Genomic DNA, 286,766 nt, shown 5'->3' on the forward strand with positions numbered 1-286,766 from the left:
TTCAATTTTGGTTTCATCTGACCAGAGCACCTTCTTCCACATGTTTGGTGTGTCTCCAAGGTGGATTGTGGCAAACTTTAAACGACACTTTTTATGGATATCTTTAAGAAATGGCTTTCTTCTTGCCATTCTTCCATAAAGGCCAGATTTGTGCAATATACGACTGATTGTTGTCCTATGGACAGAGTCTCCCACCTCAGCTGTAGATCTCTGCAGTTCATCCAGAGTGATCATGGGCCTCTTGGCTGCATCTCTGATCAGTCTTCTCCTTGTATGAGCTGAAAGTTTAGTGGGACGGCCAGGTCTTGGTAGATTTGCAGTGGTCTGATACTCCTTCCATTTCAATATTATCGCTTGCACAGTGCTCCTTGGGATGTTTAAAGCTTGGGAAATATTTTTGTATCCAAATCCGGCTTTTAACTTCTTCACAACAGTATCTCGGACCTGCCTGGTGTGTTCCTTGTTCTTCATGATGCTCTCTGCGCTTTTAACGGACCTCTGAGACTATCACAGTGCAGGTGCATTTATACGGAGACTTGATTACACACAGGTGGATTGTATTTATCATCATTAGTCATTTAGGTCAACATTGGATCATTCAGAGATCCTCACTGAACGTCTGGAGAGAGTTTGCTGCACTGAAAGTAAAGGGGCTGAATAATTTAGCACGCCCAATTTTTCAGTTTTTGATTTGTTAAAAAAGTTTGAAATATCCAATAAATGTCGTTCCACTTCATGATTGTGTCCCACTTGTTGTTGATTCTTCACAAAAAAATACAGTTTTATATATTTATGTTTGAAGCCTGAAATGTGGCAAAAGGTCGTAAAGTTCAAGGGGGCCGAATACTTTTGCAAGGCACTGTATAACTTATGTTTTGTTCAGGTTCAGTGATTTGTAACTTGATTATAGAGTATGTATGACTTCATTTAGATAATGGTGTGGATTAGATTCCCACTATCTGCTGGACAGTCTACCAATAAATGAAAGGGATTGAAAGTTTTTGCCATTTAGTTTCTCACTATCTACAAATGTACTGTACATGTGTGGAGAAAGAATGAAGAGTGGATAAAGACATGCACACAAACAAACACACACACACACACACACACACACACACACACACACACACACACACACACACACACACACACACCAGAATTCAGGAGATCTTCAGGGGAAGATGGATCTATACCTCTGGGTGAATATTATCCAAGTCTGGTATTATATGACATGATTAGCACAATAACTTGCAGAGAAAACCCTAGGAAAGAGCTGAACGGGCTGAAGACTCAATTCCAACTTTTCAGAAAATCTCCTGGGGGCGTTTATTAGTTTGTTCCCCCGGCTTCTATCCATGTGAGGTTGTTTTCTCTCTACAGAGACACATACAGCACCCGACGGCAGCCTTGGAATGTGAAGCTCTTCACCATGAATATTCTGAATGAGGCGATGAAAATTAAACTGTCAGGTAAACCCTGTTATCTCAGGGAGATTTACATATACCCTGTGAGGGTACTGCACCACTTAAACCCCAGGATCAGGCATCTTTCTGAACATCCCACTCCTCCTCCTTTAACTGTGACTGTTGGGGTTTAATCAGGCACAAGGCTAATGCAGTAGCTGGGGTAGCCAGCCCTCTACCTTTATCTATAAGCCAGACCATAGAATAGAAGGTAAAGCACCATGTTGAATCAATATAGCCATGCTCCTTATCGTGGGCATTACACAGACATTAGCGAATGGGTTGTTGCCCCCTCGCCCCCCCTAATTCCGAGTACACACACACATGCACGGAGACACACACATGCAGGCACTATCACACACAAACACACACACACATGCACACACATACACACACATACATACACACATGTACATGTAAATACACACACAATCACCATCCCTCTTAATTTTTGCTCTTCAGCTAAAGCGAAGCTCAGCACAGAGTGATAATCAAGTGTTATTCCACAGGGACTCAGTGCTTAGTGGAGAAGACAAATAGAATCGCATGCATCTCTTACCAACCCACTCCCTCCACACACACACACACACACACACACACACACACACACGCACAGGCACGCACGCACACACACACACACACACACGCACGCACACGCACACACAGACATGCATGCATGCACGTACACACACACACACACAGGCATGCACGCACGCACGCACACACACACACACACACACACACAGGCATGCACGCACACACACACACACACACACACACACACACACACACACACACACACACACACACACAGGCATGCACGCACGCACACACACACACACACCACCTGAAGCAAAGCAGTTTCTGCATCTGTGTAACAACGTGAGACACACTCTTCCACACACTCTACTTACAGTAAGCTGAAGGGGAAAACATCCATATATAGCTAACAGATATGTGTTAGCAGATAACAACACCAGCACATTATTTTCAAGAGGGAATGCATATGGCTGTAAAAGCATGCAAAATCTCCCCAGTGTACCTTAGAAACTGTTTTTTTCAATTGCTAACAAGCATCGGTCAATACTGAAGCCACTTTTTCAAAACTCTTCACACAGTCTGCATTACCAACATGCATCTTGAACAAACAGTTCATCTCACATCCAAAACTCTCTCAAACAACCAAAACACTTCATACATGTCTCAAAATAATCTCGTTCGACCAGAACACTGACAATAATTCTCACTCAGAAAGCATACATTGTCACTCACAACACATTGACCTAAAAAAACACCAACAGGGAGCATTACATAAATTATGAACTTTTCTCTTTGAAGTTTGTATGATTGCACATACTGTACAGTACTGTGAGGGTTCTAGTTCTCCCTCTCTCTTGCATTTGGCCACAAGTTCTCATCAACATCACATCTTATGTCTTCTCTGGCGATGCATGAAAAGTATCTTCTGGAATATCTAATCCAACCCTGGCAGTCTTCAGGAGAAGTGTCTCCACACCCTGCATTCATGGCACCCAGTAAGGACATCTGGTCATGTGGATGGTGGTCATAAACCTTCCACCACCACTTAGAGAAAAACTCCTCTGTGGGGTTTAGAAAGGGGGAGTATGTAGGCAGGAATAGTACTGACATCCTGGGATGTGTAGCAAACCAGTCTGGGATTGCAGCAAGTGGTGGAATCCCACATTATCCCACACAACAACAAAGGTAGGGGAGTTTATTGCCCCTCTCTCCTCCGCTGGCACAAGTCGATTATGTAGGTCATCCAGAAAAGAAATGAGCATCTGTATTGTAGTGGTTTGTGTAACCGCAAACCATCATGGGACAGTGCTGCACACATTGGGATGTTACCTCCTCTCTGGCCTGGGACATCCACGGTTGCTCTCTGTCCAATCACATTTCTTCCCCTGCGGCATGTTTTTGCCAGGTTGAATCGAGCTTCATCCACAAAGATGAATGCATGTGCAGTTTGCCTGGCTTCCATCTCCATTACGCTCTAAAATACAGTCAATCCACAGTAAAACACAGTTTTACCGTACTTTACATTATGCATAGCTGTGTACCCTGTTTGGTTATTGAACAGACATCTTACCTGAACATATTGATACCAGAGTTCTTTCACACGTTCACCGTTTCTGATTGAGAAAAGAGTTCATAGATTTCGGAGAATGTGGTCATTGAATGCATTTTGCGTGAAAGCAATGAAAAACGATTCACAGTTTGGTCCACATACACTACTGTTTCGCTGACTGTGTGAAGAGTTTGACAATGTGACTTCAGTAAATGTATGCCAGGAGATACCATCAAATCAAATCAAATTTCATTTGTCACATGCGGCAAATTACAACAGGTAGACCTTACCGTGAAATGCTTACTTACAAGCCCTTAACCAACAATGCAGTTCAAGTAATAATAAGACGAAAATATTTACTAAATATTTACTAAATATACTAAAGTAAATACTTTAAAAAAAAGTAACACAAGAAAATTACATAACAATAATGAGGCTATATACTACATGGGGTTCCGGTACCGAGGCAATGTGCGCTGGTACAGGTTAGTCGAGGTCATTTGTGAAGTCGTCACACCCTGATCTGTTTCGCCTGTCTTTGTGCTCGTCTCCACCCCGCTCCAGGTGTCGCCCATCTTCCCCATTACCCCCTTTGTATTTATACCTGTGTTCTCTGTTTGTCTGTTGCCAGTTCGTTTTGTTTGTGAAACCTACCAGCGTTTGTTCCCTAAGACCCTGCCTGCCCTGACCCTGAGACTGGCTGCTGTTCTGGCCCCTTTGCCCCTCTTTTGATTACTGACCCCTGCCTTTGACCTGTTGTTTGCCTGTCCCTGTATTAGAAATAAACTTTTGTTTCCTCGACACTGTCTGCATCTAGGTCATACCTGAAACGTGATAGTACGAACTGGTCATGACTGACCCAGCAGACTCAGACCAGCTCCGCAACGCCCTCTCCTCCCAAGGAGCCACCATTGGATGTTGCTTCGTGGTCTTTTGGAACGGTTCCAGACCTTAGCCGAACGCCACGGCCAAGCATTGAACACATTTCTAGAGCAATTCCGTGGGTTGTCTACTATGCAGCCTACCACGACGGTAACCTCCCAGCAACTAAGTAACCCGGCTGTTATCAGCGCCGTCACACCGGTTCACAAGGAACCCCACTTACCTCCCCCGGAGAGCTTCGATGGAGAGTCGAGCACCTGTCAGGCGTTTCTCGCCCAGTGTTCACTCATCATCAAGCTGCAGCCCTCCTCCTTCCCCTCGGACCGCTATAAGATAGCATACCTCATCACGCTGATGTCCGAGAGGGCTCTCGCCTGGGCTATGGCAGTATGGGAACAACAGTCGGTCGTATGCTCCAGTCTAGAGGAGTTCATTTCAGAGGTAAAGAATGTTTTTGATGCTCCATTGTCCGGAAGTTACTCCAGCTTCGGCAAGGCTCCTTCAGTGTGGAAGACTACGCAGTGGATTTCCGCACGTTGGCAGCTGAGAGTGCCTGGAACCCGGAAGCACTGTTTGACATTTTCCTGCACGGCATTTCGGAGGAAGTAAAGGATGAGCTTGCTGCCCGGGAACTACCGACGGATCTTGACTCGCTCATCGCCTTGACCATTCGAATCGATGGGTGACGATGGGTGACTACTACTGGTCATTTTGTCTCCACCTGTCCAATAAAAGACCAGGCTCACCGGTAGGAGCAACTACTCTGGTGGGACTGCGGGATTTATCGTCTCCCACCCCGGGGACAACTGTACTCTCTGTCGGGTCCGGAGACCAAGGCAATGGAGACCTACATTGAGGACTCCCTAGCTGCTGGGTTCATCTGTCCTTCTGCCCCTCTGCTGTTCGTCTTCTGTTGCCCCGTACCCTTCGTAAACATCCCACCTTTCATGTGTCCAAAGTTAAACTCTTGTCTCACAGCCTTTTGTCTCCTGTCTCCTGTTTGCCTGCCGTTCTGGACCCTTTGCACCCTCTCTGGATTACTGACCCCTGCCTGCCTTTGACCTGTTGTTTGCCTGCCCCTGTATTAGAAAAAAATGTTGGTTTCTTCGACACTGTCTGCATCTGGGTCATACCTGAAACGTGATAAAAGTGACTATGCATAGACGATAAACAGCGAGCAGCAGCAGAGTTAAAAACAAAGTGGAGATTGCGTTGTCTGTGGATCTGTTGGGACAGTATGAGAATTGGATTTAAAAACCATTCGAAGAATCTTAAAATGAATTCTAAAACTCACAGGCAGCCAGTGCAGAGACCTTAAAACTGGTGTAATGTGTGCTCTCCATCTGGTCTTGGTCAGTACCCGTGCTGTGTGATTTGCATTCTGTATGTTTTGCATTCTGTATGTTTTGCATTCTGTATGTTTTGCATTCTGTATGTTTTGCATTCTGTATGTTTTGCATTCTGTATGTTTTGCATTCTGTATGTTTTGCATTCTGTATGACCAGACAGAAGAGCATTACGTTAGTCAAGCCTGCTTGTAATAAAAGAATGAATGAGTCTCTCTGTATCAGCCTGAGAGGGAAACAGCCGCACCTTGTCATTGTTCCTCAGGTTGTACAAAGCTATTTGGGTCACATTACTAATGTGTGATTTAAAATTGAGTTCAGAATCTAAAATAACACCTAGGTTTTTTATCTTTATTGCCCGCAAATGAATATACCGCAGGTATATTACTATCACATACGAGTGTATGAGTCTGCTTCCGCTGCTGCATATTTAACATCCAATTACCGTTGTGAAGTAGAGAAGAACAACACACTTCCCAGGTGCAGATTAAAATAACAAAGTTAGTATGACTTCTATTCTTAACTCTTGCAAAGTTATGGAACTAAAACGTGTTATAGAAATAAAGAAAGTTGCACACACTATGCTCCCAACAATTGCATTGGTAAACCTAATAATCAAATGGGATATAAACATATATCACAACAGGAAGTGACGTTCCTGAGACCGGGACTTACAGATTTACTGTGAGAACAGAGATTCCAGTGCTCACACGTAAGCCAGACATTCAACACCTCTTAGTGGAGAGAATACAAATAAGTATGAAGGAGGGGAAAGCACAGGCAGGTATAGCCTTCTAAATTTAGGGCCAGTCATTTTTCTTGGCAAACTGATTTGGAAGAATTCTGTGCCTTAGTAATGAAATGACAGTAATAAAATGAATATTTGCTATCACTATAGGGCTCAGAGTCTATCCTTATCATGTCAGCTAGCCAGGAACCACTCTGACCCTAACTATACAGTTTTCTCTGACAGAGACCCACACAAATGAAAAGATACGGTATTTCTGAGCTCAAACTTCGTGTGAAAGTAAGTTAAATTATTCCTACTCTGCTTCCCTCGTTGCTAATGGGCTTATCCAGTAGCCTGAGGATAGAGAAAACCAGTTTAATGATAATGAAGTATATGGGCTATTCTGATAGCCACACTACACCAGAGGTTTAGGATAACAGAGGCAAGTGCTTAATTGCAACAGTTTCTTCAGAAAAAGCTCATGGTTTTACATGATGTACAATAAGAGTGCATTAGGAAAAGGGACATCTCTGGTAGTGCTGATGTTCCTGAAAAAATGTGTTTTGTGATGCTGTTTTTTTCTTGTTTGGTTCTTCAACATTCATAATGCCTTGTGTCTTGATGTAAGATGACCTAACTGGGCTGTTCAGAAAGGTTCCTAACGAATTGCTCGAACAGCCATGCAGTGTGAACAGACACTACATGGCCAAATGTATGTGGACACCTGCTCGTCGAACATCTCATTCCAAAGCATGGGCGTTAATATGGAGTTGGTCCCCCCTTTGCTGCTCTAACACCTCTTCTGGGAAGGTGTTCTACTAGATGTTGGAACATTGTCCACTTCAAATTAGTTACTATTACTATTTCAGCCACATCCGTTGCTGACAGCAGTATAAAATTGAGAACACAGTCATGCAATCTCCATGGACAAGCATGACAGTACAATGTCCTTACTGAAGAGCTCAGTGACTTTCAACATGGCACTGTCATAGGATGCCACCTTTCCAACAAGTCAGTTAGTCAAATTTCTGCCCTGCTAGAGCTGCCCCGGTCAACTGTAAGTGCTATTATTGTGAAGTGTAAACTACTAGGAACAACAACGGCTCAGCCACTAAGTGGTAGGCCGCACAAGTTCACAGAGCGGGACCGCCGAGAGCTGAAGAATGTAGCGTGTAAAAATTGTCTGTCCTTGGTTGCAACACTCACCACCGAGTTCCAAACTGCCTCTGGAAGCAACGTCAGCACAACAACTGTTTGTCGGGAGCTTCATTAAATGGATTTCCATGGCCGAGCAGCCGCACACAAGCCTAAGATCAACATGCTCAATGTTAAGCGTCGGCTGGAGTGGCACAATGCCAGGAGAACTCTACCTGCCCCAATGCACAGAGGTAACTGTAAAGTTTGGTGGAGGAGGAATAATGGTCTTGGGCTGTTTTTCATGGTTCGGGCTAGGCCCCTTAGTTCCAGTGAAGGGAAATCTTAACACTACAGCATACATTCTAGACGATTATGTGCTTCCAACTTTGTGGCAACAGTTTGGGGAAGGCCCTTCCTGTTTCAGCATGACAATGCCCCTGTGCACAAAGCGAGGTCCATACAGAAATGATTTGTTGAGAATATTTTTTACATTTTTTCTCCCTTTTTCTCCCCAATTTTGTCAGATCCATTTGGTAGTTACAGTCTTTTCCCATCGCTGCAACTCCCGTACGGACTCAGGAGAGGTGAAGGTCAGGAGCCATGCGTCCTCCGAAACACGACCCTGCCAAGCCGCACTGCTTCTTTACACACTGCTCGCTTAACCCAGAAGCCAGCCGCAACAATGTGTCGGAGGAAACACCGTACAACTGGCGACCAAAGTAGCGTGCATGCACCCGGCCTGCCACAAGGAGTCGCTAGAGCGTGATGGGACAAGGTCATCCCGGCCGTCCAAACCCCTCCCTAACCCGGACGATGCTGGGCCAATTGTGTGCCGCTCATGGGTCTCCCGGTTGCCTGTCCAGCTGCAACACAGCCTGGGATTGAACCTGGGTCTGTTGTGACGCCTGTTGTGACGCCTATAGCACTGCGATGCAGTGCCTTAGACCACTGCGCCCCTTGGGATGCCCCAGAGTGGAAGACTGGCCTGCACAGAACCCTGACCTCAACTCCATCGAACACCTTTGGGGTGAATTGGAACGCCAACTGCGAGCCAGGCCTAATCCCCCAAAATCATTACCCAACCTCACTAATGGTCTTGTGGCTGAATGGAAGCAAGTCTCCTCAGCTATGTTCTAACATCTAGTGGAAAGCCTTCCCAGAAGAGTGGAGGCTGTTATTGCAGCAAAGGGGGGACCAACTCCATGTTAATGCCCATGGTTTTGGAATGAGATGTTTGACTTTTGGCCATTTAGTCCATTTAGCCTATTGGCCATTTAGCCAACTGTTTGACATTCAATATTAACATGCGTTTGTCCTTTTATTATGTTCAAAGCTGGTCTAACTCACATAATCATGAGCCCTGCTGTTGACTCAAACATGACCTTTTCAGTGAGAGGTCTGATAAAAAATACATGACTCCTCATCACATCTCTAACGGTCACATCTGTCTGCAAACCTGGATCACGTTACGCTTCACAGCCTGCTGACAAGCCCACAGACTGGGATAACACACAGACCAGGGTGTGGGCTTGGCTCCATAGCCAATCAAATCTCAGCATGGATAAACCCCTCAAAACTATGATCCACAATGCTGCACCCATTTACTCTACTCCCAAATCATAAAACTCACTCACTCATCATCATAATCCCTTCCCCTTAAAAAGATTACAGGGTAAGTGAAGGAAGTACATAAGATATGTGTTTAAAACTATTTTAAGTCTCTTAACTTTCTGTCTCTAGCTCCGTTACTGTTCTAATTCAAGCAACACAGTACAGGAGGCCTACGTAGGGATTGTCTAAAATGACATATCATATAGTGGACTACTTTTGATCAGAGCCCACATAGAGAGACATTTCAGAAGGAGCCTAACCTCACGTCACTGGACACAGCAGGACACAGTCAGGTTGGATCAGTCTTCCCGCCTAGAGAGGGCTCAAAGTTTTCATCATCAGTACAGATTCATCTACAATAACTAAACAAACCACATGGGACTGTTGTGACTGTGATGACACCCAATAGGGCCCCTCTATCCATCCCTCCATCATAACTACAGTACCGTCAGTAATTACTGGATTACACTGTAATGAATGATGCAATGCCACCACCACCAGTGGAGTCACTGAGATGGATGAAGGATTACTCTGTTACTCCAGACAAATTTTATACCATCTCACTCCAACAAGCTAATAAACACATGGATTTTCTCCCTGCACATAATTAGTGGCAGTATTCCAGCTTAATCCAGTTTTTCACACACACACACACACACACACACACACACACACACACACACACACACACACACACACAACCGTATAAATTGCCCTAAATCTTCAAAAGCATTAAATAAAGGATGATTTATCTAAATCATAACACTCTGTTATGAAAATGACAGATTATTATTTTTCCAGGACAGTTTGTTAATTAATTAGAACCAGCTTCTGCTCCGCAGTGTGAAAAATAACACTACATTTACAAGTAAACAAAAAAAGAATGTGAAAGCTTATTTCAGCATTGCATTTCGTAATTTGCCATAGTAAGAGAGAGGAGAATGTATTAGTTTCAGGTTGTCCTCTACTCCTTCATCGATCAGTGTTGTGTGTGGAGGCAGCAGGCTTCGTAATGATAAAACTGCAGCGTTAGATGGAGAATCCAGATTGCAATGTAATAATGTGGTGTTGATATGCTGGAGGAGTTATTACACATGGAGGATTAAAGCTAGAAGCAGATGAAGTAGCGTGGCTGGACCCAGTAGACCTCATATCCTGCTTTTGATTTAGGAGGGAAGTCTCCACAGACAAAATTAATAAAACAATAAATCATCAGCCTTGAAGAGAAATCAGGATGACCTTTTGGAAAGATTGATTCGCAGATTGATTAATCCCTGCGCTAATCTTGATTTATTTAAACTACAGTAAAACGTCAAAGAAAAAAGAAAAAATTCCGATCATTACCAGTGACGTGTGTTTATTCTGTCCATTCTCTTCATTCAAATCATGGCACAAAAGATTTTCTATAGATGTTGATGGAATTCCATCCCTCAGTGTGAGTATTCTAAATGTCAGGATCCTCTCAAAGCTACTCTAATCTTTCTGGAATGTGTTTTGTTCCATTGAATCAAAGATGGATCAACATTCTCGCATACACAGTTTAAGCATAAAAATAGATCAAGATTTAGCTCTATGGATTCTAGTGGGTTCTATGGAACAATAAATGAGATGGACATAGGAGCAGACAGAGATCTTTACGGTGTGGCCTGCTGAGGCTACAGCTGGAGCTAGCATCTCATCTTGTAACCAAGGGTACAAGCAACAACTAAGAAAACAATGGCGAGAGAAAAAGTTTAGTAGGTGAGTATTACAAAGAGGCTCGGCTGTTGGGGAAGTCTGACATATGGAGTTTCCTTGTATGTTGTTTGAATACCTACACAATCACAAGGCAAGGCAAATCCGAATCCAAATCTCCTTTACACATCTACACACTCTCAGAAGTTTAACTTGAGTATTTTGACAGATGTGTTTTTGGAGTTGCAGTCATTAGTGTTAGAGTGAGTAGAGTAGGGTGAGAGCATGCATCCTTGCAGAGCTCCGGTGCTGGGGGATACAGTGGCTTCCCAAAATATTTGACTAAAACAAAAATAAAAGTGATTAAATTATTTATCTTTCATCTGTCTGTATTTTCATAATTTTCCTTCAATTCGGAAGCTGAAATCTCACTAGAAAAATGAACAGAGGGAGGGAAACAGAGCCCTTCTGTCTCAGTATGTGTAGCCCATGTATCTGATGCTGTCTGGACAGGGAAACAGAGCCCTTCTGTCTCAGTATGTGTAGCCCATGTATCTGATGCTGTCTGGACAGGGAAACAGAGCCCCTCTGTCTCAGTATGTGTAGCCCATGTATCTGATGCTGTCTGGACAGGGAAACAGAGCCCTTCTGTCTCAGTATGTGTAGCCCATGTATCTGATGCTGTCTGGACAGGGAAACAGAACCCATCTATCTCAGTATGTGTAGCCCATGTATCTGATGCTGTCTGGACAGGGAAACAGAGCCCTTCTGTCTCAGTATGTGTAGCCCATGTATCTGATGCTGTCTGGACAGGGAAACAGTGCCCCTCTGTCTCAGTATGTGTAGCCCATGTATCTGATGCTGTCTGGACAGGGAAACAGAGCCCTTCTGTCTCAGTATGTGTAGCCCATGTATCTGATGCTGTCTGGACAGGGAAACAGAGCCCTTCTGTCTCAGTATGTGTAGCCCATGTATCTGATGCTGTCTGGACAGGGAAACAGAGCCCCTCTGTCTCAGTATGTGTAGCCCATGTATCTGATGCTGTCTGGACAGGGAAACAGAGCCCTTCTGTCTCAGTATGTGTAGCCCATGTATCTGATGCTGTCTGGACAGGGAAACAGAGCCCCTCTGTCTCAGTATGTGTAGCCCATGTATCTGATGCTGTCTGGACAGGGAAACAGAGGCCCTCTGTCTCAGTATGTGTAGCCCATGTATCTGATGCTGTCTGAACAGGGAAACAGAGCCCCTCTGTCTCAGTATGTGTAGCCCATGTATCTGATGCTGTCTGGACAGGGAAACAGAGCCCCTCTGTCTCAGTATGTGTAGCCCATGTATCTGATGCTGTCTGGACAGGGAAACAGAGCCCCTCTGTCTCAGTATGTGTAGCCCATGTATCTGATGCTGTCTGGACAGGGAAACAGCGCCCCTCTGTCTCAGTATGTGTAGCCCATGTATCTGATGCTGTCTGGAACAAAAGAGTATAACATGTTGCACCATAGCATTTGATTGATTGACACCAGCAAGCTTTTGGCTTCCCTTGATAAAACAAAATATTAAAGAATTAGCCAATCAACGTTTAGCTGAGCTCAACTGCGGGTTTTCCTGGCGCAGCAAAATGCCCCCCGAGGGAGGCCAGTTTGGATTTGAATCAAATCAAATCCAAAGCAACACATTGTCAGAAAAACGTGTCTGTTTCTGGTCTGCTTGTGTTGATGTCCTGCAGTAGCTAGCTTGCTAAATCAGCCCTTTCCTAAGCCATGAGTGGAGATGGGGATTTGGATTTGTGGTTTTGATTTAATTTTCTGTACAGTTCAATGATTATAAGGAGCAATTTTGGTCTAACCATAAATGTTTATACAGTTGAATTCGGAAGTTTACATACACCTTAGCCAAATACATTTAAACTCAGTTTTCACAATTCCTGACATTTAATCCTAGTAGAGTGATTTATTTCAGCTTTTATTTCTTTCATCACATTCCCAGTGGGTCAGAAGTTCACATACACTCAAATAGTATATGGTAGCATTGCCTTTAAATTGTTTAACTCGGGTCAAACTTTTTGGGTAGCCTTCCACAAGCTTCCCACAATAAGTTGGGTGAATTTTGGCCCATTCCTCCTGACAGAGCTGGTGTAACTGAGTCAGGTGTGTAGGCCTCTTTGCTCTCACACACTTTTTCAGTTCTGCCCACAAATTGTCTATTGGATTGAGGTCAGGGCTTTGTGATGGCCACTCCAATACCTTGACTTTGAGTCCTTAAGGCATTTTGACACAACTTTGGAAGTATGCTTGGGGTCATTGTCCATTTGGAAGACCCATTTGCAATCAAGCTTTAACTTCCTGACTGATGTCTTGAGATGTTGCTTCAATATATCCACATAATTTTCTTCCCTCATGATGCCATCCATTTTGTGAAGCACACCAGTCCCTCCTGCAGCAAAGCACCCCCACAACATGATGCTGCCACCTCCGTGCTTCACGGTTGGGATGGTGTTCTTTGGCTTGCATGGCTCCCCCTTTTTCCTCCAAACATAACAATGGTCATTATGGCCAAACAGTTCTATTTTTGTTTCATCAGACCAGAGGACATTTCTCCAAAAAGTACGATCTTGTGCAGTTGCATGTGCAGTTGCAAACCATAGTCTGGCTTTTTTATGGCGGTTTTGAAGCAGTGGCTTCTTCCGGTCTTTCAGGTTATGTCAATATAGGACTCGTTTTACTGTGGATATAGATACTTTTGTACCTGTTTCCTCCAGCATCTTCACAGGGTCCTTTGCTGTTGTTCTGGGATTGATTTGCACTTTTCGCACCAAAGTACGTTCATCTCTAGGAGACAGAACGCGTCTCCTTTCTGAGCGTTATGACGGCTGCATGGTCCCATGGTGTTTATACTTACGTACTATTGTTTGTATAGATGAACGTGGTACCTTCAGTCAATTGGAAATTACTCCAGACTTGTGGAGGTCTACAATTTTTTTCTGAGGTCTTGGCGGATTTCTTTTGATTTTCCCATGATGTCAAGCAAAGAGGCACTGAGTTTGAAGGGAGGCCTTGAAATACATCCACAGGTACACCTCCAATTGACTCAAATTATGTCAATTAGCCTATCAGAAGCTTCTAAAGCCATGACATCGTTTTCTGGAATTTTCCGAGCTGTTTAAAGGCACAGTCAACTTAGTAAACTTGTAAACTTCTGACCCACTGGAATTGTGATAGAGTGAATGATGAGTGAAATAATCTGTCTGTAAACAATTGTTGGAAAAATTACTTGTGTCATGCACAAAGTAGATGTCCTAACCGACTTGCTAAAACTATAGTTTGTTAATAAGACATTTGTGGAGTGGTTGAAAAACAAGTTTTAATGACTCCAACCTAAGTGTATGTAAACTTCCGACTTCAACTGCATTGTGCCACTGGCCTGAGACGATTGAAGTTCAATATGTAGCCTGTATTCTAGTAGGCTCACGTTAACTAGCTAGCTGACTTAGCTAGCTCGTTGTTGCCCATGCGAGGAAGTTAGGTTAGCAAGCATTTTAGCTAGATAGCCTACGACAACAAAAACTTAAAGCATACATTATATCAGATCCATAGACCGTTTTGCCAACATGAAAGAGAGGAGGATGGAATTGGTGTTCAACTAGTATGCAAATAGGGTGAGTAAAAGTAATCTTTTTTACTTGCTCGCATATGTTTTTTTTCAAACTTGGGCTGTGATGTCAAACCTCAGTCTTTTTAGTATTCCAGCTGCACTTCTTTGATACAATATGTCAAGTTAGAAAGTTGAAACAGAAGTCAAAGGGATGATGAATTTTTACTCAGGTTTTTACACCTTTCATACAGGGCTTTCATGACGTTGAGTGATCACAGACACACACACACGCACGCACACGCGCACGCACGCACACACACACACACACACACACACACGCACGCACGCACGCACGCACGCACGCACGCACGCACACACACACACACACACACACACACACACACACACACACACACACACACACACACACACACACACACACACACACACACACGGGTGGGTGGGATTTAATTTAAGGTGAGAGTATCTCCTCTCACTTTCAATTGTACCTGAAGAAGAATAAGTTCCTTTGAAGATAATGTATTTCTTATGGTTCAACAGACAACAGGCAAGATGGATTTAGTGGTGGAATAACATTTCTCGTTAATTCAGTGTTATCTCAGTACTGAAGATCCAAAGCTGTGATTACTGCAGGTTTATTTTACACATTAATATTGGATAAAATGATCAGCCTGATGTTCTTGGCCCTACTATGTTTCTTAGATAAAGCATACTGTCCTGGTGGCATTAAATGATTTATGATGATGACACATGCTAAAACACAGATAGTAGGAGAAACCATAGAGTTGATGCCTTAAAATAGGTAGTAGACAAGTTCATTAAAAACCAATTTCACTGAAGATGTACAGCTTCAGTTCTCTCACACTTGGCTTGCATGGTTTCAGACTTCTAACAACCCAGCAAAGACTCATTGAAGTAAAAAAAAAATTAAAAAAGCTGTGTATTTGCAATTATTTGAAATTAGTGCTGTCTGCATTAAGTATGTTGCCGCTGTCAGTGACTTCTCAAACAGCCCCAGTGTGCAAGTCTATTCCCTCAGTGAGATCAATTGACTTCAATGGACATTCTTTCATCACTGGCTGGACCTTTGATCAATAAGAACAGAAAGGGTTTTAGAGAGATTATTTGCATGGCAAGGAATGTGTAGTCATTGAGTTGGTCCCCTTGCTTTTATGATGTTCTCCAAGAAGTCAATTTCTCCTTCATCTCAACATGAAAAGCATATTCATATTGTACACAAGAGGACTTTGAGATTGTGCTACAGTTGAAGTCAGAAGTTTACATGTGCCTTAGCCAAATACATTTAAACTCAGTTTTTCAAAATTCCTGACATTTAATCCTCGTAAAAATTCCATGTCTTGGGTCAGTTAGGATCACCACTTTATTTTAAGAATGTGAAATGTCAGAATAATAGTAGAGAGAATGATTTATGTTAGCAATTATTTCTTTCATCACATTCCCAGTGGGTCAGAGGTTTACATACACTCAATTAGTATTTGGTAGCATTGCCTTTAAATTGTTTAACTTGGGTCAAACATTTTGGGTAGCCTTCCACAAGCTTCCCACAATAAGTTGGGTGAATTTTGGCCAGTTCCTTCTGACAGAGCTGGTGTAACTGACTCAGGTGTGTAGGCCTCCTTGCTCGCACACACTTTTTCAGTTCTGCCTACAAATTGAAGTCAGGGCTTTGTGATGGCCACTCCAATACCTTGACTTTGTTGTCCTTAAGCCATTTTGCCACAACTTTAGAAGTTTGCTTCGGGTCATTGTCCATTTGGAAGACCCATTTAATACCAATCTTTAACTTCCTGACTGATGTCTTGAGATGATGCTTCAATATATCCAAATAATTTTCTTCCCTCATGATGCCATCTATTTTGTGAAGCGCACCAGTCCCTCCTGCAGCAAAGCACCCCCACAACATGATGCTGCCAGCCCCGTGCTTCACAGTTGGGATGGTGTTCTTTGGCTTGCATGGCTCCCCCTTTTTCCTCCAAACATAACAATGGTCATTATGGCCAAACAGTTCTATTTTTGTTTCATCAGACCAGAGGACATTTCTCCAAAAAGTACGATCTTTGTCCCCATGTGCAGTTTCAAACTATAGTCTGGCTTTTTTATGGCGGTTCGGAGCAGGGGCTTCTTCCTTACTGAGTGCCCTTTCAGGTTATGTTGATATAGGACTCATTTTACTATGGATATAGATCATTTTGTACCTGTTTCCTCCAGCATCTTCACAAGGTCCTGTGCTGTTGTTCTGGGATTGATTTGCGCTTTTCACACCGAAGTACATTCATCTCTAGGAGACAGAACGCATCTCCTTTCTGAGAGTTATGATGGCTGCATGGTCCCATGGTGTTTATACTTGCGTACTATTGTTTGTACAGATGAACGTGGTAACTTCAGGCATTTGGAACTTGCTCCCCAGGATGAACCAGACTTGTGGAGGTCTACACATTTTTTTCTGAGGTCTTGGCTGATTTATTTTGATTTTCCCATGATGTCAAGCAAAGAGGCACTGATTTTGATGATAGGCCTTGAAATACATCCACAGGTACACCTCCAATTGACCCAAATTATGTCAATTAGCCTATCAGAAGCTTCTAAAGCCTAGCTGTTTAAAGGCCCTTAGTGTATGTAAACTTCTGACCCACTGGAATTGTGATAAAGTGAAATAATCTGTCTGTAAACAATTTTTGGAAAAAGTACTTGTGTCATGCACATAGTAGATGTCCTAACCAACTTGCCAAAACTATAGTTTGTTAACAAGACATTTGTGGAGTGGTTGAAAAACGGGTTTTAATGACTCCAACCTAAGTGTATGTAAACTTTCAACTTCAACTGTGTATATACTTTTGTCTAAACATAGCTGACCAGTGGTTCCCAAATGGCGGATGGTGGGTCGAGAATTTAGACCGAAGCTGTGAGATGAATGAACAGTGGACAAAGTGTGGACTGGGCTGTTATCTTTGTTACTACTGGAATATAGCAGGGGGAATTCTAATTGACATATATCTCATCAACTCTGCAAGAGGACAGACATCAATTAGACATCGGCACGGTTATCGATTAAAACACAATCTGGAGTACAATCCTGCTGGATTGTTATTCTTATAAGACCCTATGAACACATAGGCTTCATAGAATTAGAATGCTATGAATTCAAACATGAAATGATTAAGTAAATGGATGATATTTGCACCTGGGTCATATTAATTATTATTTTTTTCTCATCAATCTACACACAATACCCCGTAATGACAAAGATTTATTAAAAACAAAAACAGAAATACCTTATTTACATAAGTATTCAAACCCTTTGCTATGAGACTTGAAATTGAGCTCAGGTGCATACTGTTCCCATTGATCATCCTTGAGATGTTTCTACAATGTGATTGGAGTCCACCTGTGGTAAATTCAATACATTGGATATGATTTGGAAAGGCACACACCTGTCTATATACAGTGCCTTGCGAAAGTATTCGGCCCCCTTGAACTTTGCAACCTTTTGCCACATTTCAGGCTTCAATCATAAAGATATAAAACTGTATTTTTTTGTGAAGAATCAACAACAAGTGGGACACAATCATGAAGTGGAACGACATTTATTGGATATTTCAAACTCTCTCCAGAAGTTCAGTGAGGATCTCTGAATGATCCAATGTTGACCTAAATGACTAATGATGATAAATACAATCCACCTGTGTGTAATCAAGTCTCCGTATAAATGCACCTGCACTGTGATAGTCTCAGAGGTCCGTTAAAAGCGCAGAGAGCATCATGAAGAACAAGGAACACACCAGACAGGTCCGAGATACTGTTGTGAAGAAGTTTAAAGCCGGATTTGGATACAAAAAGATTTCCCAAGCTTTAAACAACCCAAGGAGCACTGTGCAAGCGATAATATTGAAGTGGAAGGAATATCAGACCACTGCAAATCTACCAAGACCTGGCCGTCCCTCTAAACTTTCAGCTCATACAAGGAGAAGACTGATCAGAGATGCAGCCAAGAGGCCCATGATCACTCTGGATGAACTGCAGAGATCTACAGCTGAGGTGGGAGACTCTGTCCATAGGACAACAATCAGTCGTATATTGCACAAATCTGGCCTTTATGGAAGAGTGGCAAGAAGAAAGCTATTTCTTAAAGATATCCATTTAAAGTTTGCCACAAGCCACCTGGGAGACACACCAAACATGTGGAAGAAGGTGCTCTGGTCAGATGAAACCAAAATTGAACTTTTTGGCAACAATGCAAAACGTTATGTTTGGCGTAAAAGCAACACCCTGAACACACCATCCCCACTGTCAACAATGGTGGTGGCAGCATCATGGTTTGGGCCTGCTTTTCTTCAGCAGGGACAGGGAAGATGGTTAAAATTGATGGGAAGATGGATGGTGCCAAATACAGGACCATTCTGGAAGAAAACCTGATGGAGTCTGCAAAAGACCTGAGACTGGGACGGAGATTTGTCTTCCAACAAGACAATGATCCAAAACATAAAGCAAAATCTACAATGGAATGGTTCAAAAATAAACATATCCAGGTGTTAGAATGGCCAAGTCAAAGTCCAGACCTGAATCCAATCGAGAATCTGTGGAAAGAACTGAAAACTGCTGTTCACAAATGCTCTCCATCCAACCTCACTGAGCTCGAGCTGTTTTGCAAGGAGGAATGGGAAAAAATGTCAGTCTCTCGATGTGCAAAACTGATATAGACATACCCCAAGCGACTTATAGCTGTAATCGCAGCAAAAGGTGGCGCTACAAAGTATTAACTTAAGGGGGCTGAATAATTTTGCACGCCCAATTTTTCAGTTTTTGATTTGTTAAAAAAGTTTGAAATATCCAATAAATGTCGTTCCACTTCATGATTGTGTCCCACTTGTTGTTGATTCTTCACAAAAAAATACCGTTTTATATCTTTATGTTTGAAGCCTGAAATGTGGCAAAAGGTCGCAAAGTTCAAGGGGGCCGAATACTTTCGCAAGGCACTGTAAGGTCCCACCATTGACAGTGCATGTCAAAGCAAAAACCAAGCCATGAGGTCAAAGGATCGTAGAGCTCCGAGACCAGATTGTGTCGTGGCACAGGTCTGGGGAAGGGTACCAACACATTTCTGCAAGATTGAAGGTCCCCAAGAACACAGTGGCCTCCGTCATTCTTAAATGGAAGAAGTTTGGAACCACCAACTCTTCCTAGAGCTGACTGCAGAGTGAAACAAAAGCAGCCAACAATTGCTCAGCATATGTGGAAACTCCTTCAAGACTGTTGGAAAAGTATTCCAGGTGAAGCTGGTTGAGAGAATTCCAAGAGTGTGCAAAGCTGTCATCAAGGCATAGGGTGACTACTTTGAAGAATATAAAATAGATTTAGATTTCTTTAACACTTTTTTGGTTACTACATGATTCCAAATGTGTTATTTCATAGTTTTGATGTCTTCACTATTATTCTACAATGTAGAAAACAGCAAAAATAAAGAAAAACCCTTGAATGAGTACCACTTTTGACTGGTACTATATGTCACAAGAAGTGGCGTGTATTCATGGATGCCAAGGGAAACCAGGCTTTCCCCAAAAAATGAATTAGTAAAAAAATAAAAGACATAAAATAATTGATCTTTCGTCTCTCTGTGTTTCATAAATTTCCTTCAATTTGCAAAATCCTGAATGTACCTCACTAGAGAAAGCATCTGAGCAAGCGAAACAGTGCCCCTCTGTCTCTGTATGTGGCCTCCCTTGATAAAAAAAAGTATTAAAAAATAGCCCATTAGTGTTGAGCTAAACTGAATGAGCTCAACTGTGAATGGTCCTGGCGCACCAAAAGAAAATGTGAAGTGAAGCCAGTTTGGATTTGGCTTCACAACAATCACATCACATCAAAACGTAATTGTTGCATCTTGTTGTGTCGTTGTTCTCCGGTGGCTAGCTAAAATTGGCCCTTTCCTAAATTATCCATGGATGGAGATAGCGATTTGGACTTGCGATTTTACTTAATTCTCAGTACTGGCCAATGATTTTAACGGTGATTCTGATCAAACCATTAATTCATACATTGTGCCCTGAGCTGAGAGGATGGAAGTTAAATTTGTAACTAGATGTAGTAGGCTAATGTTAATTAGCTGGCTCATCGTTGCCCATGAAAGGAAGTTTGGCTAGCGAGCAAGCATTTTTGCCAGGTAGCCTAGGACAATAAAAACAAAAATCGTGTGCTGTATGACGGAGTCAGAGACCATTTCGTCAACATGAAAGGGAGAATGACATTGGCGTTTCTCTACAAGTAGGGTTTTTTCTATTTGCATGAACGCATGCACGCGCACACACACACACACACACATAGAAATCAGAACCATGGGCAGCCAAATCATATGTAGCTTAAGTTGATTGGACACATTTTTGGGGGGTATCTTTCAGTTGTCACTGTATTAGACTAGCATAGGCGATTTGCTTATGTTGAATTGTTGAGGGTGAAATGGTGCTGGAATAGTGGGGGCAGCTCCTGTTTTCTTTGCGACTTACGCTAACTCTCTGTGGTTCTAAATCAATAATTGTTTAGCAGTCCGAAAATGTCAGAAACATTACCTTGCTTGACCATGCTGTAAGTCATGTAACTGTTTGTTACCTGCAATATGTTTTGTGGACTTCACCGGACAGATGTTGCTCTCCGGGTTTTGTGATGAAACAAAGGTGTGGTTGAATTTATTCTGCCACTGTGTCTTCGTATTGTCTTGGCCTTAGGCCTATGTATGATGGTGGCAAGGCATATGAACTAACAGACTATATAGCAAACAATGCAATTATTACAACACAGGTTGTAATATGGCATTTGTGAGGGGCTTGGCTTCCCCAGTGATTTTTACCCACACCCAGCTACTGGTCACAAAAGTGTTTTTGTGCAGTTGTTGCTTGCCTGTTGCATGATTATAATTGATTTAATTGGTTTATCTTACACCTTTCATGGTCATAGTTTAATGTAAGTTGAATAGTTTAATGTAAGGGTAAAAGTGGAAAGAAGGTTTGGGCGCAGACAACTATTCCTCTTTTGTTTTATGTAATTATTCAGGCATGTTATCGCTGTGCAATTCTATACAAATGCCTACTCCATGGTGACATCACATTGACATGACAACTAACCTACATATAAGTCGCCTCACAACAAAAGAAAAGGCCCGGCTGTGTTGTCTTGTGTTTTGCATTTGATCAAAGTACTGAAATAACTCTCACAGAGAGAACGCAGACCCAGTTTGGATTCATTTGATTACAGTTACACTCCTGGATGCACACATGGGAACATCTGCGTTCACATATATTGCGTTACTTCTCCTTTAATATGCTCGGTGTGCCACTGTCCCTCGGGACCATATATATGTTCTCATTCCGGAGGGTATTGGCATTAATGGCGTTATTACACACCACATTGCTTTCCTCAGCTGAAGGGAATCAAATCAAATGGCAAATCAAATCAAATGTTATTTGTCACATGCTTTGGTAACAATAGGTGTAGACTAACAGTGAAATCCTTGCTTATGGGTCATTTTTCAACAATGCAGATAATGAAAGATAATGAAAAATCTATATATGAACACAGTGAATAAAGTACCAGTATCGAGTTGATGTGCAGAGGTATGAGGTAATTGAGGTAGCTTTGTACATATAGGTAGGGGTAAAGTGACTAGGCAAGAGGATCGAAAATGGATAGTAGCAGCAGTGTGTGTGTGTGTGTGTGTGTGTGTGTGTGTGTGTGTGGTGTCAGTATGCATGTGCGCACATGTAATGTGTATGTGGGCGTATGTAGTGTGTGTGTGTTGGGGTTTCAGTGTAAGTATGTGTGAGTGTGTGGGTAGAGTCCAGTTTGTGTGCATAGAGTCAGTGTAGGGGAAGTATTGCAAACAAAGTGTATGTGTTAGGGTGTCAGTACGAGAAATTGTTTTTTCTTGTTCAGCAGTCGTATGGCTTGGGGGAAGAAGCTGTTCAGGGTCCTGTTGGTTCCAGACTTGGTGCACTGGCACCGCTTGCCGTACGGTAGCAGAGCGAACAGTATATGGCTTGGGTGTCTGGAGTCTATGACAATTTTATGGTCTTTCTCCTGACACCACTTGGAGGTCCTGGATGGCAGGGACCTCGGCCCCAGTAACAAACTGGGCCATACTTATGACCCTCTGGAGAGCCTTGCGGTCGTGTGCCATGCAGTTGCTGTACCAAGCAGTGATGCAGCCAGTCAAGATGCTATCGATGGTGTAGGATCTGAGTGCTCATGACAAATCTTTTCAGCCTCCTGAGGGGGAAGAGGTGCTGTCATGTCCTCTTCACAACTCTGTGGGTGTGGACCGTGTTAACCGTTTCCTGCAGTGGGCTAAATCAGGGTCACACAGAGTGTTTCTTGGTAGTCTTAAACACATTTACTCTTTTTTTTAAGTATACACCTCACACATATGGGTATGGTCCTAATAAAAGAAGACACATGTACCATGTCAGATGTAGAGTTTTCACCCCAACCCAATATTACACTTTATACACATCATAGAAGACTTAAATATAACAAAAGTGTTTGACATAGAAACATTGGATGGGATTTTTATGAATAATGACTAAATTATGTATACATTTAAATCAGAACTATAACTAAACATAATGCTACTATGTTACTGTATGGATATATGGATCTTATTATAATCATAATACTGAATGTAATGTGTGTAGTTTTCATCAAGAATTAGAACAAGGACTATCGTCAGACCGTCTGGAATGTTGTGTTCCTTACAGGACATTCTGTCTCTACCCAGGGAGGGGAGAGACCTTGGGCTAGTAGTAGATGGTTTAACAGGTGGCAGACAATGTGGGAAGGCTTGTGAACTATATTGCCATTGTATCTGAGAGGAGGAGAGACATTTATGACGAAATGTGAGGTATATAAACTAATGTACATGGTATTATGAGCAGCGCTCTCGAGAATAAATGCTATTGGCTAATTTTGGTAGACTGGTCTCTGTCCATTTTATGCAAATAAGGATCTTACAAATTCTTAGAAGTGATTTAAATTGAATTGGTTAATGAACACATATAGGAATTGTGAAATTCCTTTAATAGAAACACAATTATGTTAATGAATTATGAAATTATGAAAAATATGAATAACATTCCACTCATGAGGCCACTAGAGGGATATTTGGTCATTTGACTACAGAAAAGGTCTGCTTCCTTAATGATGTGGACACAGAAGTACTTGATGCTATGTTGATGGTCAGCGTGGCAGATGTGTTGTTGCCTACCCTCACCCCCTGCGGGCGGCCCATCAGGAAGTCCAGGATCCAGTTGCAGAGGGAGGTGTTCAGTTCCAAGGTCCTGAGCTTGGTGATGTGCTTGGAGGGGACTATGGTGTTGAATGCTGAGCTGTAGTTAATGAACAGCATTTCTACATAGGTAATCCTTTTGTCCAAGTGGGTGAGGATAGTGTGGAGTGCAATAGATATTGTGTCGTCTGTGCATCTGTTGTGATGGTATGCAAATTGGAGTGGGCCCAGGGTGTCTGGGATGATGGTGTTGATGTGAGCCATGACCAGCCTTTCAAAGCATTTCATAACTAAAGATATGAGTGCTACTGGGCACTAGCCATTTAGGCAGGTTACATTGGTATTCTTGGGCACGGGGACTATGATGGTCTGCTTGAAACAAGTTGGTATTACAGACCGGGTCAGGGATATGTTGAATATGTTAGTGAAGACACTTGCCAGCTGGACAGAGCATGCTCTGAGTGTACATCCTGGTATTCCGTCTGGCCCCGCAGCCTTGCAAATGTTAACCTATTTAAAGGTCTTGCTCACATGAGGCTATGAGAGCAACATCATACAGTTGTCCGGAACATCTGGTGCTCTCATGCATGGTTCAGTGTTGCTTGCCCTGAAGTGAACATAGCTGGTTTGGTAGGCTTGCGTCGCTGGGCAGCTTGTGGCTGGGTTTCGCTTTATAATCCATGATAGTTTGCCAGCCATGTCACAGCCTTAGAGCATCAAAGCTGGCATAGTAGGATTCAATCTTAGTCCTGTATTGATGCTTTGCCTGTTTGATAGCTCGTCGGAGGTCGTAGCGGGATTTCTTATAAGCGTCCGGATTAGCGTCCCTCTCCTTGACAGCGGAAGCTCTAACTTTTAGCTCAGTGCGGATGTTGCCTGTAATCCATGGCTTCTGGTTGGGGTATGTACGTACGGTCACTGTAGGGACAACGTTGTCGATTCACTTATTAAAGGATCCGGTGGCTGATGTGATAAACTCCTCAATGTTATCAGACAAATCCCGGAACATGTTCTAGTTTGTGCTAGCGAAACAGTCCTGTAGCTTAGCATCTGCTTCATCAGACCACTTCCGTATTGAACACATCACTGGTACTTCCTGTTTGAGTTTTTACTTGTAAGCCGAAAGCAGGAGTTTAGAGTTATGGTCTGATTTGCGAAAGGGAGGGTGAGGAAGAGCCTTGTCATTTCTGTGTGTTGAGTAAAAGTGATCTAGAGTTTTGTCCCCTCTAGTTGCAAAATTGACATGCTGGTAAAAATAAAGGAAAACAGATTTCAGTTTCCTTGCATTAAAATCACCGGAAATATTATGTACCAAAAAAGTTAAGATCAGCGTATAATAATAGCCCGTAAGATGGCTACTATCCACTGCAGAGCCATCTTCTCATGAATATCAGACGATGATGATGATGAGTGTGTGTGTGTGTGTGTGTGTGTGTCTGTGTGTGTGTGTGTGTGTGTGTGTGTGTGTGTGTGTGTGTGTGTGTTTCAGTCACCAGATCTCAACCCAATTAAACACTTATGTTAGATTTTGGAGTGACACCTGAGACAGCATTTTCCATTACCATCAACAAAACACCAAATGATGGAATTTCTTGTGGAAGAATGGTGTCGCATCCCTCCAATAGAGTTTCAGACACTGGTAGAATCTATGCCATCACCTTTCTTTAATTTTGGCAGTTACCTGTAGCTTCTTTGTTCGTAACAGTATCTAAAGACATGATAACATATTAATATCTATTCAAGAACATGCATTGTTTATTCCTCTGTCTTTGGGGATGGAAATAAAGTATCTAAGAAAAAGTCCCTTGTTATCCCACTACAATACATAGAGATCAAGCTGAAAGATGTACAGGCTGACATTCAGACAGCCATTTGTAAAGCCCATAATAATCAATGAGGCATTTAATTCGCTCTACATTCACATATCATCTTTATAGTCCCATAGATCACAACCTTGCTCTGTACTGTAGGTCTTTGTGTGAGTATTGAGTGTACAAAACATTAAGAACACCTTCCTAATATTGAGTTGCACCCCCCCCCCCCCCCCCCCTTTTCCCTCAGAACAGCCTCAATTCGTCGGACATGGACTCTACAAGGTGTCGAAAGCGTTCCACAGGGAGGCTGGCCCATGTTGACTCCATAGCTTTCCACAGTTGTGTCAAGTTGGCTGGATGTCCATTGGGTGGTGGACCATTCTTGATCCACATGAGAAACTGTTGAGCGTGAAAACCCAGCAGTGTTGCAGTTCTTGACACAAACCTACTACCATACCCTGTTCAAAGGGGACTTAAAACTTTTTTCTTGCCCATTCACCTTCTGAATGGCACACACACACAATCCATGTCTCAATTGTCTCAAGGCTTAAAATCCTTCTTTAACCTGTATCCTCCCCTTCATCTACACTGGCTAAAGTTGATTTAACAAGTGACATCAGTAAGGGATCATATCTTTCACCTGGTCAGTCTATGTCAGGGAAAGAGCAGGTGTTCTTAATGATTTGTACACTCAGTGTAGTTTATTAATGGCATCTGTATTGTTTTGTTATGACTGAGAGAATTCTGAATCCACAATTAGTCAGTATAAACACCTGTAGGCCTAACCCTATCTACAGCCACACAACCTAACCCTAACCCAAGCCTCAGACATAACACAAACCCTAACCCTAACTAACCATAACCCTAACCCTAACTAACCATAACCCTAACCCTAACTAACCATAAACCTAACCCTAGCGTAGGAAATTCCACTCCATGTAGGACATTTCGCCCACCTCACATGACTCACACCTCACATACAGAAGCCAATAGGAACTGTCCATGGTGCTGAAAGAGGATAAAATATGCAAAATAACATTTTGGTCTGTTTTCTGTGGAAATTAAGCTGCCCTGTAAGCAGGGTTGTCAAACTCACAGTTCTCTAAAGAATTAGAAGCTTTTATAATTAGGTGCACAGTTGACGTGAGTCGGCAGAATTGACTAGACTTGTCAGAACTTGAGTTAGGAAAGGTAGGAAATCTTTAAACATGAATTCTCCTTCCACTTCTGAGGAGCAGAGGAGAGCAGAGCTGGAGAGGAGAGAGAATGTACACACGTCCAATAAATCCATGACCTTATTTTACATCTGCTTTCCAATGAGATGCATGAATATTCGAAACGTTGGACAGATAGAAAAACAACATTATGCATTCTGCAGTAATGCATACTTCACTTAATGGTGGAGTGGGAGAGTGAATACATCTAGCAAGCTAAAAAAAAAGTTGTTTTGTATCAATAAATAACCATTATTGAATGATATTCAACCTGTAATTAGTGTTGGCCTACATCAATATTGCTTTCTGTAGATCTATATAAGGCTGAGTTTGAAGTTGAAATGACTAGAAACCTCATAGTAATAAAAAAACAACTACAACTAGGGCTTGGAGTTCTTTCTGGTTTGTCTACTCGTCTGGGAAAACTCATAGCATTAAATACACTAAAGTATGAGGACACCCCATTAACATTTGTGGATTCAGTTATTTCAGCCACACCCGTTGCTGACCAGTGTATAAAATCGAGCACACAGGTCCATACAGAAATGGTGTGTCGAGATTGGTGTGGAAGAACTTGACTGGCCTGCACAGAGTCCTGACCTCAACCCCATCGGACACCTTTGGAATGAATTGGAACGCAGATTGTGAGCCAGGCCTAATCGCCCAACATCAGTGTTATAGCACCAAAGGGGGGACCAACTCCATATTAATGCCCATGATTTTGGAATAAGATGTTCAAAGAGCACATACTTTTGGCCATCTAGTGTATAACCTTATATTCTAGTTTTCCACTCAGTGCCTCCATGACACAAAAAGGGCAGAAGCTATTTCCATATTTATTGAAGTGTGGCTGTGATGAACAAATCAAAGCCCCAGCTAATGGCCTTTGCACATTCCTTAATAAATCTCCTCTTTAATGTGCATCATTAAGTACTCGCCTATGTCTGGCTCTTCAAAAGACCAAGAGTGCTTTGTTTTCATTTGCTAAAACATTCCTCTCTCTTTTTCTCTGCCTGTTGTTGTTGTGTTGCTGTTCTCTTCTGTCTTGTTGCTTGCTTCTTGCTTATTCTACCATCGCCACGATGACTGGGTCACAATCACTGCTAGCTGCTATGATTAAATACCATGTGTAATCAGCCAATTAAGATATACTGGTGTCCAATTACTGATGTAAAATCACATGTTGCATCAAACTCTGTCAGACAGAGGAGGAGGTCTAGGGTACCGCTCCCTTTGATTTCAAGACCGCCCCTGACATCAGCTCAAACATGTTACTAGCATCCCATTAGTCAGAAACACTTTATTTACTTATCACTCAGACTGACTCAGCTCATCCAAATAAATGTGAGGAATTATGTAATTTCTTTAATGGAATGTTTCATGTAATACAGCATTAACAAACTATGTAACCCTAGAGACAGCACTAAATAAATTAAAATGGTCATTTGCCAAGCTGTATGCATATTAATTGTCACATCTGATCTTTTCTGAGTGTGCTCTCCATGGTTAATATGCCAGGATATCTGCACAGCCACTGGGACAGGAATGCTTCGAATATGAATTTGCATTTGCTTTCTGAGAGAATTGTAAAGTTTCAGGAGCTGGGAGATGGAGTGTGAATGTGAGGAGAGCCTTGCTGGCTGCGCGAGATGGGAGCATTGTAGCACGTGTGAAATGGGAAGCTAGGTAGCTGGGCTGGGTATTGTTCAGGTAGGAGAATGGATCTCTGAATGGTGTTCAGCAGGAGGTTGGAGGCCTAGGGTTCACACAGGCACAGCTTCCTCTCTCTCCTCTCCTTGGGTGAGACTACACACAGACACACAGACACACACAGACACACACACATAGAACAGCACCCCATCTCACACCACCTTCTCGCAAATAGCACATTTCAAGACACGAGAAACTAAACTAGAAAATTCATGGAGAATGGATGCTCAGCAAGAAGAATTTAGTAATTTGAATATCTATAGACTTCATTCTAACAAGGCTCTAAACATGGCTGGCTGCTGGCAGGGGAGAAAATGCACAGCCGAGGTACCTTCCAAAATGTTATACAACACAGCAAGCAACAGTTGCAAGTTGATTTATCAATCATTTAAAATATGTCAGAAACATTGAAATGCGTCAAGCAAACTCGTGGAAAGCATTTATTCAGGAATATATTGGATCCAATTGTTCAGGTCTCCACGGTAGTACTTTGAAGTAGGGAGTGGAGGAGAACTGAGGGATTTGAAGAAAGGTTATGAGACAAAATGAGAGGACAGAGGAGGAGAGGACATACAAGGATAAGTAATAAAACACAAGTGAAGTTAGAGAAGAGAAGAGGAGAGAAGAGAAGAGAAGTGTTATGATTTTTATGAATAATGACTAAATGATGTAGACATTTAACATAGAACTATAACTAACTGAATTCTATCCTGTTTTTCTATATTGATAAAAAATGTTAGTCCATCAGAAAGAGGTTATGTAGCATATACCTAGGAAGAAAGGACGGTATGTGTGTGCCTAAAGAAAACAAAGTGGATCATTAAACTGTGTTTGAACAGACCCGGCTATAACTCTGGGGAGATAGGACAGGGAGAGCCCCTCCAGGTTTCCCGTATCTGGAGGGGACTGGAACTGTCAGCTGAGTGGTAATAAACTTTGGTGAGACTCCAGGAGAAAAAGAGAGAATACAAAGTTTAGTGTGTATGTATGTGCGTAGGTTAAGAGAATATATTATAAATGGAGTGTTTTTTGTATATGCACAGCAGCGCTCTCGTAAATACACTTTGCTGACTAGAGTAGACTGGCCTCTGTATGTTTCATTTCAATAAGAATCTTACAAATTCTTAGTAACAGACAGAGTATTTTAAGTGAAGTTCAGTTCATGAACATTGAGAACAAATTTCTCATAACAAGAAGAGAAGAGAAGAGAAGAGAAGAGAAGAAGGTCCTTCGGGTATACTTGACATGGCTGCATGCCTCATTGCCTCCTCCACACCGCCTTTGCCTCCCAGCTTCTCCTCACCGTCTCCTCTCCCCGCTTCCCCTTTCACCTACTCCCCACTCACAAACTCTCTTTCATCTTGTCCTCTTTTCAATTCCCCCCATGTATTCCCAGCCTCGTTGCCTCGTCGCCTCCCTGCTCCTTCCTTCCCTTCCTCCTCAGTTCCTCCCTCTAACCGTGTCCTCTCGCTGCCTCCCTCCTTTCTTTGGGTGGCTGTGCGACTGAGGCAACGCTATGTGGCTGTGTGGCTAAGGCGGCGGTGCAATGCCAGGTCGGCTGTTCTGCTCCATTTGGCACGTCTGTTGGGGCTGGCATGTCTCAATGACACCCAGCAGCGCTAACGTTCTTCTGCTCCCCTGCACCACAGTCACCCCAGCACCACAATCTACACAGCACCATCACAATTAATACAGAGACACAGACCAATCCAAAAGAGTCCCCTGCTCCTTCCTCCGTACACACAGAACCTCCGGCTACCTCTGTGTCTGTAATAAACCATTTAACTTAGCTTTGAACTGATTGTATGCAACTGGGTGCTCAGAATCCAGGGGTATACAAATTCAATTTTTTTACAACAAGATGGTTGCACAACAGGGATGTTGGTGTTATGGGACAACAGAGATAAAATGGCTAGAGGGGCAGTCCATGAAACGATCTGCCCTGGGACATCATGGGGTGACATTGGAGAAGGCCGGCAGGGAAGGCACAGCGTAGTGGAGGAGAGAGGAGAGGAGGAGGATGAAGTGGGAGTGCTGGATAACTGGCAGAGAGACAGAGTGTGTTTAGTGATTGACAGAAACAGACAAGACTATCTGTGTAGGGGAGGTTTTCCTCTGAGCTCTGATCTATAGTGCAGAGTGATTTATTGACAGATAGACGGGCAGTATCATCAACCAGACATACAGGAGATGTATGACAATCACTGAGAGATACAGAGAGATGGGGAAGGGGAGGGGGCCAGGGAGGGAGGGAGGGAGGGAGGGAGGAAGGAAGGGAGGGAGAGAGAGAGAGGGGCAGACAGAGATTGAGAGACAAACAGAAAGTAATCAAGAGGAAAAGGAGAGTGAGAAAGGTAGAGAGAGAGGAAGAGATAGGTGTAGTAGATCTTAATACTCAAAACATTTTCAAAAATGACTCCCATATCTGACTGGTCCTCAGATGAATGAGGACAATCTCTTACAGGATGTAGAATGAGTTGATTACAGGAAAGAGGTACAGTACAGTTGGAGAAATGGCCAGTGGTGTTTTTCAACTGCACCAGGGTAAGTGAGGACCTCTGTCCTTAGAAACCAGTTATTCCCACAGTCTGCAAGTCAGCTCTACACAGCTCTGATAAATTACCATGCAATATTAGGAAAGATAGAGTATATCAGCTGAGAGGTGAGGGGGAGAGAGAGAGAGAGCGGAAGGAAGGGGGGAGTAGAAAGGAGGAGAAACTTGTGAATGGCATCTGTTCTGATCACTGCCCACCTCGTTATTTCAGTTATTGTTACTACCTAAACTGTAATGACTGGTAATATGAGAGTTGTGCTATTCTCCCCCAAAATTACACTGCTGCTTATCATGTAAGCCAACATGCAGGGAGAGAAGCCAGGGAACTACAGTATCTCCAAGTTGTCAACCAGCCATTAGCAGTCTTTTCTACAGCTGCTGTCCTGGACACTGGTCTTTGGCTAGCCAAGCTAGTTCTTTTGTGATTTACTGTGGCTCAATCTCAAATAATATCCTATTCCCTCCCTATAAAGTGCACTTTTGGCAAAAGGGCCATTATTGTTTTGGTTAGAAGTAGCACACTATGTAAGGAATAGGGATTGATATTGGCCCTATGTTATTGTCATCTTATACCATGGCATTGTTAAATACTTGTTTCTGATTGGTTTGAAGGGCAATCTATTTCCCAAAAAACGCAGGGTATATTTTCACGGTACAATTCAATGGCTATAATTCATTCTTATATCTTCTATGTTTAAACTGATTTTGACAGCAAAAGTCGATTTGAAAACATGAATGGCATTGTTGAATTCGATGTTCATAATGTCAAGCTAGGACTGTTGGTTTGGTTAGCTAAACTAGTAAATCTGTTTGTTTGGTTACCACAGCAACTACTGTAGCTATCTAATAAACCTGCTAGCTACTTCAGTGGATGTTGAACACAGATTTCTAGCAGCAAGTGTGCTAAATTATAGCCATGGAACACACCTTTCACGTCGTTCATTATTTTCAGTAATGCATATGCCTTATTGATTAATCCTTACATAACCATTACCCACAGCCTAGGCTTTACAGGCAACACGTAGTGCTGGACATTCTGGTTGCTGTGGCAACTGCAAATCAAAAGTTGCAGTGATTCAGTTTGGTGAGGAATATCAAATGAATGTTTTGAAAAGCACACGTGAAATACAATTGTGTATTGGAGCAAATATTGGTTCTCTCAGGCTCTAAAAAGTCATTAATACTTTGATTTGATTTATCTCTGTGTTGCTCGCAATGTATAAAAACATAAACTTTGTTTATTTCTGGTATGCATGCTGGAGTGAGAGTTAGCACTTTGTATGCAGCCCCCTACATCCCACGCAGTCGACAACACGCAGCAACAAATGTATTCTACAATAGATGATCCGATTCAACCCCTTTAAACCACCTCGTGCCCCCGAAAACATACCTCATGTTCGTTTCCTGTCAAATTGTCACGATTTCACGTGACATTTACACATGTGTTTTTGGAACAATTCACATGTGATGATGTGGATTTTCACATGTGAAATCATGTGAAACCATGTGAAATCATGTGAAACCATGCGTTTTTGGAACACTTCAAGTGATATTTCACATGAACTTTAACAAACAAAAATGAGTAGTTATGATACACACATAGTGGATTTAACTTACATATTTGACCACATTGTGTACCCTATATTTATTTGAACAGTAGTTGTTAGTCAACATGTGATTTGAACTCTTGGTTTACTTGATTTTGATCATCCTGCTATGCCACCATGTCTGTGTCAATAACTGATTTCACCTGTGTTCCTACACTTTGGACTTCAAAGTACAGCTTAACTGTGTTGAAAACATACGAAAGAAAAACAATTATATTTTATCATAGTGATTCAAGTGTAACATTAAAGCAAAATAATATACCTTGCAATATTAGACAACTATACAGAAAACCATCAAATTGCTGAAATAATAATCAATGGTGAGAAAATAGTCAGAATATCTGATAACTAAAATAGCAGTGCAGATGACACGCTTTAGCTAAGAGCAGAGATGTATTATTGGTATTGAATGTGTATGAGAATACTACAGACTTTGTGGCGCAGCAGAAAGGTCAGTGTACCTCAAATCCAGAGGTTCTGAGTTCAACTCTCAGGTGTGGTCATACTTTAGCTGAACAGCAAAAACACAAGAAATTGTACATGTGAAAAACGTGGAGTTTCAAAAACATGTTTTCACATATGAAATGTCACATGAAGTGGTCTAAAATCATGTTTCCACGTGTGAAATGATTTTCGGGGCGACAGGTAGCCTAGTGGTTAGAGCATTGGGCCATATTTTCAGATGAAGTGTTCCAAAAACACTTTTCACATGTGAAATTGGGTGGTTCAACATGTAATAACATAAAACTACACTGTTCACCATTGCTGTTGACTTTGTGGGAAATGTTAGTAATTGTAAGGTACATTTCTACAGTAATAGGATACTGTATTAGTGTTTTTCTATACATTGATTTATAGTAAGTTACCGGCTACTAAGTAGCCGGTAACTACTAACAACTGTTAAGGTATTTCTACAGCTGAACTGTATTTTGTCAGTAGACATACAACAACGAATTGTATTCAGGAAGTACATAGAAATTCCAATTCTAATTATTTTCAATGCTGGAAAATTGGTTTACTTTCTGAATTGACTGAAACTTAAATGGAATCGACCTCAACATTGGTTAGCACTCTTGGGACACAACCACAACTGGAATTTGAACTTCCAACCTCTTGGATACCAGTCTCTCTTGGCTAAGAGTTGAGGAGAGTGACTGCATCACTTCTTTTTATAAGAAACATTTAGTTGAAAATCCTAAATTGTTTGCATAGTCAATTTACACAAAGCTCTGACACACACACACTTACCCCACCAGACATGCCACAGGGGTCTTTTCACAGTCCCCAAATCCAGAACAAATTCAAGAAAGCGTACACTATTATATAGAGCCATTATTGCATGGTACTCCGTTCCTTCTCATTTTGCTCAAATGAACAGCAAACCTGGTTTCAAAAACAGATAAAGCAACACCTCACGGCACAACGTCTCTCTCCTATTTGACCTAGATAGTTTGTGTGTATGTACTGGTATTGATATGTAGCCTACGTGTGCCTTTTTATTTGATTTTTTAAATTGATGAAGTTCTGTTCTTGTCTATTCTGTATTATGTCATGTTTCATGTTTTGTGTGGACCCCAGAAGGTGAAGCTGCTGCTTTTGCAACAGCTAATGGGGATCCTAATCAAATACTAAATACCAAATCTGAATTTCCTGCTTTGACACCAGATCTGTGGCCATGACAGAGATTGACCATTGTCAAGAATGTATTCCTGTACTTTGCTAAAAGTTGCTCGGAATCAAGTTAATAATTGTGCGATTCTCTGACAACACCAACGAAAAAGTAGCAGTGCTCAGGGACACTTCACTTCACTTCACACCTTGATTCAATCAGATCAAGTGTAAACACGCGAGTGCCGACAACTGCATTACGGTACAGTGTTCTTTCCTGGTGTTCAAATAGGTCAAAGGTACATATAAGGACTCCGTTCAGAGGTACGCATAGGAAGTCACATAGAGGGTGATACCTTTTAGGGTACATGTGTGGATAATGTAGTATATTGGTCCATTTTTTGACCAAATATATTCAATTTAATGCTGCGCTTGTACTCACGCGGAAGGTGGGAATTTACCAGTTGTGAAGTTGTAAATAACACGACTCAGGATGAGACCCAAATGGCAACAGACCAACAGAAAAGGCTGGTATAATTACACAGGGGATAATGGGGAAACACCTGGATGGGGGAGGAGATTTATTTTTTATAATTTTTATTTAACTAGGCAAGTCAGTTAAGAACAAATTCTTATTTTCAATGACAGCCTAGGAACTGCCTGTTCAGGGGCAAAACAACAGATTGCGTTTAGCCAGGGATTTGAACTTGCAACCTTCCGGTTACTAGTCCAAAGCTCTAACCACTAGGCTACCCTGCTGGCCCAGAACAGAAAGACCACAAGACAGGGTGTGACTGTACTTCCCCTTCTCTAGGGGCACCACCTGGCCTCCTACCCGGGCACATACCTGGTTGACACGGATGCCGGCGGCAGAACTCAGTGATGAGGGCTGGGTCAGAAGACAAAGGGCTGTGAGACAGAGGTTTAACTTCTCCAGGGTAGGGATTGGGAATTTTGGATGAAAAGCGTGCCCAAATTAAACTGCCTTCTACTCAGGCCCAGAAGATAGGATATGCATATAATTGGTAGATTTGGATAGAAAACACTCTAAAGTTTCCAAAACTGTTAAAATAGTGCCTGTTAGTATAACAGAACTTATTTGGCAGGCGAAAACCTGAGAAAAATCAATTCAGGAAGTAGAATTTGTTTTGGTTTTGTAGTTTTCTATTGAATGCCATTACAGTATCCATTGACTTAGGACTCAAATTGCAGTTCCTATGCCTTCCACTAGATGTCAACAGTATTTAGAAATTGTTTTAGGCTTGTATTCTGAAAAATGAGGGAGTAAGAGCAGTCGGAATGAGTGGACCCTGCCATGTCACAGAGCTTTTTCATGCGAGCGACCGAGAGAGTACCTTTCTTGTTTACCTTTTATATTGACAACGTTATTGTCCGGTTGAAATATTACAACAACCTGAGGATTGAATATAAAAATCGTTTGACATGTTTCTATGAACTTTACGGATACAATTTGGATTTTTTTGTCTGCCTGTTGTGACTGCGTTTAGCCTGTGGATTACTGAAGAAAACGCGCAAACAAAACGGAGGTTTTTGGAAATAAAGAGAGACTTTATCGAACAAAAGGAACATTTATTGAATGTCTTCTGAGTGCAACCATATGAAGATCCAACCATATGAAGATCATCAAAGGTAAGTGATTAATGTTATCTATATTTCTGACTTGTGTAACTCTTCTACTTGGCTGGTTACTGTTTGTAAAGATTTGTCTGCTGGGCGATGTTCTCAAATAATCGTAAGGTATGCTTTCGCCTTAAAGCATTTCTAATAATCCATGAAGGACCGTGTCGAACAGGGATTCCGGTTTCCAGGCACTCTCGGCGGCTAACATGCGGAAATCGACCGCATAGCCTGCCACACTACGGGAGTCTTGGCATAGTAGGAGTAGCTTCCGAGCAGCCTCTCTCCCGGACAACGGAGAATCTAACACCTTTTTACCTCCGCCATGAACTCCTCCAGAATGAAGCACATGATGGATTGTTGCTCACACACCGCCATAGCCCAGGTGAATGTCCTCCCGGACATCAGCGTTATAAGGTATGCTATCTTCGAGTGGGCCAAGGGAAAAGAAGGCTGGAGCTCATGTTGAGGGAGCACTGGGAGAGAAACGCCCGACAGGTTCCTGAATCTCCAGCGTAGCGCTCTGGGGGAGGTAACCAGGGTTCTCGTGGTGGGCTGGGGAGACATGCTGTTGACAGAGGGGTTACTGAGAGTCTGGGAGGATACTGTTGTGGCTGGCTGCCTAATAGACAATCCGCAGAATTGCTCCAGCAATGTACTGAAAGCGTGGGGATGGCGTCCTGCCAAGGTCTGGAATCCTTACTTAAGATGGGTCAGGGCAGGCAGAATGGTCAGAAGCGGGAAAACTAGAAAACAGAAACTAGAGATACTGGAAACCGGGAAACACGCTGGTAAGACTTGACTTGACAAGACGAACTGGCAACAGACCAACAGAAAACGCAGGTACAAGTACACAGGGGATAATGCGGGGAAATGGGAGACACCTGGTGGGGGGTGGAGACAAGCACAAGACAGGTGAAACAGATCTGGGTGTGACAGTAAATACCAGTTGGATGCATTTACATGCTTTGAAATTGCTGAGAAATGCTGATTGGCTAATGACGAACAAGCTGCATGAACCATAAACTAAAACTAAAAAGAAATCACAGTAATTTACTGTAGCTATTTACAGTAACATGCTATAAATGAAACATTGTATGGCTCTTTTGTAGTACATGCACGTATATCAGCGTTTAACAAGGCTACAGAACTTCCAACTACAGTGTTTATGAACAGAATACAACAGAGCAAATTAAAAGGGATGACATTCCCTCTCATCGGAGACCAAAAGAGTTAGCTGAAAGCCACGCCTGCAATCTTCTGATATGCTGCTGCATTACTTGCTGCTATCAATCATGTTTCAACAGAAAAGTCAGTGATCGCACAATAGGTTACTGCCAAGAATTGCTAGTGGCAGAAAGTGTCCTGTTTGATACTGGCAGCATTTTGCCAGTAAGTTACTGTGGATTTTACAATAACTTACTAACTAGAAGTTTCCAGGTAAGAAATTACAAATTCACAGCAACTTCTGGCAACGACACTGAACAAAAATCTAAATGCAACATCCAACAATTTCAAAGATTTTACAGTTCAGTTCAGTTACAGTTCATATAAAGAAATCAGTCAATTGAAATGCATTCATTAGGCCCTACTCTATGGATTTCACATGACCGGGAATACAGATGTGCATCTGTTGGTCACAGATACCTTAAAAAAAGGTAGGGGTGTGGATCAGAAAACCAGTCAGTATCTGGTGTAACCAGCATTTGCCTCATGCAATGCAACACATCTCCTTCGTATAGAGTTGATCAGGCTGTTGATTTTGGCCTGTAGAATGTTGTCCAACTCCTTTTCAATGGCTGTGCGAAGTTGCTGGATATTGTCGGGACCTGGAACACACTGTCGTACATGTCGATCCAGAGCATCCATAACCTGTTCAATGGGTTACATGTCTGGTGGGTATGCAGGCCATGAAAGAACTAGGCCATTTTCAGCTTCCAGGAATTGTGTACAGATCCTTGCAACATGGGGCCTTTCGCTATCATGCTCTAACATAAGGTGATGGCGGCGGATGAATGGCACGACAATGGGCCTCAGGATCTCATCATGGTATATCTGTGCATTCAAATTGCCAACAATAAAATGCATTTGTGTCCGTTGTCTGTAGCTTATGTCTGCCCATACCATAACCCCACCGCCATCTGCCATCTGATTAATACAGTTGAAACTGGGATTCATCCGTGAAGAGCACACTTCTCAAGCATGCCAGTGGTCATAGAAGGTGAGCCTTTGCCCATTGAAGTCGGTTACAACGAGGCCGGTTGTACACATTCCCAAATTCTCTAAAACAACATTGGAGGTGCCTTATGGTAGATAAATTAACATTACATGGCAACTGCTCTGGTGGACATTCGTGCATTCAGAATTCCAATTGCACGCTCCCTCAAAACTTCTGTGGCATTGTGTTGTGTGACAAAACTGCACATTTTAGAGTGGACTTTTATTGTCACAAGCACAAGGTGCACCTGTGTAATGGTCATGCTGTTTAACCTGCTTCTTGATATGCCACACCTGTACTGTCAGGCGAATGGATTATCTTGGCAAAGGAGAAATTCTCACTAACAGGGATGTAAACAAATTTGTGCACAATATTTGAGAGAACTAATCTTTTTTGTATGTATGGAACATTTCAGGGATCTTTTATTTCAGCTCATGAAATATGGGACCAACACTTCACATGTTGAATTTATATTTTTGTTCAGTGCAGTTGCCATTAACTTACAGTAAAATGCACAATATCTATTTACAGTACAGCTCATTAACCATACCATTATGTTTTGAGTGTGTGTTAATATACTTTTCAAGTAGTAAGTATGAACCTGGTGGCACTGCAGAAACATCGCTACACTCCCAACCAAGGTTCCAATTTCAAATAATCAATGTATATTCTATGATGTCAAGTGTCCTTGAGCACTGTTAGTTTTACATTAAATTAAGGGTATGTTGGTGGTGATAATTGGACATTTAACTACTTGATTCTGGGCAGCTTTTAGCGAAGTGCAGAAATACATTCTTGCCAGTAAGTCTGTGGCCCATAGCTCTTAAACACTCACAGATCGTGTGGTGCAGCTGAACTGTAGCAGGATATTTCAGGTTGCTAGTAACCAAGAGGTTCTTGATTCAAATCCTATTTGAATCTTAGTCCCAATTGTGGTCACAGTACAAGATCTTACAATAATTGAAATCAGAATACAGCAGCATACAGTGATTTTATAGAAATAACACCATCATTTTTTATATACATATATTTACTTTATATTTACTGCAACTTCAAGCAAAGTGCAGAAGTGTGTTCTAGGCAATAAATATATAGCCAATCTCCACAACATCCACAGGTCTGGTGGCACAGCAGGAACTTCAGATAACTACAAATCTAGAGGTTGTGAGTTCATATCCAAAGCGAGGTTGAGACCCAAATAGTCAGCATCATACTGTCCTTTAACCTTAACACCTCAATTTCACTGTTCATGTTGAAATTTTGCTTCCCCATGTTGTCACATTTATTTCACATGAGTTGTGTTTTCACATGTGCTGACATGACACATGTTATCACATGTTGAGATTTTGTATCCCCGTGATGTCATATTTATTACACATAAATTTCACATTAAATCACGTGATCACATGAGATCACACGAAATCACGTGTTCACGTGAAATTAATGTGTTTTTTCCTCGCTTCCCTGGCCCCGCTCCACCTGGCTCCTCTCCTCCTCCTCTCCTCCCCGGCTCCTCTACTCTCCGCGTCCTCTCCTCCCCGGGTCCTCTCCTCCCCGGCTCCTCTCCTCCCCGGGTCCTCTCCTCCAGTCGGTTTAGTCAGGGTCTCAACTTACTGTCGAGAGTTAGAACAGTCGAAGACACAAGATGCAATTTCTAAGCCCCACGATAGTGCCTCAGCAGTTTTCCTCTTGTTATCTCACTCAATTAAGCGATGTAAGCTAACATGTTTTAGATTGCCAGGTAAGTTAGTCTAGCCAGCTATCTAAACCTTGTAGTAATCATGGCTGAATTACCAACCGGGCACGTAGGGCACCTGCCCATGCCCTGACCTCAAGGGTGCCTCCATTGATTATGTTAGGCCTATATTCAATCAGATCAGGCATTAACCAGCAAGAGCAGACACCCGCATAGAGGAGGTTTTGGCGGTGTCAAATGTGGAACTGCGTTGGAGCCGTCAAATTAGTGAGCTGCTGCTCTTATGATCATTGTCAGGAAGCCACACCCGCCACACGCTCAAACTTGCATGTGATTTCTGTTTATGTGACTCCGTGCAGCCAATAGCAATGTCTGGTTTAGGCATATGCCAGGAGCTGCCAGGAACTCTAACGCAGTTCCACCTCTGACAACATCAAAACATCTGCTATGCGGATGTCGGCTAAAGCGGATCTGCTTGAATAATTACAAGAATTACAAGAAAAACAAAATGTTCTCTCCGCCCCATGGCAAAATGTGTAGAATTACAGAAAATGTGCTTTAAAACTGCAAGAACAAAAAAAAAACACAGCTTAGAGGGGTGCCACTTCAATGTTTTGCGCGCAAGGTAGTGGGGCCCCCCAACCAAATCTCGCTTAGGGCCCCCAAAAGGCTAGACTCAGCCCTGCTCTCCTAAACTTGACGGCACACTCCGTTTGTACCACAGAGCACCAAGCGTTCACCAGCCAGGCAAGCAAATTAGCATAAGAGACTTGACCCCCACTAAAAACAAAGGGCAGGCTGGGAAATTGGAATTTAGTTATTACGGTTACAGCGGCACACTCCCCAGATGGTTGTCAGAGATATGGTGGGGCTTTGGCACATGTTCAGGTCTTAATTAACATACACAGACAGGGACAAACACACGCACACCAGCACCCACACAAGTCAGTAATCACTCAGTCCCAAATGTGTAAAAACCCATATTTTACACACAATTCGGTTTCATAGTGCCAACATGCTGTACTATGCATTACATACTAAACCACACCACACGACTACGGAACGTCTAAAAAGAGCCTCATAAATATGTCCTAAAGAGGAAATATTCATGAAATTGTGTTAATCTCCATGAAACAACCACACTATCCCTGGTTACTTACTCCAACAAATTAGCATAAAAACCACAACAGTTGAGCGTTTTTATTTTAATCAATGAAGCAGGTCCCCAAATAAATCCTGCTCTGAATAGAGGAGGGAGAATAGCACAAACAGACAGAGAGATTTGGGCAGCTTATTGAATCCATTTGTCTTTGGATTACAGATAATAAAAGAGCTATTAGCCTGAAAATGTATTAGTCTTTATGTTCCTACTGTGAAGCTGGGGCTGAGGCTAGAGAACATTGAGATAATGACAGGAGTATATCTATTGAACAGTCACAGAAGGCCAAAGTAAGAGACATCCCTCAAGACAAAACACTTTTTTCAAAGTAACATTCATTTATATGGAGAGTTCAACGTCCTCACACAACTGATCTGGGGTGAGTTTCCTTTGTATCTTTGTAGCTCTCAACAACCCAGCTGCACAGCCAAGAGAGAGTTCCCTAAAACTGTTAAAACATTTTACACCCTAAAACTTCAGGGGAAACCAGAATAACAAAAACATTACATTTTAGATGTATTTCTGGTAGAAACATCACACATTCACGTTCTCCCTCCCAACACCCAGTGTCTCAGACTCTCAGCTATGAAGGGAATTCATCCCTATCCTCCAAACAAAAAGCCCCAAGGTCCCTCCCGATATGAGAGCCAGTGAGAAATTACAGTGGCTTGCGAAAGTATTCACCCCCCTCTGCATTTTTCCTATTTTATTGCCTTACAACCTGGAATAAAAATTTATTTTTGGGGGGTTTGTATCATTTGATTTACACAGCATGCCTACCACTTTAAAATTGCGAACATATTTTTTATTGTGAAACAAACAAGAAATAAGACAAAAAAAAGAACTTGAGTATGCATAACTATTCAACCCCCCAAAGTCAATACTTTGTAGAGACACCTTTTCCAGCAATTACAGCTGCAAGTCTCTTGGGGTATGTCTTTATAAGCTTGGCACATCTAGCCACTGGGATTTCTTGCCATTATTCAAGACAAAACTGCTCCAGCTCCGTCAAGTTGAATGGGTTCCGCTGGTGTACAGCAATCTTTAAGTCATACCACAGATTCTCAATTGGATTGAGGTCTGGGCTTTGACTAGGCCATTCCAAGGCATTTAAATGTTTCCCCTTAAACCACTCGAGTGTTGCTTTAACAGCATGCTTAGGGTAATTGTCCTGCTGGAAGGTGAACCTCCTTCCCAGTCTCAAATCTCTGGAAGACTGAAACAGGTTTCTCTCAAGAATGTCCCTGTATTTAGCACTATTCATCATTCCTTCAATTCTGACCAGTTTCCCAGACCCTGTCGATGAAAAACGTCCCAATAGCAGGATGCTGCCACCACCATGCTTCACTGTGGGGATGGTATTCTCTGGGTGATGAGAGGTGTTGAGTTTGCGCCAAACATAGTGATGTCCTTGATGGCCAAAAAGCTCAATTTTAGTCTCATCTGACCAGATTACCTTCTTCCCTATGTTTGGGGAGTCTCCCACAAATGTGTTTGCTTATTTTTTTCTTTAAGCAATGGCTTTTTTTCAGGCCACTCTTCCGTAAAGCACAGCTCTGTGGAGTGTACGGCTTAAATTGGTCCTATGGACAGATACTCCAATCTCTGCTGTGGAGCTTTGCAGCTCCTTCAGGGTTATCTTTGGTCTCTTTGTTGCCTCTGATTCATGCTCTCCTTGCCTGGTCCATGAGTTTTGGTGGGCGGCCCTCTCTTGGCAGATTTGTTGTGGTGCCATATTCTTACAATTTTTTAATAATGGATTTAATGGTGCTCCGTGGGATGTTCAAAGTTTCTGATATTTTTTTATAACCCAACCCTGATCTGTACTTCTCCACAACTTTGTCTCTGAACTGTTTGGAGACCTCCTTGGTCTTCATGGTGCCGCTTGCTTAGTGGTGTTGCAGACTCTGTGGCTTTTCAGAACAGGTGTATATATACTGAGATCATGTGACAGATAATGTGACACTTTGATTGCACACATGTGGACTTTAATTAACTAATTATGTGACTTCTGAAGGTAATTGGTTGCACCAGATCTTATTTACGGGCTTCATAGCAAAGGGGATGAATACATATGCACCCACCACTTTTCTGTTTAAAAAAATAATTTTAAAAAGTAATTTTATTTCACCAATTTGGACTATTTTGTGTATGTCCATTACATGAAATCCAAATAAAAATCTATTTAAATTACAGGTTGTTATGCAACAAAATACGAAAAATGCCAGCGGTATGAATACTTTTTGCAAGGCACTGTAAATCCCCTTAATTAGGCCAACAGATTTGCTGTAGCGTTCTCCTTTGCAACACAAACCCCTCCTCCTCTCAACAAATCTGTAATTACTGGGCGCAAGGAGCTGATTACCAGCACTTCTTCAGAAACAAGGCAGGGCATGACCAGAGATACTCAAGGCTGGAGAGTAATACACTGGAAATAAGGATAGTACAATCAGTTTTGTGTTTTCCCTCTTCTTGTTTCCTCTCCTACATTTACACTCATTATGCAGATGAAGGATAGGAAAGACTTCATTGAGATGCACTAAGCGTCCCTCTCATTCTGCATCCTGCTGTACTATCAAATGCAAATCACAACATGGGAATTGTATCACCCCTAGAATATCTCTGACCATCAGCAGAATCGTGACATACTGTAATCACCTCATTTACCCACAAATCTAAAGGTAGAGATAGGAAGAGCCTGCTGCTCCCATCTTTGCAACACCAGGCAGGAAGGAAGAAGCAATCTTACCCAAATCTCAGGTGGTTGCAGAACAATCAATGTCATGTATTCCTCTGCTACAATTTGACATATTCCATAATTTCTCTCTCTCGCTCTCGCTCTCCCTCCATTTCTCTCTCTTTCCTTCCCCCTCTCTCCCTCCCCTACCCCCCTGCTGAACCCCTGGTTTAGATAAACATAGCTGTGTCCCAGCTGGGCTATACTCTTCAGAGCAGGACCTTATTAGGTCTATTTCTATTTTGTCCTGTCTATCAAAAGTGTTGGAAAAACATGTCAATAATCAACTGACTAGCTTTCTTGTTGTCTATAGTAGTCTCTCGGGTATGCAATATGGTTTCCGCTCAAGTTATGGATGTGTCACGGCAACCTCTCAAAGGTCCTCAATGGTGTCACCATTGCCCTTGATTCTAAGCAATATTATGCTGCTATTTTTATTGACTTGCCATAGCTTTTGATTCTTGTGGGCCGGCTAAGGAGTATTAGTGTCTCTGATGGGTCTTTGGGCTGGTTTACTAACTACCTCTCTCAAAGAGTGCAGTGTATAAAGTAAGAAAATCTGCTGTCTCAGCCACTGCCTGTCACCGAGGGAGTACCCCAAGGCTCGATCCTAGGCCCCATGCTATTCTCAATTTACATCAACAACATAGCTCAGGGAGTAGGAAGCTATCTCATCCATTTATATGCAGATGATATAATCTTATACAAAGCTGGGCCCTCCCTGGATTTAGTGTTAAATGCTCTACAACAAAGCTTTCTTAGTGTCCAACAAGCTTTCTCTACCCATAACCTTGTTCTGAACACCTTCAAAACAAAGGTCATGTGGTTTGGTAAGAAGAATGTCCCTCTTCCCATAGGTGTGATTACTACCTCTGAGGGTTTAGAGCTTGAGGTAGTCACCTCATACAAGTACTTGGGAGTATAGCTAGACGGTGCACTGTCCTTCTCTCAGCACATTTCAAAGCTGCAGGCTAAAGTTAAATCTAGGCTTGGTTTCCTCAATCGTAATCGCTCCTCTTTCAACCCCAGCTGCCAAACTAACCCTGACTCAGATGACCATCCTACCCATGCTAGATTACGGAGACATCATTTATAGATCGGCAGGTAAGGGTGCTCTCAAGCGGCTAGATGTTCTTTACCATTCGGCCATCAGATTTGCCACCAATGCTCCTTATAGAACACATCACTGCACTCTATATGCCTCTGTAAACTGGTCATTTCTGTATACCCGTCGCAAGACCCACTGGTTGATGCTTATTTATAAAACCCTCTTAGGCCTCACTCCCCCCGCCCCCATCTGAGATATCTACTGCAGCCCTCATCCTCATACAACACCCATTTTGCCAGTCACATTATGATAAAGGTCCTCAAAGCACACACATCCCTGGGACATCGACTGGAACGAGCTGCAACAAACACTCAAACTGGACAGTTTTATCTCAATCTCTTAATTCAAAGACTGTGGCTGCTTTGTGTGATGTATTGTTGTCTCTACCTTCTTGGCCTTTGTGCTTTTGTCTGTGCCCAATAATGTTTGTACCATGTTTTGTGCTGCTACCATGTTGTTGAAATGTTGTGTTGCTATGTGTTGCTGCCTTGCTATGTTGTTGTTCTCTCTTTATGTGTTGTTTCTCTTGTTGTGATGTGTGTTTTGTCCTATATTTATAATGTATTTATTTTTTATTTTTAATCCCAGACCCCTGCCCCAGCAGGAGGCCTTTTGCCTTTTGGTAGGCCATCGTAAATAAGAATTTGTTCTTAACTGGCACGTGTGCTCCCTCTTCGTCCTCTAGGTCACCAGGCTGCTTGTTATGGCGCACACCTATCACATTGTTACACACACCTGCGCATCATCTGACTCACCTGGACTCCATCACTTCCCTGATTACCTTCCCTATATATGTCACTCCCTTTGGTTACTTCCCCAAGGGATCGTCCCTTTGGTTGGCATCCTGCGGCTGGAGCCGAACGCGTCGGGGAGGGGTATCGTCACGTATGCTCTCTCTCTGGCGCTCTAGGTCTCCATGCTCCCGTGTCTCAGCCGGACTGACAGGTTTCCCGTGCCTCAGCAGAGGTGCCCGGTCCGCTCCTGATCCCCGGGATCGTCATTTTGGTCGGCGTCCCGCAGCTGAAGCCGTGTGTCGGGAGGGGGTACTGTCACGTGTGCTCCCTCTCCGGCCTCTAGGTCACCAGGCTACTCGTTATGGTGCACACCTGTCACCATCGTTACTCGCACCTGTGCGTCATCAGTCTCACCTGGACCCCATCACCTCCCTGATTACCTTCCCTATATTTGTCACTCCCTTTGGTTCCTTCCCCAGGTGTTATTTTTTCTGTTTCTGTTTCATGTCTGTGTGTTGTTCATGTTTCTTGTTTTTTATTATGTTTTGTTTATTTATTAAGTCACTCGCTCCCTGAACTTGTTCCCGACTCTCAGCACACTCGTTACATTAACTGACTTGCCTAGTTAAATAAAATTATACAGTTTAAATAAAAAGTCAGGGTGAAAGAGAAACATGGTCCGATCCTGTCCTGGATCAGGACATACATCAGGCACCCTATTCCCTGTATAGTGCCCAGGGTCCTGTTCAAAGGTAGTGAACTATATAGGGAATAGATTGCCATCTGGAACACAGCTATATTGATGGACCCATGTTGTCTCTAACACCCCATGATTCACACTAACCTCTGTGCTCATCAGGCAGATGGGGATATACAGTATGATGCTCATCTACACTATGCTGTGTTTATATGGAAACAGAACCTACGGTATAGCTCACTACACTGTAAAAAGATAACTCTGGATCAACCAACAACAAAAAAACTTAAACTGGTTATAAGTGGTGTAAGTTGAGCCAAAAGGGTATGTTGACCCTAGAGGTCGACCGATTAATCGGAATGGACGATTAATTGGGGCAGATTTCTAGTTTTCATAACCGGAAATCTGTATTTTTGGACACCGATTTGGCCAATTTTCTGTGTGTTTTTTGTGTGTTTTTTTTATTTAACTAGGCAAGTCAGTTAAGAACACATTCTTATTTTCAATGACGGCCTAGGAACGGTGGGTTAACTGCCTTGTTCAGGGGCAGAACGACAGATTTTTTACCTTGTCAGCTCAGGGATTCAATCTTGCAACCTTACAGTTAACTAGTCCAACGCTCTAACCACCTGCCTCTCATTGCACTCCACGAGGAGCCTGCCTGTTACGCGAATGGAGTAAGCCAAGGTAAGTCGCTAGCTAGCATTAAACTTATCTTATAATAAACAATCAATGAATCATAATCAATAGTTATAACTACACATGGTTGATGATATTACTAGTTTATCTAGCGTGTCCTGTGTTGCATATAATCGATGTGGTGCGTATTCGCGAAAAAGGACTGTCCTTGCTCCAATGTGTACCTAACCATAAACATCAATGCCATTCTTAAAATCAATACACAGAAGTATATATTTTTAAACCTGCATATTTACCTAAAAGAAATACAGGTTAGCAGGCAATATTAACCAGGTGAAATTGTGTCACTTCTCTTGCGTTCATTGCACGCAGAGTCAGGGTATATGCAGTTTGGGCCGCCTGGCTTGCCGCGACCTAATTTGCCATAATTTTACGTAATTATGACATAACATTGAATGTTGTGCAATGTAACAGAAATATTTAGACTTAGGGTTGCCACCCGTTAGATAAAATACGGAACGGTTCCGTATTTCACTGAAAGAATAAACGTTTTGTTTTCGAGATGATAGTTTCCGGATTCGACCATATTAATGACCTAAGGCTCGTATTTCTGTGTGTTATTATGTTATAATTAAGTCTATGATTTGCAGTCTGACTGAGCGATGGTAGGCACCAGCAGGCTCGTAAGCATTCATTCAAACAGCACTTTTGTGCGTTTTGCCAGCAGCTCTTCGTTGTGCTTCAAGCATTGCGCTGTTTATGACTTCAAGCCTATCAACTCCCGAGATTAGGCTGGTGTAACCGATGTAAAATGGCTAGCTAGTTAGTGGGGTGCGCACTAATAGCGTTTCAAACGTCACTCGCTCTGAGACTTGGAGTAGTTATTCCCCTTGCTCTGAATGGGTAACGATGCTTCGAGGGTGGCTGTTGTCGATGTGTTCCTGGTTCGAGCCCAGGTAGGGGCGAGGAGAGGGACGGAAGCTATACTGTTACACTGGCAATACTAAAATGCCTATAAGAACATCCAATAGTCAAAGGTATATGAAATAAAAATCGTATAGAGAGAAATAGTCCTATAATTCCTATAATAACTACAACCTAAAACTTCTTACCTGGGAATATTGAAGACTCATGTTAAAAGGAACCACCAGCTTTCATATGTTCTCATGTTCTGAGCAAGGAACTTAAACATTAGCTTTTTTACATGGCATATATTGCACTTTTACTTTCTTCTCCAACACTTTGTTTTTGCATTATTTAAACCAAATTGAACATGTTTCATTATTTATTTGAGACTAAATTGATTTTATTGATGTATTATATTAAGTTAAAATAAGTGTTCATTCAGTATTGTTGTAAATGTCATTATTACAAATAAATGTAAAAAATCGCCCGATTAATCGGTATGTACTTTTTTTGGTCCTCCAATAATTGGTATCGCGTTGAAAAATTATAATTGGTCGACCTCTAGTTGAGCCAACCTTGTTTCTAGGAAACCATACACAAAATGTATAATTTGACCAAATGTTTAGGAAGCGGTCATCATTTCATGGAGTCTGTAAAGAAAGAAACCACATTGAAAAAGTGGTAAGCAAGTTAAATTCAAAAAGCGGTTTTCATGAAGTCAAATGAATTTACTGTGTTAGAGGTTTCATGATGCTTGTATCTAAACCAAAGTACATCATTTTAAGATTGTTCTGTACATCAGTTGGGGTCTCCATAATCTTCAATATGAGGTCCTAAACCTAGCATGAAAGTGCATCCTTGTAGCTGTGTGGGCTAATATAGTCAAAATGTTTGACTTGGGGTAAGTTGAGTTAATGTTTGAGCCAATGGTTGAGCCAATGGCTGAGCCAATGGCAAGTTGACGCCTCCCAGGCATAATGCAAGGCATTATCACTGGGATATGAGACAGATTTGAACATCTGTCAAATGTACTACTTCCAAAAAAACTAATCCTCCTTCAAATATATTTTACAGTTAATACTTTCAATTAGTTTGTAGCCTACCCAGTGCGCCGTGCACACGCCCAGAGCCTATAGGGGGGTTCCGTCAGCTGGGAGAGCTAAGTGTTTGTAAATGTTACATTTAAATGTTAAATGTTATGTATGTATTCTCTTTCGTTGGCCTAGTCTTGTTAAATGTTTTTAGATTTGATAGTTTTAAATGTTATGTCTATATTCTCTTTCGTTGGCCTAGTCTTGTTAAATGTTTTTAGAATGTATAATTTTTAAAGTGTTTTTTTAAAAGTACAATGTTTTTGTAAGGTGTTAAGTCTGTGTTAAAAGATGCTTAAAATTATTAAAAGACTAAAAAGTGGTTGTGTTGAATTGTGTTGAATTGTGTTTGTGAAATAAAGATAGAAATGGTTTTGAAAGGGTAGTGGTCATATTTCATTCGGTATAGAAATGGGTAAGTGGCTTAATTTACCCCATACCATGGGTATGACATGTCAAGATACCAAGATACCACAAGATACCACAAGCTATATTTTAAAAAATGTCATGAATTCGGGTTACTCCCAGGGAAACACAACATCCTGAAATAATATATGTAGATATCTTTGTTAAAAATAATACTATATTTCCCCTCGATGGAGATGCTGAATGTAAAAAAATTGCTCAGCTTATCCCACTTGCCCCTAAATTAGGTTTTATCAATTGAAAAATATTAAATTTATTGAAACCAAATATATGATTCAATACCAAATACCAAAACCAAATATATGATTCAATACCAACTGTACTACCAAACCTACAGTACCAGTCAAAAGTTTGGACACACCTATTCATTACAGGGTTTTTCTTCATTTTTACTATTTTCTACAATGTATAATAATAGTGAAGACATCAAAACTATGAAATAACACAATGTAGTAACCAAAAAAGTGTTAAACAAATGAAAATATATTTTATATTTTAGAGTCTTCAAAGTAGCCATCCTTTGCCTTGATGAAAGCTTTGCACACTCTTGGCATTCTCTCAACCAGCTTCACCTGGAATGCTTTTCCAGCAGTCTTGAAGGAGTTCCTACATATGCTGAGCACTTGTTGGCTGCTTTTCCTTCAGTCTGCGGTCCAACTTATCCCAAACCATCTCAATTGGGTTGAAGTCGGGTGATTGTGGAGGCCAGGTCGATCGATCACTCTCCTTCTTAGTCAAATAGCCCTTACACAGCCTGAAGGTGTGTTGGGTCACTGTCGTGTTGAAAAACAAATGATAGTCCAACTAAGAGAAAAACCAGATGGGATGGCACATCGTTTTAGAATGCTGTGGTAGCCATGCTGGTTAAGTGTGCCTTGAATTCTAAATAAATCACAGACAGTGTCACAAGCAAATCACCCCAACAGCATCACACCTCCTCCTCCATGGTGGATCTCGCATTTTGCAACACGGTTTAAAAAAATCATGTGATTAAATTAAGCTTCAGATGTCTTTGATGATGTACTTCTGATAAAGTCATACACGCATTGGCACACTGCTTCGGATTTAGCTGCTTAGCGATTTCGAACTCATGTCTCTGAGCTCCGGTATCAAACGTAGCGTCACTACTATTCAATTACCAGTGGCAACTGTCACACCTGTTTTGAGCCCCACATTTTTAGCTAAAAAAAATAAAAAATAAAAATAATACTCATTAGTTTTTTTGGGGGGGGGTTGCCTGTTTTGCATGTTATTTTGGCATTAATGCACGTCACATATCAGTTTGCAAACAATGTAAAAATAAATAACAAATCACTGAGTTAATAAAGCTGCATGCAACATGGTCTCTTTTTTGCTTTCTTGAGTAAGGCAGCTCCAAAATGCAGGTGTTTCAGCCTTGCTCGGTGCTTTCTGTGGTGGTGGGGCAGCCAGAGGAAAATACAAAGTGTAGGAGTTGGTAATGCTCTCTAGTTGCGCTGTGATTGGCTCAGTGTTCTGTTACTCATGGGGACACTAAGTCACTATCAAATCTAAGGGTAGAGCTTGAAAATTCAAGCCCCTTGGGTGCTGCCATAGAGTTACATTAGAAGTGCCCAAGAAAGCTCAAGGTCATTGGCCACAGATAAAATTACATCAAATCAAATTATATCTACAGTAGCTTTGATTGGACTTTCAAAATCTTAGCTAGCAGTCATCATCATGAATAAAGTCGACAATCTACTGGCAAATCCTTTTTAATCCTTGTCATATGAAGAGAAATAATAAAGATGAATTATAGATAAAACTTATAGTTGAGTGGTTTGGAAGGAATCAGTGGCTAACTGCAAACATTGCAAAGCAATCACTAGACTGCTATTCAGTGTAGTGGTTGTGTGGTCCCAAGTCTGGGAGTAAGGGTCTATTTTCCAAGCTTAAAATTATAAACATTCAACATTGGCCATGCTGTCAATCCAGCAAGATTTCTGCCGCGCTCAAAACAACTGTTAACTTGGAAATGGGAAATCTGACCTCAGTAAGTTCAAGACAACTGGGAAAATACATTTTGAACAGTCATCCAACTCGGAATTGTAAATTGGGAACTCTGACCTCTTTCTTGAACTACGACCTGAAGATCACCGACATCGTCATGATTCAACCTTGTTTTTTTTTAGTTCCCAGTTGTCTTGAAACTGGGAACTGGGAATCAGAGAATGCCAGACTTTGATGCAAAGTTTGATGACAAATTTTCCCACAAAGGACCGCCATGCCACCTTGCTGTTCAAGTGAGCACAGTACAACAAGTTGAGTCCAAAAATGTCTTGTATGCTGCTGCATAAATTAGGTAATATGCCAGGGAGATATGTATATGGTAGCTAAGAAATTAATACTACGTGTATGTTGTGTAGTAAGCTGTTAGTAGCCCATGTACCTCACTCTAATAATTTGGTCTATTTTCCCCTCTTAATTTTGCCTACTGTTCTGACTTGGTGGTGCACATGTAGCCTATAGCCTATTTTAGAGAAGTGTAATCATCGAAATCTATAAGCTTTCATTGTCTGCTTATATGCCCCCTTTATTTATCCTACGGTTCTGACTTGGTGTACAGGGAGAACACTAAGAACGGCCAATGTTCTGAATTCGGTCACTGTACATTTCAAAGGTGCTGCTCATTCATGTCTTAATCGAAATTACGGATTGCCTCTTATCCGCTTGCCGTCCCCTTATACCATAGTCTGTTCATCTCAATTGTCAGTAGAAACCACATTTGTTAAGCAAATCAGCCATATCAGCTATGTTTTTTAAAAGGGAGTAAATGAGACTGAATGAACTGTTTCGCTGCCAGACAAGGATCTAACAGACAGACAGGATTAGCGGAGATAAGGTGTTGGGACTCTGCTGTTGGGACAGCTTTATGTAGGCCATAACCGTTTGTGGGCACCGTTTGTCACCGCTATAGTGCAATTACTGTATTGTTTAGTGTTGTATTGGATTGTGTAGCGTAGTGGCTTTGCTGGCTTGCACACCCACCCAATTTTTTTTTGCCCCATCAAGATTTACATGCTAAAATCACCACTGTCAATGACCTGAGCTGTCAGGTGTTGAAAGCAATTTAAACGCTTTCTTTCAATAAAGAAAACCACATTGATCTGTCGAATTTGTTATTTGATTTCAGACAAAGTGAATATAATAGGTTGAACAAACCAAAGCGTAATTTTCAATAATTCTAATCAGTAAAAGCACTTTAGATGAACAACAACTTCGTCCTGCTTTTTATACTATACACACAATTTACCCGCGCATTTTAAATTACAGGACATTTAACAAATGTACCAGATCCATATGCATTGGTTGCGCAACCTGATTAGGGCGTCCACCCACAGTGTTCAGAATGCCAGAAATCACATTTTGTTCATGATAATTCATTTTAACAGAACATGCAACCCGGATGCAACTGCGTGCATCATTCTCACCGAATTCCAATGAGCAATTTGAAGCTGTCAGAATACATCCTTAACGCTAGGGGAAGCTTTCCCTTAATTCAATTGAATTAAATTGCCAAAATTATATATCCTAAATAGCTTACTCTTGTCTATACAGAAATAAATAAAATAATTCAAAATAGGCTACTACACCAGAAAGCATGATTTATCCTCAGGGACAAATACCAAATTCGTTATTGTTGCGTTGCGACTGTCAGTGAAAAGCAGCGACAGACCCAGCCAGGCATATTGCAATGTTTAAAAATGAAATCACAGAAAAACTGTTGGGAAAGCGAAATAGGTATTGCTGTAAATAGAAGACAATGCAAAGACTCCAATCTGTCTTTTAGTTATCAAAATTCTCAAATTAATTGAGCGAAAAGTAACATGTTATTGGCACCGTTAGAGAACATCGGCTATAAACCCAGTGAGTGGGCATATTCACTGTGTTTTGGGTCAGTGCCACTTTATTTTGTTTTTGTACAATAATGTCCGCCTCCAGGTTGTATTTGTCTCCCATTTTGGTAGGCCTAATATATGGATCAGACAACGTGGTTTTTATTGGTCTGTTGGTCAGTGTCAGCAGAGCAGGCTACCCTGTCATTTTTGTCATATTAAAAAAGATTCTGTTAATGTCTCCTGTCATATAAAGTGTATTATTAACTGGGTGGTTCGAGCCCTGAATGCTGATTGGCTGACAGCTGTGGTATATCAGATCATATTCCACGTTTTACTGCTCCAATTACATTGGTAACCAGTATATAATAGCAATAAGGCACCTCAGGGGTTTGTTGTATATGGCCAATATACCACGGCTAAGGGCTGTTCTTACGCACGACCCAAAGCAGAGTGCCTGGATACAGCCCTTAGCCGTGGTATATTGACCAAATACCACAGCCCCTTGTGCATTATTGCTTAAGTAGAATTAGTTTATGAAAGGCCAACATTTTCCTGTGCAAAGAAGAAATGTATGCTATCTGATATAGCCCAAAGCCTTTGCCTAATCTACGCCACTACACGCTGCATTGAACAGTCTCTTTTGAGAACAGTGATTGAGTTATATTATTAGCCTAAATTACGACTATCCAAACTAATCATAACATTACGAAATGGTAGGTTATTTTAGATAAGTCTGCAAAAACGAAGATGCATGCTTTATCATAAAGTTGCATTTTTAGGGTGAATATTTGCTTCCCCAAACTTGAAACCCACACGCAGCTTATTATTATTTTTCTTTCTTGAACCTTTATTAACCCTCCTGCTGTGTTCCCGGTCAAATTGGACCTTTTACAAGTTTTCTCTCTGAAATTGTAGTTCATTTTATCTGATTGACATAAGGTTCCATGACTTTGTCCACACAGGGCATCTGAACACACAAAATACATTTTGATGATTTTCATGTTCCCGGCCAAAAATGACCGGTCGTTAGAAATGAATGAGTGAGATGACAATTAGTGTATAAAATTGAGTTCAGTCACAATGCCCATTCATCAGATGGACACCCTTCCTCTCCCAGACCCCCATGTGCATGTGTGTTTGAGCGCACACATATGCACGCACGCACACATACCTCACTCCCCTTTTTGGTTTCCATGGAAACTGCCACGGGAACCTTTCCCCAATAGAATCTTTCCCCAAGGGAACCACACCTGTTGGCATTTTCACAAACAATTCCAACATTGTTTCAACAATATATAGAACTTTTCTCGCAGCTCTCGTATATAACGCTTTTTTGAGGCCTTGCTCACAATTCATTCATTCTGCACAATGACCAAACGATATTCTGTACGTGAGGCTCTTAATCATATCTTTGACCATGACACTGGTGAGGAGGAGAGAGTCCTTGTTTAACTTTGACACAAAGTATTCTGTGATAAACAGCACAATATGTTTCATCTGAGTATTTGATAAAGTCAAAATAATCCATACATTATGCTTTTTTTACTCAAAAACGAGTTGTATGAGCTCAGGTTAATGAGGCCTACAGGCCATAAATAGCAAATAGAAGTTCAAAACTTGTAATGTTCACAAGAACTTAAGTTGCTAAAAAGATCTAACACAACATTAGATGATAATATATGTATTATTATGGATTTATAATCAGCAATAAGGGGGCGGTCATTTTGGACCGGGAACTCAGAATAATTAACATGAAACGAACATAACAGGAGGGTTAACTAGGCAATTCAGTTAAGAACAAATTCTTATTTACAATGACGGCCTACACCGGGCAAACCCTAACGACGTCGGGCCAACTGTGAGCCAGCCTATGGGAATCATGGCCGGTTGTGATACAGCCTGGATTCGAACCAGGGTGTCTGTAGCAACGAATAGCAAAATCCCTAGTCTATGTCAATCTACTATCCCCCATAGTAGAAAAGTTTACCTATTCTATTGGTCACCTTGTCATTCTGTGTGAGAAAGAAATAGCCTATTCCAAACAGGCTGGGACAGTTGTGGGATGATAGATCCCAAATTCATACAACCAGTAGGCTTAGGCTGCATTCCATTTTTTTAAACCAATGAGGCTCATGCAACAGAACAGAACATTTAGCTTAAAATGTTGATAAATTATATGTATTTTTTCACATTCTAAGCTCAGCAATGCACACTCTTGCCTGCATCTAGCAGATATACGGTAGGGTGTAATTAGTCAGAGGAAGGCCCAAAAAATTGTCAAAGACTCCAATCACCCAAGTCATAGTCTGTTCTTGCTGCTACCACAAGGCAAGCGGTACCAGAGTGCCAAGTCTAGGTCCAAAAGGCTCCTTAGCAGCTTTTACCCCAAGCCATAACAATGCTGAACAATTAATCAAATGGCCACCCGGACTATTTGCATAACCCCCCCACTCCCTTTGTTTTTACACTGTTGCTACTTGCAGTTTATGCATAGTCACTTTACCACTACCTACATGTACAAATTACCTCTGCTAACCTGTATCCCTGCACATTGACTCAGTACCGGTACCCCTTTAAATAGCATCATTATTGGCAAAATAATAATACAAATAAAATATTGTCTGTGAGTATAACAGAACTGATATTGCAGGCGAAAACCTGAGGAAAATCCAAGAAGGAAGTTCCTAAGAGAAACGAATCTACTTGTTCCATTGCATGCCTTCCCTCCATTTAAAGGGATATCAACCAGATTCTTTTCCCTATGGCTTCCACATGGTGTGAACAGTCTTTAGACATAGTTTCAAGCTTTTATTCTGAAAAATCAGCAAGAATGATCACATCGCGTCAGTGGATGGCTGGGTGCCAGCAGAGTTTTGCATGCGCAACAGCTTGGAGCAGACATTTTCTCTCTCTCTCCTATTGAAAAAGCTATGGTCCGGTTGAAATATTAGGATTGATTATAAAAAACGTTTGAAATGTTTCTACGAACTTTACGGATAGTATTTGGAATTGTCGTCTGCCCCTTCGTGACCGCTAGAGCCTGTGGATTTCTGAACAAAACGTGCCAACCAAATGGAGGTATTTTGGATATAAAAATTATCTTTATGGAACAAAAGGAACATTTATTGTGTAACTGGGAGTCTCGTGAGTGCAAACATCCGAAGATCATCAAAGGTAAGCGATTCATTTTATTGCTTTTCTGACTTTCGTGACCAATCTACTTTGCTGCTAGCTGTTTGTAATGTTTTCTCTGCTGAGAGAGATATCCTAACATAAACGCTTGGATAGCTTTTGCTGTAAAGCTTTTTTGAAATCTGACACACCAGGTGGATTAACAACAAGCTAAGCTGTGTTTTGCTATATTGCACTTGTGATTTCATGAAAATTGAATATTTTTAGTAATTTCATTTGAATTTGGCGCTCTGCAATTCAGCGGATGTTGACGAAAATGATCCCGCTAACGGGATGGGTGCGCCAAGAAGTTTTTAATGCAATTAGCTGGAAAAAAATATTGTGAGCGGTTTCATGGGACAGAGGGGATATCTAAATATGCAACAACTAGCATGGGTTGCTAATATCACCTTTTTTTCATGAGCATGACCTTATTTCTATTACAGCATATTGGATGACTGTCATTCATATTCCATTCACCCAGTTCATTGGAACAGCGATAGGTTTAGGCTTCTACATGATACTCAAATTTTCCCTATACCCATCATGAGGCTGCTACAACCTAGCCTACGAAGGAAAGTTTACAATGTAGGTGCACACAGGTAGAGAGACAAATTTGAGGTGACAGGCATTGACACATGGACAGACAATGACATTCAATACCGCTTTGCACACTCTTACCTGCATCTTGCTGATATAGTGTGTCATCATTAGTCCAACAGTTGCAAACAAGAGTTTATATTGGACAAATTCAGGTATGTTTATTCCCGTTATGTTCCATTTACTTCCGTTTAAGAAATGTTTTTCAACTAAATCAGCAGAATGAATACACCCCATGATCTCGTGTAAACACAGTTCACTTTCATAGAAGCCACGTTGCATCCTCACATCTATGCACTCTCCTCCTCTCACCTCTTCCCTTCGCTTCTACTCAATCGCAACTACTCAACCACATTTTATGCACTGCAGTGCTAGCTAGCTGAAGCTTATGCTTTCAGTACTACATTAATTCTTTGAATCTTTGATTGGGTGGACACCATGTCAGTTCATTCTGCAAGAGCTCTGATGTTGGTTTTGTATTGAAGTCAATGTACCCAGAGGAGGACGGAAGCTAACTGTCCTCTGGCTACATGATGGTGCTACCCTACAGAGTGCTGTTGAGGCTACTGTAGACCTTTGCAAAATAATGTGTTTTTTGGTTAGATTTGGGCTAGGCTATTTTGAAGCTAGGTAAGACATGCCTCATAATACGCAGTAAAACGTTCAGGTTTTAAACAATTAGGTATGTTTTCAAAATGGAAGCTAAGTGCAAAGTGGTGTGTGACATGCTGAAGCCTACCTAGTTGCCTATACACTTGAATGATGAATGGGAAGCTCACATCAATTACTAGTTGAAAATTAAAATAGTAGCTCTTCTTAATTGTGGCGATTGGTGTTTTTTTTGTTTGTTGTTTTTTTTACACGCGGTTGCCTTTATAATTGTTGTGCAATGATTGGGCTTATTACAGCACATGTTTCACTCCAGCAGCAACAAACTGCTTTTTGATCAAGCCGAAAGCATACAATTAAAATATTGTCCAAAAAAAATGCTGTTTCCATTTAGTATCATCAAGTACTCTCCCTGCTTGCTAGACAATTGTGAACTGCCATGGCGCAGTGGTCTAAGCAGCGCGTTCTCGCGTTGTGAGTTTGAGCCCATTGCTGTGCCATCGGTTATTTTTTGGGGGGTATGAGCACTGAGGTCGGCATATATATCAACATCCTCAGGACCTTTTCAAACAACCGAAATCGATGTCTGTTTCTAGTGACCAGCCTTGATTGATGAGCTGCGGCAGCATCTCTCGCACTACATCAACTGGTATTTCAATCAATGAATAGGCTAAAATGCATTATTTCGCAATGGGATTATTTATATTCTTTGAACAATTGGCCGGTGCCAATTTTATTTATCAGATTTTCATTTATTTGGGGTGGGGCAAAAGACGGCTTTTACCCACTAACTGAAACACTGAAACACTGACACACTGACACACTGACACACTAAAACACTGACACACTGACACACTGAAACACTGACACACTGACACACTGACACACTGACACACTGAAACACTGACACACTGACACACTGACACACTGAAACACTGAAACATTGACACACTGACACACTGACACACTGAAACACTGACACACTGAAACACTGACACACTGAAACACTGACACACGGACACACTGAAACACTGACACACTGACACACTGAAACACTGACACACTGACCCACTGAAACACTGACACACTGAAACACTGACACACTGACACACTGAAACACTGACACACTGACACACTGAAACACTGACACACTGAAACACTGACACACTGAAACACTGACACACTGACACACTGAAACACTGACACACTGTAACACTGACACACTGAAACACTGAAACACTGACACACTCAAACACTGACACACTCAAACACTGAAACACTGAAACACTGACACACTGAAACACTGACACACTGAAACACTGACACACTGACACACTGAAACACTGACACACTGACACACTGACACACTGACACACTCAAACACTGACACACTGAAACACTGAAACACTGACACACTGACACACTGACACACTGACACACTGAAACACTGACACACTGAAACACTGAAACACTGACACACTCAAACACTGACACACTCAAACACTGACACACTGAAACACTGATACACACGCTGTGTTATGTCTCGTGGGTTTCATAACCACGTCTTCATAAGAATTCAATAATGATGTGACGGGAGACAGGAATTAGTTCAGCAATTTATAATGGACGCGTTCATCTCAACACATATAACTCCCATGATGCTCAACTGCACAACTCCAATACACAATATCTCCTCTCCTCCTAGTTAAATTGTCCCCATTTTTAACAACAGTCCTGAGAAGGTGACTGTGAGCCCCTAGGTGATGACTGCTGGGTCAGGGTATCACCCAGTAACATTTCTGACCACTCACGACTGTTGGTTCTGTCGGTGTGGCTTTACTCAGTAGTAACTGATCTGTCTGTCTTTTCCAGTTGACGTCCTATGCAGTCTGGACAGTGTAGTACACAGGGCCAGTCTGAGCAATGACTGTAGCAGGAACCCACTTTCTCCAGGATTGAAAGCTCTGTACTTCGTTCGCAGTTCATGACATTTGACTTGACTCTTGATCTGTTTGAGTAAGTCGAAGCTTGTGCGTAGCTCTCCTTTCATGTGTAGCGAAGCGTTGGTGATTGCATGAGGTGTGTTCCAGTTGGCTAGCAGGAAGCTGTGTCCCTTGACCCTGAGACCCTTCAAGGCATGTTTCATGTTCTGTACGAACTTCTCCGCAAGCCCGTTGGTAGATGGATGATACGGTGCAGACCTGGTGTGCTGTACGCCATTCCCCTGTAGGAATGTGGCCATTTCTTTGGACACTAGCTGCAGCCTGTTAATGAGTTGCAGTGGTGATCAGAACTGACTAAAACCTTATCCAAGCTTTACGATAGTCTTCTCTGCAGTAGTTGACCTCATGATGACAACCTCTGTCCACTTGGAGCATTCACGACCAAGATAAACATTCTGTCTTCGAATGTGAATTCGATGTGTGTGCGTTGCCATGCCTCCTCCAGCCAATCCCACGGATGAAGAAGTGCAAGTTGAGGTACGTTGCAAACCTTCTGATATGAGGAACATGTTTTTGTGTCTCCTTAATGCTTTCATCCAATCCAAGCCGCCAGAAGTAGCTATGTGTGATTTCCTTCATGTGCACCATTCCACAATGACCTGAGTGTAGCTGTTGCAACACTGGTTTCTTTAGCAAAGGCGGATTGATAACTCTCCTCCCCCACAACAGACAACCGGACTGTACTGACAGGTTTTCAGTTCCGGAGCATCTCCTGCGACTTTATCTTTGATGATAATGTCCATCGCTTCAGAAACCCTGGGTCATTCCTGGTGTTTCTCCGCACTTGTGTTGAAGTGACTGGTGTGTTTTCCACTTGTCTGAAATAGAGGATGTCCACTTGGCATGACTTTGGCTTGACCACAGCTAGTGGTAACCTGGAAGGTCCATCTGCATTTCAGACCAGTTCTGACTTGTGCTACTCAATGTTGTAGGTGTGTGCTGACAACTACAAAGCCCACCTTTTCATTCCAATTGCAGCAAGTGACGGAATTCCAGTACACAGCCACAAAGATGCTGGTCAGCGGACAATGATCTGTAAGAAGGGTGAAATTCCTCCCGTACAGATACTAGTGAATGCACTCCGAAAAACAATGCCTAGGGCTTCCCATTCTATCTGTGTGTAGTTACTTTCTGCTTTGTTCAATGTCCTCAATGCAAAAGGGATCAGCTTCTCTTCACTGGAAGGCTCAATATGGGCCACGGGTGCTCCCACACCATATGGACTAGCATCACAAGTGAGTTGGATGGGCAATGACGGGTCGAAGTGTGTCAGTGCCTCCGATTTCAGGATTGTTTCCTTAGTAACTAACCCCAGGAAAGAACGTTGTTGGTGTGCAAGATTGCTGGAGCGTCCAAGATAGCCTTGACTTTCAACGGAGTCCTTATGAAATTGCAGCCCTTAGTCCTTCAGTCTCTATAAGGTAGCATGCATGTTCTGGAGATGGTCCTCTTAACCTTTTTCAGTTACGAGGATGTCATCCGGGTAGCATTGTACTCCTGGCAATCCACTCAAGATCTGGTAGCATAACTCACCTCTGTGTTCTCTTTCTCAACAGCGTGAATGTCTCTTTTTCTCTGGTTGAAATGTCTCTTTCTTGTTATCAGTCTGACGTTTTCTCAGAGGTCATTTTGTTGCTGCTGGCTAGCTCGATGTGGCCCTTTTTTTTACCACAATCTATGTCCTTACGCCAGCATGTAGAAGAAGCCGGAAGTCACGCCTTGCCAAAGTGGAAGCATGTGCCTTGATTTCCTATTCTCTGATTTTCAGTTGCAACTCTGTGCACTTTTCCTGATGAACTAGCAGCTAGTTCCATGGACACGCTGACTTCAATGGCTTTTGCCAAGCTCAGATTACTTTCAGTCAATAGTCTCTTTTGTGTACATTCACTCCGCAGCCCACATACAAGTCTGTCTCTAATGGTGTAATTTAGAGCATCGTTAAACTCCCAGTGCTTTAACGCAGAAGCAAACACTGTCACTGATTTTCCCTCTTCATGATTTCTTGTATGGAACCTAAACCTTTCAGAAATAACTAGTGGTTTTGGTGAAAAGTGTCCTTTAAGTATTTCCACAATATCCCCACACATCTTATTACCTGGCCTGTCTGCCTGCAGTAGGCTACGTAGTGAATTAAATGTCTTGAACCCCATTACACAAAAAAAAGACAGCCACAGTTTTGTCCTCATCAATGTAATTCGCAAGAACAAAACATTCAATACTTTCATCAAACTGTCCAATGTTTCCAACAATTCCAGATATTTTTCGTCACTCACTTTAATATTGTGTTCAACCATGGCAATATTTTCCTCAGTCACGTGATCTTCATTCACTTCACTTACTGATTTTTTATCCTAAAGTTCCCTCATTTAGCAGTTTTTAATTCCAGTTATTTTTCACAGTTGAATAACTGTCCTTTCCTTTATTCACTGTATATTTGTCACTTTTGATTCACATCGTTTTCCCGCTCTGACGTCCGTCTGAAATCCTTTTCTGCCGTTCATGATGATAGAACACCATGATGCTCTGCCACACAACCCCAATACACCACACACAGAACTACACACGCACACACGCACACACACACACACACGCACACACACACACACACACACAGAACTACACACACACACACACACACACACACGCATGCACGCACACACACACACAGAACTACACACACACACACACACGCACACACACACGCACACACACACACACACACACAGAACTACACACGCACGCACACACACACACGCACGCACACACACACACACTGCCATTAGACGTCAATGTACATGTATGGAAATTAGCGACATCAGTCTCCCGTATGGGGTTTCAAGTGCGGAGAAACATATACAGTGTGTCGATCTTTCAGTTGTGTCTGTTTCTGAGACCTCACCCCCGGATTTTATTCATGCAAAAAGTAATTTATATAACGTCTTCAGAGGCAGAGAGATGCTGTTTGAGAGTTTGTAGATTCAGGTGTTATATATATTACAGTAATGCAATAAAGTTCACTGTATGTTTGTTGTGTATTTTAGGGAATGTTTCGATTCTGCAGTTGACTCTGGTGATTGTTTTCAAACAGAACTCCTGTGTTTGCCTTTATTCCATGATATTTTTGAACAAAGCAAAGACGAAATTGAACATCTAAGTTGCTATGGTGATGTACAGTACAATGAAATAAAAGGCCTGGTTACCGTGGGGACGGGGTTATATTGAGTTAAAAGCTCCCTAATAATGAATCATATACACAAGGCAGACCTATGGACAGACAGAGAGACAGACTGTCAGACAAAATAGGTTCAACCTGTTCTTCCCATAGACTTCCACAGCATACAATGGCAATACCCATTGCTCCCCATACAGTTATAGTGTGTGAGTGCAGTAGGCAGCTGTGGTGCTGAGAGCTGTATCCACCCTGTGGCCTGTGAAATGGATGCTCTCCAGGACAGACAGTGGGAGACACGGAGCCCTGAGCGTTATGTAATCCCCTGTAGCTAGAGCTGTAGAGGGGCGTGCTGCCAAACAGCCACACTAGAGCAGAGCGGAGCACAGGAACCAGGCAAATCCCTAACAAAGCAGCCCTAGCTCTGCATCGTTTCCTCTTCTCTCACCATGCATAAACTACTCACTGAACAATAGGTCTCCCAGCTGCCTGGGACCCACTGGGAGCAAAAGGATGGATACACACTCTCAAACACACAATCACACACATACACACACTGAAACTGCATGCACACAGAGGTATGCACGGAATGTAGACATACACCCGCACACACACACACACACACACACATACACACACACACACACACACACACACACACACACACACACAGGGGACTACAGCAGCAGAACAACAGCACCACTGGAGTCCTAGTTATACCGGGGAACACCCAGGTTCATGCATGGAAGCTTATGTTATCAGAGGAGTCTGTGACAATCAAATCAAAGTTTATTGGTCACATACACAGATCTGCAGGTGTTATCGCCAGCGCAGCAAAAACGCTTATGTTACTAGCTTCGACAGTGCAGTAGAATGTCTCGCAAATACAATACAAAATACGTAAATAATAAAATCAAATGTCAGCACAACAAGAAATCAAGAAATAACAATCCAAGTAGATATATTAGAGTGAGCATGTGTGATAATCCAGAATATAAATGCATGGTGAGTATAGACCAGAATATGAATACAACCAGAATATAAATATGTGGTGTGTATAGACACACAGTATATCGTTTGGAAAAGAAAATGGTATGTACAGCAATACATTAGGTATCTTAGGATGAGCTACAATGCATTCGGAAAGTATTCAGACCCCCTCACTTTTTCAACATTTTGTTACGTTACAGCCTTATTCTAAAATGGATTAAATCGTTTTTTTCCCCACTCATCAATCTACACAAAATAACCCATAATGACAAAGCAAAAACAGGTTTAGAAATTTTTGCAAAAAATAAATATAAAAACCTACTGAAATATCACATTTACATACTGTAAGTATTCAGACCAATTACTCAGTACTTTGTTGAAGCACCCTTGACAGCAATTACAGCCTTGAGTCTTCTTGAGATTGATGCTACAAGCTTGGCACACCTGTATTTGGGGAATTTCTCCCAATCTTCTCTGCAGATGTTCTCAAGTTCTGTCAGGTTGGATGGGGAGCGTCACTGCACAGCTATGTTCAGGTTTCTCCAGAGATGTTAGATCGTGTTCAAGTCTGGTCTCTGGCTGGGCCACTCAAGGACATTCAGATACTTGTCCCAAAGCCACTCCTGCGTTGTCTTGGCTGTGTGCTTAAGGTTGTTGTCCTGTTGGAAGGTGAACATTTGCGCCAGCCTGAGGTCCTGAGCGCTCTGGAGCAGGTTCATCAAGGATCAAGGATCTCTCTGTACCTTGCCTCATTCATCTTTCCATTGAACCTGACTAGTTTCCCAGTCCCTGACGCTGAAAAACATCCCCACAGCATTATGCTGCCACCACCATGCTTCACCGCAGGGATGGTATTGGCCAGGTGATGAGCGGTGACTGGTTTCCTCCAGATGTGACGCTTGACATTCAGGCCAAAGTCTTCAATCTTGATTTCATCAGAACAGAGAATCTTCCTTTTCATGGTCGGAGTCCTTTAGGTGCCTTTTGGCAAACTCCAAGCGGGCTCTCATGTGCCTTTTACTGAGGAGTGACGTCCGTCTGGCCACTCTACCATAAAGGCCTGATTGGTGGAGTGCTGTAGAGATGGTTGTCCTTCTGGAAGATTCTCCCATCTCCACAGAGGAACTCTGAAGCTCTGTCAGAGTGGCCATCGGGTTCTTGATGACCTGCCAGACCAAGGCCCTTCTCCCCCGATTGCTCAGTTTGGTCGGCAGCCAGCTCTAGGAGGAGTCCTGATTTTTTTATTTATATATATTTTTTTATGTAACCTTTATTTAACTAGGCAAGTCAGTTAAGAACAAATTCTTATTTACAATGACTGCCTACCCCGGCCAAACCCCAAACCCTACCCCGGCCAAACCGCTGGGCCAATTGTGCGCCGCCCTATGGGACTCCCAATCATGGCCAGTTGTGATAGAGCCTGGAATCGAACCAGGGTCTGTAGTGATGCCTCTAGCACTGAGATGCAGAGCCTTCGACCGCTGCGCCACTCGGGAGCCCCAAGAATGATGGAGGCCCCACTGTGTTCTTGGGGACCTTCAATGCAGCAGACATTTTTTGGTACCCTTCCCCAGATCTGTGCCTCGACACAATCCTGTCTCGGAGCTCTACGGACGATTCCTTCGACCTCATGGCTTGGTTTTTGGGCTGACATGCACTCTCAACTGTGGGACCTTATATAGACAGGTGTGTGCCTTTCCAAATCATGTCCAATCAATTGAATTTACCACAGGTGGACTCCAATCAAGTTGTATCAATGGAAACAAGATGCACCTGAGCTCAATGTTGACTCTCATAGCAAAGAGTCTGAATACTTATGTAAATAAGGTATTTAGTTTTTTTTAAATCTGTTTCGCCATGTCATTCTGGGGTATTGTGTGTAGATTGATGAGGATTTTTATTTATTTAATCCATTTTAGAATAAAGCCATAATCTAACAAAAATGTGGAAATAGTGAAGGCGTCTGAATAATTTCCGAAAGCACTGAACGTCAAGAATACAGTATATACATACACAGTATTCTATCTATATACATGGGGCATTAGTCCCAAGTTTCTACAATAATTAGTTCTCTCCAATTATGTGAGAAGCACAGCCACAGTCACACTGGTGATATTATGAGGCTAAGTGAAATCTTGGTCACACACACTCTCAAGCGCTTGCACACAGACACACACACATCAATTTTCGCCTAAAATGACATACCCAAATCTAACTGCCTGTAGCTCAGGTTCTGAAGCAAGGATATGCATATTCTTGGTACCATTGTAAAGGAAACACTTTAAAGTTTGTGGGACTGTGAAAATAATGTACGAGAATATAACACAATAGATCTCGTCAAAGAAAGTACAAAGACAAAACCAACTGTTCTTTTGTATTGTTTTGTCCATCGTCTTTGAAATGCAAGAGAAAGGCCATAATGTATTATTCCAGCCCAGGTGCGATTTAGATTCTGGCCACTAGATGGCAGCAGTGTATGTGCAACATTTTTGACTGATCCAATGAACTATTGCATTTCTGTTCAAAAACTGTCTCAAGACTGCCCAAGAGTGCCTAATTTGTTTATTAATAACCTTCATGTTCAAAATTGTGCACTCTCCTCAAACAATAGTATGGTATTATTTCACTGTAATATCTACTGTAAATTGGACAGTGCAGTTAGATTAACAAGAATGTAAGCGTTCTACCAATATCAGATATGTCTATGTCCTGGGAAATGCTTTTGTTACTTACAACCTCATGCTAATCGCATTAGCCTACGTTAGCTCAACCGTCCCGCGGAAGGGACACCGATCCCGAAGAAGTGAACATTCTCATCTGCCGTTGCCCACCTTTTTACTTTACAGTCTATTTTAGACCTAACAACCTCCCCTCTTTCTCCCTCTCGCTCTCCAATCCCCTCTGTGCAGTAGTGTCCTTGCTCGGGCAGGGAGGTGTTGTCTCTCTGAGCTCTGGGGTCTGGGGTCGGCAGCACAAAGGAGCCTGATTACACTCAGCCAGTCAAGGTGCTTTGTGGGTGGGCAATGTCAATGTCTGAGACTTTCCCCAGCTGCTTCTATTACCTCCTTACTTCATCCACAGGGTCTAACCTAACCGTCTGTCAGACAGACAGACTGACAACCAGTGTTGGGGAAGATACTCTGAAAATATAGTTTACCAAGCTACAGTTCCAATTACTTCAAACTGGAAGAAGTTAAGCTACACTAAAGCTACCCTTAAGAAAAATATAGTCTACTGAACTAAAGTTGTCATTACATCCAAACAACTTTGTGATGAATTCTCAAATTCTGAAATGTCATACCCTACAAATAACAAGAACAGACTTTAACAGAATGTGGAATTGACCTATTAAACACAACAATGTTTCAAGTGAAAATAAGGCCAGTTTTATGCTGAAAATGAAAGGAAATTCTTACCTCCATCACCAATATTCTATTTTGACAAAAACACTAGTGTGTAGTTACAGTAGTTAGCTACATGGCAAAACAGTAATTAACTACTCAAAACACTACCAACATTTGAATTTAGTTCAACTACCACCAAGCTACTGCAAAATATAGTTAAATTACTAGTTGATCCACATGTAATTCACTACTCCCCAACACTACTGACAACTGCAGGCCTTGAGAAGGGTAGTTGGAAGGGGTGGTGTGTCTACGATATGCCAACATATGCAATATGTATCCTTCCCAAGCCATTCTACCCGAATAAGCCTATTTTCCCTGTCAAAACCATTCTACATGATTTGCAACATTTTATATTAGTCCAATGTTTTGTGTTTATTTTCAAACACAGGGCAGTGAGGTTAAGAAGTGTTCCTGTGAATCTGCATTGCTATGAGCAGGCCTGAGATGGTGTGATGTTGCAGGAAATAAAAATAGCAGCACTCATGAGTGCTGAGGTACTGAAAGGCAATTAGAGACACAAACACAGACATACGCACACACACATACAAAGACACACGCAACGTATGAGTGAGGACAGAACATAACGCGCGGGTGGGAAGTCTAACAGGTAGATGTGTTACTGTACGGGGGAATAATCCAAATGCAACCTGCAGAGAAATGTACAGTCTCCACAAACCCAAACTTGGCAAATCATGCGTGTGAATATAGCTGTCGATTACACCTGTTGATTGCATACTTTACATTCAGTGGCATATTTACAGAGTGAGGACTAACTTCAGGGAGAAAACAAGGTGGAGTGATAAAACAAGTGTTCCTGAGAGGTAGCACAGCAACACATGGCGTGGAATATGAACTCAACTTGACTTAAATGGCATTTTTGAGATATGAACTCACCTGACAAAGTTTGATTTTGTGGTTAACTATCCCTAGGGTTGCAAAGGGAGGGTATATTACTGGAAACGTGTGAAGTTTACCAGTAAACTACCAGATTTTTGGTAGCTTTTTATTTTGGAATTTTATAAGACAACATCTATTTTCTCTTGAACCATATGCACTAGAAACTGATGGACAATGTGGACACATATAAAAACATTTTATACTATATGTGAATACATTTTTTAAGAAGTTATTCAAATATAAATGACCCAAGTTACCATAGATGATTCTGGTAACTTTAGTCAATTATCGTTAGCTAACTATCCCTTCAACATGTTTTGAGAACAATAAAAAGCTGGTCTTAATGACAGTGTATCATTTCTATATGCAATATCAGTCACAGAATGCTATGAAAACTAAAGATTCAATAAACACACTACTCATTACTCATTCAGTAGTTACCTATTTGACAGTCAAATGGACATTGAAATGTATCAAATCAAATCAAATCAAATCAAATTTTATTTGTCACATACACATGGTTAGCAGATGTTAATGCGAGTGTAGCGAAATGCTTGTGCTTCTAGTTCCGACAATGCAGTAATAACAAGTAATCGAACTAACAATTCCAAAACTACTGTCTTGTACACAGTGTAAGGGGATTAAGAATATGTACATAAGGATATATGAATGAGTGATGGTACAGAGCAGCATAGGCAAGATACAGTAGATGGTATCGAGTACAGTATGTACAAATGAGATGAGTATGTAAACAAAGTGGCATAGTTTAAAGTGGCTAGTGATACATGTATTACATAAGGATACAGTCGATGATATAGAGTACAGTATATACGTATGCATATGAGATGAATAATGTAGGGTAAGTAACATTATATAAGGTAGCATTGTTTAAAGTGGCTAGTGATATATTTACATCATTTCCCATCAATTCCCATTATTAAAGTGGCTGGAGTTGAGTCAGTGTCAGTGTGTTGGCAGCAGCCACTCAGTGTTAGTGGTGGCTGTTTAACAGTCTGATGGCCTTGAGATAGAAGCTGTTTTTCAGTCTCTCGGTCCCAGCTTTGATGCACCTGTACTGACCTCGCCTTCTGGATGATAGCGGGGTGAACAGGCAGTGGCTCGGGTGGTTGATGTCCTTGATGATCTTTATGGCCTTCCTGTGACATCGGGTGGTGTAGGTGTCCTAGAGGGCAGGTAGTTTGCCCCCGGTGATGCGTTGTGCAGACCTCACTACCCTCTGGAGAGCCTTACGGTTGAGGGCGGTGCAGTTGCCATACCAGGCGGTGATACAGCCCGCCAGGATGCTCTCGATTGTGCATCTGTAGAAGTTTGTGAGTGCTTTTGGTGACAAGCCGAATTTCTTCAGCCTCCTGAGGTTGAAGAGGCGCTGCTGCGCCTTCTTCACGATGCTGTCTGTGTGAGTGGACCAATTCAGTTTGTCTGTGATGTGTATGCCGAGGAACTTAAAACTTGCTACCCTCTCCACTACTGTTCCATCGATGTGGATAGGGGGGTGTTCCCTCTGCTGTTTCCTGAAGTCCACAATCATCTCTTTAGTTTTGTTGACGTTGAGTGTGAGGTTATTTTCCTGACACCACACTCCGAGGGCCCTCACCTCCTCCCTGTAGGCCGTCTCGTCGTTGTTGGTAATCAAGCCTACCACTGTTGTGTCGTCCGCAAACTCGATGATTGAGTTGGAGGCGTGCGTGGCCACGCAGTCGTGGGTGAACAGGGAGTACAGGAGAGGGCTCAGAACGCACCCTTGTGGGGCCCCAGTGTTGAGGATCAGCGGGGAGGATATGTTGTTGCCTACCCTCACCACCTGGGGGCGGCCCGTCAGGAAGTCCAGTACCCAGTTGCACAGGGCGGGTCTCGAGCTTGATGACGAGCTTGGAGGGTACTATGGTGTTGAATGCCGAGCTGTAGTCGATGAACAGCATTCTCACATAGGTATTCTTCTTGTCCAGATGGGTTAGGGCAGTGTGCAGTGTGGTTGAGATTGCATCGTCTGTGGACCTATTTGGGCGGTAAGCAAATTGGAGTGGGTCTAGGGTGTCAGGTAGGGTGGAGGTGATATGGTCCTTGACTAGTCTCTCAAAGCACTTCATGATGACGGAAGTGAGTGCTACGGGGCGGTAGTCGTTTAGCTCAGTTACCTTAGCTTTCTTGGGAACAGGAACAATGGTGGCCCTCTATTTCGGTGTAAGAACATCAGTCCATAGAATGACAGTCAGTGGGTCACAGAAACATAGGTGAATGAATCAACCTCTGTGATCTCACCAGTCATCATCTCTCCTATATGGCAGTCCTCTGAAGGACCCAGCATCTCAACACAGAACAAATGGAGCTGACCTTGATGCTTTAAGGGCAATTTCACCCCTTTTCAAGGTCAATTTCATTACCTCCAGCACAATACCAGTGTCAACATATGTGAAAACAGCGCATGTTGAAAAGTGGCGGAATTGCCCTTTATAGCAATAAGATGAATCCACCTTGGCAGTAAGTCTGCCTTGAAACCTACTAGCTAGTGAATACTCCGCTGGGCCGGAATAAATACACAGCATAAGTGTGGATGACAGAGGATGTTTAGAAGACTGAGGCCAGGATTCAATCTGATCAGCAGTAGCCCGTATTATAGCCGGCGAGTTCGGAGGTGTAACTGCGTTAGTGCTGTCAAATCCACAAGTGGCTCCTCACCTATTGTGGACATGAGTAGCTATTCAATGCAGCTGCATTACAAGTTCAAACACTGGAATGTTTGATGTTGTAGTCTAGACCTCGATTAGGATGACATAAAGGCCTATTTATTCAGTTGAATTAATTACGTTAAATTGTATTTCTCATCGATAGAGCCTACACTTTATATGCCATTCTGAACTTCTAATGTGGGAGTATGTACTGTATCTAATATGATATAGGCTATAAGGATGGGTGTGGTTTCGTGACAATGAAATGACAGCTCTAACACAGTTCCACCTCCGACACCGCCAAAACAGAACCAATGAGTTTGGTGGCCTAACACGGACTACCACTGATCGGATTGAACCCTGGCCTCAGTGACAGGGGCGGACTGCGACCAAAAATCGGCTCCGGCATTTCTAACACACAGGACAGTTTTTTTCCTTGAGGCCCCCACACCAGCCCATTTTATACCTTGAGGCCCCCACACCAGCCCATTTTATACCTTGAGGCCCTCACACCAGCCCATTTTATACCTTGAGGCCCCCACACCAGCCCATTTTATACCTTGAGGCCCTCATATTAGCCAGATAATGAAAATTTTGCGCATAACAAACAAGTCAGACAGGCCTACTTGGCTAAAAATGGACCTGCCCATCTGGCATTTGCTGGAAATGCTCATCTTAACTAAGGACACTGTTTCTTTCATGTCCTTCAGATACATAGGTAAAAGCATGGCAATGATATTCAGTCCTATACCACCATACTGGGCGATCACGTCAGCGAGAGAAAACTACACCTTAAGGACTGGCTTATTGTCCTATAGTAGTGTGTGTGTGTGTGTGTGTGTGTGTGTGTGTGTGTGTGTGTGTGTGTGTGTGTGTGTGTGTGTGTGTGTGTGTGTGTGTGTGTGTGTGTGTGTGTGTGTGTGTGTGTGTGTGTGTGTGTTTAAGGATGCATTACAATACGGCCTCATGTCCTCTTTCCTTCATCTGCACTGACTTTATTAAGATTAAGATCATTTTATTTGCCAGTTGAACACAAGGTCCAACTGAAATCTGACTTCTGCTTCATCCCAACACATACAGGTTAAGTGACTTGCTCAAGGATACAACGGCAGGCAATGGCATACAGGATTTGAAACCAGCAACGCTCCGGTTGCCAGCTCCCTTCCCACCAGATTTTTCCCATCAGACCCAGGATTCGAATGGGCAACCCTCCGGCTGCTGGCTCGCCTCTCTAACAGCTAGGCTACTGTACCTGCCGCCACATCAAGTTATAGAACTGGAATGGTGAAGGAACATAACAGATGTAACTGTGTTAAAGTGTGTTTATTGCATTTCAATATCTGGGCCAATGTCTTGTTGTGGTTCGAATCCTTCCCCATTTCTCTTCCCTCCCTCCTGTCTCAGGGTATCAGTTCCTGCCATCACACCCAACTTGATGAGATTAACTGTCCAATTAGGTTCCGAGACCGGCTTCCTCCTTGACACAATGGTGGAGATTTCAATCACCCTGCACTGTGACAAGAGCACATTTCTGTGGTTGTGATCAACTGGAGAGCTACAGTTCCACAGTACTATACCCCCACATCTTGACACAGGCTGGAAAGAGAGGTGGAGTCCCACAGTTCTACAAGCAGCTCAGCTAACGATACGAGTTCACTTAGCTTCCCCCCTGGTTAGGGCCGTGCACAGACCCCGCTAGTTACAGTGCCTCCTAAACACATTATTGACATTGGGAAAAGAGGGTGGGCTATCAGCTGATCATTGATGTTGATGATTGATGTAAATCAGCTAGCTAGCTCTATTTATTTTACTGATGCATTTAATGATTGGCTGGCTGGCTAGTGGCTTGTGTGGATATTTTACTATGAAGGTAAGCTAGAATGTAGTCTACCTGTGTTGCTGCTGCCCTGACACACATGGGCAACTCTCGATTGAAGAAGGGGTGGAGTTGAGGGGTCGTTTCTGCCTCTCTCTGCAGCATGTATAAGCCAACCAGAACGAATATTGATGATGATTTAGCTACCTACACACACTCGACCGGTGGCCGCAGCTCTCAAACTGTTGGAATGTGTATGGATACAGTGTTCAACCAATCTCCATAAAGGGCAGATTGGGAAACAGGCACCACTGGGCGCAAACGAGCCCCATACACTTCAGATCAACAGGCGCAACAAACGGGCAGGGTGGGGTTTGAACTTGACAATGTCACAACAAACGGGCAGGGTGGGGTTTGAACTTGACAATGTCACAACAAACGGGCAGGGTGGGGTTTGAACTTGACAATGTCACAACAAACGGGCAGGGTAGGGTTTGAACTTGACAATGTCACAACAACTTGCAGGCAGTGGGTTTCCGAACAACGATGACAAAATATTTATATAAATCAATATTTTTGGGGGAAATTATGCCACCACCCAAAAGGTCACTTTGGAGACTGGAAGGGCAAAGGTAGAGCCTTATCTGTGCAGATGCCTGCCCCTCGTAGACGACAGCAGCTCCACAGAATTTTCGAAAGGGTTAGATCAAAGGTGGAGGCTTGATCAAAATAGCCACTGGGCCTATTGTTAAATCTTTGAGCTTTGTGAGGTGTGTGAGGTGTAGTAGCCCAGTAGGAGCAATGGATTGAGGAGGTACTGGCAATTATCTAGAGTCAGGGAGTCTGAGGCTAAGTCCAAAATGACACCTTATCTAGGTCATATAGGGGAGAGGCATTGCACCATGAGGTGTTGCTTTATCTGGGTTTTTTTAAACCAGGTTTGCTGTTCACTTGAGAAATATGAGATAGAAGAGAATCCATGCAGTTATGGCTCTATATACAGTGAGGTTCAGAGAGTATTCAAACCCCTTGACTTTTCCCACATGTTGTGTTACAAGCCTGAATTTAGAATTGATTATATAGAGTTTTTGTTTTGTCACTGGTCTACACACAATGAGCCATAATGTCAAAGTGGAATTATATTTATTGAAATGTTTGCAAATGAATAAAAAATGAAACGCTGAAATGTCTTGAGTCAAAAGTATTGAACCTCTTTGTTATGACAAGCTGAAATAAGTTCAGAAGTAAAAATGTGCTTAACAAGTTACATAATACGTCTCATGGACTCACTCTGCACAATAATAGTGTTTACCATGATTTTTGAATGACTACCTCATCTCTGTACCCCACACACACATTTATCTGTAAGGTCCATCAGTCGAGCAGTGAATTTCAAACACAGATTCAACCACAAAGACCAGGGGGGGGTTTCCAATGCCTCGCAAAGAAGGACACCTATTGGTAGATGGGTAAATATCCCTTTGAGCATGGTGAAGGTATTAATTACACTTTGGATAGTGTTTTAATACAACCAGTCACTACAAAGATACAGGCGTCCTTCCTAACTCAGTTGTCAGAGAGGAAGGAAACCGCTCAGGGATTTCACCATGAGGCCAATGGTGACTTTAAAATAGTTACAGAGTTGAATGGCTGTGATAGGAGAAAACGGAGGATGGATCAACGACATTGTAGTTACTCCACAATACTAACCTAATTGACAGAGTGAAAAAAAGGAAGCCTGTACAGATACAATATATTCCAACAAGGCACGAAAGAAATACTGCAAAAATGTGGGAAAGCAATTCACTTTTTGTCCTGAACACAAAGTGTTATGTTTGGGGCAAATCCAATCCAATATATTGTTGAGTACCACTCTTCATTATTTGCAAGCATAGTGAAGGCTGCATATGGGTATGCTTTTAATCGTTATTGACTGCAGAGTTTTTCAGGATAAAAAATAGAATCTGGTTTAGTCTGCTTTTCTCCAGACACTGGGAGATTAATTCACCTTTCAACAGGACATTAACCTAAAACACAAGGCCAAATCTACACTGGAGTTGCTTACCAAGAAGACAGAGAATGTTCCTGAGAGGACGAGTTACAGTTTTGATGTAAATCTGCTTGAAAATCTATGACAATATCTGAAAATGGTTGTCTAGTAATGGTCTACATCCAACTTGACAAAGCATAAAGAATTTAAAAGAATAATAATAAGAGTAATAATGTAATATTTAGTAGTTTAAAAATATATATATTCTGTTTGGGAACCTACTGTAGCCATGCAATGTCATAAGGTACTGCCTTCATTAGGCTACCTTGTTTAGGAAACTCATTGGAACCCAGGACCGATTTTTTTTTCCTCACAGATGAAAAAAAGTTGTTAAGAACACATTCTTATTTACAATGACGGCCTACCCCGGCCAAACCCTAACCTGGACGACGCTGGACCAATTGTGCGCCGCCCTATGGGACTCCCAATTTTGGCCGGTTGTGATACAGACAGGAATCAAACCAGGGTCTGTAGTAATGCCTCTAGCACTGAGATGCAGTGCCTTAAACCGCTGCGCCACTCGGGAGCCCATTAAATAATATGGTAGCTTCGTTAAGTTTTGGTAGTGGCGCGATGAATATGTATAGCTAGTTGGCTAAGCTTTGATCAGCAAGGATATCCCAAAATGGCTGGGCACTGCCAAGAGCAAAAGAACGGAGGACCACCATGTTGAGAGCGATACCAAGCTCACGGAACAGCATGCAGCAAGCCCGACCACAGAGGTCGAGGAGCCTACTGTAGCATAAAATGTAATACCTACCCATCCCCCACACCGCCTGCTGACCAACAAGATCGAGAAGAGCCAGGGCCTAGCACCACCAGCAGCAGGAGGGTAACATCATAACAAGCACCTGCGCCTCTTTTACCCCAACCACTAGCACCTGACGACGTGTTGAATCGAACCTAAACTGAAGCAGATGAAGCAGAGTTTATTGTGGCACATTCTTGCAAAGTGAAATCGCAACCACAGTCAGCAACAACAAATGAACCCCACTCAGTGTTCCTCAAAGATACGGCGGGCCTCTGTCAGCAATGCCGACTGTGCTGTTGGCACTGAAACATGAATAAAAATGTTGGGGCATCTACAGCAATGTGCGAAAATTCCTTCTCCACCTTGAAGAACACAGACTCTGAACTCAGTACATGTTACATCAACGAAAAGCCCAGCTTGTCCAGCTTGCATTTGAGAAGCCAGGAAGGAGAATGGAATCAGAAACTTCTTATGAGGTTTAACACAGCATCGAAGAGGCTGCAGCTCCTCTAAATGGTAAGCTACGATCTGATTTATTCATTGGCTTTTGCTCATGTAAGCCTACTGGTTGTTTGGCTAGAAGTTTTATGTAATGTATAGTTTAGGCATTTGATTTTTACTTCAATGCAATGGATCTTTTAGATGTATCTGTGATTCTTAATATCATTAGGCTACTGGCTTTTGCGAATCTAATTATTATTAATCGATATACAGCTTTGCATTATTTTATGGGTATAGAGACAATGACCAATGAAGCCTAATTGGTTGTGTTCTGAGGTGAGCCCTGGCTCAGTGCTCCTGGCTGTCTACTCCAGTGGTGCTGAAATTGTCAGAGCATCTAACGTGTGTGTGTGTGTGTGTGTGTGTGTGTGTGTGTGTGTGTGTGTGTAACTCACTCTACCATACAGAAAATATAACAGAGTTGAAGTCGGAAGTTTACATACACCTAGGTTGGAGTCATTAAAACTCATTTTTCAACCACTCCACAAATGTCTTGTTAACAATCTATAGTTTTGGCAAGTTGGTTAGGACATCTAATTTGTAAATGTAAGTAATTTTTCAAACAATTGTTTATAGACATATTATTTCACTTATACAGTGCCTTGCGAAAGTATTCGGCCCCCTTGAACTTTGCGACCTTTTGCCACATTTCAGGCTTCAAACATAAAGATATAAAACTGTATTTTTTTGTGAAGAATCAACAACAAGTGGGACACAATCATGAAGTAGAACGACATTTATTGGATATTTCAAACTTTTTTAACAAATCAAAAACTGAAAAATTGGGCGTGCAAAATTGTTCAGCCCCCTTAAGTTAATACTTTGTAGCGCCACCTTTTGCTGCGATTACAGCTGTAAGTCGCTTGGGGTATGTCTCTATCAGTTTTGCACATCGAGAGACTGACATTTTTTCCCATTCCTCCTTGCAAAACAGCTCGAGCTCAGTGAGGTTGGATGGAGAGCATTTGTGAACAGCAGTTTTCAGTTCTTTCCACAGATTCTCGATTGGATTCAGGTCTTTCGCCAGGCACTGTAATTCACTGCATCACAATTCCAGTGGGTCAGAAGTTTACAATACACTAAGTTGACTGTCTTTAACAATTGGAGGTGTACGTGTGGATGTATTTCAAGGCCTACCTCCAAACTCAGTGCCTCTTTACTTGACATCATGGAAAAATCAAAAGAAATCAGCCAAGACCTCAGAAAATAAATTGTAGACCTCCACAAGTCTGGTTCATCCTTGGGAGCAATTTCCAAATGCTTGTAGGTACCAAATCAATCCCAGAACAACAGCAAAGGACCTTGTGAAGATGCTGGAGGAAACAGGTACAAAAGTATCTATAATCTATAAGGGACCTCAGTAGGCCTATTGTATTCATTGCTATGCATAAACACTGTATATATAATGTCGATTGAAAGTCAATGCCCTACAGTACACCTGAAACGGTAAATATAATCTCTGTGTAAATGCTTAGTGTGTTTGGCCTGTATCCGCTCAGCTGTAAGTGAGCAAGTGTGTACTCTGTCGAACATAACCGCGAGCACTCATCCCCATCCTAACTAGGCATGTACACAATTTTCTGGTCAACAGACAATGCACATTTAGCACACACTCGTGCTCGTCTTCATCGACCGAACCCACCCCGGGATATTCCGGAGTGTGTTAGTAAACAAAAGTGCAGGAGGGAATAAATAAAGACTTACGGCGATGTATAACTGATGTTAAAGAGCCAGCAGTAGAACTTATATACAGATGTAACATTCACAGTGTGTTGATCCATCCAGGTAGCCTAGCGGTTAGAGCCTTGGGCCAGTAACCAAAAGGTTTGAATACCAGTCAACTCCAGCAACACGCTTAACTCTATTTCGCTCCAGGGGGGCCGTCCTACTATGGCTAACCCTGTAAAACAACACAAATGACATTGGTGGCGTACACAGTTAGTATGTGTCATGGTGGGTGCAAGGAAATGCTTATGTGCCTAGTTCTTATCAATCAATGCAGTGAATGTCAAACAAGCACATAATAATACATTTCAAATAACATTTTATTAGACACACGCACCGAATACAACAGGTGTAGTAGACCTTACAGTGAAATGCTTACTTACGAGCCCCTAACCGACAGTGCAGTTTAAAAAAAATACAGATGAGAATAAGAGATAAAAGGTAGCAAGTAATTAAAGAGGAGCAGAAAAAAAATAACATATACAGGGGAAGCCGGTACAGAGTCAATGTGCAGGGGCACCGGTTAGTTGAGGTAGTACGTACATGTAGGTAGAGTTAATTAAAGTGACTATGCATAGATGACAACAGATAGTGGCAGTGATGTGGAGAGGGGAGGGGGAGGGCAATGTGAATAGTCTGGGTAGCCATTTGACTAGATGATCTTATGGCCTGGGGGTAGAAGCTGACAGGGAATTTTTATTAGGATTAAATGTCAGGAATTGTGAAAAACTGAGTTTAAATGTATTTGGTAAAGGTGTATGCAAACTTCCGACTTCAACTGTAAATAGTATTTAAACATTATTAAAGTGACCAGTGTTCAATGACTATGTACATAGGTCAGCAGTCCCTAAGGTCAGGGTAGAGTGGCTGGTGGTAGCCAACTAGTGACATTGACTAAGGGGCAGAGTAGGACAAAGGACTGGGGGGACTGGGGGGAGGTCGTCTAATGGTGGCTGTTTAACAGTCTGATGGCCTGGGGATAGAAGCTGTTGCACCTGTACTGTCTTTTTTTATTTATCTGTATTGTTGTTTATTAAACATTTTCTTACACATTAAACCTAAATTAAACCTCATTATTGGGATGGCAGAAACTGAACAAGACCTGCAGAAGATGTTATTATGTACAGATAATGCATTTTGAACCAGGTAGTAAGAGGTACTAAGTGTTTTTCTGTTTTGGTGAAGAAATGCTTGAGTTTACTGGCAATTAAAAATATCTGGGTCTTTATTTTGATGAACGGCACATTTCCCCTGGCCAACTCAGTAAATAGAGCTCTTTGGGGAGGTATATGAAAAACAAAAACACTCAAAGATATTGGTTTCGCCACGTATTTCAAACTGTGTCAGACATGCGTGTCTCCTGTTCTGGACTATTCAGCAGGAGTGTGGGTTGCTAACAGGTATCTCAAAAACCCTAACAGAGCAGGATGTAATGTTTTTAGGTATCCACAAGTTTGCGCCTATACTGACAATAACTAGGCACACGGGCTGGGAACCGTGTGAGGTGAGATGGAAGCATGTATTGTGAGATATGTTGTTGGATATGCCAATTGCCAGAATAGCAAGAAAAGTTTTTCAATGGGATCTCTCCATATGAGAGCATAGGCAACTGATGGTTTGGGCTAGGCCCGTTAGTTCCAGTGAAGGGAAATCTTAACACGACCACATACAATGACATTCTAAACTATTCTGTACTTCCAACTTTGTGGCAACAGTTTGGGGAAAGCCCTTTCCTGTTTCAGCATGACAATGCCGCCGTGCACAAAGCGAGGTCCATACAGAAATGGTTTGTCGCGATCGCTGTAGAAGAACTTGACTGGCCTGCATAGAGCCCTGACCTCAATCCCATCTAACACCTTTGGTATGAATTGGAACACCAACTGCGAGCCAGGCCTAATTGCCCAACATCAGTGCCAGACCTCACTAAAGCTCTTGTGGCTGAATGGAAGCACATTCCTGCAGCAATGTTCCAACATCTAGTGGAATGCCTTCCCAGAAGAGAGGAGGCTGTTATGGCAGCAAAGGGGGGCCCAACTCCACATTAATACCCATGATTTTGGAATTAGATTTTTGATGAAAAGGTGTCCAAATACCTTTGGTTATGTAGTGTATATTATGTACAACCTACCTAAAAGCAAGAGATCGCTATGTGCACAGGTAAGATCAGGGATATGAACTGCGTATTGAAACAGGTAAGATCAGGGATATGAACTGCGTATTGAAACAGGTCAGAACAGGGATATTGACCAGCGTATTGAAACAGGTCAGATCAGGGATATGAACTGCGTATTGAAACAGGTAAGATCAGGGATATGAACTGCGTATTGAAACAGGTCAGAACAGGGATATTGACCAGCGTATTGAAACAGGTAAGATCAGGGATATGAACTGCGTATTGAAACAGGTCAGAACAGGGATATTGACCAGCGTATTGAAACAGGTCAGATCAGGGATATTCACCTGCGTATTGAAACAAGTCAGATCGGGGATATTGACCTGCGTATTGAAACAAGTCAGATCAGGGATCAGAAAGTCACAAGTCATATAATAAGTTGCATGGACTCACTCTGTGTGTAATACTAGTGTTTAACATGATTTTTGAATAACTACCTAATCTCTGTACCCCACAAATACAATTACAATGCCCTCCACTAATATTGTCACCCTTAGTAAATATGAGCAAAACAGGCTGTTTATGCATATATTTGCTGTTTATCCTCTTGGTCTTTCTTTAAAAATATTCACAAAAATCAAACCTTGAATTGAAGTAAAATGATAGAAAAAAATTCATGTGAAATAAATATCTTTCTTCGAAACGTGTGCCACAATTATTAGCACTCTAAAATTCTTAAGTTCACCCAAGTGATTAGGGAAACTTAAGTGGTAAACCATGACTTCCTTTTTCACTGGGGTATAAATATGAGGTGACACACAGGCCTTTTTCACTGGGGTATAAATATGAGGTGACACACAGGCCTTTTTCACTGGGGTATAAATATGAGGTGACACACAGGCCTTTTTCACTGGAGTATAAATATGAGGTGACACACAGGCCTTTTTCACTGGGGTATAAATATGAGGTGACACACAGGCCTTTTTCACTGGGGTATAAATATGAGGTGACACACAGGCCTTTTTCACTGGGGTATAAATATGAGGTGACACACAGGCCTTTTTCACTGGGGTATAAATATGAGGTGACACACAGGCCAAGTTCCCATAGTCATCCATCACTATGGGAAAGAACCAAGAATACAGTAATGATGTGGGAAATAAGGTTGTTGAGCTGCACAAATCAGGAAATGGCTGTAAGAAAATAGTTCAACGGTTGAAAATTCCCATTTCCACTATCAGGGCAATAATTCAGAAGTTTAAAGCTACTTGAGATGTTAACAATCGTCCTGGAAGAGGACGTGTGTCTAAATCGACCCCGCGCACAGTTAGGAGGATGGTTCCAGTGTCCAAAAAATCTCAAAGGATCACAGCTGTAGAATTGTAGATGTTAGTTGGGTCTTGGGGTCAGAAAGTCTCCAAAACTAAGATCAAAAGTCTTTGTTTTTTATGGCAACAAATTCAAGCGCCTACAGTTTTCCAAACGTGGAACTTTCAATGTGATTGGGTTCTATGGTCAGATAAGACCAAAATAGATATTTTTGGAAACAAACACCAGAGGTAGATTTGGCGTAGACAGAAAAATAGAAAAGTACCTCATCCCCACTGTGAAGTATGGTGGTTGATCTTTGATGTTGTGGGGCTCTTTTTCTTCTAACGGCCCTGGACAAATTGCTAGGATACATGGTATCCTGGACTCCATCAAGTACCAGCAGATATTAAATCAAAACCTGACTACCTCTGCTCGAAAGCTTAAACTGGGCCGTGGTTAGATCTTCTAGCAGGACAATGACCCAAAGCACTCATAATCAACATAAAAATGGTTCACTGACCACGGAATCAAGGTTTTGCCATGGCCATCCCAGTCCCCTGACCTAAACCCCATAGAAAACCTGTGGGATGAGTTGAAGAGGAGAGTAAACAAGCGTAGACCTTGGGAATCTGAAGGATTTGGCGAGATTCTGCATGGAGGAATGGTCTCAGATCCCTTGCCATGTGTTCTCCAACCTCATTACGAATTATAGGAGAAGACTCAGAGCTGTTATCTTGGCAAAGGGAGGTTGCACAAAGTATTGAATGAAGGGATGCCAATAATTGTGGCACACATACAGTTGAAGTCAGAAGTTTACAGACACTTAGATTGGAGTATTTAAAACTCGTTTTTCAACCACTCCACAAATTTCTTATTAATTAACGAACTATAGTTTTGGCAAGTCGGTTAGGACATCTACTTTGTGCATGACACAAGTCATTTTTCAAACAATTGTTTATAGACAGATTATTTCACTCATAATTCACTATCACAATTCCAGTTGGTCAGAAGTTTACAATACACTAAGTTGACTGTGCCTTTAAACAGCTTGGAAAATTCCAGAAAATGTCATGGCTTTAGAAGCTTCTGATAGGCTAATTGACATCATTTGAGTCAATTGGAGGTGTAGCTGTGGATGTATTTCAAGGCCTACCTTCAAACTCAGTGCCTCTTTGCTTGACATCATGGGAAAATCAAAAGAAATCAGCCAAGACCTCCGAAAAAAAATTACGTCTGGTTCTACCTTGGGAACAATTTCCAAATGCCTGAAGGTACCACGTTCATCTATACAAACAATAGTATGCAAGTATAAACACCATGGGGCCACGCAGCCGTCATACCGCTCAGGAAGGAGACGCGTTCTGTCTCCTAGAGATGAACGTACTTTGGTACGAAAAGTGCAAATCAATCCCAGAACAACAGCAAAGGACCTTGTGAAGATGCTGGAGGAAACCGGTACAAAAGTATCTATATCCACAGTAAAAACGAGTCCTACATCGACATAACCTGAAAGGCCGCTCAGCAAGGAAGAAGCCATTGCTAAAAAAACGCCTTAAAAAAGTCAGAATACGGTTTGCAACTGCACATGGGGACAAAGATCGTACTTTTTGGAGAAATGTCCTCTGGTCTGATGAAACAAAAATAGAACTGTTTGGCCATAATGACCATCATTATGTTTGGAGGAAAAAGGGGGAGGCTTGCAAGCCGAAGAACATCATCCCAACCGTGAAGCACAGGGGTGGCAGCATCATGTTGTGGGGATGCTTTGCTGCAGGAGGGACTGGTGCACTTCACAAAATAGATGGCATCAAGAGGAAATAAAATGATGTGGATATATTGAAGCAACATCTCAAGACATCAGTCAGGAATTTAAAGCTTGGTCACAAATGGGTCTTCCAAATGGACAATGACCCAAGCATACTTCCAAAGTTGTGGCAAAATGGCTTAAGGACAACAAAGTCAAGGTATCGGAGTGGCCATCACAAAGCCCTGACCTCAATCCTATAGAACATTTGTGGGCAGAACTGAAAAAGCGCATGCAAGCAAGGAGGCCTACAAACCTGACTCAGTTACACCAACTCTGTAAGGAGGAATGGGCCAAAATTCACCCAACTTATTGTGGGAAGCTTGTGGAAGGCTACCCAAAACATTTGACCCCAGTTAAACAATTTAAAGGCAATGCTATCAAATACCACCCTGCATCCCACTGCTGGTTTGCTTCTGAAGCTAAGCAGGGTTGGTCCTGGTCAGTACCTGGATGGGAGACCAGATGCTGCTGGAAGTGGTGTTGGAGGGCCAGTAGGAGGCACTCTTTCCTCTGGTCTAAAAAAAAAAAGAAATATCCCAATGCCCCAGGGCAGTGATTGGGGACACTGCCCTGTGTAGGGTGCTGTCTTTTGGATGGGATGTTAAACTGGTGTCCTGGCTAAATTCCCAATCTGGCCCTCGAACCATCACGGTCACCTAATAATCCCCAGTTTACAATTGGCTCATTCATCCCCCTCCTCTCCCCTGTAACTTTTCCCCAGGTCGTTGCTGCAAATGAGAACGTGTTCTCAGTCAACTTACCTGGTAAAATAATGGATAAATACTAATTGAGGGTATGTAAATTTCTGACCCATTGGGAATGTGATAAAAAAAATAAAAGCTGAAATAAATCATTCTCTCTACTATTATTCTGACATTTCACATTCTTAAAATAAAGTAGTGATCCTAACTGACCTAAGACAGGGAATTTTTACAAGGATTAAATGTCAGGAATTGTGAAAAACTGAGTTTAAATGTATTTGGCTGAGGTGCATGTAAACTTCCGACTTCCACTGTATATTTAAGAAAAATATTTGTTTTATGATAAGAATTAATTTTTTCTTTCAATTATTTTACTTTAATTAAAGGTTTGATTTAATAAACAATAAAGAAAAACATTTCACTGCCAGTTTTATTCATATTTACCAAGGGTTCCAATGTTAGTCAAGGCACTGTATCTGTAAAGTCCCTCAGTCGAGCAGTTATTTTCAAACACAAATTCAACCACAAAGACCAGGGAGGTTTTCCAATGCCTCGCAAAGAAGGCACCTATTGGTAGATAAAATAAATAAATAGAAGCGGACATTGAATCGAGCATGAAGTTATTAATTAAACTTTGGATGGTGTATTAATACACCCAGTCACTACAAAGATACAGGCATCCTTTTTAACTCAGTTGCCGAAGAGGAAGGAAACCACTCAGGGATTTCACCATGAGGCGAATGGTGACTTTAAAAAACATACAAAGTTTAATGGCTGTGATAGGAGAAAACTGAGGATGGATCTACAACAGTGTAGGTACTCCACAATACTAACCTAAATGACAGAGTGGAAAGGAAGGAAAGATATTCAAAAACATGCATCCTGTTTGCAACAAGGCCTAAAGTAATACTGCAAAAAATGTGGCAAAGCAATTGACTTTATGTCCTGAATACAAAGTGTTATGTTTGGGACAAATCCAATACAACACATTGCTGAGCACCACTCTCCATATTTTCAAGCATAGTGGTGGTGGCTGCAGCATGTTATGGGTACGCTTGTAATCGTTAAGGACTGCCAAAGCTGATTCTAACATGTATTGACTCAGGGGGTTGAATACTTATTTAATTAAGATATATTAGTGTTTATTTTTCATATCATAAAAAAATATATAATTTTTCTTCCACTTTCACCATTCGAGTATTTTGTGTAGATTGTTGACAAAAAATGACAATGAAATCGATTTTAATCCTGCTTTATAACACATCAAAATGGGGAAAAAGTCAAAGGGTGTGAATACTTTCTGAAGGCACTCAACAGACTGTATATATGTTGATGTCTTTATCTAGCCTTTATTTAACTAGGCAAGACATTTGACCTAGATAGTTTGTGTGTATGTATTGATGTGTAGGCTACATGTGCCTTTCTGTTTAAAAATGGATGTAGTTCTGTCCTTGAGCTGTTCTTGTCTGTTACTGTTCTGTATTATGTCATGTTTCATGTTTTGTGTGGACCCCAGGAAGAGTTGCTGCTGCTTTTGCAACAGCTAATGGGGATCCTAATAAAATACGCCCCCAAAAATACATTGATCCAATTAATTTACATAATGTTCATGCCCTTAATGAATCATCAAGAACCAATATTGTCACAGATTCGTTCCTGCTTTGGACTTCCATATGTAGAATACCACAATAACAACACTATTGGTATGTGTGTACAGTATGAACCCCTTTATTCATTAGTCTCTCTGTGCCACTGTCTTTTAAGGCAGACTGTTAGGCTAAAAGGTAGGACAGAAGGTACAAGAGAAGCCCTCCAAAGACAGGAGTGTTGTGGAGTGCCAGGAGTTTTTCTTTCTCCTGACCATGTGACCTGATAGGGCAACACTTTGGGCTCTAGTCGTGAAATGACCAGGAAACACTCTAGGCTCTAGTTACAGCCTACAACTAGGGTCTAGAGTTTCTCCTGGTCAGGTCACATGATCTGGGGAAAAACTCCTGGTCCTAGCCATGAGACACAAACAGTAAATGAACCTTAGTAGCGGTCCTGTAGAAGTGGCTACGACAACATCACTTAATGTCTGAGTAGAAAGAACAGCTAGATCAATAGAAGTGCTTTGTTATGAATAGAACCAGGGTCCTGTTTCTCCATTTCAAGTTTAACAAACAATATGTAACAGCAGTGCTGTTTGTCTGGGTGAATGAACAAAAAATACATTTGTTGTTTATCATTCATATTTTATATTTGTGCTTCAAAATAAGATTGGTAATCATTTCATCATTTGCTCCTATTATTGATGTGTGCATACTGATTTACAGTCTTCCCCAGTGCGTTATCATCTGCATCTTCCTGTTTAAATCTCATTTTAACAGTTCTGATTGGACAGCTGACTGGGGGGCGGTCACAAGAACAACTTCCACCACATGCAATCTCTTATTTTCTCCCCCGAAGTAATCTCTATACTTGAGTAATATGTATGTATTTAGGATTTCTATTTCATACAAGTTAAAGCAGTGTACAAACTGCATCTGTAAATGACTTTTCATGCACTTGATCAAGCGGCTTCTCTTCAAGTGTTACCCAACTGTAAGACATTCATCTATGATCTATTTACTGTTAAGTCTCCTGCTAAGTCACATTCAGTCCACAATCATTGGGACGTCTGGATAATTAGTCCAGCAGTAATATTTGTATTAAAAGTCCTAAAATTGTGTGAGGGAATATGCAATTGTGCACATTATCGTATGGTAACAGATTGGCAAAATAAATATAAAAGATGAATGCTCATTGCCTTGGTTAATGTTAGGTAAAAGGATGATGTCAAAATAAAAAAATAGCATCCAAATTCTGACATTGACCAAGAAAACACCTGTTAGTTTTGTTTGAAGAACACTTTTCTCTGTCCCCACACCTCAATGCAAAAAAAGCTAGAAAACACTGTAGGTACCATGACCATGATACAGTTTCACTACAAAACTGAGTAAAATCAGGAAACAGTCCTCCCATCTTGTTTTAATGTTTGTCCGAGGCCCAGTTAGTCCATGTGTGGTCTTTGAGTGAATCCTCCGTTCAGGAGAGCAGGCATAGTTAGCCTCTGGGGTTCTCAGAAATAGAGGATAAAAAGCCCTGCTGTTGCCTCTCCCTTCCAATAACCTCCATTGTCCGTCTCTGTCTCAGGCTCTGAGTTAGTCCAGGAGCAGGAAGTACCCCTCAGTATCAGCAAATCAAAGAAAAGGTAAAAAGTCAGAGTGTAGAGGGTAGAGGTTAGAGGTCGCCGCTCTGGGGCTCTGGGTTGCGGCCCTCCTGGTTGCGGTTGCAACCCAGTCTGGGGAAGCGTGACGAGGCTTTGGACCGGGCTGTCTTACTGCTCCCCTCGCTGGCCACTGGTGTGTCCCTGGGAGGAGACAAAAGGTCAAGAATTCAGCAAAGGAAACCAGAGGTTAGTAATGCCACTTTTTATTTTATTCTTGGCACCAACCAGAACTTGAGGCTGGAACTTGAACTGTGTTCCTGTGAATGTGCCATTTTCGGCAGAACGTGCTGGCTGCTGACACTAAGGGCGACACTTTTGGGATGAGGTGAGACCGAGTCACCTCCCAAGAAAGGAGTGATGACAAGTGAAGCTTTTGAAGAATCAGGTTCTAATCTCTCTCTTCATCTAAGCCCTCGTCCTAACCAGGTGCCCACTCAGTCATTCATAAAAGAAAGGTCACCATTTTGGATGAGTCATCAATGCTAAGACAGCTCTACTGTTAATGTAGATATCATCAACTCAGATCTTTATTCAGCAGAAGAATGGCACCAGAGGGGATGGCTGCCGTTTTACGGGCTCCTAACCAATTGTGCTATTTTGTGTGTTTTTTTCGCATTTGTTTATTTTGTTGATGCTACCGTCTACTAAGACCGAAAAGAGCTTCTGGATATCAGAACAGCGATTACTCACCTCAAACTGGACAAAGATGATTTTTTATGAGTCAGACTCAAAGGATATAATGTTCCCAGACAAGGCCCAAACCCCCGTCATTCACATGAAGAAAATGAAGAAAAAGAAATACATGGGGCGGAGATCAGGATGCCTTGTGAGAATTAGTCGGCGAGTGGGTAACCCGCCTCTACCATCCATTCTATTAGCCAACTGTCACACCCTGATCTGTTTCACCTGTCCTTGTGATTGTCTCCACCCCCCTCCAGGTATCGCCCATCTTCCCCATTATGCCATGTTCTCTGTTTGTCCGTTCCCAGTTCGTCTTGTTTGTCAAGTCAACCAGCGTTTTGTTTCTCAGCTCCTGCTTTTTCCCAGTCTCTCTTTTCTCGCCCTCCTGATTTTGACCCTCGCCTGCCTGACCACTCTGCCTGACCCTGAGCCTACCTACTGTCGTGGAAATTCAAATTCAGTACTGGTATCCACAGGTGACCGCTACCTCTCAGATCATAGGCAGGTCCAGCTGCTCAATAATAAACATGAATCACCCTGAGATCTCAATTTCTGATCTCCTGTGCACAGTTTACCCAGATCTTCAGGAGCGGTCAACAGGTGAAGTTGCAGATCACCTCCTCGTCGCCAAGAATGTTGTGGAAATTCAGTACTGAGAGAGACTTGGTCATTTCTTCAAACAATCATCTTTATTTAATATCGATTAATTATTCACATAATGAAGCCGTCAGCCCAGAAGTCTTGACTGTCGGACCGAGTTCTTGAACCATACAGAGAATACTGTGTCTTTATATACCAAACCTAAAAATGCTTCAACCATGGCTGGCTCCACCCTTCCCATATAGTTTGGGATCATCCTGTCTTTATCTGCCCCTGGCGTTATCTTAACCCCCAACTCTGGCCTAATTTCCTAGATGCCAGGATGTCTGAGAACCACTGAGGCCTTTGTTCTACTCCTCTCTAGTCACAATCACCCCACATCCTGTCACTGGAATGCCAGCTGTCGGTTTTATCACCAGGTCAATCAATGTCCACGACACCCAGACTAGATGCAGGAAGCTAGAGTGGACACCATAACACTCAGCATTAGCAGGACAGACATGTCTTACTGTTCGTTAAGTAAATAATTGTTACATGTCCAACAAATAAAGTGAATACATCATTTTCCCCTCACACTACCAACCTGTACCTTTGACCCCCACTGGATTTTTGACCGCTGCTTATCCTGAGCCTGCCTCCCGTCCGGTACCGTTGCCTCACCTCTGGTTTCCTGACACCTGCCTGCCTTGACCTGTCTATTGTCTGCCCCTATTGGATCATTAAACTATTGTTTTTTTTGACGTGTTCTGCATCTGGGTCTTACCTTCATACTTGATACCAACGTGCAATTACTGGAGAATAACCTGGATGAGCTCCGTTCGAGACTATCATACCAACAGGACATTAACCTCTTGAACCTCTGGGGGCAGTATTTCATTTTTGGATGAAAAACGTTCCTGTTTTAAACAAGATATTTTGTCACGGAAAGATGCTCAACTATGCATATAATTGACAGCTTTGGAAAGAAAACACTCTGACGTTTCCAAAACTGCAAAAATATTGTCTGTGAGTGCCACAGAACTAATGCTACAGGCGAAACCAAGATGAAATTTCATACAGGAAGTGAGCCAGATTTTTGAGGCGCTGTGTTCCAATGTCTCCTTATATGGCTGTGAATGCGCAAGGAGAGAGCCTACACTTTCTGTCGTTTCCCCAAGGTGTTTGCAGCATTGTGACGTATTTGTAGGCATATCATTGGAAAATTGACCATAAGAGACTACAATTACCAGGTGTCCGCTCTGTGTCCTCCGTCTAAACTATTGCGTAATCTCCAGGTGCGCGCATTTTTCCATTTTGAACAGAGGAGAAACCAAACTGCCACGAGTGACTTATCATCGAATAGATATGTGAAAAACACCTTGAGGATTGATTCTAAACAACGTTTGCCATGTTTCTGTCGATATTATGGAGTTAATTTGGAAAAAAGTTTGCGTTGTAATGACTGAATTTTCGGGGGGTTTTCTCAGCCAAACGTGATGAACAAAACGGAGCGATTTCTCCTACACAAATAATCTTTTTGGAAAAACTGAACATTTGCTATCTAACTGAGAGTCTCCTCATTGAAAACATCCGAAGTTCTTCAAAGGTAAATTATTTTATTTGAATGCTTTTCTTGTTTTTGTGAAAATATTGCCTGCTGAATGCTAGGCTTAATGGTATGCTAGCTATCAATACTCTTACACAAATGCTTGTGTAGCTATGGTTGAAAAGCATTTTTTGAAAATCTGAGATGACAGTGTTGTTAACAAAAGGCTAAGCTTGTGAGCCAATATATTTATTTAATTTCCTTTGCGATTTTCATGAATAGTTAACGTTGCGTTATGGTAATGAGCTTGGGGCTTTAATTACGCTCCCGGATACGGGATTGCTCGTCGCAACAGGTTAAAAACTGTAATATCGTATTACTGAGTCGTGGCTGAACGATGACACGGATAATATACAGTTGGCAGGGTTTTCCGTGCATCGGGGGAAAAAAACAGTCTAGTAAGACGAGGGGTGGGGGTGTGTGTCTATTTGTCAATAACAGCTGGTGCATGAAGTCTAATATTAAGGTAGACTCGAGGTATTGCTCGCCTGAGGTAGAGTACCTCATGATAAGCTGTAGACCACACTATCTACCAAGAGTTTTCATCTATATTTTTTGTAGCCGTCTATTTACTACCACAAACCGACGCTTGCACGAAGACCGCACTCAACGAGCTGTATGAGGCCATATGCAAACAAGAAAATGCTCATCCAGAAGCGGCACTCCTAGTGGCTGTGGACTTTAATGCAGGGAAACTTAAATCTGTTTTACCTCATTTCTACCAGCATGTCAAATGTGCAACTAAAGGGGAAAAAAACTCTAGACCATCTTCACTCCACACACAGAGACGCGTACAAAACTCTCCCTCACCCTCCATTTGGAAAATCTGACCATAATTCTACCCTTCTGATTCCTGCTTACAAGCAAAAAGTGAAGCAGGAAGTACCAGTTAATCGCTTAATAAGGAAGTGGTCAGACGATGCGGATGCTACGCTACAGGACTGTTTTCCTAGCACAGACTGGAATATGTTCCAGGATTCATCAAATGGCATTGGGGAATATACCACCTCAGTCACCAGCTTCATCTACAAGTGCATCGATGACGTTCCCCCCACAGTGACCGTACGTACATTTCCCAACCAGAAGTCATGTATAACAGGCAACATCCACACCAAGCTAAATGCTAGAGCTGCTGCTTTCAAGGAGCGGGACAGTAATCCGGACGCTTATAAAAAAATTAAGTGCTTTGAAAGGCTGGTCATGGCTCACATCAAACACCATCATCCCGGAAACCCTAGACCCACTTCAATTCGCATACAGCCCCAACAGATCCACAGAAGACTCAATCTCAATCATACTCCACACTGCCCTTTCCCACCTGGAGAAAAGGAACACCTATGTGCGAATGCTGTTTATTGACTACAGCTCAGCGTTCAACATAGTGCCCACAAAGCTCATCACTAAGCTATGGACCCAGGGACAAGACACCTCCCTCTGCAACTGGATCCTGGACTTCCTGACGGCCCGCCCCCCAGGTGGTAAGGGTAGGCAACAAAACATCTGCCACTCTAATCCTCAACACAGGGGCCCCTTAGGGGTGCGTGCTTAGTCCCCTCCTGTACTCCCTGTTCACCCACAACTGTGTGGCCAGGCATGAATCAAACACCATCATTAAGTTTGCAGATGACACAAGTCAACCAGGCCTGATCACCAACAACGATGAGACAGCCTATAGGAAGGAGGTCAGAGACCTGGCAGTGTGGTGACAGGACAACAACCTCTCCCTCAATGTGAGCAAGACAAAGGATATTATCATGGACTACAGGAAAAGGATGGCCGAACACGCCCCCATTGACATCGACGGGGCTGTAATGGAGCGGGTTGAGAGTTTTAAGTTCCTTGGTGTCCACATCACCAACAAAATATCATGGTCCAAACACACCAAGAAAGTCGTGAAGAGGGCACGACAACACCTTTCCCCCCTCAGGAGACTGAAAAGATTTGGCATGGGTCCCCAGATCCTCAAAAAGTTCTACAGCTGCACCATTGAGAGCATCCTAACTGGTTGCATCACCTCCTGGTATGGCAACTGCTCGACATCCAGAGGGTAGTGCGTACAGCCCAGTACATCACTGGGGCCAAGCTTCCTGCCATCCAGGACCTATATAATAAATAGGTGGTCAAAGACTCCAGTCACCAGAGTCATAGGCTGTTCTCTCTGCTACCGCATGGCAAGCGGTACCGGAGTGCCAATTCTAGGTCCAAAAGGCCTTACCAGCTTCTACCCCCAAGCCATAAGACTGCTGAACAATTAATCAAATTTCCACCCGGACTATTTGTATTGACACCCACCCACCCTTTGTTTTTACACTGCTGCTACTCGCTGTTTATTATCTATGCATAGTCACTTTACCCCTACCTACATGTACAAATTACCTCGACTAACATGTACCACCGAACATTGACTCGGAATCGGTACCCCTCATAATTTGTTATTTTTTTACTTTAGTTTATTTAGTAAATATTTTCTTAACTCTATTTTCTTAACTGCATTGTTGGTTAAGGGCTTGTAAGTTAGTATTTCACAGTAAGGTCTACAACCTGTTGTATTCGGTGCATGTGACAAATCAAATTTTATTTGATAATTTTATCTCAGCGTTTTAGAACCTCTGTGTTATGACTATCAGCTGCTACAGGACAGAATTCTTGTTGGGATCTGTGATTGGTCGTGCTCACCGAGTGGTCACAGCCTCAATTGGTGTGAATGATGCAGGAAATGACTGGATGCTATGACTGAGCTGGCACAAGAAGTCACTTTCAAGGTGTTCACAAAACAATTTGCATTATCTATCGCACACGCACACAGATGTGTCAGGAAATGTATTATTATGAAGTACTTTGTGAAATGCGTGTTTTTCCCATCTGACATGGCACACTCTGACGCATGTACACACACACACACACACACACACACACACACACACAGAGTGGGGTCACTCACTGGCAGAAGGGCAGCAGCTGCAGCAGGGTCTCCTTGGTGGGTTTAGCAGAGAACTCTGGCAGGGTCTGGATCAGCTTGTTCAACACCATCCTCAGGTACGACTGGAGCTGTTTCCTACGCTCCTCTACAAACTTGGCATCCTAAGGAGAAGAGAGGACAGAGGCAAGGGAGACATTAAAACTGTACCATACAGAATGAGAGGGAAAGTACAGGTAGGAGTTATAGATAAGTGTGTAGGGTAAGTGGGTGGAGAATGATGCCAGCTGTCAGATTAGATAAGGTCCCAGCTGCCATGTCTCATTTAATGGTTTGTTTGCATGGAAATGTAACACCTCCTTTTCTCTGTCTCTCTCACTCTCACTCAGTGACACACTGAGCCTCTCTCAGTCCTTGTCTCTAGCCCCTATGCTCTGTGGATGTCAAAATTCCAATCAATCAATTGAAAACTGTGGGTGTACAATGTAACACTTTTGAAGTTTATATATAAGAACCATCAGAAAAATGTTAAATTAACACTTTTCAAAGCGTTGCTCTTTTAACACTGTCATAGTGTCCTTTTCCTTACTCCAATGGTGTAGATACTATTACAGTAGGTGACGACAACTCTGAGTGTTGTCCAACTGATACTTTTCAACACCAGTGGCATTCACATTTTACAACTCAGTGTGAAAGGTACACTGCTATGGTGTTCAAAAATACTGTGAATTTAACTTCTTGAGTACAGGGGGCAGGATTTTAGTTTTTGGCTAAAAAACGTACCCATTTGAAACTGCCTAATTCTCAGGCGCAGAAACTAGAATATGCATATAATTAGGATAGAAAACACTCTAAAGTTTCCAAAACTGTCTAAATATTGTCTGTGAGGATAACAGAACTGATATTGCAGGCGAAAACCTGAACAAAATCAAACCAGGTTGTGCTGGTTTTCCTGAAAGCTCTCTGTTCCATTGGATGCTTTGCCTCCATTTAAAGGGATATCAATTAGATTCCTTTTCCTATGGCTTTCTCAAGGTGTCAACCGTCTTTAGACATAGTTTCAGGCTTTTATTTAGAAAAATGAGCGAGAAAGATAACATCGCGTCAGTGGATAGCTGGGTGTTCGCAGAGTTTTGCTTGCGCAACAGAGTGGGGCAGCCATTGTCTCTCCCTCTCCTATTGAAAAAGTGACTGTCCCGGTTGATATATTATCGATTATATATTTTAAAAACAACCTGAGGATTGATTATAAAAAACATTTGACATGTTTCTGTGGACATTACGAATACTATTTGGAATTTTCGTCTGCGATGTCGTGACCGCTCGAGCCTGTGGATTTCTGAACATAATGCGCCAAACAAATGGAGGTATTTTGGATATAAAAATGATCTTTATGGAACAAAAGGAACATTTATTAACATTTATTAACTGGGAGTGCAAACATCTGAATATCATCAAAGGTAAGCAATTTAATCTATTGCTTTTCTGACTTTCGTGACCAAGATTAATTGAAGTTTATGAACATTGATAACAAAATTCTCATAACACAGTCTCCTACTTTTTCTAGCTGTCTGTCTTTCCAGTTAACAGTTAATTGTAGAGTTACCACCATTGGCTATGTTTGTTAGACAGACACGGTTGTTGCATTCATTCACTTAAGTTAATGTGAGTGAGTGCTTAAGTAATTGTGTTATCATTCAAATAAAACACTTTAGGACAAAACATTTTATATATATATATATATATATATATATATATATATAATATATATAGTAAATCAAATTCTGTCACATGCGCAGAATACGTAGACCTTACAGTGAAATTCTCACCAACAATGCTTTAATAAGTCTGAAGAAAAACGAAGTATTTAGTAAAGAATAAATAAGTAAAATATAGAAAATAAAAGAAACAAATAATTAAACAGCAGCAGTAAAATAACAATAGCGAGGCTATGTACAGGGGGTACCGGTACAGAGTCAATGTGCTGGGGCACCAGTTAGTCGAGGTAGTTGAGGTAATATGTACATTAAGGTAGAGCTAAAGTGACTATGCATAGATAATAAACAAAAAGTAGCAGCAGCGTAAAAGAGGGGTCTGGGTAGCCCTTTGATTAGCTGTTCAGGAGTCTTATGGCTTGGGGGTAGAACCTGTTAAGAAGCCTTTTGGACCTAGACTTGGCGCTCCGGTATCGCTTGATGTGCTGTAGCAGAGAGAGCAGTCTATGAATAGGGTGATTAGAGTCTCTGACAATTTTTAGGGCCTTCCTCTGAAACCGCCTGGTATAGAGGTCCTGGATGGCAGGAAGCTTGGCCCCAGTGATGTACTGGGCCATATGCACCACCCTCTGTAGTGCCTTGCGGTCGGAGGCCGAGCAGTTGCCATCCCAGGCAGTGATGCAACCCGTCAGGATGCTCTCGATGGTGCAGCTGTAGAGCCTTTTGAGGATCTGAGGACCCATGCCAAATCTTTTCAGTCTCCTGAGGGGGAATAGGCTTTGTCGTGCTCTCTTCACGGCTGTCTTGGTGGGCTTGGACCATGTAAGTTTGTTGGTGATGTGGACGCCAAGGAACTTGAAGCTCTCAAACTGCTCCACTACAGCCTGAATTGTAAATAAATCACTGACAGTGTCAACAGCATAGCACACCCACACCATCACACCTCGTCCTCCATGCTTCACGGTGGGAACCACACATATGGAGATCACCCATTCACCTACTATGGACTCATCAGACTAAAGGACAGAGTTCCACTGTTCTAATGGCCATTGCTCATGTTTCTTGGCCCAAGCCAGTCTCTTCTTATTATTGATGTCCTTTAGTAGTGGTTTCCTTGCAGTAAATAGGGCTATCTTCTGTATACCACTCCTACCTTGTACACAACTGGTTGGCTGAAATGCATTAAGAAGGAAAGAAATTCCACAAATTAACAAGGCAATGTATTCCAGGTGACTACCTCATGAAGCTGGTTGAGAGAGTTTGCAAGAGTTTGCAAAGCTGTCATCAAGGCAAAGAATCAAAAATCTATTTTGATTTAAAAAAAAATGTACCCCCTTTTTCTCCCCAATTTCGTGGTATCCAAATATTAGTAGTTACTGTCTTGTCTCATCGCTACAACTCCCGTACGGGCTCGGGAGAGACAAAGGTCGAGAGCCATGCGTCCTCCGAAACACAACCCAACCAAGCCGCACTGCTTCTTAACACAGCGCGCATCCAACCCGGAAGCCAGCCGCACCACCGTGCATCTAGCGACCTGGTCAGCGTGCACTGCGCCCAGCCTGCCACAGGAGTCGCTTGTGCGCGATGAGACAAGGATATGCCTACCGGCCAAACCCTCCCTAACCCGGACAACGCTAGGCCAATTGTGCGTCGCCCCACGGACCTCCCGGTCGCGGCCGGCTGCGACAGAGCCTGGGCTCGAACCCAGAGTCTCTGGTGCAGCTAGCTGCAGTGCCTTAGCCACCCGGGAGGCCCCTATTTTGATTTGAACACTTTTTTGGTTACTACATGATTCCATATGTGATATTGTAGTTTGGATATCTTCACTATTGTTCTACAACTTAGAAAATAGTAAAAATAAAGAAAAACCATTGAATGAGTAGGTTTGTCCAAACTTTTGACTGGTACTGTATATATATCTATCATAAGGCGTTAGTTACTTTGATGGCCTAGTTTCTCCCAAAGACAGTGGTCTGAAACTCCTGAGTTGTATTCACCTGCAGCAGTGCATGCTGGTAAATATGATAATAATGGGCATGGTTTTAAATGTTTTTGAGTGTTTTACTCTACATTGAGTGACATCATCACACTCAACTCTGGTTAGTAAAACAAACACAGGCGACACCCCGATTGAACAGTATATTAAAAGATATGAACAACAGCTGGTCTTCAGTTACAAAGTAATGCCACATCAACATCAAAACTGCTTACACCTTGGATACGAACACTGACGATTTTGTTGTACAGCTCAACTTACAGTGCCTTGCGAAAGTATTCGGCCACCTTGAACTTTGCGACCTTTTGCCACATTTCAGGCTTCAAACATAAAGATATAAAACTGTATTTTTTTTGTGAAGAATCAACAACAAGTGGGACACAATCATGAAGTGGAACGACATTTATTGGATATTTCAAACTTTTTTAACAAATCAAAAACTGAAAAATTGGGCGTGCAAAATTATTCAGCCCCCTTAAGTTAATATTTGTAGCGCCACCTTTTGCTGCGATTACAGCTGTAAGTCGCCTGGGGTATGTCTCTATCAGTTTATCAGCTCCTTGCAAAACAGCTTGAGCTCAGTGAGGTTGGATAGAGAGCATTTGTAAACAGCAGTTTTCAGTTCTTTCCACAGATTCTCGATTGGATTCAGGTCTGGACTTTGACTTGGCCATTCTAACACCTGGATATGTTTATTTTTGAACCATTCCATTGTAGATTTTGCTTTATGTTTTGGATCATTGTCTTGTTGGAAGACAAATCTCCGTCCCAGTCTCAGGTCTTTTGCAGACTCCATCAGGTTTTCTTCCAGAATGGTCCTGTATTTGGCTCCATCCATCTTCCCATCAATTTTAACCATCTTCCCTGTCCCTGCTGAAGAAAAGCAGGCCCAAACCATGATGCTGCCACCACCATGTTTGACAGTGGGGATGGTGTGTTCAGGGTGATGAGCTGTGTTGCTTTTACGCCAAACATAACGTTTTGCATTGTTGCCAAAAAGTTCAATTTTGGTTTCATCTGACCAGAGCACCTTCTTCCACATGTTTGGTGTGTCTCCCAGGTGGCTTGTGGCAAACTTTAAACAACACTTTTTATGGATATCTTTAAGAAATGCCTTTCTTCTTGCCACTCTTCCATAAAGGCCAGATTTGTGCAATATACGACTGATTGTTGTCCTATGGACAGAATCTCCCACCTCAGCTGTAGATCTCTGCAGTTCATCCAGAGTGATCATGGGCCTCTTGGCTGCATCTCTGATCAGTCTTCTCCTTGTATGAGCTGAAAGTTTAGAGGGACGGCCAGGTCTTGGTAGATTTGCAGTGGTCTGATACTCCTTCCATTTCAATATTATCGCTTGCACAGTGCTCCTTGGGATGTTTAAAGCTTGGGAAATCTTTTTGTATCCAAATCCGGCTTTAAACTTCTTCACAACAGTATCTCGGACCTGCCTGGTGTGTTCCTTGTTCTTCATGATGCTCTCTGCGCTTTTAACGGACCTCAGAGACTATCACAGTGTAGGTGCATTTATACGGAGACTTGATTACACACAGGTGGATTGTATTTATCATCATTAGTCATTTAGGTCAACATTGGATCATTCAGAGATCCTCACTGAACTTCGGGAGAGAGTTTGCTGCACTGAAAGTAAAGGGGCTGAATAATTTTGCACGCCCAATTTTTCAGTTTTTGATTTGTTAAAAAAGTTTGAAATATCCAATAAATGTCGTTCCACTTCATGATTGTGTCCCACTTGTTGTTGATTCTTCACAAAAAAATACAGTTGTATATCTTTATGTTTGAAGCCTGAAATGTGGCAAAAGGTCGCAAAGTTCAAGGGGGCCGAATACTTTCGCAAGGCACTGTATATGTACACATATAAAGACATGAACTAGTCTTATCCCACCAGCGTTCACCTGTCTGCTACTGTATATGAGGCATGTTACTGTGATTTAACTCACTATAAGACAGGGACACACTCGGGTAGACATGGATATCAACACAACACTGAAGGCACAGACACAGGGAGATATTGCTATAGATAGGATTGCCACTGGCTACACCTGTGCGCTATGAGGCATGTTACATCAATTTACAAGGCAACTCAGACAGATACACACGGGCATGTCTATCCACGTGTGTGTACAGACATTGAGAGGATGGCGACACAAGTGAACCACACAGTCAGTGAGACAGAGGACAAATCTCAAGATCAGAGGGAACAGTATGACCAACTCAGTATCACAGATTGTTGTAAAATAGACACAAATATCTTATTGGAAATTTGTGACAGGCAAAAATTTCAATCACAGATTAAGACAGTAGGTTTCTTAAAACAGAAACGATAGGAGGGAGGTTGGTAGGGGAGGATAGGTGGGCATTTAACAAGAACGTCTAGCAACCCAAAAGCACGGCCATGCCCATTCCGAGCGGTGATACAGACGTGAGTAGTCCTGACAGAGGAAGGAAGCAAAGCGACGAGAGCTCAAAGTAGGCCAACACAGCTCCAGCAAAGGATCATGGGTAGGGCATGAACAGATTTGTGAGGTTCAAAGGAGTTGTTTGCAATGGAACTCAAATGCAAAGCTTGTGACGGGTTTAGCGAATAGAAACGTATCGTCCGTAGGGGTACAACAATCAAGCCATGACACAAACACACCATTTTTAGCTTGGAAGATACATAATATAAACAAAGAGATGCCAACTATAAAGATAGTTAACTTTGTTTTGTAACTAATGTCACAAACAGGAAGTGTAGACTAAAATACAAAAACATCAGCGAGATACTGTAGAACAGAAATCGGGCCGCCACATCGACTTATGATTATGGCACGCAAAGAAACTCCTCCTCAAAGACCGCTCCTATGAAAACGTTTATACACACAAACCGCCGTGCAACTGATGCATAAAAGATCACAAGTAACTCAGGAATGTTCATACAAGACCTCCACAATGTCTCTTTGCCCTCATTAAAGGCATTAGACATGCATATTGAATGTTACATGTGAAGACCACATACAAGATTCATAAATGATTCCACGTTTACTGGTTAATTATTCACTTAGCTCTCCTGTTCTGTCGCTCAAGGTGAAACGCCAGCCCTGACTTTAACAGCCCTCCAAGTTCTGTGATATTACAGATCATAACGATCTTGTTATCAGAAAGATCAAATATTGTTTCAAAAATGATGAGAGTAGGACAGTACACAGTTCCGTAGTCTCGAACAGCGCTCTGATTTGGTGGAACCCCCTAACACTGCCTCTACGAAGCAGCCCAGCAGGGGAGGAAGAGGAAAGCAGCAATTGAAAATTGACTGATTTGATCCAAATGAAAGGAACATGGGTAGGAAAGACGCAGAGAGAGACAGGAAAAACCTCCATCAAAGCAATAAGAATTCTCTGTGAATCTGAGATGAGAAACCCTGACAGTTGAACTCTGGGAAGCGGGTGCAGAGCAGAGCAGACAGACAGTCGCAGCCTTTGATGTCATCATTCTTCCTTCCGCAGGCATGGCAATGGTGTCCATCAGGACGGATGTGACAGGTGCGCTCGGGAACATTTAGCGTGTTTTGCCAGCCGAGCCCTTGACAAATCAGCTGTTTTGGGGCTGTCAGTAGCAGGTGTGTGTGTGTGTGTGTGTGTGTTTGTGATGCTATGTCAATGCAGTTAGGAGATTCTCAGCGACAGCAGGAGGCCGAGTAATGCTCAGATAATGTTGCCGTGGTAATACATTGAGCTGTGATTCTTACATACACTGGTAGTTATGGTGCTTGACATCACAAAACTGAGATGTATTAAAATGTCACCACACAACACTACCTGTATTCCATTCTTTACACCCGATCCTGCAAGCTAACGCAGATACATCCTATGGGTATTGTGGCTATTAGAATTAGCTCCCTTCATATCCCTTGCTGTAGCCAACTGACAAGATTAGCTATACAGCTATAAGATTAGCTATACATCTATAAGATTAGCTATACATCTCTCCAACATGTAAGCCCCAGCGTCTACCTTTAGAATATATACAGTGGAGATATTCCATATTTCCGAGCTCCAACGATGCTGTGTTGAATGAAGAGAGAGCAAACTGAACATATTGTACGTCCCCAGTGAGTGAAATAAAGAGAACAGTTTATCTGTTTGACTACAGTGCTGTTAAACAACACATCTCCATAACAGCATCTCTGTCAGAGGAGATCAGATAGACAGAGGGGGAGGCTTTTTGCCAGCGCACCACGCTTCACCTGAGGGAGAAGAACTAAGCCTTGTCTGTACAAAGTGTTCCTTCTGAGAGGATAGAGGGAGGGAAGGAGAGAGAATCAGAGGAAACAATGATGAGATTAAAAGTGACATGACAGCCCATACCCCAGGTAAGCAGGTTCACTGATTACACACACAAATGCTTACGCACAGCTACCCATGTACACACACACGCACACACACACACACACACACACACACGCACACACACACACACACACACACACGCAATCCTGTCTCTATATGAACCTTCTGTCCCTACGTCTTTACTGTCAGCTCCAAACACCCTCTCACACTATCTAGTTTTAAACTCTGCCCCCAGGCCTAGTGCACTCCTTTGTGTTTCCATGTCAAAGTTACTCTACAACTTCTGTAACAAAAGCACTCACAGCCCCCTCAACTCTACTCAGAGACTTAAACAGACTCCTTCCCTCTGGAGCTGAAACGAGAGGGAGGAAGGAGAGAGCGGTGGAGAGACGAAGACAGAGAGAGGGAGGTAATGTTGCCCCGGGGCTACTGTAACTAACATCCAAGCCTGTTGATTAAAGTGATGGACAAGTGACCACAATATATGACTTAACAATGCATTTACATTCAATACATCTGACTACAGGTCATTTAAAACAACATTGAAGGAGGGTGACCAACAGTAAAAACCGGATTACATCAAAAAGGCAACGATTTCTCCGACCGTACATACCTTGTTCCCTATGGCTTTCTTGGGTGGGAAGTTGAAGGTGCCGACTTGCGGGAATTGTGAGCGTAAGTGGTTGTGGAGCGTCCGGAATTCCGTGTAGCGTCTGTAGACATTCCACTCGTTGTCTAGGATACGGATGTACACCTACGGAACAGGTAAGACGCAAACAACAACAACACAAACCACGACACAATCAGAATAGCTGTGGTACAAATCCTGCTCTTACAAAACCGCTCACAGTCTACAGAGGAGGAAATTAGCCAACCATAATGTCTCAATAAGGCTATCTATTCTCAATATGGCAGTAAAACATAGTAGGCCACTCTCTGCCTGTGCACTGCTATTTTCATGCATCATTAAAGGAGAGCGTTGGATTCCTTTGTTCAGCTGCTGATGGTCTGTGGCAGGCAGACACTGGGGATTGTGAAGGGAGGATAAGAGGGCCAATTACAACTCGAGGAGAGAGAGCGAGAGATGTTATTTTCAAATGGAGGAAAAGAAAGACGAGGATAGAACAGAGATGCCATTTTCACGCGTCATAGTCTCTCCCTCAAGCCTAGCTGGAGAACAGTGTCACAACGGTGGAGCAACGTAGCGCTAGAATTAACAGACTTCCCATCCCAAAGCTATAGAGGCACAGACTGGTCCTGTCTACCGGGGTTCAGTTGTCCTATCTATCTGAGGTGACAAGCAATCACTTTATCACCTCACCACTTTTTGAAAACCTTTCTCCGGAAAGTGTGCAAGTATGGAGAAGGTGAGGGACATGCTGTAGAGCAGAGAGAAATGAAGAGAAAACAACAAAGGCAGCATTTTAAACAGCCTGAAGCTTAGATGAACCTGTTGTTTGTTCGTAATTGTAGTTTTCAAGTGTGTGTGTATGTATGTGTGTGTGTGGCATGCGTGTGTATGTATGTGTGTTTGTGTCTGTGATCAAAGCGTTAGGGTGGATGGGTGGGTGGACACTGAGGCCCTGGGGAGGGCTGGCCAACCTGCGCCAACATTAAAGTCCTCACACCCCACAATAAGACCAGTACTCTTGGAAAACTGCCCTCTGGCACAATCACACACAGTAGTCGTGTGTGCGCACACACACAATGTATTCTCTCTCACTCATACACACACACACACGCACTGTATTCATGCACACGCAAAGTGGAGCGGGTCGAGAGTTTCAAGTTCTTGGTGTCCACATCACCAACAAACTATCATGTTCCAAACATACAAAGACAGTGGTGAAGAGGGCACGACAACACCTTTTCTCCCTCAGGAGACTGAAAAGATTTGGCATTGGCCCCCACATCCTCAAAAGTTTCTACAGCTGCACCATCGAGAGCATCCTGACCAGTTGCATCCCCGCCTGGTATGGCAACTGCTCTGCATCCGACAGTAAGGCGCTACAGAGGGTAGTGTATACGGCCCAGTACATCACTGGGGCCAAGCGTCCTGCAACCCAGGACCTATATAATAGGCGGTGTCAGAGGAAAGACCATAAAATTGTCAAAGACTCCAGTCACCCAAGTTATAGACTTCCTCTGCTACCGCACGGCAAGTGGTACCGGAGCGCCAAGTCTAGGTCCAAAAGGCTCCTCAACAGCTTCTACCCCCAAGCCATTAGACTGATGAACAATTCATAAAAATCGCCACCGGACAATTTACATTGACACGTGACCCCACTCTTGTACACTGCTGCTACTCGCTGTTTGTTTATTATCTATGCATAGCCACTTTGCCCCCACTTACATGTACAGATTACCCCAACTAGCCTGTACCCTGCACACTGACTCGCTACCGGTGCCCCCTGTACATAGCCTCCACACTGACTCGGTACCGGTGCCCCCTGTATATAGCCTTCACACTGACTCGGTACCGGTGCCCCCTGTACATAGCCTCCACACTGACTCGGTACCGGTGCCCCCTGTACATAGCCTCCACACTGACTCGGTACCGGTGCCCCCTGTACATAGCCTTCACACTGACTCGGTACCGGTGCCCCCTGTATATAGCCTTCACACTGACTCGGTACCGGTGCCCCCTGTATATAGCCTTCACACTGACTCGGTACCCGTGCCCCCTGTACATAGCCTTCACACTGACTCGGTACCGGTGCCCCCTGTACATAGCCTTCACACTGACTCTGTACCGGTACCCCCTGTATATAACCTCCACACTGACTCGGTACCGGTGCCCCCTGTATATAGCCTCCACACTGACTCGCTACCGGTGCCCCCTGTATATATAGCCTCCACACTGACTCTGTACCGGTGCCCCCTGTATATAGCCTCCACATTGACTCGGTACCGGTACCCCCTGTATATAACCTCCACATTGACTCTGTACCGGTACCCCCTGTATATAACCTCCACACTGACTCTGTACCGGTACCCCCTGTATATAACCTCCACATAGACTCTGTACCGGTACCCCCTGTATATAGCCTCCACATTGACTCTGTACCGGTACCCCCTGTATATAGCCTCCACATTGACTCTGTACCGGTACCCCCTGTATATAGCCTCCACATTGACTCTGTACCGGTACCCCCTGTACATAGCCTCCACACTGACTCGGTACCGGTGCCCCCTGTACATAGCCTTCACACTGACTCGGTACCGGTGCCCCCTGTACATAGCCTCCACATTGACTCTGTACCGGTACCCCCTGTATATAGCCTCCACATTGACTCTGTACCGGTACCCCCTGTATATAGCCTCCACATTGACTCTGTACCGGTACCCCCTGTATATAGCCTCCACACTGACTCGGTACCGGTGCCCCCTGTACATAGCCTCCATACTGACTCGGTACCGGTGCCCCCTGTACATAGCCTCCACACTGACTCGGTACCGGTGCCCCCTGTACATAGCCTCCACACTGACTCGGTACCGGTGCCCCCTGTACATAGCCTCCACACTGACTCGGTACCGGTGCCCCCTGTACATAGCCTCCACACTGACTCGGTACCGGTGCCCCCTGTACATAGCCTCCACATTGACTCTGTACCGGTACCCCCTGTATATAGCCTCCACATTGACTCTGTACCGGTACCCCCTGTACATAGCCTCCACACTGACTCGGTACCGGTGCCCCCTGTACATAGCCTCGTTATTCTTGTTGTGTTACTGTTTATTTTAGTCTACTTGGTAAATATTTTCTTCTTCTTGAAACGTACTGTTGGTTAAGGGCTTGTAAGTAAGTATTTCACTGTAAAGTCTACACTGTTGGTTAAGGGCTTGTAAGTATTTCACTGTAAAGTCTACACTGTTGGTTAAGGGCTTGTAAGTAAGCATTTCACTGTAAAGTCTACACTGTTGGTTAAGGGCTTGTAAGTAAGCATTTCACTGTAAAGTCTACACTGTTGGTTAAGGGCTTGAAGTAAGTATTTCACTGTAAAGTCTACACTGTTGGTTAAGGGCTTGTAAGTAAGCATTTCACTGTAAAGTCTACACTGTTGGTTAAGGGCTTGAAGTAAGTATTTCACTGTAAAGTCTACACTGTTGGTTAAGGGCTTGAAGTAAGTATTTCACTGTAAAGTCTACACTGTTGGTTAAGGGCTTGAAGTAAGTATTTCACTGTAAAGTCTACACTGTTGGTTAAGGGCTTGTAAGTAAGTATTTCACTGTAAAGTCTACACTGTTGGTTAAGGGCTTGAAGTAAGTATTTCACTGTAAAGTCTACACTTGTTGTATTCAGCGCATGTGGCAAATCAAGTTTGATTTGATTGGCATTCATAAATGCACAGGATCACTGTACACACACACACATAAAGACATATGCAATCACACATATACAGACACACTATACACACACAGACATCCATGTTGGGCTTGCTCATTACCATACGCATTTAAGGCAACATCATTCACAGAGCAGCTATTGTTTCCTCCTCAGTAATAGCAAATTAATTATTTCATAATCTTTCACAAAATATTTGCAAAAATCCAACACTCACGTTCTGCATTAAAAGGGTCAGGTCCAAACTATTCTGATTATGTTATATTTGAACTAGTCAGAGAGTTTTTTGTACAGCGAAAGTAACAAGCTTATAATTCACAAAATACATTGTCATGAATGAATTTCAAACTGTTATAAAATTGTGTGCAAATTATGGTGACATGTTTTTTGTTGTTGTATATATGGAGAGTAAAAATATATTTAAACAGTGTTTCTGAAACTTTCCAGAATATTGTTGACTAATCTTTCAGTCAAAATAAATCAATTTTCTCAGCTCTCCAATTGTCTTCAAGGGTTGCAGCCCCTAGTACAGAGCCCCTGGTACAGAGAAGAGAAGCATAAAAACAACATAAATGTAGGGGGTCAAATTAAATTCAAAGCTTTACCCTTCAACACGAACAAGATAGATAACTGCAAGTTAGCACTATTTTACTTGTGCTCTCACCATCTCTTTGATATAGCCTGAACAGGCAGCTCATGTATTATTGTAGACTAACAAGGCTATTGAAAGGAGCAGCGAGTGATTCATCATCAGCCAGATAGCATTTCCTCTCCCAGTCTGTCATTTACAACAACAACAGTGGCATTTACAACTGCTCATTATTGCACTGCCTGACAGAGACAGATCAGTTCATCAAAAGGAGGGAGGCAAAGACAGACAGACAGACAGATCAGTTCATCAAAAGGAGGGAGGCAAAGACAGACAGACAGACCGAGACAGATCAGTTCATCAAAAGGAGGGAGGCAAAGACAGACAGAGACAGATCAGTTCATCAAAAGGAGGGAGGCAAAGACAGACAGAGACAGATCAGTTCATCAAAAGGAGGGAGGCAAAGACAGACAGACAGACAGATCAGTTCATCAAAAGGAGGGAGGCAAAGACAGACAGACAGACCGAGACAGATCAGTTCATCAAAAGGAGGGAGGCAAAGACAGACAGACAGACCGAGACAGATCAGTTCATCAAAAGGAGGGAGGCAAAGACAGACAGACAGACAGAGACAGATCAGTTCATCAAAAGGAGGGAGGCAAAGACAGACAGACAGACAGAGACAGATCAGTTCATCAAAAGGAGGGAGGCAAAGACAGACAGACAGAGACAGATCAGTTCATCAAAAGGAGGGAGGCAAAGACAGACAGACAGACAGAGACAGATCAGTTCATCAAAAGGAGGGAGGCAAAGACAGACAGACAGACAGAGACAGATCAGTTCATCAAAAGGAGGGAGGCAAAGACAGACAGACAGACAGAGACAGATCAGTTCATCAAAAGGAGGGAGGCAAAGACAGACAGACAGAGACAGATCAGTTCATCAAAAGGAGGGAGGCAAAGACAGACAGACAGACAGAGACAGATCAGTTCATCAAAAGGAGGGAGGCAAAGACAGACAGACAGACAGAGACAGATCAGTTCATCAAAAGGAGGGAGGCAAAGACAGACAGAGACAGATCAGTTCATCAAAAGGAGGGAGGCAAAGACAGACAGACAGACAGAGACAGATCAGTTCATCAAAAGGAGGGAGGCAAAGACAGACAGACAGACAGAGACAGATCAGTTCATCAAAAGGAGGGAGGCAAAGACAGACAGACAGACAGACAGAGACAGATCAGTTCATCAAAAGGAGGGAGGCAAAGACAGACAGAGACAGATCAGTTCATCAAAAGGAGGGAGGCAAAGACAGACAGACAGACAGAGACAGATCAGTTCATCAAAAGGAGGGAGGCAAAGACAGACAGACAGACCGAGACAGATCAGTTCATTGAAAGGAGCGCAGGCAGGCAGGCAGGCAGGGGGTCAGGCAGGCAGGCAGGCAGACAGACAGACAGAGACAGATCAGTTCATTGAAAGGAGCGCAGGCAGGCAGGGAGGCAGTCAGACAGGCAGGGAGGCAGACGTTTTAGAGAGGGGATCCGAGGTGCTTAGCTCACTTAAGCAGACACCCATGATGAGATGATTCTGGGCAATCTGAAAGTTAGCACTTTTCATTCAATAGTGTAAATGGTTTGCAAAATCTTGAGAGACATGCCCAAAAAACCTCTCTGAACAACATGTAGATGTTGCTCTTATGAGAGCTGCAGCACAGTATGACTCAAGATGTTATACTTCAATCAGCCACAGTGTTAGAAGCACACCCTTTACTCTTGTAGCCTGGTCCCATCTGTGTAATGTGTAATATATTATTCAGCCAGCTCATCTATTGTTTATATATCTATTGGATTATCTAGTACATTTGCTACATCATGTACGTTTGTACTTTTGTCTAGCCACCCAGTTCCCTTTCTCTCTCGCTCTGAAGTACGTAACTATGAGATACGGTCTGGTCTGATAGCCTAGCCGACGGCACAAAATGGCAGACAAAGGATCAGGACGCCCTCTCTCCTCATAATGGGAAAACACTGCAACTACCGTACAGACGGCACAAAATGGCAGACAAAGGATCAGGCAGTGGGGATGTTAGTTTCACCATAATGAGTTAAATTAGAAGCACTACTAGGTGGACCGATGTTGTATTAAGATGTTGCATGTACAGTTTGTGTGCTCATCTCTAACAATAGCATTGAAACCATAGAAATAAAGGATATTTGGGAAATTCTGTTCTCCAGCTAAGCCACTTTGAAAGAAGGCTGTATTATAAGTTATATTGCTCATATGATCTTGTCCTTGATTTAAAGAACATTCAGCTGTATTCATCACCTGCCTCGAACTTCTAGGTGCCAGACTTTTCCTGGTCAGGTCACCTACAGTAGTTGGCCCGTAGTAACAGTGGCCTGTTATACTTGAGCCTCAGCCATGAAAGTAAACATGAAGTTACAACAAAGCCCAGAGAGAAGGATAATATGGAGATATGAAATATGAATGTGAAAAACAACCTTGATCATTAATCTAGACTAATGCAAAGTTATTTCGATTTTTGCACTGACTATGTAGAGGACTCCACACAATCACTCACACAGACTCCAACACACACACACTTACTTTGCTAACACACATTCCTACTGACTCTACACACGCACACTTGCAAACATTTAAATTTGATTTCACCTTTATTTAACTAGGCAAGTCAATTAAGAACCAAATCCTATTACAATGGCATCCTACCAAGAAGAGGCAGAAAGCCTCCTGCTGGGACGGGAGCTGGGTTTAAAAGAAGAAAAAAAGTAGGACAAAACACATTATGACAAGAGACACCATAACCACATAAAGAGAGACCTAAGACAACAACACAGCATGGCAGCAACACATGACAACAACACAGTAGCAACACGACATGGTAGCAGCACAAAACAGGGTACAAACATTATTGGGCACAGACAACGGCACAAAGGGCAAAAAGTTGAGACAACAATACATCACGTGAAGCAGCCACAACTGTCAGTAAGAGTGTCCATAATGGAGTCTTTAAATGAAGACATGGAGATGAAACTGTCCAGCTCAACAACAACAAAAAATTGCGGATCGTTCCAGTCGCTAGCTGCAGCGACCTGAAAAGACAAGCGACTCAGGGATGTGTGCGCTTTGGGGACCTTTAACAGAACGTGACTGGCAGAACGGGTGTTGTATGTGGAGGATGAGGGCTGCAGTAGATATCTCAGATAGGGGGGGGGGGGGGGGGGGGGGGGGGGAGTGAGGCCTAAGAGGGTTTTATAAATAAGCATCAACCAGTGGGTCTGGCGTCGAGTAAACTAGCATGGGTAGGATGGTCCTGGGGTGAAAGAGGAGCGATTATGATAAAGGAAACCAAGTCTAGATTTAACCTTAGATATGTGCTGAGAGAAGGACAGTGTACCGTCTAGCCATCGTCCCAAGTACTTGTATGAGGTGACTACCTCAAGCTATAAACCCTCAGAGGTAGGGGGGGGATTCTTCTTACCGAACTACATGACCTTTAATTTAGAGGTATTCAGAACAAGGTTAAGGGAAGAGAAAGCTTGTTGGACACTAAGAAAGCTTTGTTGTAGAGCATTTAGGGGCCAGATTGTATCATCGGCATATAAATGGATGAGAGAGCTTCCTACTGCCTGAGCTGTGTTGTTGATGTAAATTGAGAAGAGCGTGAGGCCTAGGCTCAAGCCTTGGGGTACTCCCTGGGTGACAGGCTGTGGTTGAGACAGCAGATGCTCTGACTTTATACACTGCACTCTTTGAGGTAGTTAGCAAACCAGGTCAAAGACCCCTTCAGATACACCAATACTCCTTAGACGAACCACAAGAATGGAATGGTCTACTGTATCAAAAGCTTAGGCCAAGTCAATAAAAATAGCAGCACAACATTGCTCAGAATCAAGGGCAGTGATGACATCATTTAGGACATTTAAGGTCGCAGTGACATAACCTGAGCGGAAACCAGCCAGTCAGTTGATTATTGACATGTTTTTCCAACACTTTTGATAAACAGGGCAAAATGGAAATCGGCCTGAAACAGTTAGGATCAGCTTGATCTCTCCCTTTAAATAACGGACGCACAATCATCATGTGTGTCACGCATCACGCTGCTGCTACTCTGTTTATCATACATCCTGATGCCTAGTCACCTTACCCCTCTAACCCCACCACACATTTTAAATATGGTACTCGTGTTCTATTTCTCCTATGTTTCTGTTCTACTTTACTTTATTTTATGGTATAATATGTTTACTACTGATATTTATTACTGCATTGTTGGGAAAGAGCTGGCCAGAAAGGCATTTCACTGTACTTGTGCAAATGACAATAAAACGTGATTTTGAAGCACCACAGTTTGTTCAGGGCTGTGTGAGACAGAGATATAGTGAAGCAGAGTACATGCAGCGGAACAGTAGTGCTTATGTCATCCCTCCCTCGTTCCCTCTCTCCTACCCTCCATCTCTCGCGCTTTATTTCTCTGTCCACTCTGGGACACAACATTTGCCAAATTAGGCAGAAAATATAATCCATTTGGAGGACTGCAGAAAAGGAGGAGGACGAGGAGTGATAAGAGCGTATAAGGAGAGAAATTTTCCATAAAAAATATTCAGCAGAAGATTTATCGGCTGTACACTCTGTGTGTGTGTGTGTGTGTGTGTGTGTGTGTGTGTGTGTGTGTGTGTGTGTTGGAGGGAGGAAGCGATACCCTTCCCAGTGTCATTGAATCTGTTTAAGTAAAATAGCCTCTTGCCATGAACTAGTATCCTTACCACAATCATCATAATAACAGAGGTGACTAATAATACTAGCAATTAGAGGTCGACCAATTAATTGGAATGGCCGATTTAATTAGGGCCGATTTCAAGTTTTCATAACAATCGGAAATCGGTAATTTTGGACGCCGATTTTGCAGATGTTATTTATTTAATCTTTAAGTAGGCAAGTCAGTTAAGAACACATTCTTATTTACAATGACGGCCTAGGAACAGTGGGTTAACGCCTGGTTCAGGGGCAGAACGACAGATTTTTACCTTGTCAGCTCAGGTATTCAATCTTGCAACCTTACGGTTAACTAGTCCAACGCTCTAACCACCTGCCTCACGAGGAGACTGCCTGTTACGCGAATGCAGTAAGAAGCCAAGGTAAGTTGCTAGCTAGCATTAAACTTATCTTATAAAAAACAATCAATCAATCATAATCACTAGTTAACTACACATGGTTGATGATATTACTAGTTCATCTAGCGTGTCCTGTGTTGCATATAATCGATGCAGTGCTCATTGGCGAAAAAGGACTGTCGTTGCTCCAACGTGTACCTAACCATAAACATCAATGCCTTTCTTAAAATCAATATACAGAAGTATATATTTTTAAACCTGCATATTTAGCTAAAAGAAATACAGGTTAGCAGGCAATATTAACCAGGTGAAATTGTGTCACTTCTCTTGCGTTCATTGCACGCAGAGTCAGGGTATATGCATGCAGCAGTTTGGGCCGCCTGGCTCATTGCGAACTAATTTGCCAGAATTTTACATAATTCTGACATAATTCTGTGCATTGAAGGTTGTGCAATGTAACAGTAATATTTAGACTTATTGATGCCACCCGTTAGATAAAATACGGAACGGTTCCGTATTTCACCGAAAGAATAAACGTCTTGTTTTCGAGATGATAGTTTCCGGATTTGACCATATTAATGACCTCGCATTTCTGTGTGTCATTATGTTATAATTAAGTCTATGATTTGATAGAGCAGTCTGACTGAGCGATGGCAGGCACTAGCAGGCTCATAAGCATTCATTCAAACAGCACTTTCGTGCGTTTTGCCAGCAGCTCTGCTGTTTATGACTTCAAGCCTATCAACTCCCGAGAATAGGCTCGTGTAACCGATGTGAAATGGCTAGCTAGTTAGCAGGGTGCGCGCTAATAGCGTTTCAAACATCACTCGCTCTGAGACTTGGAGTAGTTGTTCCCCTTGCTCTGCATGGGTAACGATGCTTCGAGGGTGGCTGTTGTCGATGTGTTCCTGGTTCGAGCCCAGGTAGGAGCGAGGAGAGGGACGGAAGCTATACTGTTACACTGGCAATACTAAAGTGCCCATAAGAACATCCAATAGTCAAAGGTATATGAAATACAAATGGTATAGAGAGCCCTATAATAACTACAACCTAAAGCTTCTTACCTGGGAATATTGAAGACTCATGTTAAAAGGAACCACCAGCTTTCATACCAGCTTTCATCATAGCTTTCTCATGTTCTGAGCAAGGAACTTAAACTTTAGCTTTCTTACATGGCACATATTGCACTTTTACTTTCTTCTCCAACACTTTGTTTTTGCATTATTTAAACCAAATTGAACATGTTTCATTATTTATTTGAGGCTAAATTGATTTTATTGATGTATTATATTAAGTTAAAATAAGTGTTAATTCAGTATTGTTGTAATTATCATTATTACAAATACATTTTTTAAAAACAGCCGATTAATCGGCATCGGCTTTTTTATTCCTCCAATAATCGATATCTGCGTTTAAAAATCATAATCGGTCGACCTCTACTAGCAATAGACATTTTTTAAATATGATCATAGTATCATCTCACATCATTCTCAAACCATAATCTGTCTAGTCATCCTGCTGAATGAGTTTGCAAAATGACCCACTGGTTTGTGATTCATTAATATACATACTATTCAAACATAAAATCACTGTGAGGCCTGTTGTAACATCATGAGTGACAGAGCAGTTAGCTAACCAGGGCACACACACCGTCATTAGTGCACACTCTAACCTCTGGCTCTCTGGAGTGGATAAATATTTCATCTTCATGTGTACAACACATAAATGTAGTTGACACATAACTCTAAATTACATCCTTGGTACATGTACAATACTCTGACCTACGAGCTACGACCCAGACTTGACCTTAACGAGATCGAACATGCATACACAAATCCTGCTTTACACAACTGATGGGAGAGAAGGTTGTGTGCGCACACACACACACACACACACACACACAGACACAGACAGACAGAAAGACAGACAGACAGACAGACAGACAGACAGACAGACAGACAGATAAATATTTTGTTACTTTATTTTTGCAAGATTAGATGTACAACTCAAATACTTTGACATATGATGTGAGTAGATTAGTATGGATTACTTTTGTCGCATCATTTGTAGACATCAATATTCACTAGCCAAATGAAGTTCTCAGTCATATACCCTTAAAAGTTGAGGGCAGCAAGGGTCTTCAAGGGTATCAAATTATACCCTTGAAGTTTGAGTTCTGGAACATTAACAGAGTTACAGAACACTGAGAACTACATCACCCATGTATTAATACTCCAGGTAGACCGATAAAATGTGAGATGTTTATCTGTGCACTAAAGTCCATCTCACCCCGCCACACACTCCTGCTCTCCCCAGGAAGCGAAGGTTTGTTTATGATTGGGCTGTGAACTTCTAAAAACACTAGGAAGGTCACTTGTAAAAGCCACTCCTACAATGTACCTCACATTTCTCCTTTCCATCCAGAGACAAGGATTTGGAGGTCGCTAAATGAACAGTGATGTTGTTGACTAATGATTGGAGAGCAACATGTTGTTGTTTATTATCAGTGGTACAGATTAAGTACTTGAATATGTTTACCTCTGGAAGAACCTGAGGTAAATCTACCATAATGGTAAACAGTTTTATGATTACAGCACATAGTTTGTTCAAGAGCAGCAGGAGAAAGCTAGGATCACCTTGACTTGACTATGCATCCTCATCACATGCAGCCTACAATCCTCCAAGCTCATTCCGAGCTACCAAGCTAATTTCTGCATAACCTCAGCCATTCTGCATTTAAACTGTACAACCTTCTCGTTGTCATAACCTTCATAGATGGATTACAGCGTTTTGTTACAAGCTCTGATAAAACAAGGAGCTATGTGATGATAGACAGATAGATGAACACTGTCACTCTTGTGCCAGGGACAACTTTGCATTCAAACGCCAGTGAAAATACTGATACTCACTCACTTTTGTCTTACTCTCTCTCTCTCTCTCCCACCCTCTCTCTCTCTCTCTTTCTTCCATCTTATCCTCTCCCCCACCTCCTCTCTCTCCTGAATGAATAAGTCACAAGTCGGGTTCGTAGCATTGCTCTAATGAGTATGGCAGGAAGTGGCAAAGCGAGGGAATGAGAAAACGGATAAACGAGAGAGAAAGAGAGAGAAAGAGAGAGAATTAGATGGTAGACGTGGAGGAGGTTAGAGAGACAGCCCCATAGTGTTTCCAGGAACTATAGTAAATTAATGGCTTGAGTTGACTCGGACTCTGAGGTACGGCATTGGAGATTCCACTACTAGCCCCTCACAAGACAAAGATCAAACAGCCTAGCAAGGCTCCGCAATCTAGAGCCGCTGCAATTCTGATTTAAATTACCAAGAGAGAAAGTTGGGCAATTTCCTGTCACCTTCCAGCCTTAACATCATCTTCTCTGAATTGCCGTTATTATCTTTGTATATCGGAGTTATTTGATGGTTATTTCCTTCCAAATATATTTGCAGATCGTACAACGTGTTCTCAGTTCTCTGACTGGCCTAACATGCTCTTCTACAGATGGAAATCTAACTAAAGCGATCTGTGTCTTTTACAGTGGAGATCCAATTTATGACGAATCGATGCAACTAGAAACAACCATCATCATAGTAATCAACATCCACCACAAACAACTACCACCAGGTCGATAATCAAGGGCCCCCATTACCATAATCTTTACAGTCTTGATCATCATCTCAATTAGGAATCAGATTAATAATGGGCTCTGGTCTACTTTTGGATATGATATCCCTCATTTGCATAGGCAAAGAAGCCAATGAGATGCAGTCTCAGGCTTTGGCAAAAGACACAAGCACATACACAAAGAGTTTGCAGACTGAACTACGTAAACTGTCCACCACTCCATTGTATGAATCCTCCCAGCGCGTTGTGAAGTCAACTGCATGCAATATAGAGATTATCATCATTAGCACTTTTCCCACAGTGCACCTCTGGGGAATGGGACCTATGGGATCTATGTGATGGGAACAGCACACGTTGGAAGCATGTCAACGAGGACGACTCAATTATTCATTGTTATAGCTGATTTCTATTTCGAGTATGTGCATGTTCAAGGGCTTGGCTCCAACAGGAAGCCAAAGGTAGCTTATATAATGCCTATTGAATGCTCGATTAGTGTGTCTGTGACTCGCTTTCAAATCACCCTCACACACACTCAGCTTTCCTCTGAGAAACTACAGTAGTCTCAGGTATCCCGGAATATTTGGAATTGAAAATGAGAGAGCGAGAGAGAGAGAGACAGAGAGAAAAGCAGTTATCAAATCTCATTAGTGTTATAAAAATATGGGAAAGTTTGCAGCAGGCCTGACTTTGTGTGGAAGCGATTGGCTCAGTTTCTTTTTACTGATCAAAGGGAATCACTCATTTAAAAAATAAAAAAAACTGTACATTCTGTGTGCCGGGGCTCATCTTGAGTACAGGGCTTCACTTGGCATCAGCACACAAGAGGTAAAATAAATCTGTGTACAGTGTGTGGGCTCAACTAAGCAAAGACTTTTCCCATGAATCATAACATTGCTTTTACTTTCCTTTAAGCAATTAGTCTACTCTAGAAGATATATATATTTATTTTAGCTACGCTGGGAATGTAAGTGGATTTGATATGTTGGTTCTGTCAAGAGACGTTTAGAGGGAAGGAATGTTATCACCACAACATGCCAAAGTGCATCCGTCATCTCCACCTGGCAAATGAAGGGCTCTTCAGTTCTGTTATTATTTTACTTGTTACTCTGAGGGAGAAGAGAAAAGCCATTTTTCTTATTTTTTCCATGACACACATTTCTATAATAACTTCTTGTTGGTATCGTATGAGAATGCAACAATCATTTCCAACTGCCGTTATAGTCTCATGAAAGGAGGGGGGAGAGAGGGAGAGAGTAGGGGAGAGACGGAGAGCTCATCTGGGGAGAACAAAACAGGAGTGATAATAGTGAGAACCGTCACAACCTCCCTCTCTCTATGGGCATCCCAGGCCTTGTTCTGTCTACATTGAGTCATTTTAAACGGAGAAGAAAAGTGGCTTTTGAGAAAGGCAAAGACAGAATGGAGAACAAGCAATTTGCCTGCTCAATAAATGCCCTGTAATCTAGTGGCAGAGAAGAATGCCACGCTTCTCTGGCTCCCATTTCTCTCTCACTTTTCTCTCTCTCTATTTATCTTCTCTCCCCTCTCCATCATTTTCAGTTCAGCAGAGAGTGAAACGGAGCTGTGTGATTCTGATGTTGTGTTCTGCTGGGTGGTGCTGGTTTTTAGGCCCTGCTGTTATTGGAACAGTACAGGAACAGGATGTTTGGAATGAATGGCCGAGGGTTGCTGTCACCTGGTTGGCTGGTTGGAAATGGGAACATTACATTTTATTTTTAACACATTCTAGAACTCAATTTCTATAATACCGGTAGTCTCTATTTCAAATGCTATTTAAGAACAGGAGTGTGGACCTTCTGTATGAGAAATACCTATTCTCATATATCCCGCATACAGCTCCAATGTTTTGGCATGAGTGACCCATCACGTCTGTTTTTAAGCCTTGGAGAGGAAGATAGAAAGTGCCTTTCACACACAGCCAACAATGGCAAACCGTTCTCATCTATCTAGTCTATTAAGAACAATAGTAATGTTTCCGTAGGGATCTAGAAGACAAATAGACCCCTGAGAACACACCACAAAGGCACAAAAGCCTATACAGGATACAGCCATTGTCTGAGGCTAGACAAAGCAATAGTTTCAAAGTGGTAGTAAAAACAGGTGTCATTAAACCAATGAAAAATATTTACGTAACCATTTAACTAGAATATAGAAGTTCAATGCTAAATCCGTCAACTGAACTTCCCAGCAAAACCTTGAATGACCTCTGATTCCTTTCTGTACCAATTGGATCATTGATGTCTTATCAGCCATAACCTTTTACTCTCCAATACCAGCCTCCTGTCACTACTTATCAGGGTTAACATCTGGAGGCACTGCCCAGGCCTCTACTATCCTGTCCAGGGGTGCGTGTGATGTCTTCGCACCACACTGCAGTGGCAGAGATACAAGAGCAGTACATAGTTCAGTCCGGGAGCCAGCCAATCACGCTCAACTATCTCTCTGCTGAGGTTGTGTCACCTGTCGTGTCCCATCATTTCTGGTTTCACCTCGCTACACTGTGGCTCCTCATCCTGACAGAGGAGAGTGGAACCGAGCAGGGCAGTGACACATACCCCCTCAAGGGAGAACAGGAAGGAAGGCGACACAGTGAGAGACCTGAGGTTTCACGCCTAGTCAACGTGCGAGGTACAATAAAAAGCAGTTATCGAGGCCAGGGCATATGCTGGGTGTTAGTCTTTACTAGTTACTCCAGTCAACAACCAAACACAAAAATGGGATACCAGAAAATGAGGATGTCTTGACCTGCAAATACAATTTGTGTTTGTTTATTAGACTAGGATCTGGTGTTACCTGGTATACATGGTAGGCGTTAGAAGCGCGTCCTTGCAGAAACACAGAGGGAATCCAGACATTGATGAGAGCACGGTGAGCCCTGCGGGAGAGGAATACACAGTAAGGGTTATAGATACTGTAGTATTCGTCGCAGGAAAGCTGTCATTCATAAAATATACTACGACATTAAAGAGAGAGTCTTCAATAGAATTCACTACTACTACGCTTATATGAAGATCACGTTGTCAGGAAGCAGAAATCAGAACCACTACGGTATTTGCCAGGCTACCCATCCATACCACCACGGCCACTAGCGTTTCTTCTCCACGATGAATGCATGGGGAAATCGACAGAGCAGCGGAATTCAATTCAGGATGAGTCGTCAGGCAAAGAGAGTATTAAACCATGAAAAAATGGCTACCTACATAAAAACTCCAGGAGGAGACCTTTCATTAGGGAAATGGAAAGAACCCAAAGGGAGATAAAATGTGAACCTGTATGTGGTTTGACCTCTGCTCCTCACTACCTCCCACCAGAGGATATTACTACCATCTTGCTGGAACACAGTGTTTCAGACACCCAGGGTGTGTTCAAAATCGCACACTATCCCTATATAGTACACTACTTTTGACCAGAGCCCTATGGGTACTGGTTGAAGGTGGTGGACTATATAGGGAATAGGCTGCCATTCAGGCACCCAGTAATAGTCAGGTGTTACAGCCCTCTAGTCCTCTACCCCTGTTCTCTGTGTTTAATAAGAGACATAACTGATTTAAACAGCACAGTGACACAGCCTCCCTCCCTCCTCCCTCACAAAGGTTGCACAGTGTTCTCTTTTCACCGGCGCTAACGAGGACATGAGGAAACTGGTCAAGTGGGTGACCACCTTGGTTCAACTCTGTTTTAAACCACTCCTCTCCTAATGAGACGACAGGGGTCATCCCTGGACCAGAAGAGCTAGTGTCAACAGGCTTTCTTTACAAATAGCCATTTAAAAATATATATATATTTTTTAAATTCTACATTTTAGTCATTAGCGGATGCTCTTATCCAGAGCGACTAAGAGTTTGTGCATTCCATCTTAAGATAGCTGGGTGAGACAGCCACATGTCACAGTTGCATTTTAACTACCTTTTTCCTCAATAAAGTAGTTATCATAAAGTACTAGCCAGGTTCTATTAGCAGTTAGTACAACACCTGTATATACACTGCATGTACAGAACACTAGGAACACCTTCTGTACCCCCTTTTGCCCTCAGAACAGCCTCAGTTCTTGGAGGAATGGACTCTACAAGGCGTTGAAAGCGTTCCACAGGGATACTGGCCCATGTTGACTCCAATGCTTCCCACGGTCATGTCAAGTTGGCTGGATGTCCTTTGGGTGGTGGACATTCAAATCAAATCAAGCTTTAATTATACAGCACATTTCAGACATGCAATGTGCTTCACAGGAAAATAACTAATAAAAACAATGAAAATAAAAGCTGAACTATTTACAAGAAACATAAGACAAAAAAACAAAATAACGGAAAAAAAGTGAACGACTAAAAAGCACGCTAAGGAAAAGCAAAGCTCAAAAGATGCACACAGGAACCTGTTGAGTGTGAAAAACCCAGCAGCGTTGCAGTTCTTGACACTCAAACCGGTGCACCTGGCACCTACTACCCCATTCAAAAGCACTTAAATCTTTTCTTTTGCCCATTCACCCTCTGAATGGCACACACACCATCCATGTCTCAATTGTCTCAATGCTTAAAAATCCTCCCCTTCATCTACACTGATTGAAATGGATTTAACAAGTGACATCAATAAGGGATCATAGCTTCCACCTGGATTCACCTGGTCAGTCTATATCAGGGACAATATTTTGTATACAGTAATGTATGTTTACAATATACAGAGTATATAGCTTACCATGAAAATTGGTTAGTGTCTTATGACTGGGGATCTACAGGGCTGGGGTTGTCCTCCCCTGATTTTAAAGACTGTCATTCTCACTTAATGTCACAGATTTTCAAACAGAGAGGTAGAGGTAGAGAGCAGCAGCGAGAGAGGAAGAAGGATATTTTCAGAGATGTCTGAAAACGGTCAGCTACCTTCCCTCACCTGAGGTGATAAAGATACACATGATAATGACAGAGCTGAGCCGTGGTGTCAGAGATACACATATACATATACAGTGCATGACTTTTTCCACATGTTGTTGTTACAGCCTTATTCTAAAATGTATTAAATTGTTGTTTTTTTCCTTCATCCATCTACACGCAATACCCCAGACAAAGCAAAAACAGGTTTTTAGACATTTTTGCTAATTTATTCAACAACAAAAAATCTAACTTAAATATTACATTTACATAAGTATTCAGACCCTTTACTCAGTACTTTGTTGAAGCACTTTTGGCAGTGATTACAGCCTAGAGTCTTCTTGGGTATGACGCTACAAGCTTGGCACACCTGTATTTGGGGAGTTTCTCCCATTCTTCTCTGCAGATCCTCTCCAGAGGAGGTCTCTCCAGAGATGTTTGAAAGGCTTCAAGTCCGGGCTCTGGCTGGGAAACTCAAGGACATTCAGAGATTTGTCCCGAAGCCACTCCTGCGTTGTCTTGGCTGTGTGCTTAGGGTCGTTGTCCTGTTGGAAGGTGAACCTTCGCCCCCAGTCTGAGGTCCTGAGCACTCTGGAGCAGGTTTTCATCAAGGATCTCTCTGTACTTTGCTCTGTTCATTTTTCCCTCGATCCTGACGAGCATTGACTAGCCTCCCAGTCCCTGAAAAACATCCCCACAACATGATACTGCCACCACCATGCTTCACCGTAGGGATGATGCCAGGTTTCCTCCAGACATGACGCTTGGCATTCAGGCCAAAGAGTTCGATCTTAGTTTCATCAGACTTGTTTCTCATGGTCTGAGAGTCTTTAGGTGCCTTTTGGCAAACTCCAAGCGGGCTGTCATGTGCATTTTACTGAGGAGTGGTTTCTGTCTGGCCACTCGTCCTTCTGTAAGGTTCTCGCATCTCCAGAGAGGAACTCTAGAGCGCTGTCAGAGTGCCCATCATGTTCTTGGTCACCTCCCTGAACAAGGCCCTCCGATTGGGGTCTGAATACTTTCCGAAAGCACTGTTTATAGTAGAGATAGACAGACACTGCTCATGCGATAAGAGATATACTGTAGATGTAGATATGGGGAGATAGAAGGTGCTTACGTCTCAAAATCTGATAGGCTGGGGTCGTCAGAAGTCTGGCTCAGGTCACCAGGAACCTTTATTCAAAAGTAAGGAGAGGAAGAAGGAGCGAGAGAGAGAGAGAGAGCAAGAGAAACAGCAAAATGTCACTGTTTATACAAAATGTCACTGTGTTACTATGTCAGCTACCTTTCATCCATTTCTACTTTACACAACCCTCTGTGTCTGAGCAGCAGGGTTGGGTAGATCCTGAGGGAGAGGGCGTCTTTCTGTGTGACCAGTGGAGCAGAGCACTGTGACATTACTGTACTCTGCCCATCCCCCCCATCCCATCACCACCACTCTCACATCAACGTCCTGTACACACAAAAAAATAACAATTGAACTCATAGTGTAGTGCGTGACACCATAGGGCCTCTTGTTGTTGTTAATCCCTGGATAGGAGGGAGCGGCAGAGTTGGACACTATTACCAAGCGTGGCTGTAAGGGATCCATTCCTATAATCTGTCTTCTCCTCAAATCCCCCCACAGCCCAGGGACACATGCAGGGGTAATTCTTTGTGTGTGTGTGTGGCGGGGGCTGTGTTTATGTGTGTGTGTGTGCTTCAACAGCCTTTTGTCTTTCATTTTCAATGTGTGGACTGTCTATTAATAGAACAAAATGGTCTGATGTAGAGAGGATGAAGTAGGGCTCTCACACCCCAGAGACAGGGCCACAGGGCTGGGAAAGAGGGGGCCACATCTCCTCTACTCCCCTCCTGCTCCAGCCCCAGGGACCAGAGAACCACACATACAGCTTGCCTGGTCAGCCAGCCAGTGTGCGGCCAAAGCTGGGCCAGCAGATGATGGCTGGAGCTCTGGGATAAGAGGTAGCCTGGGGTAGTTGATTTGTTACCGAGTGGCCGGCAATCTCCCATGGGTGTGTGTGTGAGTGTGTGTATGCAGGCAATGTGTCTCTGTAGAGGGTAACTCACAGGTCCTCTGAGATCAATGAGTTCCTGTTTCATTTGGTTGATGAGGTGGTCCTTGGCCATCAGAGAACGGTACAGACGCTCATTGAACTCTATCAGCTCGCCATGCATTTCAGCCACCTGGTATAAACACACACACACAAATACACACAGGGTTAGTTACAGTTTGGAACACACACATGATCCTTGCAGCTGTATATGAACTGAAACAACAGACTCCAAGAACAAGTCAACAATGATACACAGTGGAACCGTAAGATTGACAGTTTGGCCAATCAGCTAATCGGATGTGCACACACACACAGGGTGGTTGAGTCCAGGCTGCTCACGACATCAGCTGTCAGTGTCCATAACAGACCTGGACAGGGTGATAGGATTCTGCCACCAGCATGTCACAAACAGAGACAGCCAGATAGTTGTGACATGCATTCATTTGTCTGGGGACATCAGGTGTCAGGGTAGATTGAGGACAGGGACGTCTGGGTATGACCGGTGAATTCTGTAATTTTTGTAGCCGTCACTGACCCTAATACACAGAGTATACCACCTCAAACACACTGGGTTTAAATAAGACATCATAGAGTCTCATTTGAAAGTGAGACAATGTTTTAGCCTGGTTGTTGGTTTTTTGAAAACTACCAAGGAATTCACTTCAGTACCAGGCTAGTTTAAGAATGGTTATTTTAAGAAAGCTCTTTGTCTGTTATTATGAGGGAGAGATATAATTATAGTAGTTAAAAAGCAAGGAATAATGAAGACAATTATTATCTTATAGCACAAAGTTGAAAAATAACCTCAACATGGCATCGGGGAGAGGTGAGGAAACCAAGTTTTCCTTTGTTATAGTTTTCCAGCTTGGCTATAATTATCTCATAGTTAGCTAACATTTCAACATTCACCTAGGTTTCTAGGTCACTATTAATAAATACAGTTGTTTTTAACTTTCCAGACTTCAGATGAATGAATTCAAACACAGTGACCTCAGGATCAGGTAGAGAGATTTGGACATTAAAATGCAGAACTTGACATCTTTGAAGGCAGCCCCATCAAAACACTCCTGCTTCCACTGCTTCTGCTTTGAAATGCACTCAACATTCACCTTCCCCATCTCAGGAGTTAACCTGCAGCTTCCTAGAAGTTGTCTAACTCTACAGAGACCGGGAGAGACAACGGGCGTGTTGAACGATGTGAACACACCCACCCACCCACACAAACACAGGTACGCACACACACACAGGTACAAACACACCCACCCACCCACACAAATACAGGTACGCACACACACACACAGGTACAAACACACCCACCCACCCACCCACACAAACACAGGTACGCACACACACACACAGGTACAAACACACCCACCCACCCACACAAACACAGGTACGCACACACACACACAGGTACAAACACACCCACCCACCCACACAAACACAGGTACGCACACACACACGCGTGTGCATGTGCACCCTCACACGTGCCCGCACGACTCAGCTGGCATTTGGAGTACCAACAGCACTAGCGAGGCCCAACAGTGCCGCATCACCTTTGACAGCCTCCCTGTGGGGAACTGTCACGGTCGTGACGATAGACGGACCAAGGCGCAGCGTGTGTAGAGTTACACATCTTTATTAGGGTGAAAACGTCAAACAAAAACAATAAACCAACAACGAAAACGTGACACCAGTGGTGGCGCACACACACACACACACACACACACACACACACACACACACACACACACACACACACACACACACACACACACACACACACACACACACACACACACACACACACACACACACACACACACACACACACAACAATATCCCACAGAGCAGGTGGGAGAAAGGGCTTCCTAAATATGATCCCCAATTAGAGACAACGATTACCAGCTGCCTCTAATAGGGAACCATACAACCCAGCCACATAGAAAATCAATGACTAGAACACCCCCCCCCCCCCCCCCTAGTCACACTCTGACCTAAACACCATAGAGAACCGAGGGCTCTCTATGGTCAGGGCGTGACAGGAACACTAAACAGCACAACAGAAAGGTTCTTAGCTACCAAGTCGGAACAACAGAACTCACTGATGGAACATCGGATCATTCTGGAAAACCCAATCCATTCATCACCTCTATTTATTTGTGCCGTAACTTTCAAATAGGACATTAAAAAAAGAAATTAATTTGAAGCGTGAAGGAACCCAATTAATTCTCAGTGAGAGGGAGCTAATCAGTTTGTTATTCTGTGGCCGCGCCTGCTGATTTGCATATGTCATTTCAGTCAGTCACAGCCACTTGCGAACCCTCCCAATTCAGTTAAACAGGCCAGGAGTGCACATGCGGTTTCAACCTCATTACTCACCATGCAGCGCTGGTCGGGAAGACAAGACCAAGTCACCACATTCATTCATTCAATGTTTAACTGGGTTGCAATTTAGAAAAGTTGTCCATTTTCTATTTCAGCTTTTCCATTAAAACTTTCTGAAATAGCAAAGCATTTTATTGATAGCAGTTAGTTTTGGTTTATGGTAAGTTATTCAGGACCTACAAACTAACTTAACAGTAAAATCAGTTGTCAGCCTCTATTTCAGGGCCATATGACAGTTCTATATGGCCCTGTTGTGATGCAGGTAATCCTGGCAGTTCTCTCCCTCCATCCCCCTTTCTCCCATACCCTCCCTCCCTCTCTCTCTCTTCCTCCCCTCCCTCTCTCTCTCTCCCTAGGCTGACAGTAGTGTGAGGTGAGCAGCAGCTACAAACTGACTTAACAGTAAAATCAGTTGTCAGCCTCTATTTCAGGGCCATATGACAGTTCTATATGGCCCTGTTGTGATGCAGGTAATCCTGGCAGTTCTCTCCCTCCATCCCCCTTTCTCCCATACCCTCCCTCCCTCTCTCTCTCTTCCTCCCCTCCCCCTCTCTCTCTCCCTAGGCTGACAGTAGTGTGAGGTGAGCAGCAGCTACAAACTAACTTAACAGTAAAATCAGTTGTCAGCCTCTATTTGAGGGCCATATGACAGTTCTATATGGCCCTGTTGTGATGCAGGTAATCCTGGCAGTTCTCTCCCTCCATCCCCCTTTCTCCCATACCCTCCCTCCCTCTCTCTCTCTTCCTCCCTCCCTTTCTCTCTCTCCCTAGGCTGACAGTAGTGTGAGGTGAGCAGCAGCTACAAACTAACTTAACAGTAAAATCAGTTGTCAGCCTCTATTTGAGGGCCATATGACAGTTCTATATGGCCCTGTTGTGATGCAGGTAATCCTGGCAGTTCTCTCCCTCCATCCCCCTTTCTCCCATACCCTCCCTCCCTCTCTCTCTCTTCCTCCCCTCCCTCTCTCTCTCTCCCTAGGCTGACAGTAGTGTGAGGTGAGCAGCAGCTACAAACTAACTTAACAGTAAAATCAGTTGTCAGCCTCTATTTGAGGGCCATATGACAGTTCTATATGGCCCTGTTGTGATGCAGGTAATCCTGGCAGTTCTCTCCCTCCATCCCCCTTTCTCCCATACCCTCCCTCCCTCTCTCTCTCTTCCTCCCCTCCCTCTCTCTCTCTCCCTAGGCTGACAGTAGTGTGAGGTGAGCAGCAGCTACAAACTAACTTAACAGTAAAATCAGTTGTCAGCCTCTATTTGAGGGCCATATGACAGTTCTATATGGCCCTGTTGTGATGCAGGTAATCCTGGCAGTTCTCTCCCTCCATCCCCCTTTCTCCCATACCCTCCCTCCCTCTCTCTCTCTTCCTCCCCTCCCTCTCTCTCTCTCCCTAGGCTGACAGTAGTGTGAGGTGAGCAGCAGCTACAAACTAACTTAACAGTAAAATCAGTTGTCAGCCTCTATTTGAGGGCCATATGACAGTTCTATATGGCCCTGTTGTGATGCAGGTAATCCTGGCAGTTCTCTCCCTCCATCCCCCTTTCTCCCATACCCTCCCTCCCTCTCTCTCTCTTCCTCCCCTCCCTCTCTCTCTCTCCCTAGGCTGACAGTAGTGTGAGGTGAGCAGCAGCTACAAACTAACTTAACAGTAAAATCAGTTGTCAGCCTCTATTTCAGGGCCATATGACAGTTCTATATGGCCCTGTTGTGATGCAGGTAATCCTGGCAGTTCTCTCCCTCCATCCCCCTTTCTCCCATACCCTCCCTCCCTCTCTCTCTCTTCCTCCCCTCCCTCTCTCTCTCTCCCTAGGCTGACAGTAGTGTGAGGTGAGCAGCAGCTACAAACTAACTTAACAGTAAAATCAGTTGTCAGCCTCTATTTCAGGGCCATATGACAGTTCTATATGGCCCTGTTGTGATGCAGGTAATCCTGGCAGTTCTCTCCCTCCATCCCCCTTTCTCCCATACCCTCCCTCCCTCTCTCTCTCTTCCTCCCCTCCCTCTCTCTCTCTCCCTAGGCTGACAGTAGTGTGAGGTGAGCAGCAGCTACAAACTAACTTAACAGTAAAATCAGTTGTCAGCCTCTATTTCAGGGCCATATGACAGTTCTATATGGCCCTGTTGTGATGCAGGTAATCCTGGCAGTTCTCTCCCTCCATCCCCCTTTCTCCCATACCCTCCCTCCCTCTCTCTCTCTTCCTCCCCTCCCTCTCTCTCTCTCCCTAGGCTGACAGTAGTGTGAGGTGAGCAGCAGCTACAAACTAACTTAACAGTCAAATCAGTTGTCAGCCTCTATTTCAGGGCCATATGACAGTTCTATATGGCCCTGTTGTGATGCAGGTAATCCTGGCAGTTCTCTCCCTCCATCCCCCTTTCTCCCATACCCTCCCTCCCTCTCTCTCTCTTCCTCCCCTCCCTCTCTCTCTCTCCCTAGGCTGACAGTAGTGTGAGGTGAGCAGCAGCTACAAACTAACTTAACAGTAAAATCAGTTGTCAGCCTCTATTTGAGGGCCATATGACAGTTCTATATGGCCCTGTTGTGATGCAGGTAATCCTGGCAGTTCTCTCCCTCCATCCCCCTTTCTCCCATACCCTCCCTCCCTCTCTCTCTCTTCCTCCCCTCCCTCTCTCTCTCTCCCTAGGCTGACAGTAGTGTGAGGTGAGCAGCAGCTACAAACTAACTTAACAGTAAAATCAGTTGTCAGCCTCTATTTCAGGGCCATATGACAGTTCTATATGGCCCTGTTGTGATCCAGGTAATCCTGGCAGTTCTCTCCCTCCATCCCCCTTTCTCCCATACCCTCCCTCCCTCTCTCTCTCTTCCTCCCCTCCCTCTCTCTCTCTCCCTAGGCTGACAGTAGTGTGAGGTGAGCAGCAGCTACAAACTAACTTAACAGTAAAATCAGTTGTCAGCCTCTATTTCAGGGCCATATGACAGTTCTATATGGCCCTGTTGTGATGCAGGTAATCCTGGCAGTTCTCTCCCTCCATCCCCCTTTCTCCCATACCCTTCCTCCCCTCCCTCTCTCTCTCTCTCTCCCTCCCTCCCTCCCTCCCTCTCTCTTCCTCCCCTCCCTCCATCCATCCCTCCCTCTCTCTTCCTCCCCTCCCTCCATCCCTCCCTCTCTCTCTCTCTCTCTCCCTTCCTCCCCTCCCTCTCTCTCTCTCTTCCTCCCCTCCCTCTCTCTCTCTCTCTCTCTCTCTTCCTCCCCTCCCCCTCTCTCTCTCCCTTCCTCCCCTCCCTCTCTCTCTCTCTCTCTCTTCCTCCCCTCCCCCTCTCTCTCTCCCTTCCTCCCCTCCCCCCCCTCTCTCCCTTCCTCCCCTCCCCCTCTCTCTCTCCCTTCCTCCCCTCCCTCTCTCTCTCTCCCTTCCTCCCCTCTCTCCCCCTCTCTCTCCCTTCCACCCCTCCCTCTCTCTCTCTCCCTTCCTCCCCTCCCTCCCCCTCTCTCTCGCTTCCTCCCCTCTCTCTCTCTCCCTAGGCTGACAGTAGTGTGAGGTGAGCAGCAGTTAGTGTGAGGCGAGCAGAGTTGCTGTGCTGAGCTGGGAACCTGTACAGAGAAGTCCCAGCCTAAGCAGAAACGGCCACCATAGCTGACCTGCTATCTAACACAAGTAATTGGATGTGAAACGAGTCTGAAGAGAGAGAACAGAGAGAAGTGGAAAGAGGAGACGACAGGCTTAGCTTTCCCTCAGAGCGGTAGCATGAGAGAGGGGGGTGAATGTGAAAGCAAGGGAGGAATGGAGGAACGAGAGGGGGGAGATTGGTGTCAGTGTCTGGGTGCACACTGTCGCTCTCTCACTGACTCACTTTACCCAGCAGTCTCCACAAACAGGAAGTGACATGAGCAGGGAGACGGGTGGTGGGGAAGGAGGAGGGGCGGGTAGAGGACTAAGCTGTCCACTCAGATTGGCACGCATGCAAGGACACACACAGGCACGCGCACGCACATGCACACCCACACACAAATTGGCAATTTGTTGAGCATTATTTAGTCCATCCATCTCTTCCATTTTTAAGATCAATATAGTAATGGCTACAGTGGAACATGTTTCCAGGCGTAGGCTGCTATTATTGTGAGTCTTTTCTAAATTGAACAGAAACAAAGCCTGTTAGTAATTGCTGTGGTGTTTCTGCTGTTGGATAATTAATGAGAGAACAGATCAAAAGGAAGATCCAGAGATCCCACAGGAGTCCCCGACCCATATCTCACTGTTATATACACACACACACACACACACACACACACACACACACACACACACACACACACACACACACACACACACCTCACTGTAGAACACACACAGACCCTCAAACACCCATATCTCACTGTTATACACACACACACACACGCACACACCTCACTGTAGAACACACACAGACCCTCAAACACCCAAATCTCATTGTAGAACAAACACCCTCAAACACATATCAATCTCGTCCTCCACAAAAAGACTACTACATTCCATAATAGTATCTTACCATATTATACTATCTCATATCACACCTCTGAACTTGCTTATAAAGAACTGTGGTTACACACGTGGTTATTACATATTCCTAATGAAAGCAAATCTCCTATACGTTCAAACTATTTCACTGTGGCCACCAGTAAAAGCCATTGTCAATAGCAACAGCCAACAGTACTAGCCAAACTGCTGTAGTCCAAACATCTGCATGTTTCCATGACTTCAGAGAGAACATAAACAGGCAAACCAGATAGTAACATCATGTGGAGGACAAAAGAAAAATGTACACTGTCTGCCAGTACATTTAAATAAAGTTGTCACAGCGTTGAACTGAGATTTAAAGGGAAAAGGGCAGTACCCGTCTCAGCACGTTTAGGAAAGCCCTATTGAGACTGACAGGCAAGCAAATGAACGCATCATTAAGTAAACACAATAAAAAAAGACATAGATAAATGCACAAATAAGTCAAATGACAGTTTTCCCAAACACAAACAGAATTATTTCTTATTAAAGAAATGTAAAACACTTATGAATAAATGACTGCAACCTCATTAAAATAGAGGCGGGCGGTGTTCCCGGCGTTTGCTGATGTCATTGTCTCTCAGCACAGAGTGCCACACCGTTGGTTGGTCAGTAGTTAACCAGCATGCCAAGAACTCCCAGAACCACCCACTCCCTGGCTCTGTCTCTGAGTGACTGCATCATCGTCATGTGTAAAAACAGAGTTGGAACTGTGCATCAGCTGCCTACAATCTCCATGACTGTTTGAATACTTGACTGGGTAGATAGTTTTAAGTTGCATTAGTCGTATGTACAGGATACACATGGTATACACCTTCCAACGAAAAGCTTACTTGCAGGTTCCTTCTCGATAATGCAACAACGAGAAATAACAAAAGATAAGAAGACAAACATAAAGTAAATGGCTCAGTAGAATAGAATAAACATTTGAGCTCTAACTAGTTGTTGCCATATGCATAGAAATCCATGATCTCTCCATCAGCTCCATAAAAGGGAGTGAATGAGGGTATAAGGGAGAAAGCTACTTTCTGGAATGAAATGCAGCCTTCTCAGCTGCCTAAGTACTGGTCAGGGTAAGACGGAGCCAGCCAGTAGTACCCACCTCTATGAGTTTGCGTTCATAGCTGGCAGCCAGCTCCTCAACATCATCCATAGACCTGCTCTGAGGGGCTGGAGTGGGATCATCACAGTTCCTCACCATGGGGAGAACTGGAGAGAGAGGGGGGAGGAGAGAGGGGAGAGAGAGAGGAGAGAGAGAGAGAAAGAGAGAGAGAGGAGAGAGGAGGGAGAGAGGGGAGAGAGATGGGGAGAGAGAGAGGAGGGAGAGTGGGGAGAGAGAGAGAGGGGAGAGAGAGGAGGGAGAGTGGGGAGAGAGAGAGAGGGGAGAGAGAGGAGGGAGAGTGGGGAGAGAGAGAGGGAGAGAGAGAGGAGAGAGAGAGAGAGGGGAGAGAGAGGAGGGAGAGTGGGGAGAGAGAGAGAGGGAGAGAGAGAGGGGGAGAGAGAGGAGAGAGAGAGGGGGAGAGAGAGGAGAGAGAGAGGGGGAGAGAGAGAGAGGGGAGAGAGAGGAGGGAGAGTGGGGAGAGAGAGGAGGGAGAGAGAGGGGAGAGAGAGGTGGGAGAGAGTTGGAGAGAGAGGGGGGAGAGAGAGGAGAGAGAGAGAGGGGGGAGAGAGGAGGGAGAGAGGAGGGAGAGAGAGAGAGAGAGAGAGAGAGAGAGGGGGGAGAGAGAGGAGGGAGGGAGAGAGGAGGGAGAGAGAGGGAGGGAGAGAGGAGGGAGAGAGAGGTGGGAGAAAGGGGGAGAGAGAGAGGAGAGAGAGAGAGGGGGGAGAGAGGAGGGAGAGAGGAGGGAGAGTGAGAGAGAGGGGGGAGAGAGAGGAGAGAGGGAGAGAGAGAGGCAAACAATTACTTGGGGAATAATAATAATAATAATTTGATGGGTGTTTATATTTGTCCTGTTTGTCACATGTACAAGTGTGTATGATATGCATGTGTGAAATGGAAATGTGTTTTTTGCACAAATTCTAACGCCCTCTGAGACATCCCCGGAAAGAGGGGTCCCGGCCAGGGTCTGCCATTAACAACAGTGACCCAGGAGCAATTAGGACTAAGTGCCTTGCTCAAGGGCACATCAACTTTTTTTCAACGTGTCGGCTCAGGGATTCGAGCTAGCTACCTTCTGGTTCCTGGCTAAACGCTCTAACCACTATGCTACCTGCTTCCCAACATAATGAGTAATATTAATAATAACAAGTGTTTGATATGCCTGGGGCAACAATAAACAAACACACACACACTATTATCAGTGGATTATTATGCAGAGGAGTATTGTCTTGTCGGTAGTTAAAGTAAAAACCAACAACTGTTTGATGGGACGTTTTTTTTCACACAGCTCTAATTGTCTGTTGGAGGCATGGGTCAGAGAGCAGAGCGGTTACTTCCTGGAAAGCTTTTAAAACAGCATCCTCTCTAAGGTACTAAACCCACTGTATGTACCAGGGGAAGTAAACAAGTAAACACTGTTGTTATGACAACCATTTTCTCTAATTACTGTCTTTTTGCACCGAGATTCACATAAAAAAAAAAGATTGTTTCTCAAAACTTCAGACTATTGTATCAAACTGACACACTGCTTGGCTCTCCCCACATACTCCTAAAACTGTGGTTCATCACTACTAGTTCTAGCTGGCTAACGTCATCAATACGGGCCTACAGCGGTTCCACGTCAGCTATAAACATGGTGTAATCTAGTTATAGGAGGGAGAACAACAGAAGTAGACTAGAGGGTCTTGGAGGAGCGGTGGCTCCTACAGGGAGAGATGGATCATTTCTCCCTTAACACCTTTATATATAAGGTCCCACATTAGGTTAGATAACACAAACACACACAAAAATGATGGCAGAAAACACACACACACACGTGCCCAATACACAAACAAACATCTCAGAAAATAAAGAATAATAACTCACTTAAAATAACAGATGTGGGTTTTGGTTGAATTTGAAGAGAAACTGTCCAAATCTCTCAGTCCTAACAGTGATAAAGGGCAGTGTGTGTCTGGTCTCGCAGGGGCAGATATTGATTTAGGAAAATGATTGCTGGTCCAGAGGCAAAAAGCACAGCCTGCTGCTGAGAGTCTGAGTGATACAGCCCTGATAAGAGGACGGTGAGGAGGACAAAGTCAATCAACCCTTTCAACACGCACACATACACATCTCCCCAGTCTACACACACCTCCCCAGTCTACACACACCTCCTGAGTCTACACACACCTCCCCAGTCTACACACACCTCCCCAGCCTACACACACCTCCACAGTCTACACACACCTCCTGAGTCTACACACACCTCCCCAGTCTACACACACCTCCCCAGTCTACACACACCTCCCCAGTCTACACACACCTCCTGAGTCTACACACACCTCCCGAGTCTACACACACATCCTGAGTCTACACACACCTCCCCAGTCTACACACACATCCTGAGTCTACACACACATCTCCACAGTCTACACACCTCCTCCCCAGTCTACACATACCTCCTGAGTCGACACACACCTCCTGAGTCGATACACACCTCCCCAGTCTACACACACCTCCCCAGTCTACACACACCTCCTGAGTCTACACACACCTCCTGAGTCTACACACACCTCCCCAGTCTACACACACCTCCCCAGTCTACACACACCTCCTCCCCAGTCTGTCTACACACTTCTCCCCAGTCTGTCTACACACTTCTCCCCAGTCTGTCTACACACACCTCCCCAGTCTACACACACCTCCCCAGTCTACACACACCTCCCCAGTCTACACACACCTCCCCAGTCTACACACACCTCTTCAGTCTGTCTACACACTTCTCCCCAGTCTACACACATCTCCCCAGTCTGTCTACACACACCTCCCCAGTCTACACACACCTCCCCAGTCTACACACACCTCCACAGTCTACACACACCTCCACAGTCTACACACACCTCCTCCCCAGTCTAAACACATCTCCTGAGTCTACACACACCTCCCCAGTCTACACACACCTCCCCAGTCTACACACACCTCCTCCCCAGTCTACACACATCTCCTGAGTCGACACACACCTCCCCAGTCTGTCTACACACACCTCCCCTGTCTACACACAGCTCCCCAGTCTACACACACCTCCTCCCCAGTCTGTCTACACACTTCTCCCCAGTCTACACACATCTCCCCAGTCTGTCTACACACACCTCCCCAGTCTACACACACCTCCCCAGTCTACACACACCTCCACAGTCTACACACACCTCCACAATCTACACACACCTCCTCCCCAGTCTACACACACCTCCCCAGTCTACACACACCTCCTCCCCAGTCTACACACACCTCCCCAGTCTACACACACCTCCTCCCCAGTCTGTCTACACATCTCCCCAGTCTGTCTACACACACCTCCCCAGTCTACACACACCTCCACAGTCTACACACACCTCCACAGTCTACACACACCTCCTCCCCAGTCTACACACACCTCCTGAGTCGACACACACCTCCCCAGTCTACACACATCTCCCCAGTCTGTCTACACACACCTCCCCAGTCTACAAACACCTCCTCCCCAGTCTACACACACCTCCCCAGTCTACACACACCTCCTCCCCAGTCTACACACATCTCCTGAGTCGACACACACCTCCCCAGTCTGTCTACACACACCTCCCCTGTCTACACACACCTCCCCAGTCTACACACACCTCCTCCCCAGTCTGTCTACACACCTCCCCAGTCTACACACACCTCCACAGTCTACACACACCTCCCCAGTCTACACACATCTCCCCAGTCTGTCTACACACACCTCCCCAGTCTACACACACCTCCTCCCCAGTCTACACACACCTCCCCAGTCTACACACACCTCCTCCCCAGTCTACACACATCTCCTGAGTCGACACACACCTCCCCAGTCTGTCTACACACACCTCCCCTGTCTACACACACCTCCCCAGTCTACACACACCTCCTCCCCAGTCTGTCTACACACCTCCCCAGTCTACACACACCTCCACAGTCTACACACACCTCCACAGTCTACACACACCTCCTCCCCAGTCTACACACACCTCCTGAGTCGACACACACCTCCCCAGTCTACACACACCTCCCCAGTCTACACACACCTCCCCAGTCTACACACACCTCCCCAGTCTACACACACCTCCTCCCCAGTCTACACACCTCCTGAGTCGACACACACCTCCCCAGTCTGTCTACACACACCTCCCCTGTCTACACACACCTCCCCAGTCTACACACACCTCCCCAGTCTACACACACCTCTTGAGTCTACACACATCTCCCCAGTCTACACACATCTCCCCAGTCTACACACACCTCCCCAGTCTGTCTACACACACCTCCCCAGTCTGCACACACCTCCTGAGTCTACACACACCTCCCCAGTCTGTCTACACACAACTCCCCAGTCTACACACACCTCCCCAGTCTACACACACCTCCCCAGTCTACACACACCTCCTGAGTCTACACACACCTCCCCAGTCTTCACACACCTCCCCAGTCTACACACACCTCCCGAGTCTACACACACCTCCACAGTCTACACACACCTCCCCAGTCTGTCTACACACACCTCCCCAGTCTGTCTACACACACCTCCCCAGTCTGTCTACACACACCTCCCCAGTCTGTCTACACACACCTCCCCAGTCTACACACACCTCCCCAGTCTGTCTACACACACCTCCCCAGTCTGTCTACACATCTCCCCAGTCTGTCTACACACACCTCCCCAGTCTACACACACCTCCACAGTCTACACACACCTCCACAGTCTACACACACCTCCTCCCCAGTCTACACACACCTCCTGAGTCGACACACACCTCCCCAGTCTACACACATCTCCCCAGTCTGTCTACACACACCTCCCCAGTCTACAAACACCTCCTCCCCAGTCTACACACACCTCCCCAGTCTACACACACCTCCTCCCCAGTCTACACACATCTCCTGAGTCGACACACACCTCCCCAGTCTGTCTACACACACCTCCCCTGTCTACACACACCTCCCCAGTCTACACACACCTCCTCCCCAGTCTGTCTACACACCTCCCCAGTCTACACACACCTCCACAGTCTACACACACCTCCCCAGTCTACACACATCTCCCCAGTCTGTCTACACACACCTCCCCAGTCTACACACACCTCCTCCCCAGTCTACACACACCTCCCCAGTCTACACACACCTCCTCCCCAGTCTACACACATCTCCTGAGTCGACACACACCTCCCCAGTCTGTCTACACACACCTCCCCTGTCTACACACACCTCCCCAGTCTACACACACCTCCTCCCCAGTCTGTCTACACACCTCCCCAGTCTACACACACCTCCACAGTCTACACACACCTCCACAGTCTACACACACCTCCTCCCCAGTCTACACACACCTCCTGAGTCGACACACACCTCCCCAGTCTACACACACCTCCCCAGTCTACACACACCTCCCCAGTCTACACACACCTCCCCAGTCTACACACACCTCCTCCCCAGTCTACACACCTCCTGAGTCGACACACACCTCCCCAGTCTGTCTACACACACCTCCCCTGTCTACACACACCTCCCCAGTCTACACACACCTCCCCAGTCTACACACACCTCTTGAGTCTACACACATCTCCCCAGTCTACACACATCTCCCCAGTCTACACACACCTCCCCAGTCTGTCTACACACACCTCCCCAGTCTGCACACACCTCCTGAGTCTACACACACCTCCCCAGTCTGTCTACACACAACTCCCCAGTCTACACACACCTCCCCAGTCTACACACACCTCCCCAGTCTACACACACCTCCTGAGTCTACACACACCTCCCCAGTCTTCACACACCTCCCCAGTCTACACACACCTCCCGAGTCTACACACACCTCCACAGTCTACACACACCTCCCCAGTCTGTCTACACACACCTCCCCAGTCTGTCTACACACACCTCCCCAGTCTGTCTACACACACCTCCCCAGTCTGTCTACACACACCTCCCCAGTCTACACACACCTCCCCAGTCTGTCTACACACACCTCCCCAGTCTGTCTACACACACCTCCCCAGTCTGTCTACACACACCTCCCCAGTCTACACACACCTCCACAGTCTACACACACCTCCCCAGTCTACACACACCTCCACAGTCTACACACACCTCCTGAGTTGACACACACCTCCCCAGTTTACACACACCTCCCCAGTCTACACACATCTCCCCAGTCTACACACATCTCCCTAGTTTACACACACCTCCTGAGTCTACACACACCTCCCCAGTCTACACACACCTCCTGAGTCTACACACACCTCACCAGTCTTCACACACCTCCCCAGTCTACACACCCCCCCCCAGTCTACACACACCTCCCCAGTCTACACACACCTCCCCAGTCTACACACACCTCCCCAGTCTACACACACCTCCTGAGTCTACACACACCTCACCAGTCTTCACACACCTCCCCAGTCTACACACCCCCCCCCAGTCTACACACACCTCCCCAGTCTACACACACCTCCCCAGTCTACACACACCTCCCCAGTCTACACACACCTCCCCAGTCTACACACACCTCCCGAGTCTACACACACCTCCCGAGTCTACACACACCTCCTGAGTCTACACACACCTCCCCAGTCTACACCAGTTTACACCAATGCAGGATGCGAAGACTAGTAGTACAAAGTTGGGCTAGAACAGCAAGAAAGTTTCAAAATATCTTCCCCACTACACACACACACACACACACACAATCGTAGAGAAGATTTGCCACCCAGTCATCCAGAGAGAGTCAACAGGCGTGATAGGGTCATTATCACCCCAGCCAGCAGCACACAGCTCTCTGCCACAGCAATCCTAAGGCTTATCTTTCACTACCAATAGCCTGTATATCCCCTCACACACATACACTCACAGACTGCCTTTGTCATTAAAACTGCTGACAGTACATTCCCAAGTTACCTCAGCTCAGAGTTTCTCTTCCACTTGGATTTCTGTTCCCTGTCACGGCCATAGGGCCTTAATAATAAAACACCGAAGACATAGTGAATGGCTCAGTGTACGTGCGTGTGTACACTGTAAACACTTCTTTTGCCTTTTAGTTGTTTCAGCTCATTTTCCAAAGTCAACTTAACTGAAACATACTGAAATTGGTCATTGTTAAAAAAAAAAGATTTGTTGAGTCAACATAAAAGTGTGTTATCCTGCTGCCTTGAAATTTGAAAACAAGTCTAATCTGGATTCCATGTTGAGTTAACTTAATCTAAAGTTACTTCAATTTAGTATAGTGAACTTCATACTTTTAGTCAAATCAATATGCTTCAACTAATGCTTTAAGTTGTGCTTACAAAGCATAGAAAGCTACACTGTACGCAATTGCTGTACATTTTATGATACTGATGTTTTGCTGTATATTTACAGTCAATCGCAATGCAATTGGATACTTTTTGGATCGTCCTGTAAATTCTCATCACGCCTCACTTGCAATTACAGTTATTCGTATAGGATACTTCAGATGTGCTTATGGAACACACGTTTATTTTTTTTACAGTAAATATAAAACTTACTGTATTTTTACAACTGAATTAGTTATTGCTGTAAAATGATATTATGCAACTGTATTCTGAATACAGTATACTTGTTAATTAAGATATGTTCTGTATTTTAACAGCAACTCAGTAGCAAGTAAGCTATTTTAATTTTACAGGATAAGTACACTATATATACAAAAGGTATGTGGACACCCCTTCAAATGAGTGTATTTGGCTATGTCAGCTACACCCGCTGCTGACAGGTGAATAAATCGAGCACACAGCCTTTCCAAGAAGTCAGTTCATACAATTTCTGCCCTGCTAGAGCTGCCACGGTCAACTGTAAGTGCTGTTATTGTGAAGTGGAAACGTCTAGGGGCAACAACGGCTCAGCCGTGAAGAGGAAGGCCACAAAAGCTCAAAGAATGGAATCCCCAAGTGCTGAAGTGTGTAAAAATGGTCTGTTCTTGGTTGCAACACTCACTACCAAGTTCCAAACTACATCTGGAAGCAACATCAGCACAATAACTGTTTGTCGGGAGCTTCATGAAATGGGTTTCCATGGCTGAGCAGCCGCACACAAGCCTAAGATCACCATGAGCATATGCCAAACTTTGGCTGGAGCAGTATAAAGTTCACCACCATTGGACCCGAGCAGTGGAAACACGTTCTCTAGAGTGATGACACACACTTCACCATCTTGCAGTCCGACGGACGAATCTGGGTTTGGCGGATGCCAGGAGAACGCTACCTGCCCCAATGCATAGTGACAACTGTAAAGTTTGGTGGAGGAGGAATAAGGGTCTGGGGCTGTTTTCCATACACAATACCCCATAATGACAAAGCTGGCGGCCCGGCCAAACTGAGCAATTGGGGGAGAAGGGCCTTTGGGAGGTGACCAAGAACCAAATATTCACTCGGACAGAGCTCCAGAGTTCCTCTGTGGAGATGGAAGAACCTTCCAGAAGGACAACCATCTCTGCAGCACTCCACCATTCAGGCGGAGTGGCCAAACAGAAGCTACTTCTCAGTAAAAGGCACATGACAGCCTGCTTGGAGTTTGCCTAAAGGCACCTAAAGTCTCTCAGACCATGAGAAACAAGATTCTCTGGTCTGATGAAACTAAGATGGAACTCTTTGGCCTGAATGCCAAGCGTCACGTCTGGAGGAAACCTGGCACCATTCCTACGGTGAAGCATGGTGGTGGCAGAATCATGATGTGGGGATGTTTTTCAGCGGCAGGGACTGGGAGTTGCCTGTCAGCACTCGTGTCTTATAGCTTCACATTAGTTTTGTTGTTTTGTTTGTTTGTTTAGTGTTCTTCGTGTAAATAAAGAAGAATGTATTCTAATCACACTGCGCCTTGGTCTCCTCGTTATGGGAGGGGCACACGAGGAGATTGGCTGAGTCAGGTAGGAGACCTGAGCCAACTCCTCGTGCTCACCGTGGGGAGCGTGTAACTGGTCAGGCACCGTGTTATGCAGAGATGCGCATGGTGTCATCCAGCCAGGACGTATTGAGCCAGCTCTATGTTCTAGCTCTCCAATGCGTCTCCACGGTCCAGTGTATCCTGTGCCTCCTCCCCGCACTCGCCCTGAGGTGCGTGTCCTCAGCCCAGTACCACCAGTCCCGGCAACACGCACCAGGCCTACAGTGCGCCTCGGCAGTCCAGAGCGTCCGGCGACAGTACCCAGTCCAGAGTGTAAGGCGACAGTACCCAGTCCAGAGCGTCCGGCGACAGTTCACAGACCGGAACCTCCAACGACGGGCCACAGTCCGGAAACTCCAACGACGGGCCACAGTTCGGAAACTCCAACGACGGGCCACAGTCCGGAACCTCCAACGACGGGCCACAGTCCGGAACCTCCAACGGCGGGCCACAGTCCGGAACCTCCAACGACGGGCCACAGTCCGGAACCTCCAACGACGGGCCACAGTCCGGAACCTCCAACGACGGGCCACAGTCCGGAACCTCCAACGACGGGCCACAGTCCGGAACTTCCAACGACGGGCCACAGTCCGGAACCTCCAACGACGGGCCACAGTCCGGAACCTCCAACGACGGGCCACAGTCCGGAACCTCCAACGACGGGCCACAGTCCAGAACCTCCAACGACGGGCCACAGTCCGGAACCTCCAACGACGGGCCACAGTCCGGTAGCCTCCGACGATGATCCATGGTTCAGGGATACAAGAGCGGACTCAGTGTAAGGAAGGGGGGCGGCATCCAGAACCAGAGCTGCCACCGAGGTTAGATGCCCACCTCCTTATACAGTGGGGCAAAAAAGTATTTAGTCAGCCCCAATTGTGCAAGTTCTCCCACTTAAAAAGATGAGAGAGGCCTGTAATTTTCAACATAGGTACACTTCAACTATGACAGACAAAATGAGAAAAAATAATCCAGAAAATCACATCGTAGGATTTTTTATGAATTTATTTGCAAATTATGGTGGAAAGTAAGTATTTGGTCAATAACAAAAGTTTATCTAAATACTTTCTTATATATCCTTTGTTGGCAATGACAGAGGTCAAATGTTTTCTGTAAGTCTTCACAAGGTTTTCACACACTGTTGCTGGTATTTTGGCCCATTCCTCCATGTAGATCTCCTCTAGAGCAGTGAGGCCACTCCAGGACCTTGAAATGCTTCTTACGAAGCCACTCCTTCGTTGTCCGGGCGGTGTTTGGGATCATCGTCCTGGTCCCTTTGCAGAAAAACAGCCCCAAAGCATGATGTTTCCACCCCCATGCTTCACAGTAGGTATGCTGTTCTTTGGATGCAACTCAGCATTCTTTGTCCTCCAAACACGACGAGTTGAGTTTTTACCAAAATGTTCTATTTTGGTTTCATCTGACCATATGACATTCTCCCAATCTTCTTCTGGATCATCCAAATGCTCTCTAGCAAACTTCAGACGGGCCTGGACATGGCTTAAGCAGGGGGACACGTCTGGCACTGCAGGATTTGAGTCCCTGGCGGCGTAGTGTGTTACTGATGGTAGGCTTTGTTACTTTGGTCCCAGCTCTCTGCAGGTCATTCACTAGGTCCCCCCCGTGTGGTTCTGGGATTTTTGCTCACCGTTCATGTGATCATTTTGACCCCACGGGGTGTGATCTTGCGTGGAGCCCCAGATTGAGGGAGATTATCAGTGGTTTTGTATGTCTTCCATTTCCTAATATTTGCTCCCACAGTTGATTTCTTCAAACCAAGCTGCTTACCTATTGCAGATTCAGTCTTCCCAGCCTGGTGCAGGTCTACAATTTTGTTTCTGGTGTCCTTTGACAGCTCTTGGCCATAATGAAGTTTAGAGTGTGACTGTTTGAGGTTGTGGACAGGTGTCTTTTATACTGATAACAAGTTCAAACAGGTGCCATTAATACAGGTAACGAGTGGAGGACAGAGGAGCCTCTTAAAGAAGAAGTTACAGGTCTGTGAGAGCCAGAAATCTTGCTTGTTTGTAGGTGACCAAATACTTATTTTCCACCATAATTTGCAAATAAATTCATATAAAATCCTACAATGTGATTTTCTGTATTTTTCCCCCTCATTTTGTCTGTCGTAGTTGAAATGTACCTATGATGAAAATTACAGGCCTCTCTCATCCTTTTAAGTGGGAGAACTTGCACAATTGGTGGCTGACAATTTTTTTTTATTTTTTTATCCATCATACAAACAGAACCCCTAATAGGGAGGGGAGTTCCAAACTAAACAGGAACTCACAGCTATGTGTGTGTGTGTGTGTGTGTGTGTGTGAGAGAGAGAGAGAGAGAGAGAGAGAGAGAGAGAGAGAGAGAGAGAGAGAGAGAGAGAGAGAGAGTTACGTCCGTCCGTGACTGCGTACGTCCATGTGTGTCTGTCCGTCCGTAGGTGTGTGTGTTACGTACGCACATGAGTGTTTGTGTTGCGTGCCCGTGTGTATGTAAGGCTTCCCAGGAAAGGCTCTTTAGCTGTGATTCCTCCTGCTCAGCCGTAAGCGTTAAACAGGGGAAGCCGTCTAAATAATGTAGAAATAATATTCGCATCCAGTCTTTTTCACAACAAGCCCTTTTTTATGTGCAATGATGTGGAGACTAACATGTAGGTAACAGCCATCAGAAATAGCTTTTCTCTTGAAATGGTTTCACTTTCACAGTGGGTGTACTGAAGCATGGTAAAATGTATTACTACAGTCTTCAGCGGCAATTTATTCGTCTTCTAAGAATCACTCAATAAGACTACTGAGGGGCAGATACAGGTTCCTGAAGGTTTAGTGCAGAAAGACAAGGACAAACCTACACACACACACATACATAGAACCATAACAGAAGAAAGTAGACATTACATACTTTGCAGATCCACAAGGGAGAAGGCAGGAGAGGTTAATTAAAATGTGGTAATCAAAGCAACCTCCTTTCATAGTCCCATCACACACTGTCTGCTGCTTCCTGTATCTCTCCTCCAGACAACAGGGTGTGTGTTTGTTTTATCGGTCCATCGGAGTGAGACTGTGTCTGCACTGATGGCCCCAAATTACAGGAACAGGCGAATCCGATCCACAGGCGTGAAATCGCATACCAAACACTTCACACGCGCACACACACCTCACCAACTAAAACAGGACAAAAAGTCCACCTAGACTTTTTCCTTCTCTGTTAAAACAACAACCTGTGGAAAAGACCATTTAACATGATCTGATGAGAGCAATCGAAGTGTTTGGATGTGGCTGACCAGCGCATACTGATAAGTAATGTCAGTTGGTAGCCATGTAACAGTTTAACTTCCGTCCCCTCGCCCCGGGCTCGTACCAGGGACCCTCTGCACACATCAACAACAGTCACCCACGAACCATACTTACCCATCGCGCCACAAAAGCCACGGCCCTTGCAGAGCAAGGGTGACGTCACCCGATTGAAACGCTATTAGCGCGCACCACCGCTAACAAGCTAGCCATTTCACATCGGTTACACACAGGCAGCACACACACCTCTAGGTGACACTGGATTTCTAATTGTTCAGTTAAAATAAGAGTCCAAATCATAGCTAAGCGTCACCCAAACTATTTACATTGACCCCCCTTTATTTTTACACTGCTGCTACTCGCTGTTTATTATCTATGCATAGTCACATTACAAATTACCTCGAATAACCTGTACCAGCGCACATTGACTCTGTACCGTTATTGTTATTGTCATTTTCTAGTGTTATTTTTATTTTTTTACTTTAGTTTATTTAGTAAATATTTTCTTAACTCTATTTCTTGAACTGCTTTGTTGGTTAAGGGCTTGTAAGTAAACATTTCACGGTAAGGTGCTGCTGCTGTATTCAGTGCATGTGACAAATGCAAGTCGATTTGAAGCACACACGTCTTTTAATTCCTGTGAGGACTTTTTGGGGACCAACAATTGATTACTATAAAAACTAACCCTAACCTCCCGAGGGCTCCCGAGTGGCACAGTGGAAGAGGCGTCACTATAGTACCTGGTTCAAATCCAGGCTGTATCACATCCGGCAGTGATTCAGCCCAGCCGAAGTAGGCCAAGATTGTGAATTTGTTTTTAACTGACTTGCCTGGTTAAATAAAGGTTAAATAAAAAATTATCCTCTAAGCCTAGAATAGCTTTTTTACAAGTGGGGATCTGCAAAATGTTCTAATTTCTCTGAATTTTAGTTGGTTTACTATTCTTGTGAGGGCTTTTGGTACTCACAAGTACAGTAAAACATGTACACACACACACAAACACACAGTACTTGTTAATTCATTCAACCCAGCCATGTCAAATACCCCTGTCAAAATACAAACTTTCCCAGCCAATCTCACACAATTTTCAAAGCAATTTCCAAAGCCCAAAGGGAAATGTTGGCATTATTAGTTTGTTTTCATCCTGGGAGGACATCTCACAACCAATCACTCCCCAGGTAAAGAGGAGCACACCGATTTATTTTTCTGTGTGTACGTGCAGTGCTTACATGTTGTGGTGTTGGGGGAAAATGTAAAGTGCCTTTCAATTAATTAGTGCTGAGTGTTAATGAGGGGGGAGAGAGAGAGACGTCGCCTGGCGGGGTTGTCTGGGTGAGAAACTGTGATAAAAGCGGCTTACGTATATTTTTGTTGAGCCAAAATGTTCGTGGAAGGTACTCAGCAGCGAACCCCTCGCGCAACCTACTTCATTCAGGTGTGTTGAGTTTCCTTGTAGGCCTATTTGGCAGGAAAACTGTGCAGCCAACTGTTTGAGTTTTTATTAAAGAATGTGAAACAACTTTCCTGCTTTTCCTTAAATCATGTCTAGCTGTTCTTTATATGGCCTAAAATAAACATGTTCATATGGGCAGACTATTACCTATACTGCAGGCTTTATTTATTCATCACTGCCACTGTTGTTATTATGTATATAGTGCTATTTATCAAGTTTTTTATTACCATTTTCATTATTTTATTTCACTTCGTCCTGCATGTTGGAGCTTTAAACCTAAGATTGCAGGGTACAGTGACAATCACACCTGCAACCCTGTACATGTGACTATTAAACACTCGTAATCTGAATTGATCCTCTCTGTGAGTGGATAAAATATCCTGGCGTATGAAGGCTACACCTACAGACGTGAACGAGTCCTTCTGGAAGAGCACCAAATATGAGGTCGCCGAGGTCGCATAACGCCGAGGTCGTGTAACGGATGTGAAATGGCTAGCTAGTTAGCGGTGGTGCGCGCTAAACAGCGTTTCAATCGGTGACATCACTTGCTCTGAGACCTTGAAGTAGTGGTTCCCCTTGCTCTGCAAGGGCCGCGGCTTTTGTGGAGCGATGGGTAAGGATGCTTCGTGGGTGACTGTTGTTGATGTGTGCAGAGGGTCCCTGGTTCGCACCCGGATATGGGCGAGGGGACGGTCTAAAGTTGCACTGTTACAGTCGCATAATGCCGAGGTCGCATAACGTTCACTGGTGGGGTTATCACCAAGTTATCTGGAGAATACAACCACATCCCAGACAATGCTCGAATTCGGATCCAAAAGGTGATGAATGGCCTAAAGGAGAGAAGCCTGGAGACCAAGAAAGAAACCGACCAAGTTGTGGACATTTACACATTTAGCTTGCCTGAGTCTATTTGTGGAGAAATGCCCTCTCTGAAAAACATGAAGAAGTTGGTGCAGAGCCACTGACAAAACAACAACGCAGCATCCCTCTCTGAACTCGTCATCCCTGACAGCTATCAGGGCTACAACAGAGAGCTGCTCCTCCAGCAGACAGAATTCTGATCTTTACAACCACGCTCAACTTGGAGTATCTATGTGACGCAAAGGACTGGTTTGCAGATGGAACATTCAAGACAACCCATCCTTTGTTCAGCCAGGTGTACACCATTCCCGGGTCTTCATTTTGCTGCCCAGTAAGACTGAGGTATCTTCGTAAAAAACTAAAACAATACAAAATGTAGGCCTAAACATGCAGTCTAACATGATATATTTTATATTTTTAGGGAACATACGCTCATGCAGTTGTGGAGCTGAAGAGCCTGAAACGCCCGACCTGAAACCAGACTCCATCATGACCGACTTTGAGATGGTGGCTTTTAAAGCCTTCATGAAGGTGTTTCCTGGGACCCACAACCAGGGTTGCTCCTTTCACATGAAACAGGCCATTTATCGAAAAGTACAAATGCTTCTCGACAAAAGTACCTGAGCGACATTGATTACGCCCAAGAGATCAAGAAGCTCGGCTCGCTCGCATTCGTCTCACCAGCTGATGTAGGTGAATGCTTCAAAGACCTGCTGGATACCCGGTTCTTTCAGCGCCCAGAATGTCAACTGGAGGAGCTCCTAACTAAACTTTCAGGGAACATGGGTTGGGGAGAAGGTTGGATGCATTTGTTGTATTTTGCTATGCTTTTCTTGTGGATAAATACATGTTTTTATAGTGAATGGTTGATGTTAATGGACGGTGTAAAAACTAAATAACACCAAAACACATTCTTTAAAATGAAAATATGCTGAACAAAAACATAAACGCAATATGTAAAGTGTTTCTTGAGGTGAAATAAAATACTTGATTTTCCATCCTCACAAAAATCTTCTCTCAAAGTTTTGCGCACCAAATTTCTTTACACTCCTGTAAGTGAGCATTTTCCTTTGCCAAGATAATCTGATAGGTGTGGCATATCAAGAAGCTGATTAAATAGCATGATCGTTACACAGGTGCACCTTGTGCTGGGGACAATAAAAGGCCACTCTCGTAAGAACCGACGCTGGAGATGAGAAGCAGGTACAGGGAGTTGAACATTTAATGAACGGACAAGTGACAGAACTGGAACAGCGTCGGAACAGGGGCAAAAAAACAACATGACGACAATAATGCTGAAGCAGGGAACAACCTCGGGAACAGACAGATATATGGGAGGTAATGAAAGCAGGTGATTGAGTCGCTGATGCCGTGACGAGGGAAACAGGTGTGCGTAATAATGGTGGCAGGAATGAGTAGTGCTGGGAGGGAGAGCGGGAGCAGGCGTGACAGTACCCCCCCCCCCCCAGGGCGCCACCCAGTGTCCCACACGGGCAAGCCTGACGGGCCGGCCAAGGCGTGGGAGCCTGATGATCCGGTTGAGGTGTGAATCCTGATGATCCCGTTGGGACAGGGAGCCTGACAAGCCGGCTGTGACGTGGGAGCCTGATGATCCGGCTGATGCGTAAAACCCTGACGATCCCGCTGAGGAATGACGTGGGATGGGAGCCTGCCGAGCCAACCGGGTCAAGGAAACCTCTCGAGACAGTTAGGGCGCGGAAGCCCCACGAGCCAGCTGAGGCACCCCCCTGGTTCGGCCCCGGACCCGACATCACCATCAAGACCAAAAAGCTAGTGCTCCCTGATTCTTCAAATTATGACTTCAGCATTCTGTTAGAACCGATGCTGGAGATGAGTAGCAGGTACAGGGAGTTTAACATTTAATGAACGTATAAGTGACAGAACAGGAACAGCGTTAGAACAGGGGGAACAAAATGACATGACGACAATAATGCCGAATCGGGGAACAACCTCGGGAACAGACAGATATACAGTAGGAGAGGTAATGAAAGCAGGTGATTGAGTCCAGGTGAGTCAAATGAATCGATGATGTGTGTGACGAGGGAAACAGGAGTGCGTAATGAAGGTGACAGGAGCGCGTAGTGCTGAGTAGGCGTGACAACTCTAAAATGTGCCGTTTTGTCACACAACAAAATGCCACAGATGTCTCACGTTTTGAGGGAGCATGCAATTGGCATGCTGACTGCAGGAATGTCCACTAGAGCTGTTGCCAGAGAATTTGAAAAGTACGTCCAACCGTCCTCACAACCGCAGACCACGTGTGTGGTGTCATGTGGGCGAGCGGTTTGCTGATGTCAACGTTGTAAACAGAGTGCCCCATGATGGTGGTGGGGTTATGTTATGGGCAGACAATTTCATTTTATTGAAGGCAATTTGAAGGCACAGAGATACCATTATGAGATCCTGTGGCCCATTGTCGTGCTATTCAATCGCCGCCATCACCTCATGTTTCAGCATGATAATGCACAGCCCCATGTTGCAAGGATTTATACACATTTCCTGGAAGTTGAAAATGTCCCAGTTCATCCTCAGACATGTCACCCATTGCGCATGTTCTGGATGCTCTGGATCCACGTGTATGATAGCATGTTCCAGTGTCCGGCAATATCCAGCAACTGCGTACAGCCATTGAAGAGGAATGGGACAACATTCTACAGGCCACAATCAACAGCCTGATCAACTCTATGTGAAGGAGGTGTTGAGCTGCATGAGTCAAATTTCAGTCACAAAAGTTAATGACTGGTTTTCTGATCTACACCCCTACCTTTTGTGGCCAACAGATGCATATCTGTATTCACAGTCATGTGAAATCCATAGATTAGGGCCTAAAGAATTTATTTCAATTGACGGATTTCCTTATATAAACTGTAACTCAGTAAAATCTTTGAAATGATTGCATGTTGCGTTCAGTTTACTTTCTAGAAACTAGATATACAATGCATTCGGAAAGTATTCAGACCCCTTGACTTTTTCCACATTTTGTTAACTTACAGCCTTATTCTAAAACGGAGTACATTGTTTCCCACCTCACACAATACCCCATAATAACAAAGCAAAAACAGGTATATAGACACAGACAAAAAAAATCAAAATCAAATATTACATTTACATAAGAATTCAGACCATTTACTAAGTACTTTACTTCTCTGCAGATCCTCTCAAGTGCTGTCAGGTTGGATGGGGAGCGTCGCTTCACAGCTATTTTCAGGTCTCTTTAGAGAAGTCTGGGTTCTGGCTGGGGCACTTAAGAACATCCAGAGACTTGTCCCGAAGCCTGCGCTGTCTTGGCTTTGTGCTAAGGATCGCTGTCCTGTTGGAAGGTGAACCTTCGCCCCAGTCTTTTATTATTTTTATTTAACCTTTATTTAACTAGGCAAGTCAGCTAAGAACAAATTCTTATTTACAATGACGGCTTAGGAACAGTGGGTTAACTGCCAAGTTCAGGGGCAGAACGACAGATGTATTTTTTACCTTATCAGCTCGGGGATTTGATCTAGCAACTTTTCGGTTACTGGGCTACCCAAGTCTGAGGTCCTGAGCAGGTTTTCACCCAAGGATCTCTCTGTACTTTTTTTCGTTCATCTTTCCCTTGATCCTGACTAGTCTCCCAGTCCCTGCCTCTGAAAAACATCCCCACAGCATGATGCTGCCACCATGCTTCACCGTAGGGATGGTACCAGGTCTCCTCCAGACGGGATGCTTGGCATTCAGGCCAAAATGTTAGATTCATCAGACCAGAGAATCTTGTTTCTCATGGTCTAAGAGTCCTTTAGGTGCCTTTTGGCAAACTCCAAGTGGGTTGTAATGTGCCTTTTACTGAGGAGTGGCTTCCGTCTGGCCACTCTACCATAAAGGCCTTATATGTGGAGTGCTGCAGGGATGATTGTCCTTATGGAAGTTTCTCCCATTGGTCACCTCCCAGACCAAGGCCCTTCTCCCCAGATTGCTCAGTTTGGCCGGGCGGCCAGCTCAGGATGAGTCTTGCTGGTTCCAAACTTCTTCCATTTAAGAATGATAGAGGCCACTGTGTTCTTGGGGACCTTCAATGCTGAAGACATTTTTTGGTACCCTTCCCCAGATCTGTGCCTCGATACATTCCTGTCTCGGAGCTCTACGAACCATTACTTTGACCTCATGGCTTGGTTTTTGCTCTGACATGCGCTGCCAACTTTGAAACGTGTGTTTCTTTTCAAATCATGTTCCATCAATTGAATTTAACACAGTTGGACTCCAATTAAGTTGTAGAAACATCTCAAGGATGATCAGTGGAAACAGGATGCACCTGAGCTCCATTTCGAGTCTCATAGCGAAGGGTCTGAATACTTAAGTTATCTGTTTTTTATTTATAATACATTTGCAAAACTGTCTAACAACCTGTTTTTGCTTTGTCATGGGGTATTGTGTGTAGATTAATGAGGAAAATGTATTATTTAATCCATTTTAGAATAAGGCTGGAACATAACAAAATGTGAAAAAAGTCAAGGGGTCTGAATACTTTCCGAATGTACTGTATTTTATTTAATGAAACGCAGTAAACATACAAAGTTTTTCACATTCTTTAATAATAGACTCAATCACACAATAGGCTACAGCTCGCTTCACAGCTTCCCCGAGTAGCTCAACGTATTGTAGCGCAGACGAAATAATAGCACAGGAAAGAGTTCACTTCTGCCGTAGTGTTTGCGGTAAAATATGAATGCGTTGCGGTGGTGCTTCAGATAAAGAGACAGTCATAATGTCCAGCCGGGGCCATTTATCATGACGGCTGTCATGGGTGTGAAGCTCCACCATCTAGCATTGCTCTACACTCTGTCTGGCGGCTGGCCCTATCCTTCATCTATCTCAGCCTTAGGGAAACTGATTAGGAGTTTTGCGACTAGGGGTAAATGTACTATAAGGGGAATGGGATAAATAGTGTTTCCTACATAACTACCCAGTGCATAACGTAGAGGCCATTTACTTGTGTGAATAGATCACTTTCCACACTGACGGACTGGCTACCTGTCCTACAAAAAGATGATGTGAGAAGTAGCTGACCCACTTGGTTTAATTCAGATAGAGAAATGATGAGCATGGTCAATGCAACCGCCACCCTTTCTCTAAAAGTGGTGCTTCACTACTGCAAGTGCCTACGTGGGGAAATTAGGTACCATCGCTATGTCACACAATCCTGGCAGTGGTAAATTGGATATTATAGGTATCCGAAGTACCAATGTCTCTGTAGTAAAATGGTTCCCAGTAATAGAGAACATAGTATGTCTTTTTTTCAGAGGCGCTGCACTACTGAAACTGCTCAGCAGTTTTCTGCATTATCAACTCATTTTCTCAGGTACAGATGAGAAACCTCAAACCAATCTGAGAATCAAGGAGTTGTAAAATGATTCATGTCTTGAGAAAACTGAGAAATCTATGATTGTGGCTCCTATGAAAAACCAATGAAAAGCAATTGAATTTGGTTTTATAAGTCAAAGCTAGAGTATGCATATTCTATTTGGAGGCGTATCTGAAATAGAGTTTGGATTCTTTTGAGTTGTACATTTGAGGATACTGAATATATTTAGTTACATAGCGATGTGGAGGCTGCTATTTAAAATCCTTATTATTGTGCCTGTGTGAATAATTACATATGCATTTGAAGTAAATACCTGACACAATAATGATCTCCTATTCTTCACTTGTTTACCGCACTGGGACTGAGAGAGATGTTAGATGTGCTTCTATGTTTTGTGTGTTTACATGTGTGTTTACATGTGTGTTTTGTCAATGTGTGTTGATACAATTCCAGTGTGTGTGTGTGTGTGTGTGCATGTGTGTGTGCATGTGTGCTTGCATGTGTGAATGTGACTGTGTTTGTACTGTTTTAGAGAATAAAGAAAACCTCATTATTTTCAAGATCAAAGCAATTATTTAAAAAACTTTGAAACAAAAATGTCTCTATTGGAAAACATCAGGGCTCATGCTGCTGCAACCTATTAAAGAGGAGTTACATGCTGACCAGACCGATCACGTGCATGTTGATTTTGTCCACCCACACCAGGACAAGATCAGGACACGCAGTTTGAAATATGAAAACAAACTCTGAACCAACTATATTAATTTGGGGACAGGTCAAAAAGCATTAAACATGTATGGTAATATAGCTAGCTAGCTTGCTGTTGCTAGCTAATTTGTCCTGGGATATAAACATTGGGTTGTTATTTTACTTGAAATGCAGAAGGTTCTCTACTCTGACAATTAATCCACAGATAAAAGGGTAACCCGAATTTGTTTCTAGTAATCTCTCCTCCTTCAACTTTAAGGTGCATTACCACCACCTACTGGACTGGAGTATGGACCTCAGTTCATCTTTCAATCACCCACCTGGGTATATGCTCCTAACAACCAATGAGGAGATATGGAGAGGTGGGACTTTCAGCGCGTTAAGCATCAGAAAGTTCTATTTTAGCACCTGGCTACTCAGACACTCGTTGACGCGTGCGAGCAGTGTAGGTGCAATGATTGAATAACATGTAAACTCAGCAAAAAAGAAACGTCCTCTCACTGTTAACTGCGTTTATTTTAAGCAAACTTGTAAAGATTTGTATGAACATAACAAGATTCAACAACAGACATAAACTGAACAAGTTCCACAGACATGTAACTAACAGAAATTGAATGTGTCCCTGAACAAAGGGGGGGGGGGGGGGGGACGGGGGGACAAAATCAAAAGTAGCTGCATTAAGTACTGCAGTGCATCTCCTCCTCATGGACTGCACCATATTTGCCAGTTCTTACTGTGAGATGTTACCCCACTTTTCCACCAAGGCACCTGCAAGTTCCCGGACATTTCTAGGGGGAATGGCCCTAGCCCTTACCCTCCGATCCAACAGGTCCCAGACGTATTCAATGGGATTGAGATCCGGGCTCTTCGCTGCCCATGGCAGAACACTGACATTCCTGTCTTGCAGGAAATCATGCACAGAACGAGCAGTATGGCTGGTGGCATTGTCATGCTGGAGGGTCATGTTAGGATGAGCCTGCAGGAAGGGTACCACATGAGGGAAGAGGATGTCGTTGAGATTGAGATTGCCTGCAATGACAACAAGCTCAGTCCGATGATGCTGTGACCGCCCCAGACCATGACGGACCCTCCACCTCCAAATTGATCCTGCTGCAGAGTACAGGCTTCGGTGTAACGTTCATTCCTTCGACGATAAACGCGAATCCGACCATCACCCCTGGTGAGACAAAACCGCGACTCGTCAGTGAAGAGCACTTTTTGCCAGTCCTGTCTGATCCAGCGAAGGTGGGTTTGTGCCCATAGGCAACATTGTTGCCGGTGATGTCTGGTGAGGACCTGCCTCACAACAGGCCTACAAGCCCTCAGTACAGCCTCTCTAAGCCTATTGTGGACAGTCTGAGCACTGACGGAGGTATTGTGCGTTCTTGGTTAACTTTGTTGCCATCCCCTGTCCCGCAGGTGTGATGTTGGGATGTACCGATCCTGTGCAGGTGTTGTTACGCGTGGTCTGCCGCTGCGAGGACGATCAGCTGTCCGTCCTGTCTCCCTGTAGCACTCTTAGGCGTCTCACAGTATGGACATTGCAATTTATTGCCCTGGCCACGTCTGCAGTCCTCATGCCTCCTTGCAGCGTGCCTAAGGCACGTTCACGCAGATGAGCAGGGACCCTGGGCATCTTTCCTTTGGTGTTTTTCAGAGTCAGTAGAAAAGCCTCTTTAGTGTCCTACGTTTTAATAACTGTGACCTTAATTGCCTACCATCTGTAAGCTGTTAGTGTCTTAACGACCGTTCCACAGGTGCATGTTCATTAATTGTTTATGGTTCATTGAACAAGCAAGTGTTTAAACCCTTTACAATGATCTGTGAAGTTATTTGGATTTTTACGAATTATCATTGAAAGACAAGGTCCTGAAAAAGGGACGTTTCTTTTCTTGCTGAGTTTATGTGTACATTTATTTTAAAATGCTCGCAACGCAGGCGGTGTGTTCAGCATGTTAATCTCTCTCTCTCGATTTTGCATGGATCCCCAGATCCTCAAAAAGTTTTACAGCTGCACAATCAAGAGCATCCTGACCAGTTTTATCACCGCCTGGTATGGCAACTGCTCGGCTTCCGACCGTAAGGCGCTACAGAGGGTAGTCCGTACAGCCCAGTACCTATATACTAGGCGGTGTCAGAGAAAGGCCCAAAAAATTGTCAAAGACTCCAGTCACCCAAGTCATAGACTGTTCACTCTGCTACCGCAAGGCAAGCGGTACCGGAGCGCCAAGTCTAGGTCCAAAAGGCTCCTTAACAGCTTCTACCCTCAAGCCATAACACTGCTGAACAATTAATCAACTGGCCACCCCGGACAATTTACATTGACACCCCCTTTTGTTTTTACACTGCTGCTACTCACTGTTAATTATCTATGCATAGTCACTTTACCCCTAACTACATGTACATATTAAACAAAGATACAATAGGCGGAAATATCAACTACAGTGCCTTGCGAAAGTATTCGGCCCCCTTGAACTTTGCGACCTTTTGCCACATTTCAGGCTTCAAACATAAAGATATAAAACTGTATTTTTTTGTGAAGAATCAACAACAAGTGGGACACAATCATGAAGTGGAACGACATTTATTGGATATTTCAAACTTTTTTAACAAATCAAAAACTGAAAAATTGGGCGTGCAAAATTATTCAGCCCCTTTACTTTCAGTGCAGCAAACTCTCTCCAGAAGTTCAGTGAGGATCTCTGAATGATCCAATGTTGACCTAAATGACTAATGATGATAAATACAATCCACCTGTGTGTAATCAAGTCTCCGTATAAATGCACCTGCACTGTGATAGTCTCAGAGGTCCGTTAAAAGCGCAGAGAGCATCATGAAGAACAAGGAACACACCAGGCAGGTCCGAGATACTGTTGTGAAGAAGTTTAAAGCCGGATTTGGATACAAAAATATTTCCCAAGCTTTAAACATCCCAAGGAGCACTGTGCAAGCGATAATATTGAAATGGAAGGAGTATCAGACCACTGCAAATCTACCAAGACCTGGCCGTCCCTCTAAACTTTCAGCTCATACAAGGAGAAGACTGATCAGAGATGCAGCCAAGAGGCCCATGATCACTCTGGATGAACTGCAGAGATCTACAGCTGAGGTGGGAGACTCTGTTCATAGGACAACAATCAGTGGTATATTGCACAAATCTGGTCTTTATGGAAGAGTGGCAAGAAGAAAGCCATTTCTTAAAGATATCCATAAAAAGTGTTGTTTAAAGTTTGCCACAAGCCACCTGGGAGACACACCAAACATGTGGAAGAAGGTGCTCTGGTCAGATGATACCAAAATTGAACTTTTTGGCAACAATGCAAAACGTTATGTTTGGCGTAAAAGCAACACAGCTCATCACCCTGAACACACCATACCCACTGTCAAACATGGTGGTGGCAGCATCATGGTTTGGGCCTGCTTTTCTTCAGCAGGGACAGGGAAGATGGTTAAAATTGATGGGAAGATGGATGGAGCCAAATACAGGACCATTCTGGAAGAAAACCTGATGGAGTCTGCAAAAGACCTGAGACTGGGACGGAGATTTGTCTTCCAACAAGACAATGATCCAAAACATAAAGCAAAATCTACAATGGAATGGTTCAAAAATAAACATATCCAGGTGTTAGAATGGCCAAGTCAAAGTCCAGACCTGAATCCAATCGAGAATCTGTGGAAAGAACTGAAAACTGCTGTTCACAAATGCTCTCCATCCAACCTCACTGAGCTCGAGCTGTTTTGCAAGGAGGAATGGGAAAACATTTCAGTCTCTCGATGTGCAAAACTGATAGAGACATACCCCAAGCGACTTACAGCTGTAATCGCAGCAAAAGGTGGCGCTACAAAGTATTAACTTAAGGGGGCTGAATAATTTTGCACGCCCAATTTTTCAGTTTTTGATTTGTTAAAAAAGTTTGAAATATCCAATAAATGTCGTTCCACTTCATGATTGTGTCCCACTTGTTGTTGATTCTTCACAAAAAAATACAGTTTAATATCTTTATATTTGAAGCCTGAAATGTGGCAAAAGGTCGCAAAGTTCAAGGGGGCCGAATACTTTCGCAAGGCACTGTATGAATATGTATGATGAATGTAAGTTTTACTTTTTGGTATCTGATTATTATTAGATAACTTTACAAGTCAAATCTGCTCTCATTCATTGCTGTATGTTCCTGCCTGACAAAAATGCATACAGTTACACATAAGAGTTGGAACCGGATGAGGGAACAGAAACGAAAACTGGAGAAAATTAAATGTAATTATTTTAGGGACCGAACCGGAAACAAAAGTGATCAGTACTGTTCTGGAATATAACCATTATTTTAAAAGTGTTGGATCCGGTTAATAACATTCTTTGACGTTCCAGCATTTTTTTCCAGTCCCACAACAATCGCGGCAAAGCGCCTATGCAAAGCCCTCAGAAACGTACTCCAGCGTTTGCCTGCCATCTGGAAATGTTTGCCAGAGGGTGTGTGTAGGCTACCTGCCCTTCCCCTTTGAAGCATAGGTTACTGGAGCCTACCGATGACGTTACAACAATGATTCAGAAATTAGGGAGAAACGTTTAAAAGAATGGGTAAACTTTTTCAATGCTAGTTAAGGGTACGATAGTTGTCACGTTTCATATTGGATTTATTAACTACAAAAAGGTAAGATGTGTTTTTATTTATAGTGCTGCTCTGCACACACAAGCTACCTAACATTTGCTCTGGTCCAACGTTAAACCACCTCAGAATTTCAAAGACATTAAAAGTTCCCCGATAGAAGCTACTCCTCTGTAGGTATAACTGTAGGCCTAACTCAGATAATGCATGTCATAGCAAGATGCCCAGCACTTCAAGCCAAGCTTCCGCCATCCTTACTCCCTCTCTCCTCACCCGCAACATTTCAGTTGCATCTCACGCCCTACAATGTGACTGGCAGCAGTGTGTGTTTATCTTTCATTATGACTAAACCATGCTGTTACGGGAAAATACAATTTGCTCTTAATAACGACTTTCCTATGAAGATGAAATCACTTATCCGCTCCATTGCAAGCTGCTCTATTGGTGAAGTAATTTAATATCCAGATGCATACACAGTGGACGGATAGGGGCACATTTTTAATACAATGTATAGATGCGACAAACCTTGATCAGATAGTGATTGGATTATGTTGATCAGATCACAATACTCACATGTTAATGCAAGGTGTATACGAGGCTATGGTGACATTATGGTGTATAGGGAGGATGCAACCACATATGATGACTAGCTCATAAGACAGGTGCTCACCACATTGAACCAACACACCTCCAATGTCAATGTCATCCTGATTCTCCCAGAACTGTCCTCAATAGGCTCACTCCACCATCAGTTCCACCTCTGGCAGTTAATAAATACAGACACCATGGAACTAGACTGCCACATGTCAGGAGGCCATTCAACAACTAAAATGTCATCTGGAAAGTGCTGGTGTGCATTGCCCTCATATGTACCTATTTTGTTACCACCCATGAGCGCTCATGCTGGAAACCATGTATTTGATATCATCACACTGATTCCGCTCCAGCCATTACCACGAGTGCGTTCTCCCCAATTAAGCTGCCACCAACCTCCTGATAGTGGTCTTTGTGCACCACCACCACTCATAAACAACAATTCATAGTCGTAGTCTATGACCTACACTGTAAGTCACCTCTAGGTAACCTGAGGTCACCCTCACAGGTTCTGTCACTTTCCTCATCTCCTACTGGGCCTGACCCAGACCGGAATCAAAGACAACTACCCACTTCCAAAGGAATATAAAGGAATATGTAGGATATGTGACCTGCAGGATATTTTGCTACATTCAACATAAAACACACAGATCACACATGTCAATTAGGTTTTGTAAAGATCTAAAGGAAGGCCTGTTTGTAACAGCCCTTTCACATACTCTCCTTCACAACCAGAAAACCAACCATGCCACTACTGGAGTATCCAATATACAGTGCCTTGCGAAAGTATTCGGCCCCCTTGAACTTTGCGACCTTTTGCCACATTTCAGGCTTCAAACATAACATAAATCAAACGTATTTTTTTGTGAAGAATCAACAACAAGTGGGACACAATCATGAAGTGGAACGACATTTATTGTATATTTCTAACTTTTTTAACAAATCAAAAACTGAAAAATATCCAGGTGTTAGAATGGCCAAGTCAAAGTCCAGACCTGAATCCAATCGAGAATCTGTGGAAAGAACTGAAAACTGCTGTTCACAAATGCTCTCCATCCAACCTCACTGAGCTCGAGCTGTTTTGCAAGGAGGAATGGGAAAAAATGTCAGTCTCTCGATGTGCAAAACTGATAGAGACATACCCCAAGCGACTTACAGCTGTAATCGCAGCAAAAGGTGGCGCTACAAGTTATTAACTTAAGGGGGCTGAATAATTTTGCAGGCCCAATTTTTCAGTTTTTGATTTGTTAAAAAAGTTTGAAATATCCAATAAATGTCGTTCCACTTCATGATTGCGTCCCACTTGTTGTTGATTCTTCACAAAAAAAATACAGTTTTATATCTTTATGTTTGAAGCCTGAAATGTGGCAAAAGGTCGCAAAGTTCAAGGGGGCCGAATACTTTCGCAAGGCACTGTATTGTGCCTTCCTGTATTATACTTACATAAAAATAATTATTAATTCAATATTCTATTCTACTGAGCCATTTACTTTATGTTTGTCTTCTTATCTTGTATTATTTCTTATTGATGTTGCATTTCGAGATGGAACCTGCAAGTAAGCATTTAGTTGGACAGTGTATACCATGTGTATCCTGTACATATGACTAAAAATGTGAAACTTCCCCAGCATCATTCTGGCTGCAATAACATTCCAGTTAGTAAACTGGAATGCCAGCTGCATCTGCTGAGTGCCTGCACCAAACTGAGATAGAAATGGAAACTGACCACCACATAGCCCTGAATACCCTGCCAGTCATTCATGAAGGATACTGCCCTTGTCGCTGCAGCTTGTCCAAAATGACTAGTCTGAAAAAATGACTAATCTACAAAATGTATATTTACTTGTAATTTGACAACCATCAAATGGTATTATGGTGGCCATTTTGGATTTGAGGCAAAATCCAGGGTAGCCTCAAAGATAATCTGTGGTGGCCCCCTGACTAAATTGTAAGAGAACGGGCTAAAGATGCAAAATCCTTCAAGGAACGTTGGACCCCAAAACATTTTATTTCGATGTCTGAACCCACTTGTTTTCCTTAGAGCCAATTACAATAGCCACAACGTCAATGTGTAACTGTATGCATTTTTGTCAGACAGGACCATACAGCACTGAATGAGAGCAAATTTGAGTTGGAAAGTTGCCTATTAATCAGCTACCAAAAAGTAAAGCTTACATTCTTCAAAAATATTCATAGTTGATATTACCGCCTATTGTATCTCTGCATTTACAGGTCTATATTTCCAAGATGCATTAAGATATCCTAATGATGTTTGGTTGTGTATGAAGGGCATACAATTGACTAATTGTATTCTACATTTTAGCCATATCAGAGCTTGCAATATTGGGTTACTTGAGTTTGTGGTCCATTTTCCCTCCAGCCAGGCATTACTCTGCACTTTAGAGTTTGGAGGTGTGTCACATTATCTATCAATTTAAGCACTTTTGCAGTGAAATATTTTTACACAACCATCCATTTCATAAATGGGAGACATATGTGAAAAAACATGGTTGTGTTTTGTTCTACCTCTTGTAGGGGTATCAACAAAAAAAATGGTCAGAGTGACAAGTTACCATGTATATTTGTAGCTAACAGAGTGAGAAGTGGCATGAATGAGTCACGAATGCACAGCAACTGCTTGCTCCTCATCGTCTCCCTACAGTGCAGTGGCGTGCATCAGTTATATTTCAGATGTTGTCAACGTAATTACATTTTCATGCATTTTGGAGTAGAATGTCAATTTAAAAAGTCCCCAGAAGTAACCTTCTCAATCGACTGGAACGAGCTTCAAGAAACACTCAAACTCTTCATTCAAAGACTCAATCACAGCCACTCTTACTGACAGTTGAGGTTGCTTTGTGTGATGTATTGTGGTCTCTACCTTCTTGCCCTTTGTGTTGTTGTCTGTGCCCAATAATGTTTGTACCATGTTGTGTTGCTACCATGATATTGTCATGTTGTGTTGCTGCCTTGCTATGTTGCTGTCTTAGGTCTCTCTTTATGTAGTGTTGTCTCTTGTTGTGATGTGTGTTTTGTCCTATATTTATAGTGAGGGAAAAGAGAATTTGATCCCCTGCTGATTTTGTATGTTTGCCCACTGACAAAGAAATTATCAGTTTATAATTTTAATGGTAAGTTTATTTGAACAGTGCGAGACAGAATAACAACAAAACAATCCAGAAAAACGCATGTCAAAAATGTTATAAATTGATTTGCATTTTAAATGAGGGAAATAAGTATTTAGGCCCCTCTCAATCAGAAAGATTTCTGGCTCCCAAGTGTCTTTCATATAGGTAACGAGCTGAGATTAGGAGCACACTCTTAAAGGGAGTTCTCCTAATCTCAGTGTGTTACCTTTATATAAGACACCTGTCCACAGAAGCAATCAATCAATCAGATTCCAAACTCTCCACCATGGCCAAGACCAAAGAGCTCTCCAAGGATGTCAGGGACAAGATTGTAGACCTACACAAGGCTGGAATGGGCTACAAGACCATCGCCGGTTCGTTTGATTTTTATAGTAGTTTATTTGAATTTGGCGCTCTGCATTTTCCCTGGCTTTTGGCCAGGTTGGACGCTAGCGTCCCACATATCCCAGAGAGGTTAAAAGATTGTGATAAGACAAAATCATATTTTTAGTTGACCAAGAGTAGTGGCAACCAAGGAAAGTGTTAGGCGGAAAATGTGACATGAAGTGTTTTCTGTGAGAAGTACAGGCAGGTAAGTACAGGCCGGGTGGTGAGTTCTCAAGTTACCCTAACAGATACATTATCCTACATTATACATGATACATTATTACTGTTATATTCAGTGTTTTTGCTAGTTTTTTGGGACATCAAATTCATTAGTAGGATAATAACTATTTAAAAGATTTGGGATATGGCTGATGATTAGCCCAATGGGGTAAATGCAGATAGGCAACCCCACGCGTCAGCCTATTTATTTGCACTTTGCTGCCTCAGCCGGGCTACAGCTGATAATGTTTATTGCTAATAGCATACCTGAAAACATGGACCATGCATTGGCCCAATATGTAAAAAAAATATTTTTAACAAATCATTTTACCTATGTGTTATTGGGCTCATTCTGGATGTGGAAATTATATTTTAGATGGTGTCAATATACTTTCATTCATTTTGGAGTAGGATGTCCCTTTAAAAAGTCACCAGAACTGAGCTTCAGTCCACCCCTCACCCCAATAGGAATATATTATGTTCAGCAGAGAGACAAGTAACCCATTATAACAAAATACTTTTATGACCAGCCTTTACACAAAGTAAGTCAAAGTCTAAACCAAGATGTGTAGCTATAGTGCCATTGAGATTTAACCGATTATACACAGTGGTGTAGGGCCATTTTTTTAGGTGCCAGAGCGCATACAATTACATAATTGCTCAATCAATGTTTGCACAGTAGCCTGTTGAATAATATCATTTTATATGCATAAAGAGGCATCATCCAAATGGATGTCTACACACATTGACTTGAATAAAATGTTTTTATATTTAATACCCGTAAACATCAAATTAGGCCTACCTCACTTTTTGGGGTCTTACATGAAAATTATAGTATGCTATTACATTCAGGCTGTTATGCAGAATACTAATTAATCATTCATTAAGTGATCTTGTGAGACATTGATTTATTGCTCCAGTGCGTTCCAGCAGCACTTACACCCCTGATTATACTAAGTGGTGGCATGTCTTCTGGGGTATGCATGGGTGTCCGAGCTGTGTGCAACTAGTTTTAACAGACAGCTCGGTGCATTCACCTTGTCAACACTTCTTACAAAAACAAGCAATGATGAAGTCAATCTCTACTCCACTTTGAGCCATGAGAGACTGACATGCATATTATTAATATTAGCTTGCCGTGTACATTTAGGGGCCAGCTGTGATGCCCTGTTCTGAGCCAATTGTAAGTCCCTCTGTTGCACCTGACCGCAGGACTGGACAGTAGTCCAGGTGCGATAAAACTAGGGACTGTAGGACCTGCCTTGTTGATAGTGTTGTAAAGGCAGAATAACACTTTATTATGAAGAGACTTCTCCCCCCATCTTAGCTACTGTTGTATCAACAGTAACCAAAACATGATCAATAAAGCGTACCTTTTGGTGAAAAAGGAACAAAAACATACAAAAAAAGGACAACAGTGTGTCTAAAAGTTCACTGCCCTTCTTCATGAGGCTTTCGAAAAGCTCCCTGGTCTTTGTAGTTGAATCTGTGCTTGAAATTCAATACTTGACTGAGGGACCTTACATACAGTAGGGAGAACAAGTATTTGATACACTGCCGATTTTGCAGGTTTTCCTACTTACAAAGCATGTAGAGGTCTGTAATTTTTTATCATAGGTACACTTCAACTGTGAGAGACGGAATCTAAAACAAAATCCAGAAAATCACATTGTATGATTTTTAAGTAATTAATTTGCATTTTATTGCATGACATAAGTATTTGATACATCAGAAAAGCAGAACTTAATATTTGGTACAGAAACCTTTGTTTGCAATTACAGAGATCATACGTTTCCTGTAGTTCTTGACCAGGTTTGCACACACTGCAGCAGGGATTTTGGCCCACTCCTCCATACAGACCTTCTCCAGATCCTTCAGGTTTCGGGGCTGTCGCTGGGCAATACGGACTTTCAGCTCCCTCCAAAGATTTTCTATTGGGTTCAGGTCTGGAGACTGGCTAGGCCACTCCAGGACCTTGAGATGCTTCTTACAGAGCCACTCCTTAGTTGCCCTGGCTGTGTGTTTCGGGTCGTTGTCATGCTGGAAGACCCAGCCACAACCCATCTTCAATGCTCTTACTGAGGGAAGGAGGTTGTTGGCCAAGATCTCACGATACATGGCCCCATCCATCCTCCCCTCAATACGTTGCAGTCGTCCTGTCCCGTTTGCAGAAAAGCATCCCCAAATAATGATGTTTCCACCTCCATGCTTCACGGTTGGATGGTGTTCTTGGGGTTGTACTCATCCTTCTTCTTCCTCCAAACACGGCGAGTGGAGTTTAGACCAAAAAGTTATAGTTTTGTCTCATCAGACCACATGACCTTCTCCCATTCCTCCTCTGGATCATCCAGATGGTCATTGACAAACTTCAGACGGGCTTGGACATGCGCTGGCTTGAGCAGGGGGACCTTGCGTGCGCTGCAGGATTTTAATCCATGATGGCGTAGTGTGTTACTAATGGTTTTCTTTGAGACTGTGGTCCCAGCTCTCTTCAGGTCATTGACCAGGTCCTGCTGTGTAGTTCTGGGCTGATCCCTTACCTTCCTCATGATCATTGATGCCCCACGAGGTGAGATCTTGCATGGAGCCCCAGACCGAGGGTGATTGACCGTCATCTTGAACTTCTTCCATTTTCTAATAATTGCGCCAACAGTTGTTGCCTTCTCACCAAGCTGCTTGTCTATTGTCCTGTAGCCCATTCCGGCCTTGTGCAGGTCTACAATTTTACCCCTGATGTCCTTACACAGCTCTCTGGTCTTGGCTATTGTGGAGAGGTTGGAGTCTGTTTGATTGAGTGTGTGGACAGGTGTCTTTTATACAGGTAACGAGTTCAAACAGGTGCAGTTAATACAGGTAATGAGTGGAGAACAGGAGGGCTTCTTAAAGAAAAACTAACAGGTCTGTGAGAGCCGGAATTCTTACTGGTTGGTAGGTGATCCAATACTTATGTCATGCAATAAAATGCAAATTAATTACTTAAAAATCATACATATGTGATTTTCTGGATTTTTGTTTTAGATTCCGTTTAGAAGAAAAAAAAGAAACGCACACCTATTTAGGAGAGGTGCTGGCTAGCAGAGTAGAAAACTTTAAAATAAAGGAGAGCCGCACACTCTAGGAGCTCAGATGCAAAACATGTAATTTACCAACGTTTCGACAGCCAAGCTGTCTTCATCAGGGTACAATCACAAACACTGCGGGATGACTCGTTTATATAGTGTCAAGACACAGATTCTATATTGTATTGATATTACAGCTTCTATATTGTACTGAGATAAAGGACACAGCTTGTACTGATGATCTCTGATGCTGATATAATCTCTTGTGAACAGACACATAGGGGCGGCAGGTAGCCTAGTGGTTCGAGCATTGGGCCGGTAACCAAAAGGTTTCTAGATCAAATCCCCGAACTGACAAGGTAAAAATCTGTCGTTCTGCCCCTGAACAAGGCAGTTAACCCACTGTTCCTAGGCCGTCATTGTAAATAAGAATTTGTTCTTAACTGACTTGCCTACTTAAATAAAGGTTAAATTAAAAATAAAATGGAAGCACCTGTCAACAGACAGTGGGAGGCAACGATTAACAAAGCACTTTGTTCCGGTACATTGATTTTTTTTTGTCAATGATCATTCGCAGGTGGGGGGAGGGGACATTTGGCCCATAGATTTGCCTGAAAGGTACAGAGAATTTACGTTTAGGGGGTTTGAGACTGCACAAATTGTGTTCGTATCTTTCTCTTAATATCTCCACCCAGAACTTGATCAAGCATCTGAGGTAATTATGCACAATTTTAGTTCTGGGTTTCCGAGATTATTAATAACAATCTCAAGTGCCACCTTATTCCCTGGTGCACTGGGGAATAGGGACAATTTTGAGATTTTCTGATGTGAAGACTGAGACCTAATGGCTAACTCACGGAGCTAAATACTAGCATAAACAGCTGAGCTAACTTTAATCTAATAAGGACATGTCTAACAGATCAGATGGCGTGAAAAGACCTTTGCTCCTGTTCAAACACAAAAGGTTAATTTATTGACCAATGAGGTCTTGAAGAGGTCACTGATGACAACAACAACAAAGACATCATCAATAATGGTTCTGACAGCGATGACCCAGCATGCTTTCCTCTCGTCACATCAACAATAAGTGAACGACCGGCCTTTCTCATTAGCAACAAGCTGCTTCTTCGTCAGACAGCCAACGCCGTATATTCGCCCTTCCCGCTTTACGATGTTCGCTGCAGCGTTACTAATTGACTGAAAAGTCAACCAAATTGCGTTTTGGTTATTGTGTTAACCTACTTGACGCTGTGGAAAGGGGTCTTGAGGAGGTCACTGGTGACAACGACATCATCAATAACGGTTCGAACAGCGATGACCCAGAATGATTAGCTCTTTCCACTTAGACAATGACTGAACGGCCAGCTTCACAGAAATAAACTGCCTCTCTCATTAGCGACAAACTGCATTCTTCATCAGAGTGCGATCACTGTAGATTCCCCTCCCCGCTTTGCGATGCTCGCAGACGCTGCATCGTTAATTGACTGCCATTTTCAAAAGTCAATCTAACTGCGTTTTGGTTATTTTGTTAATAGTCTTGACTCTGTGGAAAGGGCGGCTGGCCCTGCCCACAAGAGAGAGGATCACACAGGCAATAAATTTGCTTCTCCGCCATAATTTAATTCAAGGCAGCAGATGACTAACGACAAATGTTAAAGTGGGTCAAATCATTAATTCCTCCGTCTAGTACTGAAGACAAATGCTGTCGTGGTGCTTCAACCTTAAATGCAGAGTAGACTCGTCTCAAACTGTACAAAAAGAGGATGAAGACTAGGGAGGCATGGGATTACGATGGCAGGTGATTGATCAAGCACCCTGAATATGGCTTTAAACAATGTCTTTTTAAAAATATTTTTTGTATAATATTACATTTTTGTATTTTTTTCCCCACTCTATATACAAACAACAATTTCCAGCATGCTCACACCCCCATCCCTAGTGTCTGCATGATTGCCCATCATATTTCAATAGTAAATCATTAGATTTTTCTAATATGTTAATGAAGGCGGATTGATTAACTTTCCAAGTTTTTCATATACATTTTTTTCTAAATGAGTGAGAAGAGAATCATCCAGCCAATTGGGTATCTCACTACACCCCCATATTCCAAGTCTTGAAATATGCAGACGGACGGATTAAAAGTATGTATAAATTGTAATACTTCTGACAGAGAACTTTCTAGCTCCGCCCACAACTTCCAGACTTGATAGCATTCCCAGAAAGCATTGATTATTGAGTCATTATCCATTTTACACTTAAGACATGACTCTGCCATTGTGCTGTAGAATTTTGTCTCTTGTATAATACATTCTATACATAAGTTTATACTGGATTAAGCGTACATTTTCATTAAATGTAATTTATGCTTTGATGCCCTAAACATTTCAAATCAACATTTTGTGATATGTAACTTTTAAGTTGGATGTATTTGAAACTATCTATATGTGTCAGTCCAAAATGACTTTTTAATTCGGTCATGGAATAAATGCATTTCCTGTTACCAAGTAATTTACAGTATCTATGCCTTTAGTTTTCCATGTGGACCAATCTATCTGTGAATTCTGAAAAACTATCCAAGGATTGTTCCATAAGGTTGTGTTTTTAGGAAGTTTGACTTGATTTGATCTATTAGAATCCCCATTAGCCGAAGGCGACAGCTGGTCCTTAACAGGGTCCGACACATAACGAAATATACATTACAGACAAAATACTTTACAATGTACTAAACATTTAAAAACATTAACGTGTGTGTGTGTATATCAGCTACACATACAGTGCATTAAGTATTCAAACCCCTTCCCATTTTGTTACGTTACAGCCTTATTCTAAAATGATTCTCTGGAAACCTGGCACCATCCCTACGGTGAAGCATGGTGGTGGCAGCATCATGCTGTGGGGATGTTTTTAAGCAGCGGGGACTGGGAGACTAGTCAGGATTGAGGGAAAGATGAACGGAGCAAAGTAGAGCGATCCTTGATGAAAAACTCAGGACTTCAGACTGGGGCGAAGGTTTACCTTCCAACAGGACAACGACCCTAAGCACTCAGCCAAGACAAAGCAGGAGCGGCTTTCGGACAAGACTCAATGTCCTTGAGTGGCCCAGCAAGAGCCCGTACTTGAACCCGATCGAACATCTCTGGAGAGACCTGAACATAGCTGTGCAGCGACGCTCCCCATCCAACCTGGCAGAGCTTTTTTAAATTTTAAAATTTTATTTCACCTTTATTTAACCAGGTAGGCTAGTTGAGAACAAGTTCTCATTTGCAACTGCGACCTGGCCAATATAAAGCATAGCAGTGTGAACAGACAACACAGAGTTACACATGGAGTAAACAATTAACAAGTCAATAACACAGTAGGAAAAAAAGAGTCTATATACATTGTGTGCAAAAGGCATGAGGAGGTAGGCGAATAGTTACAATTTTGCAGATTAACACTGGAGTGATAAATGATCAGATGGTCATGTACAGGTAGAGATATTGGTGGGCAAAAGAGCAGAAAAGTAAATAAATAAAAACAGTATGGGGATGAGGTAGGTAAAATTGGGTGGGCTATTTACCGATAGACTATGTACAGCTGCAGCGATCGGTTAGCTGCTCAGATGGCAGATGTTTGAAGTTGGTGAGTGTCATATATACACATATTCATATACATAGCTCATATATCAAGCACATATATTAAGCCGCCTGACTCAAGTCATTGCACGCACCCCTGTCCAAACAGGAAGCACCCTAGCCCCAGCCATAAACTGCCAGTTTCAGTTCCCCTTATCTCACGACTCCTGGACACACACACACCTTACTCCCCCCTCTACTGGTCGGGTGCCAAGAGCAGAGGACTCTGCTGTGCACCAATGGGGCTCCTGCTCTGGCTGGAGCAGGCCCACCTCCAACTCTTCGGGACCAGTCAGAAGACCAACACGACAAGACTCCACCTAAATTATTCCATGTATAAAATCTGCTGCAACCTTTGTCTAGGTCCCTTTTCAGCTAACTCCTTCTGAGCTATATGAATAGGTCCGTGCACGTTAAACTGCAGGACAAGATATCTTTTGACTCAATAAACTGCCTTTTTGTTACAACTGAAATCCACTCTGTCCAGCGTCCATGATTTGGTCTCACTCTCCTGTAGTTAATCATCAACATGAGGGAGATAAAAGTCTCCAACTTCAGTGATTTTTGCAATTCGTTACAGTCACAGGCAGCAGAGAACTTGAGAGGATCTGCAGAGAAGAATGGGAGAAATTCCCAAATACAGGTGTGCCAAGCTTGTAGAGTCATACCCAAGAAGATTTGAGGCTGTAAACACTGCCAAAAGTGTTTCAACAAAGTACTGAGTAAAGGGTCTCAATACTTATGTAAATTAAATGTGATTTTAGTTTGTTTATTTGTAAATAATTTGCAAACATTTCTAAAAACCTGTTTTTGCTTAGTCATTATGGGGTATTGTGTGTAGATTGAGGGAAAAAAGCAAACAATTGAATCAATTTTAGAATAAAGCTGTAACGTTAAAAAAATGTGGAAAAAGTGAAGGCGTCTGAATACTTTCCGAATGCACTGTACATGTCAGTACATAAACACAACAAGTAGGTCACATGGGGGAGAGGCATTGTGCTTTGAGGTGTTGCTTTTTTCATTTTTTGAGTCATATTGGTTCTTGTAGAATACGTTTCATTTTCTTCCATATTGTTAAAGTGTTCTTAACTATGAAGTTGTTAAATGTTCTTAGGTTTATCCTTTGTAAATAGACACATAAAAAGATGCTGGGGATGAGCATGCGCATCTTCAATATGTACCCATTGTTCCTCTTTAGTGAATTGACCTATATGTCGTAAGTAAAAGCCTTGGGTAGCGAGTTGACACAATTCCAAGTCTGGCAGGTTAAAACCCTCCTCAGACTCCTTTTTATTCTATGAGTTTTATTTGCCCATATAAAAAGTCTTACGATTGAGTATACTTTTCTAAATAATGTTTTCAGTGGGGTAATGGGTATTACTGAAAATAAATACCAAGACTTTGGCAGCCATTTCATTCTAAAGAGGTTTATTCTACCTGTATTATTTACTGGAAGATTATTTAATTTAATTCGATCTCCATTGAAATGGTTGAGATCTTTTATATATTTGTTGTCACTTATTAAGCATCCAAAGTATTTAATATTTTTTGTGGTCCACTTAAAGGATTGCTGTAGATCGTGAGTTATTATTTTTCTTATTCCTATTGCCATTATTTCATTTTTTCCCACGTTATTTTTATATCCTGAGATTGAGTATCCTGAAAACAATTTTAGCAAAGGGGGCATTGAGTTTTCAATATTGGTCAGGTGTTCCAGGAGATCATCTGCAAATCATTTGGGTTTATATTCATGTTCACTATTACTCATACCGGTTACGTTTTTTCTTTCTGCAAGCAGTTAAATTACCAGTGCGTGCAAACAGGAGGGGGGAAGAGGGGACATCCCTGTCTTGTGCCCCTTTCTAAAGCAATTTCATCAGATAATGTATTATTTTTGTATATTTTTGCTTTAGGACATCTATACAATATCCTTATTACATTTATTATTTCAACTGGAAAGTTGAAAGCTTCCAAAGTTTTGAATAGAAAAGACCATTCAAGATGGTGAAAAGCCTTTTCGGCATTGACAGCCATTACTGATAAATCTATTGTTACTGCATATTGTATTAAACTGAAACATGTTCTAGTATTTGTTTGTGTCTATTTTAAATCAACCCTGTTTGATTGATACAGTGCCTTGCGAAAGTATTCGGCCCCCTTGAACTTTGCGACCTTTTGCCATATTTCAGGCTTCAAACATAAAGATATAAAACTGTATTTTTTTGTGAAGAATCAACAACAAGTGGGACACAATCATGAAGTGGAACGACATTTATTGGATATTTCAAACTTTTTTAACAAATCAAAAACTGAAAAATTGGGCGTGCAAAATTATTCAGCCCCTTTACTTTCAGTGCAGCAAACTCTCTCCAGAAGTTCAGTGAGGATCTCTGAATGATCCAATGTTGACCTAAATGACTAATGATGATAAATACAATCCACCTGTGTGTAATCAAGTCTCCGTATAAATGCACCTGCACTGTGATAGTCTCAGAGGTCCGTTAAAAGCGCAGAGAGCATCATGAAGAACAAGGAACACACCAGGCAGGTCCGAGATACTGTTGTGAAGAAGTTTAAAGCATGATTTGGATACAAAAATATTTCCCAAGCTTTAAACAGCCCAAAGAGCACTGTGCAAGCGATAATATTGAAATGGAAGGAGTATCAGACCACTGCAAATCTACCAAGACCTGGCCGTCCCTCTAAACTTTCAGCTCATACAAGGAGAAGACTGATCAGAGATGCAGCCAAGAGGCCCATGATCACTCTGGATGAACTGCAGAGATCTACAGCTGAGGTGGGAGACTCTGTCCATAGGACAACAATCAGTCGTATATTGCACAAATCTGGCCTTTATGGAAGAGTGGCAAGAAGAAAGCCATTTCTTAAAGATATCCATAAAAAGTGTTGTTTAAAGTTTGCCACAAGCCACCTGGGAGACACACCAAACATGTGGAAGAAGGTGCTCTGGTCAGATGAAACCAAAATTGAACTTTTTGGCAACAATGCAAAACGTTATGTTTGGCGTAAAAGCAACACAGCTGAACACACCATCCCCACTGTCAAACATGGTGGTGGCAGCATCATGGTTTGGGCCTGCTTTTCTTCAGCAGGGACAGGGAAGATGGTTAAAATTGATGGGAAGATGGATGGAGCCAAATACAGGACCATTCTGGAAGAAAACCTGATGGAGTCTGCAAAAGACCTGAGACTGGGACGGAGATTTGTCTTCCAACAAAACAATGATCCAAAACATAAAGCAAAATCTACAATGGAATGGTTCAAAAATAAACATATCCAGGTGTTAGAATGGCCAAGTCAAAGTCCAGACCTGAATCCAATCGAGAATCTGTGGAAAGAACTGAAAACTGCTGTTCACAAATGCTCTCCATCCAACCTCACTGAGCTCGAGCTGTTTTGTAAGGAGGAATGGGAAAAAAATTCAGTCTCTCGATGTGCAAAACTGATAGAGACATACCCCAAGCGACTTACAGCTGTAATCGCAGCAAAAGGTGGAGCTACAAAGTATTAACTTAAGGGGGCTGAATAATTTTGCACGCCCAATTTTTCAGTTTTTGATTTGTTAAAAAAGTTTGAAATATCCAATAAATGTCGTTCCACTTCATGATTGTGTCCCACTTGTTGTTGATTCTTCACAAAAAAATACAGTTTTATATCTTTATGTTTGAAGCCTGAAATGTGGCAAAAGGTCGCAAAGTTCAAGGGGGCCGAATACTTTCGCAAGGCACTGTATGTATCAAGTCTTCCCATTCTATTGCTTAGTATGCTGTGTTATTATTTTATTGTCCCAAATTTTAAACCTATGGGTCTATAATCAGCAGGGGACTCTCCAGAACAATGTGTTGGTTTTTAATGACAAACACATTTTCCATTTAAGTTACATTTTCTTCCAAGAGTGTCTGCATATCATATCTAGTGTTGGGTTTGTAAGTAAATATTTCACTGTCAGGTCTACAGTACACCTGTTGTATTCGGCGCATGTGACAAATAAAATTTGATTTGAAGATCATTACTGAGCTCCAACATCAGACACATGGATTCCCACAATACACACAGAGATAGCTGAGGACTATGAGGTTGGTGATTGATCCTATGAATATGGTGTGCGTGGATGCTATGATAGTCATGTTGTTTGTTTTGTACTATACACAACATGAAATGTGTTTTCTAACAAATGAAAGGCTGAATGCACAAACATGATTTCCAGTAACACAATCTAGGCTACAGTGTACCATGATTTAACTTTACTGTGCATCTACAATGTATTTTGATAGGAGAAGAACCAGACAACATTCTGCAGACAATAAAAAGCTTTCAGAACATAAGTACATTGCATTGTAGGAAACTAAAGGAAGCCCAGAGTTGCCTGGTGTGTATTGTATTACATTTTAACAGTCGATTGTGACTGGGATTGAGGCTTGTCCTGGTATTTAGTCTAGAGGCAGAGGGGAGTTCTAGAGGCAGAGGGGAGTTCTAGAGGCAGAGGGGAGTATTAACTATTATCTGTTTAAAGATGATGGAGGGACATCCACTACAGTAAAGGAGAAGATAAGAGGAAAAGAGGATCTGGCTGTATATAGCACACTTCCTCTCGCTCTATAAACCACTCTCTCTACCCCCCAACTGAAGTTCAGACACTCCTCCCATTCCCTCATCACTCTTCTTTTAACAGTCGATAAGAAAAAGCCTTTCATTTGGTATCAAGTGAAATGTGCTCTGTCCCTGATGCAGAATTAGACTGAAGACAAGGAGAGAGAAAAAGCTGCCGCCGCATCCTATTAGCAAGTGTAATTTAGACATTTCCTATTTTTAGAGAGAAGGGGGGAAGAGAGAGGCACATGTAGAGAGAGATGGAGATGAGAGACCGAGAGAAGGGGGGGAAGAGAGTGGCACATGGAGAGAGAGAGAAAGAGAGTCAGGGAGGGGAGAGAGAGATGATTGCTGTTAGTGCTGGCAGAGGGCTTTGTGATATTTTGATGTTATCACTAGGCTATTATGAGAACAAGGAGTCTCTCTCAAAAACACACACCGTTTGACGGAAGACCTTTCCTGTCACTCTCTGGGCATTAAAAACACACACTTCAAATAATAATAATAATAATTTGGTGGGTGCTTATTTTTGTCCTATTTCAAGTGTGTATTAATACTCATGTGTGAACTGGAAATGTGCTTTCTGCATATCGCAACTCTCCCTGAGACACCCTCGGAGAGCGGTGTGCGTGTGTTTGGATGTACAGTGGCTTGCGAAAGTATTCACCCCCTTACCATTGTTCCTATTTTGTTGCCTTACAACCTGGAATTAAAATAGATTTTTGGGGGTTTGTGTCATTTGATTTACACAACATGCCTACCACTTTGAAGATGCACAATTTTGGGGGGTGAAACAAACCAGAAATAAGACAAAAAAACAGAAAACTTGAGTGTGCATAACCATTCACCCCTCCAAAGTCCATACATCCATACCTTTTGCAGCAATTACAGCTGCAAGTCTCTTGGGGTATGTCTCTATAAGCTTGGCACATCGAGCCACTGGGATTCTTGCCCATTGTTCAAGGCAAAACTGCTCCAGCTCCTTCAAGTAGGATGGGTTCCGCTGGTGTACAGAAATATTTCATTCATACCACAGATTCTCAATTGGATTGAGGTCTGGGCTTTGACTAGGCCAGTCCATGACATTTACATGTTTCCATTTAAACTCCTCGAGTGTTGCTTTAGCAGTATGCTTAGGGTCATTGTCCTCCGTCCCAGTCTCAAATCTCTGGAAGACTGAAACAGGTTTCCCTCAAGAATTTCCCTGTATTTAGCGCTATCCATCATTCATTCCATTCTGACCAGTTTCCCAGTCCCTGCCCGATGAAAAACATCCAATGTTTTTCATCGGATGGTATTCTTGGGGTGATGAAGTGTTGAATTCGTGCCAGACATAGCGCTTTCCTTGATGGCCAAAAAGCTAAATTTCAGTCTCATCTGACCAGAGTACCTTCTTCCATATGTTTGGAGATTCTCCCACATGCCTTTTGGCGAACACCAAACATGTTTGATTATTTTTTTCTTTAAGCAATGGCTTTTTTTCTGGCCACTCTTCCGTAAAGCCCAGCTCTGTGGAGAGTACGACTTAAAGTGATCCTATGACAGATACTCCAATCTCTGCTGTGGAGCTTTGCAGTTCCTTCCGGGTCTCTGATTCGTGCCCTCCTTGCCTGGTCCGTGAATTTTGGTGGGCGGCCCTCTCTTTGCAGGTTTGTTGTGGTACAATATTCTTTCAATTTTTTAATAATGGATTTAAATGGTGCTCCGTGGGATGTTCAAAGTTTCTGATATTTTTTTATAACCCAACCCTGATCTGTACTTCTCCACAACCTTGTCCCTGACCTGTTTGGAGAGCTTCTTGGTCTTCATGGTGCCGCTTGCTTGGTGGTCTGGGGCCTTTCAGAACAGGTGTATATATACTGAGATCATGTGACAGATCATGTGGCACTTAGATTGCACACAGGTGGACTTTATTTAACTAATTGTTACTTCTGAAGATAATTGGTAATTGGTAATAATTGGCACCATATCTTATTTAAATGTTTCATAGCAAAGGGGGTGAATACAGTGGGGCAAAAAAGTATTTAGTCAGCCACCAATTGTGCAAGTTCTCCCACTTAAAAAGATGAGGCCTGTAATTTTCATCATAGGTACACTTCGCCTATGACAAACAAAATGAGAAAAAAAATCCAGAAAATCACATTGTAGGATTTTTAATGATGGCCAAGACCAAAGAGCTGTCAAAGGACACCAGAAACAAAATTGTAGACCTGCACCAGGCTGGGAAGACTGAATCTGCAATAGGTAAGCAGCTTGGTTTGAAGAAATCAACTGTGGGAGCAATTATTAGGAAATGGAAGACATACAAGACCACTGATAATCTCCCTCAATCTGGGGCTCCACGCAAGATCTCACCCCGTGGGGTCAAAATGATCACAAAAACGGTGAGCAAAAATCCCAGAACCACACGGGGGGACCTAGTGAATGACCTGCAGAGAGCTGGGACCAAAGTAACAAAGCCTACCATCAGTAACACACTACGCCGCCAGGGACTCAAATCCTGCAGTGCCAGACGTGTCCCCCTGCTTAAGCCAGTACATGTCCAGGCCCGTCTGAAGTTTGCTAGAGAGCATTTGGATGATCCAGAAGAAGATTGGGAGAATATCATATTGTTCAGATGAAACCAAAATATAACTTTTTGGTAAAAACTCAACTTGTCGTGTTTGGAGGACAAAGAATGCTGAGTTGCATCCAAAGAACACCATACCTACTGTGAAGCATGGGGGTGGAAACATCATGCTTTGGGGCTGTTTTTCTGCAAAGGGACCAGGACGACTGATCCGTGTAAAGGAAAGAATTAATGGGGCCATGTATCTTGAGATTTTGAGTGAAATCCTCCTTCCATCAGCAAGGGCATTGAAGATGAAACGTGGCTGGGTCTTTCAGCATGACAATGATCCCAAACACACCGCCCGGGCAACGAAGGAGTGGCTTTGTAAGAAGCATTTCAAGGTCCTGGAGTGGCCTAGCCAGTCTCCAGATCTCAACCCCATAGAAAATCTTTGGAGGGAGTTGAAAGTCTGTGTCGCCCAGCAACAGCCCCAAAACATCACTGCTCTAGAGGAGATCTGCATGGAGGAATGGGCCAAAATACCAGCAACAGTGTGTGAAAACCTTGTGAAGACTTACAGAAAACGTTTGACCTCTGTCATTGCCAACAAAGGGTATATAACAAAGTATTGAGAAACTTCTGTTATTGACCAAATACTTATTTTCCACCATAATTTGCAAATAAATTCATAAAAAATCCTGGCACTGTATGTGTGTGTGGTTGTGTGTGTGTTATGCCTCGCTGCAGGTGAGAATCGCTGACTACTAATGAATGTCCTCATCTCATACGAGTTGTTACTTACTGAACCTAAACATCCTGTCTGATGATTTGATGCGACCTGCTGGAACAACTTTCCTAAAACTTCAGTTAGCCGTCATCAGTCCGTTACATCACAAAGAGACGCGTAAATTCTGACAGCACCGCAGCAAGGACCATTTTAAAGTTAACAGTCCTCAACAGAGAATGACATCTCCTTTTAAAAATAAAACCTTTTCGGCCTCCCCTCTTTGTGCGGATAAAAATAAAACAGATCGCTGCCTCTCTATGGCTACAGGAACAAAGGAAGTATTAATTGAGAGACCAGAGAGGGAAGAAGCACAGAGGCGGGTCGGGGTGAACAGTTAAAGGAAATATTACTATATAGTCGTTTCTGTCCAGTTAGACCAAAGCCAACTTATCAACAGGTTAAAATCAGAGGTGCCAGATAGAGAAAAGGATGAATTTTCTGGTCCCAATCATTAGCGTCATTACTCAAAGGCAGTCTGAAGCGTTTTGGTCTGTGGTTCTACAGCAAGGTCATCGCAGGCAGCGGCGCAAGATGTGTCAAATGTCTTTCCAAACTATTTAACACTGTACATCTCATTTCCTACAAGGACATTATGGTAAATCTACATTAGGGAGAGCTGTCAGGGCCTGTCTGCTCTGCTCCCCAGGTTCACACCCCTCACCATACAGGACAGGGCTCATATGGAGTCATGGAAACACTGCCATCTATGGGTTAAAGATATAGCAGAGCAGTCAGGATGGGTAGGAAGAAGCGATCCATGCATTATCTAGGTGGGAGAAGAAACGTTAATATGTCACACATGCATCCAGACACTACTAGGAAAGAAAAGATACAAGCAGCAACTTTATTAAGCAACTATGGTTAACAAACACCCCTGTGAATATCTGATTTAAATCAGGAGGGCAGACAATTATGGTGGAAATTAAACTTCCATTAGATATTAGAGAGAGACAATTATGTTAGCATAATGATGATTACTGCTACCTTCTCTTCTACCATTATAGTACATTGATTAGAAATTCTCTACCATTCTAGATAGGATGACAGTGAAAGAAGCTGTCTAATAACCACTGTATGGAAAGTACAGTTGCCTATTTACTTTGACAGACGTGAAATCTACCCAGCTATTCTGTTGATAAACGCCTGAGTATTTAGGCTACTTTGACATATCCCAGATAGTCAGTTGATTATCTGTCTCAGTATTTACTTTAACATGTCTGTTAAATCATCTCTGCTGATCTGTTGATTACATATCTATATTAAGATCCTGGTTTCCAACAGCAGCCTTTAATATTTCCTGCCTTGTTGTGTTGGCAGCCACACGCTCATTAGCCAATGAAGTTCCAGGAAGTGTTGTGCAGGTGTCAACAGCAGCCCCAACATTCCCTAACACTGTGTTTCATATTCAGACTAACACAAAGAAGAGCACTCGCATTCAAACTTCTCTACCTGCGAGGATGAAAGGAACGTTTCTTTTGCCACAGCTAAAACTCCAGGTATACTGTACTTATCTCATTCTCCTCTTTGTTCCCTCTCCCTCTTTGTTCTCTCCCTCTACTCGGCTACTTCCACTGCTACTTCTCTCTCTCCCTCTCATGTGAGAATCTCCAGAGGCCCATTACTCAAATCCAGCCTGTTAAATCAGGTCAAGAGGTCGGCCTAAAGACAATCCAATATAAATAACATTTCATCTCCCTACAACTACCATTACAGACGATTTCGAACGGAGGACAGGGATTTCATGGGCCAGTTTCCAGTGTTCAATATTTCAATCAGAGATTTGATTTCCGTCCTATTTAAAGTAATGCTTTAGGACTTGAAGCAAAACTCACCTGTGCTTTTCACTATGCCTGGCATGTTATAAACATATGGACAATTCCACTGTAATGGAATTACACTTTTACTCTTTTTTTTTTTCACTTTAAAAACGTATGACAAACAAAAAAAACACTCATTTCAAATTTTAACAAACCATACAGCTCTATGTACAATGACTACTTTGAACAATTTCCACAGAAAAATTTACAAAAACGAATTTAGTGGAAGAACTGTGCAGATGTGATCTTCAGTAGCTGAATTAGCATACAATCTACCTCAGGTTCTTATGCGAGTCAATTTTCCAAAGACTCACAATATCTGCTCTGTATTAAGATTCAAAGATGTCTGCAGAAAAGAATGGGGTGTCAGCTATTACATGACACCTTGAGATTGAAAAAGTATATTTTGGTTATTGAACTAAAGTATGTGAAGTGGATTTACACCCAGTAACGGAATTACATCATGGGTCCCTGATCTATACGACACAGAGATGCATAATTATGGATATGAATGTCATTCTCCACATGTTTCACAAGTTTGGACAGTGCAGAGTAGAGCAGAGATCAGCACAGTAGAGTTCAGTACAGTACATTATACTGTACTCTACTGCAGGGGTTCCCAAACTTTTTTACTCAGGCCCCCCTTCCAGCATTGGGGAACCCCTATGGGCACAAGCACTGTTCATGAGACAAACTGTTTACACCCCACTTGTTGACAGAGAGAAAATGTTGCAGGTTTAAAACCGTATTTCCTGCATTTCTATACATTTTGCCATGAGGTGCAGAGACCATTTGCAGTTTTACAGCTCATGTTCTTGCATTTCTATACATTTTGCCATGTCTAATGTGTATCCATGTGATATTTAAGTTACATTAGATTTTGTTCTATGGGCTAAAAAAACATGCGCTTCATCTGGACAAATAAATAACTCGAAGGTATGCAATGACTGACATGACAGAAGGATTCTATTAGTGAATTCTACTATTACAACTTTCAAGAGTAAGTTGAAAGCCGGACTGAGTTCCAACCCCAAAAATGCCACAGTTTGGGGACCTGCTCTACTGTACTATAATCTACTTTTCTTTACTGTACTGACCTGTATTGTACTCTACTACTGTATTGTACTGTACTCACCGTACTGTACTATCCAAACTTGTGAAACACATCTATAAGAGGTTCAGATTTGGTCTATTCCGGTCCGCCAGGGTGGACTGACCAAATTTCAATGACGTCCGGTGTTGGCCAGTGCTCAGTGGGTGAGGATACTGGTTACAGTAAATGGAAGCAGAGGGGACTCATGTAGGTGTCAGTAAAAGCTGGGAAAGGTGACATTAACTGGAATGTGAGAGAGAGGCAAAGAGAGAGAAAGATGGCTACTAATTGTCTACTAATTAGTTGATGATTGATCAAACTTATTTTCCTATATCTGTTTTACTACAAAACATAAAAACACAGGGCCTCCCGAGAGGCGCAGTGGTCTAAGGGACTGCATCGCAGTGCTAGCTGTGCCACTACAGATCCTGGTTCGAGTCCAGGCTCTGTCGCAGTCAGCCTTGACCTTTACGTCAACATTCTTGTCTTTTGATGTACAGTCGTGGCCAAAAGTTTTGAGAATGACACAAATATACATTTTCAAAGTCTGCTGCCTTAGTGTCTTTAGATATTTTTGTCAGATGTTAGTATAGAATACTGAAGTATAATTACATGCATTTCATAAGTGTCAATGGCTTTTATTGACAATTACATGAAGTTGATGCTGTGTTGACCCTTCTTTTTCAAGACCTCTGCCATCCACCCTGGCATGCTGTCAATAAACTTCTGGGCCACATCCAGACTGATGGCAGCCCATTCTTGCATAATCAATGCTTGGAGTTTATCAGAATTTGTGGGTTTTTGTTTGTCCACCCACCTCCTGAGGATTGACCACAAGTTCTCAATGGGATTAAGGTCTGGGGAGTTTCCTGGCCATGGGCCCAAAATATCGATGTTTTGTTCCCCGAGCCACTTAGTTATCACTTTTGCCTTAGGGCAAGGTGCTCCATCATGCTGGAAAAGGCATTGTTCGGTACCAAACTGTTCCTGGATGGTTGGGAGAAGTTGCTCTCGGAGGATGTGTTGGTACTATTCTTTATTCATGGCTGTGTTCTTAGGCCTTTTGTGGCAGGGCTGAAATGCAGTGGAAATGTTTGGGGGAGGGACTTTGCAATTCATTGGAATTCATCTGATCACTCTTCATTCTGGAGTATAAGCAAATTGCCATCAAACAAACTGAGGCATCAGACTTTGTGAAAATGTATATTTGTGTCATTCTCAACTTTTGACCACGACTGTATTTCTGATGCCCTAAGACTTTTTCTAGTATATGTTTTTTCTAAAATCCCTTCTCCATCTGCTTTTCCAGAAATCAAAGCCTTTACTTATGCCTCATTTTTAAGATGGAAAATAGTTGAAAAATATATCTATGCCTTCATTCTTCCAAAATATAGACTCTTATCTTTCATTTGACAACTAATTTGATAGAAGTATAACGCTTTACAAATACCTTCCTTATTTGGGTTCACAGTCGTTAGTAGTTCACACCTAATCCCCGTTATATGACACAAAGGTTTCCAGATATTCTGTAAGGCCCTGAACATTGTGCAAAATAGAATCAAGTTCAACGGAGAAACAGAATTCTCCCCGTTCTGATGAGAAATCTGCTCTAATCCAACCCTTCACGACTTCTAAACCAAAGAGCGTGGCTCGACGCCAGGCTATCAAACAACACACTCAATTAAAACTGATTCAGCTGATAACACCATAACAAAACGTCAGGTTTGAAAAATTCATGAACAAGTTCAAAGAGCTCTTTGAACAACAAAACACTAATCTGATTGATACAATGGAATCGTAATACATAGAAATATGGAACATCAAGCGCAAGAGCCAGCAGATGTAGCCTATATTTGGTGTGTAGCGTAACATGTACCGCATGTTCCATATCATCAGATTATGATGATACACATGATGAATCACATTTAATCACAGCTTTAATCAAATGCTAACTGCTCATTTAATTACACTTGCATGGGGGGGGGCAAGAGTGGGCAAAGCTGTAATCAAGGCAAAGGGTGGCTATTTGAAGAATCTCAAATATAAAATAACTACATGATTCCATATGTGTTATTTCATAGTTTTGATGTCTTCACTATTATTCTACAATCTAGAAAACAGTAAAAATAAAGAAAATCCCTTGAATGAGTAGGTGTTCTAAAACTTTTGACCAGTAGTGTATGCGCACCACAGTTTGCCTGTCCCCTTCTCTCTCTCCCTCGCCCTGGCAGCATCGCATTAGTGGAAATCAAGACAGTTCTCAGGGCAGAGCTGGTTGTCGTGTTGCTCGGGGATAATTTTATCTAACCCTTTCCTAACCTTAACCTAATACTCCCAACCTGCCACGATAATTATCCTAACCTACTGTGTAAGTTCTCTTAACCGGCTACAAAAAGTTACTTCTGCTAGTCAAAACCAGCAGGCCTGCCCTGAGAACAAATTTGGTTTCCACTAATGTGATACAGACTCGAGCTTGCTCTTCATGCTCGTTCTCTTCACTAATAATCTAATCTTGATATTCAGAAATGGGAGTCGACACCGGGAGTCGATGTGTAAGGAGTCGAGGAATCAATTATTTTGGAGTCGACTCTCCACCACTACGTCATCGCCAACAGTTGGAAAGTCCTGTACTTTGAGTAGTTAAATGAGAAGGAAATGCAAACTTTGCGAGGTGGAACTGAGGTACAGTAATGGTAGTACAGGTGCATCTGAAAGGGACGCACAGTGAGACCCAAACCGTTGCTGGCAGCAGGGTGTCTCCTTGATTTCATTATCACCTATCTCTGTATCCCTGGGAGATCACCGATTAACTTTGATTATGGTCACTGCCCAGCGCCTCTGAAGTCTCTGTGACATCCCTAAGCCCCGCCCATCTTGCGAGCTGCCACAGTGTTTTGCAGCGGTGCTGCGCAGGCCCTCTGAAGTTGAGTTTAATCTGAGTAACGGCAGGTGGCTGACACATACAGCTGTTGGTGTGATTATAAAACACACACTCAGAGTACACAGTAGAGCTGGGACGATAAACCTAAAATTATCAATACTGACAACTTATTGTGGACATTTTGCTGATATAGTTCATTATGATAAATAACCTATAGGGCCCTAATAGAAAAATATGAAGTTTGAAATGAAACATTTGCTAATATTTGTGATGGTTAACAATTGATAGCTACAACATTCAAAATAGTAGTAGTAGTTTAAAGGGTAATATTTAAAAAATGACTGTGGTGCACATTAAATGTTATGAACATATCATTCCATTTATTGTTATTGTGATAATTCAGTAAATTTGTTGTGATTTCTGTCAATATCACCCAGCTCCAGGTCACACACACACAAACGCAGTTAGAATGAGTTCCCTCCCAGAGTCACACACACAGACACACGCAGCTACTCCACCCAGTGACTTTGTGACAATGACAAAACAAGTTTAGTAAAGAACAGCCTACGTGCCCACACCACATTTTCCCCATCCTTTCATCTGAACAGTGTTTGGCACTCCTCTCCTCTGCATGCTGAATATCAAATGGTTATCAGGCTGGGCAGTCATGCAGTAAATGACTGGCTACCCTGTTAATACAACACAGGTTCCCCAGACTGGAGCCAGATGTAATCCCTTACTGACTGTGTGTGTGTGTGTGTGCGCATCCATGCAAGTGTGTGTTCATGCGTGCATAGGGGACCAGGTGTTGGAAGGATAGGTCTAGCTGATAAACACCACGGGAGACATAGAAGAGAGGTGCATCTTGGAGGTCTCCTCCAGGTATTTCACCTGATGCCCTGTAGCAGCCTGAGGCCCTGTCCCCTCTTACTCTCCCCGCCACCCTCAACCACCCCCTCATCTCCCACTTCACCCCGTCTACTCTCCCTTTTCTTGCCCTATCATCTCCCCCTCATGAAGATTGGCCAGGTGGGAGGCTACAGTACATAATGACACTGAACCATCTCTGGCATGCGGTCGTTGATTAAAATGTTCATTAACACTGTACAGCTCAGGTGATGAGACCTGCTGCCCCACCCGGTCCCCTTCAGCTGAACACCTTGGCCAACCTGTCTCTGTAACACCTCTCCACCCAGGTAAACACACACCGGCTGGTTAATAAAGAGCCTCTCACACACCAACACACACTTTCTGGTTTAATAAACGAGCCTCTCTATTCAAGCAAAATAAATTAATACGCACGCACGCACACACAGTTCTGTTTCATTAAGAGGCTCCATGGTGGTGGCACAAACCCCAATCTCCCTTACACACACCATCTGTTTAATAAACACTCATCCCATGTCAACCCCCAGGAACTGACATTGGTCAACACAAACACAATAAACACCATTACACATGTGCGGGCGCGTACACACACACACACACCAATGACCCTACGGCGTGGAAGGTCTGATAGATATGGCAGTGTGTGTGTGTGTGTGTGTGTAATGAATTAGTAACATATCTCTGGCGGCCTGAGTCACGTAGGTGAAAAATGCTACTGGTTGCTTCCTTCATTAAGTAGCTTGTCTGTCTGTCAAAGGAGCATGAGAAGCAACGTCACTTTGTGTGTTGATTCGTTTTTAACTGCCGTCGTAATCTGTTTTCTGAACTGAGATTAATCCCGCCTGTCGAGGGCTTCTTATAAATGGAGGTATTAAAGCGTATGAAGTGAGACGCTCCAGCACAGATGAATCTAGCAGGGGTCAGAGAGCGCCTAAATCTAATTTAGGAGAAGAAGAAATAATATGCGTTTGAGATTAATACCTTAAATGTAAACAGATACTGGAAGGAGAGAATCACAAAGATGAAATGAAGAAGGTTGAATCGTTACCTTGGGACAGAGAAAGTTGACCCTCATATCATGCCTCTGTGGCCAGTGTTTCATTGGTTTATTCGTACTCGGATTTCGCTTACTTCATTGGATTTTAATACTTGAAATATGGGGAACCACTGCTAAATTGATGCATATCTCAAGCCTACAGCGAGTTTAGCTAAACAATCTGTATAGAAAATGTTCATATGTATTGCATGCTCGGAAATGGAAGTACAGTGTCCTCAGAAAGTAAAACATCTGGAATAATAAAATACTCATATCTTGATTAGATAACTATGCAACCCCCTAAGTCAATATATGTTAGAACCTCATTTGGCAGCAATTACAGATTTGAGTCTTTCTGGGTAAGTCTCTAAGAGCTTTCCACACCTGGATTGTGCAACATTTGCACATTATTCTTTTCAAAACTCTTCTAGCTCTGTCAAATTGGTTGTTGATCATTGCTAAACAAAATCAGGTCTTGCCATAGATTTTCAAGTAGATTTTCAAGCTACTCACTGTCTTCTTGGTAAGCAACTCCAGTGTAGATTTGACAATGTGTTTTATGTTATTGTCCTGCTGAAAGGTAAATTAATCTTCCAGTGTCTGGTGGAAAGCAGACTGAAGCAGGTTTTCCTTTAGGATTTTGCCTGTGCTTAGCTCCATTACATGTATTTGTTTTCCTGAAAAACTCCCCAGATCACAAGCATACCCATAACATGATGCAGCCACCACTATAATTGAAAATATTGAGAGTGGTACTCAGTAATGTGTTGTATCGGATTTGCCCCAAACATTACACATTGTATTTTTTTTGCAGTATTACTTAAGTGCCTTGTTGCAAACAGGATGCATGTTTTGGAATATTTGTATTCAGTCTTTTCACTCTGTCAATTAGGTTAGTATTGTGGAGTAACTACAATGTTGATCCATCCTCAGTTTTCTCCTATCACAGCCATTAAACTGTGTAACTGTTTTAAAGTCACCATTGGCCTCATGGTGAAATCCCTGAGCGGTTTCCTTCCTCTCCAGCAACTGAGTTAGAAAGGACACCTGTATCCTTGTAGGTACTGGTTGTATTGATACACAATCCAAAGTGTTAATTAAGAGCTTTACCATGCAGGCCTCCCGGGTGGCGCAGTGGTTAAGGGCGCTGTACTGCAGCGCCAGCTGTGCCAGCTGTGCCATCGCGCCCAGGCTCTGTCGTAACCGGCCGCGACCGGGAGGTCCGTGGGGCGACGCACAATTGGCCTAGCGTCGTCCGGGTTAGGGAGGGCTTGGTCGGTAGGGATGTCCTTGTCTCATCGCGCACCAGCGACTCCTGTGGCGGACCGGGCGCAGTGCGCGCTAACCAAGGTTGCCAGGTGCACGGTGTAGCCTCCGACACATTGGTGCGGCTGGCTTCCGGGTTGGATGCACGCTGTGTTAAGAAGCAGTGCGGCTGGTTGGGTTGTGTATCGGAGGACGCATGACATTCAGCCTTCGTCTCTCCCGAGCCCGTACGGGAGTTGTAGCGAAGAGACAAGATAGTAGCTACTACTACAATTGGATACCACGAAATTGGGGAGAAAAAGGGGTAAAATTCAACAAAAAAAAGAAAAGAAGAGCTTTACCTGCTTAAAGGGATATTCAATGCCTGCTTTTTTTCTACTAATAGGTGTCCTTCTTTGCAAGCCACTGGAAAACACTCCCTGGTCTTTGTGGTTGAATTTGTGTTTGAAATTCACTGCTCGACAGAGACCTTACCGATAATTGTATGTGTGGGGCACAGACATGAGGCAGTCATTAAAAAATTATGTTAAACACTATTAATGCACACAGAGTGAGCCAATGCAACTTATTACGTGACTTGTTAAGCACATTTTTACTCATGTGCCCCACACATACAATTAGGCTTGCCATAACAAAGGGTTTGAATACTTATTGACCCAAGACACTTCAGCTTTTCATTTTTAATTCATTTGTACCAAAGCAATTCTCAAAACACTATTCCACTTTGACATTATGGCGTATTGTGTGAAAGGCCAGGGACAAAAACAACTAAATGTAATATTCGGGCTGTAAAACAACAAAATAAAAAAGTGAAGGGTGTGAATACTTTGTGAAGGTTCCCAAGAGAATTCACAGCTTACTGTGAACTACTGTACAGCACGACTATGCCAGTGGCTCTAGGGTATTCTCTAAGATTTTCCTAAAGACTGAGAGACATATTAGTTGACTATATACACCGTACTAATCATCCCATACAATCTGTCTCATCCCATAACCACAAATAATGATACACGCCACATGGGAACAATGTGGCATGCCTTCCCTTCACGCCGCTGTCAGTCAGTCAGCCACACAGCAATAACATACAGACACCGTGACACACACAATCTACGGCGACAGCTGGGGAGAATCCAAACAAACGTGGATAGACGAGACGTCAGGAGGAGGGAAGAGAAAACAGCGTCGAGTTTAACGAGAGGAAAGCTGTTTCAGATGGGTTGTCAGTAGCCTGTCTATGCCTGAGCTGCGTTCAAAAGATGACATCTGGATTGAGCTGCATCATTAGAGGAGTTTCAAAAGGCTGCGCGATGATCAGGTGAACAGTGTTGACAGGACATGAAACAAAGCCTGTATTGTAGCGCTTGTGCATCAATTTCATTGTTTCCCCTCTCAACTCTTTCAGCTGTAACTCAACACCAAAGCCTGATGGAGTATGGCACATCATTAGCAATAGAGACAGAAGGGATGCAGGGGGGAAATTATTTTGACTTATACGCAAAAGGGGATTCAGTATGCCTGTGTTCTACACTTCTACAGAGATGGAGAACGAGAGCGAGGTTCTCCCCACTCAGAGGACCTGAGCCCTAGGACCATGCTTCAGGACTACCTGGCCTGATGACTCCTGGCTGTCCCCAGTCTGGTCGTGCTACTGCTCCAGTTTTAACTGTTCTGCCTGCGGCTATGGAACCCTGACCTGTTCACCGGACGTGCTAACTTGTCCCGGACCTGCTGTTTTCGACTCTCTCTCTCTCTACCGCACCTGCTGTCTCGATCTCTGAAAGCTCGGCTATGAAAAGCTAACAGACATTTACTACCGAGGTACTGACCTGTTGCACCCTCTACAATCACTGTGATTACTATTTGACCCTGCTGGTTATCTTAAAGAACAATCTGGCCTTAATGGCCATGTACTCTTATAATCTCCAACCAGCACAGCCAGAAGAGGACTGGCCACCCCTCAGAACCTGATTCCTCTCTAGGTTACTTGCTAGGTTCCTACCTTTCTAGGGAGTTTTTCCTAGCCACCGTGATTCTACATCTGCATTGCTTGCAGGTTGGGGTTTTAGGCTGGGGTTTTCTGTATAGCACTTTGTGACATCTGCTGAAAATTAATTTGATTTGAGAGAGAGAGAGAGAGAGAGAGCGAGGGAGAGAAGAAAGCGAAAGAGAACAAGGGAAAAGCCAAATTGGGATATTTATATCAAGAGCGTCACTATGTACACTGTTGGGCCAGACTCCACTGGGGACCATGAAAGGCTGAGGAGGATTGTGGGTAATTCATCAGGCGGCGGCTGTGCGGAGGCCCTTGATTAGTGTCGAAAAGGAACCTCAGTCAGGATTCTACAGCCTTCCGGAAGCCAATTCATTATTACACATTGTCAGTGTCCCAGAGCATTGCTCCACGTGTCACTTTAGACAAACATCCATGTTGGAGATTTGACGAGTCTGACTACTACATAATTGCTGAGACCTGAGAGATGAGATGCTGTGTGTCTGGGATATTTTTCTAACTATTGTGTGCATGCTTCCCCTTAACAAGTGGCAGAAGCCAAGTCACCTTTTTCAACTAAAAACATGATTTATTTCAACAAATATAAAAATTATTTATATATTTGATACTTACACAAAAGCAATGATCCTGATATGAAACACTTAAAAAACAACCCAACAATGCTGAACATCCACAAGCACATTACATCACAATTCTCAAAACACAAGTCACGTTTTAAATTGGCCGATATCCTAGGCATCCTTGTGCCTTACGGGTGTCCCACACAGTGCCTGAGGAGAATCCCTGTCTCTGTAGAAGGGAGATACCAGAGATACCAGTGTCGACAGGACCCGAGAAAAGTACTGATAATCACCGTCTCTCCTCCCAAAATGTCATTAAGCATTCTGTCTCCCTACATAATCTGCCATGTTGATTTTGTTTCCCTTTGATATAACAGTCTTATCTCTGTACCCTTTGCACAGCGTGGATTTATCCCCAGGCAACATGAGAGAAAGTCACTTTTATCCAAATTCCCAAAAATGACTAAGTAACAAAAGGAGGGAAACGAATTACGTATCACAGAGGCATATCTCAAACCAGGCTTATTATCCACTGACGTCCTTGAGTGGTGACGCAACACTGACCTTGTCAGGCAAAAGAGAAGATATTTATCCTGCCCTGTTTAGATACATGTATTTATTTTATTTCAACTTTATTTAACTAGGCAAGTCAGTTAAGAAACAAATTCTTATTTACAATGACGGCCTGCCCCGGCCAAACCCTAACCCAGATGACGATGGGACTCCCAATCACGGCCGGTTATGATACCGCCTGGATAGTGTTGAGATAGAGTGTGTGTGTGGTCTTACCAGTGTCGTTTCCTTGGCTCCCCTCTCTCTTCAGCATCTGGACAGCTCCCACGTATTTCTTCAGCTGGACCTTGAGGACCTCGTTCTCCCTGCAGACACACACACACACACACACACACACAAACAGAGAATCAAGGCCTAGGCCCATGCAGAGAGAGCAGCAGACTGGAACAGTACACAGACAGGAACAGTAACTGTGTTGGTTTCTGTGTCTGTGGCGGGTTTACAGCCTTGTAAATCCCAGCCCATCTCTGGAGCTGGATTATACATGCAGCCCTACAGGTTTTCTGTGATTGCTTACTGTCACTGGAGACTGTGCACAAGGGTGGTGCAAGTGTGTGTGTGTGTGTGTGTATGTTCAGAAAAGGTGTGTAGTGGTATATGTTCTTACAGGGCCTGTGCGGATGATTACTGTTGGTTTGAGGGGAAATCAATCAGAATCTAAGAGAATTACAGTGCTGTAAATAATAACTACCTGCCTTTCTCCCCTGCTCTTTGTACCCTGCTTATCGCATCCCATTTTACCCCTACAAAGGACACTCGGGATGGGAGATCTCTGAAAGCCGGCTGACGAGCTCTCGGAGGGACGATTGGGCCGTTGTTATCAGAGTCGGCGAGCCGAGACACAATTCCACTGCCATTTAATTAAAGGTAATAAATGGTCTGGCATTCCGGAGGCGAGGGAGGGGATTCCACGGCTCAGGTGCGTCTCATCGATCTCTCAGAATGTGCCCTCCTGCTGAGTCATAGGCAGGTTAACAGTCACACACAAACACACAGGTTGGCTTTAACTCATGTAAGCCCGTCTCACATACACACAGGTCCGCTTTGTGTGTGTAAGCCCACACACACACGCCTCCTGTACATGTCTAATGTTACATTGGAGAGATAGAGGCTGACTGCAGGGTGTGTACTGCAGGATATATAAACTATAAATGGCTCGCTCAGGAACCCGACGCCTGAGGAACTGGACTGAAACACGCATCTCCTCTACATCTAGAGGTAGAGATACAATGATGCAACTAAAGACACAGAACCAGAGGTAGAAACAGAGAGAAATTCCATATTGACAGACAGGTATATCTATATAATAAGAGGGTCTATGTAGTTTATCACTGTCTGTTCTACTGTAAAGTCATATAAAAGGAAAGACAACGTAGAGAACATCCTATGAGGATAATGTAGAGGCTGTGTTATTACACAAACCCCACCCAAATCCACAGTATCTGACCAAATTCAATTCCCTGGAACTGTAGAATGTTTTTATATGGGTTCATCATTGTACATTACGGTGCAAGTGTCCCTGAAAGTTTCAAAGGCATCCTACAGCACTGACCTTCCTGTGTATTATACAACTGGCACGTGTCGTTGAGGGCGTTTAACATGGAGGGTATTCCGCCTAAAAAGCTCTCTGTCTAAATGGACGCTCTCTAAACCCATTAGTGAAATTGGATCAGTGGAGTGAGTCTCAGACGGGGTGAGGAAAAGCCCAGATATCAGAGAGAGTGAGAGGCAGGAAGAGATGCAACACAACTTCCTGTGACCTCTACTGAGGGCTTCTGGGATAGAGGTCACAGAGGTTTTATTTGGATTGGACAGTTTAAAAAATAAAAAAAAACATATGCTATAAAGCTGCTCCAGTTAGAGAAAACATTACAGTAATACACTCAGAGGATAAAACAAAACAAAGCCAAAATAAAGGATGTTTAAGAGCAATTTAGAGCAGGGGTTCGCAAACCTCTCGTTCAATGTATTTTAACGATTCCACAGATGGCACACCTGATACAAATGGTCAACTAATCATCAAGCACTTGACTAGATGAATCAGGTGACTTAGTTCAGGGGATTCACTGAGATGTTTGAGAACCACTTATTTATATGCTCTGCAAACAATGCTTCAAACATGTACTTTGGTTTTCCTTTCATAAACATTCTTCCTCAATGCCCACAGCACAGTAAAGTTAGGCAGACAGTGTACAGTAGAAGATTGTTCAAAGTGGGAGAACTTCAACTGTACAGTAGCCCCTTGAGACAGCTGGATAATTGACTTCACAAAGCAGCAAAACAACTAAAATCCTCTCAACAACTACAGTAAAACCGCCCAAACCTTAGGTGTTGTCTTTACAGTACATCAAAATACCCCATTCCCAACAACCTTCAGGAAACGCTGAATGACAATAAGAAAAACTCACAACCTCTTTAGTCTTCTCTCAGTGGGTTTCTTCTAACCACCCACCAAACAGAGAGGAGGACCACTTTCTCCTTGGCCAGGCCCCCTCTCTCCTGGCTGCCTGCCTACCCGCCAGCCTGTGTGAGTTCTAGTTTCTGCTCTGCTAACGTCACTGGGAGACTGGCCGGAGCTCCATGCTGGTAGGGAATAGGATTTCCTGCATGTGTGTATGTGCCCGTGCGTGCAAACATGTGCCTCAGTCAGTCAGTGTTACATACCGTACATTCGGAAAGTATGCAGACCCCTTGACTTTCTCCACATTTTGTTACGTTACAGCCTTATTCTAACATGTATTAAATTGTTTTTTCCCCTCATCAATCTACACACAATAGCCCATAATGACAAAGCAAAAATGAGGTTTTTAGAAATTTTTGCACATTTATACTAAACTGAAGTATTACATTTACATAAGCATTCAGACCCTTTACTCAGTACTTTGTTGAAGCACCTTTCACAGCGATTACAGCCTTAAGTCGTCTTGGGTATGACGCTACAAGCTTGGCACACCTGCATTTGGGGAGTTTCTCCCATTCTTCTCTGCAGATCCTCTCAAGCTCTGTCAGGTTGGATGGGGAGCGTCCCTCCAGAGATGTTAGATCAGGTTCAAGTCTGGGCTCCGACTGGGCCACTCAAGGACATTCAGAGACTTGTCCCGAAGCCACTCCTGCGTTGTCTTCGCTGTGCGCCTTGGGTGGTTGTCCTGTTGGAAGGTGTCCAGTCTGAGGTCCTGAGCGCTCTGGAGCAGGTTTTCATCAAGGGTTTCTCTGTACTTTGCTCCGTTCATCTTTCCCTCGATCCAGACTAGTCTCCCAGTCCCTGCCGCTGAAAAACATCCCCACAGCATGATGCTGCCACCACCACCATGCTTCACCGTAGGGATGGTGCCAGGTTTCCTCCAGATGTGACGCTTAGCATTCAGGCCAAAGAGTTCCATCTTGGTTTCATCAGACCAGAGAATCTTATTTCTCATGGTCTGAGTCTTTAGGTGCCTTTTGTCAAACTCCAAGTGGACTGTCATGTGCCTTTTACTGAGTGGCTTCCGTCTGGCCACTCAACCATAAAGGTCTGATTAGTGGAGTGCTGCAGAGATGGTTGTCCTTCTGGAAGGGTCTCCCATTTTCACAGAGGAACTCTAGAGCTCTGACAGAGTGACCATCGGGTTCTTGGTCACCTCCTTGACCAAGGCCCTTCTCCCCCGATTGCTCAGGTCACTGTGTTCTTGAGGACCTTCAATGCTTCAGAAATGTTTTGGTACCCATCCCTAGATCTGTGCCTCGACTGTCCTGTCTCGGAGCTCTACGGACAATTCCTTTGACCTCTTGGCTTGGTTTTTGCTCTGACATGTACTGTCAACTGTGGGACCTTATATAGACAGGTGTGTGGCTTTCATGTCCAATCAATTGAATTTACCACAGGTGGACTCCAATCAAGTTGTAGAAACATCTCAAGGATGATCAATGGAAACAGGAAGCACCTGAGCTCAATTGCGAGTCTCATAGCAAAGGGTCTGAATACTTATGTAAATATTTTTTTTATTTTGTATTTTCTCATTATGGGGTATTGTGGGTAGATTGATGAGGATTTTTTTTGTTGCATTTTAGAATGAGGCTGTAATGTAACAAAATGTGGAAAAGGTCAAGGGGTCTGAATACTTTCAGAATGCACGTCAGAAGCACTGCCTCAGTCAGTGTGTGGCCCACGTCTTAACCAGTCCAGTACCCACTCCTCTCACTGTGCTGAATCAATATGGGTACCTCTATGAGAGCAGCTCAGCCCAGCTCATGTCCACTGGGCTTTGTTAGACACAAACACAGGAAGGGCTTACTTACCAGCGCCAGTATTTTTAGCTACTATTGATCAGATCAGGCCAGATTTGGGTGGAGGATAGCACTTGAGTTTGAGTGGCTGGAGTTTCCAGTTTGTCTTGAAGGCATAGAGGAGTGGAAAGACTAAACCACTCAAATGTAAAAAGTGCACATTGCAGCATACTCAACACTTAAAAACACACATATTGAACCTCTAAAGACTGTTTCCAGTGAGTGTGGGTTTGTCTGTCTCTAACCACCAATATTCCTACTGTAGCCATGGGAAGCTGCCACTGGGAACAACAACCACCAGCGATCTGGTACCCACCTGCCCAGAGCCTGGACCTTGGCTGTGTGTCTCTCCTCCAGCTCATCCAGGCGTCTCCTCAAGGCGTCTGTCTCCTGTCTCAGCCCAGCAGAGTGCTCCATCTCCCCATCCAGCAGGCTGCGCAGGGACCTGGAGCCCCGGAGGACACAACAGCACAATACTGTTAGCATACAGTCACACACACACACACAGAACACTGGCATTCACAGTCTGCTCACAACTCTCAGAAAACCCACATACATACATAGCTCTTAATTCCCCTTGATTTTTCACATTAAAGATCAACTCATCCCACCAACATTAGCAGAGAGGATCTCACATGTTCAGTTCATCTAGCTCATCCTTCCTGTTCATCATGGCCACTATGGCCTGGCGGAGCTCCACTGTGGACAGAGGACAGAGACCGTTAACAACACTGAGACAAACAAAACACAGACCCAAACAAATTGATATATATCTCTGTACAAGTGTTAACTGTTCACATTTCTTTTGCTCGGCTCATATTTAAGTCTCATCATTAGCGGAGCTGACTGATACCTAAATACTAACCTGGTTCCATACTGTACTGTGCTGCCTGTAGCCAACTCTTCTGTCGTTGTCATGACTACACATGAGTTAGCTCCAGAACATAGAGCATGGGACCAGCCAGGCTACTAATATACTACCTTTGCCCAGATACAAACACACTTTAGCACCATAGTCACAGCACAGCTCTCTAGTCACATGATGGATATAGGCTAATATATAGCACTGCACTGAGAGAAGTAGGTCTATGGAAAAAGGGCCAAGATACGGCAGCCTTATGAATACCAAAGTATTTACTCAATTAAAAGCAAATGAATAATGCAGATCAGCTCTTGGCTACATTAACAGCAGGGAAGCGCAAAGAAGTGGAGCTCGTTTTGGCCCCAGACGCATTTCAAAAAGTAGGTTTTACAACCCAAAGTGCCTGGTTGAGGAGGTGAAGAGGAGGATGATGAAGAAGAAGGTAGAGGAGAGCCCCATTATATCTGGAGCTCCCAATTCCACATCAGTGCTCCAGAAATAGGTGTGACATTTACAACAACCATGCGTTCACCACAGGAAGCTAGCACCGGCAATCCATTAAGGAGCTTTATAGAGAGGCGCCCCTCTGTTGCACTACAACTGTGTGTGTGTGCTTGTGCGTATGTGGGTTTGTGTGTGATGCAGGCAGTGTATGGATTTGGACAATGGTTCCCATTACAGATCCAGTTAAACGGCAGACTCCATTATGTTTTTTGTTTTTTTACTGCACACAATGTTCTCTATCTGTACACACAAACACAAAAGCACACAAACACAAATACACACGCACAGCTCTCTTCTTTTGAGAGCCCCTAATCTGTGAGTGTTCGACTATAGACGTGAGTCATGACCATAGATGTGCCTGTGGGTCTAGATGTGCCGCCCCACTCAGATCCCCTGCCCTAACTCACATTACAGGCTTAGTGTGTTCCACACACAGGAAACAGCATCAATATGAGCATCAGCCGAGCTACCCTCTGCTAAGCTTTAGGAAATTACGCAAATCACGTTCTGGAGTGGAAAACAGACAGTGTGTAAACTGTTGACTGGATCAGGGCATTTTACATTCCAGGAAGTTTTGAAAGACAGTAGAGCGGACGAAATGTCAATTAATGGTGTGTGTTGTTTACAGAAATGAAATCTATCAAGTAAGACATGCTTTTCTGAGTGTACCGTTCTGTTTCACTCATATCATCCTTTGTTACAGTAAACTGTAGGCTGCCGTTAGAGTACACAGAGGCTTACTGACTCAGCAGTGCCATCACCTGGTTGAATAAGGGATTATTCTTCTTTTTTTTACCTTTATTTAACTAAGTCAGTTAAGGACAAATTCTTGTTTTCAATGACAGCCTAGGAACAGTGGGTTAACTGCCTAGTTCAGGGGCAGAACAACAGATTTTTACCTTTCGGTTTTACTAGTCCAACGCTGTAACCACTAGGCTACCTGCAGCCCAAATGATCATCATACAGGATTCCCTTCTTATTACCAAACACATGTACAGTATACCACACACACCCACTGTCATTGACTCTGGTAGACCAGGGGTGGCACTGGACAGTACACTGGAGAGAGGTGCATTCTGGACCGGCGGGCTGGGCTCCAAGCTGTAACACCACAGACAGAGAGAGGTTACGTATATATCTCCATCCAATAACTCAAATCCAATGTTATTTGTCACATGCGCCAAATACAACAGGTGTAGACCTTACAGTGACAGGCTTACTTACAAGCCCTTAACCAACAATGCAGTTTTAAGAAAAGACCCCCAAAAAATAAAAGTAACAAATAATTAAAGAGAAGCAGTAAAATAACAATAGTGAGGCACCGGTTAGTCGAGGTAATTGAGGTAATATGTACATGTAGGTAGAGTTATTAAAGTGACAATGCACAGATAATAACAGAGAGTAGCAGCAGTGTAGAAGAGTGGGGAGGAGTATGGGGACAATGCAAATAGTCTGGGTAGCCAGTTGATCAGATGGTCAGGTGTCTTGTGGCTTGGGGGTAGAAGCTGTTTCAAAGCCTCTTGGACCTAGGCACGGCGCTCCGGAACCGCTTGCCATGCTGTAGTAGAGAGAACAGTCTATGACTAGGTGGCTGGAGTCTTAGACCATTTTTAGGGCCTTCTTCTGACACCGCCTGGTACAGAGGTCCTGGATGGCAGGAAGCTTGGCCCCGGTGATGTACTGGGCCGTACGCACTACCCTCTGTAGTGCCTTGTGGTCGGAGGCCGCAAGGCACTTGCCATACCAGGCAGTGATGCAACCATGCTCTCGATTGTGTAGCTGTAAAACCTTTTGAGGATCTGAGGACCCATGTCTCCTGAGCCGGAATAGGTTTTGTCGTGCTCTCTTCACGACTGTCTTGGTGTGCTTGGACCATGTAAGTTTGTTGATGATGTGGACGCCAAGGAATTTGAAGCTCTCAACCTGCTCCACTACAGGCCCATCGATGAGAATGGGGGCATGCTCGGTCCTCCTTTTCCTTTAGTCCACAATCATCTCCTTTGTCTTGATCATGTTGAGGGAGAGGTTCTTGTCCTGGCACCACACGGCCAGGTCTCTGACCTCCTCTCTATAGGCTGTCTCGTTGTTGTCGGTGATCAGACCTATCACTGTTGTGTCATCTGCAAACTTAATGATGGTGTTGGCGTCGTGCCAGGCCGTGCAGTCAGTGAACAGAGAGTACAGGAGGGGTCTGGGCACGCACCCCTGAGGGGATCAGCGTGGCGGATATGGTGTTACCTACCCTTAGCACCTGGGGGCGGCCCATCAGGAAGTCCAGGATCCAGTTGCAGAGGGAGGTGTTTAGTCCCAGGGTCCTTAGCTTAGTGATGAGCTTTGAACTCAAAATTATTGATCTGAGTGCAATTTTCCTCCCACCCTTGTTAAGATGATGCTTATGTAAAATGGACTGACAACTTACTTGAACTGTAGCTGGGATCTGGTCGTCTCGTAGTCGCTGACTGGACCTGTGGAATCTGTTTGTACAGGAAATGCAACCGTATCTTTCACTGAGCTGATTGAAACAAAATGAAAGTGAAAAACAATGAGAGAGAGAGAAAGTACCTCAATGCTGACGTATCTGTCTGGGTTTAATGCTTTCCATATTCTACAAAAGCTTAGTAAATTTACACTTCAGTTTTCTCATGAGCTTTATCACTAAGCAACCTCGCCCACTATTCTCTTTTAACACCAGTCTGCTGTTGCTATAGAAACTATCCCCAAAAATGAACACATATGAACCAACACATTATAACCAAAATTCTGTGGTTATGTAAGAAATGACTGTTGGGCTCAGAGGACTGGGTTGAGAAACACTGCTGTAGAGGAGAGGAGCCTCACCTGGCTGAGCGTAGGAGTAGCTGGAGGCCACAGGAATGAGGATGTCTGAACTGTCATTATCAGTTATGGCCTGCAGGGCGCCCCACGTTGACACTCTGTAACAGACACACACGTTACAACACAGATAAAGTACACCTGTTTATATCAATTCTTGATTAGGAGTTTCTCTCCCTGCTTATTGTATCGTTAAGAAAGTGCTAGATTATGTATAATCCTTAGTCTCCATGGTTACTCACTGGTCAGCGTTGGCCGTGTTATGAAAGGGGCTTTGTGGCTGTGGCCTACTCTTGTATACCTCTTCCTCCTCATCATCATTATCAATAATCTTGGTGTCAGGCAGAGCTCTGGAGAAAGGAGGAGACCCGGCCCAGCTGACTATCCCAGGATCGGGCAGCCCATTCTGGAGAGGCGAGAGGGAGAAGGAGGACTCCAGTGGGTAAATACCCTCCTCCAGACTGACCTGAGGAGCAGTGGTGCTCTTCCTGAGGGTGACAGTCCCCCCCCCCACCTCTTCCTCGTCCTCCGCTCCCCCATCCAGGTCGTCGAAGGAGATGATGTTGGTGATTTTCTTTTTCCTCCGTCGCTCCTTCCTCAGGCCAGAGTCTGGAGAGGAGAGAGAAAACACGTTGTCAGTTTGCTCTCTATGTTTGTTGGCGTATTATTCCTTCCCTGAGTAATAATATGAATAGAACTGAATATAAATAATAGTTCATATGCACTGTCCCCCTCAGTGTCTGAGTTGATTGTAATTTCTCCTCCCTACCTGCGGAGGCGCTGCGTGGCAGGACAGGCAGTGGGTCTGATGATCCGTCGGGGCAGTGGGTAGGGGTGAAGCCTGGCACCACAGCGGTGACGGTGCTGATCTCCCTGAGCAGAGTGCTCACCCCCTGGGTGGACTCCTTCCATAGGCTCCCTATGCCCTGGGTGGACTCCTTCAGGAGGTGGCTCACGGAGGAGGAGCCGCCCGCCCGGGGCACACCGTTCAGGTCTGTGTTGTCGATGTTGATGGCAAACAGGATGGAGTTTAGTCCTGTGTGAAGGGTGGAGAGAGAGGAGAAGGTCTAGTTACTAGTCGTTCACACAGCACTAATGGTAGTTGATAACGTGAGTTGGTTCTCCCCAACTAACAATGTAAAGCTCCCTGAGAATTGGAAAAGTGCTACATAAATCCAAATCCATCAGCACTGCACTAGACACAGTAGGTGGGTAAACTCAGATTGCAGGTCGCGGTGATAAGTATAACATAAGTATATAAGTATAACACTAAGTATAACACTCCCTATACTTTCAATGCATCTTCCCGTATTGGTGGGTAAACGCTTACGCAAAATACCAAAAAGCTGAGTAAACAGTGCGTTCACCCTCCACTACACCACTGACTGCATATCACACAGGGAGTAAGTGACTCAACTGTGACTCATGGCTTACTGCAAAGTAGCTCTCTGAATGGTAGAGACATGAATGTGTTTCACCACAGGAATCCGAGTCATGCTCTCACCTGCAGCCATGGTGGGCAGCATGCTGGCTCGCTCCTCATCCAGAATAAACGCCCAGTCTTCATAGAAAGTACTAGAAAACACAAAGAAATAAGATATACTGGCAAGAAAGGTCCAGACTCCACACCCACACACAGACCTGAGATAAATACAAACATACAAACAGACACACACTCTCACCCGAGGCGTATGCCGTCTGCGAGCAGCATGTGTAGGTAGCGTTCTAGTGAGTGTTCGTTGAGGGCACAGCGGAGCCAGGCGCGGCCACGGCCCAGCTCAGAGGAGATGTGTCTCAGGGAGTAGAACCGCTGCAGCTCATGGCGGTTCAGATGCTCCTTCACATAGAGCCAGAACGTCAGCTCTGAGAGAGAGAAGAGAGAGAAAGAGAAAGAAAGAGAGATGCACCAAAAAGAAAGTGAATGTCCACTGCTTGCTACTCCCAAAATCTATATCCTCTAACACAGCTAGAATTTGAACTCATTTCTACACAATTAAAGCCATGTCTTACCAACTGAAGCTTCTGAATGGCCATGTCAAAGGTCAGAGATCAAAAGGTCAGACAGCAGCCAGTAAAAGCTTAAAGATTGTCTAAGTAATCACAGTTCTAAACCATCATATTCATCCACTGACTAATTAGCCATGTTCACACCTTCCTCCTTTTCCTATTTGTTCTCAAGACCTCAACAACTCCCCAGATAGAGTCACCCAACACATCACCTATTGGCCAACAGAGTTTTCACTCTTTATATAACACCCAACTTGCAAGACAGTTTGAAAGTCTGTTCGCTGTAAGTTTTCACGTTCTTGATAATTAGTGTGAATAACTGCGATGGAGGTCTCTCTTTAGCATAGCATTACCATATGGCCTTAGAACAATGTGTAATACAACAGCCTATTTCACTCCGCAGCACTGGACTTATTAAACACTCAGTATGGTAGCTGTGTCCCAGAGTTCTCTCTCCATCATCACCAAAGCTTTGTTAACTGGGACAGGAAGGGCTAATGGAGAGGCCCAATGAAGTCAAAAATGATCTAGAAACTTGAAGTTTTGTAATTTCCTAAATACATAACCTATGTCTAAAAACAACAATGCAATGTAAAAAACTAGTTGACATTGAGGTTAGTGTGCCTTCTCACTTTACCAAATGTTGCTAACCGTTGCTTTAGACAAATTAAAGATGATCTTTGTATGAAACATCTTAAATTACAGTTTACTTTGAGCAAATTCAGAATTTGCGATTAATCGTGTTTAATCGCAGCAAAACCTGCGATTAACTTAATGAAATGTTTGAATCGTTTGACAGCCCTAACAACATCTGGTCCACGGACACCTCTTTTACAACTTGTTCAGCCAGAATTATCTGTCTGAATTTTACCACTGCTTCTTTTAAGAAACCACAACAGGTGCTGGGCTGCCCTCAGAAAGAGAGAGAATTTTCTTTCTTGTCATTTTTGACTAAATCTGTTGCATAACCCTCTGGTTTCACAGACAGTATCTGCACCTGGTTTCTCTCTCAGTCGTCCTACAGCATCTGTTTCCTGCGTGGAGAGTAGACACTCATCACAGCCGTTATCTCCTACTGAGGTGAGTATAAAGTATTCTCAGGTCTCCAGTTTCCTAGGCTAATATTAGGTATGCTCCTTTTCTTGTTTTTATAGCACCTTGCACTTGTACCTTTTCTATTCTTTCCAGCATCGATTAAATGAAGTATATTATTTTAGCATCTTGGCCTCCTTTGGTTATTCCTTTTCACGGTTTGAGTGCAAGTAGCTTTTGAACTCTACTAATATTAAGCTGTTACTAAGGAAGTCGAATGAATGAGTCCCCCAGTTAAATTAAGAGCATTTTTTCAATCTCTAAAATGGTTAAACTAGTGAGAAATATGTGAATATTGAAAAAAATCAGAGCGTTTGCGCCATTTGCTATCATCCTAAATGAAGATATTGAATTATTTTTGCCATATCGAATGAATGTATATTATGTTACTTTCCATGATCTGGACAGTATGCATTACTACACTACACAAGCTGACGTTTTGCCACATGGTAATTCGGGGGAATTACACATCCTTCAAAAAAAGTTTATAGTCAACACAATATCAATTGCTTAAAACAGATCAATATCTATGGCTTTGTACTGTTCATTTTTGTCACACTCACTGGGGGTCGCAGGACTTACAACGCAGCTATACATTTATTTCTCAAATGGCACAAATAGTTTGGGGCGGTATCGCTATATAAGTTGCTGGCCACACACCAATACACTGATTTTACAGTCAAATTACCACTTAAATAGCAGCCAACCGTTGTCACTGTTTATATCCTATGGCGGGTCGTGATTTGCTGACGTTACCTAACAGAAAAAGTGGTTTGTTCCCTTTTCCATGATGGCAGCCTCCCGCCATCTCAAAATATAGATATAAGCCTTATACAAGTTCTCATCTGACCAAACATGTATAGGTTATTCCGTGTGGCCTTTGAATAATGTTTGTTTAAACTGCCCTACACCGCAAATGTTCGCCCCCATTCTATTGATTTCAGTGTGATATCAAGAAGTGATTAACATAAAAAGTGCTGCTTTACACTTTATTTTATTAATTTCACCGTTATTTAACCAGGTAGGCTAGTTGAGAACACCTTTATTTAACCAGGTAGGCTAGTTGAGAACTAGTTCTCATTTGCAACTGTGACCTGGCCAAGATAAAGCATAGCAATTAGACACATACAACAACACAGAGTTACACATGGAATAAACAAAACATACAGTCAATAATACAGTAGAAAAAAAGAAAACAAAAAGTCTATATACAGTGAGTGCAAATGAGGTAAGATAAGGGAGTTAAGACAATAAATAGGCCATGGTAGTGAATTAATTACAATATAGCAATTAAACACTGGAATGGTAGATGTGCAAGTAGAGATACTGGGCTGCAAAGGAGCAAGATAAATAAATAAATACAGTATGGGGATGAGGTAGGTAGATAGCCCATCTGTAAACAGCCCATCTATGTACAGGTGCAGTGATCTGTGTGCTACTCTGACAGCTGGTGCTTAAAGCTAGTGAGGGAGGTATGAGACTCCAGCTTCAGTGATTTTTGCAGTTTGTTCCAGTCATTGGCAGCAGAGAACTGGAAGGAAAGGAGACCAAAGTAGGTATTGGCTTTGGGGGTGACCAGTGAGATATACCTGCTGGAGCGAGTGGGTGCTACGAGTGGGTGCTGCTATGGTGACCAGTGAGCTGAGATAAGGCGGGGCTTTACCTAGCAGAGACTTATAGATAACCTGTAGCCAGTGGGTTTGGTGACGAGTATGAAGCGAGGGCCAACCAACGAGAGCGTACAGGTCGCAGTGGTGGGTAGTGTATGGGGATTTGGTGACAAAACGGATGGCACTGTGATAGACTGCATCCAATTTGTTGAGTAGAGTGTTGGAGGCTATTTTATAGATGACATCGCCGAAGTCGAGGATCGATAGGATGGTCAGTTTTACAAGGGTATGTTTGGCAGCATGAGTGAAGGATGCTTTGTTGCGAAATAGGAAGCTGATTCTAGATTTAATTTTGGATTGGAGATGCTTAATGTGAGTCTGGAAGGAGAGTTTACAGTCTAACCAGACACCTAGGAATTTGTAGTTGTCCACGTATTCTAAGTCAGAGCCGTCCAGAGTAGTGATGCTGGACGGGCGGGCAGTGATCGATTGAATAGCATGCATTTAGTTTTACTTGCATTTAAGAGCAGTTGGAGGCCACGGCATTGAAGCTCGTCTGGAGGTTAGTTAACACAGTGTCCAAAGAGGGCCAGAAGTATAAAAAGGGCCAGAAGTATACACCGTAGAGGTGGATCAGAGAATCACCAGCACCAAGAGCAACATCATTGATGTATACAGAGAAGAAAGTCGGCCCGAGAATTTAACCCTGTTTGACTGCCAGAGGTCCGTACAACAGGCCCTCCGATTTGACACACTGAACTCTATCAGAGAAGTAGTTACCAGGTTTGCGATCCACTTGAATCAAAATGCAAACTTCAAAATGTAGCTACATGTCTTCTACAAATTGTACTCTAACCATTGATGAACACATTATTCCCAGATTCAGTGTGTTTGTTTTAGCTGTGTTAGTTCTTATAGTCTGACTAAGAGTACATATATATATATACACCTCTCGCCTGACCAAAATCTTCAAGGGCCCCTGAAGGGCCCCCAGTGCAGATAATGGTTACCAGTACTTCCTGGAAAAACTTTTTTTATACTTCATATCACTGTAATCTGTTTCCAGGTCATGTGACTGTACCTGCTTCAGTCTTGGTGGTGAATCCTGCGGCCTGCTTGATGGCAGCAGCAGTGAGAGCCAGTCCTTTACTCTTCCTCAGGCCATGCTGGAGGACAGCCTCAAACTGGGCACACAAACAGATCACCCTACAGGGGAGATACAAACACAAGCATTACAATACATCACACACACGCACATTATACATAACACGCATTACACATTCACACACAAAACAACAGTAAATCATATCAGTTTTAAAATAATAAAGCACATTGGTACCTGCTGTCTAAATCTGAGGCGATCTCCTTTCTTCCTCCAAAGCGGATTTGGCACTGAACAGACATGAAGAATGAAGATGACATGGCTAGCAAAATAACTATGATGCAACACTTTTACTTCCTCAATGGTAGCCTGCCAGCTAAAGTCCACAACATCAAACCAGGTTGAGAAACAACACAATGTGCACAGTATTATGCCTTATAAACTGTATAGAGTGGATAAATTCACTGTAATTACACTGAAAGCACATCATTATGAGTTTATGATTACATGACTAATTTGAACACAGCTGAAATGCACTCCTCTTCAGTGGAGATTATCCATAGTAGAGGAGGGCAATAGGACGGCTAACATAACCTGTCCTTTCACGTACAGGGCAGCTAACATAACCTGTCCTTTCACGTACAGGGCAGCTATCATAACCTGTCCTTTCACATACAGTGCAGCTAACATAACCTGTTATGACTTGTACAGTGCAGCTAACATAACCTGTTATGACATGTACAGTGCAGCTAACATAACCTGTTATGTCGCGTACAGTGCAGCTAACATAACCTGTTATGACACGTACAGTGCAGCTAACATAACCTGTTATGACACGTACAGTGCAGCTAACATAACCTGTTATGACACGTACAGTGCAGCTAACATAACCTGTTATGTCGCGTACAGTGCAGCTAACATAACCTGTTATGACACGTACAGTGCAGCTAACATAACCTGTTATGTCGCGTACAGTGCAGCTAACATAACCTGTTATGACACGTACAGTGCAGCTAACATAACCTGTTATGACATGTACAGTGCAGCTAACATAACCTGTTATGACACGTACAGTGCAGCTAACATAACCTGTTATGACATGTACAGTGCAGCTAACATAACCTGTTATGACACATACATTGAGGTATAAATGTTGCTGATGATTGTTGTTATGATTGTTGTGACCCCTCACCTAATCTCTGGTGGACAGACCTACGTAAACATAACTGGTACCGTAACCATATAATCTGTCGGGAAGGAATGGGATGCGTGGGATCTGTAGTAGTTCCAATGTTTGGGTTTTTCCATCACTGGTTATTTGGACAAATCATGATTTTGCAGGTGTTAACATCTTTCGAATTTCGGAAGGGGACATTTAGCCGGTAACTTGCAGAGAGAAAGTGGAGCTCCTCGTTCCGGTTCCACTCCTCATTAAATCTCTTCTCTTAACATGTATGGACCCAGAACTTCATTGAGCAGCTGACCAATTATGCAAGACTTCTGTTCTGGGTTAAACGAGATTACCATTCACCTGTTTGACAGCGTCCAGCAGCCTCTCTAGCAGGTGTTGTCTCTTTGCGTCATTCTGCTGAGGGCCTGGAAAGGAGGAGGGCGATCATACAAAATAGACCATCTGTCAGTTTGGTAATCTCATCTCAGACTTCTGGCCTAAGAGTGACTAGCCTGCATAATGGACAAGTAATCTCTGGCTAAATCACAGAGCTGTACAACTATTTCATCAAGCTTATCAGAAATGTATACAATGATGTGTTCCACAAAGAAGAATATGATTTGGTCAAATATATTTATTTGTAGGAAAGTGACATAACACATTTTGGAGATACTATAATAACAAGAAAAGGTTGTTATAATAAGTATTCACCAACAAATACATGCAGTTTGCTAAGAAAGCACGACCTTGGAGAAAGTAATGGGCTAGATGAGGTTGGGCAGGACTCAGGAGCAATAACAAAAAAGGTCTAATATGGTTAGAGGGGTTTCTCTTTGATGTATCAACGTTTATTCATGACTACTAGGATGTCATCCAGTCAAGCCATCATTCGATTTGCATGAGGAGATTCAAGATACCCGCGGGAAGTGTCATTATCTATCCTTTACGCCTGCCTGAACTCATTATGAGAATGATGCGTTGTCCTTCATTCTAAACCGCATTGCTTTAATAGGCCTATATGTGCACAAAACATACAAAATTCCTGTAATAAACCAAAGCCATTTCAATTGGTGATGGTGGAACAAAAAGTGATTTTGTTTCTAGCTACAACTCACCGTTCATGCTGTCAGTCCGAGTCGTTAGTGTTGTTGTTGACACACCACAAGTAAACTAGTTCATAGCTCTTCGGTTCGACATGGTGGAAATCCAGAATTATATTGCTATTCTGTACGAACCGAACCCTGGGAGGCAGAGAGAACTACTTCCATGATGTTGCACTCCCTTCTTCCAATCAACACAACCGGGGTCCTTGGCCCACTGTTGCGCATGTCGGCTGGAACTACAGAGGCCTGCGAGTAGCCGTTTATCACTATCGCTATAAGAGTTAAACCGAGTCACATTTGTAGATCAAATGTTTGATTTACAAACCCATAAGCACTTGTAGTTTCAGTGACTGGACTGTCGTAGCTCTGGATAATCTTTAAATTGTAATAAAATACATTTATTGTGCTACTGCCTGCAAAGCGAAACATCGTCGGCACTGCCGGTCACATGACCAGACACACTGTTGTCATATGATAGGGTAGGGGGTAGTGGGATCTGTAGTTCATTAATATAATCTCTGTTAAACATTCACTTGTTTTCAAACATATTCATTGATAGTTTTCACTTTCTATGGCAAGCAGTGTGTGTGTGTGGGGGGGGGGGGGGGAATAGAGACGTCAAGCTGCAAAGCCAGACCTCCACAACCCCAATGTCTTTCCCTCTGTAATGTCATCTGTGTGGTTAAAGATCTGTACTGTCTTGGTTGTGACCAGTATGGTGGTACCCTCCTCAGTGGAAGGAACAGGCAGGTTGGAGTTGCAGTCGGGAGTCTGGCAGTTTGTTCCCTCCTGGAGAACCATGGCTCCAGCTCCACTCGTCAAGCTGTCCTGTCCCATGATAACCACTGTCTGCTCAGGGAAATCATCAGAGACCCTCTCAGTCCCAGGACACTCTGCTTCCTGTAGTCGTGATACTGGGGGATAACATTGACGTGAGTTACATACTGTATGATAGAGATATAGGGGTAGGCAATGTATTGGGTATAGTCACAAGGATATGCATTTTTTACATTTGACTTATCATTCATGGAGGGGAATTTCCATTCATCACAAATGAGTGAATCAATCACCAATCAGATGTGGAAGCATGGTCACATATTGTGACAGATAGACGTAACCTGTGTGCCTGCTACTAACAGCGAATCACTGTATAATAATTTCCCATCATATGAAAGGTGAAGCAAGCGTTGTCATATTATGACTGACAGGCAGATACGGTAATTTGTCTGCTGATAACAGACCATCACTATATAACCACATACCACCTCCCTATGCTTCTTTGTGTTTTATCTTACATTTGTTCCTTGGGAAACGTCTGCATGTCTTCTTCCTCAGTACCTGCAGCAGCAGCAGGAGAGTAGTAAAAGCACACAGGAACACAAACAGCCAGACCAGGGTCAGACGAATGTTGAACGGCTCTGGGGCTTTGCTCTCTGATGCTGGACAGGTTAACAGAAAAACATATGTCCGTAATGCTCGTACTTATCCTACAGATTCACTGGGCCAGCTTCATTTGTCTATGCCTCCTTCGCTTGAGTATAAGGACTAAGAATACAATGTCTCACATAACAATTCAGATGCCAATATTTATAACAATGCTTAAAGATATTCTATAACAATAACAAATACAATCATGTTTATTCATATACAGCTGCATTATAATTTCAGAACTCAAATGATCAAAAGTTTGAAATGTTAAAACAGTATTGTACTTACATTGAGTACAGTATGTTGTGCAAACTCTGGGTGGTGAATTGCATCGTAAATAGCATTGTTTACACTCCTCGACTAGCCCATCATAGTAGTATCCCAGTCCACACTGTCCTTCTGACATAGCAATACAGTATAAGACAATCAAGAATAAGATCTGAAATAGATGCTAAAATGGTGTACTTTCCAGTTTCAGTGACTGAGATTGACTGGGCAGTTATGTGGTTCTGGTTTTAAAAGAGAATACATAATATGTAAATAATGTGTAATGTAGGGGAAATCCCTCTGCTACACAGAGACTGGTGAGATTTCAGAACGAGAGAGGAACTATACCCACAGCACGAGGGTGTTATTCACCACAGAAAGTAGGTAAATACACTGAGTACCCCCCCCCCCCCCCCCCCCAGTCTATTAACTAATTTAATGCCTAGGGATGTCACCAGGCAGGACAAAACTCCATCCCACTGACACAGACTGAAATTTCATGCTGTCTTTTAAACAGATCTTATACTCATTATATTATAATTATAATAATTATAATTTTCACAATATAATTCCAACCTCAAAGTGTGGATGTAGCACGCGCTCCAGCAGGTATATCTCACTGGTCACCCCCAAAGCCAATTCCTCCTTTGGTCGTCTTTCCTTCCAGTTCTCTGCTGCCAATGACTGGAACGAACTGCAAAAATCTCTGAAGCTGGACTCATATCTCCCTCACTAGCTTTAAGCACCAGCTGTCAGAGCAGCTCACAGATCACTGCACCTGTACATAGGCCATCTGTAAACAGCCCATCTATCTACCTACCTCATCCCCATACAGTATTAATGTATCTTGCCCCTTTGCACCCTCCAGTATCTCTACTTGCACATTCATCTTCTGCACATCTACCATTCCAGTGTTTAAATTGCTATATTGTAATTACTTCGCCACCATGGCCTATTTATAGCTTTAACTCTCTCATCTTACCTCATTTGCACTCACTGTATATAGACTTTGTTTTCTTTTGTTCTACTGTATTATTGACTATGTTTTGTTTATTCCATGTGTAACTCTGTGTTGTTGTATGTGTTGAATTGCTATGCGTTTATCTTGGCCAGGTCGCAGTTGTAAATGAGAACTTGTTCTCAACTAGCTTACCTGGTTAAATAAAGGTGAAATAAAAAATAAATAAAAATATATCTTCCTCTCTAACTTTAAGCATCAGCTGTCAGAGCAGCTTACAGATCATTGCACTTGTACATAGCCCACCCAACTACCTCATCCCGATATTGTCATTAATAAATAAAAAAAATGCTTCTTTGCAACCCAGTATCTCTACTTGCACATCAATCTTCTGCACATCTATCACTCCAGTGTTGAATTGCTATATTGTAATTTATTTCTCCACTATGGCCTATTTATTTCCTTACCTCCTTACTCCATTTGCACACACTGTATATAGATTTTTCTATTGTGTTATTGACTGTACTTTTCTTTATTCCATGTGTAACTCTGTGTTGTTTGTGTCGCACTGCTCTGCTTTATCTTGGCCAGGTCGCATTTGTAAATTAAAACTGGTTCTCAACTGGCCTACCTGGTTAAATATATATATATATACACATACCTTCAGAAAGTATTCACACCCATAGATTTTTTCCAAAGTGTGTGGTGTTACAAAGTGGGATTGAAATAGATTTAATTGTCATTTTTTTGTCAACAATCTACACAAGATACTCTTATGACAAAGTTTAATTCTAACATATGTAAAAAATATATATATGAAAAATAAAACACTAATATATATATTAGTGTAGGTATTCAATCCCCTTTGGCAGCGATTACAGCTGTGAGTCTCTAAGAGTTTTCCACACCTGGATTGTGCAACATTTTCCCATTATTTTTTTCAAACTTCTTTAAGTTTTGTCAAATTGGTTGTTGAGCATTGCTGCTAGGTGACCTAAATTGGGACATGCTTAACACCCCGGCCATCATACAATCTAAGCTTGATGCCCTCAATCTCACACAAATTATCAATGAACCCAACAGGTACAACCTCAAATCCGTAAACACGGGCACCCTCATTGATATCATCCTACCCAACTTGCCCTCCAAATACACCTCTGCTGTTTTCAACCAAGATCTCAGAGATCACTGCCTCATTGCCTGCATCCGTAATGGGTCCGCGGTCAAACGACCACCCCTCATCACTGTCAAACGCTCCCTAAAACACTTCAGCAAGCAGGCCTTTCTAATCAACCTGGCCCGGGTATCCTGGAAGGATATTGACCTCATCCCGTCAGAAGAGGATGCCTGGTCATTCTTTAAAAATGCCTTCCTCACCATCTTGAATAAGCATGCCCCTTTCAAAATATTTAGAATCAGGAACAGATATAGCCCATGGTTTTCTCCAGCCCTTGACCAACACAAAAACATCCTGTGGCGTTCTGCATTAGCATTGAATAACTTTTCAGGGAAGTTAGGAACCAATATACACAGGCAGTTAGGAAAGCTACGGCTAGCTTTTTCAAGCAGAAATTTGCATCCTGTATCAAAGTTCTGGGACACTGTAAAGTCCATGGAGAATAAGAGCACCTCCTCCCAGCTGTCCACTGCACTGAGGCTAGGAAACACTATCACCACCGATAAATCCACTATAATTGAGAATTTCAATAAGCATTTTTGCTTTCCACCTGGCTACCCCTACCCTGTTCAACAGCCATGCACCCCCCCCCACAGCAACTCGCCCAAGCCTCCCCTATTTCTCCTTCACCCAAATCCAGATAGTTGATGTTCTGAAAGGGCTGCAAAATCTGGACCCCTACAAATCAGCCAGGCTAGACAATCTGGACCCTCTTTTTCTAAAATGATCTGCCGAAATTGTTGCAACTCCTATCACTAGCCTGTTCGACCTCACTTTCATATTGTCTGAGATTCCCAAAGATTGGAAAGCTGCCGCAGTCATCCCCCTCTTCAAAGGGGGAGACACTCTAGACCCAAACTGCTACAGACCTATATCTATCCTACGTTGCCTTTCTAAGGTCTTCGAAAGCCAAGTTAAACATCACCGACCATTTAGAATCCCACCGTACCTTCTCCACTATGCAATCTGGTTTCAGAGCTGGTCATGGGTGCACCTCAGCCACGCTCAAGGTCCTAAAAGTTATCATAACCGCCATCGATAAGAGACATTACTCTGCAGCCGTATTCATCGACCTGGCAAAGGATTTCGACTCTGTCAATCACCACATTCTTATTGGCAGACTCAACAGCCTTGGTTTCTCAAATGATTGCCTCGCCTGGTTCACCAACTACTTCTCTGATAGAGTTCAGTGTGTCAAATTGGAGGGCCTGCTGTCCAGACCTCTGGCAGTCTATGGGGGTGCCACAGGGCAATTATATTATTTTAAAACTGATATGATTTACTGATGTTTTGTGTGTGAATGTGTGTTATGTATTGTAATGCTTGTGTTTGTATCCCCCCTGTAGGGTGATCTGTTTGTCTGCCATCAAGCAGGCTGCAGGATTCACCATCAAGACTGAAGCAGGTACAGTCACATGACCTGGAAACAGATTACAGTGATATGAAGTCTAAAAAAAGTACTGGTGAACTGGGGGCCCTTGAAGATTTGTCAGGCGAGAGGTATATATATATGTACTCTTAGTCAGACTATAAGAACTAACACAGCTAAAACAAACACACTGAATCTGGGAATAATGTGTTCATCACTGGTTAGAGTACAATTTGTAGAAGACATGTAGCTACATTTGGACATTTTGAAGTGTTGCATTTTGATTCAAGTGGATCACAAACCCGGTAACTACTTCTCTGATAGAGTTCAGTGTGTCAAATCAGAGGGCCTGTTATCCGGACCTCTGGCAGTCTCTATGGGTGTGCCACAGGGTTAAATTCTCGGGCCGACTCTCTTCTCTGTAATCATCAATGATGTCGCTCTTGCTGCTGGTGATTCTCTGATCCACCTCTAAGCAAACGACACCATTCTGTATACTTCTGGCCCCTCTTTGGACACTGTGTTAACTAACCTCCAGACGAGCTTCAATGCCATACAACTCTCCTTCCGTGGCCTCCAACTGCTCTTAAATGCAAGTAAAACTAAATGCATGCTCTTCAACCGATCACTGCCCGCCCGTCACTACTCTGGACGGCTCCGACTTAGAATATGTGGATAACTACAAATAAAAAATGGTCCAGTCTCAGTCCTGACTTAAATCTGCTTAAAAAATCAGAGACAAAGTGTAAATATTGCTGTCAATCAATTTCAACCAAAATGTCAAAAGCTTGAGAAATGTTGACAAACATGATGGATATATCAGTGAGTGTTGATACACACAAGAAACTGTTGAGTGTGAAAAACCCAGCAGCGTTGCAGTTCTTGACACAAACCAATGTGCCTGGCTTGACACCTCCTACCCTGTTCAAAGGCACTTAAAACAATTGTCTTGCCCATTCACCCTCTGAATGGCACACACAATCCATGTCTCAATTGTCTCTCAAGGCTTAAGCCTTCTTTAACCCGTCTCCTCCCCTTCATCTACACTGATTGAAGTGGATTTAACAAGTAACATTAATAAGGGATCATAGTTTTCACCTACTTAGTCTATGTCATGGAGAGTTCTTAATGTATATGTTTTGAACACTCAGTATATATTGATATTTATATTTGACTGCATTGTGGAAGAGAGCTTGCAAGTAAGCATTTCACTGTTCCGTTTGCACCTGCTGTATCCTGTGCATGTGACAAACTTTGATCTGTTGTACATTTTATTTGGCTATAAATAGTTTATAAGCAATTCACAAAATATGACTTTAGAAATAAATGCAGAGATATGTTATTGTACAAAATAATGTGTTATATTTACAATGACATTATCAAATGCCATGTTATGAACAATTATATAGCGTCTGAGTGCAATCAATCTCATTACTCTAATCAGCTACTTTGTTGGTACAGTCACAGTGTGCAATACATCTTCAGGTTCCTGCAGACTGCTCTTGAATCCAGAGAAAATGCTCTGAACCTGCATTGGGGAAAAAATAACATTAGTATACTAAATAATTAAAAGGGATTCTATTCTTTCCTAAAAAGGTCTCTAATTATTTTGAGGAGCATTTGTAAGGATTAATGCAACAATTATACCTAATCAAAACATATGAAAATAAATTTGCATGTGCACATTTTTTGGCACCATTATCAGCAAAATGATCATATACCACTTATGCACGGTACAAAGTCTGCCATTTTATCTACAAGATAGCAGATAGGGAGACATTTGGACTCTTTCCAGTGACCTTGATGTTGTTTAATCATTACCAGTGAGGCAAATATAGGCTTATTTTGCCTGCTTATCCGAAACATTACATTATGATTCAGTTAAAAAAAATGTCTATTATGGGCTTATAACAGAACATTATTATTACGATGTTGCCAGTAGTTACATTTGAAACGAAATTACCTGTAAAGTCATATTGTCAATGTCTGTCTGGTAAGTTCAGTAGATGAAGCTTCTGTTGTGTTCTGATAAATAATGGAAAGAGTGACAGGGGCTTGCTGCTGGTTAGAGGTAACATTTCCATCCGTTGTTCGGGGCCCCTCTCCCTTGACCCTCCCGTTCCTTCGGAATGAGTTCCTAATTCCGTTAGTGAGACGGTTGGAAACCTTCTGGACAACACCGCTGATCCCTTTGTTCTTTAGTTTGACCAAGCCAACGTCATCCTCCAGTTCCTCAGGTGGCACCTCGATGTTCCCCGAGAACCAGAACACCCACCAGATGAGACTGAGGAAGATGATGACAGCTCCTGCATAGATGAACAAGTCGTGGCAGAATATGTCTGCAAACACCCCGGTCAGCAATATAAACACTCCAACTACGTCGTGGCTCACCGCAAACCAAAAGGCACATTTACAGCGACCAACTCCCTGATATCTCCTCTCCGCGACCTCCACTTGCCTTTCTTGTATTTGCGCCATGGTAACGGAAGTGCAATATTTCCTTTTCAAAAAGTAATTTGAAGTCCAGAAAGTAATGTCATTTCCAAAAGTGCCGACTCCGGTGCGGACACAAGGTGATGTGCGATGACGCGCCTTTGGACTGTTGGAGAACGCAGCGCACAGTCACAGGGACGCAACATACTGAGAGCACACAGTACAATTGTTCAAAGTACATTCACCTTGGGTTTTTAGTACAGCTTTACGAGACATGATCTTCTTTGATGATACTTTATCAGATATTTAGAAATAATTTTAAGGTGCTTCTTAAAAAGGCAAAAGAATGGTCCTTTCTGAAGTTCCCTTGTGAAAAATAAATTAGTCAGTAAATGACAGTATAACCTGTTATCCAAAAACATCCAAGTGTCTCTAATAAATAAAAATTAAAAGTCTATATTATTTAAAAGACAAAATTAGGATTCCAACCACACTAAACCAAATGTCCTACAGAATGTCTGAAGAATGGATCACCCCTTACCCTTTTCATCACACACTGCTGAGGGACCTGCTTGTGCTCCTGGCCCCCAGCCCCATACGTCTCTGCTTGTCCTTCAGGACGGGTATCCAGACCAGCCCTACCACTACAAACATCATTCCAATGGACAGGCAGACCGGGGCAGTGGCATGGGGGGTGTCTGTCACACCAGACGAGTGGAGGAGAATCAGCACCGCACCAGCGCCCAGCATCAGGGCTCCCATCACCATGACGATGATAGGTTTGTGTATGTAGGCCCAGCGAGGTGGTTCTGGAGTATTGGGGTCAAGTTCTGGACACGGGACTCTCCTCACAGAATCCTCTGTTCGTGGAAGCTCTTCTGATGATGCCATCCTCATGATGATGTGATGACTGTTTTGTCCAAATCAGGTGCTCGAGTGAAAAGCTGCCCTTACTAAACTGCAATTGTTCCTCAATGTGAAATAGATTTATATTTTGGAGACCCAATTTGTGTTTCACTTCATGACCTCTTGGACAACGGCAACTAACTTGCATTAACATGTATACTTTTTCTTCTGCAATATAAGATTTCTAATGCTTACCAACTACAACCTCCCTACTGATGACTGCTCTGTTGTTTCCTAAAACCCCACTCCCCTCATCCCATCTATTTCCACCCAGTTAACCACACCCACATCAAATAGGGAGGGGTAGTTCAATACTAGACAGAAGTGGAGCACCTGTAGGCGTGTAGTCAAAACTTGCTAGCTAACTCCGGCAGCTTTTACATTCATGTGAAAACAGTGCTGAACAAATACATTACTTCGCTTCAAATGGATATTACAGAAATTATACTTAGAAATCAATGTTAGACATTGCACTTAAAAGAGCACTATAGTGAACAACCCAGTCTGTGATATTAGAAAGGCAAACATGGCCTGTAAGGATCAGGGAGCAGCTGCACAACCATGTTATGATCTCATCAACAATAGCCTTGTCATCTAATACCAAACAGTCTATTGTATTTGGACAGTGTTTACCATGGTAAAACATCACTCAAGGCTAACGCATCGGAGGTGAACCAAAACCACACAATACCTGTACAGACAGATATTGCCTAATTTAATGGGTTTATATTACATAAAAACCTTATTTATTCATTACATAAAAATTAACAGTGAGCCCATTGCAGTGGTCTCCACAAGTAGGAGTTGCCAGCCAAATAGAAAAAAGCCTGTCTTCCCCGGTCTGACATTTTTGGCTAAAGGAGCTCTATTTTGGTGGCCTCCGGTACATACTAATGCCTTATATTCTATCATCAGAAATACAGTGAAATGATTGGGTACTTTATGAAGTTTACCTTCCAGATTGGTTGTGGTATTATGTAGAAAGACAATTTAAATGAATGAAAATGTATGAATTCAGTGTATTGTTAGTTGTTTTGGATATCATCTAGGCCAAAGGTCAACCTTTTCCGAGTAAAGATCACTTTGAGTCAAAATGCAAGCATTTTTTTTAAACATTACATTATAAAATGTAAGCCTATGCAACATCAACTTATTAAAAATTGTTCTGTAGCAATGAGGTTTGTAGTAGGCTATATGCCCAATACATTATCAATGCATATTGTCTAAGCTTGAATTGCCCTGCCAATATTATTCTTCTCAGACCATTTTGAAATTATTTCAAAATTGTAGGTATATTACACTAGTAATAGAGCAATTGTAATTAGTAATATTACTTTTGAGGCACAGCTGAGTGAGCATAATAATTAGCTTATTTTTTTATTTTACTGGACTGATTGCCTGCATCTGATGGTCAGTCTGAGGGGAGGGAGAAAGCAGCAGTGAGGCTGCCTCTCACCCGATTTACCGTCCCTCCGCTCTCCCTCCCACCACAGAGAAAAGGGGACATACTGTCTTCCAGCTGATGGGGAACTCAAGTAACACTGCATTATTTCTGTTCACTATAGTGCTCTTTCAATTCATGTTAATTCGATGGAACACTTTACCTTCCCGACAGTAGGGCTGTTGAATCAAGTGCAACTATCGCCAACAGCAGGAAACAAATACATAAAATAGGAAAGCCTGGCTTTGTTTTTTTTTGTAAAAATGTTTGGTGATCGACTAGGAAAGCCTCGGAGATCTCGATCGACTGATTGGTGACCATTGGTCTAGGCCTATATGATCAGGATTATTTACTAGGTAAGAACATTAAACCCATCTTCTCTTTGAGCTGGTCTTATTTACAATTGTAATACAAAACATGAATGGCCACAATGTGTTCTTCAAATTATGTATTGTATTAAAAAAATAATTAATAGTCCTTATCGTGAAACATAAATTAAGGTTGAATCAAAGAAAATAAAAAACTGGTTATATTAATCTTAAATATTATATATTTCTAATTTTACATAGACTAAATTAATAATCATCATTAGTTAGGGCCCTACCAAACGTTTTGTTGCCTGATTCCGTTTCGTCTTCCCAATTTTCTGTTTTGTTTTTCCAGGTCTTCGCTGGCAAAATCACATTTTAATATAAAAACAACCAAAGTGGAAGTTCTAAGTCCACAACACAACAATGCTTAAACCACTTGAGGTCTGGGAAGAAATCTGAGAAATTAATTTTGGATGTAGTTACCTTTTAATTTAAACGCACACCTAGCAAGAGGCTGTTGTTGAACAGTATTTTTGTAGCACACACGATGGTAGAGTTTGCAAAACAAATACCCACTGGATTGAAGAAAATATAACTACAAATTAGCCTAACATAATTGAGAAGGCCTTTCCATCTACCAGAAGACCGTTTTCATTAGCATAATCACTAACGGCTATCCAAAGTGGTAGACGCATGCACCACACACACACCGACGTTGCCGCTTCAGCAAGTTGCAGGAAATACAAACTGCTTCATTCTGTTCATGTCTTATGATTAAACAAATACATTTCAATGCGTTTAGTTGATTCCCTAGTAAGGTCAATACATATGAATATTGTTGAATTCTGTTAATGACTGGATTCCGCGAGGGCCCTAATATTATATGAGTCGAACACAGCTCTCCATTACCTGTTGTTCCTGCAGTGATGATTTACCATCTTCATCAAATGTTTTCATAATTTATCTGCAGATAATTGCTAAAAGCCTACCAATTGCCTACGCAAATTAGGGAGCCAAATTAACGGCTCTCACTGATGCGATTCGGTAGGCTACACTGACTGACGAAACCAGTCACTGTCTGGCAAACTCCAACATCAAAGGTTCGGTTTAATGAATGGCAAAGGGATATATAGTGCATTCAGAAAAGTAGTTACAGGCTACTCCTTGACTTACCTCAACATTGTTATTTTACAGCTGGAATTAAATGTGTTAAATTACATTCTAATCTACACATAATCGCCCATACAGTGAAAACATGTTTGCAAATGTATTAAATTAAATACTGAAATCTCATTTACATAAGCATTCACACCCCTTTGCTATGACACTCCAAATTGAGCCCAGATTCATCCAATTTCCTTTAATCATCATTGAGACGTCACTACAACTTGGAGTCCACCTGTGTCCAATTCAATTGTTTGAACATGATTATTTTGATTATGATTATAACATGAGAGAATTGTGATGAGGCATATAAACAATAATTGGGAGATGGAAAAATGAACTACCCAGACTGCCTACAGCTGGCTGTCCAACCCAACTGTGCAACCTGGCAAGGCCCTTGGTCAGGGAGGTGACCAATAACAGTTCCTTGGCTGAGATGAGAAAACCTACCAGAATGACAACCGTCTCTACAGCACTTCACAAATCTGGGCTTTATGGAAGTGGCCAGACTGAAACTACTCCTGAAAAAAAGACACGACAGCACACCTGGAGTTCACAAAACTGCACGTGAAAGACTGATAAGGCAAAAGATTGTGATCTGATGAGGCAAATTGAACTCTTTGGCTTGAATGAAAAGCACCATGTCTGGAAAAAACAAGGCGCACCTCATCACCCTTCAAACACCACCCTACAGTGAAGCATGGTCGTGGTAGCAACATGTTATGGGGATGCTTTTCAGCACCAGGGACTGGGAGATTGGTAAGGATAGAGGGAACAATGAATGGAGCCAAATAAAGGCAAATCCTTGAGGAGAACCTGCTTCAATGCAAACAACCTTGGACCTGGGCAAATAATTACATTCCAACAGGACAATGACCCCAAACAGACTTCTGAACAAGAATGTGAAAGTCCTTGAGTGGTCCAGCCAAAGCCCAGGCTTAACATTGAAAATCAGTGGAAAGACTTGAAGATTAATGTTCACCGCCACTCGGGGCTCCCAAGTGGCACAGCGGTCTAAGGCACTGCATCTCAGTGCAAGAGGTGTCACTAGATCCTGGTTCAATTCCAGGCTGTAGCACAACCGGCCGTGATTGGGAGTCCAATAGGGCGGCGCACAATTGGCCCAGTGTCGTTCGGGGTAGGCCGTCATTGTAAATAAGAATTTGTTCTAAATGTAGATTTCATTCAATACAGTCACTGAAATTTCTACAAACATGTTTACACTCATTGTGGGATATTGCGTGTGGATGGCTGAGGAAAACAAATTTTGAATTCAGCGCTCTGCATTTTCACTGGATGTTGGCTAGGTGGGACGCTACAGTCCTACATATCCCGGAGAGGTTAACACAGTGGCGTGCCGTGGGCCTGGGCCTTCAGTGAGGTCCTACACAGTCCAACCTGAATTAATCCACCTCTTATTACCATCATTATGATGCCATGGCTCTAGACACTATACACTTAGACAGAAACGCAGTATAACCAGGCGTTGCGTCACCTTAAAATGGACATTTTTATTCAGAGAATTGCAGGGGAAGAGTACAATACAGTACAGTTCAACTAATAGGCAAGAACATAGTCGAGTGCAACAGAGTTATATTAATATTCTTGTTCTATCCATTTCTGGTCCACAAACTTTGAGCTTTAAATCCAACATTTTTTAAATACAGTGTGTTCACTAAACAGCGCATTGTCGCACCCAAAGCAGTTTCACCGTGATGATAAAGACAACTATTCACTGAAAATAAAAGTAAACAAATCATTTGCAACATAGGCTATTTAATATTAACAAAATGCGAAACATACATACACATTTAAAAAATAAAATGCATTGTATGCCTACTCACCAAAGACTGATTATTTGAACACAAAATCCATCCTCCTTTCTTTCCTCAAGAAGACTTCAATGACTCTGTTGTACAGTCTATCTGTGCGTTTTAGTTGCACCAATAAGTCCTTTTCTATCGACATGGAGGCTAATGCTGAAAGTCGAGTCTTTTTTATTTTATACCTTTCCTCCTGTTGGTTTGGGTACCTTCACAAGTCCCTTCTTGGTCGGCTTCTACGCGGATCAGAGAGAAGAAAACAATTTGCACAGTACTGAGAGGAGTCTTTCTGTAGAGACAGAGGTCGGTCAATTAACTTCCACTGGGGGGGCAGTGTTCCCAGAGAGTGAACAGGGAAACACCATAAAAGGGACACCGCTCCCCTGCCTCACTGGAATAAGTTTCATATAGCATTGGATTTAAACCAAAATTCATAAGGAGAGTGAAACAAGTTCCAAACCAGTGCACAGAGTCCTTTGAAAAATGTTATTTGACAAAAATAGTTAATTGATGAACTAATAATATTTAAATGCATTTGGTTTGACACTAGCGGGGTACAGACCTCCACTTTAGCCTTTTTCCTTGGCATTACTATGGGAACCTCTTCCTCCCTGTCAGCACCAGAGTTTTTTTCTGTAGACTTCTGTTCTTTCTTTGCAGACTTCTGTTTCCGCGCATTTTTCTGAAATTTCATAAACAAGACACAGGTATTGATGAGATCCAACTCTCGCATGTTTATATACACAAAGTACCAGTCAAAAGTTTGGACCCCTACTCATTCGAGGGTTTTTCTTTATCTTTACTAGACATCAAATCAATAAAACATATGGGATCATGTAGTAACACAAACACTTAAATCAAAATACATTTTAGATTCTTCTAAGTAGCCACCATTTGCCTTGACAGCCTTGCACACTCTTGGCATTCTCTCAACCAGCTTCACCTGGAATGCTTTTCCAACAGTCTTAGAGTTCCCATATTTGCTGAGCACTTGTTGGCTGCTTTTCCTTCACTCTGAAGTCCAACTCATCCCAAACCATCTCAATTGGGTTGAGTTCAGGTGATTGTGAGGCCAGGTAATCTGATGCAGCACCATCACTCTCCTTCTACGTCAAATTGCCCTTACACAGCCTGGAGGTGTGTTGGGTCATTGTCTTGTTGAAAATACAAATGACCCGCTAAACCCAAACCAGATGGGATGACGTATCGCTGCAGAATGCTGTGGTAGCCATGCTGGTTAAGTGTGCCTTGAATTCTAAATAAATCACACAGTATCACCAGCTTCTTGCTCTGCAGGTTCAATGACAAAGGCTCCCTAAGCAGGGGAGATTTAAAAAAAATAAATAAAAAAAATTAAACTCCATTAGATTAGAACTCTGTAAGGGCTAGCTTAAAGGCACATTTAAACTTACAGGTGAAGTCGGAAGTTTACATACACTTAGGTTGGAGTCATTAAAACTCATTTTTCAACCACTCCACAAATGTCTTGTGAACAAACTATAGTTTTGGCAAGTCGGTTAGGACATCTAGCATGACAAGTAATTTTTCCAACAATTGTTTACAGACAGATTATTTCACTTATAATTCATTGTATCACAATTCCAGTGGGTCAGAAGTTCACATACACTAAGTTGACTGTGCCTTTCAACAGCTTGGAAAATTCCAGAAAATGATGTCATGGCTTTAGAAGCTTCTGATAGACTAACTGATATCATTTGAGTCAATTGGAGGTGTACCTGTGGATGTATTTCAAGGCCTACCTTCAAAATCAGTGCCTCTTTGCTTGACATCATGGGAAAATAAAAATAAAATCGGCCAAGACCTCAGAAAAACAATTGTAGACCTCCACAAATCTGGTTCATCCTTGGGAGCAATTTCCAAACACCTGAAGGTACCACGTTCATCTGTACAAACAATAGTAAGCAAGCATAAACACCATGGGACCACGCAGCCGTCATACCGCTCAGGAAGGAGACCCGTTCTGTCTCCAAGAGATGAACGTACTTTGGTGCAAATCAATCCCAGAACAGCAGCAAAGGATATTTTGAAGATGCTGGAGGAAACAGGTACAAAAGTATCTATATCCACAGTAAAACTAATTATATTTCGACAACAGGAAAGGCCGCTCAGCAAGGAAGAAGCCACTGCTCCAAAACCACCATAAAAAAGCCAGACTACGGTTTGCAACTGCACATGGGGACAAAGATCGTACTTTTTGGAGAGATGTCCTCTGGTCTGATCAAACAAAAATAGAACTGTTCAAAATATATGGCACCATGAGGGAGGAAAATGATGTGGATATATTGAAGCAACGTCTCAAGACATCAGTCAGGAAGTTAAAGCTTGGTCGCAAATGAGTCTTCCAAATGGACAATGACCCCAAGCATACTTCCAAAGTTGTGGCAATATGGCTTAAGGACTCAAAGTCAAGGTATTGGAGTGGCCATCAGAAAGCCCTGACCTCAATCCTATAGAAAAAATATGTGTGAGCAAGGAGGCCTACAAACCTGACTCAGTTACAGCAGCTCTGTCAGGAGGAATGGGCCAAAATTCGCCCAACTTATTGTGGGAAGCTTGTGGAAGGCTACCCGAAACATTTGACCCAAGTTAAACAATTGAAAGGCAATGCTACCAAATACTAATTGAGTGTATGTAAACTTCTGAACCACTGGGACTGTGATGAAAGAAATAAACCACTATCATTCTGACATTTCACATTCTTCAAATAAAGTGGTGACCTTAGACAGGGAATTTTTACTAGGATTAAATGTATTTGGCTATGGTGTATGTAAACTTCCGACTTCCAACTGTATAAGAGGACATGTATTTCAAAACCAGGGAACAGCACTAGGGGCTATGTTGATGTTCCCAGAGAGTGAACAGGGAGACAGCAAAAAAAGGATGCCACTCCCCTGCCTCACTGGAATGAGTTTCATATAGCAATGGAGTTAAACCAAAATTCACACTGAGAGTGAACCAGGTTCCGAACCAGTGCAAAAATGAGTCTTTAAATAGATTTCATTTGACTAAAATAGGCAAGGTGATCAACCAACAATATTTACAAGCTTACTTCTTTCTCTCGTAGAAGTGCTTGCCGATGTGCGAGGACAGCAGGCGGCGAAAGCGGTCGTCTGAAAGAAACATGTCAAAGTTCCCCAGCAGCCGTCGTTCGGCTTCAAAGGGCTTGTACTCAGTCCTCAGTGTCTTGTAAAGGATCACCTAAAGAAAGACAAAGGGATATGCCTGGATGAGTTGTGTCTCGTGTAAAAAATAACCCCCCCTTACACACGTTACGGTCAAATTCAACACAAAAATCTATATCTTTGGGCTACACATTACATTGAATACTTTCTGCCTGTGGACATCTGTTCTACAATGTGCCAGCAGAGCAAGATACCCTTTGCTGGCATAATTGATCTCTTTCGGGCAGAGTACATCTGGCATACCACGTTTTATTGAAAAAGTGTGGTGTTCCATTCATTTCTATAGTGGCATGCAGCTTAAGCCAGGCCCATCTCCACTTCATCCCTGAATAAATCAAATTAAAGTTTGTCACGCGCGCCGAATACAACAGATGTAGGTAGACCTTACAGTGAAATGCTTACTTACAGACTAACCAATAGTGAGAAGGTGTGTGTGTGTGTGTGTGTGTGTGTGTGTGTGTGTGTGTAGGTAAGTAAAGAAATAAAACAGTAAGAAGACATTTGAAAATAAGAGTAGCAAGGCTATATACAGACACCGGTTAGTCAGGCTTATTGAGGTAGTACGTATATGTATCACATAGGTATCCTATTTTGGATTCAAAACAGCAAACAGCAAAGCACCTCACGCCTCCTCGTCCATGCCTCCCGAGGGGAACGACACGCGGAGATCCATTCACCTACTCTGCATCACAAAGACATGGTGGTTGGAACTAAAAATCTCCTATTTGGTTTAGTAGTGGTTTCTTTGCAGCAATTTGAACAGTTGATGTTGAGATGTATCTGTTACATGAACTCTGATTTATTTGGGCAGCAATCTGAGGTGCAGTTAACTCTCATGAACTTATCCTATGCAGCAGATGGGTCTTGGGTCTTCCGTTCCAGTCCTCATGAGAGCCAGTTTCATCACAGCGACTGCACTTGAAGATACTTTCAAAGTTCATGAAATGTTCCATATTGACTGACCTTCATGTTTTAAAGTATTGATGGACTGTCGTTTCTCTTTGCTTATTTGAGCTGGTCTTGCCATAATATGAACTTGGGTCTTTTACCAAATAGGGCTGCTACCTTCTGTATACCACCCCTACCGTGTCACAACAACTGATCGGCTCAAATGCATTAAGGAAAGAAATTCCACAACTTAAGCTTTAAGAAGGCACAGCTGTTAATTGAAATGCATTCCAGGTGACTACCTCATGAAGCTGGTTGAGAGAATGTCAAGAATGTGCAAAGCTGTCAAGGCAAAGGGTGGCAACTTGGAAGAATCTCAAATATAAAATATTTTCATTTGTTTAAAACCTGTTGAAACTAGGGGGCACTATTTTCATTTTTGGAAAAATAACGTTCCCAAAGTAAAACGGGCTATTTTGTCAGGACAAGATGCTAGAATATGCATATTATTCACAGCTTAGGATAGAACACACTCTAAAGTTTCCAAAACTGTAAAAATATTGTCTGTGAGTATAACAGAACTGATATTGCAGGCGAAAGCCTGAGAAAAATCCAATCGGGAAGTGACTCATGTTTTGAAAGCTCTGCGTTCTGATGCGTCCCTATTGAGCAGTGAATGGGCTATCAACCAGATTCCTTTTTCTACGTATTCCCCAAGGTGTCTACAGCATTTTGACGTAGTTTCACGCCTTTATGTTGAAGAATGAGTGTAAACGACTACATTGCGTAAGTGTCCGGCTGAGGGCTCTCAGAGTAATTATTGTGTAATAGACAGAGGTAGCCATTTTTCCTCCCGGTCTTACGGAAAATACAGCTGTCCCGGTTGATATATTATCGAATAGATATTTGAAAAACACCTTGAGGATTGATTATAAACAACGTTTTGCCATGTTTCTGTCGATATTATGGAGCTAATTTGGAATATTTTTTGGCGTTGTCGTGACCGCAATTTCCGGTCGAATTCTCAGCCAAACGTGAAGAACTAACAGAGTTATTTCGGCTACAAAAACAATATTTTTTGGAAAAAAGGAACATTTGCTATCTAACTAGGAGTCTCGTGAGTGAAAACATCCGAAGCTCATCAAAGGTAAACGATTGAATTAGATTGCTTTTCTGATTTTTGTGACCAGGTTGCCTGCTGCTAGCTAGGCATAATGCTATGCTATCGATAAACTTACACAAATGCTTGTCTTGCTTTGGCTGTAAAGCATCATTTCAAAATCTGAGATGACAGGGTGATTAACAAAAGGCTAAGCTGTGTTTCAATATATTTCACTTGTGATTTCATGAATATGAATATTTTCTAGTAATATTATTTGACTGTGGCGCTATGCTATTCAGCAGCTGCTGACTAAAATGATCCCGCGACAGGGATGGGTAGCGTCAAGAAGTTTTAATTAACATTTGGTTACGACATGATTCCATGTGTGTTATTTCATAGTTTATGTCTTCACTATTGTTCTACAATGTATAAAATAGTAAAAAATAAAGAAACCCTTTAGGTTTATTTAACCTTTAGTAGGTGTGTCAAAACTTTTACTGGTACTGCATGCATGTACATATGCATGTAAATAATAGAGAGGTCTGCAATTGACCTCAATAGTCCATATGTGGCACTAAGAGCTATGTTGATGTTCACAGAGAGTGAACAGGGAGACAGCACTAAATGGAGACCGTTCCCCTGACTCACTGGAATGGGTTTCATATAGCACTGGATTTAAACCAAAATTAATAGAGTGTAAAACAGGTTCCGAACCAGTGCAAAGACGAGTCCTTTAATTTGACAAAAATAGATCATTGATCAAATAATATAATCTTCCAAAGCAATTTACAAGCATTTGTGTGTAGCAGTCCTACCTTGGCATCCATGGCTGCGCGGGTCTGTTTCTGTGTTTCATCTATAAGGGTCAGGTTACTCAGGTTAGAGGTGTAGATGGGCAGAGGCACTGATTGGCTTTTCAAGTGGATGACCTTTATCAACGGTCCTTTCTGCAAAAGAGACAACACTTTATACTCAAAGAACACAAAGACTCATACATTCAGGTCAAAACTATTTCTGTGAAGAAAACATTTTCAATGTTACGGCCATTTCTACCCTGTGTATCGTATCACTCAGATTGCGGCCACTTGTTAAAGGCCTTTCTTTGTCAGGATTGTAGGCACATGGGTTTAATCACACTGCTATACAGAGCAGGCAATAAGCTTAACGTACCACAGTACTATAGGCCCTGTAATCTCACCCCAGACAATAGAGATATCAAAGGTGATTTTCAGACTGGGCCCACACATTTCTTTAGCATTAATAAACATTGAGTATACCTGACCATTTAACGTATAATAAAAGTGTAAATATCGGTGTTGACGGGGTACAATTGATTAGGGAGATCAGGAAGACATCCTGGCAGTAAACTCACCTAACCCGTAGTTTTGTCACAATGGTGCTGACAGCTGAATCAATATTCTCTGTTATTTCATCTGCAGCCATCCCAGAGTGGGCCACATAAGCCATGCTAAAACAAACAATAACATTTTACAGGAGGCAATGTGTATATAAATGAATGTGCATTAATTGCCCTTGTGTGTCAGTTACAGAGACAGGCTCCAAGAGAGAGGGAGATCTGTCAGGATATATTTTGAGTCACTATGGCACCATCATTGCCCATGTCCAACAAGGACAGGGTTTGCTGAGGCGCACTTACTGACTAAGTCAGAGAGCAGGCCTCACCAGTAGCAGCCTTTCTTAGAAATGGAGGTTGTTGTTCCCTGGATGGTTCTCTGGATGTCCAAGGCCAGCTTCTTGCTCTGCAGGTTCAATGACAAAGGCTCCCTAAGCAGGGGAGATTTAAAAAAAAAAAAAAAAAAAAAAAAAAATTAAACTCCATTAAGGTATGTAAGGGCTAGCTTAAAGGCACATTTAAACTTACAGGTGAAGTCGGAAGTTTACATACACTTAGGTTGGAGTCATTAAAACTCATTTTTCAACCACTCCACAAATGTCTTGTGAACAAACTATAGTTTTGGCAAGTCGGTTAGGACATCTAGCATGACAAGTAATTTTTCCAACAATTGTTTACAGACAGATTATTTCACTTATAATTCATTGTATCACAATTCCAGTGGGTCAGAAGTTCACATACGCTAAGTTGACTGTGCCTTTCAACAGCTTGGAAAATTCCAGAAAATGATGTCATGGCTTTAGAAGCTTCTGATAGACTAACTGATATCATTTGAGTCAATTGGAGGTGTACCTGTGGATGTATTTCAAGGCCTACCTTCAAAATCAGTGCCTCTTTGCTTGACATCATGGGAAAATAAAAATAAAATCGGCCAAGACCTCAGAAAAACAATTGTAGACCTCCACAAATCTGGTTCATCCTTGGGAGCAATTTCCAAACACCTGAAGGTACCACGTTCATCTGTACAAACAATAGTAAGCAAGCATAAACACCATGGGACCACGCAGCCGTCATACCGCTCAGGAAGGAGACCCGTTCTGTCTCCAAGAGATGAACGTACTTTGGTGCAAATCAATCCCAGAACAGCAGCAAAGGATATTTTGAAGATGCTGGAGGAAACAGGTACAAAAGTATCTATATCCACAGTAAAACTAATTATATTTCGACAACAGGAAAGGCCGCTCAGCAAGGAAGAAGCCACTGCTCCAAAACCACCATAAAAAAGCCAGACTACGGTTTGCAACTGCACATGGGGACAAAGATCGTACTTTTTGGAGAGATGTCCTCTGGTCTGATCAAACAAAAATAGAACTGTTCAAAATATATGGCACCATGAGGGAGGAAAATGATGTGGATATATTGAAGCAACGTCTCAAGACATCAGTCAGGAAGTTAAAGCTTGGTCGCAAATGAGTCTTCCAAATGGACAATGACCCCAAGCATACTTCCAAAGTTGTGGCAATATGGCTTAAGGACTCAAAGTCAAGGTATTGGAGTGGCCATCAGAAAGCCCTGACCTCAATCCTATAGAAAAAATATGTGTGAGCAAGGAGGCCTACAAACCTGACTCAGTTACAGCAGCTCTGTCAGGAGGAATGGGCCAAAATTCGCCCAACTTATTGTGGGAAGCTTGTGGAAGGCTACCCGAAACATTTGACCCAAGTTAAACAATTGAAAGGCAATGCTACCAAATACTAATTGAGTGTATGTAAACTTCTGAACCACTGGGACTGTGATGAAAGAAATAAACCACTATCATTCTGACATTTCACATTCTTCAAATAAAGTGGTGACCTTAGACAGGGAATTTTTACTAGGATTAAATGTATTTGGCTATGGTGTATGTAAACTTCCGACTTCCAACTGTATAAGAGGACATGTATTTCAAAACCAGGGAACAGCACTAGGGGCTATGTTGATGTTCCCAGAGAGTGAACAGGGAGACAGCAAAAAAAGGATGCCACTCCCCTGCCTCACTGGAATGAGTTTCATATAGCAATGGAGTTAAACCAAAATTCACACTGAGAGTGAACCAGGTTCCGAACCAGTGCAAAAATGAGTCTTTAAATAGATTTCATTTGACTAAAATAGGCAAGGTGATCAACCAACAATATTTACAAGCTTACTTCTTTCTCTCGTAGAAGTGCTTGCCGATGTGCGAGGACAGCAGGCGGCGAAAGCGGTCGTCTGAAAGAAACATGTCAAAGTTCCCCAGCAGCCGTCGTTCGGCTTCAAAGGGCTTGTACTCAGTCCTCAGTGTCTTGTAAAGGATCACCTAAAGAAAGACAAAGGGATATGCCTGGATGAGTTGTGTCTCGTGTAAAAAATAACCCCCCCTTACACACGTTACGGTCAAATTCAACACAAAAATCTATATCTTTGGGCTACACATTACATTGAATACTTTCTGCCTGTGGACATCTGTTCTACAATGTGCCAGCAGAGCAAGATACCCTTTGCTGGCATAATTGATCTCTTTCGGGCAGAGTACATCTGGCATACCACGTTTTATTGAAAAAGTGTGGTGTTCCATTCATTTCTATAGTGGCATGCAGCTTAAGCCAGGCCCATCTCCACTTCATCCCTGAATAAATCAAATTAAAGTTTGTCACGCGCGCCGAATACAACAGATGTAGGTAGACCTTACAGTGAAATGCTTACTTACAGACTAACCAATAGTGAGAAGGTGTGTGTGTGTGTGTGTGTGTGTGTGTGTGTGTGTAGGTAAGTAAAGAAATAAAACAGTAAGAAGACATTTGAAAATAAGAGTAGCAAGGCTATATACAGACACCGGTTAGTCAGGCTTATTGAGGTAGTACGTATATGTATCACATAGGTATCCTATTTTGGATTCAAAACAGCAAACAGCAAAGCACCTCACGCCTCCTCGTCCATGCCTCCCGAGGGGAACGACACGCGGAGATCCATTCACCTACTCTGCATCACAAAGACATGGTGGTTGGAACTAAAAATCTCCTATTTGGTTTAGTAGTGGTTTCTTTGCAGCAATTTGAACAGTTGATGTTGAGATGTATCTGTTACATGAACTCTGATTTATTTGGGCAGCAATCTGAGGTGCAGTTAACTCTCATGAACTTATCCTATGCAGCAGATGGGTCTTGGGTCTTCCGTTCCAGTCCTCATGAGAGCCAGTTTCATCACAGCGACTGCACTTGAAGATACTTTCAAAGTTCATGAAATGTTCCATATTGACTGACCTTCATGTTTTAAAGTATTGATGGACTGTCGTTTCTCTTTGCTTATTTGAGCTGGTCTTGCCATAATATGAACTTGGGTCTTTTACCAAATAGGGCTGCTACCTTCTGTATACCACCCCTACCGTGTCACAACAACTGATCGGCTCAAATGCATTAAGGAAAGAAATTCCACAACTTAAGCTTTAAGAAGGCACAGCTGTTAATTGAAATGCATTCCAGGTGACTACCTCATGAAGCTGGTTGAGAGAATGTCAAGAATGTGCAAAGCTGTCAAGGCAAAGGGTGGCAACTTGGAAGAATCTCAAATATAAAATATTTTCATTTGTTTAAAACCTGTTGAAACTAGGGGGCACTATTTTCATTTTTGGAAAAATAACGTTCCCAAAGTAAAACGGGCTATTTTGTCAGGACAAGATGCTAGAATATGCATATTATTCACAGCTTAGGATAGAACACACTCTAAAGTTTCCAAAACTGTAAAAATATTGTCTGTGAGTATAACAGAACTGATATTGCAGGCGAAAGCCTGAGAAAAATCCAATCGGGAAGTGACTCATGTTTTGAAAGCTCTGCGTTCTGATGCGTCCCTATTGAGCAGTGAATGGGCTATCAACCAGATTCCTTTTTCTACGTATTCCCCAAGGTGTCTACAGCATTTTGACGTAGTTTCACGCCTTTATGTTGAAGAATGAGTGTAAACGACTACATTGCGTAAGTGTCCGGCTGAGGGCTCTCAGAGTAATTATTGTGTAATAGACAGAGGTAGCCATTTTTCCTCCCGGTCTTACGGAAAATACAGCTGTCCCGGTTGATATATTATCGAATAGATATTTGAAAAACACCTTGAGGATTGATTATAAACAACGTTTTGCCATGTTTCTGTCGATATTATGGAGCTAATTTGGAATATTTTTTGGCGTTGTCGTGACCGCAATTTCCGGTCGAATTCTCAGCCAAACGTGAAGAACTAACAGAGTTATTTCGGCTACAAAAACAATATTTTTTGGAAAAAAGGAACATTTGCTATCTAACTAGGAGTCTCGTGAGTGAAAACATCCGAAGCTCATCAAAGGTAAACGATTGAATTAGATTGCTTTTCTGATTTTTGTGACCAGGTTGCCTGCTGCTAGCTAGGCATAATGCTATGCTATCGATAAACTTACACAAATGCTTGTCTTGCTTTGGCTGTAAAGCATCATTTCAAAATCTGAGATGACAGGGTGATTAACAAAAGGCTAAGCTGTGTTTCAATATATTTCACTTGTGATTTCATGAATATGAATATTTTCTAGTAATATTATTTGACTGTGGCGCTATGCTATTCATCAGCTGCTGACTAAAATGATCCCGCGACAGGGATGGGTAGCGTCAAGAAGTTTTAATTAACATTTGGTTACGACATGATTCCATGTGTGTTATTTCATAGTTTATGTCTTCACTATTGTTCTACAATGTATAAAATAGTAAAAAATAAAGAAACCCTTTAAGTTTATTTAACCTTTAGTAGGTGTGTCAAAACTTTTACTGGTACTGCATGCATGTACATATGCATGTAAATAATAGAGAGGTCTGCAATTGACCTCAATAGTCCATATGTGGCACTAAGAGCTATGTTGATGTTCACAGAGAGTGAACAGGGAGACAGCACTAAATGGAGACCGTTCCCCTGACTCACTGGAATGGGTTTCATATAGCACTGGATTTAAACCAAAATTAATAGAGTGTAAAACAGGTTCCGAACCAGTGCAAAGACGAGTCCTTTAATTTGACAAAAATAGATCATTGATCAAATAATATAATCTTCCAAAGCAATTTACAAGCATTTGTGTGTAGCAGTCCTACCTTGGCATCCATGGCTGCGCGGGTCTGTTTCTGTGTTTCATCTATAAGGGTCAGGTTACTCAGGTTAGAGGTGTAGATGGGCAGAGGCACTGATTGGCTTTTCAAGTGGATGACCTTTATCAACGGTCCTTTCTGCAAAAGAGACAACACTTTATACTCAAAGAACACAAAGACTCATACATTCAGGTCAAAACTATTTCTGTGAAGAAAACATTTTCAATGTTACGGCCATTTCTACCCTGTGTATCGTATCACTCAGATTGCGGCCACTTGTTAAAGGCCTTTCTTTGTCAGGATTGTAGGCACATGGGTTTAATCACACTGCTATACAGAGCAGGCAATAAGCTTAACGTACCACAGTACTATAGGCCCTGTAATCTCACCCCAGACAATAGAGATATCAAAGGTGATTTTCAGACTGGGCCCACACATTTCTTTAGCATTAATAAACATTGAGTATACCTGACCATTTAACGTATAATAAAAGTGTAAATATCGGTGTTGACGGGGTACAATTGATTAGGGAGATCAGGAAGACATCCTGGCAGTAAACTCACCTAACCCGTAGTTTTGTCACAATGGTGCTGACAGCTGAATCAATATTCTCTGTTATTTCATCTGCAGCCATCCCAGAGTGGGCCACATAAGCCATGCTAAAACAAACAATAACATTTTACAGGAGGCAATGTGTATATAAATGAATGTGCATTAATTGCCCTTGTGTGTCAGTTACAGAGACAGGCTCCAAGAGAGAGGGAGATCTGTCAGGATATATTTTGAGTCACTATGGCACCATCATTGCCCATGTCCAACAAGGACAGGGTTTGCTGAGGCGCACTTACTGACTAAGTCAGAGAGCAGGCCTCACCAGTAGCAGCCTTTCTTAGAAATGGAGGTTGTTGTTCCCTGGATGGTTCTCTGGATGTCCAAGGCCAGCTTCTTGCTCTGCAGGTTCAATGACAAAGGCTCCCTAAGCAGGGGAGATTTAAAAAAAAAAAAAAAAAAAAAATTAAACTCCATTAAGGTATGTAAGGGCTAGCTTAAAGGCACATTTAAACTTACAGGTGAAGTCGGAAGTTTACATACACTTAGGTTGGAGTCATTAAAACTCATTTTTCAACCACTCCACAAATGTCTTGTGAACAAACTATAGTTTTGGCAAGTCGGTTAGGACATCTAGCATGACAAGTAATTTTTCCAACAATTGTTTACAGACAGATTATTTCACTTATAATTCATTGTATCACAATTCCAGTGGGTCAGAAGTTCACATACGCTAAGTTGACTGTGCCTTTCAACAGCTTGGAAAATTCCAGAAAATGATGTCATGGCTTTAGAAGCTTCTGATAGACTAACTGATATCATTTGAGTCAATTGGAGGTGTACCTGTGGATGTATTTCAAGGCCTACCTTCAAAATCAGTGCCTCTTTGCTTGACATCATGGGAAAATAAAAATAAAATCGGCCAAGACCTCAGAAAAACAATTGTAGACCTCCACAAATCTGGTTCATCCTTGGGAGCAATTTCCAAACACCTGAAGGTACCACGTTCATCTGTACAAACAATAGTAAGCAAGCATAAACACCATGGGACCACGCAGCCGTCATACCGCTCAGGAAGGAGACCCGTTCTGTCTCCAAGAGATGAACGTACTTTGGTGCAAATCAATCCCAGAACAGCAGCAAAGGATATTTTGAAGATGCTGGAGGAAACAGGTACAAAAGTATCTATATCCACAGTAAAACTAATTATATTTCGACAACAGGAAAGGCCGCTCAGCAAGGAAGAAGCCACTGCTCCAAAACCACCATAAAAAAGCCAGACTACGGTTTGCAACTGCACATGGGGACAAAGATCGTACTTTTTGGAGAGATGTCCTCTGGTCTGATCAAACAAAAATAGAACTGTTCAAAATATATGGCACCATGAGGGAGGAAAATGATGTGGATATATTGAAGCAACGTCTCAAGACATCAGTCAGGAAGTTAAAGCTTGGTCGCAAATGAGTCTTCCAAATGGACAATGACCCCAAGCATACTTCCAAAGTTGTGGCAATATGGCTTAAGGACTCAAAGTCAAGGTATTGGAGTGGCCATCAGAAAGCCCTGACCTCAATCCTATAGAAAAAATATGTGTGAGCAAGGAGGCCTACAAACCTGACTCAGTTACAGCAGCTCTGTCAGGAGGAATGGGCCAAAATTCGCCCAACTTATTGTGGGAAGCTTGTGGAAGGCTACCCGAAACATTTGACCCAAGTTAAACAATTGAAAGGCAATGCTACCAAATACTAATTGAGTGTATGTAAACTTCTGAACCACTGGGACTGTGATGAAAGAAATAAACCACTATCATTCTGACATTTCACATTCTTCAAATAAAGTGGTGACCTTAGACAGGGAATTTTTACTAGGATTAAATGTATTTGGCTATGGTGTATGTAAACTTCCGACTTCCAACTGTATAAGAGGACATGTATTTCAAAACCAGGGAACAGCACTAGGGGCTATGTTGATGTTCCCAGAGAGTGAACAGGGAGACAGCAAAAAAAGGATGCCACTCCCCTGCCTCACTGGAATGAGTTTCATATAGCAATGGAGTTAAACCAAAATTCACACTGAGAGTGAACCAGGTTCCGAACCAGTGCAAAAATGAGTCTTTAAATAGATTTCATTTGACTAAAATAGGCAAGGTGATCAACCAACAATATTTACAAGCTTACTTCTTTCTCTCGTAGAAGTGCTTGCCGATGTGCGAGGACAGCAGGCGGCGAAAGCTGTCGTCTGAAAGAAACATGTCAAAGTTCCCCAGCAGCCGTCGTTCGGCTTCAAAGGGCTTGTACTCAGTCCTCAGTGTCTTGTAAAGGATCACCTAAAGAAAGACAAAGGGATATGCCTGGATGAGTTGTGTCTCGTGTAAAAAATAACCCCCCCTTACACACGTTACGGTCAAATTCAACACAAAAATCTATATCTTTGGGCTACACATTACATTGAATACTTTCTGCCTGTGGACATCTGTTCTACAATGTGCCAGCAGAGCAAGATACCCTTTGCTGGCATAATTGATCTCTTTCGGGCAGAGTACATCTGGCATACCACGTTTTATTGAAAAAGTGTGGTGTTCCATTCATTTCTATAGTGGCATGCAGCTTAAGCCAGGCCCATCTCCACTTCATCCCTGAATAAATCAAATTAAAGTTTGTCACGCGCGCCAAATACAACAGATGTAGGTAGACCTTACAGTGAAATGCTTACTTACAGACTAACCAATAGTGAGAAGGTGTGTGTGTGTGTGTGTGTGTGTGTGTGTGTGTGTAGGTAAGTAAAGAAATAAAACAGTAAGAAGACATTTGAAAATAAGAGTCGCAAGGCTATATACAGACACCGGTTAGTCAGGCTTATTGAGGTAGTACGTATATGTATCACATAGGTATCCTATTTTGGATTCAAAACAGCAAACAGCAAAGCACCTCACGCCTCCTCGTCCATGCCTCCCGAGGGGAACGACACGCGGAGATCCATTCACCTACTCTGCATCACAAAGACATGGTGGTTGGAACTAAAAATCTCCTATTTGGACTGGCCAAAGGATTTCCATTGCTCGTGTTTCTTGGCCCAAGAAAGTCTCTTCTTATTGGTGCCCTTTAGTAGTGGTTTCTTTGCAGCAATTTGAACAGTTGATGTTGAGATGTATCTGTTACATGAACTCTGAAGTATTTATTTGGGCAGCAATCTGAGGTGCAGTTAACTCTCATGAACTTATCCTATGCAGCAGATGGGTCTTGGGTCTTCCGTTCCAGTCCCCATGAGAGCCAGTTTCATCACAGCGACTGCACTTGAAGATACTTTCAAAGTTCATGAAATGTTCCATATTGACTGACCTTCATGTTTTAAAGTATTGATGGACTATCGTTTCTCTTTGCTTATTTGAGCTGGTCTTGCCATAATATGAACTTGGGTCTTTTACCAAATAGGGCTGCTACCTTCTGTATACCACCCCTACCGTGTCACAACACAACTGATCGGCTCAAATGCATTAAGGAAAGAAATTCCACAACTTAAGCTTTAAGAAGGCACAGCTGTTAATTGAAATGCATTCCAGGTGACTACCTCATGAAGCTGGTTGAGAGAATGTCAAGAATGTGCAAAGCTGTCAAGGCAAAGGGTGGCAACTTGGAAGAATCTCAAATATAAAATATTTTCATTTGTTTAAAACCTGTTGAAACTAGGGGGCACTATTTTCATTTTTGGAAAAATAACGTTCCCAAAGTAAAACGGGCAATTTTGTCAGGACAAGATGCTAGAATATGCATATTATTCACAGCTTAGGATAGAACACACTCTAAAGTTTCCAAAACTGTAAAAATATTGTCTGTGAGTATAACAGAACTGATATTGCAGGCGAAAGCCTGAGAAAAATCCAATCGGGAAGTGACTCATGTTTTGAAAGCTCTGCGTTCTGATGCGTCCCTATTGAGCAGTGAATGGGCTATCAACCAGATTCCTTTTTCTACGTATTCCCCAAGGTGTCTACAGCATTTTGACGTAGTTTCACGCCTTTATGTTGAAGAATGAGTGTAAACGACTACATTGCGTAAGTGTCCGGCTGAGGGCTCTCAGAGTAATTATTGTGTAATAGACAGAGGTAGCCATTTTTCCTCCCGGTCTTACGGAAAATACAGCTGTCCCGGTTGATATATTATCGAATAGATATTTGAAAAACACCTTGAGGATTGATTATAAACAACGTTTTGCCATGTTTCTGTCGATATTATGGAGCTAATTTGGAATATTTTTTGGCGTTGTCGTGACCGCAATTTCCGGTCGAATTCTCAGCCAAACGTGAAGAACTAACAGAGTTATTTCGGCTACAAAAACAATATTTTTTGGAAAAAAGGAACATTTGCTATCTAACTAGGAGTCTCGTGAGTGAAAACATCCGAAGCTCATCAAAGGTAAACGATTGAATTAGATTGCTTTTCTGATTTTTGTGACCAGGTTGCCTGCTGCTAGCTAGGCATAATGCTATGCTATCGATAAACTTACACAAATGCTTGTCTTGCTTTGGCTGTAAAGCATCATTTCAAAATCTGAGATGACAGGGTGATTAACAAAAGGCTAAGCTGTGTTTCAATATATTTCACTTGTGATTTCATGAATATGAATATTTTCTAGTAATATTATTTGACTGTGGCGCTATGCTATTCAGCAGCTGCTGACTAAAATGATCCCGCGACAGGGATGGGTAGCGTCAAGAAGTTTTAATTAACATTTGGTTACGACATGATTCCATGTGTGTTATTTCATAGTTTATGTCTTCACTATTGTTCTACAATGTATAAAATAGTAAAAAATAAAGAAACCCTTTAGGTTTATTTAACCTTTAGTAGGTGTGTCAAAACTTTTACTGGTACTGCATGCATGTACATATGCATGTAAATAATAGAGAGGTCTGCAATTGACCTCAATAGTCCATATGTGGCACTAAGAGCTATGTTGATGTTCACAGAGAGTGAACAGGGAGACAGCACTAAATGGAGACCGTTCCCCTGACTCACTGGAATGGGTTTCATATAGCACTGGATTTAAACCAAAATTAATAGAGTGTAAAACAGGTTCCGAACCAGTGCAAAGACGAGTCCTTTAATTTGACAAAAATAGATCATTGATCAAATAATATAATCTTCCAAAGCAATTTACAAGCATTTGTGTGTAGCAGTCCTACCTTGGCATCCATGGCTGCGCGGGTCTGTTTCTGTGTTTCATCTATAAGGGTCAGGTTACTCAGGTTAGAGGTGTAGATGGGCAGAGGCACTGATTGGCTTTTCAAGTGGATGACCTTTATCAACGGTCCTTTCTGCAAAAGAGACAACACTTTATACTCAAAGAACACAAAGACTCATACATTCAGGTCAAAACTATTTCTGTGAAGAAAACATTTTCAATGTTACGGCCATTTCTACCCTGTGTATCGTATCACTCAGATTGCGGCCACTTGTTAAAGGCCTTTCTTTGTCAGGATTGTAGGCACATGGGTTTAATCACACTGCTATACAGAGCAGGCAATAAGCTTAACGTACCACAGTACTATAGGCCCTGTAATCTCACCCCAGACAATAGAGATATCAAAGGTGATTTTCAGACTGGGCCCACACATTTCTTTAGCATTAATAAACATTGAGTATACCTGACCATTTAACGTATAATAAAAGTGTAAATATCGGTGTTGACGGGGTACAATTGATTAGGGAGATCAGGAAGACATCCTGGCAGTAAACTCACCTAACCCGTAGTTTTGTCACAATGGTGCTGACAGCTGAATCAATATTCTCTGTTATTTCATCTGCAGCCATCCCAGAGTGGGCCACATAAGCCATGCTAAAACAAACAATAACATTTTACAGGAGGCAATGTGTATATAAATGAATGTGCATTAATTGCCCTTGTGTGTCAGTTACAGAGACAGGCTCCAAGAGAGAGGGAGATCTGTCAGGATATATTTTGAGTCACTATGGCACCATCATTGCCCATGTCCAACAAGGACAGGGTTTGCTGAGGCGCACTTACTGACTAAGTCAGAGAGCAGGCCTCACCAGTAGCAGCCTTTCTTAGAAATGGAGGTTGTTGTTCCCTGGATGGTTCTCTGGATGTCCAAGGCCAGCTTCTTGCTCTGCAGGTTCAATGACAAAGGCTCCCTAAGCAGGGGAGATTTAAAAAAATAAAAAAATAAAAAAAAATTAAACTCCATTAAGGTATGTAAGGGCTAGCTTAAAGGCACATTTAAACTTACAGGTGAAGTCGGAAGTTTACATACACTTAGGTTGGAGTCATTAAAACTCATTTTTCAACCACTCCACAAATGTCTTGTGAACAAACTATAGTTTTGGCAAGTCGGTTAGGACATCTAGCATGACAAGTAATTTTTCCAACAATTGTTTACAGACAGATTATTTCACTTATAATTCATTGTATCACAATTCCAGTGGGTCAGAAGTTCACATACGCTAAGTTGACTGTGCCTTTCAACAGCTTGGAAAATTCCAGAAAATGATGTCATGGCTTTAGAAGCTTCTGATAGACTAACTGATATCATTTGAGTCAATTGGAGGTGTACCTGTGGATGTATTTCAAGGCCTACCTTCAAAATCAGTGCCTCTTTGCTTGACATCATGGGAAAATAAAAATAAAATCGGCCAAGACCTCAGAAAAACAATTGTAGACCTCCACAAATCTGGTTCATCCTTGGGAGCAATTTCCAAACACCTGAAGGTACCACGTTCATCTGTACAAACAATAGTAAGCAAGCATAAACACCATGGGACCACGCAGCCGTCATACCGCTCAGGAAGGAGACCCGTTCTGTCTCCAAGAGATGAACGTACTTTGGTGCAAATCAATCCCAGAACAGCAGCAAAGGATATTTTGAAGATGCTGGAGGAAACAGGTACAAAAGTATCTATATCCACAGTAAAACTAATTATATTTCGACAACAGGAAAGGCCGCTCAGCAAGGAAGAAGCCACTGCTCCAAAACCACCATAAAAAAGCCAGACTACGGTTTGCAACTGCACATGGGGACAAAGATCGTACTTTTTGGAGAGATGTCCTCTGGTCTGATCAAACAAAAATAGAACTGTTCAAAATATATGGCACCATGAGGGAGGAAAATGATGTGGATATATTGAAGCAACGTCTCAAGACATCAGTCAGGAAGTTAAAGCTTGGTCGCAAATGAGTCTTCCAAATGGACAATGACCCCAAGCATACTTCCAAAGTTGTGGCAATATGGCTTAAGGACTCAAAGTCAAGGTATTGGAGTGGCCATCAGAAAGCCCTGACCTCAATCCTATAGAAAAAATATGTGTGAGCAAGGAGGCCTACAAACCTGACTCAGTTACAGCAGCTCTGTCAGGAGGAATGGGCCAAAATTCGCCCAACTTATTGTGGGAAGCTTGTGGAAGGCTACCCGAAACATTTGACCCAAGTTAAACAATTGAAAGGCAATGCTACCAAATACTAATTGAGTGTATGTAAACTTCTGAACCACTGGGACTGTGATGAAAGAAATAAACCACTATCATTCTGACATTTCACATTCTTCAAATAAAGTGGTGACCTTAGACAGGGAATTTTTACTAGGATTAAATGTATTTGGCTATGGTATGTAAACTTCCGACTTCCAACTGTATAAGAGGACATGTATTTCAAAACCAGGGAACAGCACTAGGGGCTATGTTGATGTTCCCAGAGAGTGAACAGGGAGACAGCAAAAAAAGGATGCCACTCCCCTGCCTCACTGGAATGAGTTTCATATAGCAATGGAGTTAAACCAAAATTCACACTGAGAGTGAACCAGGTTCCGAACCAGTGCAAAAATGAGTCTTTAAATAGATTTCATTTGACTAAAATAGGCAAGGTGATCAACCAACAATATTTACAAGCTTACTTCTTTCTCTCGTAGAAGTGCTTGCCGATGTGCGAGGACAGCAGGCGGCGAAAGCTGTCGTCTGAAAGAAACATGTCAAAGTTCCCCAGCAGCCGTCGTTCGGCTTCAAAGGGCTTGTACTCAGTCCTCAGTGTCTTGTAAAGGATCACCTAAAGAAAGACAAAGGGATATGCCTGGATGAGTTGTGTCTCGTGTAAAAAATAACCCCCCCTTACACACGTTACGGTCAAATTCAACACAAAAATCTATATCTTTGGGCTACACATTACATTGAATACTTTCTGCCTGTGGACATCTGTTCTACAATGTGCCAGCAGAGCAAGATACCCTTTGCTGGCATAATTGATCTCTTTCGGGCAGAGTACATCTGGCATACCACGTTTTATTGAAAAAGTGTGGTGTTCCATTCATTTCTATAGTGGCATGCAGCTTAAGCCAGGCCCATCTCCACTTCATCCCTGAATAAATCAAATTAAAGTTTGTCACGCGCGCCAAATACAACAGATGTAGGTAGACCTTACAGTGAAATGCTTACTTACAGACTAACCAATAGTGAGAAGGTGTGTGTGTGTGTGTGTGTGTGTGTGTGTGTGTAGGTAAGTAAAGAAATAAAACAGTAAGAAGACATTTGAAAATAAGAGTAGCAAGGCTATATACAGACACCGGTTAGTCAGGCTTATTGAGGTAGTACGTATATGTATCACATAGGTATCCTATTTTGGATTCAAAACAGCAAACAGCAAAGCACCTCACGCCTCCTCGTCCATGCCTCCCGAGGGGAACGACACGCGGAGATCCATTCACCTACTCTGCATCACAAAGACATGGTGGTTGGAACTAAAAATCTCCTATTTGGACTGGCCAAAGGATTTCCATTGCTCGTGTTTCTTGGCCCAAGAAAGTCTCTTCTTATTGGTGCCCTTTAGTAGTGGTTTCTTTGCAGCAATTTGAACAGTTGATGTTGAGATGTATCTGTTACATGAACTCTGAAGTATTTATTTGGGCAGCAATCTGAGGTGCAGTTAACTCTCATGAACTTATCCTATGCAGCAGATGGGTCTTGGGTCTTCCGTTCCAGTCCCCATGAGAGCCAGTTTCATCACAGCGACTGCACTTGAAGATACTTTCAAAGTTCATGAAATGTTCCATATTGACTGACCTTCATGTTTTAAAGTATTGATGGACTATCGTTTCTCTTTGCTTATTTGAGCTGGTCTTGCCATAATATGAACTTGGGTCTTTTACCAAATAGGGCTGCTACCTTCTGTATACCACCCCTACCGTGTCACAACACAACTGATCGGCTCAAATGCATTAAGGAAAGAAATTCCACAACTTAAGCTTTAAGAAGGCACAGCTGTTAATTGAAATGCATTCCAGGTGACTACCTCATGAAGCTGGTTGAGAGAATGTCAAGAATGTGCAAAGCTGTCAAGGCAAAGGGTGGCTACTTGGAAGAATCTCAAATATAAAATATTTTCATTTGTTTAAAACCTGTTGAAACTAGGGGGCACTATTTTCATTTTTGGAAAAATAACGTTCCCAAAGTAAAACGGAATAGAATATGCATATTATTCACAGCTTAGGATAGAACACACTCTAAAGTTTCCAAAACTGTAAAAATATTGTCTGTGAGTATAACAGAACTGATATTGCAGGCGAAAGCCTGAGAAAAATCCAATCGGGAAGTGACTCATGTTTTGAAAGCTCTGCGTTCTGATGCGTCCCTATTGAGCAGTGAATGGGCTATCAACCAGATTCCTTTTTCTACGTATTCCCCAAGGTGTCTACAGCATTTTGACGTAGTTTCACGCCTTTATGTTGAAGAATGAGTGTAAACGACTACATTGCGTAAGTGTCCGGCTGAGGGCTCTCAGAGTAATTATTGTGTAATAGACAGAGGTAGCCATTTTTCCTCCCGGTCTTACGGAAAATACAGCTGTCCCGGTTGATATATTATCGAATAGATATTTGAAAAACACCTTGAGGATTGATTATAAACAACGTTTTGCCATGTTTCTGTCGATATTATGGAGCTAATTTGGAATATTTTTTGGCGTTGTCGTGACCGCAATTTCCGGTCGAATTCTCAGCCAAACGTGAAGAACTAACAGAGTTATTTCGGCTACAAAAACAATATTTTTTGGAAAAAAGGAACATTTGCTATCTAACTAGGAGTCTCGTGAGTGAAAACATCCAAAGCTCAAAGGTAAACGATTGAATTAGATTGCTTTTCTGATTTTTGTGACCAGGTTGCCTGCTGCTAGCTAGGCATAATGCTATGCTATCGATAAACTTACACAAATGCTTGTCTTGCTTTGGCTGTAAAGCATAATTTCAAAATCTGAGATGACAGGGTGATTAACAAAAGGCTAAGCTGTGTTTCAATATATTTCACTTGTGATTTCATGAATATGAATATTTTCTAGTAATATTATTTGACTGTGGCGCTATGCTATTCAGCAGCTGCTGACTAAAATGATCCCGCGACAGGGATGGGTAGCGTCAAGAAGTTTTAATTAACATTTGGTTACGACATGATTCCATGTGTGTTATTTCATAGTTTATGTCTTCACTATTGTTCTACAATGTATAAAATAGTAAAAAATAAAGAAACCCTTTAGGTTTATTTAACCTTTAGTAGGTGTGTCAAAAACTTTTACTGGTACTGCATGCATGTACATATGCATGTAAATAATAGAGAGGTCTGCAATTGACCTCAATAGTCCATATGTGGCACTAAGAGCTATGTTGATGTTCACAGAGAGTGAACAGGGAGACAGCACTAAATGGAGACCGTTCCCCTGACTCACTGGAATGGGTTTCATATAGCACTGGATTTAAACCAAAATTAATAGAGTGTAAAACAGGTTCCGAACCAGTGCAAAGACGAGTCCTTTAATTTGACAAAAATAGATCATTGATCAAATAATATAATCTTCCAAAGCAATTTACAAGCATTTGTGTGTAGCAGTCCTACCTTGGCATCCATGGCTGCGCGGGTCTGTTTCTGTGTTTCATCTATAAGGGTCAGGTTACTCAGGTTAGAGGTGTAGATGGGCAGAGGCACTGATTGGCTTTTCAAGTGGATGACCTTTATCAACGGTCCTTTCTGCAAAAGAGACAACACTTTATACTCAAAGAACACAAAGACTCATACATTCAGGTCAAAACTATTTCTGTGAAGAAAACATTTTCAATGTTACGGCCATTTCTACCCTGTGTATCGTATCACTCAGATTGCGGCCACTTGTTAAAGGCCTTTCTTTGTCAGGATTGTAGGCACATGGGTTTAATCACACTGCTATACAGAGCAGGCAATAAGCTTAACGTACCACAGTACTATAGGCCCTGTAATCTCACCCCAGACAATAGAGATATCAAAGGTGATTTTCAGACTGGGCCCACACATTTCTTTAGCATTAATAAACATTGAGTATACCTGACCATTTAACGTATAATAAAAGTGTAAATATCGGTGTTGACGGGGTACAATTGATTAGGGAGATCAGGAAGACATCCTGGCAGTAAACTCACCTAACCCGTAGTTTTGTCACAATGGTGCTGACAGCTGAATCAATATTCTCTGTTATTTCATCTGCAGCCATCCCAGAGTGGGCCACATAAGCCATGCTAAAACAAACAATAACATTTTACAGGAGGCAATGTGTATATAAATGAATGTGCATTAATTGCCCTTGTGTGTCAGTTACAGAGACAGGCTCCAAGAGAGAGGGAGATCTGTCAGGATATATTTTGAGTCACTATGGCACCATCATTGCCCATGTCCAACAAGGACAGGGTTTGCTGAGGCGCACTTACTGACTAAGTCAGAGAGCAGGCCTCACCAGTAGCAGCCTTTCTTAGAAATGGAGGTTGTTGTTCCCTGGATGGTTCTCTGGATGTCCAAGGCCAGCTTCTTGCTCTGCAGGTTCAATGACAAAGGCTCCCTAAGCAGGGGAGATTTAAAAAAAAAAAAAAAAAAAAAATGTAAACTCCATTAGATTAGAACTCTGTAAGGGCTAGCTTAAAGGCACATTTAAACTTACAGGTGAAGTCGGAAGTTTACATACACTTAGGTTGGAGTCATTAAAACTCATTTTTCAACCACTCCACAAATGTCTTGTGAACAAACTATAGTTTTGGCAAGTCGGTTAGGACATCTAGCATGACAAGTAATTTTTCCAACAATTGTTTACAGACAGATTATTTCACTTATAATTCATTGTATCACAATTCCAGTGGGTCAGAAGTTCACATACACTAAGTTGACTGTGCCTTTCAACAGCTTGGAAAATTCCAGAAAATGATGTCATGGCTTTAGAAGCTTCTGATAGACTAACTGATATCATTTGAGTCAATTGGAGGTGTACCTGTGGATGTATTTCAAGGCCTACCTTCAAAATCAGTGCCTCTTTGCTTGACATCATGGGAAAATAAAAATAAAATCGGCCAAGACCTCAGAAAAACAATTGTAGACCTCCACAAATCTGGTTCATCCTTGGGAGCAATTTCCAAACACCTGAAGGTACCACGTTCATCTGTACAAACAATAGTAAGCAAGCATAAACACCATGGGACCACGCAGCCGTCATACCGCTCAGGAAGGAGACCCGTTCTGTCTCCAAGAGATGAACGTACTTTGGTGCAAATCAATCCCAGAACAGCAGCAAAGGATATTTTGAAGATGCTGGAGGAAACAGGTACAAAAGTATCTATATCCACAGTAAAACTAATTATATTTCGACAACAGGAAAGGCCGCTCAGCAAGGAAGAAGCCACTGCTCCAAAACCACCATAAAAAAGCCAGACTACGGTTTGCAACTGCACATGGGGACAAAGATCGTACTTTTTGGAGAGATGTCCTCTGGTCTGATCAAACAAAAATAGAACTGTTCAAAATATATGGCACCATGAGGGAGGAAAATGATGTGGATATATTGAAGCAACGTCTCAAGACATCAGTCAGGAAGTTAAAGCTTGGTCGCAAATGAGTCTTCCAAATGGACAATGACCCCAAGCATACTTCCAAAGTTGTGGCAATATGGCTTAAGGACTCAAAGTCAAGGTATTGGAGTGGCCATCAGAAAGCCCTGACCTCAATCCTATAGAAAAAATATGTGTGAGCAAGGAGGCCTACAAACCTGACTCAGTTACAGCAGCTCTGTCAGGAGGAATGGGCCAAAATTCGCCCAACTTATTGTGGGAAGCTTGTGGAAGGCTACCCGAAACATTTGACCCAAGTTAAACAATTGAAAGGCAATGCTACCAAATACTAATTGAGTGTATGTAAACTTCTGAACCACTGGGACTGTGATGAAAGAAATAAACCACTATCATTCTGACATTTCACATTCTTCAAATAAAGTGGTGACCTTAGACAGGGAATTTTTACTAGGATTAAATGTATTTGGCTATGGTGTATGTAAACTTCCGACTTCCAACTGTATAAGAGGACATGTATTTCAAAACCAGGGAACAGCACTAGGGGCTATGTTGATGTTCCCAGAGAGTGAACAGGGAGACAGCAAAAAAAGGATGCCACTCCCCTGCCTCACTGGAATGAGTTTCATATAGCAATGGAGTTAAACCAAAATTCACACTGAGAGTGAACCAGGTTCCGAACCAGTGCAAAAATGAGTCTTTAAATAGATTTCATTTGACTAAAATAGGCAAGGTGATCAACCAACAATATTTACAAGCTTACTTCTTTCTCTCGTAGAAGTGCTTGCCGATGTGCGAGGACAGCAGGCGGCGAAAGCTGTCGTCTGAAAGAAACATGTCAAAGTTCCCCAGCAGCCGTCGTTCGGCTTCAAAGGGCTTGTACTCAGTCCTCAGTGTCTTGTAAAGGATCACCTAAAGAAAGACAAAGGGATATGCCTGGATGAGTTGTGTCTCGTGTAAAAAATAACCCCCCCTTACACACGTTACGGTCAAATTCAACACAAAAATCTATATCTTTGGGCTACACATTACATTGAATACTTTCTGCCTGTGGACATCTGTTCTACAATGTGCCAGCAGAGCAAGATACCCTTTGCTGGCATAATTGATCTCTTTCGGGCAGAGTACATCTGGCATACCACGTTTTATTGAAAAAGTGTGGTGTTCCATTCATTTCTATAGTGGCATGCAGCTTAAGCCAGGCCCATCTCCACTTCATCCCTGAATAAATCAAATTAAAGTTTGTCACGCGCGCCAAATACAACAGATGTAGGTAGACCTTACAGTGAAATGCTTACTTACAGACTAACCAATAGTGAGAAGGTGTGTGTGTGTGTGTGTGTGTGTGTGTGTGTGTAGGTAAGTAAAGAAATAAAACAGTAAGAAGACATTTGAAAATAAGAGTAGCAAGGCTATATACAGACACCGGTTAGTCAGGCTTATTGAGGTAGTACGTATATGTATCACATAGGTATCCTATTTTGGATTCAAAACAGCAAACAGCAAAGCACCTCACGCCTCCTCGTCCATGCCTCCCGAGGGGAACGACACGCGGAGATCCATTCACCTACTCTGCATCACAAAGACATGGTGGTTGGAACTAAAAATCTCCTATTTGGACTGGCCAAAGGATTTCCATTGCTCGTGTTTCTTGGCCCAAGAAAGTCTCTTCTTATTGGTGCCCTTTAGTAGTGGTTTCTTTGCAGCAATTTGAACAGTTGATGTTGAGATGTATCTGTTACATGAACTCTGAAGTATTTATTTGGGCAGCAATCTGAGGTGCAGTTAACTCTCATGAACTTATCCTATGCAGCAGATGGGTCTTGGGTCTTCCGTTCCAGTCCCCATGAGAGCCAGTTTCATCACAGCGACTGCACTTGAAGATACTTTCAAAGTTCATGAAATGTTCCATATTGACTGACCTTCATGTTTTAAAGTATTGATGGACTATCGTTTCTCTTTGCTTATTTGAGCTGGTCTTGCCATAATATGAACTTGGGTCTTTTACCAAATAGGGCTGCTACCTTCTGTATACCACCCCTACCGTGTCACAACACAACTGATCGGCTCAAATGCATTAAGGAAAGAAATTCCACAACTTAAGCTTTAAGAAGGCACAGCTGTTAATTGAAATGCATTCCAGGTGACTACCTCATGAAGCTGGTTGAGAGAATGTCAAGAATGTGCAAAGCTGTCAAGGCAAAGGGTGGCTACTTGGAAGAATCTCAAATATAAAATATTTTCATTTGTTTAAAACCTGTTGAAACTAGGGGGCACTATTTTCATTTTTGGAAAAATAACGTTCCCAAAGTAAAACGGAATAGAATATGCATATTATTCACAGCTTAGGATAGAACACACTCTAAAGTTTCCAAAACTGTAAAAATATTGTCTGTGAGTATAACAGAACTGATATTGCAGGCGAAAGCCTGAGAAAAATCCAATCGGGAAGTGACTCATGTTTTGAAAGCTCTGCGTTCTGATGCGTCCCTATTGAGCAGTGAATGGGCTATCAACCAGATTCCTTTTTCTACGTATTCCCCAAGGTGTCTACAGCATTTTGACGTAGTTTCACGCCTTTATGTTGAAGAATGAGTGTAAACGACTACATTGCGTAAGTGTCCGGCTGAGGGCTCTCAGAGTAATTATTGTGTAATAGACAGAGGTAGCCATTTTTCCTCCCGGTCTTACGGAAAATACAGCTGTCCCGGTTGATATATTATCGAATAGATATTTGAAAAACACCTTGAGGATTGATTATAAACAACGTTTTGCCATGTTTCTGTCGATATTATGGAGCTAATTTGGAATATTTTTTGGCGTTGTCGTGACCGCAATTTCCGGTCGAATTCTCAGCCAAACGTGAAGAACTAACAGAGTTATTTCGGCTACAAAAACAATATTTTTTGGAAAAAAGGAACATTTGCTATCTAACTAGGAGTCTCGTGAGTGAAAACATCCAAAGCTCAAAGGTAAACGATTGAATTAGATTGCTTTTCTGATTTTTGTGACCAGGTTGCCTGCTGCTAGCTAGGCATAATGCTATGCTATCGATAAACTTACACAAATGCTTGTCTTGCTTTGGCTGTAAAGCATAATTTCAAAATCTGAGATGACAGGGTGATTAACAAAAGGCTAAGCTGTGTTTCAATATATTTCACTTGTGATTTCATGAATATGAATATTTTCTAGTAATATTATTTGACTGTGGCGCTATGCTATTCAGCAGCTGCTGACTAAAATGATCCCGCGACAGGGATGGGTAGCGTCAAGAAGTTTTAATTAACATTTGGTTACGACATGATTCCATGTGTGTTATTTCATAGTTTATGTCTTCACTATTGTTCTACAATGTATAAAATAGTAAAAAATAAAGAAACCCTTTAGGTTTATTTAACCTTTAGTAGGTGTGTCAAAAACTTTTACTGGTACTGCATGCATGTACATATGCATGTAAATAATAGAGAGGTCTGCAATTGACCTCAATAGTCCATATGTGGCACTAAGAGCTATGTTGATGTTCACAGAGAGTGAACAGGGAGACAGCACTAAATGGAGACCGTTCCCCTGACTCACTGGAATGGGTTTCATATAGCACTGGATTTAAACCAAAATTAATAGAGTGTAAAACAGGTTCCGAACCAGTGCAAAGACGAGTCCTTTAATTTGACAAAAATAGATCATTGATCAAATAATATAATCTTCCAAAGCAATTTACAAGCATTTGTGTGTAGCAGTCCTACCTTGGCATCCATGGCTGCGCGGGTCTGTTTCTGTGTTTCATCTATAAGGGTCAGGTTACTCAGGTTAGAGGTGTAGATGGGCAGAGGCACTGATTGGCTTTTCAAGTGGATGACCTTTATCAACGGTCCTTTCTGCAAAAGAGACAACACTTTATACTCAAAGAACACAAAGACTCATACATTCAGGTCAAAACTATTTCTGTGAAGAAAACATTTTCAATGTTACGGCCATTTCTACCCTGTGTATCGTATCACTCAGATTGCGGCCACTTGTTAAAGGCCTTTCTTTGTCAGGATTGTAGGCACATGGGTTTAATCACACTGCTATACAGAGCAGGCAATAAGCTTAACGTACCACAGTACTATAGGCCCTGTAATCTCACCCCAGACAATAGAGATATCAAAGGTGATTTTCAGACTGGGCCCACACATTTCTTTAGCATTAATAAACATTGAGTATACCTGACCATTTAACGTATAATAAAAGTGTAAATATCGGTGTTGACGGGGTACAATTGATTAGGGAGATCAGGAAGACATCCTGGCAGTAAACTCACCTAACCCGTAGTTTTGTCACAATGGTGCTGACAGCTGAATCAATATTCTCTGTTATTTCATCTGCAGCCATCCCAGAGTGGGCCACATAAGCCATGCTAAAACAAACAATAACATTTTACAGGAGGCAATGTGTATATAAATGAATGTGCATTAATTGCCCTTGTGTGTCAGTTACAGAGACAGGCTCCAAGAGAGAGGGAGATCTGTCAGGATATATTTTGAGTCACTATGGCACCATCATTGCCCATGTCCAACAAGGACAGGGTTTGCTGAGGCGCACTTACTGACTAAGTCAGAGAGCAGGCCTCACCAGTAGCAGCCTTTCTTAGAAATGGAGGTTGTTGTTCCCTGGATGGTTCTCTGGATGTCCAAGGCCAGCTTCTTGCTCTGCAGGTTCAATGACAAAGGCTCCCTAAGCAGGGGAGATTTAAAAAAAAAAATAAAAAAAAATGTAAACTCCATTAGATTAGAACTCTGTAAGGGCTAGCTTAAAGGCACATTTAAACTTACAGGTGAAGTCGGAAGTTTACATACACTTAGGTTGGAGTCATTAAAACTCATTTTTCAACCACTCCACAAATGTCTTGTGAACAAACTATAGTTTTGGCAAGTCGGTTAGGACATCTAGCATGACAAGTAATTTTTCCAACAATTGTTTACAGACAGATTATTTCACTTATAATTCATTGTATCACAATTCCAGTGGGTCAGAAGTTCACATACACTAAGTTGACTGTGCCTTTCAACAGCTTGGAAAATTCCAGAAAATGATGTCATGGCTTTAGAAGCTTCTGATAGACTAACTGATATCATTTGAGTCAATTGGAGGTGTACCTGTGGATGTATTTCAAGGCCTACCTTCAAAATCAGTGCCTCTTTGCTTGACATCATGGGAAAATAAAAATAAAATCGGCCAAGACCTCAGAAAAACAATTGTAGACCTCCACAAATCTGGTTCATCCTTGGGAGCAATTTCCAAACACCTGAAGGTACCACGTTCATCTGTACAAACAATAGTAAGCAAGCATAAACACCATGGGACCACGCAGCCGTCATACCGCTCAGGAAGGAGACCCGTTCTGTCTCCAAGAGATGAACGTACTTTGGTGCAAATCAATCCCAGAACAGCAGCAAAGGATATTTTGAAGATGCTGGAGGAAACAGGTACAAAAGTATCTATATCCACAGTAAAACTAATTATATTTCGACAACAGGAAAGGCCGCTCAGCAAGGAAGAAGCCACTGCTCCAAAACCACCATAAAAAAGCCAGACTACGGTTTGCAACTGCACATGGGGACAAAGATCGTACTTTTTGGAGAGATGTCCTCTGGTCTGATCAAACAAAAATAGAACTGTTCAAAATATATGGCACCATGAGGGAGGAAAATGATGTGGATATATTGAAGCAACGTCTCAAGACATCAGTCAGGAAGTTAAAGCTTGGTCGCAAATGAGTCTTCCAAATGGACAATGACCCCAAGCATACTTCCAAAGTTGTGGCAATATGGCTTAAGGACTCAAAGTCAAGGTATTGGAGTGGCCATCAGAAAGCCCTGACCTCAATCCTATAGAAAAAATATGTGTGAGCAAGGAGGCCTACAAACCTGACTCAGTTACAGCAGCTCTGTCAGGAGGAATGGGCCAAAATTCGCCCAACTTATTGTGGGAAGCTTGTGGAAGGCTACCCGAAACATTTGACCCAAGTTAAACAATTGAAAGGCAATGCTACCAAATACTAATTGAGTGTATGTAAACTTCTGAACCACTGGGACTGTGATGAAAGAAATAAACCACTATCATTCTGACATTTCACATTCTTCAAATAAAGTGGTGACCTTAGACAGGGAATTTTTACTAGGATTAAATGTATTTGGCTATGGTGTATGTAAACTTCCGACTTCCAACTGTATAAGAGGACATGTATTTCAAAACCAGGGAACAGCACTAGGGGCTATGTTGATGTTCCCAGAGAGTGAACAGGGAGACAGCAAAAAAAGGATGCCACTCCCCTGCCTCACTGGAATGAGTTTCATATAGCAATGGAGTTAAACCAAAATTCACACTGAGAGTGAACCAGGTTCCGAACCAGTGCAAAAATGAGTCTTTAAATAGATTTCATTTGACTAAAATAGGCAAGGTGATCAACCAACAATATTTACAAGCTTACTTCTTTCTCTCGTAGAAGTGCTTGCCGATGTGCGAGGACAGCAGGCGGCGAAAGCTGTCGTCTGAAAGAAACATGTCAAAGTTCCCCAGCAGCCGTCGTTCGGCTTCAAAGGGCTTGTACTCAGTCCTCAGTGTCTTGTAAAGGATCACCTAAAGAAAGACAAAGGGATATGCCTGGATGAGTTGTGTCTCGTGTAAAAAATAACCCCCCCTTACACACGTTACGGTCAAATTCAACACAAAAATCTATATCTTTGGGCTACACATTACATTGAATACTTTCTGCCTGTGGACATCTGTTCTACAATGTGCCAGCAGAGCAAGATACCCTTTGCTGGCATAATTGATCTCTTTCGGGCAGAGTACATCTGGCATACCACGTTTTATTGAAAAAGTGTGGTGTTCCATTCATTTCTATAGTGGCATGCAGCTTAAGCCAGGCCCATCTCCACTTCATCCCTGAATAAATCAAATTAAAGTTTGTCACGCGCGCCAAATACAACAGATGTAGGTAGACCTTACAGTGAAATGCTTACTTACAGACTAACCAATAGTGAGAAGGTGTGTGTGTGTGTGTGTGTGTGTGTGTGTGTGTAGGTAAGTAAAGAAATAAAACAGTAAGAAGACATTTGAAAATAAGAGTAGCAAGGCTATATACAGACACCGGTTAGTCAGGCTTATTGAGGTAGTACGTATATGTATCACATAGGTATCCTATTTTGGATTCAAAACAGCAAACAGCAAAGCACCTCACGCCTCCTCGTCCATGCCTCCCGAGGGGAACGACACGCGGAGATCCATTCACCTACTCTGCATCACAAAGACATGGTGGTTGGAACTAAAAATCTCCTATTTGGACTGGCCAAAGGATTTCCATTGCTCGTGTTTCTTGGCCCAAGAAAGTCTCTTCTTATTGGTGCCCTTTAGTAGTGGTTTCTTTGCAGCAATTTGAACAGTTGATGTTGAGATGTATCTGTTACATGAACTCTGAAGTATTTATTTGGGCAGCAATCTGAGGTGCAGTTAACTCTCATGAACTTATCCTATGCAGCAGATGGGTCTTGGGTCTTCCGTTCCAGTCCCCATGAGAGCCAGTTTCATCACAGCGACTGCACTTGAAGATACTTTCAAAGTTCATGAAATGTTCCATATTGACTGACCTTCATGTTTTAAAGTATTGATGGACTATCGTTTCTCTTTGCTTATTTGAGCTGGTCTTGCCATAATATGAACTTGGGTCTTTTACCAAATAGGGCTGCTACCTTCTGTATACCACCCCTACCGTGTCACAACACAACTGATCGGCTCAAATGCATTAAGGAAAGAAATTCCACAACTTAAGCTTTAAGAAGGCACAGCTGTTAATTGAAATGCATTCCAGGTGACTACCTCATGAAGCTGGTTGAGAGAATGTCAAGAATGTGCAAAGCTGTCAAGGCAAAGGGTGGCTACTTGGAAGAATCTCAAATATAAAATATTTTCATTTGTTTAAAACCTGTTGAAACTAGGGGGCACTATTTTCATTTTTGGAAAAATAACGTTCCCAAAGTAAAACGGAATAGAATATGCATATTATTCACAGCTTAGGATAGAACACACTCTAAAGTTTCCAAAACTGTAAAAATATTGTCTGTGAGTATAACAGAACTGATATTGCAGGCGAAAGCCTGAGAAAAATCCAATCGGGAAGTGACTCATGTTTTGAAAGCTCTGCGTTCTGATGCGTCCCTATTGAGCAGTGAATGGGCTATCAACCAGATTCCTTTTTCTACGTATTCCCCAAGGTGTCTACAGCATTTTGACGTAGTTTCACGCCTTTATGTTGAAGAATGAGTGTAAACGACTACATTGCGTAAGTGTCCGGCTGAGGGCTCTCAGAGTAATTATTGTGTAATAGACAGAGGTAGCCATTTTTCCTCCCGGTCTTACGGAAAATACAGCTGTCCCGGTTGATATATTATCGAATAGATATTTGAAAAACACCTTGAGGATTGATTATAAACAACGTTTTGCCATGTTTCTGTCGATATTATGGAGCTAATTTGGAATATTTTTTGGCGTTGTCGTGACCGCAATTTCCGGTCGAATTCTCAGCCAAACGTGAAGAACTAACAGAGTTATTTCGGCTACAAAAACAATATTTTTTGGAAAAAAGGAACATTTGCTATCTAACTAGGAGTCTCGTGAGTGAAAACATCCAAAGCTCAAAGGTAAACGATTGAATTAGATTGCTTTTCTGATTTTTGTGACCAGGTTGCCTGCTGCTAGCTAGGCATAATGCTATGCTATCGATAAACTTACACAAATGCTTGTCTTGCTTTGGCTGTAAAGCATAATTTCAAAATCTGAGATGACAGGGTGATTAACAAAAGGCTAAGCTGTGTTTCAATATATTTCACTTGTGATTTCATGAATATGAATATTTTCTAGTAATATTATTTGACTGTGGCGCTATGCTATTCAGCAGCTGCTGACTAAAATGATCCCGCGACAGGGATGGGTAGCGTCAAGAAGTTTTAATTAACATTTGGTTACGACATGATTCCATGTGTGTTATTTCATAGTTTATGTCTTCACTATTGTTCTACAATGTATAAAATAGTAAAAAATAAAGAAACCCTTTAGGTTTATTTAACCTTTAGTAGGTGTGTCAAAAACTTTTACTGGTACTGCATGCATGTACATATGCATGTAAATAATAGAGAGGTCTGCAATTGACCTCAATAGTCCATATGTGGCACTAAGAGCTATGTTGATGTTCACAGAGAGTGAACAGGGAGACAGCACTAAATGGAGACCGTTCCCCTGACTCACTGGAATGGGTTTCATATAGCACTGGATTTAAACCAAAATTAATAGAGTGTAAAACAGGTTCCGAACCAGTGCAAAGACGAGTCCTTTAATTTGACAAAAATAGATCATTGATCAAATAATATAATCTTCCAAAGCAATTTACAAGCATTTGTGTGTAGCAGTCCTACCTTGGCATCCATGGCTGCGCGGGTCTGTTTCTGTGTTTCATCTATAAGGGTCAGGTTACTCAGGTTAGAGGTGTAGATGGGCAGAGGCACTGATTGGCTTTTCAAGTGGATGACCTTTATCAACGGTCCTTTCTGCAAAAGAGACAACACTTTATACTCAAAGAACACAAAGACTCATACATTCAGGTCAAAACTATTTCTGTGAAGAAAACATTTTCAATGTTACGGCCATTTCTACCCTGTGTATCGTATCACTCAGATTGCGGCCACTTGTTAAAGGCCTTTCTTTGTCAGGATTGTAGGCACATGGGTTTAATCACACTGCTATACAGAGCAGGCAATAAGCTTAACGTACCACAGTACTATAGGCCCTGTAATCTCACCCCAGACAATAGAGATATCAAAGGTGATTTTCAGACTGGGCCCACACATTTCTTTAGCATTAATAAACATTGAGTATACCTGACCATTTAACGTATAATAAAAGTGTAAATATCGGTGTTGACGGGGTACAATTGATTAGGGAGATCAGGAAGACATCCTGGCAGTAAACTCACCTAACCCGTAGTTTTGTCACAATGGTGCTGACAGCTGAATCAATATTCTCTGTTATTTCATCTGCAGCCATCCCAGAGTGGGCCACATAAGCCATGCTAAAACAAACAATAACATTTTACAGGAGGCAATGTGTATATAAATGAATGTGCATTAATTGCCCTTGTGTGTCAGTTACAGAGACAGGCTCCAAGAGAGAGGGAGATCTGTCAGGATATATTTTGAGTCACTATGGCACCATCATTGCCCATGTCCAACAAGGACAGGGTTTGCTGAGGCGCACTTACTGACTAAGTCAGAGAGCAGGCCTCACCAGTAGCAGCCTTTCTTAGAAATGGAGGTTGTTGTTCCCTGGATGGTTCTCTGGATGTCCAAGGCCAGCTTCTTGCTCTGCAGGTTCAATGACAAAGGCTCCCTAAGCAGGGGAGATTTAAAAAAAAAAATAAAAAAAAATGTAAACTCCATTAGATTAGAACTCTGTAAGGGCTAGCTTAAAGGCACATTTAAACTTACAGGTGAAGTCGGAAGTTTACATACACTTAGGTTGGAGTCATTAAAACTCATTTTTCAACCACTCCACAAATGTCTTGTGAACAAACTATAGTTTTGGCAAGTCGGTTAGGACATCTAGCATGACAAGTAATTTTTCCAACAATTGTTTACAGACAGATTATTTCACTTATAATTCATTGTATCACAATTCCAGTGGGTCAGAAGTTCACATACACTAAGTTGACTGTGCCTTTCAACAGCTTGGAAAATTCCAGAAAATGATGTCATGGCTTTAGAAGCTTCTGATAGACTAACTGATATCATTTGAGTCAATTGGAGGTGTACCTGTGGATGTATTTCAAGGCCTACCTTCAAAATCAGTGCCTCTTTGCTTGACATCATGGGAAAATAAAAATAAAATCGGCCAAGACCTCAGAAAAACAATTGTAGACCTCCACAAATCTGGTTCATCCTTGGGAGCAATTTCCAAACACCTGAAGGTACCACGTTCATCTGTACAAACAATAGTAAGCAAGCATAAACACCATGGGACCACGCAGCCGTCATACCGCTCAGGAAGGAGACCCGTTCTGTCTCCAAGAGATGAACGTACTTTGGTGCAAATCAATCCCAGAACAGCAGCAAAGGATATTTTGAAGATGCTGGAGGAAACAGGTACAAAAGTATCTATATCCACAGTAAAACTAATTATATTTCGACAACAGGAAAGGCCGCTCAGCAAGGAAGAAGCCACTGCTCCAAAACCACCATAAAAAAGCCAGACTACGGTTTGCAACTGCACATGGGGACAAAGATCGTACTTTTTGGAGAGATGTCCTCTGGTCTGATCAAACAAAAATAGAACTGTTCAAAATATATGGCACCATGAGGGAGGAAAATGATGTGGATATATTGAAGCAACGTCTCAAGACATCAGTCAGGAAGTTAAAGCTTGGTCGCAAATGAGTCTTCCAAATGGACAATGACCCCAAGCATACTTCCAAAGTTGTGGCAATATGGCTTAAGGACTCAAAGTCAAGGTATTGGAGTGGCCATCAGAAAGCCCTGACCTCAATCCTATAGAAAAAATATGTGTGAGCAAGGAGGCCTACAAACCTGACTCAGTTACAGCAGCTCTGTCAGGAGGAATGGGCCAAAATTCGCCCAACTTATTGTGGGAAGCTTGTGGAAGGCTACCCGAAACATTTGACCCAAGTTAAACAATTGAAAGGCAATGCTACCAAATACTAATTGAGTGTATGTAAACTTCTGAACCACTGGGACTGTGATGAAAGAAATAAACCACTATCATTCTGACATTTCACATTCTTCAAATAAAGTGGTGACCTTAGACAGGGAATTTTTACTAGGATTAAATGTATTTGGCTATGGTGTATGTAAACTTCCGACTTCCAACTGTATAAGAGGACATGTATTTCAAAACCAGGGAACAGCACTAGGGGCTATGTTGATGTTCCCAGAGAGTGAACAGGGAGACAGCAAAAAAAGGATGCCACTGCCCTGCCTCACTGGAATGAGTTTCATATAGCAATGGAGTTAAACCAAAATTCACACTGAGAGTGAACCAGGTTCCGAACCAGTGCAAAAATGAGTCTTTAAATAGATTTCATTTGACTAAAATAGGCAAGGTGATCAACCAACAATATTTACAAGCTTACTTCTTTCTCTCGTAGAAGTGCTTGCCGATGTGCGAGGACAGCAGGCGGCGAAAGCTGTCGTCTGAAAGAAACATGTCAAAGTTCCCCAGCAGCCGTCGTTCGGCTTCAAAGGGCTTGTACTCAGTCCTCAGTGTCTTGTAAAGGATCACCTAAAGAAAGACAAAGGGATATGCCTGGATGAGTTGTGTCTCGTGTAAAAAATAACCCCCCCTTACACACGTTACGGTCAAATTCAACACAAAAATCTATATCTTTGGGCTACACATTACATTGAATACTTTCTGCCTGTGGACATCTGTTCTACAATGTGCCAGCAGAGCAAGATACCCTTTGCTGGCATAATTGATCTCTTTCGGGCAGAGTACATCTGGCATACCACGTTTTATTGAAAAAGTGTGGTGTTCCATTCATTTCTATAGTGGCATGCAGCTTAAGCCAGGCCCATCTCCACTTCATCCCTGAATAAATCAAATTAAAGTTTGTCACGCGCGCCAAATACAACAGATGTAGGTAGACCTTACAGTGAAATGCTTACTTACAGACTAACCAATAGTGAGAAGGTGTGTGTGTGTGTGTGTGTGTGTGTGTGTGTGTAGGTAAGTAAAGAAATAAAACAGTAAGAAGACATTTGAAAATAAGAGTAGCAAGGCTATATACAGACACCGGTTAGTCAGGCTTATTGAGGTAGTACGTATATGTATCACATAGGTATCCTATTTTGGATTCAAAACAGCAAACAGCAAAGCACCTCACGCCTCCTCGTCCATGCCTCCCGAGGGGAACGACACGCGGAGATCCATTCACCTACTCTGCATCACAAAGACATGGTGGTTGGAACTAAAAATCTCCTATTTGGACTGGCCAAAGGATTTCCATTGCTCGTGTTTCTTGGCCCAAGAAAGTCTCTTCTTATTGGTGCCCTTTAGTAGTGGTTTCTTTGCAGCAATTTGAACAGTTGATGTTGAGATGTATCTGTTACATGAACTCTGAAGTATTTATTTGGGCAGCAATCTGAGGTGCAGTTAACTCTCATGAACTTATCCTATGCAGCAGATGGGTCTTGGGTCTTCCGTTCCAGTCCCCATGAGAGCCAGTTTCATCACAGCGACTGCACTTGAAGATACTTTCAAAGTTCATGAAATGTTCCATATTGACTGACCTTCATGTTTTAAAGTATTGATGGACTATCGTTTCTCTTTGCTTATTTGAGCTGGTCTTGCCATAATATGAACTTGGGTCTTTTACCAAATAGGGCTGCTACCTTCTGTATACCACCCCTACCGTGTCACAACACAACTGATCGGCTCAAATGCATTAAGGAAAGAAATTCCACAACTTAAGCTTTAAGAAGGCACAGCTGTTAATTGAAATGCATTCCAGGTGACTACCTCATGAAGCTGGTTGAGAGAATGTCAAGAATGTGCAAAGCTGTCAAGGCAAAGGGTGGCTACTTGGAAGAATCTCAAATATAAAATATTTTCATTTGTTTAAAACCTGTTGAAACTAGGGGGCACTATTTTCATTTTTGGAAAAATAACGTTCCCAAAGTAAAACGGAATAGAATATGCATATTATTCACAGCTTAGGATAGAACACACTCTAAAGTTTCCAAAACTGTAAAAATATTGTCTGTGAGTATAACAGAACTGATATTGCAGGCGAAAGCCTGAGAAAAATCCAATCGGGAAGTGACTCATGTTTTGAAAGCTCTGCGTTCTGATGCGTCCCTATTGAGCAGTGAATGGGCTATCAACCAGATTCCTTTTTCTACGTATTCCCCAAGGTGTCTACAGCATTTTGACGTAGTTTCACGCCTTTATGTTGAAGAATGAGTGTAAACGACTACATTGCGTAAGTGTCCGGCTGAGGGCTCTCAGAGTAATTATTGTGTAATAGACAGAGGTAGCCATTTTTCCTCCCGGTCTTACGGAAAATACAGCTGTCCCGGTTGATATATTATCGAATAGATATTTGAAAAACACCTTGAGGATTGATTATAAACAACGTTTTGCCATGTTTCTGTCGATATTATGGAGCTAATTTGGAATATTTTTTGGCGTTGTCGTGACCGCAATTTCCGGTCGAATTCTCAGCCAAACGTGAAGAACTAACAGAGTTATTTCGGCTACAAAAACAATATTTTTTGGAAAAAAGGAACATTTGCTATCTAACTAGGAGTCTCGTGAGTGAAAACATCCAAAGCTCAAAGGTAAACGATTGAATTAGATTGCTTTTCTGATTTTTGTGACCAGGTTGCCTGCTGCTAGCTAGGCATAATGCTATGCTATCGATAAACTTACACAAATGCTTGTCTTGCTTTGGCTGTAAAGCATAATTTCAAAATCTGAGATGACAGGGTGATTAACAAAAGGCTAAGCTGTGTTTCAATATATTTCACTTGTGATTTCATGAATATGAATATTTTCTAGTAATATTATTTGACTGTGGCGCTATGCTATTCAGCAGCTGCTGACTAAAATGATCCCGCGACAGGGATGGGTAGCGTCAAGAAGTTTTAATTAACATTTGGTTACGACATGATTCCATGTGTGTTATTTCATAGTTTATGTCTTCACTATTGTTCTACAATGTATAAAATAGTAAAAAATAAAGAAACCCTTTAGGTTTATTTAACCTTTAGTAGGTGTGTCAAAAACTTTTACTGGTACTGCATGCATGTACATATGCATGTAAATAATAGAGAGGTCTGCAATTGACCTCAATAGTCCATATGTGGCACTAAGAGCTATGTTGATGTTCACAGAGAGTGAACAGGGAGACAGCACTAAATGGAGACCGTTCCCCTGACTCACTGGAATGGGTTTCATATAGCACTGGATTTAAACCAAAATTAATAGAGTGTAAAACAGGTTCCGAACCAGTGCAAAGACGAGTCCTTTAATTTGACAAAAATAGATCATTGATCAAATAATATAATCTTCCAAAGCAATTTACAAGCATTTGTGTGTAGCAGTCCTACCTTGGCATCCATGGCTGCGCGGGTCTGTTTCTGTGTTTCATCTATAAGGGTCAGGTTACTCAGGTTAGAGGTGTAGATGGGCAGAGGCACTGATTGGCTTTTCAAGTGGATGACCTTTATCAACGGTCCTTTCTGCAAAAGAGACAACACTTTATACTCAAAGAACACAAAGACTCATACATTCAGGTCAAAACTATTTCTGTGAAGAAAACATTTTCAATGTTACGGCCATTTCTACCCTGTGTATCGTATCACTCAGATTGCGGCCACTTGTTAAAGGCCTTTCTTTGTCAGGATTGTAGGCACATGGGTTTAATCACACTGCTATACAGAGCAGGCAATAAGCTTAACGTACCACAGTACTATAGGCCCTGTAATCTCACCCCAGACAATAGAGATATCAAAGGTGATTTTCAGACTGGGCCCACACATTTCTTTAGCATTAATAAACATTGAGTATACCTGACCATTTAACGTATAATAAAAGTGTAAATATCGGTGTTGACGGGGTACAATTGATTAGGGAGATCAGGAAGACATCCTGGCAGTAAACTCACCTAACCCGTAGTTTTGTCACAATGGTGCTGACAGCTGAATCAATATTCTCTGTTATTTCATCTGCAGCCATCCCAGAGTGGGCCACATAAGCCATGCTAAAACAAACAATAACATTTTACAGGAGGCAATGTGTATATAAATGAATGTGCATTAATTGCCCTTGTGTGTCAGTTACAGAGACAGGCTCCAAGAGAGAGGGAGATCTGTCAGGATATATTTTGAGTCACTATGGCACCATCATTGCCCATGTCCAACAAGGACAGGGTTTGCTGAGGCGCACTTACTGACTAAGTCAGAGAGCAGGCCTCACCAGTAGCAGCCTTTCTTAGAAATGGAGGTTGTTGTTCCCTGGATGGTTCTCTGGATGTCCAAGGCCAGCTTCTTGCTCTGCAGGTTCAATGACAAAGGCTCCCTAAGCAGGGGAGATTTAAAAAATAAAAAAATAAAAAAATTAAACTCCATTAAGGTATGTAAGGGCTAGCTTAAAGGCACATTTAAACTTACAGGTGAAGTCGGAAGTTTACATACACTTAGGTTGGAGTCATTAAAACTCATTTTTCAACCACTCCACAAATGTCTTGTGAACAAACTATAGTTTTGGCAAGTCGGTTAGGACATCTAGCATGACAAGTAATTTTTCCAACAATTGTTTACAGACAGATTATTTCACTTATAATTCATTGTATCACAATTCCAGTGGGTCAGAAGTTCACATACGCTAAGTTGACTGTGCCTTTCAACAGCTTGGAAAATTCCAGAAAATGATGTCATGGCTTTAGAAGCTTCTGATAGACTAACTGATATCATTTGAGTCAATTGGAGGTGTACCTGTGGATGTATTTCAAGGCCTACCTTCAAAATCAGTGCCTCTTTGCTTGACATCATGGGAAAATAAAAATAAAATCGGCCAAGACCTCAGAAAAACAATTGTAGACCTCCACAAATCTGGTTCATCCTTGGGAGCAATTTCCAAACACCTGAAGGTACCACGTTCATCTGTACAAACAATAGTAAGCAAGCATAAACACCATGGGACCACGCAGCCGTCATACCGCTCAGGAAGGAGACCCGTTCTGTCTCCAAGAGATGAACGTACTTTGGTGCAAATCAATCCCAGAACAGCAGCAAAGGATATTTTGAAGATGCTGGAGGAAACAGGTACAAAAGTATCTATATCCACAGTAAAACTAATTATATTTCGACAACAGGAAAGGCCGCTCAGCAAGGAAGAAGCCACTGCTCCAAAACCACCATAAAAAAGCCAGACTACGGTTTGCAACTGCACATGGGGACAAAGATCGTACTTTTTGGAGAGATGTCCTCTGGTCTGATCAAACAAAAATAGAACTGTTCAAAATATATGGCACCATGAGGGAGGAAAATGATGTGGATATATTGAAGCAACGTCTCAAGACATCAGTCAGGAAGTTAAAGCTTGGTCGCAAATGAGTCTTCCAAATGGACAATGACCCCAAGCATACTTCCAAAGTTGTGGCAATATGGCTTAAGGACTCAAAGTCAAGGTATTGGAGTGGCCATCAGAAAGCCCTGACCTCAATCCTATAGAAAAAATATGTGTGAGCAAGGAGGCCTACAAACCTGACTCAGTTACAGCAGCTCTGTCAGGAGGAATGGGCCAAAATTCGCCCAACTTATTGTGGGAAGCTTGTGGAAGGCTACCCGAAACATTTGACCCAAGTTAAACAATTGAAAGGCAATGCTACCAAATACTAATTGAGTGTATGTAAACTTCTGAACCACTGGGACTGTGATGAAAGAAATAAACCACTATCATTCTGACATTTCACATTCTTCAAATAAAGTGGTGACCTTAGACAGGGAATTTTTACTAGGATTAAATGTATTTGGCTATGGTGTATGTAAACTTCCGACTTCCAACTGTATAAGAGGACATGTATTTCAAAACCAGGGAACAGCACTAGGGGCTATGTTGATGTTCCCAGAGAGTGAACAGGGAGACAGCAAAAAAAGGATGCCACTCCCCTGCCTCACTGGAATGAGTTTCATATAGCAATGGAGTTAAACCAAAATTCACACTGAGAGTGAACCAGGTTCCGAACCAGTGCAAAAATGAGTCTTTAAATAGATTTCATTTGACTAAAATAGGCAAGGTGATCAACCAACAATATTTACAAGCTTACTTCTTTCTCTCGTAGAAGTGCTTGCCGATGTGCGAGGACAGCAGGCGGCGAAAGCGGTCGTCTGAAAGAAACATGTCAAAGTTCCCCAGCAGCCGTCGTTCGGCTTCAAAGGGCTTGTACTCAGTCCTCAGTGTCTTGTAAAGGATCACCTAAAGAAAGACAAAGGGATATGCCTGGATGAGTTGTGTCTCGTGTAAAAAATAACCCCCCCTTACACACGTTACGGTCAAATTCAACACAAAAATCTATATCTTTGGGCTACACATTACATTGAATACTTTCTGCCTGTGGACATCTGTTCTACAATGTGCCAGCAGAGCAAGATACCCTTTGCTGGCATAATTGATCTCTTTCGGGCAGAGTACATCTGGCATACCACGTTTTATTGAAAAAGTGTGGTGTTCCATTCATTTCTATAGTGGCATGCAGCTTAAGCCAGGCCCATCTCCACTTCATCCCTGAATAAATCAAATTAAAGTTTGTCACGCGCGCCAAATACAACAGATGTAGGTAGACCTTACAGTGAAATGCTTACTTACAGACTAACCAATAGTGAGAAGGTGTGTGTGTGTGTGTGTGTGTGTGTGTGTGTAGGTAAGTAAAGAAATAAAACAGTAAGAAGACATTTGAAAATAAGAGTAGCAAGGCTATATACAGACACCGGTTAGTCAGGCTTATTGAGGTAGTACGTATATGTATCACATAGGTATCCTATTTTGGATTCAAAACAGCAAACAGCAAAGCACCTCACGCCTCCTCGTCCATGCCTCCCGAGGGGAACGACACGCGGAGATCCATTCACCTACTCTGCATCACAAAGACATGGTGGTTGGAACTAAAAATCTCCTATTTGGACTGGCCAAAGGATTTCCATTGCTCGTGTTTCTTGGCCCAAGAAAGTCTCTTCTTATTGGTGCCCTTTAGTAGTGGTTTCTTTGCAGCAATTTGAACAGTTGATGTTGAGATGTATCTGTTACATGAACTCTGAAGTATTTATTTGGGCAGCAATCTGAGGTGCAGTTAACTCTCATGAACTTATCCTATGCAGCAGATGGGTCTTGGGTCTTCCGTTCCAGTCCCCATGAGAGCCAGTTTCATCACAGCGACTGCACTTGAAGATACTTTCAAAGTTCATGAAATGTTCCATATTGACTGACCTTCATGTTTTAAAGTATTGATGGACTATCGTTTCTCTTTGCTTATTTGAGCTGGTCTTGCCATAATATGAACTTGGGTCTTTTACCAAATAGGGCTGCTACCTTCTGTATACCACCCCTACCGTGTCACAACACAACTGATCGGCTCAAATGCATTAAGGAAAGAAATTCCACAACTTAAGCTTTAAGAAGGCACAGCTGTTAATTGAAATGCATTCCAGGTGACTACCTCATGAAGCTGGTTGAGAGAATGTCAAGAATGTGCAAAGCTGTCAAGGCAAAGGGTGGCTACTTGGAAGAATCTCAAATATAAAATATTTTCATTTGTTTAAAACCTGTTGAAACTAGGGGGCACTATTTTCATTTTTGGAAAAATAACGTTCCCAAAGTAAAACGGAATAGAATATGCATATTATTCACAGCTTAGGATAGAACACACTCTAAAGTTTCCAAAACTGTAAAAATATTGTCTGTGAGTATAACAGAACTGATATTGCAGGCGAAAGCCTGAGAAAAATCCAATCGGGAAGTGACTCATGTTTTGAAAGCTCTGCGTTCTGATGCGTCCCTATTGAGCAGTGAATGGGCTATCAACCAGATTCCTTTTTCTACGTATTCCCCAAGGTGTCTACAGCATTTTGACGTAGTTTCACGCCTTTATGTTGAAGAATGAGTGTAAACGACTACATTGCGTAAGTGTCCGGCTGAGGGCTCTCAGAGTAATTATTGTGTAATAGACAGAGGTAGCTATTTTTCCTCCCGGTCTTACGGAAAATACAGCTGTCCCGGTTGATATATTATCGAATAGATATTTGAAAAACACCTTGAGGATTGATTATAAACAACGTTTTGCCATGTTTCTGTCGATATTATGGAGCTAATTTGGAATATTTTTTGGCGTTGTCGTGACCGCAATTTCCGGACGAATTCTCAGCCAAACGTGAAGAACTAACAGAGTTATTTCGGCTACAAAAACAATATTTTTTGGAAAAAAGGAATATTTGCTATCTAACTAGGAGTCTCGTGAGTGAAAACATCCGAAGCTCATCAAAGGTAAACGACTGAATTAGATTGCTTTTCTGATTTTTGTGACCAGGTTGCCTGCTGCTAGCTAGGCATAATGCTATGCTATCGATAAACTTACACAAATGCTTGTCTTGCTTTGGCTGTAAAGCATAATTTCAAAATCTGAGATGACAGGGTGATTAACAAAAGGCTAAGCTGTGTTTCAATATATTTCACTTGTGATTTCATGAATATGAATATTTTCTAGTAATATTATTTGACTGTGGCGCTATGCTATTCAGCAGCTGCTGACTAAAATGATCCCGCGACAGGGATGGGTAGCGTCAAGAAGTTTTAATTAACATTTGGTTACGACATGATTCCATGTGTGTTATTTCATAGTTTATGTCTTCACTATTGTTCTACAATGTATAAAATAGTAAAAAATAAAGAAACCCTTTAAGTTTATTTAACCTTTAGTAGGTGTGTCAAAACTTTTACTGGTACTGCATGCATGTACATATGCATGTAAATAATAGAGAGGTCTGCAATTGACCTCAATAGTCCATATGTGGCACTAAGAGCTATGTTGATGTTCACAGAGAGTGAACAGGGAGACAGCACTAAATGGAGACCGTTCCCCTGACTCACTGGAATGGGTTTCATATAGCACTGGATTTAAACCAAAATTAATAGAGTGTAAAACAGGTTCCGAACCAGTGCAAAGACGAGTCCTTTAATTTGACAAAAATAGATCATTGACCAAATAATATAATCTTCCAAAGCAATTTACAAGCATTTGTGTGTAGCAGTCCTACCTTGGCATCCATGGCTGCGCGGGTCTGTTTCTGTGTTTCATCTATAAGGGTCAGGTTACTCAGGTTAGAGGTGTAGATGGGCAGAGGCACTGATTGGCTTTTCAAGTGGATGACCTTTATCAACGGTCCTTTCTGCAAAAGAGACAACACTTTATACTCAAAGAACACAAAGACTCATACATTCAGGTCAAAACTATTTCTGTGAAGAAAACATTTTCAATGTTACGGCCATTTCTACCCTGTGTATCGTATCACTCAGATTGCGGCCACTTGTTAAAGGCCTTTCTTTGTCAGGATTGTAGGCACATGGGTTTAATCACACTGCTATACAGAGCAGGCAATAAGCTTAACGTACCACAGTACTATAGGCCCTGTAATCTCACCCCAGACAATAGAGATATCAAAGGTGATTTTCAGACTGGGCCCACACATTTCTTTAGCATTAATAAACATTGAGTATACCTGACCATTTAACGTATAATAAAAGTGTAAATATCGGTGTTGACGGAGTACAATTGATTAGGGAGATCAGGAAGACATCCTGGCAGTAAACTCACCTAACCCGTAGTTTTGTCACAATGGTGCTGACAGCTGAATCAATATTCTCTGTTATTTCATCTGCAGCCATCCCAGAGTGGGCCACATAAGCCATGCTAAAACAAACAATAACATTTTACAGGAGGCAATGTGTATATAAATGAATGTGCATTAATTGCCCTTGTGTGTCAGTTACAGAGACAGGCTCCAAGAGAGAGGGAGATCTGTCAGGATATATTTTGAGTCACTATGGCACCATCATTGCCCATGTCCAACAAGGACAGGGTTTGCTGAGGCGCACTTACTGACTAAGTCAGAGAGCAGGCCTCACCAGTAGCAGCCTTTCTTAGAAATGGAGGTTGTTGTTCCCTGGATGGTTCTCTGGATGTCCAAGGCCAGCTTCTTGCTCTGCAGGTTCAATGACAAAGGCTCCCTAAGCAGGGGAGATTTAAAAAAAAAAAAAAAAAAAAAAAAAAAAATTAAACTCCATTAAGGTATGTAAGGGCTAGCTTAAAGGCACATTTAAACTTACAGGTGAAGTCGGAAGTTTACATACACTTAGGTTGGAGTCATTAAAACTCATTTTTCAACCACTCCACAAATGTCTTGTGAACAAACTATAGTTTTGGCAAGTCGGTTAGGACATCTAGCATGACAAGTAATTTTTCCAACAATTGTTTACAGACAGATTATTTCACTTATAATTCATTGTATCACAATTCCAGTGGGTCAGAAGTTCACATACACTAAGTTGACTGTGCCTTTCAACAGCTTGGAAAATTCCAGAAAATGATGTCATGGCTTTAGAAGCTTCTGATAGACTAACTGATATCATTTGAGTCAATTGGAGGTGTACCTGTGGATGTATTTCAAGGCCTACCTTCAAAATCAGTGCCTCTTTGCTTGACATCATGGGAAAATAAAAATAAAATCGGCCAAGACCTCAGAAAAACAATTGTAGACCTCCACAAATCTGGTTCATCCTTGGGAGCAATTTCCAAACACCTGAAGGTACCACGTTCATCTGTACAAACAATAGTAAGCAAGCATAAACACCATGGGACCACGCAGCCGTCATACCGCTCAGGAAGGAGACCCGTTCTGTCTCCAAGAGATGAACGTACTTTGGTGCAAATCAATCCCAGAACAGCAGCAAAGGATATTTTGAAGATGCTGGAGGAAACAGGTACAAAAGTATCTATATCCACAGTAAAACTAATTATATTTCGACAACAGGAAAGGCCGCTCAGCAAGGAAGAAGCCACTGCTCCAAAACCACCATAAAAAAGCCAGACTACGGTTTGCAACTGCACATGGGGACAAAGATCGTACTTTTTGGAGAGATGTCCTCTGGTCTGATCAAACAAAAATAGAACTGTTCAAAATATATGGCACCATGAGGGAGGAAAATGATGTGGATATATTGAAGCAACGTCTCAAGACATCAGTCAGGAAGTTAAAGCTTGGTCGCAAATGAGTCTTCCAAATGGACAATGACCCCAAGCATACTTCCAAAGTTGTGGCAATATGGCTTAAGGACTCAAAGTCAAGGTATTGGAGTGGCCATCAGAAAGCCCTGACCTCAATCATATAGAAAAAATATGTGTGAGCAAGGAGGCCTACAAACCTGACTCAGTTACAGCAGCTCTGTCAGGAGGAATGGGCCAAAATTCGCCCAACTTATTGTGGGAAGCTTGTGGAAGGCTACCCGAAACATTTGACCCAAGTTAAACAATTGAAAGGCAATGCTACCAAATACTAATTGAGTGTATGTAAACTTCTGAACCACTGGGACTGTGATGAAAGAAATAAACCACTATCATTCTGACATTTCACATTCTTCAAATAAAGTGGTGACCTTAGACAGGGAATTTTTACTAGGATTAAATGTATTTGGCTATGGTGTATGTAAACTTCCGACTTCCAACTGTATAAGAGGACATGTATTTCAAAACCAGGGAACAGCACTAGGGGCTATGTTGATGTTCCCAGAGAGTGAACAGGGAGACAGCAAAAAAAGGATGCCACTCCCCTGCCTCACTGGAATGAGTTTCATATAGCAATGGAGTTAAACCAAAATTCACACTGAGAGTGAACCAGGTTCCGAACCAGTGCAAAAATGAGTCTTTAAATAGATTTCATTTGACTAAAATAGGCAAGGTGATCAACCAACAATATTTACAAGCTTACTTCTTTCTCTCGTAGAAGTGCTTGCCGATGTGCGAGGACAGCAGGCGGCGAAAGCGGTCGTCTGAAAGAAACATGTCAAAGTTCCCCAGCAGCCGTCGTTCGGCTTCAAAGGGCTTGTACTCAGTCCTCAGTGTCTTGTAAAGGATCACCTAAAGAAAGACAAAGGGATATGCCTGGATGAGTTGTGTCTCGTGTAAAAAATAACCCCCCCTTACACACGTTACGGTCAAATTCAACACAAAAATCTATATCTTTGGGCTACACATTACATTGAATACTTTCTGCCTGTGGACATCTGTTCTACAATGTGCCAGCAGAGCAAGATACCCTTTGCTGGCATAATTGATCTCTTTCGGGCAGAGTACATCTGGCATACCACGTTTTATTGAAAAAGTGTGGTGTTCCATTCATTTCTATAGTGGCATGCAGCTTAAGCCAGGCCCATCTCCACTTCATCCCTGAATAAATCAAATTAAAGTTTGTCACGCGCGCCAAATACAACAGATGTAGGTAGACCTTACAGTGAAATGCTTACTTACAGACTAACCAATAGTGAGAAGGTGTGTGTGTGTGTGTGTGTGTGTGTGTGTGTGTAGGTAAGTAAAGAAATAAAACAGTAAGAAGACATTTGAAAATAAGAGTAGCAAGGCTATATACAGACACCGGTTAGTCAGGCTTATTGAGGTAGTACGTATATGTATCACATAGGTATCCTATTTTGGATTCAAAACAGCAAACAGCAAAGCACCTCACGCCTCCTCGTCCATGCCTCCCGAGGGGAACGACACGCGGAGATCCATTCACCTACTCTGCATCACAAAGACATGGTGGTTGGAACTAAAAATCTCCTATTTGGACTGGCCAAAGGATTTCCATTGCTCGTGTTTCTTGGCCCAAGAAAGTCTCTTCTTATTGGTGCCCTTTAGTAGTGGTTTCTTTGCAGCAATTTGAACAGTTGATGTTGAGATGTATCTGTTACATGAACTCTGAAGTATTTATTTGGGCAGCAATCTGAGGTGCAGTTAACTCTCATGAACTTATCCTATGCAGCAGATGGGTCTTGGGTCTTCCGTTCCAGTCCCCATGAGAGCCAGTTTCATCACAGCGACTGCACTTGAAGATACTTTCAAAGTTCATGAAATGTTCCATATTGACTGACCTTCATGTTTTAAAGTATTGATGGACTATCGTTTCTCTTTGCTTATTTGAGCTGGTCTTGCCATAATATGAACTTGGGTCTTTTACCAAATAGGGCTGCTACCTTCTGTATACCACCCCTACCGTGTCACAACACAACTGATCGGCTCAAATGCATTAAGGAAAGAAATTCCACAACTTAAGCTTTAAGAAGGCACAGCTGTTAATTGAAATGCATTCCAGGTGACTACCTCATGAAGCTGGTTGAGAGAATGTCAAGAATGTGCAAAGCTGTCAAGGCAAAGGGTGGCTACTTGGAAGAATCTCAAATATAAAATATTTTCATTTGTTTAAAACCTGTTGAAACTAGGGGGCACTATTTTCATTTTTGGAAAAATAACGTTCCCAAAGTAAAACGGAATAGAATATGCATATTATTCACAGCTTAGGATAGAACACACTCTAAAGTTTCCAAAACTGTAAAAATATTGTCTGTGAGTATAACAGAACTGATATTGCAGGCGAAAGCCTGAGAAAAATCCAATCGGGAAGTGACTCATGTTTTGAAAGCTCTGCGTTCTGATGCGTCCCTATTGAGCAGTGAATGGGCTATCAACCAGATTCCTTTTTCTACGTATTCCCCAAGGTGTCTACAGCATTTTGACGTAGTTTCACGCCTTTATGTTGAAGAATGAGTGTAAACGACTACATTGCGTAAGTGTCCGGCTGAGGGCTCTCAGAGTAATTATTGTGTAATAGACAGAGGTAGCTATTTTTCCTCCCGGTCTTACGGAAAATACAGCTGTCCCGGTTGATATATTATCGAATAGATATTTGAAAAACACCTTGAGGATTGATTATAAACAACGTTTTGCCATGTTTCTGTCGATATTATGGAGCTAATTTGGAATATTTTTTGGCGTTGTCGTGACCGCAATTTCCGGACGAATTCTCAGCCAAACGTGAAGAACTAACAGAGTTATTTCGGCTACAAAAACAATATTTTTTGGAAAAAAGGAATATTTGCTATCTAACTAGGAGTCTCGTGAGTGAAAACATCCGAAGCTCATCAAAGGTAAACGACTGAATTAGATTGCTTTTCTGATTTTTGTGACCAGGTTGCCTGCTGCTAGCTAGGCATAATGCTATGCTATCGATAAACTTACACAAATGCTTGTCTTGCTTTGGCTGTAAAGCATAATTTCAAAATCTGAGATGACAGGGTGATTAACAAAAGGCTAAGCTGTGTTTCAATATATTTCACTTGTGATTTCATGAATATGAATATTTTCTAGTAATATTATTTGACTGTGGCGCTATGCTATTCAGCAGCTGCTGACTAAAATGATCCCGCGACAGGGATGGGTAGCGTCAAGAAGTTTTAATTAACATTTGGTTACGACATGATTCCATGTGTGTTATTTCATAGTTTATGTCTTCACTATTGTTCTACAATGTATAAAATAGTAAAAAATAAAGAAACCCTTTAGGTTTATTTAACCTTTAGTAGGTGTGTCAAAACTTTTACCGGTACTGCATGCATGTACATATGCATGTAAATAATAGAGAGGTCTGCAATTGACCTCAATAGTCCATATGTGGCACTAAGAGCTATGTTGATGTTCACAGAGAGTGAACAGGGAGACAGCACTAAATGGAGACCGCTCCCCTGACTCACTGGAATGGGTTTCATATAGCACTGGATTTAAACCAAAATTAATAGAGTGTAAAACAGGTTCCGAACCAGTGCAAAGACGAGTCCTTTCATTTGACAAAAATAGATCATTGACCAAATAATATAATCTTCCAAAGCAATTTACAAGCATTTGTGTGTAGCAGTCCTACCTTGGCATCCATGGCTGCGCGGGTCTGTTTCTGTGTTTCATCTATAAGGGTCAGGTTACTCAGGTTAGAGGTGTAGATGGGCAGAGGCACTGATTGGCTTTTCAAGTGGATGACCTTTATCAACGGTCCTTTCTGCAAAAGAGACAACACTTTATACTCAAAGAACACAAAGACTCATACATTCAGGTCAAAACTATTTCTGTGAAGAAAACATTTTCAATGTTACGGCCATTTCTACCCTGTGTATCGTATCACTCAGATTGCGGCCACTTGTTAAAGGCCTTTCTTTGTCAGGATTGTAGGCACATGGGTTTAATCACACTGCTATACAGAGCAGGCAATAAGCTTAACGTACCACAGTACTATAGGCCCTGTAATCTCACCCCAGACAATAGAGATATCAAAGGTGATTTTCAGACTGGGCCCACACATTTCTTTAGCATTAATAAACATTGAGTATACCTGACCATTTAACGTATAATAAAAGTGTAAATATCGGTGTTGACGGGGTACAATTGATTAGGGAGATCAGGAAGACATCCTGGCAGTAAACTCACCTAACCCGTAGTTTTGTCACAATGGTGCTGACAGCTGAATCAATATTCTCTGTTATTTCATCTGCAGCCATCCCAGAGTGGGCCACATAAGCCATGCTAAAACAAACAATAACATTTTACAGGAGGCAATGTGTATATAAATGAATGTGCATTAATTGCCCTTGTGTGTCAGTTACAGAGACAGGCTCCAAGAGAGAGGGAGATCTGTCAGGATATATTTTGAGTCACTATGGCACCATCATTGCCCATGTCCAACAAGGACAGGGTTTGCTGAGGCGCACTTACTGACTAAGTCAGAGAGCAGGCCTCACCAGTAGCAGCCTTTCTTAGAAATGGAGGTTGTTGTTCCCTGGATGGTTCTCTGGATGTCCAAGGCCAGCTTCTTGCTCTGCAGGTTCAATGACAAAGGCTCCCTAAGCAGGGGAGATTTAAAAAAAAAAATAAAAAAAAATGTAAACTCCATTAGATTAGAACTCTGTAAGGGCTAGCTTAAAGGCACATTTAAACTTACAGGTGAAGTCGGAAGTTTACATACACTTAGGTTGGAGTCATTAAAACTCATTTTTCAACCACTCCACAAATGTCTTGTGAACAAACTATAGTTTTGGCAAGTCGGTTAGGACATCTAGCATGACAAGTAATTTTTCCAACAATTGTTTACAGACAGATTATTTCACTTATAATTCATTGTATCACAATTCCAGTGGGTCAGAAGTTCACATACACTAAGTTGACTGTGCCTTTCAACAGCTTGGAAAATTCCAGAAAATGATGTCATGGCTTTAGAAGCTTCTGATAGACTAACTGATATCATTTGAGTCAATTGGAGGTGTACCTGTGGATGTATTTCAAGGCCTACCTTCAAAATCAGTGCCTCTTTGCTTGACATCATGGGAAAATAAAAATAAAATCGGCCAAGACCTCAGAAAAACAATTGTAGACCTCCACAAATCTGGTTCATCCTTGGGAGCAATTTCCAAACACCTGAAGGTACCACGTTCATCTGTACAAACAATAGTAAGCAAGCATAAACACCATGGGACCACGCAGCCGTCATACCGCTCAGGAAGGAGACCCGTTCTGTCTCCAAGAGATGAACGTACTTTGGTGCAAATCAATCCCAGAACAGCAGCAAAGGATATTTTGAAGATGCTGGAGGAAACAGGTACAAAAGTATCTATATCCACAGTAAAACTAATTATATTTCGACAACAGGAAAGGCCGCTCAGCAAGGAAGAAGCCACTGCTCCAAAACCACCATAAAAAAGCCAGACTACGGTTTGCAACTGCACATGGGGACAAAGATCGTACTTTTTGGAGAGATGTCCTCTGGTCTGATCAAACAAAAATAGAACTGTTCAAAATATATGGCACCATGAGGGAGGAAAATGATGTGGATATATTGAAGCAACGTCTCAAGACATCAGTCAGGAAGTTAAAGCTTGGTCGCAAATGAGTCTTCCAAATGGACAATGACCCCAAGCATACTTCCAAAGTTGTGGCAATATGGCTTAAGGACTCAAAGTCAAGGTATTGGAGTGGCCATCAGAAAGCCCTGACCTCAATCCTATAGAAAAAATATGTGTGAGCAAGGAGGCCTACAAACCTGACTCAGTTACAGCAGCTCTGTCAGGAGGAATGGGCCAAAATTCGCCCAACTTATTGTGGGAAGCTTGTGGAAGGCTACCCGAAACATTTGACCCAAGTTAAACAATTGAAAGGCAATGCTACCAAATACTAATTGAGTGTATGTAAACTTCTGAACCACTGGGACTGTGATGAAAGAAATAAACCACTATCATTCTGACATTTCACATTCTTCAAATAAAGTGGTGACCTTAGACAGGGAATTTTTACTAGGATTAAATGTATTTGGCTATGGTGTATGTAAACTTCCGACTTCCAACTGTATAAGAGGACATGTATTTCAAAACCAGGGAACAGCACTAGGGGCTATGTTGATGTTCCCAGAGAGTGAACAGGGAGACAGCAAAAAAAGGATGCCACTCCCCTGCCTCACTGGAATGAGTTTCATATAGCAATGGAGTTAAACCAAAATTCACACTGAGAGTGAACCAGGTTCCGAACCAGTGCAAAAATGAGTCTTTAAATAGATTTCATTTGACTAAAATAGGCAAGGTGATCAACCAACAATATTTACAAGCTTACTTCTTTCTCTCGTAGAAGTGCTTGCCGATGTGCGAGGACAGCAGGCGGCGAAAGCTGTCGTCTGAAAGAAACATGTCAAAGTTCCCCAGCAGCCGTCGTTCGGCTTCAAAGGGCTTGTACTCAGTCCTCAGTGTCTTGTAAAGGATCACCTAAAGAAAGACAAAGGGATATGCCTGGATGAGTTGCGTCTCGTGTAAAAAATAACCCCCCCTTACACACGTTACGGTCAAATTCAACACAAAAATCAATATCTTTGGGCTACACATTACATTGAATACTTTCTGCCTGTGGACATCTGTTCTACAATGTGCCAGCAGAGCAAGATACCCTTTGCTGGCATAATTGATCTCTTTCGGGCAGAGTACATCTGGCATACCACGTTTTATTGAAAAAGTGTGGTGTTCCATTCATTTCTATAGTGGCATCCAGCTTAAGCTTAACCAGGCCCATCTCCACTTCATCCCTGAATAAATCAAATTAAAGTTTATATGTCACGTGCGCCGAATACAACAGGTGTAGGTAGACCTTACAGTGAATTACTTACAGACTAACCAATAGTGAGAAGGTGTGTGTGGACCATTCTTAGCCCTGTATTGACGCTTTGCCTGTTTAATGGTTCGTCGGAGGGCATAGCAGCATTTCTTGTAAGCTTCCGGGTTAGAGTCCCACTCCTTGAAAGCGGCAACTTTACCCTTTAGCACAGTGGGAAAGTTGCCTGTAATCCATGGCTTCTGGTTGGGCTATGTACGTACAGTCACTGTTGGGACGACGTCCTCAATGCACTTATTGATAAAGCCAGTGACTGATGTGGTGTATTCCTCAATGTCATTGGAAGAATCCCGGAACATGTTCCAGTCTGTGATAGCAAAACAGTCCTGTAGTTTATCATCTGCTTCATCTGACCATTTTTTTAATGAAAAAAAATGGTGCTTCCTGCTTTAACTTTTGCTTGTAAGTAGGAATCAGGAGGATAGAGTCGGATTTACCAAATGGAGGGCGAGCTTTGTACGCGTCTCTGTGTGTGGAGTACAGGTGATCTAGAATTTTTTCCCCTCTGGTTGCACATTTAACATGTTGATAGCGATTTGGTAGAACTGATTTAAGTTTCCCTGCATTAAAGCCCCCGGCTACTAATACACTTGTTTAACAAGCAATGCCTCATTTTCGCCTAATTCTCTCATCCTGAAAACAAACCACATACTTTTGAGGGAACATTTCACACATATTGCCAGGATCCAGTAATCAACTAACGTCTTATAACTTGAGGAACAGCCAGGAGTCGTATACCAGTTAATACTATAGCTAGCTAACGGAGAAATCGATCCAGCTAGCAAGATGCTTAACAATAATAATAACACTTGTTCCACCACACTTTCTCCCCCACCTCAAACTTTCCAAATGCCAGTTGTTTTTCGGTTACAGCAACACCTTCTCGCCGCCGTGGTCAGACTTCTCACCTACCTGTTTGATATCATTCAGGGGATGCACTGCTGTAACTGGCAAACTGCCTTTCCACCCTCCCTCTGTCTTTCCAGAGTGCACGCTGATGCTTTAACTAGCAAATTGGTTGTCTCTTCTTTCTTCAGTCACATGCTGCATTCTGTTATGTGAACGATTGGTCGAGCCTTGGATACAGCCAGTATTGCGCATCACTCAATAAAGCCCCCCCTTTTCTCATTGGATCACATAGGTATCCTATTTTGGATTCAAAACAGCGAATTTCGCCAGAAGGTGACTAGCATGCATCCCCGATTGGAGGATAAGGTAAGCACTTTTAGTGTCTAGAAAAGCCTTGTATAAATACAATTATAGTATTTAGAAATACCTCGACCCCCCTCTCCTTCTTGCAGAACTGTTGGATCTGGTCAGGGGTCATCTCTGGTGTAGATGCCATGAGGCAAGGGGCTGAGTGACTTGTGATTAGTACAACAGCTTCACCACCTATACTCCAGAACAGTGTGTTGCTGGAGAAACACACTTTTTCCATAGACACTGTTTCCATAGATATTCTTGTATTATGTAGCCATGTTGCTCTGTACTGTGTGGACAAAGGGACTCACTCTGGATCTGCTTGAGGATCTTCCATAGTGTTAAGAGGGAGAGGTGTTGACTCTCGTCCAGGAGCAGAGTCTGGGGTGGATTTGGTCTTCTGGAAAGCCTGCAGTGCTCTTAACAGCCTTCTTTACATAGCAATACAATGAGAACGTGTTTAGAAAATCTCCAACATGACAAATTCATATTTCGGTTATTTTGTGCAAATAGATCTATCAAATGCAAATAACCAGTCTCATTAGCTCTGCTGAGAAAGCTAACGCAGATACACTAGCTAACTTTAACTAGTTACAACTTTTTCACTTTGCGCCTAACGACGTTACAAGTCAGAGTTGAGAAGGGTCGCTACAACGGCACTTTCACCAAGATAACCAATTGAGGGGGGTGTACAACTTTTATCCTTGATAATATATTCACAGTGTTCCTCGTTGAGATACATAAAATAACTGAGTGACTTGCCTCGTGTCGTACTATCCTAATGCACAAGCAACCTAGCTTGCTAGCCAGCGAGTTGCTAACTCCAAAGAAAGGTGGTTTACACAATATAACCAACTGATATCACCCCCACTTTTCCTAGCACGCAAATAACAACTATACTATTTTCGAAGAAGCCCTTATGAAAGTTGCGTTAATACATTACCTGCACCCGGTCCACAGGCAAATCCTCCGGTTTGTCTGCCATACTTCTTTCTTCACGTTTTTCCAGGCTGCGCATGCGCAAATCGATTGCGTTACGTCACTCTTGAAATTGAAACATCCCAACTTTATTTGCAAGAAGTTTGTGGACAATTTCTGCACTTCTTTCTACATACAAGATTCAAATAGGCTAAATGAACATTGTAAGAAATTGAGAATAAACAGAGCTTTTACTTTTATTCCTCAGTTTGATACTTTATTTTCATTGTTGTTGGTAACGTGACAACACATGATCACAACAGGAACCATGTTTGTTTGATTGTGTGTGTGAACATACCAGATAGGATTTGGTATGGGGATGTCTACAACCAAAATATTAACATTTTGGTATAATATTTTGGATTTGAATGGGTATAACTAGCTAACTCTGGTCCAAAGTGATGCAACCGGATGCAACGCCAGTCCCTTCCTTTCCAAACAAAGTAACACTGCATACATTCCCATTTCCAAAACAAAAGGTGGACCAGCGCAGAGTGAGGTTGGCTTAGGAAAGGGTAGCGGCTACATTAGTGGCATAGCTGAGCTCTCAATATGAGAAAGCTGACACACTGGACTTGTCTTTCTTTAATATTGTTCATCATAAAAACTGATTCAGTCACTTTTTACAGTTTCTTCTTTATTTTCAAACTTGATTTGTTCTCCTCCTCCTTCTCTTCCTCATACTCTTCAGGAGAGAGTGGTATGTAAGAGGGGGTGGCTGGCTAAGTCGGCGTCAGCAGCTTCCTCTGTCATGACAACTGTCCCAGGATTCCATGCTGGTTCACATTAGTCCTTCTCTGGTACCAGCTTCAGCACTTTGCCAATAGCAATGGTTTTGCCTGAAAAGGGAGGCAATTACATAGTTATAAAAATGAGTTAGTATTCCATTTGGCAATATTTTTCTAATATATCAAGTAGAAGCTTCTTCATATTCATCAATAGAAACAATAAATGGGGAAAAACAATATCACAGGAACAGACACACAGGCACACTACCTTCATCTCGTAGGGTGAACCTCCCCATCTGTGGGAAGTCTTTGAAGGTCTCCAGGCAGATGGTTCCGGCACACCGAAGCCGGGCGATGCACACCTGGTCCTGTTTGACAAAGCGAGGTCGTGTCTTGCTCTTCTCACCTGTCTTCTTGTCCACTAGACAAATTAAGGCCTGATGAGAGAATTTAATTAAAAACAGTTTATTTACTAATGAGCATTATTCACTGACAGAGAAGATACCTGTGGTTGGCAAACTATAATTGGATAGAGACCCGGTCAGGTTAGGAGATGTAAACAAGCTAATGTAATTTAGTAACTCACTGTGATTTGTACTTCTTCAATACAGGTGTGGATGTGTAGGACTGCGTTGTAACCTGGGCAGATTATGGATTTATGCTCAATGATGACGATCTAAAAACAAAGTAAAAAAACGGTAGAGAAATTAGCAGAGGTGTAAGTACTGGAGTTTACATATTTAGTCAGCTCAATCTAGCATTAAGGTTGGATAGGTTACTTTGTAACTGTAAACCATTAGGGTTACCTGTCCAAAATTGTAATCAGTAATGTAACTTTTGGATTACCCAAGCTCAGTACCATAGTCTTATTACTTTCAGTTACTTTTTGGATTACATCTCCCTTAAGAGACATTAGAAGACAAAAATAATCCATCAAACACATTTGGTGTGTCATCAGTAGGTTAACATTTTACGTCATTAATCTTCTTCTGGAGGCAGCTCTGCAGAGCGGTCACTAGCTGGCACAGCCAAAAAGTCATAAAATATGTTTTTAAACCAGTGGCGGTTGGTGCCATTTAAGATTAGGGAGGAAACTTTTTTTAATGAGCATGGCCTTATTTCTATTAAAGCATATTGATGACTGTCATTCATTTTCCATTCACCCAGCTCAATGTAACATCGATAGGTTAAGGTTACTACATGATAGTCAAATTTTCCCTATACCCATTATGAGGATGCTACAACAGCCTACAAATTAAAGTATATATATATATATATATATATATATATATATATATATATATATATATATATATATAACGTAGGTGCACATGAGAGACAAATTGGAGTAATCAAGGTGACAGACAGTGACACTGTCAATACCGCCTTGCACACTCTTGCCTGCATCTAGCTGATCTAGGGTATAATCATTAGTCCAAACTGTTGCCAAAACAAGAGTTACTATTGGACAAATGCAGGTAAGTCTATCCCCATTTCGTTTAGTTTGCTTCCATTTACTAAATATTTTTTCAACAGAATCGGCAGCATGAATACACCCCTGATCATCCGCACACAAAGTTCACTTTCATTGCAGCCACATACAAACAGCATCATCACGTTGCTTGTGGTATAATTCCTTCTCGCATCTACTCACTCTCCTACTTTCACATTTTCCCTTCGCTTGTTTACTTCAGTGCACAACACAACATCTGTCTGTGATCAGGCAACAACAACTCTCCAAGCCAAACCTTCATACCATAACCGTTAAACAATGCGCACAGCACACAGTTGAAGTCGGAATTTTACATACACCTTAGACAAATACATTTAAACTCAGTTTTTCACAATTCCTGACATTTAATCCTAGTAACAATTCCCTGTCTTAGGTCAGTTAGGATCACCACTTTATTTTAAGAATGTTAAATGTCAGAATATGAGTAGAGAGAATGATTTATTTCAGCTTTTATTTATTTATTCACATTCCCAGTGGGTCAGAAGTATACACTCAATTAGTATTTGGTAGCATTGCCTTTCAATTGTTTAACCTGGGTCAAACATTTCAGGTGGCCTTCCACAAGCTTCCCACAATAAGTTGGATGAATTTTGGCCCATTCCTCCTGACGGAGCTGCTGTAACTGAGTCAGGTTTGTAGGCCTCCTGGCTCGCACACGCTTTTTCAGTTCTGCCACAAATTTTCTATGGAATTGAGGTCAGGGATTTGTGATGGCCACTCCAATACCTTGACTTTGTTGTCCTTAAGCCATTTTACCACAACTTTGGAAGTATGCTTGGGGTCATTGTCCATTTGGAAGACCCACTTGCAACCAAGCTTTAACTTCCTGACTGATGTCTTGCGATGTTGCTTCAATATATCCACATCATTTTCTTTCCTCATGATGCCATCTATTTTGTGAAGTGCACCAGTGCCTCCTGCAGCAAAGCACCCCAACAACATGATGCTGCCACCTCCATGCTTTACGGTTGGGATGGTGTTCTTCGGCTTGCAAGCATCCCCCTTTTTCCTCCAAACACAACAATGGTCATTATGGCCAAACAGTTCTATTTTTGTTTCATCAGACCAGAGGACATTTCTCCACAAAGTACGATCTTTGTCCCCATGTGCAGTTGCAAACCGTAGTCTGGCTTTTATATGGCGGTTTTGGAGCAGTGGCATCTTCCTTGCTGAGCGGCCTTTCAGGTTATGTCGATATAGGACTTGTTTTACTGTGGATATAGATACTTTTGTACCTGTTTCCTCCAGCATCTTCACAAGGTCCTTTGCTATTGTTCGGGAATTGATTTGCACTTTTCGCACCAAAATACATTAATCTCTAGGAGACAGAACTTGTCTCATTCCTGAGCAGTATGGTGTTTATACTTGCATTCTATTGTTTGTGCAGATGAACAAGGTACCTTCAGGCGTTTCAAAATTGCTCCCACGGATAAACCAGACTTGTGGAGGTCTACAATTTGTGTCTGAGGTCTTGGCTGATTTCTTTTGATTTTCAAGCAAAGAGATGTCAAGCAAAGAGGCACTGAGTTTGAGGTAGGCCTTGAAATACATCCACAGGTACACCTCCAATTGACTCAAATTATTTTCAATTAGCCTATCAGAAGCTTCTAAATTCATGACATCATTTTCTGGAATTTTCCAAGCTGTTTAAAGGCGCAGTCAACTTAAGGTATGTAAACTTCTGACCCACTGGAATTGTGATACAGTGAATTATAAATGAAATAATCTGTCTGTAAACAATTGTTGGAAAAATGACTTGTGTCATGCACATAGATGTCCTAACCGACATGCCAAAACTATAGTTTGTTAACAAGACATTTTTGGAGTGGTTGAAAAACAAGTTTTAATGACTCCAACCTAAGTTGTAAACTAACGTAAACTAACTAATGTAAACTAACGACTTTAACTGTGTGTGTATATATATATATATATATATTTATGTTTGTTTTTTTAACAATTAAATATAAATAAGAAAGACCCAAGCAACTAATAATAACAACGCAAGCCTATACATACACTTTCCAGCTCATTCATTACTGCTGCAGTGCTTGTTGTTGCGCTGAGTGGAAATAAGAAGAACGCACATTTTTATTGCTTATAAAAGTGGTGTGCTGCTATACAAAGTTGACAGTTCTGCATAAGAACTTAAACATGAAGTCATAAAAACAGCAGTTCTTTGCTGTATTCATTGACAGTCTCTCTCTAGTCATGGTTTTAAACATTTTGAAATCTCACAGTATTAACTTTGCTGTAGCTTTCTTTTATGTGTGCTACGTTCCAGCAGACACGGTCATCTGAGCCATCCGATTGGCCAGCGGTACAGCTATTGTGCACTTGATTTGCTCTCTGGGCCTGCCGGAAAGGCAGAGTTTGTACCTTCAGACAAAGGAAATTGTTCAAAATCGCAACAGTTCGCCTACCTGGAGCGCAGGGCAGCTGAATCGGGTGCACCTACAGCCAACAGCCCGAGACCATTTTTTTTATAAGAACACAAGGCTTTATCTTTGGGTTTTTGGAAATGGACCAGTCGGTGACCACTGCTCTAAAAAGTTGTGAAGTTCAATCTCATGCTTCTCTCTGTGGGCACACCCGCAGTTTAGAGGGAACTTTGGTCATAACGTATTTTTCCGCAAACATTCTTTCTGAATTCAAAAGTAGTCCAATAAGTAATTAACTAGTTTTTCAAAAGTATCTGTAATCTGACAATATTTTTGCCGGTAACGTAACTGATTAGTTTGGGGGGTTTTGTAATCAGATTACATGTAATCAGTTACTCCCCAACCCTGCCTAGTATCACTATCATTTAGCATTTCTATAATGCAGCGTATCTTCTTAAGATGATCCTAGACAATAATAATATATGCCATTTATATAGCAAACTCTTATCCAAAGCGACTTACAGTCATGCGTGCATACACTGTACATTGTACGTACGGGTGGTCCCGGGGATGGAACCCACTATAACAAATCAAATTCTATACTGGCATTGCAAGCGCCATGCTCTACCGACCAAGCTACAGAGGACCTTAGACCTGTCCTAAGGAGCGTAGGCTACCTGGGCATCAAAGGTGCGTCCGGAGTGGCAGAGGTTCTCAGCATTACAGAGGATGAAGCCAGGCAGAATCTCCTCTTCCTCGATGCCCTTCAGCCTTAGCTTCAGGTTCTCCCCAGGAACAGCTTCATCTGTCTCCACCTCATCAGACAGCAGGCTCAGCACCTCCACTGTGTGCTGGGGGTAGGGATAACACATCACATGTATCATAGTGCTATATATACAGTATATGTTATACATCAAGTATTATATTAGTATCCTTAAATGGCAAGATAAACTGGGTCTGGGAAGGGAAATATAATCATTAGAACCTGAAGTAACGCCTTTAACACAGGTGCGTACATGTTGGAGAATCATAAACAGATGTGCATTTTAATGTCGGAAGTCTGGAGTCCCTTTCACAATTTACATTTTAATTATTTAGCAGAGGTTCTTCTGCGCAGCATCTGCCAAATTAGTAAAAAGTAGATGTAAATTGTGAAAGGGGCTGCTGTACACTTGTGTAATGTATACTCTCCAGGAGCAGGACAGATGAATGACCTATGGAGAGCCTTACCCTGTTAGGCATCATGACCAGCTGCTGGGCTTTGGCAATGGAACCAGACTCCAGCTTCCCCAGGATCACCGTGCCCATATCCTGAGCAAAGAGCACAACCAAGACCAGGTTAAAGGTTAAGCTATCAGTTCAAGTCAGTGGCCTTGTGGTTATAGTGTCCTCCCTGAGATTGGAAGGTTGTGAGTTCTATCCCTGGCCGAGTCATACAAAAGACTGTAAAAATGGGACCCGATCCGTCTCTGCTTTGCACTCAGCGAGATAGTTTAGGGAGAAGAACCTGCAATAGACCCGCGTCCTCTCCAGGGGGTGTTGTACATCAAGCTGCCTCATGCTACAGAAACAGGAGGCTCCTGTTCCTACGAGCCATTCCGGCTACCACAAGGGTACTTACTATCAGTTAAAGAAAATGGTATTATTACATTACATCCTTTTTTCCCTGTTCTCATCCTCTGCTCCCATCTAAGAGGTGTAGAGGTGTTAATAATTTGGTGGGTGCTTATATTGTCCTATTTCAAAATTGGATTTTTGTATACCCCAACTCCCCCTGAGACACCCTCAGAGAGTGGGGTCACGGCCAGGGTCTGCCATTAACAACAGTGACCCTGGAGCAATTAGGGTTAAGTGCCTTGCTCTAAGGCACATCAACAGATTGGTCCTAAGGGTTAGGAAGGACACTGGAGTTTGCAAGATCACCTTGATATTGAATGAATGAATGAATGAATGAATGAAATTAAAACTAAAATGGATTCCAGCTGGGAGATTAAAATGGTTGTTAAAAAGCCAGAAAGTTTTTGGTTCCTTTCCTTTTTATGCTACCACCTAAGATGCCATATCTTCAGTGTCCTAGCACTAAGCTGTTGACCCCCTGTTCTACTGTACTGTAGTGAAGTTAGAACAGGCCCACTGCCAGCTAGTCTAACAATCTAACCATCCCCCAATTAACTGGACCATAATTCCATTATATCAACTGAATAGAAGACCTAGTTAGAGCTCCTGGGTTTCATAACACCCTGCAGTGTGTATGTGTGTAGAAAACCTGCTGAGACAGCTATACAATATCTTAATTCCATCACGTTCCCTGCCTTCTAACATGTTCCAAAACACACCCACGCACTGATGACACCGGTGCCAGAAAGCTAAATTGTCTTGTGGAGAAAATGGCTGTGCTCTGCAGTCCTTGGCTACAGTAGGGAGGACTTGGAAGGACACGCTGATGTTGGAAGGCCAGAGTGTGTGTGTGTGTGTGTGTGTGTGTGTGTGTGTGGTGTAGCAGCTGCATAGTCCTGCGTTATCGTTATCTTTTGGAAGTAATTTCATAAAACGTTGGCAAACTCTGAGATAATAATGGATTATTAATTACTACAGAATAAAATGGCCTGACTTGATTCAAATGTATGCTAGCTATGCTGTTAAGTGCAATACAGAGCTAGAGATATGTAACTGGGATAACTCATGACAGCCGTTGCACTCACCTTGTATTTGTCTACGATGGGTAATCTGACGGGGCCGTCTGTGATTCTGTTGAAGCTTGGCAGGCTGTCTAGGTGTGGGATGAATGGCAACCCCCTTGTAACAAAGAATAATTAGGACAATAAATTATTATATTTTCTAATACTACATATTATGGATTTTAAATTATTGTTGGAATAGAGAACTTTTATAGCTTCAGAAAAGTTAGCAGAGCTACATTGATTTGATGGACTGATATGAAAATGAAGACTTGACAAGCAACCGTCACTCAGCACCCACAAAGCGATTGACTTTCATGTACTTTTGGCAGAGAACAGAATGGGGGTTGACTTACGTGTACCACGTGCACTCCTCTATGGGGTCCTTCAAGTTGGCTCCCGTTAGCCCAGAGCAAGGCATGAAGTAGATGTCCTTCTTTGGGTTGAAGCCCACCTTCTTCAGAAATGGCACTAATTTCTCTTTACATTCCTCATACCTGTAGTGGAGAGGGAGGAGGATGGGTTATTTTACTGAGTTAAATATCAATGTTACAATGTTGACTAATTGAGGAACACAATCTCTTTCCTATTCTATGACTGTCTGTCATAACCAGCCATGCAGCATGAGGGTCAATGAACACATTGGATGGGATACTGTAGATTCTGCATTTGGCTTTAAATATAAATTATATATAAGATGCATGTCGGTACATTGTACTGAGTCACCTTTCCAAGCTCCAGTTGACGGTGGGGTCATCCATCTTGTTGACGAGGATGATGAGGTGCTTGACTCCAGCCGTCTTGGCTAGCATGGCGTGCTCCCGCGTCTGGCCTCCCTTCTCAAAGCCTGTCTCAAACTCTCCTTTTCTGGCCGAGATCACCTGACCACAACATAGGGTTACGTTAGACTAGCATAGGGTGCAGAAGATACTGATAAACAACTAGGGTACACCATAATGTACTGTACATACTGTCTGTCATTATCTAGTGTCGTTTTCAAAACTAAAATGCATGTTAGAATCTACCCTCTCATTACAAAGTAAGTCAGTCCTCTTCTTCTCATAAAAAAAATCTATTTATAAAAATAATGCAGGCCCAGTCAACTTGTACGCGACCAATAAACTATGATTTGATAATGGCAACTTTCCAACTACCTAACTAACAGGGACACATGGGTCTGTTTTGCCTTGACCCAGCAGATATGAAAAGTGAACAATACAATGCCTTCTGCTAAGCATTGTTTGGGAAAACTCACCAGCACTGCCAAGTCAGCCTGTGATGCACCACCAATCATGTTGGGGACAAAGCTTTTGTGGCCGGGGGCATCCAGGATAGTAAAGTGCTTTTTCTCTGTCTCAAAGTAGGCTCTCCCCACCTCCACCGTCTTCCCCTTGTCTCTCTCCTCCTGGTTAGTGTCCAGTGCCCAGGACAGGTACCTGGGGAGCAGAAAAACTAATCTGAGTGCCTAAAATGTATGATTAAAAACAGGCTACCATGTTTTCTCATGTCGTACCAAGATGAAAAAGTAATATGCAAACTTTTTCAGAATTATTTTGTATTATTTTCAATCATACACATAACTGAATCTAGTCACAACAGAAGGTAAGCTCACCATGTTTCTCTGTTTTTTTCTTTTGCTTCTCTTTCATATTTCTCCAGGGTTCTTTTCTCCACCATACCTGTCAAATACCTATGATAAGAAAGAAAAACAGACATTGTCTGATCTGATAAATATAGGAAAACATTTTATTTTTTAGGTAGCCATGGCATTAATAGCAATGGTTATCATACTGTAGAAGAAAATGATAAGCCATCTTCAGTAACCTGAATGTAGGCATAGTTATTGATAACCATGTTATTACTCACATGATCTGTCCCCCAATAGTTGATTTACCAGCATCTGAAAAAAATAAAAAATAATCCTCAATCCAAATGAACACACAGGCAATTTCTAAGAGCCATTTCCCTGTGCCCAGGGAGAACAAACAATGTACGAAAGAAAACCATGAGGTAATAGTATACAATAGGGACGGACCCACATGACCGATGAACACCACATTGACATGCTCCTTCTTCGGGGCATTTGGTGGGAGCGGGATTACTTTTAGCACGGGCAACTCCTCCTCTTCTTCCTCCTCCATCATCTCTACTTCCTCCCTTCCCTGTGCCTCTTCACTGGAACCTCCCTCTCCTCCCAAGGCTCCTCCTCCTCCTGGTTCTCCTTCCCCGGGCTCCTCTTTCTGCTCCCACGTCTCCACCTCCACCGCCATGTCTGCTTCTGTCCCTCCTCCGTTCTCCACCGGAGCTAAACGACACAAACGGCACTCGGTTACCACTGATGTAAACCATGAAACAATTCTCTTTTGTTTAAGGTAGTCCGCACAGCCAGCAGATTTCACAGGTGCATTATGGGTATATGAGATCGCTTGTGAACAGAAAGGAGAGTACCGGCACACTGTTCAGATGAGGTTTTTTTTCCTCAGGGTTTTGATGGAGAATCTGGGAGCATCTAAACTGTGTGCTGGAGAGTACAGTGATTGGCTGTTCTCTTCAAACAATGCTCTTTGGCCTCACACAATATAACAATGAAATTGGCTTATTACACATTTATTGCATAGTTGTCACCTATGCCATGGATGTTCAATATAATTATTTAATAGTGATATAGCGTTGCAGTGATAGTAGTGATAGCTAGCTAACCTTATATTGAACAAATTAAATTCATTCTTTAAAGAAATTAAAGTGCATCTAGCACTGATGCAAATGTAGAAACCTGCTAATCAAATCAGTAGATTAGCGTGTACAAAAACTCTTCCCATAGCAGCATAAAAACGAGGCCTGCACCTCCTTATCCATGAAATTAAACATCTGACCGATCATGTTCAATGCCTGTTCTCTTATCAACGCTTGTCATTCACAATCAGCATTGGAGAATAGTCATGATGATGACAACTGCTCGGAGAAGCATGCATGCAATACCACAGAAAACGTTGGCATCTTTGTTCTGAAATATAAACCCACAAGGTAACTTCACCAATCACTCAGAACTCCCTTCCCATCATGTCTTCTCTCTCTCTTGCAGGCTGCAGTTGCAGCCAGGTGTCACACTAACAGATAAATCAGGCCAATGTAACCTGAGTAGATGTGCACAGTGGCAGTGCTCTCTTGCCAAATTTAAACACCTGACCTCAGCACATATACGGCTGGTCAACATAGTACATTTCTACAGAAACGTTCCCTGAAAATACAAGAACTGGACTGTGCCCCATTTGGTTATACCAGTCTAACAACATATTTTCTATCTGTTTCCACATGATCCAGTGTACTAGTCTATTTTAAGCATAGGCCTGTGATGTTGCATCATGCTATAGATGTGCATGTAGGGAGTAGCTCCCACTCCCTACATGCACAACCTTCCCAGTTGGACCTTGTCATGTCTCCCAGAGCTGGCCTTCAGGCATAGGCTACCTCCTAGTGAACAGTAGGCCTGAAGAGACGTTTCAATTTCTGAATGAATGCAAGGTAAACAATACTGACTGAAGGACATTTGTAATTGCTTCTGGTATTAGTTGGGTGGGAGTTGGCAAGGCAACCTTCTACAGGTAAAAATACCTAAGGCCTTTAAAAAAAAAACACATGTGATACACACCTTCAACAAACAAATCTGATACTGTCTGTGATTGTCCAAACAATAACATTGTGTGAAGTACAAGGCAGAGTGTGAAAAAATGTTAATTACATAATAATATAGTAATAGACACAAAACATACCAACTGTTTCTAAAACCTCCATGCTGGCAACTGGCTCAGCACCTGTGAAGAGACAAGTTGTTGCATTCATCATTGGCATTATATGGACATTGGAGCTTTTAGGAATCACCATATCAGATTAAGTACGGGTGATGGCTTAACAATAATTATAGCATTATGAGCAGTAGGCCAAGTTGTAAAATTTGCACCATCATGTCAAAGCTGTCACATTAGTGTTGAGCAATATCATAGCTACAACACTAGCCCAGTGAGCTTGCTAGCTACAAACTCAAGCTAGCTATCTATTTGGCTAACTTGGTTAACCCCTGGCAATAACAGCAGCTGTCAACATCTCGTTAATCCAACACTCCACCACAAGCACGCACTGACCTACCGTGACCATCGGAATTGGAGATTTCCGTAGGGCTACTTTGAAGGAAAGTCGGCACAAACACCGCCGCGTCGACATTCGGGATAAATGGCTTGGCATTGACGCTGAGAGCGGCGAGAGCGGACTGGAGCCCCGCGGTAGCTCGGGCCTTAACATCCTCCTCCTGCTCCCACGAATCTGGTGCTGTGTCTCGCGGGTCCATGGCACAGTTAGCTAAGATAGCTAGCTAGATTGACTGTGAATAATGCAGCTGGTTTGATGTCCGTTAGCTATGTTATCTTGCTACTTATTCACTGTGTCTTGTTTTGGGAGGCATATGGTGCGCCGGTGTCACGCACGGAGGCAAGACCGACGAGAGAGGGAGAGACGTGAACCTACAGTTCCAGAATTAACCGCTAGGAGGACCACTCGAGGGGGCGACCCCTGGAACTACAGAACAATGCATTCTGGAAGGTGGGGTTGAATATAAAGCTTTTCGTCGTTTTCTCTTTAGACTCAGTATACCAGTAAATATGAAAATTAATAACAGTATAATAATCAGAGCATGTGTAGACATCCTTTACTTTATTAAACAAATAATTTAAACAAGTTATATACAGTGCCTTCAGAAAGTATTCACACCCCTTGAAGTTTCTCACATTTTGTTGTGTTCCAGCCTGTATTTAAAATGGATCAAATTGAGATTTTTTTCTCCGCTGGCCTACACACAATAGCCCATAATGTCAAAGGTGATTTATGTTTTTCGATTTTTTTTCAAATAAATGAATAAAAGTTTAAATGTATTGAGTCAATAATTATTCAACAGAAGAGACAGTGTCATTATATCATTTATTTTGGTACTGTCCATATGTAGCTTGTTTTTGGTCAAAGGTCCAGGAATGGCTGAAGAATTGCAACATTTACCTGGCGCTAACTCTGCAGATAGCAATACTGGGTGATTTCAAAAGTCATAGTCAATCGATCAAAAATATAATAATTTTAGCAAACATTTACATTTTTAATTTTACAATCTGTAGAAACTATGAGAATACAAAGCTTCAGAACTTTTGTGAAGCATCACAGCACAGTTGAAAAAAATATGGCAAATGGAAATCCAAAATGGATGGTGTTAAGAAATAGATGGGAGGGGTTGAATGGACCGAATGGTGGGACTAAAAACAACAAGATTACTAATGTAAAATATACTGTGTCTGTAATATGTGTATAGGTTCAGAACTTTTGTGAAACAGCCCAGTTAAAAAATATATGGCAAATAGATGGATCAAACTGGATGGACATCAGAAATAGAGGTTGAGGGTAGAGAAATATTATTGTAAAATAGATTGTACGTAAAATGTATATAGTATGTATAATCGGAAAGCAGAAGACTATGTTTTGATGTTCATTAGTTTACTCCAATTCTGGGAAGGGTGGTAGGGTAAATGGAAAATAATAAAGGAAAATACACTTTAAAAAGATATGTATACCATACCAGTCAAAAGTTTGGACACACCTACAGTACTCATTCAAGGATTTTTCTTTACATTGTAGAATAATAGTGAAGACATCAAAACTATGAAATAATACACATGGAATCATGTAGTAACCAAAAAAGTGTTAAACAAATCAAAATATATTTGCGATTTGAGATCCTTCAAAGTAGCCACCCTTTGCCTTGATGACAGTTTTGCACTCGCTTGGCATTCTCTCAACCAGCTTCATAAGGTAGTCATCTAGAATGCATTTCGATTAACAGGTGTGCCTTGTTAAAAGTTCAATTACAGTATTTCTTTCCATCTTAATGCGTTTGAGCCAATTAGTTGTGTTGTGACAAGGTAGAGGTGGTATACAGAAGATAGCCCTATTTGAAGATGGTCTCTTAGCAAATAGGGCTAAGTCCATTATGGCAAGAAAAGCTCAAATAAGCAAAGAGTAATAACAGTCAATCATTACTTTAAGACATGAAAGTCAGTCAATTCAGAAAATTTCAAGAACTTTGACAATTTTGTTGGGGAATGTTCCTTGTTCCTTGTCAGTAATTTGCTTATTGGTGAAATCAGCAATCAGACAATATATTTAAGTATATCAATCAAACCTTTTATTAATGCAATTGCAGACAGAAGTTGACAACGGGAACATAGCACGCATGTTTCAGAGTAAGTTCTGCAAAATAGGAAAGGTCCAAGTTGCTTTAATATGCTTGCAGTCAACCCCTAGTGATGAAACTGTCTACGTCAACACCTTCTACTCATCAGACCAAACCCATGCATATACAATTATACAAACTTGCAGGAGAGAACAATAGTTCCAGTATTTTCTAAGGGCTCAGCAGTAATTTTCCACTCCTGTGTGGCTTACAGTGGTGTGTCTGACTTGTCTCTTATCTCCTTCACTCCCCTGCAGGGTTCTGTGTCTATGAATCTAATTTTTGCCTTGAGGTGCTTTCTCACAGACACCCTGTTTTGGCTGCAATAACTCACACATCTCTCAGACCGTTTCTTATAAGAGGCAGAGACTAGAAAAGAACTGTGTAACAATATTAAACCTTATAATGCATACACAGTGCCTTGCGAAAGTATTCGGCCCCCTTGAACTTTGCGACCTTTGCCACATTTCAGGCTTCAAACATAAAGATATAAAATTGTATTTTTTTGTGAAGAATCAACAACAAGTGGGACACAGTCATGAAGTGGAACGACATTTATTGGATATTTCAAACTTTTTTAACAAATCAAAAACTGAAAAATTGGGCGTGCAAAATTATTCAGCCCCTTTACTTTCAGGGCAGCAAACTCTCTCCAGAAGTTCAGTGAGGATCTCTGAATGATCCAATGTTGACCTAAATGACTAATGATGATAAATACAATCCACCTGTGTGTAATCAAGTCTCCGTATAAATGCACCTGCACTGTGATAGTCTCAGAGGTCCGTTAAAAGCGCAGAG

The 286,766-nt window shown here is 42.4% G+C and overlaps 9 protein-coding genes and 9 non-coding genes across 22 annotated transcripts; all 18 read right to left on the bottom strand.

The window, feature by feature from the left end:
• Positions 1–85,255: 85,255 nt before the first annotated feature.
• LOC149974360 (sorting nexin-29-like) lies at positions 85,256–202,524 on the bottom strand. Of its 3 annotated transcripts, none has more exons than XR_016489306.1 (21): positions 202,068–202,524; positions 201,313–201,377; positions 200,019–200,071; positions 199,761–199,885; positions 195,653–195,833; positions 195,475–195,545; positions 194,740–195,006; positions 194,213–194,579; positions 193,977–194,071; positions 193,558–193,612; positions 192,155–192,239; positions 190,408–190,471; positions 190,089–190,217; positions 185,726–185,814; positions 129,244–129,350; positions 121,275–121,391; positions 120,322–120,377; positions 117,139–117,220; positions 101,255–101,395; positions 92,609–92,748; positions 85,256–86,942 (listed from the first exon to the last, which is right to left on the bottom strand). XR_016489306.1 is itself a non-coding variant. In XM_090212149.1 (21 exons), exons 1-21 carry the CDS (start codon positions 202,072–202,074, stop codon positions 86,813–86,815), a joined length of 2,430 nt encoding a protein of 809 aa, XP_090068275.1. In that variant the 5' UTR covers positions 202,075–202,524; the 3' UTR covers positions 85,256–86,812. The 3 variants fall into 3 exon arrangements, 1 of the variants encoding a protein (XP_090068275.1); XM_090212149.1 differs by having other exon boundaries at positions 192,151–192,239; XR_016489305.1 differs by lacking the exons at positions 85,256–86,942; positions 92,609–92,748 and having other exon boundaries at positions 101,314–101,395; positions 192,038–192,239.
• Positions 202,525–202,664: 140 nt separating this feature from the next.
• On the bottom strand, positions 202,665–204,009 carry LOC110499590 (tumor necrosis factor receptor superfamily member 17). The gene is made up of 3 exons (XM_021576720.3): positions 203,772–204,009; positions 203,351–203,494; positions 202,665–202,969 (listed from the first exon to the last, which is right to left on the bottom strand). Exons 1-3 carry the CDS (start codon positions 203,887–203,889, stop codon positions 202,674–202,676), a joined length of 558 nt encoding a protein of 185 aa, XP_021432395.3. The 5' UTR covers positions 203,890–204,009; the 3' UTR covers positions 202,665–202,673.
• A 4,503-nt stretch (positions 204,010–208,512) lies between these two features.
• LOC149974361 (uncharacterized) lies at positions 208,513–210,798 on the bottom strand. Its single transcript, XM_090211900.1, has 2 exons — positions 209,218–210,798; positions 208,513–208,782 (listed from the first exon to the last, which is right to left on the bottom strand). Exon 1 carries the CDS (start codon positions 209,730–209,732, stop codon positions 209,226–209,228), a length of 507 nt encoding a protein of 168 aa, XP_090068026.1. The 5' UTR covers positions 209,733–210,798; the 3' UTR covers positions 208,513–208,782; positions 209,218–209,225.
• A 4,202-nt stretch (positions 210,799–215,000) lies between these two features.
• On the bottom strand, positions 215,001–227,652 carry LOC149974362 (ribosomal L1 domain-containing protein 1-like). The gene is made up of 9 exons (XM_090211904.1): positions 227,557–227,652; positions 227,000–227,131; positions 224,066–224,214; positions 222,209–222,310; positions 221,898–221,993; positions 221,341–221,472; positions 218,403–218,551; positions 215,895–216,014; positions 215,001–215,568 (listed from the first exon to the last, which is right to left on the bottom strand). Exons 2-6 carry the CDS (start codon positions 227,009–227,011, stop codon positions 221,460–221,462), a joined length of 372 nt encoding a protein of 123 aa, XP_090068030.1. The 5' UTR covers positions 227,012–227,131; positions 227,557–227,652; the 3' UTR covers positions 215,001–215,568; positions 215,895–216,014; positions 218,403–218,551; positions 221,341–221,459.
• LOC118942480 (small nucleolar RNA ACA64) lies at positions 221,635–221,762 on the bottom strand. The gene has a single exon (XR_005038416.1). It is a non-coding gene; the product is annotated as a small nucleolar RNA ACA64 (small nucleolar RNA).
• Positions 227,294–227,421, bottom strand: LOC149974363 (small nucleolar RNA ACA64). The gene has a single exon (XR_016489975.1). It is a non-coding gene; the product is annotated as a small nucleolar RNA ACA64 (small nucleolar RNA).
• Positions 227,653–227,867: 215 nt separating the features above from the next.
• Positions 227,868–239,078, bottom strand: LOC149974364 (ribosomal L1 domain-containing protein 1-like). Its single transcript, XM_090211907.1, has 9 exons — positions 238,983–239,078; positions 238,426–238,557; positions 235,446–235,594; positions 233,593–233,694; positions 233,282–233,377; positions 232,725–232,856; positions 229,720–229,868; positions 228,410–228,553; positions 227,868–227,969 (listed from the first exon to the last, which is right to left on the bottom strand). The coding sequence occupies exons 2-6, from the start codon at positions 238,435–238,437 to the stop codon at positions 232,844–232,846; spliced, it is 372 nt and encodes a 123-aa protein (XP_090068033.1). The 5' UTR covers positions 238,438–238,557; positions 238,983–239,078; the 3' UTR covers positions 227,868–227,969; positions 228,410–228,553; positions 229,720–229,868; positions 232,725–232,843.
• LOC149974365 (small nucleolar RNA ACA64) lies at positions 233,019–233,146 on the bottom strand. The gene has a single exon (XR_016490062.1). It is a non-coding gene; the product is annotated as a small nucleolar RNA ACA64 (small nucleolar RNA).
• LOC118942478 (small nucleolar RNA ACA64) lies at positions 238,720–238,847 on the bottom strand. Its single transcript, XR_005038414.1, has one exon. It is a non-coding gene; the product is annotated as a small nucleolar RNA ACA64 (small nucleolar RNA).
• A 215-nt stretch (positions 239,079–239,293) lies between the features above and the next one.
• Positions 239,294–250,491, bottom strand: LOC149974366 (ribosomal L1 domain-containing protein 1-like). The gene is made up of 9 exons (XM_090211906.1): positions 250,396–250,491; positions 249,839–249,970; positions 246,859–247,007; positions 245,001–245,102; positions 244,690–244,785; positions 244,133–244,264; positions 241,153–241,301; positions 239,843–239,986; positions 239,294–239,395 (listed from the first exon to the last, which is right to left on the bottom strand). The coding sequence occupies exons 2-6, from the start codon at positions 249,848–249,850 to the stop codon at positions 244,252–244,254; spliced, it is 372 nt and encodes a 123-aa protein (XP_090068032.1). The 5' UTR covers positions 249,851–249,970; positions 250,396–250,491; the 3' UTR covers positions 239,294–239,395; positions 239,843–239,986; positions 241,153–241,301; positions 244,133–244,251.
• On the bottom strand, positions 244,427–244,554 carry LOC149974367 (small nucleolar RNA ACA64). The gene has a single exon (XR_016489628.1). It is a non-coding gene; the product is annotated as a small nucleolar RNA ACA64 (small nucleolar RNA).
• On the bottom strand, positions 250,133–250,260 carry LOC149974368 (small nucleolar RNA ACA64). The gene has a single exon (XR_016489646.1). It is a non-coding gene; the product is annotated as a small nucleolar RNA ACA64 (small nucleolar RNA).
• A 215-nt stretch (positions 250,492–250,706) lies between the features above and the next one.
• On the bottom strand, positions 250,707–261,897 carry LOC149974369 (ribosomal L1 domain-containing protein 1-like). The gene is made up of 9 exons (XM_090211905.1): positions 261,802–261,897; positions 261,245–261,376; positions 258,265–258,413; positions 256,413–256,514; positions 256,102–256,197; positions 255,545–255,676; positions 252,565–252,713; positions 251,255–251,398; positions 250,707–250,808 (listed from the first exon to the last, which is right to left on the bottom strand). The coding sequence occupies exons 2-6, from the start codon at positions 261,254–261,256 to the stop codon at positions 255,664–255,666; spliced, it is 372 nt and encodes a 123-aa protein (XP_090068031.1). The 5' UTR covers positions 261,257–261,376; positions 261,802–261,897; the 3' UTR covers positions 250,707–250,808; positions 251,255–251,398; positions 252,565–252,713; positions 255,545–255,663.
• LOC149974370 (small nucleolar RNA ACA64) lies at positions 255,839–255,966 on the bottom strand. The gene has a single exon (XR_016489678.1). It is a non-coding gene; the product is annotated as a small nucleolar RNA ACA64 (small nucleolar RNA).
• On the bottom strand, positions 261,539–261,666 carry LOC118942479 (small nucleolar RNA ACA64). The gene has a single exon (XR_005038415.1). It is a non-coding gene; the product is annotated as a small nucleolar RNA ACA64 (small nucleolar RNA).
• Positions 261,898–263,971: 2,074 nt separating the features above from the next.
• Positions 263,972–272,448, bottom strand: LOC149974371 (ribosomal L1 domain-containing protein 1-like). Of its 3 annotated transcripts, none has more exons than XM_090211901.1 (7): positions 272,372–272,448; positions 271,505–271,859; positions 269,680–269,828; positions 267,822–267,923; positions 267,511–267,606; positions 266,954–267,085; positions 263,972–264,120 (listed from the first exon to the last, which is right to left on the bottom strand). In XM_090211901.1, exons 2-6 carry the CDS (start codon positions 271,679–271,681, stop codon positions 267,073–267,075), a joined length of 537 nt encoding a protein of 178 aa, XP_090068027.1. In that variant the 5' UTR covers positions 271,682–271,859; positions 272,372–272,448; the 3' UTR covers positions 263,972–264,120; positions 266,954–267,072. The 3 variants fall into 3 exon arrangements, with proteins under 3 accessions (XP_090068027.1, XP_090068029.1, XP_090068028.1); XM_090211903.1 differs by having other exon boundaries at positions 271,740–271,859; positions 272,372–272,435; XM_090211902.1 differs by lacking the exon at positions 271,505–271,859 and having other exon boundaries at positions 272,372–272,442.
• On the bottom strand, positions 267,248–267,375 carry LOC149974372 (small nucleolar RNA ACA64). Its single transcript, XR_016489712.1, has one exon. It is a non-coding gene; the product is annotated as a small nucleolar RNA ACA64 (small nucleolar RNA).
• A 147-nt stretch (positions 272,449–272,595) lies between the features above and the next one.
• LOC110499084 (eukaryotic peptide chain release factor GTP-binding subunit ERF3A) lies at positions 272,596–284,276 on the bottom strand. The gene is made up of 14 exons (XM_021575976.3): positions 283,847–284,276; positions 283,474–283,515; positions 281,739–282,008; positions 281,570–281,603; positions 281,316–281,393; positions 280,959–281,139; positions 280,430–280,584; positions 280,060–280,200; positions 279,728–279,821; positions 278,256–278,336; positions 277,703–277,876; positions 273,721–273,810; positions 273,403–273,571; positions 272,596–273,245 (listed from the first exon to the last, which is right to left on the bottom strand). The coding sequence occupies exons 1-14, from the start codon at positions 284,043–284,045 to the stop codon at positions 273,193–273,195; spliced, it is 1,761 nt and encodes a 586-aa protein (XP_021431651.1). The 5' UTR covers positions 284,046–284,276; the 3' UTR covers positions 272,596–273,192.
• Between the last annotated feature and the right edge of the window lie 2,490 nt (positions 284,277–286,766).

The sequence above is a fragment of the Oncorhynchus mykiss genome, chromosome 20 (genome assembly GCF_057628025.1).
Source record: "Oncorhynchus mykiss isolate SJ-2025 chromosome 20, ASM5762802v1, whole genome shotgun sequence".
In the NCBI taxonomy this organism is placed as follows: Eukaryota; Metazoa; Chordata; class Actinopteri; order Salmoniformes; family Salmonidae; genus Oncorhynchus; species Oncorhynchus mykiss.

What these genes read in the sequence shown, in the direction of transcription:
- LOC149974360 (XM_090212149.1), bottom strand. An exon ending in GAGCTAGATGAACTGAACAT is followed by an intron (nt 190,218 to 190,407) that starts GTGAGATCCTCT and finishes CCGGGGCTCCAG; the next exon opens with GTCCCTGCGCAGCCTGCTGG. An exon ending in TCATTGATCTCAGAGGACCT is followed by an intron (nt 120,378 to 121,274) that starts GTGAGTTACCCT and finishes TTTTGAATAAAG; the next exon opens with GTTCCTGGTGACCTGAGCCA.
- LOC110499590 (XM_021576720.3), bottom strand. Translation starts at nt 203,889, where the DNA reads ATGTCAGAAGGACAGTGTGGACTGGGATACTACTATGATGGGCTAGTC. An exon ending in CACAACATACTGTACTCAAT is followed by an intron (nt 203,495 to 203,771) that starts GTAAGTACAATA and finishes TAACCTGTCCAG; the next exon opens with CATCAGAGAGCAAAGCCCCA. An exon ending in ACGTTTCCCAAGGAACAAAT is followed by an intron (nt 202,970 to 203,350) that starts GTAAGATAAAAC and finishes GTTATCCCCCAG; the next exon opens with TATCACGACTACAGGAAGCA.
- LOC149974361 (XM_090211900.1), bottom strand. Translation starts at nt 209,732, where the DNA reads ATGGCGCAAATACAAGAAAGGCAAGTGGAGGTCGCGGAGAGGAGATAT.
- LOC149974362 (XM_090211904.1), bottom strand. An exon ending in CACTTCTACGAGAGAAAGAA is followed by an intron (nt 222,311 to 224,065) that starts GTAAGCTTGTAA and finishes TCCCCTGCTTAG; the next exon opens with GGAGCCTTTGTCATTGAACC. An exon ending in TCTAAGAAAGGCTGCTACTG is followed by an intron (nt 221,994 to 222,208) that starts GTGAGGCCTGCT and finishes TGTTTGTTTTAG; the next exon opens with CATGGCTTATGTGGCCCACT.
- LOC149974364 (XM_090211907.1), bottom strand. An exon ending in CACTTCTACGAGAGAAAGAA is followed by an intron (nt 233,695 to 235,445) that starts GTAAGCTTGTAA and finishes TCCCCTGCTTAG; the next exon opens with GGAGCCTTTGTCATTGAACC. An exon ending in TCTAAGAAAGGCTGCTACTG is followed by an intron (nt 233,378 to 233,592) that starts GTGAGGCCTGCT and finishes TGTTTGTTTTAG; the next exon opens with CATGGCTTATGTGGCCCACT.
- LOC149974366 (XM_090211906.1), bottom strand. An exon ending in CACTTCTACGAGAGAAAGAA is followed by an intron (nt 245,103 to 246,858) that starts GTAAGCTTGTAA and finishes TCCCCTGCTTAG; the next exon opens with GGAGCCTTTGTCATTGAACC. An exon ending in TCTAAGAAAGGCTGCTACTG is followed by an intron (nt 244,786 to 245,000) that starts GTGAGGCCTGCT and finishes TGTTTGTTTTAG; the next exon opens with CATGGCTTATGTGGCCCACT.
- LOC149974369 (XM_090211905.1), bottom strand. An exon ending in CACTTCTACGAGAGAAAGAA is followed by an intron (nt 256,515 to 258,264) that starts GTAAGCTTGTAA and finishes TCCCCTGCTTAG; the next exon opens with GGAGCCTTTGTCATTGAACC. An exon ending in TCTAAGAAAGGCTGCTACTG is followed by an intron (nt 256,198 to 256,412) that starts GTGAGGCCTGCT and finishes TGTTTGTTTTAG; the next exon opens with CATGGCTTATGTGGCCCACT.
- LOC149974371 (XM_090211901.1), bottom strand. Translation starts at nt 271,681, where the DNA reads ATGGAAACAGTGTCTATGGAAAAAGTGTGTTTCTCCAGCAACACACTG. An exon ending in AGAAGGAGAGGGGGGTCGAG is followed by an intron (nt 269,829 to 271,504) that starts GTATTTCTAAAT and finishes GTCTTTCTTTAG; the next exon opens with GTGATCCTTTACAAGACACT. An exon ending in CACTTCTACGAGAGAAAGAA is followed by an intron (nt 267,924 to 269,679) that starts GTAAGCTTGTAA and finishes TCCCCTGCTTAG; the next exon opens with GGAGCCTTTGTCATTGAACC.
- LOC110499084 (XM_021575976.3), bottom strand. Translation starts at nt 284,045, where the DNA reads ATGGACCCGCGAGACACAGCACCAGATTCGTGGGAGCAGGAGGAGGAT. An exon ending in TGGTCATGATGCCTAACAGG is followed by an intron (nt 277,877 to 278,255) that starts GTAAGGCTCTCC and finishes CCCTACCCCCAG; the next exon opens with CACACAGTGGAGGTGCTGAG. An exon ending in GACGCACCTTTGATGCCCAG is followed by an intron (nt 273,811 to 277,702) that starts GTAGCCTACGCT and finishes CTTTGTTTTTAG; the next exon opens with ATCGTCATCATTGAGCATAA.